Source organism: Panicum hallii, chromosome 8 (genome assembly GCF_002211085.1).
Source record: "Panicum hallii strain FIL2 chromosome 8, PHallii_v3.1, whole genome shotgun sequence".
Taxonomy (NCBI): domain Eukaryota; kingdom Viridiplantae; phylum Streptophyta; class Magnoliopsida; order Poales; family Poaceae; genus Panicum; species Panicum hallii.
The window spans coordinates 2657568-2922373 of NC_038049.1; the positions used below are offsets into that span (position 1 = coordinate 2657568).

The 264806-nt window shown below is 48.0% G+C and overlaps 24 protein-coding genes, 2 long non-coding RNA genes, 1 other non-coding gene and 1 pseudogene across 42 annotated transcripts; 15 read left to right on the forward strand and 13 right to left on the reverse strand.

Annotated features, from left to right (window-relative positions):
• The first annotated feature begins 9165 nt into the window (after positions 1-9165).
• LOC112903094 (probable F-box protein At2g36090) lies at positions 9166-10568 on the forward strand. Its single transcript, XM_025972309.1, has one exon. The coding sequence runs from the start codon at positions 9454-9456 to the stop codon at positions 10390-10392; it is 939 nt and encodes a 312-aa protein (XP_025828094.1). The 5' UTR covers positions 9166-9453; the 3' UTR covers positions 10393-10568.
• A 1087-nt stretch (positions 10569-11655) lies between these two features.
• On the reverse strand, positions 11656-14431 carry LOC112903047 (translation initiation factor IF-2-like). Its single transcript, XM_025972253.1, has 5 exons — positions 14126-14431; positions 13819-14037; positions 13577-13720; positions 13332-13397; positions 11656-12535 (listed from the first exon to the last, which is right to left on the reverse strand). The coding sequence occupies exons 1-5, from the start codon at positions 14288-14290 to the stop codon at positions 11927-11929; spliced, it is 1203 nt and encodes a 400-aa protein (XP_025828038.1). The 5' UTR covers positions 14291-14431; the 3' UTR covers positions 11656-11926.
• A 4217-nt stretch (positions 14432-18648) lies between these two features.
• On the reverse strand, positions 18649-20041 carry LOC112903039 (NAC domain-containing protein 90-like). Of its 3 annotated transcripts, none has more exons than XM_025972245.1 (3): positions 19684-20041; positions 19258-19559; positions 18649-19134 (listed from the first exon to the last, which is right to left on the reverse strand). In XM_025972245.1, the coding sequence occupies exons 1-3, from the start codon at positions 19886-19888 to the stop codon at positions 18751-18753; spliced, it is 891 nt and encodes a 296-aa protein (XP_025828030.1). In that variant the 5' UTR covers positions 19889-20041; the 3' UTR covers positions 18649-18750. The 3 variants fall into 3 exon arrangements, with proteins under 3 accessions (XP_025828030.1, XP_025828029.1, XP_025828028.1); XM_025972244.1 differs by having other exon boundaries at positions 18649-19143; XM_025972243.1 differs by having other exon boundaries at positions 19237-19559.
• Positions 20042-29763: 9722 nt separating this feature from the next.
• On the reverse strand, positions 29764-30100 carry LOC112902276. Its single transcript, XR_003230548.1, has 3 exons — positions 30054-30100; positions 29889-29957; positions 29764-29805 (listed from the first exon to the last, which is right to left on the reverse strand). It is a non-coding gene; the product is annotated as an uncharacterized LOC112902276 (long non-coding RNA).
• A 6275-nt stretch (positions 30101-36375) lies between these two features.
• LOC112902590 lies at positions 36376-37044 on the forward strand. The gene has a single exon (XM_025971714.1). The coding sequence runs from the start codon at positions 36376-36378 to the stop codon at positions 37042-37044; it is 669 nt and encodes a 222-aa protein (XP_025827499.1).
• Positions 37045-38415: 1371 nt separating this feature from the next.
• LOC112902591 lies at positions 38416-39558 on the forward strand. The gene has a single exon (XM_025971715.1). The coding sequence runs from the start codon at positions 38416-38418 to the stop codon at positions 39556-39558; it is 1143 nt and encodes a 380-aa protein (XP_025827500.1).
• Positions 39559-40418: 860 nt separating this feature from the next.
• LOC112902593 (probable L-type lectin-domain containing receptor kinase S.5) lies at positions 40419-43878 on the reverse strand. The gene is made up of 2 exons (XM_025971717.1): positions 42603-43878; positions 40419-41664 (listed from the first exon to the last, which is right to left on the reverse strand). The coding sequence occupies exons 1-2, from the start codon at positions 43876-43878 to the stop codon at positions 40703-40705; spliced, it is 2238 nt and encodes a 745-aa protein (XP_025827502.1). The 3' UTR covers positions 40419-40702.
• Positions 43879-55741: 11863 nt separating this feature from the next.
• TRNAE-UUC lies at positions 55742-55815 on the reverse strand. The gene has a single exon. It is a non-coding gene; the product is annotated as a tRNA-Glu (tRNA).
• A 182-nt stretch (positions 55816-55997) lies between these two features.
• On the forward strand, positions 55998-59673 carry LOC112902865. The gene is made up of 5 exons (XM_025972049.1): positions 55998-56362; positions 57092-57324; positions 57587-57727; positions 57836-59234; positions 59317-59673. Exons 2-5 carry the CDS (start codon positions 57107-57109, stop codon positions 59554-59556), a joined length of 1998 nt encoding a protein of 665 aa, XP_025827834.1. The 5' UTR covers positions 55998-56362; positions 57092-57106; the 3' UTR covers positions 59557-59673.
• Positions 59674-91794: 32121 nt separating this feature from the next.
• On the forward strand, positions 91795-96486 carry LOC112903084 (rho GTPase-activating protein 5-like). Its single transcript, XM_025972299.1, has 5 exons — positions 91795-92917; positions 94555-94675; positions 94768-94887; positions 95294-95524; positions 95629-96486. Exons 1-5 carry the CDS (start codon positions 92457-92459, stop codon positions 96205-96207), a joined length of 1512 nt encoding a protein of 503 aa, XP_025828084.1. The 5' UTR covers positions 91795-92456; the 3' UTR covers positions 96208-96486.
• A 1724-nt stretch (positions 96487-98210) lies between these two features.
• LOC112903086 (protein FAF-like, chloroplastic) lies at positions 98211-99674 on the forward strand. Its single transcript, XM_025972300.1, has 2 exons — positions 98211-98431; positions 98641-99674. The coding sequence occupies exon 2, from the start codon at positions 98644-98646 to the stop codon at positions 99505-99507; it is 864 nt and encodes a 287-aa protein (XP_025828085.1). The 5' UTR covers positions 98211-98431; positions 98641-98643; the 3' UTR covers positions 99508-99674.
• A 6856-nt stretch (positions 99675-106530) lies between these two features.
• Positions 106531-130880, forward strand: LOC112901915 (replication protein A 70 kDa DNA-binding subunit B-like). 2 transcript variants are annotated; one of them, XM_025970781.1, is made up of 13 exons: positions 106531-106614; positions 108382-108444; positions 113758-113901; positions 114157-114430; positions 114551-114650; positions 114732-114950; positions 115025-115145; positions 115236-115393; positions 115549-115930; positions 116064-116110; positions 117347-117410; positions 117491-117685; positions 130822-130880. In XM_025970781.1, the coding sequence occupies exons 3-12, from the start codon at positions 113758-113760 to the stop codon at positions 117569-117571; spliced, it is 1590 nt and encodes a 529-aa protein (XP_025826566.1). In that variant the 5' UTR covers positions 106531-106614; positions 108382-108444; the 3' UTR covers positions 117572-117685; positions 130822-130880. The 2 variants fall into 2 exon arrangements, with proteins under 2 accessions (XP_025826566.1, XP_025826565.1); XM_025970780.1 differs by lacking the exon at positions 130822-130880 and having other exon boundaries at positions 115215-115393; positions 117491-117850.
• A 616-nt stretch (positions 130881-131496) lies between these two features.
• Positions 131497-135941, forward strand: LOC112903340. 4 transcript variants are annotated; one of them, XR_003230785.1, is made up of 7 exons: positions 133498-133622; positions 133709-133794; positions 133922-134029; positions 134563-134632; positions 134915-134986; positions 135165-135222; positions 135697-135941. XR_003230785.1 is itself a non-coding variant. In XM_025972584.1 (5 exons), exons 1-5 carry the CDS (start codon positions 131730-131732, stop codon positions 135706-135708), a joined length of 300 nt encoding a protein of 99 aa, XP_025828369.1. In that variant the 5' UTR covers positions 131497-131729; the 3' UTR covers positions 135709-135941. The 4 variants fall into 4 exon arrangements, 2 of the variants coding, with proteins under 2 accessions (XP_025828369.1, XP_025828368.1); XM_025972584.1 differs by lacking the exons at positions 133498-133622; positions 133709-133794; positions 135165-135222 and adding an exon at positions 131497-131767; XM_025972583.1 differs by lacking the exons at positions 133498-133622; positions 133709-133794; positions 135165-135222; positions 135697-135941 and adding an exon at positions 131497-131767 and having other exon boundaries at positions 134915-135159.
• A 14009-nt stretch (positions 135942-149950) lies between these two features.
• Positions 149951-153616, reverse strand: LOC112902595 (annotated as a pseudogene).
• A 30417-nt stretch (positions 153617-184033) lies between these two features.
• On the forward strand, positions 184034-185286 carry LOC112901969. The gene has a single exon (XM_025970848.1). It carries the CDS (start codon positions 184281-184283, stop codon positions 185010-185012), a length of 732 nt encoding a protein of 243 aa, XP_025826633.1. The 5' UTR covers positions 184034-184280; the 3' UTR covers positions 185013-185286.
• Positions 185287-186479: 1193 nt separating this feature from the next.
• Positions 186480-187592, reverse strand: LOC112901968 (alpha carbonic anhydrase 7-like). The gene is made up of 2 exons (XM_025970847.1): positions 187526-187592; positions 186480-187444 (listed from the first exon to the last, which is right to left on the reverse strand). The coding sequence occupies exons 1-2, from the start codon at positions 187590-187592 to the stop codon at positions 186669-186671; spliced, it is 843 nt and encodes a 280-aa protein (XP_025826632.1). The 3' UTR covers positions 186480-186668.
• A 3899-nt stretch (positions 187593-191491) lies between these two features.
• Positions 191492-192392, forward strand: LOC112901970. The gene has a single exon (XM_025970849.1). It carries the CDS (start codon positions 191637-191639, stop codon positions 191994-191996), a length of 360 nt encoding a protein of 119 aa, XP_025826634.1. The 5' UTR covers positions 191492-191636; the 3' UTR covers positions 191997-192392.
• Positions 192393-197895: 5503 nt separating this feature from the next.
• LOC112903212 (transcription factor TGAL4-like) lies at positions 197896-203516 on the forward strand. Of its 2 annotated transcripts, none has more exons than XM_025972444.1 (13): positions 197896-198087; positions 198178-198352; positions 198617-198735; positions 199249-199346; positions 199452-199604; positions 200706-200756; positions 200856-200915; positions 201009-201086; positions 201172-201214; positions 201350-201621; positions 201847-202083; positions 202403-202545; positions 202986-203516. In XM_025972444.1, the coding sequence occupies exons 2-13, from the start codon at positions 198255-198257 to the stop codon at positions 203065-203067; spliced, it is 1434 nt and encodes a 477-aa protein (XP_025828229.1). In that variant the 5' UTR covers positions 197896-198087; positions 198178-198254; the 3' UTR covers positions 203068-203516. The 2 variants fall into 2 exon arrangements, with proteins under 2 accessions (XP_025828229.1, XP_025828230.1); XM_025972445.1 differs by having other exon boundaries at positions 199455-199604.
• A 355-nt stretch (positions 203517-203871) lies between these two features.
• LOC112903213 lies at positions 203872-205731 on the reverse strand. The gene is made up of 3 exons (XM_025972446.1): positions 205539-205731; positions 204339-204923; positions 203872-204182 (listed from the first exon to the last, which is right to left on the reverse strand). The coding sequence occupies exons 2-3, from the start codon at positions 204874-204876 to the stop codon at positions 204004-204006; spliced, it is 717 nt and encodes a 238-aa protein (XP_025828231.1). The 5' UTR covers positions 204877-204923; positions 205539-205731; the 3' UTR covers positions 203872-204003.
• Positions 205732-206721: 990 nt separating this feature from the next.
• On the forward strand, positions 206722-211258 carry LOC112902311 (ACT domain-containing protein ACR12-like). The gene is made up of 10 exons (XM_025971327.1): positions 206722-207008; positions 207600-207651; positions 207968-208081; positions 208208-208302; positions 208802-208880; positions 208997-209056; positions 209266-209318; positions 210404-210509; positions 210582-210650; positions 210771-211258. The coding sequence occupies exons 1-10, from the start codon at positions 206875-206877 to the stop codon at positions 210831-210833; spliced, it is 825 nt and encodes a 274-aa protein (XP_025827112.1). The 5' UTR covers positions 206722-206874; the 3' UTR covers positions 210834-211258.
• A 12258-nt stretch (positions 211259-223516) lies between these two features.
• LOC112902310 (pentatricopeptide repeat-containing protein At1g22960, mitochondrial-like) lies at positions 223517-229556 on the forward strand. 6 transcript variants are annotated; one of them, XM_025971326.1, is made up of 4 exons: positions 223517-226089; positions 228564-228629; positions 228907-229077; positions 229165-229556. In XM_025971326.1, exon 1 carries the CDS (start codon positions 223889-223891, stop codon positions 226034-226036), a length of 2148 nt encoding a protein of 715 aa, XP_025827111.1. In that variant the 5' UTR covers positions 223517-223888; the 3' UTR covers positions 226037-226089; positions 228564-228629; positions 228907-229077; positions 229165-229556. The 6 variants fall into 6 exon arrangements, with proteins under 6 accessions (XP_025827111.1, XP_025827109.1, XP_025827108.1 ...); XM_025971324.1 differs by having other exon boundaries at positions 228913-229077; XM_025971323.1 differs by having other exon boundaries at positions 228916-229077.
• A 575-nt stretch (positions 229557-230131) lies between these two features.
• Positions 230132-232904, forward strand: LOC112902237 (2-methoxy-6-polyprenyl-1,4-benzoquinol methylase, mitochondrial). 2 transcript variants are annotated; one of them, XM_025971201.1, is made up of 8 exons: positions 230132-230432; positions 230505-230631; positions 230740-230801; positions 231148-231207; positions 231379-231523; positions 231837-231908; positions 232345-232453; positions 232539-232904. In XM_025971201.1, the coding sequence occupies exons 1-8, from the start codon at positions 230276-230278 to the stop codon at positions 232638-232640; spliced, it is 834 nt and encodes a 277-aa protein (XP_025826986.1). In that variant the 5' UTR covers positions 230132-230275; the 3' UTR covers positions 232641-232904. The 2 variants fall into 2 exon arrangements, with proteins under 2 accessions (XP_025826986.1, XP_025826985.1); XM_025971200.1 differs by having other exon boundaries at positions 230137-230432; positions 231148-231303.
• A 190-nt stretch (positions 232905-233094) lies between these two features.
• LOC112902239 lies at positions 233095-239169 on the reverse strand. 2 transcript variants are annotated; one of them, XR_003230521.1, is made up of 4 exons: positions 238998-239169; positions 234640-235523; positions 233718-234442; positions 233095-233635 (listed from the first exon to the last, which is right to left on the reverse strand). It is a non-coding gene; the product is annotated as an uncharacterized LOC112902239 (long non-coding RNA). The 2 variants fall into 2 exon arrangements; XR_003230522.1 differs by lacking the exon at positions 233095-233635 and having other exon boundaries at positions 233993-234442; positions 238954-239169.
• On the forward strand, positions 236778-237804 carry LOC112902238 (CEN-like protein 2). Its single transcript, XM_025971202.1, has 4 exons — positions 236778-236983; positions 237070-237131; positions 237260-237300; positions 237380-237804. The coding sequence occupies exons 1-4, from the start codon at positions 236783-236785 to the stop codon at positions 237595-237597; spliced, it is 522 nt and encodes a 173-aa protein (XP_025826987.1). The 5' UTR covers positions 236778-236782; the 3' UTR covers positions 237598-237804.
• Positions 239170-240483: 1314 nt separating the features above from the next.
• On the reverse strand, positions 240484-241309 carry LOC112903411. Its single transcript, XM_025972671.1, has one exon. It carries the CDS (start codon positions 241284-241286, stop codon positions 240870-240872), a length of 417 nt encoding a protein of 138 aa, XP_025828456.1. The 5' UTR covers positions 241287-241309; the 3' UTR covers positions 240484-240869.
• Positions 241310-248242: 6933 nt separating this feature from the next.
• On the reverse strand, positions 248243-249960 carry LOC112902705 (sialyltransferase-like protein 2). The gene has a single exon (XM_025971874.1). It carries the CDS (start codon positions 249821-249823, stop codon positions 248639-248641), a length of 1185 nt encoding a protein of 394 aa, XP_025827659.1. The 5' UTR covers positions 249824-249960; the 3' UTR covers positions 248243-248638.
• A 187-nt stretch (positions 249961-250147) lies between these two features.
• LOC112902704 (probable purple acid phosphatase 20) lies at positions 250148-253738 on the reverse strand. The gene is made up of 3 exons (XM_025971873.1): positions 253122-253738; positions 251182-251473; positions 250148-251101 (listed from the first exon to the last, which is right to left on the reverse strand). Exons 1-3 carry the CDS (start codon positions 253296-253298, stop codon positions 250239-250241), a joined length of 1332 nt encoding a protein of 443 aa, XP_025827658.1. The 5' UTR covers positions 253299-253738; the 3' UTR covers positions 250148-250238.
• Positions 253739-253838: 100 nt separating this feature from the next.
• Positions 253839-257252, reverse strand: LOC112902703 (disease resistance protein RPP13-like). Of its 2 annotated transcripts, none has more exons than XM_025971871.1 (3): positions 256316-257252; positions 254153-256184; positions 253839-254052 (listed from the first exon to the last, which is right to left on the reverse strand). In XM_025971871.1, the coding sequence occupies exons 1-2, from the start codon at positions 257248-257250 to the stop codon at positions 254159-254161; spliced, it is 2961 nt and encodes a 986-aa protein (XP_025827656.1). In that variant the 5' UTR covers positions 257251-257252; the 3' UTR covers positions 253839-254052; positions 254153-254158. The 2 variants fall into 2 exon arrangements, with proteins under 2 accessions (XP_025827656.1, XP_025827657.1); XM_025971872.1 differs by lacking the exon at positions 253839-254052 and having other exon boundaries at positions 254264-254449; positions 254493-256184.
• Between the last annotated feature and the right edge of the window lie 7554 nt (positions 257253-264806).

The window sequence follows — 264806 nt, forward strand, 5'->3', positions numbered from 1 at the left end:
TAATTTGATGCGGCTAGAGTAGAAAGAGAACACCGAAAGAGCACCGTATGTTGAAATCTACAGCTAGCTTTATTAGTTACTAGCTGTATTAGTTACTGGTAGGTCAACCTGGACCCAAGATAGCAACGGGTACAAAATATTCGCGTGCCCGCGGATAGCAAACCCGATGGGTGTGGATACGGGTTTGCATTTATACTCGCGGGCGCAGGCGCGGGTACAACCTTACACCCGACGGATATCTGCTAACGGGTTTGAAAAAATAATATCCGCATCCGCAAACCCGCCAAACCTGATTTAGCAGCTGACATGTGGGTCCTAAACCGACTTCATTTAGGGTTTATGTTAATGTGTGATGTATCATGTATTCATGCATGAGACTAGTTCATTTATATGCTCATATTTATTTATTTTCTTAAATAAATGGTGTTTATTTGTTGTTGAAATGTAATGTGTGCTTGATTTCCTAAAGCTTGCGGGTACACGGGTGTGCCCGCGGGTATGCGGATATCCGCGGATAGCGGTTACGGGTGTAATTTCATGCCCGTGGCGGGTTGCGGGCGCGGGTGCGGGCACGAATTTTAGTACGCAGGTATGGGTTTACAAAGTCAGCATCCGCGCGGATTTTACTCGTTGCCATCTATACGCTGGACAGCCACGCTTGGACCGAATTAATCTTCATTATTTTAGTTAAGTTTGGACCAGCCATCAGAAGGCTACACACTGCTCTTCAAAAAAGTGTCACTGCAAAATATGGGCACCTCTAAAGCTTTCGCTGCAAGCTTGAGCAGCATCTTCTTGCGAGTTCATCAAAAAGCCCCAGTCATGTAGCTACAACGCATGCATACATGGCTAGTCGGAGGCTGCATATATAGCTTATTAGAAAAGCTGAACAAAGCTAGAGGATGAAGGCATGCATCACCCGGATTAGGTACGGACCAGTCGCCGCGACCAAATAACTTTCTAAGATATGCACGATCAATTACAGCTACGTTATTAGCGCGGAGATTAAGGTAGCACCCTGTGCCAAATGGACGCACTATATATAATCATGGTGCTGCGATCCTCGCTAGCTAGATGCCCATCCATGCACCGCCGCCGGACAAGGGGCCCAATGGAATTAACGCAGGGGCACGGTACAAATCAGCGGCAGCTAGTGATGCCGATCTTGCCCGAGTGATTTTGCATATGCATGCCATGCCCTACGAGCACACTTCAGGGGGCATTTGATTTGTTTCGACTAGATTTTAGTTCCGTCACATCGGACGTTTGATACTAATTAGGAGTATTACTTATAGACTAATTATAAAACCAATTGCATAAATAGAGGCTAATTCGAGAGATAAATTCATTAAGCGTAATTAGTCCATAATTTGATCATGTTGTGCTACAATAAATATATGCTAATAATAAATTAATTAGACTTAATAGATTCATCTCGTGAATTAGCACCGACTTATAAAATTAGTTTTATAGTTAGCTCATGTTTAATCGTTCAATTTAGTATCAAACATCCGATATGATCCAGACTGGAAATTACTCTCTGGATCCACGGTACCATACTCTTGATGCTTTTTTTTTTTCTCTTTGGTACAAGCGTACAATATGGACTTCTTTTAGAAAAGACAGAGAGCTAGACAGACCAAATGAAGGCGCAAATAATGCACTCCGTCCCAGCTTTATCTTTAACCAATAATTGTGCCCATGCAATGCACATTTTGTAATAATTATACCTGTGTCAATGGAAACAGGCCCTGATACAAGTCTCACTGCGCATAGTATGCACCTCCTGGACAGGAGCATTACTGCAATTCAGCCTGGACAGGGATAGTAATGTTGCTTTCACTGATTCCATGACATACGTGCTGGGCATGTACTGGATTATTCCACTCGCACGCGCCTAAGGTAGGCTGTGAATGATCGATCCAGGGCAGAGAGGCCAGAGATCGTCCGTTCACCGGTCGACAGCAAGGTTAACTGAAGATCAAGAAGATCAAGAAATAGTGGGCGCAGCACCGTGGTTTGTTTGGTTCGAGAAGTAATTTTTGGTTCGGATTATATTGAATATTTGGATACCAATTAGAGAGATTAAACATAAGCTAACTATAAATTGTATATATAAAACTAATTGTATAAATGGAGACTAATTCACAAGATGAATCAATTAAGATTAATTAATCTATCATTAGCACATGTTTACTATAGCACAACATTATCAAATCATAGACTAATTATACTTAATAGATTTATCTCATAAATTAGTCTCCATTTATGCAATTGGTTTTATAATTAGTCTATATTTAATATACTTCTAATTGGTGTTCAAACATCCGATGCAACGGAGATTGAAGTTCAGTTAGGGATCAAAAAGACAGCCCGTGGAGAAGCCATGGCTGAAGGGACACGCATGGGAGGCGCCACCAACGATCTTTGTAGCCACAGGGCACGACGCGATGGAGATGGAGTCATGTCGCAGCCCATGCATGCACAACTGCACAAGTATCGGCGTATCTGCAACTGGAAAGTGAGAAAATGGTCAAATGGAAAGCTTGGATGGCATACAGGACTTGATTGGAACCTGACCGGCAGGCTGTATCTGTCCGTCTGCTTGCAGTTTCAGTCTTTCAGAATCTGTTCCTCCTGGCTCCGCCCATACTGCCTCGCTCGTCGTCGGATCACAATAATACAACTTTTTTATATTTTTTGGAAAAAAATTATTCAGCCTTCCACGTATGTAAGTATTTATTTTTTGAAATAAACGTATGTGAGTATGTGGACCAGGCATCAGTGCCGGCAGCGATTAGACCGTACCATACGGCATCTATCGCAAATTAGCCTTCATTCTGGCAGAATATGATCATGGCGTCCTTTATTACATTTCCATTTCGTTTCTTGCCTAATAGATATTCCAGATTTAGTAGATACGGAGGCGTCAGTAGTAGTGCGATCATATCCAACCAGCAGAAACTAACAGACTGAGGATCGGAGAGCACTGTTAATAAACATTAGTAGGATAGATAGAAGCATCTAGGTGCGGATCCAGCGGTGGGTCTAGGGGGCTTGAGCCCCTCCTACGCTAGAAATGAAACTACACTAGAAATTTCATGAAGCTCCCCTAAATTTCTCCTACAAACTTGAGGAGGAAGAAGGAGGGAAGGGGAGGCGGGAGGAGGAAAAAGAACATGAGAGCCCTCTGAGCTCAATCCTAAGCATCGTCGTCATATGGGCAGGGGATTGATTGATGAACCGATCATCGATCCTTCATCCTTGCCGCGGGAACAACGTACGTCCAGCTGCGGCGTGCAGAGGTGACACGGATGCATGCATGCATGTGCGCACAACGTATGGAGATCATATTACACTACGCTGTGGATGAACCCATTGACGAGGAGATCGGCCGAGGAGCTACCCAAATTATACTATTAGTTGTTGGCCCCATCATAGCACCTACACTACTGCACATGATAGCTAGCTCGTCCATTCCAGGACGGCCGACGACAGTGTGGTTTTGCTGTTGTGCTCGTCGTGCCCCTCCGTTCTAAATTGTACTAAATTGTAGACCGTTTTAATTTTACTGAATTGTAATTTTGTTACACATCTAAATATAGTCCCCGAGCTAGCTAGTAGTTTATCTATAGAATTGGAACGAAGAGAGAGCATGCAGCTGCAGCCCAGTTTTGTTTATGTACCCATGCAGCTTTGATCTCAAAACACAACACCTTTATTTATTCAATCATGGCTGCATTACAAATACTATAACAGTACCAGAAAATCGAATCAAAAGCACACAGTATATACGAGGTCGCATATCCGAGAGAATTAACCAAGTAAAAGATACTCCATCGTTAGATCAGAAAAAATAACGCACGCATATAAAATGCGACAGCCAAAGTTATTTGGCACACACATACACACCAATATAATCATGTGTCATGTGTGAAAAGCACATCACATATAACGACACATGCATGCAATGCAAAATACCATGATCTACGGAATGTCATCCTCTACAATTTCCAAGGTTATCTACTGAGGCAAAACTCCATCATCCTATGCAATGCGGTGGCGATGCCGGCGGAGTGCTACTCACCGCAACCGTTCCTGTGGTAGTTGTGGTACTCGACATCACTGTTCAGATCATCGTTGCAGTAGGGCCGCGTGCCAGCTTGCCACCACGAACCCGCCTCCAAGCACAATGGCAGACATCGAGCTAGTTGCCAAGATCTTATATCCTACCGTGTCGCGCGGGGGGTGTGAGCCCCCGTATAGATAAACCACCTTCATACTAAGAACATAATTCCAAATGGCATCCGTACTGGGAAACCTAAGAATCAATTGGTCATCACAAAGGCTATACTATGTTGGAAAGAGAGTTTTATACTTAAAGTGTGTGATCTTGACTAACAACTAAGATCTTAACTTGGCAAACAGTCCATCTGTTAAGAGATAAGATGTCAAAATTTGTGTTCTCATACTGTGATTGGCATGTACACCTAAAGTTTCCATCTAGGAGTCGGCTCCGACCTACAGTATTGTATATATGAGTTGGAAGGGTACCCTGTGTAACCCTAATTCCAATCTAATCTCATAATTAATCCAACACTAATCAATTAAGGCATTAGAGGGGTTCGAAGTCCGGCTCCTACATCTAGGGTATGTTCATATACGTCTAATCCGGCTCCTAATTCCAATCTAATTTATGATTAATCTAACGCTAATCAATCTAGGTTAATTATCATCTTAATGAGTTAATCTGGCACTGCATTGCATTAGTACATGTAGTGGGTATTAATCCATACCGAGCGTGTTTTTCTCTTTGATGTGTCATTTATTATTTTCTTCTTCAAAAACTGGAGCAAACTTTGTCGGTAGTGTTGCCTCTCTGTGATGGTTGCGTGGATGAAGCTCCGGACCAATAGATCCTAGGTTTCCATTGACGGAACGTGGTATACTGCAGAAACGACCAAGCTGATGCCTTAACGATGGACAGTTCTGGAGCTAGTGCCGTAATGTATCAAAATCCAAGCAGTCTGTCCTGGCAGCCTTTCTCCACAGATTTCCATTTGCAAATTTCAGGTCTTCTGGATCTATCCAACATTTCTCTGAGGTCTGTTTGCCGTTGGGATCCTCCATTCTAATAAACATAATTTAAATATAAATTAATTAAACTAACATAGTTGTACGTAAAATATATTTATATATTCTTGATGGCTATTTGAGAGAGATACTCATATCTTGCACTTCTGCTATAGAGAAAAGAGTCAAAGAGTGTGCTATAAATTGTACATTAGAAACATAACATGAAAATCTATAGAATCAATTTTCATCTCCCACCTCTGAATTTAATATAAGCTTATATATATTTTGAAAAATTGTGGAATACCATATTTCAAAATAAATAGTCTATTGAATTAAGTAGATTCCAATTCTTAAAAAATGAAGGATCCAAACAGGATCTGATATTTATGCAGAAAAAAAAACTTTCAATGACGAAACTCCAAGGACTCTCTCAAGGCCACAGGAGGAGGAGTACTTGCCTACTGCTTGGGCCGCGGCTGATGGGCCGCACCGAGCAGCCTATGGGCAAGATGTGAGCAGTAGGTGGGCTGGATCTCCAGAAAAAAAAGTATGTGGGCTGGATTGCTTGATTTTAATTTATTTGAAACGAAATTACCTGGCATTTTTGCTGGCCGGTTTCTTTATTTTCTCATCAAAAGCAATCGACATGCTCTTCGTGATACGATGTCGCCGTCCCATTCATCCAATACGTACAAAAAAACAAAAAAAACAAAGGTTTCGTCGTCGTCTCTTTATCAGGGCGTAAAGCAAAAACTTAAAAAAAAACATCGGAAGCGGACGTTTTCCGGAGCTAGCTAGCAGTAGCAGCCTAGCATGAGCAGCGGCGGCACGAATACGATCCACCCATACATCACAGCTACAGCTCGGAAGAAATGGCGATCAGTACGCCTCGCCTGTCGCGGCACTGAACGGCAACCTGCCAAGCGCATCAAAAAGGCCTCCCCCCATGGTTGGCATCATATGTTTGGGATCGGAGCTGCGAATCCAAGCAACTTCCCCGGTCGCCGTCACCCATTTTCCGGACAAAGTTTATTGCTGTTGGTTAGAGGGTGATCGAACAGGGAGGCTGACTCGTCTGAAAGCCGCACAAACACTTGTTAACTCATGAGGCCTTTCTCTTTGTTTTTTTTTCCCCTCTCTCCCTCCTCTTTGTCAAACAGCCGTCGTCGCTTGCGCACGTTAATATCTAGGCACGATCAGAAGTAAACACAGGTTTAAATCATCGGAGATGTGTAGAACAAAGTGTGCTCCCATTGGCTGAACTCCAGCGATGAGACCGCTTAGCTGCTAGGGCCGTTCGAGCTCAGCTCCCTGGTTGTCAATGCAAGTTCGTGCTTTTCTAGCAATGAATGGATATATAGGGCCGGGGGAACTATCAAAAATTGACGGTACACGGACCATACTGTGCTTGACAACTTGTGCTCGCACGACAGGTTTGGGCATAAAGTGATAAACAACGACATAGCCACACGCATGCATGTTTCCATACGCCTTTTCATCAATTAATCCCTTTTTAAAGTTTAGGGTTTGGCATCCACAGTGAGTGTAGGTAATTCGTATGGTAATTTGGTTATTACAAGTGATCCTTTGGGTTCGTATATATTTTTTTTAAAAAAAGTCCAGTTTACACTCTCGAACTATCACAAAAGACCAGTTTCCAATCTGCAACTACAAAATTGGATAATAAGGACCATCCGAGTGTCAAAATCGGACAAATTTGATCTTTTAGGTGGTTTCAAAGTAGGTGGTTTTGTATTTTTTTTAAAAAATAAAAAATTCTGGTTAGATTAAAAAATCAAAACTAATTTATTTTAAATCAGAAAAATAATAAACTAGTGCCAAAAACTTTCTAAAAATGTAACCTATATAATATTTCTCTATTTGAATTTTATTTATTCAAAAATAATAGGCATAACTCCAAGCAAAGAAATATTAGGGATATGGAAAAAAATGGATCCTAATAGCTGATGAATAGTGATGAGTAGAATGCCAATAGATAGGTTACATTTTTAGAAAAATGATGGCACTCGTTTCGTATTTGTTTGATTTAAAAAGAGTTAGTTATGAACTTTTAGTTTAAACTTGAATATTTTAAATTTTTACAAAATGAAAAAACATCTTTGAAACCATTAAAAGGTCAAATTTGTTCGGTTTCGAAAGTTTGATGGCCTCCGTTATCCATTTTGTAGTTGAAGATTGAAAATCAAATTTTTGTGATAGTTCGAGTATGGAAACTGGACTTTTCTTTTTTTTCATTAGACTATTTGGTTGAGTCAAAATGATATTATCTTTTTTTATATATATTTAGAGCCACGCATGCGAACCCGAGAGTGTACTGGATGGCAGCTTGTTTACAAGCTGAAGGGACGAGAGTCCTAATACTTGATGATTGAATGCGTGTGGCTCATACAGAGGCATGTTCTTCTTCTTTCCAAAAATAAAAATCAAACAGGGGACTCGATTTAACATGTTAACCGCCGCATCAGTCCCACAAAATAAAGCAGCTCGATTCGTGGTTGGAACCCTTTTAGAAAAGCAGCTTAAAATAAACGTTGGAGGCAAGCAAGTGAGCCGTGCTGCTTCTGGGCTGCCTACCTGCACCTGCACGTACGCGCCACGTCGTGGGCTGACGAGGACCGCCGCCGGCGGCGGCGGCGGCGGCGGCTCGTCCGGACTCCCCGGGCGGGCGTGCCCAGGACGCCGTACGTGCGTCGGTGCGTGGCCCGCGCGCGCAGCTGAAAGGCCGCCGGAGCTAGCTGGAGAGCGACGCGCGAACGCCCGACGGTGCAATGCAACGCCGCGCGCCACCGTCGCCGTCTCCGTCGACGGTTGCTTTTGGGTGGTGGTAGGCAGGTTCCTGGCACGATCAGAGGCACAGTGCGCGCTGCGTATCCGTATCCCATCTCGTTCGGTTGCACATCGCTCGGAAGCGTTCGCGAGGAAGGGGATGCACGCATGCTTTGTTCCCACAAGGACAAGGACTTCGTTCCCGAGGTCGTACACGGGATCTGAAGTTGCGGCAGCTGCGTGAGGATCCATCGGACGCAGGGCGGCGAGGCGAGCGGCGCCGTGGCAGTGCCCGACGCGATGCAGCTTGCTTGGGCCACTTGGGGCAAGAGGGAAAGGAAAAGTGGGGGAGGTTTCAAACTCTGGCCGTGCAGATGGTTGACGATTTTGAATCTAGAATCGGAAGAGAGGACCACTGTTTCGATCAGCGGATGATGATGAGGCGCGAAACGGCATGACAAGTGGTTACGTACGTGCTCGTGCCTAAGCCTAGCAAGATGATCCTTGAGAAGTAAGAGACGAGCAGTTTCACTCTGGAAAAATGACAGCGCGCGGTCAATCCTAGTGCCGTCGAAGCACGTCGGTCGTGCCCCCGTGCCAAACACCGTACCACCCAAGTCAGCAAAACCATGTTGGCCCTAAACAAAAAAAAGTCAGAATCTATCCATGTGTGGTTTCGGTTTGGCACATGCATGAACTACTAGTCGGCCAAACTGTTTTGTTGATCAAGGCCGTGGATTAGCGCGAGTGATCAATGCCAGAACGGGACCATCATCTTGCACTGATGGTGCCACATGCCAAGTGCGATCGCACACGCCTGATCCAATTGCGAGCCAGCCAACCGAGTCTCCCCAATCCACTAACAAGAAACACGTTCGCCGGCTCGCCGCCTGCCGCCACGGCCACGCCGGCCGGGACGTCGACGGCCGCCGCTGTAGACGACGGCGCGACGCCGGGCCCGGGCCGCCCGCCGTGGCTGCACTTGCCAGCTTTCTTTAAACGTGGATACGCAACTAGCCAATTATTACGCACCGATCCCCGGTCCAATCTTACACGTCCCTCACCTGAGTGCCTGACACGGCGGCCCGGGCCCGGTCAACGGCGCCGCGAGTTGAGATTGACCGCCCCGCCTTGCCGGGCCCGCGCTTCGGCGAGCGACGTACGGGTTGCGTTGGTGCCGTCACAGAAGCTTCCTCCGATAGAAAATTTTCGCCACGGACCACTTCTCCGAGCTTGCTTTCCGGCGACGCAAAGAGAGCGAGAGCGAGCTACTACTAGATGGCTGGCTCGCTCCACCGTGGCCTCTCATCCTTCCTTCCTGCCAAGACCGAGACCGGCCGGTCGGGGCGCAGGAACACCTCGCTTTCCGGCCGTGATCCGACCACTCACCCTCCCCACTAACCCATTTATAAACCAAGCAAGCCACTAGCTTCGAACCGCATCAACGACACGCACAGGCCGCCCGGGAACAAAGCTCCACGGATTCGCGGTCGCTGCAGCTCGCGGCGGAGGAAGAAAAATTTTCGTCAACGGAGCTGTAAGTTTTGCTCCGTACAGGGTTCGATCCCTGCGATTATATCGTTCTCGTCCATGGCCGCCGGGGCGATGGACGCCGCCGCCGGCGCCGCGGCGGGGACGGCGACGGCAATCGAGGACCTACCCGCGGACGTCCTGGCGCTCGTGCTCCGCCGCCTCGACGGCGCGTCGCTGGCCACCGTCGGGTGCGCGTGCTCCGGCCTCCGCGACCTCGCTGCCGACCCGGGCACCTGGCGCGGGCTCTGCCTCGCCGTGTGGCCCTCCGTCCGCGACGTCCCGTTGTGCGCCGGCGGGGGGCACCGCGCGCTCTTCGCCGACGCCTTCCCGTTCCCGGCCGCGCCCGTCCCGGCCGCGGCGCCGCGGCCCCTGCCGGCGCGCCTCATCTCGGCCGTCGACCTGCACCACGGCGGCGTCTGCATCCTGTCCCGCGTCGTGGAGACGGACGCCGCCTCCGACTGGTTCCTCGGCTCCCCGTTCCGCGTCGACGCGCTCGTGCAGGAGGGCTTCTCGGCGCCGTCCGCATTCGCGCCCGCGGACCTGGCGCTGAGCTGGATCCTCGTCGACCCGGCCACCGGCCGCGCCCTGAACGCGTCCAGCCGGCGCCCCGTGTCCGTGGACCGCAAGTGGCTCACGGGCGACACCGTGGCGCGGTTCGCCGTCGCGCTCGGCGGCGGCGTGGCCCTGGAGGCCGCCGTCGTCTGCGACGAGCGCTACGGCCACGTCCGGGAGGTGAGCCTGTGCGCGGAGGACGGCGACGGCGGCGGGGTCAGCGGCCGGGACGCGCTGGCCGCGGTCGCCGCGGCCATGGCGGGCGCGAGGCGGGGCAGCCGCGGCGCGGAGGGCGAGGCCAGGCTGCGGTACGAGGAGTTCGTCAGGGGGAAGCGGGCGCGCAAGGAGTGGAAGGCAAGGCGGGAGGGCATGCTCGACCTCTGCTGCTCCGGCGTCGGGGCGGCGGCGTTCCTCGGCTTCCTGGTCATGCTCACGCTCCGGTGACACGTCCGCCGCGTTGACCTGTACAGGGGATGTAAATATGATTGTGCTGTAGGTTATACGGTCGGCTGTCAACAATGAAACGCACAGCTGAAAGTTGCCATCAGATAGCGGTATCCTTTTGCCGCTACTGATTTTGCAGAAAGCAAAGTTTAAGAAAAAGATTTAAAGTTTTCTTGCTCGGAAGCACCAGATTTCATTTTTTTTTACCGGACATGTAGCAAACTCTCGTCGCTCAGGTGAAACTGATGGCTGAATTTGAACGTTCTTACACAGACCTAATTTTACTTCCATTTGCAGTTGCAGAAATATGCTATGGGAATTGCCAAAACAATGAAAGTTCACAGCTTCTTTGGAATAAAGGAATGAAAAAACACAAAAAATGAATATAGTATATAGGTGCGAACGGAAAATGGAGCCATTTAGGAACAAAGGAACGAAAAACATAGAAAATAAATGCAGATGTGAAGGGAAAATGGAGGAATGAAAACACAGTAGCGGTACTCTGCAGCTGCAGCAGCTTAGCAATCCAGAGTGGAGTGGATAGAGGAGGTTTCCGGAACAAATCTCACTTCACACCTGGGGACGTGAAAGGGGGATGGGGCGGTGGGCCGCCACGCCCTGTAGGACTATTTGGGCCCGAATAGGTCGGTTTCGAAAGGCCCAGTTAGAGTAGTGGGCCGTCATCAAGCATTGTCCCCGTAGGTTCTTGCTTAATTGTGCTACCCAACCCTCAAAATTTCGGTTTTACCTCTATAGCTGCTCGAATATCTTATAAACCGAAAGTTTAGCCATGCCGAATATCTTATAAACAAATTATATTAATTTCTAATATATTAAATAGATGTACTAACTAGACATAGTTTATGGTAGTTTTGACGAAACCGATTTTGTTTTTTGGCAAGGAAACGAAACCTGTAACTACAGCAACACAGGGTGCTATAGATGTTGGCATATTTTCATGCAAATTTAGTAAAAAAATTAGAGAAATTTAATTAGAAGAAACTAAAAACGACACAAGTTGGGTAATGAGAAGCGACAATGAAACCCGAGGCCCATGTATTACACTTGAAGCTGACATTACATTGTCTTAATTTTGCTTGCTGGTGGTGCAAAAATCCTACATAAAGAATTGTTACATTATACATGCATGACCTCCGATGCTACATCATCGATCGAGAAATACTGCTAGCTAGTCCTTGTTTCTTCTTCTTCTTCTTCTTCGACAAGTTTCAAAAAAAATAAATTTGTATTCAGTTACATATTACAGCAAAGAATACTACGAAAAACAGAAAACATCTCTCCTCCAATGCCTTGAGGCTTCAGGACACGACCAAATGCGTACGCACGCATGCAAACCTTCCTTCTTCCTGCCTAACCTAAACCAAAAGAAACACGAAAGCAATGGATCCAAAGAAGAGATCAGATCATCACGAGGTTTATTAGTTCGCCGCCGAGAAAACCAATGGAGTCACCGCCACCAATGCCGCCGTAGTGCACGCCCTGTCATTCACGCTGTATGTCAATCGCCTGCCGCCTACCACTGCTCGCCCCCGGGGCGGCCGGCGGCGTGCATGTGCTTGAGCTTGTTCAGCTCCTTCCTCCGCTTCCTGGCCTCCGCCGCCGTGGCCTCCTTGTCCCTGTCGCTCGGCCCCGCGCCGCCGCGGGCGTCGATGCTGATCGGCGCGCTCCGCTTGTCGGCGACGTCGAGGCCGAGCGTCAGCGAGCAGGGGTCGTCCTCGGTGTCCTCCTCGGCCGTCGCGCCGCCGCCGGCCGGGCTCCCGCCGCCCCCGCTGCCCGCGGGCTCCGGCTGGAACGCCGCCGCCGCCTGCGCCTGCTGATGCTGCGGGTACGCGGACGGCGACCCGCGCGGGTCCGCCACGACGGGGTAGTACCACGCGCAGGGCGGCAGGCAGATCGGCGGCGGGCTGCCGTGGTGGTGCTCGTACCCGGGCCCGGGGGGCCACGAGCCCCACACGTAGGGCACCGGCGGCGCCGCCGTATACAGGAACCCCGGCCGCGGCGGCGTCGCCGGCGGGGACGTCGTCGTAGCCGCCGCCATGGCCTCCGCCGCCGCTTGCTGCACGGGCACCGCCGCGGTCACCGCCGCTGTCGTCGCCGGGACCACCTTGGTCGTCCTCGCCACCTGCAGAGAATCGATGAACAGTTAAACACCCATCCGTCGGTCAAATCGGCACCCCTCGTCCGCTCCGAACTACAACTAATTCGAGCGCGACACCGAGGCCGGGAACTCCGGCGACAAAAAGACGAGCTCTGCCGACGTGGTCACGCTCAGGTAAAGTGGTAACCGAGCAAGGCGACACGAGGACGCAGCTGCCCCAGCTGCTGAACCGACTAGAAGAGGAACACCTGAGCAGACGGACTGCCCTACGCGGACGCACCCCACGCGGCCAGCGTCGGCATTGCACCGAGCTTGGCGCGCTGTTGTGCCGACAAAAAGCCCCCAGATTTATATATACACATATATATATAAATAGTAAGTTCTCCATGGAAAGGGACGGAAAAGAAGGGGAGACTGTTTGTTTGTTCTATCATTATCCAACAAAGACGTCTCCGTCGGCGTGACATGCGTACATCAAGCAGAAGCATTTTGACACCACGAAACCGAGCACCACCACTAGCATACTCCTCCGTAGCAGCTAGGTGTACGGCGGCGGCCTGGTGGCCGGAAAAGCCCCGGTCAGGTGGCACTCCTTCGAGGGGCACAACTGGAAGGAGGATTGGAACGTCCTAGATTCCTGTCTGCCTAACAATGGCAACATCATGCTGGATAGTAAGGTTTTATAATAATCAATCATGCGGCGGACGTAATCTATTGTCTAATCAGGAAGTACACAGCAGGGTGGTTAAAGCGGGAGAGGCGAAAACGAAAGCGAAAGCGAGAGCGACGGGTGGTGGTGGTGGCGATGGTGGTGCCGTGCCTGTTCCTTGAGCTGCTTGTTGGCCTCCTTGAGCGAGAGGTACTCCTGCATCACCATGTCCTTCTCCTGCACCAACAAAAAAAACAACAGGTGACCACCGTCAGTCAGGCCATTATCAGCAGTGAAGGACAGGAACGCTCGTCGCGGCGTCACGGACACCACTGTGTGGTCGGCCGCCACAGAAACTTGAGCAGAATTCTGAGCTCTGACGATCGGTCGGCTGGTCGAAATGACGGATCTTTTACCTTCTTCATGTTCTCGTTCTGCGAGGAGAGGTCGGCGACCTTCCTGGCGAGCTCGTCGCGGATGGCCTGGCGCCGGAGGATGGTCTGCCGGGCGGACTCCCTGTTGGCCAGCACGCGCCGCAGCCGCTTCGCCTCCTTCTCGGCCTGCGGCAGCACGCGGGGCGGATCAATCAAACGGCCGGCGCTGGTGGAATTAAAAGAAAGATCATGATACACGGGATGTCGCGCGAGTGTCCTGTTACCTCGGTGAGCATGTGGCGGGGCCGGGGGCCGTACCCCGTCGCCGCGGCGGCCGGCGCGGGCACGGCGTGCGGTTGGTGATGTTGGTGGTGGTGCGCGGGGTGCGGGTGGCCGGCGCTGGAGCTGCTGGAGCAGCAGGGGGACGCGGACTGGATGCCGACCTTGCCCAGCTCGAGGCTCAGCCGCGTGCTCGCCAGCTCCTCCTCGTCCTCGGCCGCCGCCTGCAAAGCGGTAGCAAACCCAGAATTGACGCAGGGGAAGAGAGGGGATGAGATCGGAATGGACTCGTGGAGACTGCCTTCAATTCACCTGGTGAGGAGCGGCGGCGGCAGCAGGTCGGTGGTGCGGCGTCGCCCCCGGCCGCGGCTGAGTCTCGGCGCCGGCCATGTCGGCCAGCGCCATGGCGGCGTCGAGCTCGACGTCGCCGGTGACGCCCCGGCGGCATTGCCGCTGCCCGTCGCTGTCGTCAGACATGGCTCGCGCGCGGGGGTGCTCCGAGCCAGCTACTCGCGGTGCCCTTGCATCGATGGATCGGAGAGGGATGGTTCCTAAGAATAAGAAGCAAGAAGAGAGGTTGCACTTGCACCCGTTCGCTTGCTCAACCGCTTCGGTTCGACGGTGCCAAGCGGGTACGGCCGCCGGGGCTGGGGCCCCGATTAAATATCTCCCCACCCCCTGAGGCGGCGCGGCGGGGGACAGGTGGTCCTGTGCCGCGCGGCGAGGCGCACCCCCACGCCCAGCCGACCCGCCCGGAGGCGTCCGATGGGGCGGGCGGGAGCCCATCTCGCCCGTCCGCGCGCGCCACGTGGCGAGACCGCAGCTGCCCGCCGGGCTCTCCTCCACGCAGCAGGCGCGGGGGGGACACGCGGAGGGGCCGCGGGCCGCGACCAGCATGCAGAGAGGGGGGGCTCGTGGCCCGAGGCCCGTGCGTCGGTGGGGCCCGCGGGTCAGCGGGTGGTCTCTCACAACGGGCGCCCTGTCCCGGTGACGTGGCCTTCGCGACTGCACACGTGGGCTGGCCTCGGACAGCAGGAGGAGGAGGAAAGCGAGACGGGCGACTAGTCAGTCACACGATGGGCGGGTCGCTTTGGGATGGAGGAGCCGGAGCCCCCGGCCCGCATGCCAGCCGCGGCGGGGCGACGTGCCGCGCTCTGGAGCGCGCCGGGTGGCCGGCCGGGGTTGGGAACGCCCACGCCTCGCCGCCCGGGCGGGGAAGGGCCTGGAAGACCACGCACCGATTCGGCGTTGCGGTGCCGCGAAGCAGGACCAGGTCCGTCCGATCATCCCTCGCCGGCGCTGCTGCGCAGCAGGCAGGCACACAGCAAACGGGCAGGCACACAGATCTGACGGCGGTAGGAGAATCGTGTGTTGACCGCTGATCACCGGCCTTGTCCGTGCCGCGCGCCGGGGGGCCCAGCAGGGCGCTCATCAACCGCTAACCATCCGCGCGGATCCCGAGGCGGCCCAACGAACTGCTGCTAATCTTCTGTCAGCCAGGAGCAAAACCACTGGTGCTGCTAGCTGCTAGTAGTAGGAGGAAGGTGCCAAGGAAGCCTTCAAGGCGAACTGCCAAAGGTTGCGCGCGCGCCATGCCGTGCCGTGAATGGGGAGCGGTGGCGTGTGGGGGAGCATGGCGCGGCGGACGGGGCGCCGGCGGAGCTTGATCTCGCGCGCGCGCTGGCGGGGGCGGGCAATCACGTGTCGCGCCGGGCGGCTGGCTCCCGAGGTCGGTGGCGGGCTGGTGGCGTCGCTGAGTTAGCGGCCGGCCTCCATGGACATGGACACGGACCAGAGGGGATCTCGACGCGAGGCCCGGCGCGGGCGCCGGGGGAGCACGCGCGTACGGGCCTGTCGCGAACGAATTGACGTCACCGGTGATCGATGGACGCATCCCTTCGGTCCGAAGGAAACCCCGGCCCAGAGGGGCAGACATGGGCGACGCGACGGCCGGCGAGCATTGCGTGCTCTCCGCCGGCGGCAGAAGTCGCGCGTCCACGTGACGTGCGCAGAGCGTAAGCTCGCGCGCACGGACCGGCTAGAGATACGCTGTGCTGCGGTACCCACAGTTAGAAAGGAAAAAACAACCTTATCTTCAGTTCTTCACCGCCTTGCACCGGCAGTCATAGTGCCCGCAGTCCTGGACCACGGCAAGTCCTCTCCCTAGTCCTCTGGCCACGGCAAGTTGCGATCTCTGATGGCGTGCGCAGCGCAGGTACACGGCAAGGCCGACGCCTCTGCATGGCTCGATCGACACTGCAGTACAGTGTACCTGGCCAATGGATCGGCGCCCCCCCCCCCCCCCCCACCCCATCCATCCTCTGATCCTGCATGCTCCCAGGCCCCGGCGCGCCTTTCCACGCGCGCGCTTCCTCGGGACTCGCCGCCGGTTGCCCCCGTAGCGGGGCGGCAGGGCAGTGGCGGGCGCCCAGGTCAGCGCGTCACGGCTCGACATAGGCGTGCGTGCTGCTGCGCGCCAACAGACAGCGGAGCGGAGTGGGCGACGCGCGCGCGCGCGCTCCTCGGCGGGTCCTGCACGGAATGCGGCGGCCGCGGATCGCGCTGCCAGGCGATCGACACCGCCGAACGGCGGTCGCCGCCGCCTTAGCTTCACGCGCGCGCTATCATGGCTCGTGGGCTCCATGTAAAGATATCAACGGATAAACTATCCGCGAATATTGTCTCTGAATATCTATACCCGCGACCTAAAAACTGTACCCGAACCCATACCCATTAGCCATAACAGATAGCAAAACGTATCCATATCCGTTACTCGCAGCGCAGGTACGGATATCCGCGGATATATCCGCGCGGGGGTCGGCGCTGGCGCTGGGCCTGGGGCTGGATCCCGGGGGGGGGGGGGGGGCGGACGGAGCTGGGGTCTGGGGGCCGGATCCGCCGCGGGGGGGCTCCCGCGCGGGGGACGGCGCTGGGGCCTGGATCCCGGCGCGGGGGGTGGGGTGCGCGCGACGGAGATGGGGCCTGGGGGCTGGATCCGCCGCCGGCGAGGGACGGAGGGGCCGGCGGCCGGATCCCGGGGGTACGGGGCCGGGAGAGGGGTGGCGGCGGCTGGAGTGGGAGTAACGGGTATATATATGATTTCTATCTGGATCCGCATGTCAGATGCGGATTTCGGGTTTCGGGTATGGATAGCAATTTTTGTTACCCGTTTTAAAAATATCTGTGGATATTTTTTATTATCCGTACCCGTACCCATGGATACAAAATAATATCCAAATCCATACCCAACAGTTTTTTTACCCGCGGTTTCGCGGATAATTGGTGTCGGTTGCCATCTTTAGCTCCAAGGCATCCGCGCGCAGGCGGGGGGCGGCAGGCAGCAGCAGGGTCACGGACATGGCAGGCCTCGACCCGGGCGCAAGCTACCTGGGCCAAGACGAGCCCAGTGCTACCTGGGCCAAGACGAGCATCTTTAAATGGTATATGCCTAAAACGGATTCTTTTAATGGTATATATCTAAACGTTGGTTCTTTTAATGGCATGAATCCAATTTTACCTTTGAACAATAATATTAGAAACAAATCTGCTAGGATCTCTTTCTAGAACCAGCTGGCAATTGCTACGAGTAAATTACAATGTAATCTCTTCGAATATATAATGGTAGTGGAGTCTATTTTTTCCTTCCATGGCGCACACTCAAATACCCAAACTGGTTACTCTAGCCACTCCTTAACACTAAAGTTTAATTGGCTACTCTGACCATTTAAACTAACCATTTTAATATTTGCAACGAACTTTACAGTGCAAAATGACAGTTGGATTGTATCCCTTTCACAGGATATATATGGCACTGCGCTAACAAAAGAGTGGTGAACCAAAACTTTTGAATTACCCCACACCAGATGCAACAGTTTGAAAGAAAATCGTTACTCTTTTCAACGTTGGACAGGTCTCATATCTCCCCTTTTTCTTATTCTTTCTCTCTCATCCTTCTCTCTCTGTCTCTTGTTTGCCCTCCATGTTTTCTTATATCCATCATCGTCCATTGCCAAAACTAAAAAGAAAAAAAATTAGAGCGGATCCAACTGCACTCCGCCTTGTCCAGGCCGATCATAAAAATCTATAATCAGTCAGTCATACATGATCCAATAAGTATAGAATTTTTACTACAGCTCAAGCATATAATAATTAGACCACCATAAAAGTTTTACCTAATTGGACCACGGAAACTGCAACTATAAATTAATTATAGAAAGTTATATATCTAAAACTACACCAAAAAAAACTACTAAATTATGCCATAACATATGTTCACTGCATAGATCTACTCATGTGGATCCCAACAAAATTGGATTTTTTATTTTATGATTTTTTAATTTACTATGATTTTTTAAAAATTCACCCGAAATAAACATAAAAGAAAATAGAAAATCCACCTAGGAAAACAGCGAGGAGATCATATCTCCGGTATCGTGAGCAAAAGAAGTCCAGACGGACGGTTTTATCGTGTCCAAAGTTTAGGAAGTAAACATGACTTTTTTTTCCTTTTCTTTTCCAACGCATACACACACAGTATGTGGCCCAAGTCGTGGAGCTCGGCCCACAAAAATAGTTGCACGAATGACAAATGTTTTACCAGAAAAGGCCCAACGATGTTGAGCAACACTCACGAGCATGCACGCAGTCCCTGAAAAACTCTCATGTTTCGAAATTCCGATGACTTCTGATTTGAGACACGATTGCTTCTGGATTTTAAATTTTATTCGTTCCTGAGTGGATTTCAACATATAGTAGGACCAAAAATAATGGCTAATTTCAACATACACTTCAACTATTTTTTTTTCGAAAGAAGGCTAGCTTCTACCTCAACTTCCCTTTTGGTTTAGCACGTTCCTACCTTGCTAACCACGCTACTAATCGAACCATTAATCTCTTAATCACCTGATTATTTGACCTACAATCGCACGAGGTACGCGTCAATTCGGGGGCCAGACGACATGGCTCAAGTCATCGACGCTGAAGCGGAGAAAATCAACAGGAGGAATCAGCGCGTCCCAGTCGATGGCCGCGGCGGCGTCTTCTGCTCCATCCACGACGACCCCTAGCGACCCCGACGACGACGGGCTGCCGTGGGAGTGCTCTGACGACTGCCCGTTGCTGGCTGCGACCGCGTCGACTGCGGCCATCTGGCTCGCCGGCGGCGGCGGCGGCGGTACCAGTAGAGCTTCTTGTTGTTGGCAGCGGTGGGCAGCGGCTTGATCGAGGCCGCCGCCGGCAGGCGGGTTGAGGGGCCGGCGGTCGAAGGACCTCAGCGTGCCGTTGCTGGTGTACACGCGGCACACGCTGAACTCGTTCCGCAGCTGCAAGATCTCCGTATACAGTGATCATAGTTATTGTTAATTTGCGGATAATTACTGTCATCATAAATGCACAACCAACAAATTAACCAACAAATCGCATACATGCAGCACGTACGTACGTACCCTGACGGCGGGTGCCCCCGCCGGCGGCGGCGCATCGTCGGCGGCGACGGCCTTGTACTCGTTCATCTTCCAGCGGGTCTTGGTGCCCGTGGGCGCGCGGCCCTCGTAGAAGACCATGGTCCGCTTCTCCCCGATGACGCGGCTGGCCGGCGCGGAGTAGACGTAGGACGGCGACCCCGTGGCCTTCCAGTACCCCGTCGGCGTGGTGCGCGCGGGCCGGCCGCCGCTCAGCTCCCGCTCCGCGCGCGGGCAGAAGAAGAACCACTGCTCCTTGTCGCCCACGTTCGCGGCCCCGGCCATGGCTGCACGCACGCACCAACATGTTTTTGCTCGGAATTTACGTGTGGTCAACTGATCATCGGGCCTGGCTAGCTGAGATCGAGAGTGAAAGAGGTCGATGCATGAACGAGGACGACGAGTACTGACCCTGGAGCTGGGCGGGATGGTAGCTGTAGATGTCGACGACGGGGATGAAGTGCTCGACCTGGGCCCTGGTGCCGGCGAGGCGGTGGCGGAGGTAGAAGCCCAGCAGCTCCTCCTCCGTCGGGTAGAACCGGTACCCCGGCGGGAGCACCGGATCATGATCACTGCCACTGCTACGGCCACTTCCCATCCTTGTCTGCAACAGCATGATCCCGATCGCGACCTTACCTCCTACAAATTGATGATCCGTATGGTGCGATACTATATCTCCTTGGCCTGGTGTAATAGCTTGCAAATTAGCTAGAACACGAGCAGTATTTATAGAGCCGGCCGGTGACGGAGTTCGGTAGTAGCTACCTCTCTCACACACTGTACTACTGGGGGAAGGAGATTGGAGAAGATTGGCGAAGCTTTGAAGAAGCTGCAGGTGCATGGCCACGGCCATGGCCGCGTTCCCGCGCGTTGACCTTGACCAGGAACGGGACGAGACGACGACTCTCTTTTGCTACGCCATGCTTGCTTGGGGCTCTCCTAGCTAGTCCTGTTTATTCCTTCTGTCACTGTACGTGCGTGGAAGGATTATATTGGCCGTCTCGTGTACACTCACTCGGCGTACGCCATGCGGTACGTAGGTCACTGTTCTCTGTTTATTCAGAGTTCATCCATCATGTTCACTGTATAAGCAATTGCCCTGTACATCAATGCCCCCATTAATTTAGAGACGATCCGATCGAGATCATTTCTCCTGTACCTCTCCCCCATAAAGAAGATCATTTGTCCTGTTCATTAGCATTATTTTTGAATGTGGAAAATGGTTTGCTAGCTAGCACACTTGATTCTATGATTGTGACCCATAGATTATAAGATATACATAGAATATCTTGTTTAAGATGTCATGACTACTGCAGTCTACACAAGGAAACTAGCTAGCTAGCAAGCACTCATTTTGGCTAATACTCCCTCCATCCCATAAAGAGTGCAACCTACATTCAAAAAAAAATCCCATAAAAGAGTGCAATTCTAGAAATTGGACAACAACAATTGTCTAATTTAGTGGTCAAATTTAATTTGGATGCCGAAATTAGTTTATGTCCATAATTCTAGGAAGTCTGGTTAGTTGCATGCGGTCAATAAACGAGGGTACGAAGGTCGTTTCACACTACCACTAATATGTTTGAAAAATTCTAGGATTGTAGTACATCCGTCCTCCTAAATCAAGAAGAAAGTTAGGCACAATTGTTATATTCCGATCCATATAAATTCAGAGGGGATATTCACAAGAAGTACACATGATTATTGCAATTGAACGAGACCGCCATTCGTAGATGTTTTAGGGTTTCTCGAGAATTAATATGGCCGTGCCCCAACATCATCTTTTTTGTGTGTGCATGCTTTGGGATTAGCTACAACTTTGCTGTGGCTTTTTTCATCCGCCAAGGATGGACTTATGGTTGCATACTTGTAGCAAGTTGAGCTCGATCACATAGAACGGTATCATTGTTTCGTTGAACTACACGAGTTTGTCATCGTCGTATTTATCAAGCCTAACAAGCTAATTCAGCACGTGTTGGCTCGTTACGTGATTAAACCAAGCTACAAAAGAAGTCTCGCGTGCATGGTTCGGTTTGATGAGAAAGTCGACCCAAGCTAGTTGATTTGCCGCCACCCCTTAGTTAGTTGTAGGCCCCACCAAACAAAGGAAAATAATTGAAAAAAAAATCAGATTTTCTACTTTGGGGAAGGACATCGTCAAGTGATAATCCCCTTGGGTTTGCGTTTGCTCCATTCATGCTCGAGACCAAGCTTATGTTATTAGGCAGTAGAAAAAACGGAGACGATAGGGTTGGACGTGTGGGCCGGCCGGCCGGGTTGACTCGCTAGGAGTCAAGCTAAGGCAGGCCAGGAGCCGGGCGCTGCTGCACTTGTTGCATTGCGAGGCGGTCGAGATCATATGCATGTGTGACACGACGGGCGCGATCGAGTTTATTGGACACGTACGTACGGGTGCGCGCATCAAATGCACGTACGAATTCTACGAGTCCCGATATATGGACCGATCGAGTCGATCGGTACACCAATCATGAAAACGTTTGGTGCACAGTAATGGCAAGCCAAGTACTCCTAGCCAGTACTCTACTCCGTTCATCGTAAGGTCTAAAAAATAAGTCATTCCAGAATTCAAAATTTATCAAAAAAATCATCTTACCTTATTTAGAAGGTGTATGTACGTGCAAGAATTAATTAGCGCAAAATATGGATAATAAATAGGGGTAAATATGGTTATTTTACCTTTTTGTTAATTTATTCTAGAATTTTTAGGATGATTAATATTTTTTGGACGGAGGGAATACATCGTAGTCATACCGTCCAGGACAGACGTGCATTAAAGATTCTGTACTAAAACTAGATATTGGTCACGTTGTCTACCCAGGTCAAATCACGGTCTCGCACTCGTGTCTTCATGCGCTCTGGATTTACAAGTGATGATCTGAAAGCAGTTTTTCATGACGGAGCTGAAGCATTAAGGGGCCTGTTTGGGACTGCTTCACTTCACCAAATTCGACTTCGCTTCGTGAAAATGTAGCCAAACACCCACAGCTTCACTAGCTCAGCTTCACTAAAAAACGTGAAGTTGGGGCAACTTCACGAAATCCATGAAACAGCCAAAATGGTACTTCACGAATAGTCGTTTTAAACTCCCTCATGAAGTTGGGGGAAATTACCCACCAATGCCACTGATTACACACCTGGAATGAAACGTTTTTCTTCTGTTCTCTCCCGTACCCGCGACCCCCCCTCTTCCTCCCTCTGTCCGCTCCCTCAAAACCCTAGCTGCCGGCCATGTCCACGGGCGGCGCGGGCGTCTCGGGCCCCGGCGCGGGCCACGGCGCGGCTGGCGCGGGGGGCGCGGGCCACGCAGCCCAGGGCGCGGCCGGCGCGGGAGGAAGCAGGGGAGGCGCGGGCAGGGGCGACGCGGGAGGCAGCAGGGGTCATGCCCGCATCTCTAGTCTTCCGAATTCGGTATAATTTCTTCGCTCGATTTCTTCTATGGCTGCTGGTCATTTCCATTGCTGCTGAGTGTATGTATGCTAGTCAATTAGATAATTTGTCTTGTCATGTATGCTTCAAAATATTGCTCCACATAATTGTTGATTAGGGTGATTCTATGGAATGGACGGATGATTATAATCGCATTGTATGTGAGTTATTCGCTGAACAAGTAAGGAGAGGGAATAGACCAAATACACATTTGAACACTTTAGGTTACACTAAAGTGTCGGAAAGATTTTACCAAATGACCAGAATCGAGTTATCAAAGACACAAATCAAGAACAAGTGGGATAGGTTGAAGAATGATTGGTCAATTTGGTAAAAGTTACTGCGGAATCAAACCAGAACCGGTTGGGACAATACAAGAGGAGTAATTAACATGGACAATGAATGGTGGAAAAAAATGAAAGTGGTAAGTATTATTTTGTTCACAAATTTTAGCTGTTCATCTATATTCACAATACCTTCTTGGGGTTCTGATTACCTTCCTTGTTCAGGATGTGCCGGATTCTGAAAAATTCAAGAAGAAAGCGCTGCAAAATGAAGACTTAGAGAAATGTTTGGTGATATTTCTAATGATGAAACTGATCATTGGAACCGATGAGTGACAATCCTATTATACCCGAAAGCCAAAAAGACACTGAAAATATAGATGGAGCAGGAGAGGAGGAAGAGGAGGACAATTTGTTGCATGATTGGTCATATAGAGAGGAAGAGGATGAGGAGGTTCAGGAGGTATCTCCTGCTAATGGAAATAAAAAAAGAAGAGCTCGTGTTGTTCTAGAGGTTCCTAAAAAGTAAAAGTCAAGTACAGCTCTTTTAAATCAAGAACAAATTACAAAGATTGCTGATTCGGCCGAGTCGTTTACATCAAAAAAGCAAGCTGAAGTCGTTTCTATCAAAGAAGTGATGGATGTTGTCTTGGATTGTGGGGCACAATATGGTAGCAATAAGCATGATATTGCTACCCAATTGTTTGTGAAAAAGGAACAAAGAGAAATATTCTTGACCCTTTCTACTAGAGAAATTCGTTTGAATTGGTTTACAAGGAGGTACAACGACAAGTATGGGAATTGAAGGCTTTGAGAAATATTTTTGAGTGCTTTTTTTCAGTAGTGCTATTTTTTATTTTATTTCAGTTTTCAGATTGCTGCTAGGGAGTACCTTTTTGTTGACTACCTGTAATCATGACATTGTTACTACTACTACTTGTATCCATGATATCGTTACTAATACTACTTGTATCCATGACATCGTTACTATTGCTACTTGTTATTATTTTCAGATGTATGAAAGTGAGAGTGATGGTTCGGAGGAGTCAGATGATGATAGTGCTGAATTTTGGAACTTGATTTTGTGTGGTGCTAAAGTGGCAGAGAAATATGTTGATCTCTACCTTAACAAAAATTCACCAAGGATAGCGGAATAAAGTGGCATGAGCTGGTTACAATATATCTTGAGAACTCCAGGTGAATGTCATTCTCAGTTGCGCATAAGCACGGAAATATTCATGGATTTGCATAATTTATTGGTGTCAAGGTATGGACTGCAACCATCTATGCACATGAACACCTATGAGTAGAGATGGCAATGGGTACCCGATACCCGAAACCCGGCGGGTTTTTACTCTATTAGGGTACGGGTACGGGCTAATATCTATACCCGTGGGTTTCTTAATGGGTGATAATCTGTAACCAGTGGGTACGCGGGCACGGGTATGGGATCATAGCACCCGAACCCGCAAATCCATGGATTTTTTAAACCCGACATAATATAAAGAATGCAGATTATATACTAATTTTATTATGGCCCAATAACTTTATTTTAGAACTTTGATGTCTAACGTAGTGAACTAGTGGTGCCATGCTAGGGATGGTAGACAGTAACTGCATATTAATCTAGCTGTGAACTTGTGATGTCTGATATGATCAATGGTGTTATGATTTGTGAAACACTCTATCAGTCTTATGGTTGATGTTTATCATGTATTATTGCCTCAGTTTCATGTATGTGTCTATTGGCTGATACATCTGAGTGGTTGAGTACTTAACATATTGTCGGGCACGGGCAGGCCGCGGGTACCCGCCACCGATGCGGGTACGGGTTTGGGACATAATCGGTACCCGGCAATGGATATGAGTTTCTTAGCAGGTGTATTTTATCCTGACGGGTACGGGTATGGGCAAGCAATACCCAGCGGGCGCGTGCCCATTGCCATCTCTACCTATGAGGCTCTTGCAATTTTCTTGGTCATATGTTCTGAAAATGAGTCCAATAGGAAATGTCAAAATCGTTTCAATCACTCTGGTGAAACTATTAGTAGGAAATTTACTGAGGTTCTAGAATCTTTGATGGAAATGGCAAAATATTTTCTTGTTCCAAAAGATGCAAACTTTCGTACCGTCCACAAAAAGATAGTAGATGATAGAAGGGCATTTCCACACTTCAAAGATTGTATTGGTGCTCTAGATGGGACACACATTAGGGTATCTCTACCCCAGTGAACAAGTAAGGTATATTGGAAAAACAGGGATACCGACTTAAAATATCTTAGCAATTTGCGACTTTAACATGAGATTCACTTATGTTTCTATGGGGCAGTCGGGTTCTGTGCATGACACCATTGTGTTGTATAATGCAATGAAGTTGGATCGAAAGTTCTTCCCACACCCTCCCAAGCGCAGGTAATTTATGGCTGGTTTCTATATTTTCAATTTTGCAACTCTAGTTCTTTATTATCTAAACATATCATATACTTTTTATTTGTAGGTAAGTATTATGTTGTTGAAGCCGGATATCCTAATAGACCGGGATACCTAGCACCGTACAAGGGTGAGAGGTATCACTTAACCGAATGGCATAGAGGTGTAGAACCAAGGTCTCCTAAGAAAAAGTTTAATCGTATTCATGCACGAGTTCGTAGTGTTATTGAGAAGTCATTTGGAGTCTTGAAAATGAAGTGGCAAGTATCCATTATGAAAGTAAAAGATGATACCGATAGGACTCATGGTGATCCATAATTTCAACCGTGAGCATAACAGTGGTGATTTAGACTTTGAATGTGTGGAGCGTGATGAAAATTATGAGCCTACAGTACCGGAAAGGTATAACAAGTATGTAGTGCCCTCGGATGGATCATCTTCAGTACCCAATACGCCTACTATGAATGTTTTTCATGATGCATTAGCAACGGCTATTTCTCAAAGTTGGATGTAGTATGAGTAGTAGATCATTGAGACTTGATATGTAATGGAATTATTTTAGAATATTTGTACTTTATTATCTATTTATAATGTAATGTTATTTTTTAATTAAACGTTTAGATGAAAAATCATAAATGAAATCCTCTCATGCATCGTTCAAGGGCATAAGGGACTTTTCCAATCCGAATCTCTTTTTTCTGAAGCTGAAGTTGATCCGCTAGCCAAACATTTTCAAAAACTCTGCAACTTCAAAACTGAGATGCTCTGCTGTGAAGTTTATAAAGCTGAGCTGCGATTTGTGAAGTAGAGCAGTCTCAAACAGACTAAAAAACAAGTGGCGACTTGCACTCCGATATGGCAGCTTAACGAATCGATGCAACGTAGCAGAGAGGAGAGAGAGGGAGAGATGGACCGGCTTGTCTTTGGGAGTCAACTTTCTCAAGAAAAATGCTCTTGCTCAAATAAAGAAACAAGTGGCCCCGTCGGGCACTGTTCTTGTGAGGAGAGGCGCCGGGCAAAAGAGGAAGGCAATCAGCGGTTGGTCCCATTGGTGATTATTTAGGAGTGGCTAAACAACCGGAGAGAGAAAAAGTATGGATTGCGCGTGGACTGCATAAGTCCATTGGCATTATGGATGCTGTTAGCAAATACTCCGTCTGCTCCAAATTATTAGTCTTTTGGACTTTTCTAGGTGTATAGATTTTATTGTGCATCTAGGTTCATAAAAAAATATACGTACGTACAAAAACTAAAACAACTAAAAACGACTAATAATATGGATGTGGATATAATTTTAAGGGCACTTCATGCCCTGTTTCCTTTAGAAAAAAGGAACTTTACGCTTGGGAGGGAGGAGATGAGAAAACAGTGGAACCATCTCTTCGGCTCATGCCGTGTAAACCATTTTGAGGCTTCTTGGCGAATCCGTTTTCTATTTATCCATTTGTAAGTAGTTCATTAAAAACCAGTCAAGAAGTCATGCACAAGCTCTTGCATGTGTACTTAGGGGTCACTACCTCCATCCCAAAAAAAAAAATCATTCTGAGATTTATTTTTTCTTGAAAACATATTCTCATTTAGTAAGTGTATGACTGTGTGTGCATGGGCCAGTGATTAGCACCAAATATGTCTACCAATTGAAGAGAGGGCAGGTAAGGTCATTCTAATTCTTACTAATTTTTTACAGAATTCCTAAAATGACTTCGTTTTTGGACGGAGGAGTACTCGGTAGTGGCATGCATATTGGACCATCTTCTTCCTGGTCTGGAATGACTTGATTAAGATCACGTAGATGATCTGGTTCTTCACTGCACGAATGTTGGGATCCATGCCAACATTGTGCATGGCAGGATGCTGAGCGAAATGGCAACAAACTTGCATGGCGCCAAAAATTAACATTGGCGGCAACTAACCTATATGCAGCCACGCAAATCCTTTACTTACCTGATTATTACCCTCGTCGGATCTGCTCCAGCCGGCGGGGGCGGCTGCACTAATTTGTCCAGACTTTTAAGAATCACCTAGTTTTTTAGAACGGACGGAGATGTTATCGATATTCCTGCCGACATAAAGTTACATGAAGTTACCCCTCCTACCATGTGGAGTTGATCGTAACGGCGAGTCGTCCGTGTAAACATGACATCTGAACTCCGCGGTAACTTTATTACTTCCAGTCCCGCTGCTACCTGTAGGCCGGGTCCCGGACAGACGACAGGAAGAGAGGGTGCCACGAGAACAAGTGGTCGCCGGAAAGGCCAAACACACTGGCTGGCACAAATGATCGGCCCCTCCAACAACGTCGTCGCACCTTAGCTAGCTACCTAGCTAGCATCAGATGCGTTTCGCAGGCTATTTCTCCCACAGCCATGTCTGGAAATTTCAGCTGACCGGGAAACAAAGCACATCCTGATCTGATGAAGATCCGCTGGCCACGACTCACGACAACCCATATTCTCTGCATCTACTGCGCAGCAACGAGCCACCGGCTACAAGCACAACAAGACACACAAAGATCGCCAGATCGACGCTAGTGGCTGCTGGCACGCATGACGGCCTGCAATGATTGGACAATCAATGGCAGAGTCCGAGCGGATTAATTTTTGGCTCGAGTCCAATCGAATATTTGGATGTCAAATAGAAGGATTAATAATGAGTTAATTATAAAACTAATTGCATAAACCGGAGTTAATTCACGAGATAAAATCTATTAAGTTTAATTAATTCATCATTAATCTATATTTAGCATAATATGATCAAATCATGAGCTTAATAAATTCGTACATTTAATATTTCTAATTACTATCAAACATCCGATACGATAGAACCGAACACCCTTACCTTTTTGCTCGGCGGCTGCGCGCAGATGCAGCGGCAAATGTGGCGAAGTTTTCGGATACCGCCAGCGAGGATCGACCACGGCCGCTGATGCGAAGCTACCGCGGATAGACTGCTAGCCAGCGAGTGGCCTGAAACCGTTTCTCACTTTCTTCTCAGATGCGGGGTCGGTGCCGAGAGCTTCTTCAGTCTTCATGGCCTGTCGTGTCGGCAGAAGAAAGGAGGCCCCAGTAGGAGTGGGACTGGACTGACGACGGTCGCACGACCAGGTCAAGTCCACCCGACGCGCTGCGGTGCTCAGTGGTCGTCGTCTTCTTCTACCTCGCCGTCGCTGTCAGCTCGTTAATTAACCCCGGTCTGGAACGAGCCATCCATTAAATTTAACTAAGCTTGGAGGTTCCCCGGCGGCAACCTGTCGCGCTTGGCCAGCTGCTGCAGTGCCTGCCAACGCCTGACACTACAAGAAAAGAAAAGAAAATAGCTTAATTTTATCGGCCAGAAACCGTTGAAGATAGCCAGAAATCCGTCAAAAATATATATATTCGATGGTCGGCTGACGAAAATAGACCGACGGAATAAAATCGACGAAAATAAACGCATTTTCGTCGGCAACCGATGAAAATACATCTATTTTCGTCGGCCAAGGCAGCCGACGAAAATACAGACCACATTTTCATCGGCCAGCCCAGCCGACGAAAATGATACAGTTTGTTTCGTCGGTTTTTGAGACGGACGAAAATACTAGTTGGTTTCGTCGGCTTTCGTAGCCGCTCCAGTATTTTATCCGGTATTTTCGTCGGTCCACTGGCGAACAAAAATACTGGGCGCCTGCTAAAAAAATAGCTGCTACATAATAGTGTCAAAGTGTCATCCGAGATGCTATCTTCTGAGCCTGACAGTGTCAAAGTATTGGTAATTAGAATCAAATTCAGAAATTTTCAAAACATACACTTGAATCTGGATTCGATATATGCACATGACATGAACATCCGTACCAAGACGTTCAATACAGTCTACATTTAGTGTTTTTTCTTTAAATAAAAAATAAGTACACATAAGTTACCTAATCAAGTAACTTGAAGGATTCACATCATTTTTTAATTAAGAAAACATGTATATATAAGAGATGTAATCAAGCAATCAGGTAATTATGTACCATCAGATACTGGGACTAGAAGCTTGCTAGGCTAAACAAACATTCTCAGCTTCTTGTAAATGAGAAAATAATACATTTTATAATTTCTAGCTCTTCGCATCAATTTTCTCTTCGGAATCGATCAAACTACAAGGTAACAAACATCTCAGCAAAGGGACCTGCCTTCCTTGGATCAACGCCCAATAATATCCCAAGCTCATCAAAGCTGCAGAAATAAGGTGGGTTGATTAGCAATTTGGCAAAAATAGATCCTAATTAATCTCAGTACACATAGGAGAACCAATTAACCTGATTATTTGTGTAAAGTTTACTGGCACTAAGAAAATTATGCTCAATCATTGCCCGGTTAAGCACAGGGGACTTATCTGGCAATAAAGCTTTCTGTAGTTTTATAGAAAATAAATTGTCAAGGGCATCATAGATAAGAACTCCTATCCAAAAAGAGGGTATAGAGGTTCGCTAACTTGATGCGGCCTCAGCTCCTCTGCAAACACATCGATTTCTGGTTTCCTCAAAATCCTTTCAAGATAAACCTGAAGTTTGGACAATAGAAAGCACATAGATTATCAGTAAAGTGAAATTACAATCCAAGTTATAATGCCTAGGGAGATAACACTAATATCACAAACCTTCTGCAGTATTGGGTATATCTTCAGCTTTGAGCATCTTTCATCCTGAAAGGGGCACAATAAAGCTATGATGCATCCCAAAGTCACAATTTAAACAAGATTTGCATAAGACGAATAATATGCAAAACAAAACACATTGAGAAAAAAGATAAAAAAAATGATAGATACAAGTGTATCCCAGCCTCAAAGTTGTGACTAAAAATATCTACGCATTAAATATACCACAAACCAGATGATAGAATTTTTGTTAGACCAACACATAGTTACCAGAACAAACCTAAAAACTAGATTAATTGGTATCTTTACCACCCTTTAACAGAGGACAGGACAGAGGTCAATATTACAATTACACCAGAGTAAGCTAAATCTGCAACACATGTTGGCTACTAACTGACATTTGCGCTGCTTTTGACCACTGCTGTTCAGACTCATATAGTTCTGCAAGCTTCTCTCTAATCACTACAACCTGTGGATGAATAATCAGCCAAATTAGATATAAAATTTTTTATAGCAAATACCTGCAACTCACCAAACAAAGGTATTTCATACACTGAGCCACAAGTTATCTCAAAGACACCAAACATATAGAAACAAATATTACGAGTGCTTGTAGAAATGGATAACATATTAGTAAAGTAGCACAAAATGACTGGAGAATTTCATTCTATGAATGCTACTAGAATTCTGGACCAAATTATTGATGTTTTTCCACTGCAGATTTTAACATCAAAGAGATCTAATGTTTACAAGTTCAAAGCCTAACTTCTTTACATACAGACAAATTCCATTGACTTTTATCATTGACATTGTGATAGCATAGATCAGGACGTGCCAAGTAAACACCACTTCACAAAAAGATTTCAGTGCAACTTATAGATTTCATTGAGGATGATGAACAAAACCGGCGGCTCGGGGGCCGCTCGTGGGTGCCGCGGCGCGGGGGCAGTGCGGGGGCGGCGCGCCGCGCCGGCGGCTCGGGGGCGGGGCGCGGGGGCCGCTCGGGGGCGGCGCGCCGACCGCTCGGGGGCGGCGCGGGGGCGGCGCGGGGGTTGGGGCGGCGCTGGGGATAAAGAAAATGTGCGTGCAACGTGATAGCTACTTAGGGCAATTATATTTTCATCGGTCCAAATTAGACCGACAAAATTACGATTATTTTTATCGGTATAGATTAAGCAGATGAAAATATTTCTTTTGTTTCGTCGGCTTGGGCAGGCCGACGAAATAATTTAGTTATTTTTATCGGTTTGCCTTAGATCGATAAAAATAAATACAACCGATGAAATTGAGCTTGTTTCGATGTAGCCTGAGCAAATAGGTCCGGGGGACGCGTCTGGCCGGGCGACGACGATGCCTGTCGTAGTTGTCGCGGCCGGCCCGAGCCCGGGCCCGGAGCTAGCTGCGTACGTACGTGGTCGATCGAATCGATCGCCGGGACAGACGGCGACAGGAGTGACCGCCTGCCTAACACGGACAGGTCTCCGCCGCTAGCTCCTGGACAACGCGTTTTTTTTCTTTGTTTTTTTGGGCGACGAGCGCACGCATGCACGCCCCCTTCCGTTTCCTTCCGTTTCCAGGAGTCGCACGGCTGCTAGGCGCCACTCGTTTCACCGTCTTGAATTCAAGCTAGTTCATCCCGAATCATGTGTTTTCTTTCTAATTTTAATGTTCCGAGAATCCTACGTTCCGAAACAGCCTAGAAAACCTGCAGGAAATTCAGAGGCTTAATCAGGGGACGAGTGTTGAATTCCATTCTGATGAAGGGATCGGATCGGATTCGACCGTCTTCTGTTTCAGCTGCCAGCAGGAGGCCGGCTGAGGGTTCATCTATAATCATCAGTCAAGAGTACCGGTTATCTGACCGGACTCGACTCTAGACCTGCACTGCCCAAGATGCGCCATAGTAGACACGGACTGTACGGACAGGCGTCGTCGTCTTCGATCGATCGATCCACGAGTCAACCAGTCAAACGATCAGCTCTCTGCTTACCAGTTCCAGGCTCCCAGCCGTGGAGAATTATACCTGAAATGCACACGGTTTGGTGAGTGACCTCTCTCGCTGGCTAGCTCTAGCTCTGCCCTGCGCCACTCTCACGTCGTCTGAAACTCTAAACGGATCTCCCATGGCTGGCAGATTAGGCAGTCTGAACTGTAACCATCGTTAGACTGCTGGGCTCGGATGACCGTGCGTTCTTCAATTCTCCGGTCCTCCACGCACGCATCGTACGATGATACAGAAAGTGCGTCTGTGCATGTGGTCTCGCCTCTCGCGATCATACCAGATTATTCATCAGTAGACAGTAGTAGGAATTGAGTTCCAAGGGTCAGGTCAGGCTTCACACGAGCCGCATGCAAATCTTTCTTTCTGGATTGTTAACGAACGAACTCAACGCTGGCAGGCTTCAAAGTTTCGAGGGAGTCTACTGGACGATGTCAAGACGTTCGATCAGGACTGCTGCTGCAGTTGGATGCAAACATGGTTTCTCCAGAATCTTAGCTTCCTTGTGGAGTCAGGCACTAGCGAATTAGGCGGCCATGCATGCATGCCCCGTTCTGACCTGCGTTGCCTAGCTTTTCTCCAGGAAGCAGCTAGCCGACCAGGCCAAGAAACCCTGCGAGTAGGGCTCAGAAACTGTCGCTTCCAGAACCACAAAGACCTGGAAACTGGCATGAGATTGCCGTGCAATTTACTTCCTCTGTCCGAAATTATTAGTTATTTTAATTTTTTATTCATATTGTTTTTCTATACATCTACATATATATTTATATCTAGATGCATAGTAAATTCTATGAATTTAGAAAAATCAAAACGACTAATAATTTGGGACTGAGGGAGTAACCCTATAATCATCTAGGAAGGGCATGTATGATTCAAGGACAAGAAGCATATTGTTGAAATCATATAATTTAGGGATCCAAATAATCCAGCTATTAAAACCTATATAATCCAGATTTTTATGATCTCTAGCTATTATTGAAAATTTTATAATCTGTATCCTATCCAAACATATACCCCTTCCTAAATAAAAAGAACATCGAAACTCGTGGGCTGCCAGCCCGACCGTTGCAGTCACCTTTTAGGCCCATTACATTTTCTTGACGCGGATCCACCCGAAATTGTTGGATCGCATGGAATTGGACCCTCGGCCCAGCAGCATGCATGCACGGGCCATGCACGCTGGTTTCTTTACAGATAACCTATCATTCATTTGCCTAGAATACATTATTATTAGATTAGAATAATTGGTTAGTTTTTTCAATACTAATCCTCCGGATTCTGTGGTCTAGCTCTCCCTGTCGAGAGCGTTGCTCGGCGACGTACAGTTCACACGAAACACTTCCATTCGCCATCGACGGCACGTTCAAGAGCCAGCCTCACCGCCGACGACCCGCCCCGCCGCGGCCGGTTCACGGCACCGCCTGCCGGTGGCTCGCCGCGCGGCACGGCGGCGCCGGCGACCGCCCGCCATTGCTGCTGCGACGACCGGCTCCGTCTGTACCGCAACACTCGCGAGGCCACCTGCTTCTTGTTCGAAAATGTAGTCGAGCGTGCACATGCTCAGCTGAGCTTATCTCAGCCGCACGTTTCACCGTCTCGCGATACGTGCCAGCACTCTCCCTCCGCGTATTCCTCACGTATTCCTTTTTTTTTTGCGCTGGATCTTATTTTTCTCATGGCGGTCCACTTCTTGGCTTATTCCCGCGCGCTGGGTCGCCTTGTACCTGGCGATTCGATCGGGGTTATCTGCTCAGTATCTCTGCTCAACGAACTTTATATTGGGTCCGCAAGATTTAAATGAAAGGCCAGTCAAGATTGCTTGAATTTGCATTTTGGTATGTGAATAAAAGCATGATGAACAAGAATAAATATCTTGTTTCAACGACCTGGCCAGTACATAGCCAACCCTCCCTTCACCTGCGTCGCCCTCCCAGACGACCCGTGGGTGATTCGTGCGCTGCCGTCCACCCCTCCTTCGTTCGCCACCTCTTGTGGCCGCCGCCACCGGCGGCCGGCCCGGCCGGGCGGCGGCGGCGGCCCGCGGCTGGGCCGAAGCTGGTCAGCTCGCTTCCTCTTCCCTTCTCTCTTTTTTCCACTGAGCTCTAAACCCGAGTCTCACACCACCTCCTCTCTCGCCGCCGCCGGTCGTCGAGGGCTAGATCCGGCGTTGGGATTGCCTAATCCGGACAACCCATGAGCGGATCTGCTGTCTCTAGGCTTCGCCGCCTCGATGCCGGTGGCCTGCCCTGTCGGCGCTCCCCCTGCCTTGGCGTTCGCGTCCCGACCCTGCGCCATCGTGCCTGCCCCCCCCCCCCCCGGCGGTTGCTGGCACCGCTCGAGCCTTGCCTCCGGTGGCAGGGGCTGCGCCCCCCTGTTGCCGGCTCTACCTGGGGGCGCTCGGTGGGTGGGGCGCCATCACCGCTCGCCCCGGGGCTCATCCTGGTTCCTCGACGCCTCCAACCTCCGGTCAGCCCTCGCGTGGCCGAGTGGCTACCGCCGCTGCTCGGCCCGGGGCGGGGGCTGCCCCACCGGCGGCTCGGGTGGCCGGTGGCTGTGTCGCCGCCACCGCTCGCCCTCGGGTGGCCGGTTTGCTGCGCCTTCCGCGGCCCTGGTGTCCGGGGCTTTGCCGCACTGTCGCCGCTTGCCCCGGGGCGGGTTGTCGTCCGGGGGCCGTACGCGGCGGGGTGCCGGCCGGCGGGCCCTTCTGCCCTCCCGGCATCTTTAAGCCTTCGGATCTGGGGAGGGAACAGGGTGGAGGCGAAAGCCGAGGTCTGCTTGCATACCAATGACGACGACACCCTCGGGCGCCATTTACGTTCTTGAGGGCGTCATTCTTTGCCCCTTTTCCTTCCTCTTCGGTGAGCTTTCCGAGTGAAAGCCTTGACCTTTTTGGTCGAACGACGATGGCGCCTGCGGCGTCGCTTCCTCCCTGGAGGCGTCGTTTTGGAAGCTCTGCTGATGGTGGTGGTGGTCGTCTGCTCTCCTTGGAGAGCTTTCGCTTCTACGCCTACCTTCGTTCATTTCGTTTGCATCGTCCGGGTTGCAATGGTCATTGTGTGGCAGACGCTTTGCCACCCTTCTGTTCGTTGGCTGATACTTTGCCGCCATTCTGCTCTGGCGGATGCTTTGCCGCCGTTGTCGTGTTGATGATCACTTCAGATGGATGCTTTGCCGCCGTGGTGGGTCGGGTAGATGCTTTGCCACCTTTATCGTGTTGTCGATCTTTTGCTCCCTTGGCATTGCAGTATCTCTTTGCAGGTTCAGTTGTACCTAGGTTTGTGGGCTCGTACCTAGGTTTGTGTGCTCGTCTATGTCTCCTCCATTTTTCTTGCTGTTGTTGTTTGTCATACGGTCTCCTACCACTTGCTTGGTGGTGCTCGGTTTCCGTCTTAATACCTTCTGCCTATTAAGATTCGTAATGATCGTATTACTTTTATCTTAATGAAACACGTGCTGAGGCATGTTCGCGAAAGTACATAATAGCCCAAATAACCAACTCTTCAGCTGCACTGAATTGACTTCGTTTATAGAAAAAAAAACTAAGCACAAATAAACTCTAGATCCAAGAAATTCAAAGGTTGGTATGCTGACTTAGAATGAAGCCAACTATGCTAAGTAAATTGCTTAGGAACAATAACCAAGCCAGGCGCCAAACACTGGTTGTTCCCAGAGTTGAAAGAGCAAACAAGTGCCTCTGAAGCTTAAGTTCAGACACATGGCTGCTATTTAAGAAAGAAATTAAAACTGCAGGTACATATTAACGGAATAGTACTGGGAGTGGGAACCTCTCCACCCAACTCTCACAAAAAAAGGATTTCTGCACATGCACTTCCAAGTGACAACTCCATCAAAACACCAGAGTACCTGTCTACATGACTGACAAGTTCTTGCCGGTTCTTCAGTATGCGTTGCCTGTGCGTGGCATGCCTGCCAACATGTTTGGGCAGCTGAACAACAATCCATCCATCCCCATCGTGTCCTTCTGCGCGTCTAGTTAAGCTGAAATGACAACTGCAAGCTCCTGAGTGCCGGCAAGCAGCAGGTGACGTCCATGGCGCCCGTGCACGGCGAGCTTTCCTGCAGGGGAGTTGTCTGAACGAAGGGAATGTAGTAATCACTAAACATTTTGCTGGGGAATTCCTTAATTAATGGAAACTAAACTTATAGAGAATTATATAAACTAAAAGGGTTCTCGTAATTACTGATATAGTACTATTACATCGTTTTTTTCAAAAAATCTATTTTTTGGGTCAACATGCATAAATATGTTGCCCCGGATTATTTGCAGCCATCTCGTGTCGCCTCTTTCCGGCTGCGGATCCCATCATGGACCTCCTGCCGGATCTCGCCGGCCTCATCCTGCGCCTACTGCCGTGCTACCTCGACCGCCTCCGCTTCCGGTGCGTCTGCCGCCGGTGGCGCCTGGCCGAGCGGCAGCAGCGGCCCCGCCTGCCGCCGGCGGTGCCCTTCGTCTTCCTGAACTACCGCGCCTTCCTAAGCCTCCCCGGCGGCGAGGCGCGCCGCGCCGGTGGAGATGTCAGCTGCCGCGGCTGCTTCGACGGCTGGCTCCTGTACGGGCCGCTCGAGCACGACCGCTACAGCGGCGATGTCGGCAGGTGCTTCCTGACGAACCCTCTCACCGGGGCCACCGTGGAGATGCCGCTCCTTCTCAGCGACCGCGCGAGAACCAACGTGCTCTGCATGCGCAAGGTCATCGTGTGCTCGCCTGACCTCATCGCGGTGTTCCTAGACGCCAGATCGGTTGCGTTCTACCGTCCCGGTGCCGCGTCGTGGTCGCTCTGCCCATCTGACGACGACGACGGTGGCCCCGACCGGGGATCCTACGTGGACGTCGCCTTCTACCGTGGAAAGATCTACGCCCTCAACACCGCGGACGAGCTCTTCGTCCACGACGTCGGCGCCGCCGCCGCCGGCGAAGGGGCGCCAAGGGCGGCGGCGGCGTCTCGTGTCGTCGAGCGCGCGATCAAGGCATAAGTAGTGCCCCAGACGGTGGATCCAGAGGAGCGTTTCATCAGGAGGTGCCACTACCTCGTCGCGTCGCGCACGGGCAAGCTGCTCATGGTGAAGTGGACGGTCCCTCCTTTCTTCCGGCGGTCGTCTCCCGCGGCTTTCGACGGGATCCGGGTGGAGGTGTTCGAGGCGAACTTGGTGGAGGGCCGGTGGCTGGAGGTGAGCAGCTTGGACGATGGCGAAGCTCTCTTCGTCGGCAGCGGTTGCTCCAAGGCTGTTAGGTTCACCGGCAACGACGAGAGGTTTCAAGGGAACCGTGTCTACGTTCTGGGCTATAGTAATTTCTTCGGATATTGCTGTGATGCCATGCCAAGCTACGGTTTCTATGATCTAAGCACCGGCACAATTGGTCAAGTTCTCCATGACAGAATGCGGGTTGCTGCATGGCCGGTCAGTAGGATGCAATGGTTCTTCCCACTCGAGTAGGGTTAAAATGTGGAGAGGCGATATCCTATTCAGAGTTTCAGACATATTCGTACTAAGCATGCAGCAGTTTTTAGTTTGGCAAGGATGACAAATCAGCCATTTCATTTTTGAAGACATTAATGTAATCGTTACATATTTTTTGAAAAAAGTTCCTCCTCTCAAGTACAGAATTCGTTTAGCCATTTAGGATGCTCATTATTTAATTTGCAGTTCGGTTATATACACCATTTTCTTGTGGCGGAATATATCCATATCCGAGTTCAAGTCACAAGATGTTCAATGAAAAAAATATACAGAACATAAATCATAAATGTGTAGGTACTTCCGTGGTACAAATTAATAGGCACTACGTGAGGTTAGACGTCCAATCTTATTCGCTCCACAACCTAGGAGCAGCAGCTGCCATGGGGACTTGACTAGAATAGCAAGCTGGATTGTAATGCTGCGGACTCCAATGAATTTATGGAATCGGTAAATGCACACTAGTGAGAAAACAGATCTCCTTTTCTCATGTACGCTCGTAAGAAAACAAATTGGATTCATGAACTAGAGTATTAAGACTACTCTCTTGTGTAAAACATAGACTTCAAGTAAACGATGCTTATTTGTATTCCAGGTATTAAATAATAAATTTTATAGAATTAAATTTAGCACAGGACTCTCAATATGTAGGTGAGGGCCCTGCTCTCACATCTTGAATTAGAAGAAAATAAGTGTTCTGTATTAGGACTTTAGGAGACGAGATATCTGGCATATTTATTTGAATTGACGGCATATTTTCCATCCAATATGTTTAATAAACAAATATATTAGTCCCGGATTATTTGCACCTATAACAGATCGATCGTTTTGCAAAAGAAAGATTTGACACCCTTCGGTGTCGCCTCTTTTCCGGCTGCGGATCGCATCATGGATTGGCTGGGGAAACCACGCTCGTCGCCATGGTCGGAGCTCCCGGCGGATCTTGGCGGTCTCATCCTGCGCCTGCTGCCGTGCCACATCGACCGCCTCCGCTTCAGGAGCGTCTGTCGCCAATGGCGCCTGGTCGAGCGGCAGCAGCGGCCCCACTTGCCGCCGGCGCTGCCCCTCATCTGGTTGGGCGGCCACGCCTTCCTAAGCCCTGCCGGCGGCGAGCTGCGCCGCTTCCGTACGGACGACGTGGACGTGCTGCGCCGCATGTTCCCCAGCTGCCACGGCTCCTTCGACGGCTGGCTCCTGTACCAGCGGTACGGCGAGGACTCCAAGTGCTTCTTGGTCAACCCTCTCTCCGGAGCCACCATTGAGATGCCACTCTCGCTTGACAACGGCGCGAAGATCATCGTGTGCTCACCCGACCTCGTAACCGCCATCCTCTGGAGCAGCTCCGTCGCGTTCTACCGGCCCGGCGCCCTTTCATGGTCGGCTTGTCCGTCGGACCGCCGTGCAAGAGGGTTGTACGTGGACATCGCCCTGCACCGCGGGAAGCTCTACGCCCTCAACAACGAGGATGGACTCTTCGTTCATGATGTCAGCGCCGCCGCCGCCGCCGCCGTACCGAAGGCGTCCCGCGTCGTCGAGCATGCGATCACGCCACAGCCTCCCGCGGTGGCGAATCGAAGAGGGCTTCTCCTGATGCGGCGCTACCTCGTCGTGTCTTGTGCAGGCAAGCTACTCTTGGTGAAGTGGATGGTTCCTTCTCGTCGTGATCCTGACAACAGCAGGAGCGCCGCCTCGTCTTCCAATGCTACTGACCGGGTCGTGCTGAAGGTATTTGAGGCGGATCTGGAGAAGGGTCGGTGGACGGAGGTGAACAGCTTGGACAATGGCGAAGCCCTCTTCGTCGGCGGGGGTTGTTCCAAGGCTGTCAGATTGACAGGCAAAGATCGGAGGTTTCGGGAGAATTGTGTTTACGTTTTGGGCCATGATTTCTTCGGATATTGCTATAAGGCCATGCCAAGCTATGGTTCCTATGACCTAAGGAGCGGCACAATCAGTGAAGTTGCCCTAGGCAGAATGCAGGTTGTATGGCCTATCTGGAGTATGGAATGGTTCTTTCCACAGGAGCAAGCTTAAAATAGGGAACGGCATGCATACATGATCCTTATTGAGCAGCAGTTTTTAGTTTGGCAGCAATGGCAAATCAGACATTTCATTTGTAATGACATTAATATTTAACGTGAAAATAATAATCATTACATTTCTTGAAAAAGTTCTGTTTTTTCTCTGGTAGTATATTTGTTTAAGATGCTCAATTATTTCCAAAGTATACACGTTGGATCTCCCGTTGGAAACTTTGGTCGTGTCACGCCAGATCAGGCCATGCCACATCAAGCTGCTAACGGTTAGTGGAAAATGGTCTGAGCAGTGTGCTGGTGTGGTTTGGTTCAGTTCAGCAACTAAAACGATTTGGATCGGTGTGGTACGGTTTAATTTGGTTTCAGCAACTAAATATGGAGAACTAAATACTAAATGAACCTGATGGTCAGAGTTCCTGCAGGCATAGAGAAGACAAGCACCGTACCGTTCTCCCTGTCTTACTTGGGATGGAAGCCCCATGAAAAGATCAGAGACTTTGTTCATGAAACAATCACCTCTCGGCAACCAAAGTTTATAGGCGGTATGCCCATACTGGCACATGGTACAACTTCTTATGATTGTGATCTCTCTTTTCACAAATCAGAAGAGGAACAGAACTTTCAGAATTGGACCGGGCATTTTGGCCGGTTCATCTTCAGTGTATCACTCTACAATAATTCCTGATCAAATTTATCTTGAATTCTTGAGCTACCACCACTGAAGACCTCTAAGAGGAATAAACCTGCAGATGCTTAACCTCTCAATGCTCCAGAGGAACAATCTCCATCTCGCCATTATTGACGGCTAGTCTGACGAGGAGTTCCAAAGCTCCCAGAAACCAAGTTGAACCTGACCTGCTGACATCAGTCCCCGGAGCGCTCTGCCATTCAGGCGAATTCCAGAAAAAAAAAGTGAAGGCTAGGTTTTTTATGTTTTAACTTTTCAGTTGAGTCTTCTGCTGTAGCATATGAAATTCAAACCACGAAAACATTGCCAGTCCCCACCCTAATTGGTAGCATTATACTGAGCTCACACTGAAATTGAATTCCGAGGTTTTGGAGTCCGAGTTAGATTAAAGCTCCGTCTATTTCTGGACAAATTGGACTCCAAGACCAATCTTGATACATATCATATCCCAAGACTACAAAATTAAGCTAGCTGCTGTGTGCTTGGTGTCTGCTCCAAACGAATCTTGTGCCACAGTCCCATCGCAGCTCCCACTCGTCTCTGTGCTATGAACGAAGGTGTATCCTCCAAAGCCGCTGGCTGACAGAGGCTGTTCCTGGCTGATCTGCCCCAGCTCGACCGTGCTAGCAGAGCTCCCGTCCCAGTTACTCCCTGCCGTGCTATAGACAGAGTCCCGTGAACGCCAGTCTTCGGGCGGCCACACGAATGTTGGCCTATAAAGCGGCACGACCGGCGCTGGCGCCAACTTGGTGAGGACCTGCACCACCTCCACCATGCTTGGGCGATCGGATGGGTTGGGGTTGGTGCACGCCAATCCAAGTAGCAGCAGACGTCTAGCTTCGTCGACGACGTCGTCCAGCTGACGGTCCGCTGCGGTGAGCACGCCGTGAGCAGCCTCAAGCAGCATCCCTTCCCGGTGAAGACGCCAGACCCAATCCGTGATGTGGTCGTCATCAGGTCCGACATCCCCGTTCTTCTTGCCAGTGACCACCTCGAGGATGAGCACCCCAAACGCGTAGATGTCAGTCTGGCGTGTGGCCTTGTGCCTCATGGCGTAGTCCGGCCCAATGTAGCCGAACGTGCCGGCGACGCCGGTGACGGAGCTCCTGTTGACAGCGACCGTGCAGGCGATGCCGAAGTCACCGAGGCGAGCACGGAAGGTTGAGTCGAGCATGATGTTGCTGGCCTTGATGTCACGGTGCAGCACCATCGGCTCGTGCTCATGATGGACATAATGCAGGCCCGTAGCTATGTCCCTGGCGATGCCGTAGCGGGTGTGCCATTGCCGAAGGCATGTGGTTTCTTCTTGCTGCTGCTGCCGGGTGGTGCTGCCTCTCCGGAAGAGATGCTGATCCAAGCTACCGTTGGTCATGTACTCGTAGATAAGTAGTGGCTCACCTTTGTTGTAGGACCAGCCTGAAAACTTGCGCACAACATGATTGAGAACGCATTGGTTTGTCATTCAAAATACTAGTCACGTTCAACGATTAGTCAAACTACAAGTATATGGTAGGGTCCTCAGGATTAGACTTGACCATTGGCTTCCCACAAGATATATCATCTAGAACTACTATAAGACTAATTTAGAGCCTGTTTGGATGGGCTAAAGTTGAGTGCTAAACTTAGCACCTATTAGTACTTATATTCTTACTAAAATTTTTAAATCTTTGCTAAAGTTTAGCACACCCTATTAGCATTTCTGTTTGGATGGGCTAGTGCAAAAATTTAGCACTTTACATTAGCACTTGGATTCAAACACCCCCTCAGTACCAATCAATTTGAAATGTGAATCTAGCCGAATAGTTTTTGGACACTAAGCATGTTTCTACTTTGACTAATTGTTGGTAAAAGTATATTAAGTTTGGTTTCTTCCAAAACAAGATCCACCTAATTTTTTTGGATGCCTTGTATTATTTTTTAAATGAAGGGGTTATATAGCTAGGGAGATGATTTTCTTTATAAAACGATGGCAAGTATCCATCTTGCTTTATTTTTTTATTAACAACGCACACTTTATTGAGGAGATTTGTACAAAATTGTCGCGCATCTGTCTTTAACTTATGTGCTGTGGCACGGAATTATATTTATTGAGGAATATCTAACTTTCGATATATTAATCCAATTTTGTTTAACGCGTACGTTAAGAACAACTAAATATAGGATTGCAGCTCTGTTTTTTTCTACTCTCCAAAGCTAGCCCTTGATGATAAATAATGAGAACTAAGGGTCATTTAGAAATATAAATAAATACCATCATTCACAAAAAGAAAGAAATATAAATACTATAGTACTGTACATATAAAAGGAAGAAGGAATCAAGGGTGCAGGCAGTATGGCTAGCTATTGGTACTCACCGACGAGCGGGACTATGTTCTTGTGGCGTAGACGGTTGATGATGCTGACCTCCGCCAGGAAGTCGTCATAGCGTTGGTCCTCAACATCCCGCATGAACTTCTTGACGGCCACCTCCATCGCTCGCCCCCTTCTCAGCGAAGCAGCGGGAAGCGTGCACCGGTACACGGCCCCAAACCCGCCCTTCCCCAGCTTCATGGTCTCATGGAAGCTCTTGGTGGCCCTCTTGATGTCGGCGTAGTCGACCTGGGTGGGCACCCCGGGGAGGCGCTGCATGGTCTTGGCAAGCTTGTCCTGCTCCTTCTTCCACCTCCTGTATTTCGAGTTGAAGTAGAGGTACGCAACGGCAGCGGTGGCGGCGACAGCAGCTGCCGATCCGAGGACCGAGAACAGTATGGTGTTCCCGTTCCCCTTCGGCTTCCCTACTAAATGTGGTAGCGGGTAGGAATAGGGTAACCTTTCGGCCGTCAAGCTCCATGAGTCGAGTTGTAGGAGCTGCTCCATCGAGGAATAGAAGCCAAAGGATGCTGTTGATGGCATGATGTCGCTCATCTTGACGATCGCGTTGGCGGTGGCGGTGCTCGGCGTCCCATGTACAGCATCGACGGAGACTGACATGCGGTGCTCAACGTGGTCGTAATCGATCCACACACTGTAGTTGCTCCTCAAGGAGGAATTGCCCGGCGACTCCATGGCCATCTGCACCAAGCTAATGTTACGCGGATCAGATGCTGTCCCGTAAACGGTGCTGATCTGTGCAGAGACATGGCCGCCGGACACGGTGGTGGACGTGGGCTCGGAGTCGGAGTCGGAGGCCCCATTGGGATTGGGTGGAAAAGACACGGGATACCCTAAATAATCATCGAGGGAAGGGTGGATGGCGAAGGCAAGGCTGCTACCTGCTGCTTTCGTCTGGTTGATGCTCATGGTGAACCTGAAGTTGAACGACGCCTCATTGAGGCCCGTCCCATTGTCCCTGTATTTCCATAAAAAGATTGGCTGAAGGATGAAGAACCAACCATTGGAGGACAGGTTGAATGCTGGATGGTCAGTTTCCATGTAAGATCCCAGGGTAACCCTGCTGCCACCTGACACCGTACTACTTGAGTTGGCGAGGAACAGGAAGCCATCCGTTTCCTTGAATGTAGAGCCCAGAGTGTAGGCTTCGAAATAATCCTGCTGGTTGGATCTGCCGGAGCAGCAGAGAGGAGAGCATAGGAGGAGCAGGATGGTGCAGAAACATGGGAACGGAGGCTTATTATGACTATGGGAGACCATCGTCTAAGTAATCTGTCCAGGCTTGTGCTGCTCAATGCATGCTTGCTTTATAATAAGCGCTGGCATGGCACCCCTTGACAATTGATGACCCACTACTACATCTATGACCAAGTCCCAAATGATGATGACCCTTTTCCTTCAAAACTGAAAAAAGAAGAAGAAGATGATGACCCGTTCAATAGAAAAAGGTTAGTTTCAGACGACGACGATACACATGTGCCGATAAAGTTAAGTCCGCGGACATCAGCTTACATGTCTCACACGCCACAAGTCAACCCCGTTGTCTTGACTAAAATGAGAATTCCGTACGTGTCCTCCCAGTTGCCGTGTCACTGCAGATAACCTGAAACGGATGATGTTACTGCTGTGAGGAAGAACATTCATAGTCACTAGAAACGCTACGCGGCAACGCCACGTGTACTTTGAATCTGGGCTACTGCAAAATTTAATGTTTGGCTATTTGATGGAAGGATGTAAAAGTTGATGTTTGCCTATTTGATGGAAGGATTGCAATAGACCTGGAATTTCTTCATGGAACAATGATAATGCATCTCTCTCATTGCTATGAACACGTTAGTTTTTTTTTGTTTAATGAAATGCTTCGTATATTTTAGTTGGCCGTATTGTAAGAATATGAAACTAATTGGAAATAATGAAAGGACAACTTTGTATGTCTATTCAGTGAAAGATGTGTCATAACTCATAACAGACCACCAATAGTCTGCAACAGATTGACATCAGATCATTTTTGCCAGGATTTTAATGTGTTTTGATCTAGTTTGATGTTACAGGCCTCAAAGCTTTTCTGGTTTTGGTTGTTTGTAGTTGTAGCTGCAACTGAAGAGGTTGAAAATACTTGCACCCACGGAAGATAAATTCTTACCTTGTGATGCAAGATGAAGGAACTCGCCATGGTATATGCCTCAAGAAGTTTTTAAATATTGTGTAAACCGAACATTTTCAATAAGTTCAACCAATCAATCACTAATAATAGAATAGATCGATCAAGTAAAAGTCTATGGTGGACCGATATATGTGTCAGTACTTCTTGCACTTGTGGAATTTGTAGAAAGCTTAAATCATATAAACTGGAAAATTGGCTCCTTTCTAACCTGCAGCATGATGACTCATACTTTGATCCAGCATATACACATTCCTATCTGAAACAAGATTTCAGGATGTGTCTCTGATCAAATGTGAGTTTATGGCCAATTAGAACGATGGACAGGATGAAAAAGTGTTTATCCTTCTATTCTTTTCTAGCTACCTATCTGATAAAAAGAAAATGATGTGGGCATATCAAAATTCAGAACATATGGGTAAAAATTGCAGACCTTGACATGGTTAGGATGAAAACCTTGGGAACTCTCAACATGAAGAACTCTGATTACAAATCATAAACATCAGAAGTGTGGCATAACCTACCAAACATAAGTGTCAAAAGCTTGTTTTTTGCTCGTTTAATGTATAAAGGCAAGAACTATGATGAGCAAATTTTTACCAATCGTTTTATTTTGGTACACATGTAGACGTTTTTAGTCAGCAGGACTACCTGCAGTAGAACACTATGAGGACAAAATAAACTACAGAGGAGATGGCTGCTGATTAGAATGGACTGAGGAGTACGCTGAAGCTAATAAGAAGATAAAAGGGGGGAAATGCATTTAGAACTTTCAGAACTTACGACTTCAAATATTTTTTACTTTTAAAGGTGAGAGCAACATCATTCCTTTCAAATAAATAGGTCAGTTCCACCTTTTCCTCTTCATCCCAGTCGTATGTCTGCACCATCAGCGGAGAGTGCGAGGCAACGACGACGTGGTAGGCGGAGGTCTGCAGCAGGAGGAGGACCAGAGCGTAGTACACGGCGCGGGGAGAAGTGTGAGCTCTAGCCCTGGCGTTCCGAACAGGCATTTCATCGAACACCCAGAGAGCGTCTCTCAAGTAGCTGCAGGAAGCGAGATTTGCTGCTGCAGCGGCAGAAGGGGCCGGGCGGATGCGGCCAGGGCAGGAAGAATAGTGAGGTCTGGGCTCTAGCTGGGGCGGCACGAGGCAGCCGGACGCGCCCGGCGGTCACAGCAGGAGCAAGCGGACGGCGACGCGCGCAAGTGCTCTGGAAGCGTCCAAAAGCTGACGTGAAGAGAGGGGGCACATGTAACAGGAAGTTTCACCGAATTTCCAAATACCCTACTATACAGCCACACGACTAGCGTCGCTATCGAATGTAAACAAACTTTGGCACATTGAGGCATAGTCGCTATACGGTTGGCAGAATGGCGGTAGTCGGTGGCTATTGCTTTTTAGATAGACCCACACTGTGCTTGGCAGGTGCGTTCAACAGGTGTAATATAACTCTAGGAAGCAATGAAATCTGATAGGGGCTCAGTGGAAACATACAGGTGCAAAGACAAGAACAAAAGGAAAAAAGCATAAGCACGCCTGCACGGTAAAGACAAATAGAAAGGCAGAAGGGTTTACGGCGAAGTCAAAATGAAAGCTACGCTAGGCAGCATGCACACCAGAAGAAAAACATACAGCGAACGTTACAGAGAAGATGAAGTATCAGGCGCAAAAGAGTATTGGGTTTTTTCTTCTTTTTCTTTTTTTGAGATTGTGCAAATTAAAAGAGTATTGGTGCATGTGCATTGTGCGCACAAACTCAGTCTCACGTCTTAGGTCTAATCTGGCCCAAGTGAGAGGTGAGGATCCTGTCATCCCTTATGGCCTAACTGAATTTGGCCCAAGTGATGGTGGTTCCTGGCTTTCAACGACTTAGCCCAATAGAAGGTGCAGTAATAACAACAGTGACACAAAAAAAACTTGAGCAGGGATTGCGTCTCACCTGCTGTACTTTTTACAAATCAAGCATCAAACAAACATGATAGTAATGATGGGTGTGCCTAGATAATTATCAGACAAACTCCTTGCTATCAAATCTGACAGTCCACCTTTGCTAAGTAGACACATCAGTCCCTGTTTGGCACAGCCTACTCCTCAATCTTCCCACAGATTAAGCATAAGCTTTGGCAGACGGACAGTATTCTGCTGAAGCTACCAGTAGGCAGACTCTGCACAATAAGCTGAATAAGCAGAGTCTGCTTTTCACCAGCTTTTTGCAAATCCAAAGCGACACAAAGGCAGCATGTATACATCAATAAGGCAACATACATCCCTGCTCAACTGATCCGTCCGCTTATTAGGATAATGCATGCGGAGCTAGCGTTAAGATCGGAGTCCTCCCAACGAATTGAAGCACGCGAGATGCGCAACTAGTAACCGCCGTTTCGTTGCCCCTCCTAGTCCTAGTAGCCCGCTTACCTAGACTTCGTGCGCCGCCGTTTCTTTATCAGTTCGACCACAACTTCGCAAGGATTGGTAGATCCACATATGCATCTAGCCATGGCTGCTGTTTCTACGAAGCAGATCGATCCGCGATAGCTAGGCTTGTCTCGCTCGCCTCCTTCACCTCGCACGTCTCCTTTCCGATCCGGCGTCACCATGGGCGCCTGCTTGAGCACATCAGGCGGACGCCGCCGCCGCCCGAGCCCGCGCTGGTCGGACCTCCCGCCGGAGATCGGGGGCCTCGTCCTGTGCCGCCTGCTGTCCCACGTCGACCGCCTCAGCTTCGGCGCCGTCTGCCGCCGGTGGCGCCTCGCCGCGCGGCGGCACCGCCACCGCCTGCCGCCGGCGCTGCCGTGGCTCAGCTGGAGCACGCCCCCGTCCCGGGCGGACTGCCCGTCCCCGGCGCGCGGCAAGCTGCTTCCGCGGGGCCTCATGGAGCCAGGGGCGCTCCCGGCCCCCGTCCTCACGGCCTGCTTCTGCTCCCTGGACGGCTGGCTCATGTGCGAGTACTATGGCGCATACACCACCGCGCGGGCCCTCGTCAAGGCTTCCTCCGGCGCCGCCACGAAGCTGCCACCACCGAGTCACCGCCGTCTCGACGGCGGCGCTGACCCGCACGGCGGCACCACGGCGGCCGTCGTCTCCACCACGTCCCTGAAGCGTAAGATGACGATGGCGCCCCCGTCGTCACCCGAGGGATGGGGATACAGCCGCGGCCACGGCCCGTGGTACGAGGATGTGGCCTTCCACCGCGGGAAGCTCTACGCGCTCACCGCCGGCGAGGAGCTCTTCGCGCTCGAGGTCGCCGGCGGGGAGATCGCCGGGGAGTCGCGGGACGAGCGTGTCATCAGCACAGGGCCGCCGTCCCCGCCGACGCCGGCCGCCGACCCGCGGGAGCGCCCCACCAACATGCGCTACCTCGTCGCGTCGTCGTGCGGCGGGAAGCTGCTGATGGTGAAATGGAGCGTGCCCCGCCGCGTGAGCGAATCAACGGCCGCCAAGATCACCAGGAGGAGGATCAAGATGAGGGTGTTCGAGGCGGACCTGGCCGCGGGCCGGTGGCTGGAGGTCCGCAGCCTGGGCGCCGACGAGGCGCTCTTCGTCAGCAGGGGGTGCTCCCGGGCGCTCCGCCTGACGGGCGGCGACAGGAGGTTCCAGGGGAACCGCGTCTACTTCCTGGGCATCGACCTGGCCGCGTGCTGCAAGGAAGCACTGTGGCCCGGCTGCGGCCGGCGTGGCCTGCTCGAGCTCCCGAGCTACGGCTTCTACGACCTGGGCAGCCGCAGGAGCAGCCCGGTGTTCCTGGACGGGTTCAATAGCGTCGTGCAGCTGTCATCGGCGATGCTGAGCTCGGAATGGTGCTTCCCGTGTCCGCAGGAGTAAAAGATGAATAAATCAGATTGTTTCCGTTTCTTTTTAGAAGGATTGCGTGCATCTTGATTTATCATATGTAGCAAAAGTTTAGTTTTATGATCGATGACCATGATCTTAATTTGTTGCCATTGCCAACGAAGTTTGGTTCTAAATAAAGATTCACTCCCACATGATACTATTTCTGTTCCTCGGAATGGTTAGGTTATGTACGCATATCCTGTGAGTAAATTATCTTAAAATCATATGCATTATTGAGTATTTATTTATTTGGATTCGGAATTGCATGGACTATCTTTTTCATGTTTTCATGGTTCAGTTAGTTCCTCTCTTGTGAATACAATTAATAGAACGAGGATCTTGACAGCAGTAGGAAATTCTGACGGACAGTGAAGTTGTATTGATCTTTTATTCATCCTTCAGACCTCATACTTCACCTCTACTATGCCCGTCTGGCTGTACGTTGCTGGGTGGCAATGGATGCGACTGACTAGATTGATGATCGGTCTTAATTCCCATGAGCGAAAACATGAGCATCTTCTTTCCTAGAAGCCCCACAAATTAGATCACCTCCTATATACTGGACAAAACAACACAAAACAAAACAAAACAGAGACCAACAGTCCAACACTAGCACATATCTATCACGGATACCTCTAGGAGGAAGCAGTGACATCATTGATGTGCCAATGGCCTGATGTGGCGTGCCTAAAGTTTTAAATAGCCGGTTATAGCTGCCGCTAAACCTAAGCTATAGCTGCTAGAAATAGTAGCCGTTATAGCATTTAGCCCGCTAAAGCCGGCTGTAACCCGCTAAATGCTATAATGGCAGTCCTGCCACTAAAAGTCTTAGCCGGCGATTTAAAATCATGAGCGTGCCACAACCAAACTTTTCAAAGGGAGATCATATCAAATTAACGTGTATACTTTGAAAATACTTTAGCATATATCCTAAACAAATTAACGTGCCATTGTCCAAGCTGCAGTTCACCTCCGTCCACCGACCCCTCTCGAGATCCGGCTCAAATACCTTCAGCACGACCCGGTCAGCAGCATTGGAAGACGAGGCGCTCCTGCTGCAAGGATGGCGAGCAGGAATAACCATCCACTTCACCATGAGTAGCTTGCCTGCACAAGACACGACCAGGTAGCGCCGCGTCAGGATCCGAAGACCTCCTGGATTCGCCATCTCGGGAGGCTGTGGTGTGATCGCATGCTCGACGATGTGCGACGCCTTCGGTACGCCGGCGGCGGCGGCGCTGGCCTCATGAACGAAGAGCTCATCCTCGTTGCTGAGGGCGTAGAGCTTACCGCGGTGCAGGGCGATGTCCACGTACAACCCTCTTCCACGACCATAATTTGATGGACAAGCCGACCATGAAGGGGCGCCGGGCCGGTAGAACGCGACGGAGCTGCTCCAGAGGATGGCGGTTACGAGGTCGGGTAAGCACACGATGATCTTCGCGCCGTTGTCAAGCGAGAATGGCATCTCAATGGTGGCTCCGGAGAGAGGGTTGACCAAGAAGCACTTGGAGTCCTCGCCGTACGGCTGGTACAGGAGCCAGCCGTCGAAGGAGCCGTGGCAGCTGGGGAACATGCGGCGCAGCACGTCCACGTCGTCCGTACGGAAGCGGCGCAGCTCGCCGCCGGCAGGGCTTAGGAAGGCGTGGCCGCCCAACCAGATGAGGGGCAGCGCCGGCGGCAAGTGGGGCCGCTGCTGCCGCTCGACCAGGCACCATTGGCGACAGACGCTCCTGAAGCGGAGGCGGTCGATGTGGCACGGCAGCAGGCGCAGGATGAGGCTGCCGAGATCCGCCGGGAGCTCCGACCATGGCGACGAGCGTGGTTTCCCCAGCCAATCCGTGATGCGATCCGCAGCCGGAAAAGAGGCGACACCGATGGGTGTCAAATCTTTCTTTTGCAAAACGATCGATCTGTTATAGGTGCAAATAATTCGGGGCTAATATATTTGTTTATTAAGCATATTGGATGGAAAATGCCGTCAATTCAAATAAATATGCCAGATATCTCGTCTCCTAAAGTCCTAATAAAGAACACTTATTTCCTTCTAATTCAAGATGTGAGAGCAGGGCCCTCACCTACATATTGAGAGTCCTGTGCTAAATTTAATTCTATAAAATTTATTATTTAATACCTGGAATACAAATAAGCATCGTTTACTTGAAGTCTATGTTTTACACAAGAGAGTAGTCTTAATACTCTAGTTCATGAATCCAATTTGTTTTCTTACGAGCGTACATGAGAAAAGGAGATCTGTTTTCTCACTAGTGTGCATTTACCGATTCCATAAATTCATTGGAGTCCGCAGCATTACAATCCAGCTTGCTATTCTAGTGTGGCACTCTCAAGTCCCCATGGCAGCTGCTGCTCTTAGGTTGTGGTAGTGGCGGCAGCTAATTAAGGGGATGGAGCGAATAAGATTGGACGTCTAACCTCACGTAGTATTAATTTGTACTCCATCTGTTTTCAAATTATGGGTCGTTTTGAGATTTATAGATTCGTAGATTTTACTATACACCTAAATATATATTATATTTAGATACATAGAAAAAATTATATATCTTGATCTGTCAAAATGACCTATAATTTGGAACGGAGGAAGTACCACAGAAGGTACCTACACATTTATGATTTATATGTACTAATGTACTATATATTTGTTCATTGAACACCTTGTGACTCGAACTCGGATATGGATATATTCCACCACAAGAATTCTAATTAGCTGAGCCGTAATCAGCCATGATGGCTAACTTAATTTTCTTTGATGAAGAAAATGGTGTATATAACCGAACTGCAAATTAAATATTGAGCATCCTAATTGGCTAAACAAATTCTGTACCTGAGAGGAGGAACTTTTTCAATAAAAAAATAATGACTACATTAATGTCTTCAAAAATGAAATGGCTGATTTGTCATCCTTGCCAAACTAAAAACTGCTGCATGCTTAGTACGAATATGTCTGAAACTCTGAATCCCCTTCAATATCTCTCAAACCCCTCCAATCCCTCCTAATCCTCTTGTGAAGGGGATTAACCGAACAGACCCTAATGAGGTTTAATTAGAAATGCAAGATCCCATCTCTAACGCATCGCAGGGATATAATGCATCTAGGCCGATTGGCCCTTTCCCATTTTTGCACAATCTCACCATGATCCAAGAGGAATACATCCATCGACACTCCAAGGCATGTGTTCAGTCATTCATCACGCCTGCTTGGTAAACTGGCGCAGGGTAAATAGAGCTAAGAATTTGGGTGGTCTGGGAATCAAAGATTTGGCTCACTTTAATCAAAGATTTGGCTCACTTTAATCGTGCACTACGATTACATTGGCCATGGTTTAAATGGACAGAGCCTACTAAACCTTGGACAAGCATGCAACTGAAACTGTCGGTGGAGGAGCAGGAGTTATTTAGATTGTGACTGCAATTACTGTGAGGAACAAATTCAAACTGATTCCATTTAATTGAGTCATCATCCATTGATCAACTCAATTAAAGAGAACTAATCCTGTAGTCCTTGAAATGTGTCATGAGCAATGTCCATAATTTATACACACTCCACAAGCACAATAAATTGAATATCACCACACACAAGTACATCCATACATAGAGTTCACATTACATAAAGAGGTTCAAAGTAAATAACACAAATCTTAGAGTTTTGCAGCAGAATTGTCTATCATCACGCTCATAGTGCTCTTCTCATAGCCACCGGCCATCTACTCCTCACCGGCACCTCCATCTGCGGGGTAGAAGTACCTAAAGATGTCCTCCGGCTGCGGATCACCTGCATCAAGTTAACGACAGCACCACAAGTACAAAAAGTACTCACAGGACTTATTCAATATGGGCATATACTTGCCCGACCTCAAGAAGAATGCATTTGGTTAGGTAGCAAGGAAAAGTCATCGTAATTAATTTTGCATAAAAAGCATTCTACATTTAATAAATTTATGATAAGCAAACGACATAGCATCTATAATATCATACATCAAAACAATGGCATAAGTATAGTGATCATAAATCATAAGCTCAATCTTCGATGAACCCTTCTTACAGTAACGTACGTTAAAGTCCAAGTACAAGAGCATGTTCAATGATCGAGAGTGCGGCTATTGCAATAGATAAAAATTCTGTAGGGGTGTACAACGTTTCCCATACGAGAACAAGACCAACAACCATACCCACGGTCAAGGATAAGTGTTGATTCATGCCTCAACCCTTCGTATACCCATACCCGGCTATGAGCGAACGGTCGGGAGGGACAAGTACACCGGAACCGCCGATCACACTCCATCACGGCCTGCACCGAATCTGTTCAAGGCACGATGCGACTTATGCTACTGAGCTTACCGTCCCATTATTAAGTATGTGGTTTGTACGGAAAAATGCATAAGTATCACAGCTATAACGACCGGTCCTTAACCAATCCAAGCAAGCCTATACCATTTGGATTCCACTCTCAACATGGTCCTACCATGCTTGCCCAAGTTCGTTCATCATTCTTAATTGCTCATCTTTTATTCATCATGGACTAAGCATGTATAATTAATCAAACACCTCACCCTAGAGCTCGCGAGTGGTGGTGACTTTGCCACCTCTCGACTTCTACCGAAGCTAAGCATGACTAAGCAATTAATTCGTGACATCTAAACAAGCATACTCAACTAGGGAAGTAAGGTTCTAAGCAAGGTTGGTAATACATCGATTAGGTTCTAAGAAATCATTGAGACATACAGTAACTCATGCACAAAAAAGACACATATACTTCATTGATTTAAAAATATAGGTGAAAAGATGCATATGTGCCTGCCTTGATTCTCAAGGGGGTGTCGTCTCCCACGGTATCCGGCTCACCCTCCTCTTGTTCCGGCGTCACGGCCTCTACCTGAGTGCAATGATACTTGATAAATAAATATGCTATGAACGATTGCAATGATATGCAAATGACATAAGAAAGTATGCTTAAATATTGCAAGACCATAATAAAAGAAGCTAGACATATAGTACATATGTGGATTGTTTATGGTTAAGTGCAAGGGTATTAAACGAGTAAACACGGACCGTCCGACTTGGGAGAAGCGGACCGCCCGGCTCTAAACAGCGGACCACCATTTCGCAGACCGTCCGCCGGTTAACCGCGGACCTTTCCGTTGGTCAACCGCGGACTGTTTTAGCTAAGAAACAAGGTTTCTGTGTGTTTCTGTGTAGTGCTGAAAATTGATCTGCGGACCGTCCACCCCTAGAGGGGAGATCGTCCACCATACAAAAATTTGGGAGGCCGAAAAAATGTCCAGAAGCTTTAAGTAAGTGGCGGACCGTCCGCCCATGATGGGGAGACTGTCCGCACCACGGCTGAGGCTAACCGGCAAGTTTGCCGGCGGCAATTCCGGCCACGATTTGGGGTGGGTTTGTTTCTAAATATTTCTGGGAGTGTGTTGAGTCTATTTTGTAAGCTAAAACTCACATGCATTAGAACTACAAAGATCTAGGTCATCAATGGTGATTGTGCTCTAAAGGAGTTTCATGGCTTCCAAACCTAGATCAATGGGGATGGGTTGGGGAGGGGATGGGCTCACCAGCGATAAGTGGAACACCAGCAAGGGCTGCAAGATGGTGGAAGAGGCTTAGTGAAGCTTGAGCTCGTTCTTCTTGCTTGAAGCTTGAGGAAGAGGAAGAAGATGGAGGGAGAAGCTTGGGGAAGCTCCTAGCTCCAAGGAAGAAGATGATGTTGAGGGGTGCAGCTCGTCAGCGTCGATCTCCGGCGTCCTCCGGTGAAGCTCCGGCAAGGTGGATGGCTTCAATGGTGGGGGAGAAGATGAAGCTCCTCCATAGCTTCAGGTTAGAGAGAAAGAGAGAGTGGAGTTTGAGTGAGTGGGGAGGGAGAGATTGAGAGCAGGAGGTGCTCTGGACAAAGAGGAGCTTGGTTGACATGTGGGGCCCGTGGGGGGTACGTGGTGTCAAAGTTCTGCGCACTTGATACACATCGGGGAGGCACTAGCGGACCGTTCGCAAGTGGGGCGCGGACTGTCTGGGGTGTTGACGTGGCAAAGACTTACTCGGTCGCGTTGACCTCTGTCAGTCGTGCTGAAGAATTAAGGACAGTCCGCCATACAGGATCGGACCGTCCGCCTATATATAATTTTGAAAGGGTTTAATCCTATAGTTTTATCACCCCTAAATGCAATCTAATCATGATTAATGCTTGATGATGCATATGATGATATGATTATCCTTTTAATTAGCCTAGGGTTGTTACGATTACCGTCGGCAACAGTGCCAAAACTCAGTTCTGGAACGACCGATGGCTGCACGGTCGAGCTCATGGACATCGCCCCAGATTGCTTCCGACTGGCCTGGCGCAAAAACATCTCGGTTCAGCAGGCTCTGAATGGCAGGAAATGGATGCGTGGTCTTCGCCGCATCCTATTCGGCAGCATCGGTCTATGATGTTCGATTTGTTGGGTCAACTGCAGATAACCGCTGGACGCAGGTGTGGCAAACGAAAGCGGAAAACAAATGCCGTCTCTTCATGTGACTTCTACTTCAGTGCAGGTTACCCACAGCCGATAGGATTATTCAGCGTGGCGGCACTGCCGATGCCGTTCGCAAATTGTGCCATATTAGGCAAGAAACAACAGTGCACCTGGTGGCTCAATGCTCCTGGCGTCTCTTGGCGCAGAGGACATCAGTCGCCCTGCCTCAGAGTTCGTCGCACCTGTCCAGGGTCCGAGAATGGTGGGAGCAGATCAGCAAGGCTACTGGTATTGATTCAGTTCACCTTTTACAAATCCTCACCCATGCTGCTTTGAACATCTGGAAGCAGCGCTGCCGGCGGGTGTTTGACAACAAAGCTCTACCTGTTGATCAGTTGGTCATGCTCATTCAGCATGGCGTCGCTGCCTACCGCTAGAAGTATAATTTGATTAAAACATTTGAAATCTCCCAAATCTCAGCTCTGAGCTTTGTCGTGTGACGGAGAGAACATCAGAGGGGGCACAAGGCCCGAAATCGCAACTCTGAGCTCTGCCCTGTGACGAAGAAGAACATCAAAGAGCGAACGGAAAAAAGAATGTTCTGCCCTCTGTTCTGAGTGCAAAAAAAAAGGAAAAAATAGCTAAAATGATTCCATTGCCGGGATTTGAACCCGGGTCGCCTGGGTGAAAGCCAGGTATCCTAACCGGACTAGACGACAATGGATTTGATGTTCAAGATAACATAACAGGTAATAACATGCATAGTATATGACATATTCAGTCCTTGCGTGTACCTGTGCATGCGTTAGGAAGTACTCCCTCCGTTCGGAAAATCCTGACGTTTCCGACCAGAATCAAAAAATTAAGGAAACAGTGAAATGACAGTTATGCCCTTCATCCATTGAAGGTTCCCACCTCGCAGTCGAGATCCCGCCGGCGCCGTCCTCGCCGAGCCGAGATCCAGGGTGACGGCGCCACCCCTGTGCGGGCCGAGATCCCACCGGCGTCGTCCTCGCCGGGACGAGATCTCCCGCCACCCCTGTGCCGTCTCCGTCGAGATCCGGAGCACCGCCGCCGACCTCACCGCCGACAACTTTGGGGACGTGCAGAGCCCGCCGTTCCCGTGCTTCAAGCGCTTCATACTCAAGAGCACCACCATCACCGTGTACAAGGGATTCGCTGACGAGGGCGTCAAGAAGGGGTTCAAGCCGCAGGACAACGCCGTCAAGCTCTGGGACCCCGAGGGTGCGCAGGGGCACAAGGAGTGGCTGGTGCGTACCCCTCACTCTTACTATCCTCGCATTGAGCTGTCCTGTGTTGATTACTCTTCGTTCGCATAGTACTATCCTCGCATCAGCTCTGGGACCAACTACTGACGAAGAAGCTGGCTGACGAATTGCAGCGCCAGCGGCGGCTCTGACTTGTTGAGAGAATCGATTTGGTGTCATCTTTCTTATCCACAGACGACGGAACCAATAATAAAAGTCACCATGTGTATAGCAGCTAGCCATTACTGGGCTTTACAACTTGCACTCATGCTGTTAATCTAATTGCTGTTAATCTAATTGTGATGCTGATGATATCTTTAATCTAATTGCTGTTGAGAGAATCGATTAATGTTCCCCAAGGTGATGCTGATGACATCTTTAATCTAATTGCTGTTGAGTATATGATGCACTCATGCTGCACAAACGCTAATGCCTCACAGGCAGCACGTGCATTTCTTTTCAGCCCACCATGCCAACAAATCGCTCTGTAAATCTGTATAGTACTGATCCCCTGCTGCTGCATTTTGCCATTGCAGTTGCTCTGCTTTAGATTTTATTTACAGTACAATTTTGATCAAATTACAGGAAGGACTACTGGTCCTCAACAAGTTAATTGTACATGCACGTGCTCCTAGCTGCTGCTTTAGCCCTCACACTGATTCTTTATCCGTGAGCTGCAACGATGCCTAACATCTTTTGCAACGATGCCTAACACCTTTTCTTTTGTTTCAGGAAATATATTCTCTAATGGGACGTCGGAAGCACTTTATTCCACCTTTGTTGTCCAATCATCAATCTGACAGCAATGTCGCGAGCCTCTCAGCCATAGCTGCGTGCCGATGTGAGGAGCTGTTGAGAGTAGTCCAAGAAGAGAAGATTGGAGACAATGGTCCAGCGACCTCATCGAGTTCAAGAACTCCACGGTTCCCAAAGACTTGTGTTTCAGACACTATTGTGCATACAAGGTGAGAACCACATTTTTACCATTTGTTTTAGTTGGTAGTTTCAGTTTGTCAGCTGAATATTGCCGATGGAAAATGTTATAGTATATTCAGTTTTGTCAGCGGCACTTATTGCCTCTATTTTTCAATGTATGTCCATGGTCAGCGCCATTTTTTTCAAACGAGCGGCATTTTGTAGCTGGGTACCAGAATGTTGGTTGCAGCTCTTTAAGTCTGCTTTTTTGTTTTTCCTTTGTTTAATTTCATTTCATCGTTACTCTTGCAGAGTGGTGAGCCAAGTGGAGTTGGTGCCAGAGGTGGTGCCCGAGGACATACAAGAGGCTGGCAGCAACGCACCACTCCCATCTACCATTTCAAGTTCATGCAGGAATGCTGGCACAGATTGTTCATCTACTGGATCACAAAGGTATACTATTTTCACTACTATCGTTGCTTCATGTAGAGGTGCAGGTTATATGTGGACATTCTTGACCAATTTAAGAGGATTATTTTCTTATCATTATTATTCCTGCAGGGTTTTGCAAGAAAGGCACATGAGCACAAAAAGAAAATCACCAGAGATAATGCGTTCACCTAGGCTTTCACCAAGAACATCGCCAAGGATTTTCAGATCTCCATTAAGCCGGATGATACTTACACCAAGGATTTCACCAAGGATTTCCAAATCTCCATTGAGTTCGGCTGCAGTCAACGAGCATCACAGGGGGTCAAGAGATTTTGATTTGAATAGTATGCCTATTTGCAGCGCAGAGGACCAAGTTAATCTGACCATAGGTTTGGATTATGGTCAGCAGACAGATGGCAATATACCTGATCTACAGCTTCAAAACAGAGCACGTAGGATACAAAAGGAATATCCCAAGCACACAAAAAAAGCTGTATTTCAGTTCTTGCTTGCAAAATCTGTGAATGGACAATTGAAAGGCCATGAAACAAGAGAAGCTTCAGTTGCATTCTCTGTGAGTATGAGAACAGTACAACGTATTTGGGATGAAGGAAAGCACTGCCTGGATCAAGGGACTGAACCAACTTTTGAGGGCAAGAGGTCAAATCGAGGTCGCAAGAAGAAGGAATTTGACACATCAAAGATTCGCGAGTTGCCAATTTCCAAGCGTGGTACCTTGCGGGATGTATCCACACACATGAATGTCAGTGTATCAACAGCTCATAACAGATTGAAGGATGGAACCATCAAGCGCGTCTCCAATAGTTTGAAGCCACTGTTGACAAATGAGAATAAGAAAGAGCGTCTTAAGTGGTGCCTATCCATGTTGGATCCTAGGACTGTACCCCATAATCCTGTTTTCAAAGGGCTGTTTGATGTTGTCGTCATCGATGAGAAGTGGTTTTACATTACTAAAAGGACAGCAAGGTATTATACGACTCCGGACGAACAACAACCGACAAGATCATCCAAGAACAAAAATTTTATTCCGAAAATAATGTTTTTGTGTGCTCTTGCTCGTCCGAGGTTTGATTCCGAGGGAAACTGCACTTTTGATGGTAAAATCGGGTATTTTCCTTTCGTGACTTATGAGCCAGCTAAGAGATCAAGTAAGAATCGTCCAGCTGGGACAATAGAGCTGAAACCTATGGATACAGTAAGAATGGGTGTTAGTCGAGAATATTTGGTTAAGAAGATCATACCAGCAATTCGGGAGAAGTGGCCTCCAGAGGATGTGCACAGTCCCATCTATATCCAGCAAGATAATGCTCCGTCCCACGTTAATCCTGATGATATAATATTTTGTGAAGCTGCTAAAAAAGACGGATTCGATATCCGACTCATGTTGCAGCCCGCCAATTCACCCGACTTGAATATCTGTGATTTAGGCTTTTTTAACTCTATACAGTCTATCCAGTACAAGACTAGCTCAAAAAGCACTGAGGAACTTGTATCTGCAGTTCTTGAGGCAAGTTTATGGTTTATTTTACTATTCAGTTTTCTCTTTCTTTTTCAATAATGTTAGCTAACACATTTATACTATGAATCAGGCTTTTGCAGATTATCCACCATCAAAGTTAAATCGCATTTTCTTATCCTTTCATGCTTGCATGAATGAAGTGATAAAGATTGGAGGTGGAAATGAATACAAGGTTCCTCATATAAGAAAAGGGGTACTAGAACGACAAGACTGTCTCCCAGTGCAACTTGGCTGTGATGCTGAAGTGGTGGCGGCTGCTATATCTCAAATATCAGATGCTGGATTGATAGATGCCGCCCCCACATCTTAGTCGCCCTTTGAGTGAACTTGTAGTGACCCTTAATTGCATTTGAGAGATATTTCATTGCCATTTGCTTGAGTTTTCCCTTGCTGTGTCAAGAATTGTGAAGCAATGTCAAAAATCGTGTGTGTGTCTCACCATGTAATTCTCTTTATGCTCTTGCTGCAATGTCAGGATGCTGTGAACCATTCTATACCATAAGAGTGCAATCAGCAGACTTATATAGCTGCAACCATTATATATTGCTATTATGTGTGTCATTCTCTTGTCAGCTATTATGAGTGTCATTCTCTTGTCAGCTATTATGAGTGTCATTATACATTTATACTATTATTTTCTTCACTGATAAGAACTTTTTTAAAAAAAATGAGGAGAACTTATTTTTTGAAATGGGGAGTATATGTGATCATGATGTGTACAGACTTATGTCATGAACTTTTATTCACAAGTCCAAATTCTGAATGTCAGGTTTTATATTTACATGATCATCAGATATGCTATACTGTTCTTAACTCGTCACATACTCTCATTACAGAAATAGCAAACTATTAGTAGCAGAAATAGCAGAAATCTGCAAAGATGAATGTCAGAACGATTTCGGAGAGAAGCACCATCGAAGGCCAGAGACCATACATACAAACAGAGCAGTAAACTCTCATTACCTCGATGGATACAGCCGTGAGTGTCCAAGAACTACAAATCCAAGCCACAAACCTGTACTTGGATGGACATGCAAAGAAAAAACAGTAGGTACAGATCAGTGTCTTATTCAGTTCAATTTTACTCCATAGATTGGATAACAATTCACTACTTTAGATGAACTAGAGGCATCCATAGATTGATCCATGCCCATCCCTACTAAAAGCTCACGGCTAGGATGAAACAAAAGTGCTCTCCTCCAAGATCGATCTGAGTATTCGGTGAAGGGAAGGAAAGAAACGAAAAAGGAAAAGAGAGCAGAGCTGATTCGGTGGGAGGCGGGGGACGGGTGTTGCGGACGCCCATGCATCTCCTGGTGGAGGAGGAAGTGAGCGGCGCCATGGCCGGCTGCTCCTGGTGCTGAATGATGGAGGCGCTGCGTGGTCTCACGGCAAGCGGCAAGACAGGGGCAGACGGCGTCGCAGCAGCAGTACGGGTGGACGGCAGCGGGCCACACGGGGCAGCGCTGCGGTGGTGGCGGACAAAGCTCCAGGTGTGACCTCGGCGGAGAAGAGCGACGCAGGGGCGGAGAGAGCTCGGCACCGGAGGGCGCGAGGGGCGGTGGGGCGCCGAGGCCGAGAAGGAAGATGGGGGCAGGGCAGGGGCAAAATTGGAAAGTAGACTGCGATCTGTATTAGGGGCGACAGGAAAAAATGGAAAATCGATCTCTACTGTTGACGACACGATTTTCCGAACGGAGGGAGTAGCTATTTGAAAGTACCAAGTCCAGTACCTCTATTGGATAGGAGGCGAATGCCATCTGCCAGAGGAGCTAATCAGATGTATGTTGATCATGATGGAAAATATGATGAGTCTGAGATGGGCTTTGTTGCAAAGATGGTCCTCATGAGAGTTGCACACTTCTCTTGGCAGTGGTATGTATAGAGGTGGTAACGGGCACGCGCCCGCTGGGTATTGCTTGCCCATATCCGTACATGTCAAGATAAAATACATCCGCTAAGAAACCCATACCCGATGCCGGGTACGGATTATGTCCCAAACCTATACCCGCATGGGTGGCGGGTACCCGCGGGCTGCCCGTGCCCGACAATCTGTTAAGTACTCAATCACTCAGATATATCAGCCAATAGACACATACATAAAACTGAAGTAATAATACATGATAAACATCAATCATAAGAATGATAGAGTGTTTCATAAATCATAACACCATTAATCACATCAGACATCACAAGTTCACAGACAGATTAATATCCAGTTACTGTCCACCATCCGTAGCATGGCACAGCTAGTTCACTGCATTAGACATCAAAGTTCCAAAACAAAGTTATTGGATCATAATAAAATAAGTATATGATCTACATTCTTTATATTATATCGGGTTTAAAAAACCTATGGGTTTGCGGGTTCGGTGCTACGATCCCATACCCTTACCCGCGTACCCGCTGGGTACAGATTATCACCCATTAAGAAACCCACAGGTATAGATATTAGTCCGTACCCATACCCTAATAGAGTAAAAACCCGCCGGGTTTCGGGTGTCGGGTACCCATTGCCATCTCTAGGTATGTACGAGCTAATTATGATCATCAATAATAAAGAATACCTATTCTGTTAAGAGTTAACAACCTTTCTAAAATTATGCTGAACATCATGTCAGCAATTTAATCTTCTGTGGTACTGTCAGATCGGAGGAACCGACTCCCGAGGAAAGCACTATTCAAGCTTCTCTGTTGTGTAGGATGGAAAATCTGGGTGAATGCACTGGGCTGGGCTGGAAGAGCTTGGACACAGCAGTTCGATGCAGATGGGCTGGACAGAGGAGGACAGGGAAAAGGCTCGGCCCACCACATTCTCAGCCCAAATGAGTCCTTGAACGCGGCAGACGAAGGCGAACCCGAGTCCGAGTCGGTGTCAGACGAACGGCGAGGCGGCGCGTGACCCGCTCTGCACTCGATCGGAATCGGCTACCCGAGTCGGACCTTCGTTGGAATCTGACGCTCCACGCCCAGCACTTCCCCATAAGATTGTGAGTTGCGATCGCCCCGCTCCGTCTCCTCCGCGCTCACCTGCGCGGCGCTCCCCTCCTCTGGTGTGCGTTGTCTCCGACTCTCCGTCGTCGATCGTCCATGGCGATCCCGGTGGCGCGCGTGCACCTCGCCATGGCGCACGCGGCTCTCCCAGGCCTGCTCCCGACCTCGCCCAGGTACACGCTGCTGCCGCTGCTCCCGGCGCCGCCATGCGCCATCATCCTCCCTAACGGTTCGCCTGCCAGGCCCAGCCGCGCCGACGCCGCGGAGAGGTGGGACGCGTACAAGATCAAGCAGAGCGGCGGCGTCGTCGCCGCCGCCGTCAGTTGGCCAGTGTTCCTTGGACAGCAGGAGCAGCAGCCCCGGGGGCGCGTCCTCATCCGAGAAGTGGGTCAGCAAGAACAAGAAGAGTGCGGCCTCGTCAAGCAGCAGCAGCAGCAGCAGCAACGGCCACGCCGACTCCGAGGAGAGGTGGGACGCGCACAAGAAACCCGCGGCAAGCCCAGCGTCCTCGTCGTCGACCTCGGCAAGCAGGAGCAAGAGGCGCGATAGCAGCAAGAGATCCAATCACAGCCGCGCGTCGTCGTCGTCCGCCGAGCGCTGGGACGCTCACAAGAACCCTCGTGCGCTGCAGGCCAACGAGCTCGACGACGGCGAGAGCAGTACTGGAAGCAACGACATGGAGTTCGACAATGCGGCTCAGCCGCCGCCGCCGCTGCAACGGGCATTCTACGCCGGGCCGGGCTTCGTCAAGTCGCCGGAGCCGAGCATGCTTCCCATGCCGTCGTTCTCGATACGCGTTGCGTAGCTGCACGAATGCTCGAGGATCGTTGCTAGCAGCGTTAGCACCACAAATTGGAAAGTTTTTTTTATTAGATAGACAGTGTGGTTATTGTTGTTGTTGTGAAGTACAGTATCATGCAGTATGTTCATTCTGGTGTCACCTACACCTATGAACCGTATGGCATGATCTATGCAAGTACTCTGTTGTTTGATTTTGTTTCAATCCTACAGTATAATATTCTGCAGAATCTTATTTGCGATCCCGAGTTACAAACTTGGACTACCTCAACATACTCACAAATCATTACTCCAATTTTGAGCAAGTCTTCCTATTCCAATTCGTCGCTTGCATACATGAAGTTTCATAATTGTTTTTTTTGAAACGAAAAGTTTCATAAGTGTTCAGAGCTAAACATGATTTTCTTTGATACCATATAAGCTAAACATGATGGTATCGTGAGTTATCATCCATCAGTATTGCGGACGAGTAGTGTCGGCCTGTCGCCTATTTTCCTAATAGCAGAGCAGCAAACCTTGGTACAACATCGAAAGCAAACTCAGTCTGAGATTCAGCTCCAGACTTATCTGCACTTTTCTCTTTTCTCTGTTGTATGCGGAACTTCTGTGAGCGATATTTTTAAACGTTAATATTTTCGTTAGGGGGTAAACCTGAGGTCCAAGAAAAGGCAATGCAAAATGATCCAATAAAAATCATGCAAGGAAAGTGATCAGGCTTGGCTCTGCTAGTACTGCATGTGTAACATTCCATGTTAATATTAATAGGGTTTGACTAACAAAAATTGTGGATTTCAAAAATTTTTGTTGATACTTTAGGTTTGAAGGGTTGTTGCATCTGATTTGATTTGGACCTTTGAAATTGATTTGATTCGTTTGTGTGAGATTTGAATTTGAAGGGGGCATTCAAATTCAAATCTATTTGCTAACCCCTAACACCCTAGTGGGCCGCCTGTCCACCGGCCCGCGCAACCAAGCCCAGCCGCTCCTCCCTCCTTTCCTCTCTTCTTTCCCACGCGAGCCGGCCCAACGCCACCGGCCCAGCCCAGGACCGGGAACCCTCGCGACGCCCCCCCTTCCGTTCACCCGGGGCAGCTGACGGGCGGACCCCACCCGTCAGCTTTCCCCTTCCTCTCGCCCGCGCCTCCCCCGGCTCACCTCGCCCCTGTCGCCGTTTGCCGCCGCTCCGCGACAGGCCTCTAACCGCCCGCTCCCCCTTTTTCTCTTTTCTCCCCCGGCCGCGGCCCCGCTCCATGCGTCACCTGCCATGCGCGCGCCCCCTGTCCCCGCTCCGCGAGAGCCGCCGCAACCGCCCGCGCGCGCCCCCTTTTTCCCCCGCGCCCCGGCCGCCCGCGCAGCTGCCGCCCAAACCCTAGCCGCGACGCGGAGCCGCCACGCGTCCCAGCACGGACGCCCAAAAGCTCCCGCCGCCGCCGATCCCGAGCCCTAGGGCCACCCCATAAGAAGCCCCTCGGCCACCACCTCGAAACCCTAGCCGCCTACACCATTCCCCCGTTCTGCCGTCGCACCCGAGAGAGGAGAGCCCGAGGAGGAGCAGGAGCTGAGCGAGGAGGAGGAGGAGGAGGAGGAGGAGCGCCCGAGGAGGACATCGCCGCCGCGCCGGAGCGTCTCCACCAGGCCGGCGCCCCGAACGTCTACGTCGACGTTGCAGCTCACCCCGCACGGCACCGACCCACCTGCGTCGCCTCACCGCCACACCGACCGCTCTCCCCGTCAGCCCCACCGGTGAGCACAGTCGCCGCCGTGTCCCCTTCCCCTTTCCCCTCTGCTGCCGGCGTGAGCCTAGCGCCGCCGATGAGCCATCCGTAGCCGGCCGTAGGACTCCCCACACCCCTCCGGCCGCTGTGCCGTCCTTTCTTGCAGGAGCCCGTCGCGCCGCTTCTTCCCCCGCTGCCGCCGTCGCCCCTCGCCGCCGCGTCGTGCCGCGGACCCGGACCGCCGGTGCTCCGCGCACGGCACGGCCACGCCGCGGCTCTGGAAAACCAGAACCCGCGCGCGTGCGCGCACACCCGAGCTGTGCCCACTGCCTTGGCCCCAGCTTCGCCACGCCCGCGCCACGGCTCCGCCGTGCGCGTCCACCCCCGCGATGCGACCGCGACGTCGCGTTCGCGTCGCGACCCGGCCGTTGAGGCCTTTTTCCGAGCACCTTTCGGGCGCCACACACACGCACTCACACACTCGCGTCTGCTGCACCGGATCCAGGCCGCCACACCGGATCCCGCCGTGGCTGACGCCTGGGCCCGTCCTGTCAGAGAGGAGAAGGGAGCAACGCGCCCGCGAGGAGGAGAAGGCGAAGAGCCAGCCCAGTCAGAGGGGAAGGAGAAGGAGAGAGAGGGCCCAGCCCAGGAAGGAGATGGAACCGGCCTGCGGAAGGATCAAGCCGAGCCGAGTCAGCCGCACGCCCAGCCAGCCCACCTGCCGAGCCGGCCTGCTGAGCTGCAGGCCGAGCTGAGTCACGAGCCAAGCCGAGCCTGCTGGGCCAACCAAGCCGGCCCATTACCCCTTTCGGCCCAAAACCGAACCGTGGCTTTTCTTTTGTTTGCGACCTGACCCGAGGGACCCACCTGTCAGCCTCGTGCTGAGGCTGACCAGTGGGGCCCGACGACCGCTGACCGACCCTTGACCGTTGACCGTTGACCGGTCAACGTTGACCGGTCAACGCTGACGTCAGCAGGGCCCACTGCTGACGTCATCATCCCGGACCCCCCCCTCTGATGACGTCATGCTGACGTCATGTTGACGTCAGCATGCCACGTGGCATGTCCTGGTGCTGCCACGTGTCTCTGTTTTGTGTTTTCCTTTTCTGAAATCCTTTTATTAATTTCAGAAATAGGTTTTTTCCTTAGAAAATTCATAATAAATTATCCGGACCTCCGAAAATTATGAAACCAGTTTCATAATTCTTCTAAAATCATGAGCCACCTGTTAGAATAGGTATTGTGGTGATTTGAATCTTATTTGCAACCTTTTTGTGCACTTTTGCACTTTGGTCCCTACTCTTACTCGTATTTACGAATAGGACCCGTCCGCGAGGAGCTGACCGACGACCAGGACTACTCGGAGGCTCAGGAAGACTTCGAGGAGACGCCAGGTTCACGCCCATCTACGAATTGAACTCCTATTAGGCATTTGCTTGTAGAAATGCTATTGCTGTATGTGTGTATATATATATATCGAGACAAACCTGCATGGCCTCTTTACGATCCATACTCCTTGTCAACCCATCTTGAATTGTTTATTATATGATATGCCTTATAAATCCTTGAAAGTGTATGTGTGGGATATGGTTGGATAGTCTTGGCGTGCGTGAAGTGGTTCTCTTCAGGAGTTGGTGATTAGGGTTAGCCGGGAGTGGGCAACCTAACTCGATCGTGTATCGAGGGCTTGGGGTGTGTATCTTGGCACACCCTACGGTGTACCTGTGGCGGGTACAGTTTTGGCTATGTGTTTGAGGTGTTGGGGGCACCCGTTAAGGGTGCAGTTGCGGACCACCGTGGTGGATACGCCTTTGACGAAGATGCCCGCTCCGGCAGATAAGGACCGGGTGAGAGTAACCATGACTTGTGGGACTTTGTAAGCGTGCACACCACTTACCCATTATGAGGGTGGGCCCGGTCCGGACTTAGCAAGCGCGGTACCAAGCCGGTAGGAGGATCGAGTATCGGTGCAGGGGAAGGAGGTACTGACCTCACATTCCCCGAGACGCATGGGAGGCTTCACAGTCCCGGGGCGACCTCTCGCGGGAGGATGCGCCCAAGACCCGGGAAAGCCGGATGGTGCCGTGGCTCCTATTTCCGTTTCGTAGACCGGTGTTTCGTATACTAGTCGGCTGATCTCCGGCTAGTGTCGAATCGAGTGGGACCAGGTGTACAACCCCTGCAGGGTGAAAACTATACGTATAGCCGCGTCCTCGGTTATGGAATCCCTACTCCTCTGTTGCTCTTATTAGTTAGTGTTACTCATGATTTCTACCTCCCTCTAGAATTTTGTCCTGCCAGGGGGCAGTTGAGATGCGAGGAGAGGGAGTCCTCGCATCGACTTGGTGGTTTTGGAAGGTGTGTGTGACCGGGAGTCCGGAATGCCGGAAGAGCCCGAGTCGGAGCTGAAAGGAGATGTGTATTCTTATATATATTATATTGCATGCATAGGGAAACCCCCAGCTTTAACCTTGAACTCTGATATAATCGTAGTATAGACCACATAAAGCTTGCATACGGATGGTGACGTGAACCTATCCCATTCCTTGGGGATAGCCTGGTACGATGCAGGATCTGACCCGGAATTCGACCCCAACGACGACGGATGGTACGACTGAGGCCCGAGCTACGCTCAAGTCGCCTGTGGAGGTGGAACCCGAAGACGGAGGACGGCCGAAGACCTAGCTACCGCTATGCGCTTTCTGCTTGTTCGATTTAGCCGAAAGGCTTGTAATAAATTTCGTATTACAGATCCGCTGGATTTATGTAATAATTAAACCCGTGATTGACCTCTTAATGAGTATGACTGTGATATTATGCCTGAAATGAGTTCTGTATGTGATAGCGCTTGATCCAGGGACTATCACGACGATACAGGGAGTCGGATTCCACGATACGGGAATCCGGTTCATTTCAGTTGGTATCAGAGCCATGCTTGACCATAGCACGAGTCTTAGACATGGTCGGCAGACCTAGGGAAATCTATACGATTCCATCCACTTATTATAATACCTTGGACTATTTTCCGTCGACACCTTGACTCAGTTTTTCCTCCACTCTTGAGTTACTCTCTTACCTACGCTGACTCAATTCTCGCGTTCCTACGCAGGGTAGCAACCGCGATGGCAACCACGATGGAGAGCGTGACCCACGACCTCGCGCTGTACGAGGAGTACCACCAGAGAGGCGTCTTCAGGTGGTTCGAGCGCGTGGTGGAGCACATCGGCATCGACCTGGCCTACATCAAGCTCGCCCTGAAGTCGACCACCGCTCCCCCATACTACTCCAAGATGGCCACGCTCGTCGTCTTGCCCGACCCCGCAGTGCCCGCCTTCGGGGGCAAGATGATCCACAGCTTCGGCGTACTCACCGAGACCGCTGTCCAGTCCGCCGCTCGGAAGATGACGATGGAGCTGCTCGCCCAGTTCTGGCAGACCAAGTTCGCCGACTCCTCTTTCCGCCTGCTACCTCGGTCCGTCCTACCCAACGAGGATCCCGGGGCCGTCTACCTGGAGATGTACTCTGCCCCGGTTCAGGAGACCGGAGGGGACCAGCCCATGATCCACACCACCGGCTCTTACCTCTACGACCTGGACCACCTAGCTGTGAACCTCTCCTCAGAGAGCGATCAGCTACACCTGGGTTTCTACGACAGTGTGAGGCACATCCACGTCCTGCAGCACGAGATTCAGGGGTGGAACCAGCTCTACACCACGGCTCAGAGAGAGGCCCGTCGCAACCAAAGGAACTACATGGAGGCGCATTTGATGTGTCAGGCAGAGACCCAGCGGAGGACGGCCGCCGAGGCCAAGCTACTCCAGACCGAGACCGAGCTCCAGAAGCTCCGGGAGGAGAAGGCCGAATGGAAGCTCAAGGAGAAGGACTACCTCGACACCATCAGCAAGCTCAAGGACCGAGCCACCGACAGTGAGGCCGAGTGCCGCCAGTTGCAGACTCAGGTGGACGACCAGCAGGACTTCATGACCCTGCACGGTTACTTCGAGTCCAAGACCGAGGACCGGGTAAAGGAGCTGGAGACCCGGCTGGAGAGGAACAAGAAGAACATCGCCTTGCTGACCCGCACCGCCGTGTACCTCCGCGACAAGGCCGCACGCGCCTTGCAGACGTGGGAGATTTCCGACTCCATCCGCGTCGATGAGATCCACGAGCTGAGGAATCAGCTACCCGAGGAGAGACAGCCCCTGGTGAGGAAGGAGGATTTCAAGCTCATCCCCACAGAGCTTCGCCTACACCTGTGCCCCCACGAGGAGATGCCGCCCGCGATCGAGACCGAGGAGGTGGTGGAGGCCGTCGCCGCCATCGACGCCATCTTCCCGGAGGGCTACCCAGAAGCGTACAAGCGTGTGCTGTCCTACAAGAAGCCACGCGTCACCTTCTACTAGGGCGTGAGTCAGTGTCTTAGTTAGTAGTAGTTGTAGGGTAGGTAGCCGCCGATGGTGCATTCCGGCGAGAGTTCCTCATGAGTCGTGTTTTGAGCCGATGACACGTTTCCGGCTAGCGTCCTGTGATGTCACGAATCTAGGTAGACACGCTAGGAGTCGCCACTCTTTTGTAATCATTCACGATGTATCCCTAGAGTGTGAGTTGGGGGTGTTATCTTGAAGGCTTTTGTGTTGACCTCGAGATAACACCGGTGATTCCTTGTACTGCCTGTTTGATGTCTGAATGGATGGATGTTATGACTCTTCATTCTCACATTATTTTATTCGATCGTTATTTTCATTTTAAAACATTATCGCCTTTATTCTTGCATTTTTCTCGGATAATTGGCATGTTTGCCCATGTGTGTATTCTTTTATTTTGGGTGGTGAGTGCCGGCGTTTACGCAAGAGAACTTCCCCCTTCACCCTATACAGGAAATGTCGATCCGGAGATCTGATCGCTTGATGGCTCGTTTCGAGCAAGCCGCCCAGGAGGAAGCCGCAGCCGAAGCACGCGGACGAGGTCGCCCGTTTGGCCGTGGGCGCGGACGTGCTGCCCCAGCACGTGCCCCGGCCGCAGGGCGTGGAAGAGGCAGAGGACCTGCCGCGGGTGCCGCACCCCGCGCCTTTGGGGAGGCACGCCGTGGGGACGAAGCCGATGAGGAGGAGGTCGGTGAAGAGATCGACGCTGAGCCAGCTCAGCAGCCACCGCCACCACCGCCGACACTCGCAGAGATCATGGACAGGCAGACGCAACTTCTTCAGCGTCTGGCCGAGTCAGTCGACCAGAGGAACCACGGAGCCAACCGTCACGGCCCGCCTGAAGAGGACCTCCAGCGCAAGATCGAGAGGTTCATCCGCCTGAAGGCCCCGACTTTCAGCTACGCCGAGGACCCCTTGGAAGCCGATGACTGGCTGAGGGTGATCGAGACCAAGTTGGACCTCACCAACTGCACCGACGAGGAGTGCGTCGCACTCGCCGTCCACCAGCTTGAGGGTACCGCCAAGTCGTGGTGGGACAGTTACTGTGACTCCCACCATGACCCAGCGCACATCTCGTGGGAGGAGTTTGCCAGGGCATTCCGTGAGCAGCACGTGCCCCGGCAAGTGATGATCCAGAAGGCTCAGGAGTTCCGTACCATGACCCAGGGTACGATGAGGGTGGAGGAGTACGAGCGTCACTTCACCAAGATGATGAGGTACGCTGCAGATGACACCAACACCGAGGAAAAGAAGCAGTTCTGGTTTCTTCGAGGACTACACCACGGCATCCGTCAGATCGTGATGGGATGCGAGTACCCATCCCTCCGCAGCTTGGTCAACCGTGCCATTGCTGTGGAGAGGGAGAGACTAGGATGGGAAGACCGTCAGCGCAACAAGAAGCGCCAGACTGACCACCAGGTACGAGACCGGCCCTTCCAGAAGACAAGGAACGCGCCACCTCTGCCACCGAGGAGCGGTTTCCGATCCGGCTCCAGCCAACCGAGCAGGAACTTCGGTGGAGGAGGCAACCACTACTCCGGCAACAGGACCCACGGAGGACAGAACCAGGGAGGAGGCAACTACCACCGCCAGCAGCCAGCACAGAGGACCAACAGTGGCTCGACGCCGTTTGTTTGCTTCACCTGCAACAAACCGGGCCACAAGTCCTATGAGTGCCCCGAGAAGAAGGCCTCGACTCCAGCTCGCGCGCCTGGCTCCACCGCCAGGCCCGCTCAAGCTCCGCGCTCCGCAGACCGTGGCCGCCTCACCCACCTGACAGAGGCGGAAGCCCGGGATGCCCCCGACGTCGTGACATGTGAGTATCTTATCAACGGCTCTAAAGCCTTGGTGTTGTTTGACTCTGGAGCCACTTGCTCCTACATCTCTTCTAAGTGTGTTGCACAAAAGTCCCTTCCGATGACCCCGAGAAGCCATCCTATCATCACTAGCTCCCCGTTGGGGGATCATAGGTGCACATTAGCATGTAAAGGAGTGAAGATCATGATTCAGGGACTGCTATTCACAGCTGACCTGACAGTACTGCCGTCAGAAGGGATAGATGTTATTTTGGGAATGGATTGGTTGACAGCACATAAGGGTGTCATCTCTTGCTCACCCAGGTTAGTGACCCTGGAACACCCTAGTGGGAAGAAGGTCGAAGTGGAACCGTTGAAGTCCCGAGATGTACCTCAGGTGTACAATTTGAACAGCTTGGAGAAGCGGACACTCGAAGATGTACCGGTAATTTGCGAGTATCCTGATGTGTTTCCCGAGGAGCTGCCAGGCCTACCACCGGACAGGGATGTCGAGTTCGTGATTGACCTCGTGCCAGGAACGGCACCGATCGCAAAGCGACCCTACCGCATGTCCGCGGAAGAACTCACCGAGTTGAAGAATCAGTTGAAGGATCTGCTGGATAAACAATACATCAGGCCTAGTGCATCACCATGGGGATCACCCGTGTTGTTCGTGAGGAAGAAGGACGGAACCATGAGGCTATGCATCGACTACCGATCGTTGAATGCCGTGACAATCAAGAACAAGTATCCGTTGCCCAGGATCGATGACCTGCTTGACCAGTTGCGGAAGGCCAAATTCTTCAGCAAGATCGATCTGAGATCCGGATACCATCAGATGAAGATCCGGGAAAGCGACATTCCGAAGACAGCGTTCGTGACCAGATATGGCCAGTACGAGTTCACCGTAGTATCTTTCGGACTGACCAACGCACCCGCCTACTTTATGAACATGATGAACAAGGTGTTCATGGAAGAACTGGACAAGTTCGTCGTAGTCTTCATCGACGACATCTTGGTCTACTCCGAGACAGCCGAAGAACACGCCGAGCACCTGAGGGTAGTACTCGAGAGGTTAAGACAGAACCAGCTGTATGCTAAGTTCAGCAAATGTGAGTTTTGGCTAGAGAAGGTTGCCTTCCTAGGCCACGTGTTGACTGCTGAAGGGGTTGCCGTAGATCCCGAGAAGATCGAAGCAGTGTCCGAGTGGCAACAGCCGAAGAGCGTTACCGACATCCGAAGCTTCCTGGGTTTGGCAGGTTACTACCGGCGATTCATCGAGAACTTTTCCAAGATTGCCAAGCCTATGACCGAGCTACTCAAGAACAACGTGCCGTTTGTATGGTCATCCGAGTGCGAAGCCAGCTTTCAAGAGCTCAAGTCCCGACTTACTACTACTCCAGTCCTCACTCTTCCGGACATCCGGAAGGACTTCGTAGTCTATTGTGACGCTTCTCGTCAAGGCCTGGGTTGTGTGCTAATGCAAGATGGCAAAGTTGTTGCGTATGCCTCCCGGCAGTTGCGGAAACACGAAGAGAACTACCCTACCCACGGCCTTGAACTCGCAGCTGTAGTGCACGCCTTGAAGATTTGGAGGCACTACCTCATTGGCAACAGGTGTGATATCTATACCGACCATAAGAGCCTAAAGTATTTCTTTACTCAGGCAGAGCTGAATATGAGGCAGAGGAGATGGTTAGAGCTGATCAAGGACTACGACCTGAATATTCAGTATCACCCCGGCAAGGCTAACGTCGTAGCAGACGCCTTGAGTAGGAAACACTATTGCAGCAATCTGCTAGTTCGAGAAGAACAGCCTACTCTGTGCGATGAACTCGAGAGACTGAAGCTGGAAATAGTAGAACAAGGGCACCTGAACGCAATGACAGTCAAGTACGATCTGGAGGATCGAGTCAGGCAAGCACAACGACGATGCCCGGAACTTCAGAAGCTCAAGCGAGCAATGCGAGACGGGAAATCGACCGACTACCGGGTCGACGACCAAGGAACCATATGGCTGAAAGATCGCATATGCGTACCCCAGGATCAAGGGATCCGTGCCGAGATTCTGGATGAAGCGCATAACTCCAAGTACGCCATACACCCAGGATGTACGAAGATGTACCAAGACCTGAAGGACCGTTTCTGGTGGAACGACATGAGAACGGACATAGCCGAGTTCGTGGCTAAGTGTGACATTTGTAGAAGAATCAAGGCAGAACACCAGCGCCCTGCCGGTTTGCTGAAGCCACTTGACATTCCCGTATGGAAGTGGGACGATATCTGCATGGACTTCATAACAGGGTTACCCCGGACTCTGAAGGGCAATGACTCCATTTGGGTAATCGTTGATCGCCTAACCAAAGTGGCACATTTTATCCCCGTCAAGACCACGTACCCCGTGAGCCGACTATCCGAACTGTACATAGAGAACATTCTGAAACTCCACGGGGCACCACGAAGCATAGTATCAGATTGAGGCCCTCAGTTCACCGCAAAGTTCTGGCAGAGTTTGCACAAATCCCTAGGGACTCAGCTAGATTACAGCACCGCCTTTCACCCCCAAACCGATGGGCAGACCGAGAGAGTGAACCAGATACTCGAGGACTTGCTTAGAGCATGTATGCTAGCCTACGGGAGTGATTGGGAGAAGAGTTTGTCCTATGCTGAGTTCACGTACAACAACAGCCATCAGGCCAGTTTACGAATGTCACCTTTCGAGGCACTTTATGGCAGAAAATGCAGAACACCGCTGATGTGGTCAGAAACCGGAGAGAGATCGTATTTTGGTCCAGACTCTATACTAGAGGCTGAGGAGAATGTCGCCAAGATCAGGGAGAACCTGAAGATAGCGCAGAGCAGACAGAAGAGCTACGCCGACAAGAGGAGGAGAGACCTCTCGTTCGAGGTCGGAGACCACGTATACCTGAAGGTGTCACCACTCCGAGGCACCAAGAGGTTTCATGTCAACGGGAAGCTAGCCCCGAGGTTCGTTGGACCATATCCGATCATCCAAAGGATCGGAGGATTGGCGTACAAACTAAAGCTACCAGAAGAACTTGCTGGGGTACATCCGGTTTTCCACGTGTCCCAGTTACGCAAATGCTTACGAGTACCGGATGAGACAATACCCCCAGAGGCAGTGGACTTGCAGGAAACGCTTGAGTATGTTGAGTACCCCGTGAAGATTCTAGCCCGGGCAGATAAGGAGACTAGAAGGACCTCCATTCCTTACTGCAAGGTTCTTTGGAGCAATCACACTGAACGGGAAGCCACTTGGGAGAAGGAGTCCGATCTGAAAGAGAGATACCCACACCTTTTCGAGGACCAGGTAAACCTTTAATCTCGGGGACGAGATTCTGGTGAGGGGGGAAGTCTGTAACATTCCATGTTAATATTAATAGGGTTTGACTAACAAAAATTGTGGATTTCAAAAATTTTTGTTGATACTTTAGGTTTGAAGGGTTGTTGCATCTGATTTGATTTGGACCTTTGAAATTGATTTGATTCGTTTGTGTGAGATTTGAATTTGAAGGGGGCATTCAAATTCAAATCTATTTGCTAACCCCTAACACCCTAGTGGGCCGCCTGTCCACCGGCCCGCGCAACCAAGCCCAGCCGCTCCTCCCTCCTTTCCTCTCTTCTTTCCCACGCGAGCCGGCCCAACGCCACCGGCCCAGCCCAGGACCGGGAACCCTCGCGACGCCCCCCCTTCCGTTCACCCGGGGCAGCTGACGGGCGGACCCCACCCGTCAGCTTTCCCCTTCCTCTCGCCCGCGCCTCCCCCGGCTCACCTCGCCCCTGTCGCCGTTTGCCGCCGCTCCGCGACAGGCCTCTAACCGCCCGCTCCCCCTTTTTCTCTTTTCTCCCCCGGCCGCGGCCCCGCTCCATGCGTCACCTGCCATGCGCGCGCCCCCTGTCCCCGCTCCGCGAGAGCCGCCGCAACCGCCCGCGCGCGCCCCCTTTTTCCCCCGCGCCCCGGCCGCCCGCGCAGCTGCCGCCCAAACCCTAGCCGCGACGCGGAGCCGCCACGCGTCCCAGCACGGACGCCCAAAAGCTCCCGCCGCCGCCGATCCCGAGCCCTAGGGCCACCCCATAAGAAGCCCCTCGGCCACCACCTCGAAACCCTAGCCGCCTACACCATTCCCCCGTTCTGCCGTCGCACCCGAGAGAGGAGAGCCCGAGGAGGAGCAGGAGCTGAGCGAGGAGGAGGAGGAGGAGGAGGAGCGCCCGAGGAGGACATCGCCGCCGCGCCGGAGCGTCTCCACCAGGCCGGCGCCCCGAACGTCTACGTCGACGTTGCAGCTCACCCCGCACGGCACCGACCCACCTGCGTCGCCTCACCGCCGCACCGACCGCTCTCCCCGTCAGCCCCACCGGTGAGCACAGTCGCCGCCGTATCCCCTTCCCCTTTCCCCTCTGCTGCCGGCGTGAGCCTAGCGCCGCCGATGAGCCATCCGTAGCCGGCCGTAGGACTCCCCACACCCCTCCGGCCGCTGTGCCGTCCTTTCTTGCAGGAGCCCATCGCGCCGCTTCTTCCCCCGCTGCCGCCGTCACCCCTCGCCGCCGCGTCGTGCCGCGGACCCGGACCGCCGGTGCTCCGCGCACGGCACGGCCACGCCGCGGCTCTGGAAAACCAGAACCCGCGCGCGTGCGCGCACACCCGAGCTGTGCCCACTGCCTTGGCCCCAGCTTCGCCACGCCCGCGCCACGGCTCCGCCGTGCGCGTCCACCCCCGCGACGCGACCGCGACGTCGCGTTCGCGTCGCGACCCGGCCGTTGAGGCCTTTTTCCGAGCACCTTTCGGGCGCCACACACACGCACTCACACACTCGCGTCTGCTGCACCGGATCCAGGCCGCCACACCGGATCCCGCCGTGGCTGACGCCTGGGCCCGTCCTGTCAGAGAGGAGAAGGGAGCAACGCCGCCGGCCCGCGAGGAGGAGAAGGCGAAGAGCCAGCCCAGTCAGAGGGGAAGGAGAAGGAGAGAGAGGGCCCAGCCCAGGAAGGAGATGGAACCGGCCTGCGGAAGGATCAAGCCGAGCCGAGTCAGCCGCACGCCCAGCCAGCCCACCTGCCGAGCCGGCCTGCTGAGCTGCAGGCCGAGCTGAGTCACGAGCCAAGCCGAGCCTGCTGGGCCAACCAAGCCGGCCCATTACCCCTTTCGGCCCAAAACCGAACCGTGGCTTTTCTTTTGTTTGCGACCTGACCCGAGGGACCCACCTGTCAGCCTCGTGCTGAGGCTGACCAGTGGGGCCCGACGACCGCTGACCGACCCTTGACCGTTGACCGTTGACCGGTCAACGTTGACCGGTCAACGCTGACGTCAGCAGGGCCCACTGCTGACGTCATCATCCCGGACCCCCCCTCTGATGACGTCATGCTGACGTCAGCATGCCACGTGGCATGTCCTGGTGCTGCCACGTGTCTCTGTTTTGTGTTTTCCTTTTCTGAAATCCTTTTATTAATTTCAGAAATAGGTTTTTTCCTTAGAAAATTCATAATAAATTATCCGGACCTCCGAAAATTATGAAACCAGTTTCATAATTCTTCTAAAATCATGAGCCACCTGTTAGAATAGGTATTGTGGTGATTTGAATCTTATTTGCAACCTTTTTGTGCACTTTTGCACTTTGGTCCCTACTCTTACTCGTATTTACGAATAGGACCCGTCCGCGAGGAGCTAACCGACGACCAGGACTACCCGGAGGCTCAGGAAGACTTCGAGGAGACGCCAGGTTCACGCCCATCTACGAATTGAACTCCTATTAGGCATTTGCTTGTAGAAATGCTATTGCTGTATGTGTATATATATATATATCGAGATAAACCTGCATGGCCTCTTTACGATCCATACTCCTTGTCAACCCATCTTGAATTGTTTATTATATGATATGCCTTATAAATCCTTGAAAGTGTATGTGTGGGATATGGTTGGATAGTCTTGGCGTGCGTGAAGTGGTTCTCTTCAGGAGTTGGTGATTAGGGTTAGCCGGGAGTGGGCAACCTAACTCGATCGTGTATCGAGGGCTTGGGGTGTGTATCTTGGCACACCCTACGGTGTACCTGTGGCGGGTACAGTTTTGGCTATGTGTTTGAGGTGTTGGGGGCACCCGTTAAGGGTGCAGTTGCGGACCACCGTGGTGGATACGCCTTTGACGAAGATGCCCGCTCCGGCAGATAAGGACCGGGTGAGAGTAACCATGACTTGTGGGACTTTGTAAGCGTGCACACCACTTACCCATTATGAGGGTGGGCCCGGTCCGGACTTAGCAAGCGCGGTACCAAGCCGGTAGGAGGATCGAGTATCGGTGCAGGGGAAGGAGGTACTGACCTCACATTCCCCGAGACGCATGGGAGGCTTCACAGTCCCGGGGCGACCTCTCGCGGGAGGATGCGCCCAAGACCCGGGAAAGCCGGATGGTGCCGTGGCTCCTATTTCCGTTTCGTAGACCGGTGTTTCGTATACTAGTCGGCTGATCTCCGGCTAGTGTCGAATTGAGTGGGACCAGGTGTACAACCCCTGCAGGGTGAAAACTATACGTATAGCCGCGTCCTCGGTTATGGACATCCCTACTCCTCTGTTGCTCTTATTAGTTAGTGTTACTCATGATTTCTACCTCCCTCTAGAATTTTGTCCTGCCAGGGGGCAGTTGAGATGCGAGGAGAGGGAGTCCTCGCATCGACTTGGTGGTTTTGGAAGGTGTGTGTGACCGGGAGTCCGGAATGCCGGAAGAGCCCGAGTCGGAGCTGAAAGGAGATGTGTATTCTTATATATATTATATTGCATGCATAGGGAAACCCCCAGCTTTAACCTTGAACTCTGATATAATCGTAGTATAGACCACATAAAGCTTGCATACGGATGGTGACGTGAACCTATCCCATTTCTTGGGGATAGCCTGGTACGATGCAGGATCTGACCCGGAATTCGACCCCAACGACGACGGATGGTACGACTGAGGCCCGAGCTACGCTCAAGTCGCCTGTGGAGGTGGAACCCGAAGACGGAGGACGGCCGAAGACCTAGCTACCGCTATGCGCTTTCTGCTTGTTCGATTTAGCCGAAAGGCTTGTAATAAATTTCGTATTACAGATCCGCTGGATTTATGTAATAATTAAACCCGTGATTGACCTCTTAATGAGTATGACTGTGATATTATGCCTGAAATGAGTTCTGTATATGATAGCGCTTGATCCAGGGACTATCACGACGATACAGGGAGTCGGATTCCACGATACGGGAATCCGGTTCATTTCAGCATGAGCTCATCAACTTTTCCCAAGCACACTGAAGAAGGGTCTCTAGTCCATTGACCTCTACATTTCCCTTGGTTTAGTGCTTGATAAGACATTCTAAATAAAACAATTGAGGGAGTATAAGAACACTATTAAAGTTCCCTCTAACTTAGGTCATTCTTTCGTAGTTATTAAGATGCACACATCACCTAAAGGTGTTTGAGTTGATAAATGAAATAAGAAATCCAATGCAAGGTTCCGTTTTTACGGTTCCATATGCTAGTTGTATCATTTAACTTTTCATTGTATTATGAAACGACTTCGACCATAGTGGAGTTTCATTTCCGTTTCGGAGGCATATGGTGAAACGACGTGGTTACAATGGGGTTTCATTTTGTTTCCAAGGCACTTGTAAGCGTGTATATCAAGTTTCATCTATATGAAACTCATTTTATCTCTCTTCTCATAAATTTTTTCATGTCATCAGCTTAGTTTATGTGGCCTTAAGGTGGGCAACCTATGTTTCTATATATTCATTACATGTGATGTAAAAGATCATTTAAATTGCAATTTGGTATTTAATCAGCACTTGCTGTTTGTGAATGCACTTTTAGTTAGTAGTATTTTTCTTCACGATGGTATACCTAAAACTTTTGTATAGTGAGATTATGATGCACGCACAATCTCAAATCCATCATGTCAGGTCTCAAGCTTTCCAAAATTGTTCACAACATGTCAACAATTTCGTCTTCCCTTGTATTGAGCAGATCGGAGCAAGTATAAAGTATTCAACTTCTTGTTTTGTAGGATTATATTGGCCAGATGTTTCAAAAAAAAAAGAGAGAATATGGCCGAATACATTAGACTGGGCTGGCAATGCAAATGGGCTCAATAGAGAATGTAAAAGGTCTTGGCCCACACACTCTCAGCCCGAATGGACCCGTGAACGCTTGGGGACAATCGGACAGAGAAGGAGAGCCGATGTCAGAGTCAGACAGACAAGCGGCAAGGCGGCGCATCACCGTTCACCCGCGCAGCATTCGCATTCGGAGGTCGCCAAGTCGGAATCGGGAATCCGAGTCAGACTCAGCGATGGCGTTTTCGCTCTGGCACGCGCGTATATATCTGAACCTCCGCACCAAATACTTCCTCATCAGATTGCGATCTCCCCCGCTTCGTCTCCTCGGCATCGCCTCACTAGGGTTGATCTCTGCATCGCCTCTCCAGGGTTGATCTCAATTTGTCGTATGTCTATGTAATAATCTTAAGAGATGCCATGTCTTAAATATGTTATAATCTTAAGAGATGATACATCAATTGGATCTAACTATAGTTTTGTTTCTTCTCCATCTTCAATGCAATGTAACGATGCATATATAGGCGTTGTTCATTCTCAGCTGGAGTAGTATTTTTATTATTCAACTTCTATGATTCATATAATTCTAAACATCATCTCAATTAACCACACAAACTTCATTCCACACTTTTTTTCTAGATATTAGCCATCTGTGATCCTCCTAAAAAATTATGCTATTCACCATCATGGGTCACAAACTTTGCAAGAACCTCACGACCATTGTTCTTGCTTACTTTTGTAGTACTTATGCTATAGACTGCTACTTAGTTTGGATCACAGTAAGTTTTGAGTAACAGAATGTTTAGGAACAAAAGCCTGCTTCCCTTTTCATTAGAAATTATCTCACTCACCATTCATATTACTCTTGTATTTATACACCAGTGGTGTTCTCTCTTCTTTCTATTTAGTGGTGTTTATCTTGTTCCTTCACAGTGGAGATTTGCTTGCTGTGTTTTTGCTAAAAAGGAATTAAAGAACTATGTACATATGTAAGATAGATATGTGACTTAATTTCTCAATATTTTGACAATGCAAGATAGATATTTTGAATGTAAAATAGATATTTTGACAATGAAATTGCACTCGTCACTGTGATAGTTCTCTAGCAAGTATATCTACCTTACATTTAAAATATATATATATATATATATTATATTCAAAATATCTATTTTAGCAGACCACAAGTTTGAAACTTTGCTATGATATTCCGAAATAGCTGTGGACCGTTGATCTAATATCATCTTACCTCCTAGGAGGTAATAGTTTTAATATTTCTTTTATATATTTTAAATCAAAAATAGAGAATGTCTTCCTATTAGCACTAACTTCCATGCATGGATGGATGAGATCTAATATTTCCGATTTTTTTTTCTTATTACATGGCCGGTCATTCCCACGACAAGATTGAGATATATAACAATTTTGAGAAAATTCCTTCGCTATGCCATTCAAATTTATACTCATCCCTTATGTGCCATCTAAAATTATAGCATCCTTCATTGCCATCCGATTTAAATTTTTTTCCTTAAATGCCATTACCGTTATTTTTGTGCTTACGGCGTTAGAACCTCAACCGTGAACGATTTCTCTCAACTGTTTCCCACAGCGGCGCGACAGCGGCACTGCGGGCGGCCGGCGGAAAAGCGACCCGACGCCCACTACCGGATGCAGCAGATTTGCCGAGTGCCAGAAGCACTCGGTAAATCTACAAAGCCTCTCGGCAAAGAGTTTGCCGAGAGGGGCTCTCGGCAAAGACCTCTCGGCAAATTTTCTGTCGGCAAAGGAGGCTTTGCCGAGAGCCCTTTCTCGGGCGCTCGGCAAACTATTTGCCGAGAGCAAACGGGGCCCTCGGCAAAGAAAAGGATACTACCTGTAGGCTGTGTGGCCGTTACGGCACCTTTGCCGAGAACCTGACCCGGCACTCGGCAAACAGGCGCACCTTTGCCGAGAGCCTGCTCTCGGCAAAGCATGGGCCTCTTTGCCGAGTGCCTGCTCTCGGCAAAGAATGGGCCTCTTTGCCGAGAGCTAGGCCATGCTCTCGGTAAAGTTTAGGACCCTTTGCCGAGAGCCTGCTCTCGGCAAAACCTGGGGCACTTGGCAAAGGGTCCAGAACCTATTTTTATTCAGTAGACAATATACCACAATATAGACCACAACACAATAAAGAGATTCATCCACAATAGACCACAATACAGTCATCCACAATAGGCCAAGTTCAAACACAATAGACAATAGGCCAAGTTCAAACACAATAGACCAAGTTCTAGAGTTGCAACACAATACAATCATCCACGATAGAGCAAGTTCATAGTTCCAAGTTCAAATATCATACACAAGTCCTAAAGTTGCAACATATCGATAAGTCAAAGTGTGAATAGCTCAACTTGGTGGTGGCGGCCAAGTTCCCTGTGGTGGTGGCCAAGTTCCCGGATTCTGAGATGCTCCAACACCCGGAGACGCTCCAACACCCGGAGACGCTCCAACACCCGGAGACGCTCCAAGCCCCGGATTAGGATACGCTCCCGAATTTGGCGATGCATATGGATCATTTGAGCCCGCCGACTGATTCTGCAAAGAAAAGAAGTTTGAGACACAACACAACAATACATTCAAAGAGCGTACTGAACTCACCGGAGTGCCGAATGTTGGCGGAAAGAGTGAAGTTGGCGGAGGTACACCCGTTGCGGCGCCCAGACTCTGCATGTATTGAAACATTTCCGCCATCCTCGCTTGGTCGGCACTCATCCTCGCCTCCAACTGTTGACTCCTCGCCTCCAACTCCATACGTCTGTTCCTCTCTTCTTCGAGTTGTTGCTGCACAATTTAAATCCTAATGTTACGGTAATGCAAAGAAAGAATGAATCAACGTATAGTGTGAAGTAGGATAAAGAAACAATCACCTGGAGGGCCTGGTACCCGGAGGCCCGGGGTCGTATGGCGGGGCTCGAGCTCGTGCTCCTTGCTCGAATCTGAGATAGAGTGGGAGCAGAGGACGGGTCTATTGCGCTGTCGGCAATCCAGTAGCGGCCGTGCTTCTTTCCTCCTCCGACCCTCATGACAACCTCCACGTCAAGATCCTCAGTCGTCGGATCGAAGTCTGGTCCATGGACCTCCCTTGCCATAGAGGTGTACTCAGTGAGGCGGGTGTGGACACTCGGGTTGCTGTATGCCTCAGGCCCATCCTCCGGGTTGTAGTCGATGTCAGCCCTCGCCTTGCCCTTGTGGGCTAGAGCATATCCCTTGAACTCATTGCACAGCTGCCCACCATGTGACGACGACTGCGATGAAACCAGCAAGATGATTAGAAGATCATACATAATTGAGTGTTAGAATTAATAACTGAATTGTCATACCCAGGCTTCTCTGTATGCGTTGAGGCTACGGCTGCCTTGATGGTGTGTCACACCTGGCATCATCAAACGGTGCTCTCGGCGAGTGTTGTGCGTCTGCTCCCACTCCTCCGTGCACCACTGGTCCACGATTCGTTGCCAGCAGTCGGGATGCGCCGAGCACCAATAAGGAATCATCTACAGAAATGAAGTATAAGTGACGTAGCAGCAGCGGAAATTAATCGTTAATGTCGACAACAACTAATGTACTTACCTCCAGGTATTGCTCCCGAGTCAACCTCATGGTTCTTGCTTGCTCTTTGTTCACCCTCTCACCAAGGACAGTGGCGTGGTAATTAATGATGGCCTGGACGCGTGCCTCGTAGTGCAGGTTGGTGACAAGTGTATGACAACACTTATCAGCCACCGCATCCGCCTTGGCCTCCATTCCTGGGCGACATCTGAAGAAATCCTGCATACAAACGCGATGAATCAATTCATTATTTCAATAATGTGCAATGAATACGATGTATCGAGCACTTACCCACAGCTCCTGCTTTACCCGCTCTGCCTTGTTCCTGAATCTTCTACCGTCTCGATCTTCAGCGTCTGGGGCGGCGGCGTAGTGGTCGAAGGTAGTGGCCGGCTCCACCACTCCACCGAACTCAACAAGCCCGGGGTAGTGCTCTCTACAAAGAAGCCTGAGAATGCCATTGACCTGGCGTGTGTGACACCCTCCACTCTCCACTATCAGCCAGCTCCTGCTCAAGTGATTGAGAAAAATAATTAGTTTTTATTTGGAATTTAAAACAGGAAGAAGCAATGATAAAATCTAAAGTTACTTACGCTTTTCCATCGGGTGCAATAATCGGGCGCCTCGTCAGAGGTATCGGTCGGCGAGGTAGAGTAGCTGGACCTCGCAAGTACACACGCGACACGCCGGAAGCAGACGTGCCGGAACCTGAGGCGGTACCGGAACCAGACGCGGTACCGCCGCCCTGTGGATCTCCCCCAAGATCCTCGTCCTCCTGCTGTGCCGCCACCGCCTCCTCCTCCTCCTCCTCCTCCTCCCCCTGCTCCTCCTGCTGCTGCGTCTCCACCCGCGCCTCCTCCTCCTCCTCCTCCTCCGGCTCCTGTCTAGTCCTCCTCCTCCTCCTCCCCCTCCTCCTCCTGACAGGTGCCTCCCGATCAGGAGCAGACGCCGCCTGAGCTGAAGCAGACGCCGCCCGAGCTGAAGGAGCAGACCGCCCAGAAAACCTGGACCTAGCCTGCTGGTAAAGCCCAGACACGCTCCTCATCCCGCCAACCATCTTTGCTCAATCACCTACAATTAAGAAGAGTAAAAACAATAAGTACAGATAAACAAAATGTACCTAAAAGAAATGCAAAGTAAATAAAACATAATAATAGTATTACATTGATTAGAAATAATCTTCATGATCGGGATTAGCTGGATCATAACTCTCATAGACGTATCCCTTTGAGCACTCATAGACGTATCCCTTTGAGCCTACAAGTTTGAGCACACGGTAGATCGAATGTAAGAAGAACTTCAAATGAAAGGAAATGAAATGAACCGAGACACGATAGATCGGACGATACCTTATGTTTGATCCAAGAAATGAAATTGGGCCCTCCATTTCCCGCACCATGACTAAGAAGGAAATCAAGTTGCTGCGGGGCAGGACTACCTCCTTGTCGCCAGAATTCGCAAATAAATTGCTCTATGTACGGCGCCATCTCCTCAAGGTTGGTCAACACATACATCATTATCTGACGCCACTCTTGATGACTCAATGTCTTGGTGACTGAACCACTTGCGGTTCCAAGTTGACCTCGAAAAATGCTGAGGGTTGACTCATTTTCGTTAGCATTGTATCGAGGCCGAGAGCCAAACAGTAGCTCTCGGCAAAGGGACCACTTTGCCGAGAGCCAGGCAGAAGCACTCGGCGAAGGACTACTTTGCCGAGCACCTAGTTTCTGCTCTCGGCAAAGTAATTATGTTTTTTAGTTTTATTAGATGCAAATGATGTCAAAAAATCATGAAACTTCTCAAGATGTCAAGATACCACACAGAGAGTCTATGATAAAATTTTCACAGTATTTCGCAAAAGTTTGACCAATGCAATATTTAAAACCTATTCGTGCTTCACATATGATATGAAACCTAATCGAGTAACTTCCAATCTACAACCGTCATATGTGAAAACTTTCGCGAATCCTTTTCAAATTTTTATCACAACCTACGCATATGGCATCATGACACCACAACAAGTTTCACAATTTTCTAACCAAATTTGCATTTTATAAAATTAAAAAACAACTTGAACGGAAGTTTGAGGTCTTCTTTCGTGTAAAAGACGTTTGAAAATTTTTATATTTTCGTAGGGAAGGTGTCATAGTACGCTAAAAACATTAATAATAATTTTTGCACACAGTTTGCAACATCATTTCAATGACATGTAGTTCAAATTGAATTATCCCAAGAAATTTGATGAAATGACATTAATTTGCTAAATATAGCAATAAGTTTCAATAACTGACCAAACTTCCATATCTTGTTTAGGATAATGCAGGAACAACAAAGAAAAAGTTTGAGGTCAAAGTGGGAAAAAATTTAAAATGCTTTGCCGAGAGTCACTGCAAGGCTCTCGGCAAAAGTATCCTTTGCCGAGCGCCCAGTGCCGCTCTCGGCAAAATTCTCCTTTGCCGAGAGCCTACGGGCTGCTCTCGGCAAAATTGTATCTTCGCCGAGCGTCGCGCGTAGGGCTCTCGGCAAAGATAACGGCCTGTACAACGTAGCTGTGTTTTGCCGAGTGCCTTGGTATGCCGAGTGCCCAACTCTCGGCAAAGTTGTCGTTACCGAGAGCTTTTCTATGCCGAGTGCCGAGTTTTTTGTTTCACCGAGTGGTGCTCTAGGCAAAGACAAGCTTTGCCAAGTGCCCGTTTTTTGACCCTCGGCAAAGGTTCCGGCGCTCGGCAAAGCTTCTGTTTCCGGTAGTGGCCCACGGCTGGTAGGCCTGGCGCGCCGGTGATCTCGCGGCCACGGTTCGAGCAGGAGGCGAGGCCGCAGTTCGCCCGCGGCGGCGCGCAAGCGGGATAGCGACCAGCCGCCCAGGCCGCGGAGTGACGGCCGGCTGTCCACGTCGTAGAAGAGGGAGGGTGTGTCGCGCGCCACCGGATGAGAGCTTAGAGCTGGGTCGTGGCTGGGTCCGAATGGATGGAGGAGAGGGCCTGCGCGCCTGCACGGGCGGGGCAGCAGCTCACGAGCGGCTGCCGAGCAGCGAGCGGCTCTTGGGTTGATAGGCAGTAAAAGCTCTCTCTTCCTCATCTCCTCTTTCTCCTCCACGACACCAACCAGCTTGTGTTCTTCCTCTTCCACATGCCGGCAAGTAGCAGTTTCGATCCCTGCTCCTCCACAAGCAAGCGAGCATGTGCTCGTCTTCTCTCCCATGGCAGGACGATGCTCTGGCGAGCGCTGACGGCAAACGGCGGCGTGCAGGCAAGCACCAAGAAACGAACAAGAAGGGGTAAAAGATTACTTACATGTGGACCCAACGAATACTTTGAGAATTGTGTAAAAATTGGACTGATCTTTTGCATTGACGTGGAGGCCGCACAGAAGGGCAGGGAGGTGGCGCGCTCGTTCGGCTGTGGACTTGTGATGACGATCGGGAAAGAAAATGAGGGTAAAATCGTCAAATCACCACCACTTAACAGCAAACTGTTAGCTATGTAACGGCAATGGCACGTAGAGGATGAGAAATTATAATTGATGGCAATGAAGGGATAGTATAAATTTGAATGACATATAGAGGATGCGTACAGATTTGAATGATATTGATGAAATTTTCTCACGTATTTTCATCTCCCTCCAATCACATCACACATTGCCAATCGTGTCTCACGCTCATGCATGTAACTTTTTTTTTGCTCTCATCACATGAACATTGCCAATGGTATCTCATGACATGGATTTGTTAGAAAAAAAATGACATTACACATGATCTAATGTGATCTTATAATAGATGTGAGATGGGTGGAGTTTGTAACATTTTTTTTCCTAACATAAGTTGAAAGGACATATATGATTCATTTCGTTTTAAAATATGTATGGAGTATTTGGATATCAATCACACGATGATAGTTTTTTGGAAGACATAGATTTGTAAACATAGTGTGGCCGCGCATACAATCAACAGAATTGGTAAAAAAACTAAGCAAAATACTAATTAGCAGTTTGTTGCCGCATAACCATCCTTGATTAATTACCGGATTCCGCTGCATGGCTGCATGCGTGTAGCCGAAATAAGTGGAGCGCCCACGACTTGCATGGCCGCATGCAGGTAATCTTTTTTACCTTTAATTAATTCATTTTATCTTTCTAAATTCAAGGGTTCAGATTTATTTGGCCACTTACCTCCTAGGAGATACTAAGTGTACCGTAGCAAGGCCCGTGCTTGTCATGGTGCAGATGAGTGAGACAGAAAGCAGGTGGAGTCGTTCAGGAACACGTCTTCAGTTAGCAGAGCAAAGAATCATCACGTGTTGATGCGGCTAGTGGTGCTAGAACTGGAGTTCTATAACTTGTAGGCGGTTGTTTTCACTTGAATTTGATGTCTCTTGCAAGCTGAACTGTAAGCGTGCGTTTGGTTAGGGAGCCAACCTGAATGGAATGATTCCACTCCAATTTCTGAGAATGGAACCGCTCCGTTCTACGTTTGGTAAGCGGAACGAAGCCACTCCATTTTTTGTTTGGTTGGAGAGCGCGGTAGAGAAGAACTATTCTGTTTCGTGTTTGGTTGGAGAACCATCCCATTCAAACATAGCCGGCGAGCGGTGGCTTGGATCCTCCGGCGCGGGGGGGGGGGGGGGGGGGGGGCGGCGCCTGGGTCCTCAGGCAGGCGGCCGAGGGGTGGAGGCGGGCGGCATCGGGGGTGAGGGGGGCGGGAGGTAGGAAACGAGAGCGCTCGCGTCCGGTTGTTTTGGGCGAGCGCTCTCGTTCCGAATCTCAGAGTAATATTCCGCAATGGAGCTATTCCGCTCTTGCTTACTTACAACCAAACACGCAGAAAATAGGAGCGGAGCGGCTCCGCTCCGACTCGCTCACCAACCAAACACACGGTAAACGGATGGATCGCTCCATAGGTAGAAGAAAACTAACGGAACAAAATGAGGATGGATGTTGTACCATTTACGGCGCTCAATGCGACCAAGTTTGTTGCATTTGGTACTTTGGTTGGAGCACTGCAACCGTTAAGGTACCTTTTGTTGTGTGAATGTTGGGTTACCTGATTTTGTTTCTACGTGTACTACAAGATTCAGATGATTAGTTGAGTATTTGTCTGCTCGAATTGAAACATCCACACAAGTGTAGAAATGATGTCATGTTTGTATGATGACAATTGATTACTGTCATAAAAAAACGGTTTATCTAGCTTGATTTATTTTTTCCGACATGTTTTTTTTTATACCTATCCTTACTTTGAAAGCATTTGTCATCTATGAAATTTCAAATCTGGGCCTATTGTGGCCTGTCTCTACCGGTCTAAACATCTCATGTGTACACATCTATCTCTTAAAATGGACAGGAACTGATCTATTCAAGCAACACCGACTTCATGGATATCGGTAGATATTCATGCATAACAGCTCACATTCGAACTTGATCCGTTCAGCCGCAGAAAAAGAAATCTGAAATTTGCATCAGTTTTGGAGAAACACGTACAAGTTCCGGAGAAAGATCTTTATCTAAAGAAAAACAGCTAATTGATCAGGTGTACTATTCCTTTTTAAGTCACCAAATTTGTTCTCTGCTTGTAAAACTTCTTACATCTACTGTTTCCTTCCTGCCAGTCACAGCAGTTAGCAAATACTACATTGTTGAGGCATTGCTACGCTGATAATCCATGTCGGTTTTCAGAATAAAAAAATGCAGAGGAAAAATGGGGAAAAGCATCGTCACAATTGCAGTACCTGATTATAAATTTCACCTCAAATTAAATTTTGACCCTACAAATTCGGAGGGTCAGCACCTTGATCTAGTGGGGCGAATCCGTGAACGCTACGGGGAAGAGAACGGAGAGCCGACTCCGAGTCGGTGACCGAGACAAACGCCGAGAAGCCGCGTCATCCACTGACCATATCGGATTCCGTGGCAGCGTGTTCGGACTGGCGCGCACCTATATATATCTCGACTCGATCCCTCGATTTCTCATCAGCTCCTGAATCCCGATCTCTCAACTTCGTCTCCTCTGCTTCCACTTCGCGGGCGCTTCAGGCCGGGTGCGTCTCCCCGCCGTCGATCCATGGCGATACCTGTTGCGCGTGTGCACCTCGCCATGGAGCACGCGGCTCTTCCCGGGCTGCTCCCGACCCCGCCCAAGTGCACGATGCTGCCGCTGCTCCCGGCGCCGCCGTGTGCCGCCATCCTCCCCAACAACTCGCCGCCACGCAGCAGGCCCAGCCGCGCCGACGCCGCGGGGAGGTGGGACGCGAACAAGACCAAACGAGCCGGCAGCCCGGCCTCGTCGTCGTCGCCATCCTGCTCGGATGGCCAGCTCTCTTTGGACGGCAAGAGCAGCGGTCCTGGTGAAGCGTCCTTGTGCGAGAGATTGGAAAGCAACAAGAAGAGCGTGAAGCGGGCCTCCTCGGCGAGCAGCAGGAGGAACAGCCGCGCGGACTCTGAGAAGAGGTGGGACGCGCATAAGAAGACGGCGAGCCCAGCGGCGTCGTCGTCCTTGGCGAGCAGCAACGAGACGAAGACGTGCCGCATCAGCAGGCGCCCCAACGGCCAAAGGTCGTCGTCGTCGTCCGCCGAGCGCTGGGACGCGAAGAAGAAGCCTCGGGCGCCGCAGTCGGCCGACGAGCTCGACGACGGCCAGAGCAGCACCGGGAGCAACGACGTGGAGTCGTTTATGCCACGGCATCCGCCGCCGCCGCTGTCCCTCTACGCTGGACCGGGCTTCATCACCTCGCCGGAGCCGAGCATGCTTCCCAAACCATCGTTCATGGTCCGTGTTGCCTAGCAAGCGTTAGCAGCATGTAGTGATGAAGCGTTGAACGAAGCTGATGGTGCTAGAATCAGAAAGTTCTATTGCAGCTTGCACTCGCCTGTAAAGCCCGATCGATGCTTGTATGTTTGTTTCGGTAATGGAATGAATGTTGAATGGTAAACCATGATCACCGAAAATTGTAGTCTTCTTCTGTAAACAATGAACCTGCAGCGTTCTTGCCGGCTCTGATCATGCATGGGCTCATGGCGGTTGCTTTGGACCACGTCTTCAGTTAGCAAAAAAAAAAAGAATCACCACGTGTTGATGGGGTAAAAAATCCTTTTAAAAACGAAAATGGTAGAAGAGCTCCGATGATTTGTACTTGCCTGCTGGAATGGAAACATTCACACAGGAGTGTAGCTGGAATCTCAAAAAAAAAAATAGTGTAGCTGGGAAGGAACCCATTTGAAGGTCACGAATACGAAGTCCTGTTTTTTTTTTTCGTGGACCGGGCCGCACACTGGTAGCAACTACACATGCCACATCTTGTGCGCAATTCCGACCAGAATTTTGGATGGGCACGGCGGCTCCATTTGAGCAACTTTTTTTTTCCTTTTTAGAACAACACTTGAGCAACTTTGGAGCTACTAGGCGGCATGACGAAGAGGGACATTCCAACGGAAGGTTTTGCATTGCCTGATGAACACGCACACAAACATAGACAGTCAACGATTGACACTGAGGTCAACTTCCCTAGTTAGCGTCAAAGTTCGGCCATTTCTCTCTGGTAAAAATTCACATTCGAAGGTGGCATCGACTTTCTACTAATAAAAGAGGAACCTCTTGGAGAAAACTACCAAGGTGGCCAAATTAACAAAAGTAAAAACTTGGGTGAAAGCTGCTTATTCCCAAGAGGGAAAAGAAACCTCTCTAGTAAACGGCCTGCAAACTTGGAGGCTCCACCAACCAAGCTCAAAATAAACAAGAAGCTGCACGGACTTGTAGGCTTGTAGCTAGCTGGCCAAATTATCAAATCATTAACTGGTATCGTGCCATCACATAGTCCAGGTCAAGCAGTCCTGGTGTTGTTCTGATCCAACAGAAGAAGCTCAGGGAGAATATACTACTTGATTTGCATTGCCTGAACAGCAGAGGAGGATTATTTTCTGGCAAGTTGGGCATCTTCCTTCTTCTGCAAAGAAACTGTAGCTGTTCCTCTGTCCTCTTCTACTTGACAGAGCTCCTCAGAGTATAATCTCTTTTAGTGCAACGTTGACATCCTCGAGAATTTATAAGTTAGTATTAGTAGTAGTATTACAAAAAAATGGAGTTTAAAACAACTACAAAAGTATAATGCAAGAATTGGTATGCCAAACTTCTGAAAACAATGCCAGCATTAAACCTTGAACATGGCAGGAAGAGTTCTACCGAAGTTATCTTACAATTATAAACAAACATTCTCAGTAGTACAGGCCAGTATTGTTCACACACTTTTTGGTTTTTGACTCCTCACCAACCGGCCTAGTAGGAGCTAGTACTACGGTACCATACGGCAGAATGTTGGTTCGACTTGATTTTCACGCAACGTGCATTGTTTTCTCATGGATTAAATGCATGATGCTTGAACCAAATAGTGGGGGCAAAATAAATTAGCTAAATAATTCATGAGTAGCTATTGTCGGATTTTGGGTCTGTTCTTCAGATGGATTAATGGATATGCCACTTTTCATTTCTAGGGCCTGAATATGAAACCTGAAGCTTACTTCTGAAACTTGTAATTCAAACCAAAGAAACTCCTCTTGTGTTGGGTCCAATCCTGAGGAGAGCACATGCACATCACGTGGTCAGCAGAAGAATCCTATTGCTCCTGTTTAATAGTGTAGCAGATCCTGTCCCTGCACCCTGAAGAGGAGAGCTCCATATTTACTGTGCCATCAGATGATGAATGGCGTGCCATGGCACCTTTCTTCCTGAACATCCACATTCCACAAACAGTGGATAGCCTCAAGATGGAAATTTTAGCAAAATGCTTCTCCAGTTTATGAAGCCAGAAACTTGTACTGGTGCATAGTACCAGCAAGTAGGGTAGGTTGATGGACTGTAAAATTTATAAGAAAAAAAATGGTTTCTTCCAGTTCAGTACTGCGTTTCTTTTGATGGGCTGCTTTGAGTACATGTGAGTGAAACGCGTCCGCAGCGATTTCTGGTACGAAACGTGATGGAGCAGGTATTTTGATTAGTCTTATCAGCCAGTTTTAGCTGCGCCTTTAACCTTTTGCCCCCTTGCAGCCAAATTGGACCTTTTTCCTTCAGCTGAACCGAATTAGACTTTTGGTGTCATGCACATTGACATACCAACATGTTTGCAGTCAATCCATCCATGAAACTATCGGCGACGTAGCCAATTCGAAGGAGTTACAGAAAAGGTTAAGGCTTTCTCTGATGGTAGCTTGAATAGAGAAGAAACGCACGCGTGAACGAGAAGCGAGAGGCATGCGCATCCATGTGTGCGTCGCATCGCATAAAGGGGGAGGAGAGGAGCAGGAGCAGGAGCAGGAGACGAATGATGGCGCCATCACCTCCAGCTCAATCCCTCCCTTGAATCCAACTCCACCTCCACAAAAATCCTATCCAATCTCCACCAAACAGCCCACGAGATTTCATCATCTCCTGCTAAGAATTGCGTCCTTTCTGGCTAAAGACCCCTTATGCTGAGTTAAAAATCCCCCCTTTGCTGTCCATTCCGGCGCTCCAATTAAATTTTTGTTGTGTTTTGCATCGTGGATTTGGACGACGCGCACCACCACAACCAATCCCCTCCTCCAATCCCATCCTACCCCAGCAATCCCATTCTCCGGTCGAAAGCAAGCATCGAAGAAATCCTAAATAGGACGCACCAAGAACTCCAATAGGAGAGTCCCCAATTATTTCTTGGTGCATTTGGCCCCCTCCACCATCAGAGAAATCCCAAGAAACATCTCACAATTCGTCCCCCCCAAAGCGGCCCTACGCCGCACCAGATCACAGCTCACAATTCCAGTGAGAATTCGAAAAGTTGGAAGCAATGACGGAGGTGGTGCTCCTCCGGGGGCCGACCAACCTCGCTTCCCCCGCAAGCCGCGCCTCTGCCTCCTCCTCGCTGCGCTATTTAGCCAATGCCGACAGCGACGTGCTCCCAGGAAGCGGTAGTCCGGAGCAGCCTGCAGGATCTACAGGAAGCCGAGGACTCCAAGAACGCCGGGGGCAACAGGCAGGAGGGTCAGAGGAGGAGGAGGAGGAAGAGGAGCGGTGGCCGTTCTTGGCGCTGCTGTTTGAGCTGCTGCGGAAGTCGCTGCTCGGGTGCAGGACGGAGGGCGGCGGCGGCGGCGGCGGCGGCGGCGGCGAACGCGGCGGCTGTGGGATGGAGATTGGGTTGCCCACGGACGTGCAGCACGTGGCGCACGTCACGTTCGATAGGTTCCATGGATTCCTGGGTCTCCCTGTTGAGTTCGAGCCCGAGGTGCCCCGCCGCGCTCCCAGTGCCAGGTCGGTTCCATCTCATTCTCCCCTGTTCATCAATCGGTTTCAAGTTCATGCTGAAAGATACAGGTTTTATTATGAATTCAGCGGTCTCATAGGATTCAACTTTTGGGTCCTCTTCAAATTTTATTTTGGCGAATGTTGACATTTCTTTGCTCCCCTTTAGAAATTTTGTGGTGTTTCGGTACAAAGTGTCTGAAAGTCCTAAATGTAAACATGGTGGATTGGTGGTTGCTAAAACGGGGTTAGTTAAAAGTTCACTGCTTTTTAGCATTTATACGGCATAGTTGTTTGCATAACGTCCTTTTGATTCTTTTTTCTTTTTGAAATAAATGTCCTTTTCATTCTAATTGGGGTGTAACCGTGTAAAGATTGGGTGAGGACTGAGGAAGACCAATTCGGTGAAATTTACCTTTTCATTTGAACTTAGTGTGTATAGAGTTGGAAATTGCTATTTGTATTTGTAACTTCGGCTTGATTTGAACTGTGATAGGCTGATTGCCCATACCTCGATAGTGGATCACTGGATATGCTTTGAACTACCATTTTGTGTAGAAATATTTTCTGTTATGTTTCATCCGTGCTCCATTAAATAATTGATGAGTCATGTTTATTGATTCACGAATATTTATTAGTATCTCATGATTTTTCTGTACCTGCTTACCTCATCCTGGAATTCTGTTGATTGAACTAGTGATATAAAGTAGATGTTATATCATCTATCGTTGGGAAAATAGAAAAGCTATTGGCAATTCAATGATTCATTGATGGCATAAATAATCTTGATTAGATGATTTACACGTTTTCTATTTCACTAGAGTTTCAAGTTATTTCTTTTCTTATCATTTGTCATCTGTCTATATGTTGGACTATGTATTGAAATATTGTTTCTCTGCTTTGCCAATTGCCATATTTCTGATTTATGATTGGAACAGAACACATAGTATAAAAAAGTACATAGGTATCTTGAACTTTGTTTCTTATTGTGAGTTCCAAGATTCAGGTTTTCAGTACTATGCAATCTGAAAAGAATAAACACAAGCCTTCTACATCTAGCTCCTACTTTATAGAAGGATGGTAGCCTAGTTCCACCAAAAGAAGATAAAGTCGCACAAACACCTACGCGCAATCTTTAAATTCGAGGATTGCTGGTATATGATTAATGAAGCTGATAATTTGATATTGTCTTAATCTTAAACGAGTGCAGTTCCTCAAAAGGAGGAATGGTAATTTCCATGTATAGCATGTGCACTTTAACTGAGCAGTCACCAAGACATCAAACCAGTACATTCAGCTTCTAAATAACATTTTTAATTTTTTTCCCACACCTTTGTTTTGATGCTGAGTTTTTTTGCGTATGAAGATTGTTTGGCCCCTTGCATGACTTCTAAGGATTCAGGGGATTGTTTTGTATAGCAATTTTTTATCTTTAGAAAGATGGTGATTCCTTGACAGCATCGGCATAGTGGTCTCTTTTTCATGTGACCGTATCCTAACTCTTGCAAGGCGCATTCTTTTGAATGTTATAATGTGCACTTCTGAACATCATAAACTATTCATTTTTTAGCAAGAAAACTGCTACTTCCACTGCATGTTTACTGTGGCTCTTGCTATCTGTCAGCTGATTGAAACTTGAAATGCAGTGCAAGTGTCTTCGGAGTTTCAACAGAATCAATGCAGTGTTCCTATGATTCGAGAGGAAACAGTGTCCCAACGATCCTCTTGATGATGCAAAGACGCCTTTATGAACAGGGTGGTCTTCAGGTATGCTTTTTAAGATCTCCGATGACTCTTAATCTATTCATTAGGGCTTGGTAGCTTTGTTCTGATCCAGGCGTCTTGCTTTGTACTTCCAGGCAGAAGGTATCTTCCGTATTAACGCAGAGAATAGCCAGGAGGAGTTTGTGAGAGACCAGTTAAATAGTGGAATTGTTCCGGATGGCATTGATGTCCACTGTTTGGCAGGTCTAATCAAAGTAAGCTTCTTTTCTAATCATTCTGTTGGCTACATCAGTTTCTTAATCAATGTTAAGCAATTGGATAGCTATTGATTATTGTGCTTATCTTGACCGCTAGAATTTCATGTCAACACCAGTCAGAGAATCCACACTTCACTTTCTACTAAAACTCAATCTTCTCCTTTTCTTGCACAAAGATGTTGCCTCAACCTTTTTCCCTATGCGTACAAAGTTGTGATTGTGGATTTGTGGTCGTGCTGTTTAGCAATCTTCTGCTGCCGAATATAATCTTGCTTTCGGGAACAGTCAAGGATTGTGGTCAACTGATTTGATACTAATATTTTTATGCTCTCGAGTCAATTACCTTTACTTGGCAAGGCAAAAGTATGCTCTCATCCAATCTATTTTTTTCATCTCTTTCCAGGCCTGGTTTAGGGAGATGCCGAGTGGGGTGCTGGATTCTATCTCGCCTGAACAGGTGATGCAATGTCAATCTGAAGAGGACTGTGCTCGGGTTGCAAAATGCCTTCCATCAGCTGAAGCAGCTTTGCTTGACTGGGCTGTTAATCTGATGGCCGATGTAGTCCAAGAAGAACAGATAAACAAAATGAACACTCGGAATATTGCTATGGTTTTTGCACCAAATATGACTCAGGTAATGCATTTTGCCAATACCATAGCAAACTACTAATAGAGCTCACTCAACATGGAAATACTGAAATGGTCAGTCATGCTAACTATAGGATACATATCATGCAGATGGCGGATCCTTTGACTGCACTGATGTATGCAGTGCAAGTGATGAATTTTCTCAAAATGTTAATACAAAAGACTCTCAAGGATAGAGAAGAATCCAATCTGGAGGATGTTTCGCTGCCCCAGAAGGATCCATCTGATGAGAATGGGCATCAGAAACCCAGCGTGACACTTGATTCTCTCCTTGAGGAAGGATCCAGGCGTCCCTCTTTCGTCAATGAGGAGCCCCTTCTGAACAGTCCTGTACACAGCTCAGAGGACAAGCCTAATGAAACTAATGCTGCTGAAGGAGTCACTGCTGCTTTCACTTCCCAGACAAGTGAAGTCCTGGCAAGTAGGGAGGGCTCCACTAGTTGCTCACAACCTGCACTTGCTACTCCGGCTGCTAGTGCTGATGCTTCTGGCACAACAGCTACAAATTCTCTTCAAGGCAAGGGGAGCCGAAGTCTGAATCGTAGGAGGACCAGAAAAGTTAAGGGTCAGTCTGGAACACGTGCCACACCTGCAGCTGAGAAATCAAGAGGTGTGAGCATTGTGAGCCGGATAAACTCCAAGGTTGAACGGATTGAAGCATGGAGATGACATCAAATGACATTGCTGCTATTGCTGTGTACTAGATGACTGACCAAAATGCTTCCTGAACATAGGACCCTGGACTGCTTTGCTTGCACATTTTGTATTATCTATTTACCATTTCTTGGTGTATCATGGTCTGGTATTTTCAGATTCAATCCTCTTGCCTCCACTAACTTTTGTATCTTTCTTATGATTACTTGCTTGAGTGAATGAAAGATGCTGATGCTTTCGTTTGTACATAATCTCTTCGATGCCTAAATTATGAAGTGCCTGAAAGTTCATGTATGATATGTACTGTGCTTGTTCTCATTGCATTGTACCTTGTTCTCATGTCTGCGTGTTTCCCTTTCAATTTGGATCGATTAGAAAACATTGATCACTCTTGTGTTTTACTTCTGAAAATTTTTAAGCTATATGTTTTTGCCTTTTTGTCTCACTGCTCTCTGAGTTGCTTATCCTTCTCCACAGTATAATTTTCGTGTGCTGAATTGTCTGCAACTGAGCTCTCATGAATCGTAGGCATGCATCTTCAATTGCATCAGATATCTTTATTCTACCTCCTCTCCTTCATTCTTTTTTTATTACAGGCTTACAGAATCTGCACAAAGGTTTTCCAGCTTTCGTGAAGAATACAATGTGACCAGACCAGGCAACACAGATTACCATTTCATTCAGATACTCAGGCAATCAAAGGATGATTTGGGTTTACCTTGATTTCTGCCTGTACAGCTAGGAATGGAATGAATTGCTCTTCGATGTGGTGACTGTCACATCCTTTATTCCCTGTCGGTGTTTGGAAGCTCCGTATTCCAATTTCAAGATTCTGTGTGACAAGTACAGTACCGGTCCACGTAAATGCCCCGTGCCATCATTGATTGGTTCTAGCTCCACTTGAGATCAGAATTTTATTCGGGCAGACAGATTGGTGTGTTGACCTTATCGGAATTTCAATCTCGGGTTGTATAATTTGTGCAGGGCAGACAAATGGCACTACAAGATCACAGCTATGAGGACAGGTCAACTTCTGTCCAAGAATACTGAAGCAATGACTCATTGGTGCCCAGTACAAAGACACCACTTTGAGATGCATTATTGTACAAATTTGCAATCTTAACATATAGGTCATTCAACTGTGCTAGTGCTGATATTCTGATTTCTGAAACGCCAATTAGTTTTTGCTTGCTGGAGTGACAGTAAAAAAAAAAAGAAAAGGAATGATTTTTTGCACTGCAGTGAACTGTCTGAACTGAGCTCTCAAGCACCGTATCCATGCCCCTTTAGATTGCATCAGGTAGCTTTATTCTATCATCTACCCATTTCTTTTCGTTTAAATGATTACTGAATCTGCAGTATGATTCTTTCAGCTTTCAGAAAGAAGAGTACAAAAATTAAACATGCAAAACGACGCCAATCGGCGTTTCATTCAGACAATGAAACGGCATGAGAAAAAGGAGAGCTTTTGCCCTACTTTATTTCTGATCATTGAGCTACAAATCTGACGAATTGATCTTTTTCATGGGTGACTTTCACATCCTTTGTTCCTTGTCGGTCTTGGAAGCTCGTTATTCCCTCTTATAGATAACATTGGTGTTACTCTCAGCGACAAGTAAACCACTGGTCAGAGAAATTTGTCGGGCCGACATCACTCTGTTCCAGACTTTTTTAGCACCACTTGAAATCAGAATCTGGTTTGGGCAGACAGATTGGTATTCTGACCTTATCGGAACTTCTGTCCTGGGCTATATAATTTGCTCCGGCCAGGCAAATGCCACTGCAAGATCATCATCATGACTGGTCAACCTTCGCTATGGAATCTGAACATTGAGGCAACTGGCCAGGTGCAAAGTGCATTCAGATTTCATGGACTCAAACGATACATTGTTGCACTGCAAAGTTTCATTCCTGAAGGTGGGGTTATAGAAAAATTGACACTTTTTGGCATTGCAGTGACGGTTATATAAAAGCGGAGTCCTTTTTGCACTTTGGCGACGGTTATATTCTCAAGTTGAAAGACTACCATCCACTTGTTAAACAATGCATATTCCAATTCCACAGCCACAAAAAACCCTGCATATTTATTTCTGGACCTCTCCTTTTTCTCCTAGTATATATACATATATACATCTTTCTCTCTACCTCCCAAGTCAGAACAACACAAAAATTTGAGTCAAGCTGACAGTCTACACACCTCAAACTGTTCTGCATATCTTCAGCTCCTTTGCAGTTGCAGGTAAATAAAGTGGCACATCTCCATATGCACTTATGCATATAGTTCTATGTTCTTCTTGCATCATCTATCCCTATTGTTTCCTTTTTATTCGGACAGAATTGCTGGTGAAACTCTCTTAACAGGCATGGTCTCCGAATTGTGAACAGCAGTACAGCACACGCAGAAGAACTGGAATTTATGTTCACTTCTGTTGCTTTGCTTCTTTGCAGTGCATGTTCTCGAGGGAGAAGCAGTTGATCGCTGCGCCGATGGCGTCGGACAGCGGGTTGAGGCGGCTGTTCGAGAAGCCGCTGCCGGAGAACCCGACGCTGCTGGAGGCGCTGTCGGCGTGGAACCGCAACACCCACCCCAACAAGCCCATCGATCCGTCCTCTTTCACCGAGATCTTCGGCGAGCTCCACTTCCAAGAGAAGCAGCCCGAGCGAGCCGTCCTGCCGCAGGCACCGGCGCCGGCGTCGTGGCTTGACATCGCCACCGCCGCCGAGGCCGAGAAGAGCAAGGACGACTCGTCGCTGGACGCGCTCCTGAGGCCCAAGCCCGCGGCGAGCGCCGTGGCCACCGTGAAGCGGAGCGCGAGCTTCTGCCTGAAGAAGAGCTCGGCCTCGCTGCTGCTCTGCACCGAGGGGCTCGGCTCCGAGAGCACCGTGGACGCCGACGACATGTTCAAGGACGGCGACGCCGAGGCCGAGGCCGAGGCCGAGGCCGCCGCGCTCAAGGGCGCGGAGACGGACGGCAGGGACGGTGACGCCGCCGGCGACGCGGAGGCGATGAAGGGGGAGGAGGAGAAGGAGAGGCAGCCGAAGACGTTCCCTCCGCCGATACGGTCGATCGGGCGCGGCGGGAAGCCGTACGTGTGCTTCCGGTCGTTCCGGGAGGGCGGCCGGTTCGTGCTGCTGGAGGTGGTGATCCCCGGGAAGGAGCTCCTGCAGGCGACGCGCGACGGCGGCCGGCTCAGGCTGCGGTTCGCCAACGCCGCCGCGGCGGCGGGTGCGGGCGCCGATGAGGTGGTGCCGCACGGGGAAGACGACCACCACCAAGCAGCCAAGAGTGCATGCATAGACGACGACGAGAGCTAGCTAAGTGGTGCCGTTGATGTCCTTGGTATGCTTGCACACGGTATACGATTAGACATGTGATGCCATGGCGGTGTAATGCTTATGAGAAGCATCAGCGACCTAAGGCTTGTTCATGTGTTTTAAGAAAGTGATGGATTCAGTCAGAAATATAATTCAGATTACAGTCACTCAGCATGCACGACATATATCATCAACACATCATCTTGATTTCGTTAGTAGTTTGTATGACTCACAAGTGATCGATCACTTGTGAGCCATACATCATCGATCATCTTGAAGTGCTCAAACAAGAAGTAGTCGAGCATCTTCACGCACACATAAGATAAGAGTGCGATTCCTGCACCAACGAATTCAGAATTTTGCTGTGTTGGTAGCAGCTAGGCCGGTACCATCCTCCGAAAAGCAGGGCTACGACGCGAGCAAGGAATCCTTAGGTGTCAAACTATCGAGGCAGCAGAACCGCCCTTCTGGTGGGGCATCAGTAGAGTGTAGCCTTTTCTATGGGAGCATGACCCGCTCACTAAAGTTCAAAATCCCCGTGTTAAATTGGCAGCTAAAAATGGCACAAATATTGAAATTTTGGTAGATATCCACAGGGGAGAGGGGCAAGTGTTATATAGGAGCATATGTAATTTTGTTTCAAAAACATATTTATAACAGGGGAGACACTAAAAACATCCATCGTCCCTTTTTATCTGTCGCTTGGGAGGGGTGCGCGTGCGCTTCTCAAGCGATAGATAAAAAGAACTGAGGGATTAAAATTTTAAAGAGTGTGACCCTTGTTAACAGTAGGTATGGATAGGCTATAAAAAAAATTCTCTTAACAATCGGAGTATGACCCTTGTCAATAATGTTGGACTATAGGTGAATATCCATCTTTCATGTATATTTTAAGGAGTGTTGGGTTATAAGTGAATTGCACATCCCTCCATCGTTAAGCTGGTTGGCTCCATAATATATGGAGCTAATCTGATCATCCTGCACGTCGTCCCACCCATAAGAATTCAGAATCCCGCAAGGTTGGTGATGGCTATTCTTGGGCGCCATACTTCAGAAAACAAGGAATCATTTGCTCTCGAAATACCCATCTTGAAACATGCATGGAGCTCCCAACTTTCTCATCGTATGATCGTTATTCCTTTATTCCAATAATTTTGGTCCACTCTACATCGCGCTGCGACACTTGGGCTAGTACGTAGATGTGAGGTTCACAAGATTTGGCTCGATCTTCAAGGGAACGACATGGCCAACGAATTGCATGGGAAAAAAGGAGCTCAAAGCCTCTGTAGACGGATGTATGCTTAAGCTGTAGTGTTTCCTCTCTTTTTTTTTGTGCCTGTTGTATTCTCCCCAAAAAGTTTGTAGGTGACTGAAATCTTTTTTTTTTGTGAACCGCTATGCCAAGTGTTCAACACCCAGCGAGCTGAGGTTAGGGATTAAGAGAGGAGATGATTTTTTTGGGAATGGCTAGGACGGTGTGGGCGGTGGTGGCAGAGAATCCGGCGATGGAGGCCGGGCCGGAGACGAAGGTGGAACGTTGGCAAGCGAACGCCCACTAACATCTATCCCAAAAAAAAATTGAGCTAGGGGTTATTTTTATTAGTTTGGACACCTTTCGCCTTTCAGAGCGGTTGTGATACGCGCTTGCACCATGGGCAGGAATGTGACTGTAGTCGGCGCATGCTTTTTGTCTCTAGCATATGCCCAAGGGTCGGCAGTTCGATACCACCACTCTCTCCAATAGGTGCCGCAGCAGTGCTCCTTTTCTAACGGCTTTTGGTCAGCAACAGCTGCGATACAAACTGTATATACCCCGGCACTCCTAATAGAATGACTAGGATTATTTAGTTTTATCGTATTAATTAGGACGTCATGTAAGCTAAACGATGATGTGGTAGTAGAGCTAAGAGGAGGGAGGAAAAAAGTTGTTTCTAGAAAACCAAGAAAGTGAGGAGAGAGGAGAAAAGATAAGGGCAGCTCCAGTGTGCTCAATAGCCTGCTCCGATCAAACCGTCAACATAGTAGCAGTCGAATTTTTATTGTCAGAACTACAATCGAAGTTTGCAGACGCGCCAAACTTAGCTGCATCCACCCACACCCAGCTAAATAAGATAGTATGTCCTGCACATGACCCGTGTAGTTTCCACCCGCGTGAGGATAAAAAGTAGAAGGAGAGAGAGCGTTTTTTATTTGCTGCTGTGACACATGATTCCATGTTGACGATGGAGACAGCGAACCAAGCCTTTGTTCGATTTAGGTGGCTTTCACAGTTCGAACCAGCACTGGAGCTGCCGTAAGGCTGTCTCCGATAAGAGAAGCTATTCGGAGTAGGTAAATACATATTTTATCTATCGGTTAGAAAATATCTGCGGTAGGTATTTTTCCTAGCCTCCAACAGCATAGGCAAAAAGCATACTGCATTTCACTGGTAGTTGGCTCCCGCCGGCGGCAAGAAATCTCTCCCGCGCCGCTTGCAACCTTCTCCAGATCCGTCGAATGGGTTGAATCATTTCGGCACATCTTTGCACGCGAGGCATGGATCGTCTTGTGGAGGCTTTGGAGTAGGCGGAGGTCATCGGAAGGTCAAGGATTGCAGGTGAGTTTGATGGTTTCTTTGGATGCGACGGCAGCACTGGAGGTTGTTCGTGTCCGGCAATGGGGACTTGGGGACGAATGTAGTGGGCATTGATCCTTTTGCCGTGTTGCAAGTGAGGACGAACAGAGTTCACCATGGCATGGAGGTACATCAAGATGGGGATTTGCGGTACGTCTGTCGCAAATCGTCGTCAAGAGGAAGAACTGCAAGCCACGGCCGTTGCAGTCTCAATGGTCGTAGGGAAGAAACGTTGGGGAGGATCTGTCATTGGGCATAAAGTAAAGAATTGTGAAAGGGAAGAGGTCAATGCTCAAATAATGCGAGATTACTTCAATGATCCTCCACTGTATGGTGAAGAGTATTTCAGGCGAATGTAACATTTTATCGCAGATGCTTATATTTTGCTTTGTTCCAATGTTCAGAACCTGTAGCTTATAGTTAAATTATGGCACTGATAAAGCATTGCACAATAACACTTCATAGGTTCAGAATGCGTAAATCTTTGTTCCTACGCATCGTTCAAGATGTCACTGCTAGAAACAAATATTTCAAGCAAAAAAGGAATGCAGCAAAGAAGTTAGGTTTCAGTCCGATTCACAAGTGTTTAATTGCATTGAGAATGTTAGCTTACGGTGGAGTTGCAGATGCATTAGACAACACGTACAAAATGGCAGAGACCACCGTTCTTAAGACCCTCATGCAATTCGTGCACACTGTCATTGATGTATATGAGAAAGAGTACTTGAGACCACCATGTGCCCACGAGCTTGAAGTCATTCTAAAGCAAAATGAGGCTAGAGGTTTTCCAGGCATGGTTGGTAGCATAAATTGTATGCACTGGGAATGAGAGAATTGTCCCACGGCATTGGCCGGCATGTACAAGGGTCATAAATCCAAACCAACTATTATACTTGAGGCAGTGGCTACTCAGGATCTACGGATTTGGCATGCATTTTTTGGGCTACCGGGTTCTCACAATGACATGAATGTTTTGCATCGATCTCCTGTGTTTGATGATTTAGCCAATGGTAGGACACCTGAGGTTGAGTATTGGATCAATGGTAACCCATATAACATGGGGTATTACTTGGCCGATGGAATTTACCCAGATTGGGCAACTTTAGTGAAGACAATCAGTGCCCCGGTTAGCATGAAACATAAAATTTTTGCAGCCGCTCAAGAGTCATGTAGGAAGGATGTGGAGAGAACCTTTGGAGTACTACAAACTAAGTTCAAGATCATCCATAATCCCGCTAGGCTGTGGAAGCCAAGACAGCTCAATGCCATCATGTGTGCATGTGTAATTCTTGACAACATGGTTATAGAAGATGAACGCAACATATACACAAATCCTTGTGATACACATGGCTTTGAAGGGCCCGAAGATCCAGCAATTCTGGAGAACAGAGATGTTCCAAAGATCAGTGAGCTAATTGATGCTTACAACTGCATCAAAAGCAAGGAAACAAATGGCCAACTACAGCATGACCTTGTCGAGCACCTTTGGAGTCATTTTGGAGCTTCCACCGGTCCATTTGCATGACTGTATGACTGCAGATTTTAATTTGTAGAATCTATCCAATTGTATGACTTGATGCTTTCCATTCGTACAACCTATGGATTCAAGTATGACTATGTCGTCTTTGTTTAATTGTTGGATCCAATTGTATGACTTGATGCTTTCCACTCGTACAATCTATCCAATTGTATGAATTTAATTTTGTCGCGTGGATTCACCAACATCCAATAGTTTATTATTACACACAACATTGAGTGCCATCGACATTGCCCATGCAGACATAGCAAATAGATGTACACACAACATGACGTTTGTTTATTATTACACACAACATTATGTTTCATCGACAACAAGCAACACAACAAATAGTTCTACAAACAACATGATGTTTCGGTCCAGAACAGGGAAGAAAGCAAATAATTTGTTACACACAAACAGTTTAAGGCATGCTCGGTCCAGAACTGCTACTTGGAGAGCTTATAATCCCTCGACACTCCATTATCTCTCGCTGGATGGATACGTAGTACTCTTTGAGGTGTGGGGCTAACTTGTCTAGATCCTGACCCATGAAATGAGCTTCAGCCTTCATCATCTCAACCTTTTTCTGTTCTTTACGCAGCTGTACTTCCTCCCTAGTCAAGTTCAGCTTCTCCTTCTCAAGTTCTCATCTTTTTTGCATCTCCTCTCTCTGCAGAGCAATCATATTTTGTTGAAGCTCTATCTTAGCATCCTTCCGTTGGAGTATTTGCGCCATCTGACTGTCTTCTTTGTCATCCTTGATCTGGCCCCTTGCATTCATGCTTTGAAGAACTTCAATTGCAGCGCTAGATGCATCATTGTTTGCAGTCCCACAACTCCTACACTTCTCAGCACTGTCCCTTCCTTCTGGTCGGCTGTCCATTATCATTATGCTCAGATTGTCCCTGTTCCCCTTGATTGTTGCCTGCAACCTGCTGATTAACTTTTGTACTTGTGCCTCTAGAATTGATCTCCACCATCTTATCGCTCCATTTAGCTTCATGGCAAAGGATGTTCCAGCAATGCATTAACGTCCATGGCTCTGACTCCTCATACAGTTTAACAGCATCATCGATCTATGAACAAAAAAGGTATATTAGTTACAAATTGTAGGGTGGGAAGACAATATAATTAATGCACATTGACTTACTCGGTCCTGCTCAGTCTTTCCACTTTTGTCTAACCTTTCAACAAACGAAAAATGACCACAGAATTTGTTCACCGCCTTTTGGATGGTGAGCCACCTGTTAGAAATGGCAACTTGACTTCTTGTAGAAGGGCCTTCCTTCAATGTTCTCGACAAAATATTTATGTATCCTTTGATAATAACCGCCACTGGATTGATTTGTTCCTAAATATTTACAGGTCATAGATTGAAGTAGCAGTATAATTATATAACTCAAGATTATTCATCTACAAGTGAAAGGGACATACCAGTGATAGGGTCTTTGCTCACATTCAGGAAGGCAGAGCATATAATTTTGTCTTCATCGTTGCTAAAGGATTTACCTCTTTGTGACACCCTCTTGCCATTGAAATTACCAGCGCCTTTGGCTTTGCCCTTGCCTTTCCCTCCTCTTTTAGACCGAGGAACAGGAATCTCTAATTCGGGAGTTTGTCCAATTACCTCAGTGTGCTCTTGGATGGTTTCCACATTAACAGCTGCAGGGTGTGGTCTCGGAGGATGAAATGGAATTGGCCGCTGTAGACCTATGGCTTGCTGCATCTAAACCATTTGCAGCAAGGGCAAAATACAATAGCAGCATTTAGTTAGCCAATGCAATAGCAGCAAAATATAATAGCAGCGTGGCAAACCTGAGGAATTGTAAGATTATCGAAATCTTCCAATGAATCAGAAAGAGGGAACTCCCATTCCTAACCTTCAAGATAGGCCTCAGAGTTACCATCATTGTTTCCATAGGGATTCAAGTTGTTTGCCATCCTGCAGCAGGTTGAATTCGTAAGCATCTAAACAAAGCGATCTAATTTTGATTGGAATGGTTAGCAAGGGACACGAAGTCAACAAGCATTCACCACGGATTTGTGACCCAAAACGAAAAATAAATGCAAATCAATCGATGCAACCAAAATCACTGCACTAGAACAACAGCCGCAAACGCCGCACGCTACAACCGGCCATTGACTCCACGGATCTGGAGAGAACCCACCGTTCCTCAAACCCGATACAGATATCAACCCCCACGACGTACGAACTAGCAGATCGAGCGATTCCAAGTCGGGAATGGAAGGGGATGAACGGAAGGGGACCAACCTTGACTTGGGACTCGCCGGAGCTGACCTTGATGGGGAGGAGCTAGCCGGGTGCCGCCGCTGCAAAACCCCGAACCGGCGAGTTCTCTCTTGCCGCACAACCTTCTCTCTCCTCCCGCCCAACTGACCATTGGTCGAGTCGCGGATGGCTTGGCCTGGCAGAGCACGCATTTTAGTTTCCCTCTCCCCTGCTAGCCAAAATGCCTTGCCTTTATGCCTACTCTATTGGAGACGGATGCCTGGTGCTACAGTGCTCCCACAGTAGGCATTTTGCCTTTGCCTAGCCGAATGGCTCCCACAGAGAGAAATAGATGAGAACTAATTTTTAAAAAAACGGTCCACTATATCAGTATCTCTATCTCTACCCCTATAAATCCACCAGTTTTTTCTTTTCTACATCCACCAAATCGATTGACCCCCACACAGATACTCTTTGCTCCATCCAGTAATCTATCTATCTATCTATCTATTAATATGAAACTTGAACCTATTCCTCAGCAGTGGATAGAGCCACGTAAGCTAAAAAATTCTCAAGCGTTGGATTACATTTGTACGGTGTAAAACACTAGTCGTCTCATTAATATTTCTCCAGCTTCTCCGGTAAAGACGTGCGCGACCCATCCTCTTCCATCGTCTTCCATTGTCTTCCTCAGCGACCCATCGTCTTCCGTCCTTCCGGAGAACGTCGACACCGGCGAGTGTGGTAAGATTCCTACCGCCTCTTCCCTTCTCTCGTTCCTCATCGTTGCCCCTGCGCCGCGCGCCTCCCGCCAGCTCTCTCATGCCACGCCCGCCGCCTGCTCGACGGGATGCGCGCGCCGCGCCCGAGCACATCGCCTCCCGCGCCCGCGCCGGCCGCTCGGCGGATGCCCTCTAGCTCCTCGCGCGCGCGACCCCACCGACCCGCCCCAATCCGCGAGCCGAATTGCTGCGCCTCCTGCTTCCCCCAGGCCAGGCGCACGAGGGGGCGCGGGGAGCCCTGCCCGCACGCCGCGACGCCCGAGCGCCACCAAAACCAAAGCAGACCTTCCCTCCCAGCACGCCAGACCTCCCAGCAGACCCTCCTGCTCCTCCTGCTGCGCCGCGCAAAAGAGGCTTGATTTAACTGTTGGAACTGAAAGAGAGGATGGTGGAGCGGGGGTTGAAAAATCGGCCGCGAGGGAGAGCTTTGGCGACGGCGGTGGTCAGTGCAGGGAGCGGCAGCACGGGATTGGGGGCGAGATCTGGCCGAGGGAGCGGCAGCACGGGATTGGGGGCGGGATCTGGGCGAGAGAGAGGGGCCAACAGCGCAGAGCGGACGGGATTTGGGCGAGAGAGAGGGAGGGGCGGCACAGAGAAGGACCTCGGGTGCAGTGTCGCAGGTGCCAGACGAGGTCGGCGAGTGCGGGTCTCCGACGTTCACAGCGCGTTGTGTTGGGTATATCGCGCGCGGCGAGCGCCAACAAGCGCACGGAGCAGGAAAGGGCCGCAAGGGTCGGACTGTCAGAGCCACGTTGCTTCGTGCTCTCCGGCCTGCCGGGCACTAGCTCGAGCGCACGACCAACTCTGCATTCTCCAAGCAAGGGAACCCAAAGCTCTGCCTTCGGACGCCTCCTTCTTGAGCAGGAGCACATAGCACACCTAGCGTTTCCAGAGCCTTCCCGAGTCCCGTCTCGCTTGACTGGTTGCTGCTTCCCCGCCTCACAGTAGCAGCCCCATCTCCACCGTGCACTCCGAGAACGAGAGGCGCGCGACCCGCAGCGAAGCCGAAGGCACGCGACCATGGCACGAGGCACCTCGCGCCCGCTCGGCCCGGAGGCCCGAGAGAGCGCGGATATGACCAAAGGAAGTGCGCTCACCCTCGTCGTCGCTGACCTCTGCACCTCCTTCCCCTGTTGCCTGCATCTGTTATCCGTCGGCCGCAGCTTGCGATGGAGCAGCAGTGTCCACGGCTCCACGCCGGGCGCCATCTGAATGCACACATGATGAAGCAAGCAAGCAGCGCCAACCCTTCGCAGCTCCCCGCGCGCCCCTGAGCGCCCTCCCACTCAGCCAAGAGCGCCAGCAAGCGCCCTGCCAGGTGGAACGGTCATTGGACGATGCCCGATAGTTGCTCGACGAAATGCCTCCAAGGCAAGCTACTCACTGAACCAACGCTGGACCAGGCGTCCTTTGCCTAGGAATAATATGGCAAGTTGGCAATAAAGTCCTCGGCCACGTTTTACTCGCGTTCAATGAACAAGGTAGTATGTCATTGCTAAAATTAGCGTTTTGTTGTCTAAGATATGGTATGCAGATGCATACAAGCTGTTGATACGTGCAGATGCATTGTGGGCACGCGTGATAGAGGACGTATTTATTTCTGCATACTTTGACATATATATTTCTTACTTTGACATGCTAAGATAAACACGCATCGCTATTTTCAAGTGTGATCATATTCTCAAATACAATTATTGAGTTATGGATATTAATATATCTTTCACCGCAGGACATAGCTGGAGAACAAGGTAGCCTTTTGAAATTTGCAGCGGTACAATTCTGTTCCATACCAGTAAGTAATATACTACTTTTTCTCTCAAGCTTTTTTTCCCCTCAAGGCAACAATAAATAGCTTTGCAAGTATAACATGCGCACTTTTAATTTTGCATACGTACACTCAGCTTACAAGTACGCCTAAACAAAAATTACTATTTTTAAAATAGCATCGAATACGACCCAACCATTTAATTACAATTTTTTCTCCAATATTTTTCTCTTGCCATATATACAGCTATTAGGATCCATTAGTGCACTTCTAAATTTCTTTCCCCATCTAACTAACAAAACTTTTTTCTTAAACTAATATATTTTATTGCAGGAAATAAAGAAAGAGTCTTAAGGAAAATAAATAAAAAAAATACACATATGGGACGTGGCAAAAGAAAACTTACACTTCCAGACATCAATATTGAGTCTGATCAAAAAACAAAGATGCAAAAAAGGTCGGAGATAACGCAAAGGAGAAAAAGGAAACGAGAAATACAAAATGATAATGAAAATAAGGGCCAAATAAAAAGACACCATGTGGAGCATATGGACATACATCCATACATATATTCTTCTCATGGCATGATCTCATTCCCATCTGAATATATACAACATTTGAAAGATTCCTATAGTGGAAGATCATATCTTGGGAAACCAGAATATATATGCAAATATTGTAATGCCATATTTTGGTTTAACGAAAGAAATAAAGAAGATTCAAGAAAAAATAAAGAAATATTGTATTCAAAATGTTGTAAATATGGACAAATTAAAATACCCCCATATAAAGAACCACCACCATTTCTCTCTATGTTAATTAATAATAAAGAAAGTACTATATCAAAACACTTTTTACAGAAAATACGACAATATAATAGTTTGTTTGCTTTTACATCAATGGGTGGCAACATCGATAAAAACATAAACAGAGGTCAAGGGCCCTATGTTTTCCGTATAAATGGACAAATACACCATCGTATTGGTTCCTTACTACCTAAACAAGATGATGATCCCAAATTTGCAGAATTATATATTTTTGATACAAAAAATGAAATTGAAAATAGAATTCGAGCATTAAATAAAGAAGATAATGAAACAAATGATATAAATCCTTCTATAGTCGAAGAACTTAGAAAAATGCTAGACCAATATAATCCACTAGTAAAAGTATTTAGACATGCACGCGATCTACTTGAACAACACAAAGGAATAGATGTTAGTATACGCATTATTGGAGCAAATAAGGACGATCCTTCGTAATATGAAATGCCACACTCAGAAGAACTCGCTATGCTCATAGTTGGTGATCTAAGTCTTGAAAAATATAAACGAGATATTATCGTAAGTACAAAAATGAGGGGACTACAACGTATAAGTATATATCACCCTGCATATATGGCACTACAGTATCCTTTACTATTTCCATATGGGGAAAGAGGATTTCAATTAGGCATAAATTACCACGAAACAAATACCAAGCGTGTGACAAAATGAAAGAGATCTACAGTAACACCACATGAATATTACAAATATCATATGCATTTTAGACCAAATCAACCGAATCCATTTTTGTGCTATGGCAGATTATCAAAGCAAGCAATAGTAGACGCTCGCGCAATCGAAGATGAAGATCGACTCATGTATATAGCAAAAAACCAAAACAAGTTAAGAGCAGAGTATCTTCAAGGCATATTTGATGCAATCGAAAAGGGACTTAATAAAGGAAATCAAATTGGAAAAAGAGTTTTCCTTCCATCAAGTCATGTAGGATCAAGAAGATATGTTATACAAAATTACCATGATGGTATAGCAATCTGCAGAGAATATGGGCCTCCTGATCTATTTATAACATTCACTTGTAATACTAAATGGTCTGAAATAACATTAGCTATTCTAAAGGGTGAGCAAGCTAATGATAGAGATGATATAATAGTACGTGTATTCCACATGAAACTAGAAGAGCTATTAGAAGATATACGATCAAAAAAAATATTTGGAGAAGTAATTGCTATTCCATATTCTGTTGAATTTCAAAAAAGAGGACTACCACATGTACACATCTTAGTCTGGTTAGATAAAAAAGACAATCAAATCACACCAGAAATAATAGATACATGGATATCAGCTGAGATACCTAATCCAAATCAGGATCCATTAGGATATGTCCTTGTAGCTGAACATATGATTCACAGACCATGTGGAAACAAAAATGAGAAGAGCCCATGTATGAAAAAAGGAAAATGCTCAAAATATTACCCAAAAGAATTCCAAGACGAAACTAATTTTACTGATAATGGATTCACTCAATATCGTAGAAGAGATACAAATATTTATGTACGAAGAGACAATCATAACTTAGATAATAGATGGGTTGTTCCACATAATTTATTTCTCCTAAAGAAATTTCAAGCACACATAAATGTAGAATTTGTGAATAAGAGTAAATTGCTTAAATATTTATGTAAATATGTTAACAAAGGGCCAGATAAAGCAACTATAGTTTTTCAGAAAATTAACAAGGACAATGATTCATTTGTAAATCAAGAAGATAAAGATATAAATGAAATTAAAGAATATTTAGAGTCTAGATATATTTGTCAACAAGACTCCCTATGGAGACTACTTGGCTTTGATATACATTATCATTGGCCACCAGTTGAGAGACTACCGGTGCATTTACCTCTACAAAACACAATAAAATTGCATGAAAATATCGATTTAAAATATATAATACAAGATCCTAAGTACAAAAGTACAAAATTAACAGAATGGTTTGAGACAAATAAACTAAATGAAAATGCTAAAAAGCTAACATACTGTGAGTTCCCAAAGCTTTGGAGATGGGATGAGACAAATAATAAGTGGATTCAAAGGGAACGTGGCTTCAAAATTGGACGATTATACTATGTTAATCCGATAGAAGGGGAACGCTTCTATCTTCGAATGCTCTTAATGATCGTAAAAGGAGCAACAAGTTATGAGGATCTAAGAACATACAATGAAACTATATATCAAACATTTAAAGAGGCTTGTGCAGCACGTGGTCTATTACAACATGACGAAGAATGGTACAGAACATTTGATGAAGCAACAACTTGGGCTACATCTCTTCAATTGAGATATCTATTTACAACTATGTTATTATTTTGCAATTTACAAGATGAAAGAAGATTCTACGAAAAAATTGGCGAAAAATGGTTGATGATATCAAATATTATTTAATTGCCAAATACAAACCCATTGTTTACCAGCCCACAGAGTTAGAATTGCAAGAGAAATTATTACACGAACTACAAGAAATATTATCAAGAAATGGAGGTAATATATGCACATACAACCTGCCACAAATATCAATAGAGTGTACAAATAATAATAATCAACTTATAGAAGAAGAACTAAAATATGATGTACACTCTTTAGAAATAGAAGCAAATAAATTATATTCTCAATTGAACAAAGACCAGAAAAATGCATTTCATAAAATAATTGACAATGTTCTAAGCAAAAAAACAGATTTCTTCTTTGTATGTGGCCACGGTGGAACTGGCAAAACATTTCTTTGGAATACTATCGTATCATTTCTAAGATCACAAAGAAAAATAGTTTTGACAGTTGCATCATCAGGAGTGCCTTCATTGTTACTTCCAAATGGGCGCACCGCACATTCAAGATTCAAAATTCCAATAGATACTGATGAGCTATCAGTTTGTGAAATAAAACGAGGCACAAAATTAGCACAACTATTAGCACAAACAGATCTTATTATATGGGATGAAGCATTAATGACTAATAGGCAATGCTTTGAAGCCTTTGATAGGTCACTAAGAGATATATTATCAGAAAAAGAATCAAAATTACAAGATATTCCCTTTGGAGGAAAGGTTGTCGTTCTTGGCAGGGACCCAAAGCAAATACTACCTGTTATTGAAAATGCATCTAAATCACAAATCATAAATGCATCAATATTCAAGTCATATCTTTGGAATCATATCAAAATATTATATTTACATGAGAATATGCGCTTAAAAAATTGCAAACAAATACTTTTGAATATAATGAAACTCTTGATTTCAATGACTGGATACTAAGTATTGGAAACGGAACGAACGGAGTCACAAATGATATAGACGAAGATAGTGATTGCAAAATAGTGGAAATACCATCAGATCTATTGATAACCACAACTGACAATAAAATGAAAGTATTAGTTGAATCGACATATCCACATTTGCAAACAAAATTTAATGATCCGGAATATATTAAAGATAGAGCAATTCTTGCAACAACAAATGACATAGTTGATGAAATAAATGAATATATCATGAGCTTTATACTAGGTTCAGAGAAAGAATATTTTAGCGCTGACAGTATATCAAACTGTACAGATACATGTAATGATGCTGATATACTTTATCCAATAGAATATTTAAATTCCTTAAATGCAAACAATTTCCCAACTCATAGATTGAAACTCAAAATTGGTGTGCCTATAATGCTTTTGAGGAATCTAAACCAAAGTCTAGGCTTGTGTAATGGTACTCGACTAATAGTCACAAATCTAGGACAAAATGTTATTGAGGCTGTTATAATTACTGGTACACATACTGGTGACAAAATACTTATACCTAGAATAAATCTAACAACGCGAGGATCACAATGGCCTTTCACATTATCTAGACGACAGTTCCCAATTAAGGTTTGTTATTCAATGACTATAAATAAAAGTCAAGGACAAAGTTTGTCAAATGTTGGAGTCTATTTGAAACAACCAGTATTTACACATGGACAATTATATGTTGCTATATCAAGAGAGAAAAATAGAAAAGGATTAAAAATATTGATACAAAACCCAGATGGATCATGTGGAACCAAAACTAAAAACATAGTATATAGAGAAATACTTAAAATTATCTAACTAGATATCCTTAAATTATACACATGCAAAATATAAACTCAATTATTTTACCAAACCTGAAGCATAAAAAATATATACTCAAAATATATAGTATATTTGCAAGTATATTTTGCTAAAGGCACGGCAACGCCGCGGTATTTTCATAATAATTGTCAAATTAGTACTTGACTTATACTTATTTCATAATAATTGAAATTTTTATCTCGCTATATGGGTATCAACTTCTACTACTCCTCTGTTATACTTCCTTTACAATGCATATGTTTACCTAGCTATAATGTTCACATAATAGATCATGCCGTCTATCAAGACCTGTTTTAATTGTTAATGACAATTTAGAACTATCAGCACTCGAACGATGAAATATAAGCTTAATCTCTTTTCTATATTTTAGTGACATCTTTCATTATATTATTATTGCAGATGGAAATTACTCCAGTATCACAAGTGCGTCCAGGAAGGCTAAATTATAGTTTACATGTGCGAATATCAAGAATGTGGGAGTTCAGAAGCACGAATGAACAAAACGACATCAAACATCTTGATCTTGTTCTCATAGATCAAAAGGTTCCTTGTCACTAATATTTTACATTTACATATTCTGGTTGATATAACGCAACGATTTATCATTAATATATTTTACAAATCTCTCAAAATTTTCAAACTACATCCATGTTCTACTAACTATTTTAGACTTCCCACCTTCGTAGTTAATTTTTATATTAAATTAGGTGATTATTTACTGTTTTATTTTTAATATTTATCTTCATATCTGTTATTTATTTATGAATCATCTAATAATCTTTTTATATTCATACATAGGGAAGTTCAATCTATGCAGAGATTCCACCGGAGGTTATTGCTGATTTAAAACCACACCTACAAGAAAGAAAAATTGTTTACATGTCTAAAATAACAATTGAACCACCTAAGTTAGCTTATAGGGTTGTTGACAATCCCTACATGGTCAAGCTCAACAAAAGGACGGTTGTGGTTGAAGATAAAGATGAAGTTCCAGGTTTCCCTAAATATACTTTCTCACTAATTCCATTGGATAAGCTGGAGCAATACAAGAACAAGACCGATCGTTTTATAGGTATATACTTTTTACCCTTTTAAATCATTATTTTTATCATCATTACTAAAATTACACTAATTTTATATTTGGTATAATTTTTATTATTATTATATATATATATATATATATATCCTACAGATGTTATTGCCAAGATCAGAACAGTCACAAATGCAACAAAGGTTACTACAGCTTCAGGAGATCAGCAAATGAGAAGAGTTATACTCTTAGAAGATCTTAAGTACTCTCTCTGTACTGTATATTTACAATAGTATACAAAAACATTTTGCCCATTATAACATACATTTCCATATTTTGCAAGGGCCAATACAATTGAGTCGTCACTGTCAGGGAAAAGAGCTTTGGAATTTGACGGAGACCAAGTTATACATGTGGGTCAACATCATCATGTTATTGCAATATTTGTAGGAACCTTAGTGAAGCTCTACAAAGGTCACTATCCATTTCTGAGTGGAACTTCAGCATGTCGTTGGTACATCAACGAAAATGACATTGCCGAAATCAAGGTTTTTCAGAAAAGGTAAGATACAAAAAATATATGTTCATTTTTATTTAGCCATAAATAGTACCTGAAATTCTGTAAAATGTTGATAGTTTGCCAAGTGATCCTATACGTGTCCAAAAGACGTATCTCCAAATTGATGCCGATGCAGCACAAAAATTTGAAGACAGAACCCTACAAGAGCTCAAGCATGTAGACCCTTTCCTTGACATGGTAATGTTTTAATTGACAAAAAATTTTATTTAGACAAAGTTAAATATTGCATAAATAAAAATACTTCAGTTCTCTTACACTTTGATACAGGGACAAAGATATCAGTGCACAGCTACTATTATCGGAATCATAGAAAACCAAACATGGTGTTATAGAGCTTGCAAGATCTGCAACTCAAGGATGATTCAGAAAGAAAATAATTATGAATGCGCAAAGGAAGGATGTCCATCTACACAATTTGAATGGAAGTAAGTTTATGATACAGCGAATAATTATCCTTGCACTGCTATCCATAGGTTATATATTACATAATTTATTTCAAATGGACCTTCATTACCAGATTATTCTTACTAACTTTTTGTTTGTAATCAGATCTAATAAAATATTATATTTTTTAATTCAGGTACAAAATACCATTTATTGCAAGTGATCACACATACAAGCTAGAATTTATGTTCTTTGAGAAAAAAGGAATGGAGCTTATAGGAAAAAGTGCATCGACTCTTATTAAGCAATATAAACCAAAGGAGATACCACCAGAGATATCAGCTTGGATAGGCTACAAATTTACTTTCATTGTAAGAGTGCTATCAAAAAAAAGTGTTAACGCTGCTGATCCATCCTTTGAAGTGCTTATGATAAAAGAAAGATTCGGAAAGGAGCCTATTATATCATTTACCAGCTCAAATGAAGGTGTCCTACCAGAATCCTCCTCCTCTTTTATCACAGAATTCAAGGATTTACCATTGCTGATTCCAATTACTTCTAAAGACACAAAAGAACGAGTACGTAATATTCTTACACATTCAGTTATAGTGTAACAAGATAGGCATATGACATTCATTCTCCACAAAATTTAAACTTTTCCTGAACTAAATCATTATTTTTTTTCTAACATAGCTCACGGACTATTCACAGGTACAAGACGCTGGAGAAACTCAAGATATGGAGATTGAACCATTTGGGTATGATTTATATATATTCCTTTTATTCAATACATCCTGCATCTTGCTTGCAGTTCTGTCAATCACTATTATATTTGACTGATAAAACTCAGTGGTGGTGCTTGGCTTAGCCTCAGCACTTATAGTTTAGATCACAATATGAGCACAACAACTTTAGAATATAATTAGGGAAAATATGAAGTGAACACTGTTGCATGTATTCCTACTAAATCAATTTGCCTTGTCACATATTTTGTTGATTAGTTATCACCTCATTGTTTAGTGTTGCTGTATCCCCAACTCCTTTGACTGATAAAACTCAGTAGTGGTGCTTGGCTTAGCCTCAGCACTTATAATTCCGAAGCAGTTTGAGAGTTGAGACATCATGATCTCAGAGTGTCCTCCCCATCTCAGTGTCACAAACTTTTGCTTGCTTGGATGTAGGTCAGCCAGTTCAGGTTATCAGAATTGTTTCGTGATACTTTGGCAAATAGCCTGCTTTGACTCAAAATTCTCTGTTGCTCCATTTGAAAAATAATAGTTTGAGAGTTGAAAAATAGTAGTGTGCTCCCCATCTCGGAGTCACAAACTTTTGCTCACTTGGATGTAGGTCAACCTGTTCGGACATTCGGGATCATTTTGTTGTTGTTCCATTCGAATAGTTTGGTGCTTCAGTAGGAGAATTTCAAATTGTTTCTTGAATTGCTTACATGGTGGTTTACTTCCAGCTTATAACCCCTCGATTACAAGATTTCTTAATTATCTGGTTTTTCACCTGCTGAGTAGTGAACCAAGAAGTTCGTTTAGTAATGCGTTGTTGTCACCTGCTGTCATGGCCGACTGTAATCTGGCATGAACATATGCCGTACTGGATGCTGTGACCATCTGCTAACTGCCACACTGAATACTGGTTACTGACAACTGGTGCACTCCTGCATGTCAAATTCAATTCCCTTTCCAGGCACTCCATCTAATCATAATGTAAAATAACGTCGGTAATCTGCCACTCTGTGCCATTTATAGGCCATAATTTAAACTGCAACATAGAATTTTATTTGCCTACTCATATTACAAGATTCAAGGATTTTCCTTAATAGTATATGGATTAGTAATTATTTTTCTATTGTGCAAAATTTAATAATTGAATTATATACATCTGTACATATGCACACCTATAACGTTACTGCATTATGTGCTCCATTTTTCTGAATAATTCTTAACTCCATACATTTCACTATTTATTTGTCTGCACTTCAGCATTTGTGAAGAAGCTCAGAGCTCAAACAAAAGAAGCTTTGGAGAGCTAGACAATCATAACCAGGTAATACGTACACTATTATTGTTGTATCAATAACCAATACCTTATAATTACTATATAACTTACAGAACTCTGTTCATCAGGAAATCAACAATAATAATGAAGATCCTTCAGAAGATAACACAACCAAAAGGATGCGCTCACAAGAAAAAAGCAAAAATTGAAGTCTGATATAATTCAAGGAAGTAGCTATAGGAGGCCTTTTGACTAGTAGTTTAACCATATGGCATGTCTTTTGTTGTTGCGCGCCAACAATACCACTCTTTTGATGTCTATATGTGAAGCGTCCCCCCATTAGGGAAGACTAAAAGTGATGCTTCATCAGTCCCAGGAAGCTGATAACACTTTTATTACATCAGATGGTACATCACCGTACAACTCTACGCGGTAATGGGCAGTGAAGCGCCACTATCGCGAGGATTACAACTAAAACCCACACTACTACACTAGCTACGAGCAGCGGATCATCAGAGTCTTGCGCCATGCGGAGTTCTAGCGGTGGCCTCGCCCACAGGCAAGACTGGGTGCAGGACGGAACCCTACTCGATGTCTTCGGGGACGTAATCGGGATCTTCCACTGTAAAAGTAAGAATGGGGTGAGTACAAACGTACTCAGCAAGTCCAACCACACCCACGGAGGGGGTATAACAGAATTAAATGCACAGGATAATCCAAGGGTAAAGCTATGGTTCATTTGCGGAAAACTCGGTTACATGCAAAGGTCTGTGTAAAACATTTCTCAAAACAGTTTTTCAGTAATAAAGAGCACATGATGCTGATCCACACAGGATCCCAAGTTTTAACAGCTACCGGACTCCCCGTCCGCCGTAGCACACGGCACAACTGCCGGATACCTTCCAAACAACTCACACCAACCCAACCGTTCCCAGAGAGAAACACTAGTTATGTGACCACACCGTAACCTGCCCAATACCGTGGGCACGGCTATTCGAATAGATTTTAACTCTGCAGAGGTGTGCAACTTTACCCACAGGTGGGGTACCACAGCACGAACACCTTAGTGCCGGTGCAGATCCCATCAAAGCCCTTACCCACCTTAGCTAGGCCTGACTAGCCACCACGGGATCTTTCAAGGGGTCATTCGACCTATCTCCGAGGTTTAACCGGGGCATAAGTCACACAGAGCTTATCCCGTCTCCTTGATCACCCGTTGCTCTCAGCTCTCCTGATGGCTATCAGACTAACTAGTGGGGTTAGGCTATGCCGTTGCCCACACAACGGTCAAGTGGTTTGCACGTCAGGAAGCTAGGTGAGATGACACATCAACTCGGTCCTTAGGGGTGACAAGATGGATATCTCCCTTCCTCGCTCAACCACACAGGTACGAGCACACCAACGGCAATTCACACAGAAATGCCATCCATCCCGTCTAACTCGTCTTTCAAAACCACATTTTATCCTTTCCCACACACACACATTTTCTTTATAAAATCAGGTAGTCAAGGTATGGTTATCACAAACAAGGGTGGCTATCCTACCATGTTTTCAGCAAGCAGAACCATGCAAATTTATAAAACAGGCCACTGGGTTGTGTTTATAAAAACTGGGACAGAAACATGCATCAAAGGGCGGGATTGAACTTGCCATCGTCAAGTCCTTGCGGGAAGTCTTGGTCGAAGCACTGTCCCTCGGGTTCGGGGTCGCAGAACTGGTCCTCGGTGGTTTGGCCGCAGTCGGGAACTTCTTCGTTCACTCCGTGTCCTACGACGCAAACAAACAGGCATACAATCAAGCGCAAGAATTAAAAGCTTTTATCGTTAAGCTCAAATCGGAAATAATTTAGTTACGGGGATAGGGGTAATATCTTTGAGTGGTTTCTTAATGGCATGGCTAGAACTATACTAGAAAGGGCGTGGTAAAGTTTCGGGTCGATCGGAGGTCGTTTCGCACATAAAATGACGAGTTAAAGATGGTTTCAGGGGTCCAGGGGCTCATTTGTAGACTTCCTGGAAAGGACAGGGTTTATTTGCAAATTCTAGAAGTATTAGGGTGCAGCAAAAATAAGTGTGGGGCCTATTTGGAAATAAGTTTATATAGTGGAGGGACTTGGTTTGAAAGAAAATGCAAAAAGGGACTTTTCTGCAAAAGAGCACGAGGGTGGAAGGGCTCTTAACCAAATAGGAAAGAAGGGGGAGGGTTAAGGGCGAAATCACCCCCCTCTTCTTCCTCCTGCCGCAGGAAACAGAGGAGGGGGGGAAGGGGGCTCGGCGCCGGCCCAATCCCGGCGGCCGAGGCCCGGGGCGGCTCGGGCGCGTGGGGGAAAAGGGAGAGGGGGAAGAGGGGGTTCGATTCCCGCCCTCACCTCGGGCCGGGGTGGCGCGTGAAGGCCGGTCGACGGGAGGCGGTGGCGGCGGGTGGTGCGACACGGGCGGGCGGCGATGGGGCGCGGGGAGAGGCAGGAGGCGGCGGTGGAAGCTGTGGGGGAACGAGGGGCTGCGTGAGGGCCTATTTATAGGCGGCCGGGTGGGCGGGCGAGTGGTGGCCGGCGGAGCGGCTCCGGGCGGCCATTAATGGCGCCCGGGTCGCGACGCGGCGTGCAACGGGGCGCGGGCGTCAAGGCGGCGTCAAGCACGTGGGGAGGGGCCGGGTGCTGTGCGCACAGGGGGCGGCGCGGGCGGCGAGGCGGGGTGCGGCAGCGGCGGGCGGCGCGTCGCCACGGCTCGGCCGTGCGCGCGAAGCGACGGGCGGCACGGCGGGCGGCGCGGCACGCGGTGCACGCGCGTGCGCGCGCTTGGGCACGGGCAGCCGGGCACAGGGGCGGCGCTGTGCGGCACAGGACGACGGCGCGCGCGTGGCGGGGCGGGGCAGCGACGGGCAGCGCGGCACGCGCGGGAACAGAGCGCGCTCGTGCGCGCGGGGCGTGGCGTGGAGCGGGCCCGAGGCTGAGCGCGAGCGGCGGCTGGCGCGGCGCGGCGCGCGGCCACGCGCGGCGCCTGCGCAGGAGGGGAGGGGCCGCGGCTCGGGGCCAAGACGGAGGGGCCGGCGTGGCAGAGCGGTGCACGGAAGCAGGGGAGAGGAGGAGGGAGGAGAGGGGGAAAGGAAAAAGGAGAAAGGAAGGAAGAAAGGAAAGAAAGAAAGAAAGAAAAAGGAAAGAGAAAAGAAATAGAAGGGAGAGAGAAAAGAGATAAGAGAAGAGGGAGAAAAGGGAGGGGCGCGTCGGCGCCGGTCGCGGCGGCGACCGCGGCCGGTCGGCCACGCGCGCGCAGGATTCGCGCGCCGCGCGAGAAAGGACTTGCGCCGGCGCTAATTGCGGAAAGCGGTCGCGCGGTCGTCGTGACGCGGTGGCGAGGGTCGAGGCGGTGCGCGTGGGGGAGGCCGGGCATTGTGTGGCACAGGGCGGGGAACGTAACGCGCACGTGTGGCAGAGAGGGTCAGGGTTTTACGGTGAATCAGTTTTTAGTCGAAACACCCTATCGCGTAGTTTTAGGCTTGAAATTTTTTTTCGGGGCGTTACAAACCTACCCCACTTAAGTGAATCTCGTCCTCGAGATTCGGCTGGCTTCTAAACAGATGGGGAAATTCTTTCTTTAGGGCCTCCTCGCGCTCCCAGGTTGCTTCCTCTACTCCATGTCTGCTCCATTGAACTCTGCATATCCGTACTTCGGAGTTTCTGGTCCTCCTAGTGACAGTGTCTAGAATCTTGACCGGCACTTCCTGATATCGCAAATCCGGCTGTAGGTCTATGGTTTCCACCGGCACATGTTCTCCCTCGGGTACTCTCAAACACCTTCTCAATTGCGAAACATGAAACACTGGGTGTATATCTGACATTTCTTCTGGTAACTCTAGTCGGTATGCCACTGCTCCGACTCTCTTCAGAACTCGATACGGTCCAATGTATCGGGGGGCTAATTTTCCTTGTACCTGAAATCTTCGTGTCCCTCGAATGGGTGAGACTTTGAGATAAACAAATTCTCCCGGATTGAAACTTATTTCCCGCCTCTTCTTGTCTGCGTAGCTCTTTTGTCGTGACTGGGCTGCTTTCAATTTCTCGCGGATTTCTGCTACTTTTTCTTCCGCTTCTTTTATGAGCGCGGGTCCTACTAGTGCACGTTCCCCAACTTCAGACCACATCAGGGGAGTTTTGCACTTTCTTCCATAGAGGGCTTCGAATGGCGACATACCCAAGCTGGCTTGGTAGCTATTGTTGTACGAAAATTCTGCATAAGGCAGACTCTGCTCCCAATCATTTCCATAGGTTAGGACGCATGCTCTCAGCATATCCTCCATGACCTGATTTACCCTTTCGGTCTGACCATCCGTCTGTGGGTGGTATGCGGAGCTAAAATCCAACTTAGTGCCCATGGCTTTATGCAGGCTTTTCCAAAATCTAGAGGTGAATTGGGTTCCTCTGTCTGAGACAATTCTGCTAGGCACTCCATGTAACTTTACTATGCTTTCCACATAAAGCTTTGCCAACTTTTCTCCACCATAAGTGGTTCGTACGGGTATGAAATGAGCCGATTTAGTGAGTCGATCCACTATTACCCATATGGAATCGTGTCCCTTCTGTGTTCGGGGTAGACCCACTACGAAGTCCATTCCTATCTCATCCCATTTCCATACCGGGATAGGCAAGGGTTGCAATAATCCGGCTGGTTTCTGATGTTCGGCCTTAATCCTTTGACAAGTATCACAATGTGCCACAAATCGTGCAATATCTGCTTTCATTCCATTCCACCAATATTTTTGTCTTATGTCCATATACATTTTGGTGGATCCGGGGTGGATGGAGTAGGCTGAGTTATGGGCTTCGTCCATGATTGTCTGCCGGAAGTCTCCATTCTGGGGTACACAAATCCTATCCTCGTACCATAATGTCCCCTTATCGTCTACTCTGAAGCCCGGTGCTTTGTTTTCTCCAGTTTGTTTGCGGATCCTCATTAACTCCCGGTCCGAGTTTTGGGCTTCTCTAATCCTATCCTCTAGTGTCGATCGGACGTTTAGCACTTGGCTGGAACCTCGAGGAACAATGTGCACATTTAGTCGTACCATTTCCTCGCACAGATTATCATCCTTGGGTCTATAGGATTTCCGGCTTAAGGCGTCGGCTACCACATTTGCCTTTCCGGGGTGGTAATGGATTTCTAAATTGTAGTCCTTAACCAACTCCAACCATCTCCTCTGTCTTAGGTTCAAATCCGGTTGGGTGAAAATATATTTCAAACTCTTATGGTCGGTGTAAATCTCACACTTATTTCCAATCAAATAATGTCTCCAAATCTTAAGGGCATGCACTACGGCTGCAAGTTCCAAATCATGGGTCGGATAGTTCTGCTCATGGGTCCGGAGTTGGCGGGAAGCATATGCAACGACTTTCCCGTCTTGCATCAGCACACACCCTAATCCTTGTCGGGATGCGTCGCAGTAAATGACAAAATCCCGATGAATGTCCGGTAGGGTTAGCACTGGGGCGGTTGTCAGCCTTTGCTTCAACTCTTGAAAACTTCTTTCACAACTTTCTGTCCAGGCGAACTTCTTTTCCTTCTTAAGAAGTTCCGTCATGGGTCGGGCTATCTTGGAGAATCCTTCAATAAATCTCCGATAGTACCCGGCTAATCCAAGGAAGCTCCTGATTTCGCTAACGTTAGTCGGTCGCTGCCAGTTGGAAACGGCTTCGACCTTCTCCGGGTCCACTGCTACTCCTTCCGCGGTTAGGATGTGTCCAAGGAAGGCTACTCTTTCCAGCCAGAATTCACACTTGCTAAACTTGGCATATAGCCTATGTGCTCTCAGCTTTTCCAATACTACCCGCAGGTGTTGCTCATGTTCCTGAATACTCTTGGAGTAGATAAGTATGTCGTCGATAAAGACTACGACAAACTTATCCAGCTCGTCCATAAATACTTTGTTCATGAGGTTCATAAAATAGGCAGGGGCATTGGTTAGTCCAAAGGACATTACGGTGAACTCAAACTGCCCGTAGCGGGTGACAAAAGCTGTCTTAGGGATGTCACTTTCCCTAATCTTGAGCTGAAAATATCCTGACCTTAGATCGATCTTGGAAAAGTACTTGGCTCCTTTTAGCTGATCGAACAGGTCATCAATCCTGGGGAGGGGGTACTTGTTCTTAATGGTGACCTCGTTCAGTGCCCGGTAATCTACACACAACCTCATACTCCCATCTTTCTTCTTAACAAATAGGACTGGGGCTCCCCATGGTGACGAGCTTGGTCTGATGAAACCAATTCGTTGCAGCTCTTCTAGTTGTTTCTTTAATTCTGTCAACTCGGATGCCGCCATCCTATAGGGTCTTTTGGCTATAGGGGAGGTTCCAGGGATAAGGTCAATGACGAACTCTATATCCCTATCTGGTGGCATACCCGGAAGTTCTTCGGGGAAGACATCTGGGTATTCGTTTACTACCGAGACTCCTTCTAAAGGCTTGGCCTCCATGCTAAACACCATTGGGTCAAACTTACTATCCCGGGTATGACAGATCACTTGTACTCCTTCGGGGTTCGTTAGGTGTACCACTTTATCAGTGCAGCCTATGAGCCCATTGTGTCGGCTTAACCAGTCCATTCCAAGGATCACGTCTATTCCCCCAGACTTAAGTACTACCAAATCCGCTAGAAAGTCTACCCCACTTAGATTGATCCTTACCCGTGGACAGCCTAATTGACAATTGATGTCGCCTCCAGGCGTCCGGGTTAATAGGGGTATTTTTAGTAGTACTGTAGGTATTTTATGTTTCTCCACAAAGCCTGAGGATATAAACGAGTGCGATGCTCCAGAATCAAATAGTACCGTTGCCAGAGCTGAGTTGACTAGGTACTCACCGAGCACTACTCCCTGAGCTTCTTGAGCTTCCTGCGCGTCGATGTGATTGACGCGGGCTCGTCCAAACGATTGCTGAGGCTGCTTCGTCTGCTGACCGTTGTCACTGTTGCGGACGGGCACATGGTTGGCACCGGTCAGGGCTGGTCTGGGTCCATTCACCGTGTTGGAGAAGGCTGATGTGGCCGGCTTATTCTTGGCATAAGGGCAATTAGCAATGTAATGCCCTATCTCGCGACAGTTGAAGCAGGCTCTAACGTTGTTGTTGTCTGGGGCGACCTGGCTTGCATTACTCTGTGGGGCCCTCATGGTATTCTGGTTCCTAGACTGCGTGTCAGGGGCCCGTGGTCCTGTTACTTGAGACTGGGTCCTATACTGCATTGGGGCCTGAGATCTTGGTGCAGTATAGCTGGAGTTCCTCTGCTTTTGGAAACGGTCCTGTTGGCGGGCCTTACTCTCCAGGAACTTCCTCTTGTTGTCCTTCCGTTCTTCGGTTTTGGCCCTTTCTGTGAGGATGGCTTTGTTCATTAGGGTGTTGAAGTCAGGATAGATCTGAGGGGTAAGCAAGGTCCGGAGTTCTGGATTTAACCCCTTCTTGAACATGTCTTGCTTCTTGTCGTCGTCGCTCACTTCCTCTGGTGCATATCTGGCCAATTCTATGAACCGGTGGGTGTACTCCTCCACCGTCATGCTTCCTTGTTGTAGTGCGCGGAATTCATCCGCCTTGCGCTTCATGGTGGCCGAAGGGATGTGGTAGCGGCGGAACTCCCTTACGAATTCTCCCCAGGTGATGGTAGAGGCATCTTCGGCTGCGGCACAATAGTTTTCCCACCAGGATAATGCTGTTCCGGTGAGCTGGTGGGCTGCTAGAAGGACTTTGTCCCGGTCCTGGCATTCGAAGGGTTCGAGCTTCCTCTGAATCACTCGCAACCAATCGTCCGCATCCAGAGGGTTGCAGGATCCGGCAAAGGTGGGCGGCTTGGTCCTCAGGAAGGCTGTCAGCTTGTCATTCATACTCTGTCCGCGTGGTTGCCTGTTAACAATGGCGTTGGCCAGTGTTTCCAGTATGAGGGTCTGGTTATGGATTATCTGTGCCAGATCTTCGAGGGGTGGGGGTGGTGGTAATTGCTCTCCTCCTTGATGTTCTCCTCGGTTCTGGCTTACTTCTTGCTCTCCCTGAGGGAGATTTTGCCCAACGGGCTGCGCTCCGGCACCAGTGGCTGCGGGGTTCCGGCTACGGGAGGCCCTCGTGACGCTTCGGGGAGCCATCTGTGGATTGGGTAAAGTGGGGTTATGATTATGTGATGTTTAAGTTGTTTATTTCGTATATAAGGCAGAATCTACCTTCTGCCGGTAGTTATATAAACAAGCAGCATACAACAAAACAGCACACAACATCACAAGCAAGAGCACGAACAATCTTTATTACTGCAAGGGGGTACAGCTTAGGGTGAGACTAGGTCTCATACTACTCGTCCAGGGTCGTGTCTAAGGGCACGATTTAAGCCAAAAGGGGCTGGGGCGTACATCACTAGGGTGGCGTTGGTTATTTTACTCGCGGGGCTGGCCTTCTTCTGGGGTGGAGAGGGTGAGCAATCCTCCGCCGTTCTCTGGGTTTCCATCCGCCGAGGGTTGTGCAGCCCCATCTCTTTCCGTGGCGGCAGCAGAACCTTCCGGGTTCTCGGATGGGGCTTGTGGGTTTCCAAAGAGTGTTCCCCATCCTATGACGGGTGTCCCGAGTAAAACATGGTCTTCCCCAATTGCCGGGACAGGTGTTCCACTTCGGGTCCAGTCTTGCATACGCTGGTCTCGGGCTTGCCTGAGGTTCTCTTGGGCTACGGCTTCGCTACTGATCGCGGCTGCGGCTCTTGCCTCGGCGTGGGCGGCTCGGATCTGCTGTAATCTCACTGCGAGCTCCGCTTGCTCGGCTCGATGGGTCTGCTCCCTTAGAAGGTTGGCTTGTTCATCGAAGAGTTGGTCCAGGGCAGCTAGGTAAGTAGCCACTTGGTACAGGGGGCCTTCTTCGTGGCGACGTCGTTCCAGGTTTCTCATGCGTGCTTCCCAGACTGGGGTTCTGATGGCCGGCGGGAAGAACTTGGCTGGCGCGGGGGCGAGGTGTTCTTCAAAAATCCGGCACAAGTAACGGAGTGCTTTTCTGATGGCCAAGGGGTAGGTATCTTGGTGTCTAAACCCCGTGGCGGTCGCTCGCCAAGGCTGGATGTCGGGGTAGCGGTTGCTCCTGGCGATGACCAGGATCACCCTGCAGCGGAGGGTACCATGGTGCTCGTACTCTCGGCTGTAGTACCTTGGGCGCTCCGTAACACCAAGGCCTTCCAGGGTGTTGATCAAAAGGCTGGGGAATCCAGGTGCGGCTTGGCAATCGCCCTGGGTCCATCCTTCCTCAGCCATCTGAAACAGAAACAAGGTAAACAATCTGGTATAGGTGCAAAAGGGAGTAGATGATATTTATTATTACAACAGGGGTGGTACAGTTTTCATGGATACGTGGTCATTAAGGTAGGGTTCTAGCTCGGGGTGCTAATCCTATCATGGGGATTCTTCCTCGATCCTAATATGGCGTTTCTTTATTGGAAGGGACCGATCCATCTCATCTTCGGTCTGAGTACCCTTATCCCAATGGGTTTCCATGGGTTCTTTTTCTTCTTCCTCTATCCATCCACCTATGCCATTACGGTTCTCGTATTCTTGCATCTGGGCTTGGAGGGTGGCTAAGGAATACTCGGCGCTTGCGGCTCTTGTCCGTTGTTCCTCCAGCTCCTGGGTTATCTTTTCAATTCCACGGATTAGCTGCTTCAGTTGTGCCGATTGTTCGTGGCAGAGTGCATCCAAGCCAGTAAGGTAGATGGATAGGTGGGAGACCGTATCTTCTAGGTCTTCTTCTTCTCGTCCAAGTCCCCTCATCCGGGCAATCCAAGTGCGTCCTCTTCTTTCAGCGGGTGGGAAAAATCCCATAGGAGTCCGTCGAAGGTGGTGCCTGTATAGCACACGCAGTCGTCGTAGGGCTTTACGGGCGGCCTTTCGGTAGGTGTCGGGGAAGCGGAAACCAGTTGTGGAGATGAACCAAGGGTCCACATCAGGGTAGCGGGTGCTTTTCTCCACAAAAACCACCATGTCGCACCGAAGGGTGCCTCCAGCGATGTACTCACGGTAGGCATACTCCGGTGGTTCCATGACCCCAACGCGTTCCAGGCTGAGCAATAATAATTTAGGAAGGCTGGGCTCTGCGTGGCAGATTCCGTTGACCCATCCATTGTCAGCCATCTGGAACAGGGCAAAAACCAGGGGTGAGTGTTTGTGCAGAAAGTATCTATTAAAACAAGTCCTAGGGTATAAAAGGGGGTTTCGCTCCTAGGGTCACGTCCTACGGCCAGCCTACGGCTCTGATACCACCTGAAGCGTCCCCCCATTAGGGAAGACTAAAAGTGATGCTTTATCAGTCCCAGGAGGCTGATAACACTTTTATTACATCAGATGGTACATCACCGTACAACTCTACGCGGTAATGGGCAGTGAAGCGCCACTTTCGCGAGGATTACAACTAAAACCCACACTACTACACTAGCTACGAGCAGCGGATCATCAGAGTCTTGCGCCATGCGGAGTTCTAGCGGTGGCCTCGCCCACAGGCAAGACTGGGTGCAGGACGGAACCCTACTCGATGTCTTCGGGGACGTAGTCGGGATCTTCCACTGTAAAAGTAAGAATGGGGTGAGTACAAACGTACTCAGCAAGTCCAACCACACCCACGGAGGGGGTATAATAGAATTAAATGCACAGGATAATCCAAGGGTAAAGCTATGGTTCATTTGCGGAAAACTCGGTTACATGCAAAGGTCTGTGTAAAACATTTCTCAAAACAGTTTTTCAGTAATAAAGAGCACATGATGCTGATCCACACAGGATCCCAAGTTTTAACAGCTACCGGACTCCCCGTCCGCCGTAGCACACGGCACAACTGCCGGATACCTTCCAAACAACTCACACCAACCCAACCGTTCCCAGAGAGAAACACTAGTTATGTGACCACACCGTAACCTGCCCAATACCGTGGGCACGGCTATTCGAATAGATTTTAACTCTGCAGAGGTGTGCAACTTTACCCACAGGTGGGGTACCACAGCACGAACACCTTAGTGCCGGTGCAGATCCCATCAAAGCCCTTACCCACCTTAGCTAGGCCTGACTAGCCACCACGGGATCTTTCAAGGGGTCATTCGACCTATCTCCGAGGTTTAACCGGGGCATAAGTCACACAGAGCTTATCCCGTCTCCTTGATCACCCGTTGCTCTCAGCTCTCCTGATGGCTATCAGACTAACTAGTGGGGTTAGGCTATGCCGTTGCCCACACAACGGTCAAGTGGTTTGCACGTCAGGAAGCTAGGTGAGATGACACATCAACTCGGTCCTTAGGGGTGACAAGATGGATATCTCCCTTCCTCGCTCAACCACACAGGTACGAGCACACCAACGGCAATTCACACAGAAATGCCATCCATCCCGTCTAACTCGTCTTTCAAAACCACATTTTATCCTTTCCCACACACACACATTTTCTTTATAAAATCAGGTAGTCAAGGTATGGTTATCACAAACAAGGGTGGCTATCCTACCATGTTTTCAGCAAGCAGAACCATGCAAATTTATAAAACAGGCCACTGGGTTGTGTTTATAAAAACTGGGACAGAAACATGCATCAAAGGGCGGGATTGAACTTGCCATCGTCAAGTCCTTGCGGGAAGTCTTGGTCGAAGCACTGTCCCTCGGGCTCGGGGTCGCAGAACTGGTCCTCGGTGGTTTGGCCGCAGTCGGGAACTTCTTCGTTCACTCCGTGTCCTACGACGCAAACAAACAGGCATACAATCAAGCGCAAGAATTAAAAGCTTTTATCGTTAAGCTCGAATCGGAAATAATTTAGTTACGGGGATAGGGGTAATATCTTTGAGTGGTTTCTTAATGGCATGGCTAGAACTATACTAGAAAGGGCGTGGTAAAGTTTCGGGTCGATCGGAGGTCGTTTCGCACATAAAATGACGAGTTAAAGATGGTTTCAGGGGTCCAGGGGCTCATTTGTAGACTTCCTGGAAAGGACAGGGTTTATTTGCAAATTCTAGAAGTATTAGGGTGCAGCAAAAATAAGTGTGGGGCCTATTTGGAAATAAGTTTATATAGTGGAGGGACTTGGTTTGAAAGAAAATGCAAAAAGGGACTTTTCTGCAAAAGAGCACGAGGGTGGAAGGGCTCTTAACCAAATAGGAAAGAAGGGGGAGGGTTAAGGGCGAAATCACCCCCCTCTTCTTCCTCCTGCCGCAGGAAACAGAGGAGGGGGGGAAGGGGGCTCGGCGCCGGCCCAATCCCGGCGGCCGAGGCCCGGGGCGGCTCGGGCGCGTGGGGGAAAAGGGAGAGGGGGAAGAGGGGGTTCGATTCCCGCCCTCACCTCGGGCCGGGGTGGCGCGTGAAGGCCGGTCGACGGGAGGCGGTGGCGGCGGGTGGTGCGACACGGGCGGGCGGCGATGGGGCGCGGGGAGAGGCAGGAGGCGGCGGTGGAAGCTGTGGGGGAACGAGGGGCTGCGTGAGGGCCTATTTATAGGCGGCCGGGTGGGCGGGCGAGTGGTGGCCGGCGGAGCGGCTCCGGGCGGCCATTAATGGCGCCCGGGTCGCGACGCGGCGTGCAACGGGGCGCGGGCGTCAAGGCGGCGTCAAGCACGTGGGGAGGGGCCGGGTGCTGTGCGCACAGGGGGCGGCGCGGGCGGCGAGGCGGGGTGCGGCAGCGGCGGGCGGCGCGTCGCCACGGCTCGGCCGTGCGCGCGAAGCGACGGGCGGCACGGCGGGCGGCGCGGCACGCGGTGCACGCGCGTGCGTGCGCTTGGGCACGGGCAGCCGGGCACAGGGGCGGCGCTGTGCGGCACAGGACGACGGCGCGCGCGTGGCGGGGCGGGGCAGCGACGGGCGGCGCGGCACGCGCGGGAACAGAGCGCGCTCGTGCGCGCGGGGCGTGGCGTGGCGCGGGCCCGAGGCTGAGCGCGAGCGGCGGCTGGCGCGGCGCGGCGCGCGGCCACGCGCGGCGCGTGCGCAGGAGGGGAGGGGCCGTGGCTCGGGGCCAAGCCGGAGGGGCCGGCGTGGTAGAGCGGTGCACGGAAGCAGGGGAGAGGAGGAGGGAGGAGAGGGGGAAAGGAAAAAGGAGAAAGGAAGGAAGAAAGGAAAGAAAGAAAGAAAGAAAAAGGAAAGAGAAAAGAAATAGAAGGGAGAGAGAAAAGAGATAAGAGAAGAGGGAGAAAAGGGAGGGGCGCGTCGGCGCCGGTCGCGGCGGCGACCGCGGCCGGTCGGCCACGCGCGCGCAGGATTCGCACGCCGCGCGAGAAAGGACTTGCGCCGGCGCTAATTGCGGAAAGCGGTCGCGCGGTCGTCGTGACGCGGTGGCGAGGGTCGAGGCGGTGCGCGTGGGGGAGGCCGGGCATTGTGTGGCACAGGGCGGGGAACGTAACGCGCACGTGTGGCAGAGAGGGTCAGGGTTTTACGGTGAATCAGTTTTTAGTCGAAACACCCTATCGCGTAGTTTTAGGCTTGAAATTTTTTTTCGGGGCGTTACAATATGCATGTGCATAGCTACATGATAAGACATGAGAAGCACTGATGTGCAACAACTGCTTTTGTTAATTATCTAATACTGTTATGATCTTTGGACATGTGACTGATGATATTATGATGTTTCTCCGACAATCTATATATATATATGCAGGTATATTTTGAAAAAAATATATACAACATTTGAAATATATACTCAAAATATATAGTATATTTCCAGGTATATTTTGCTAAAGGCGCGGCAACGCCGCGCTGTTTTCTAGTTCACCTCTATATCCACCAATCTATGCACCCAGTAATTCACCTCTATTAGATTGAACCGTTCAGATCTTCTCTCATCTCCTCTCTCCTTCCTCACTCAAATCCAATGGTTGCTGTTATTTGGATCATCCTCGTACCCCTTCGGAGCCCCGCACACTGCCCTCCCTCGCGACGCTTCGAGTCCTCGACTCCTCATCACGCAAACTGCCTCTTCATCTCCCAATGGCCGCCCGTGCAGCGTGGCCTTCGCCCCGTCCTGTCCCGTTCCCGATGGCCACGCCCGCGCCGAGGCCGGCCAACACCCAGCTCGCTCTTGCCGTCGCCGTCGTGTGGCTCGGCGCCTGGGGGCCGCGGTGTGCGGCGCTGGCTGAGGGAGCACGAGACGAGCGCGCTGAGGGAGCTCGACGCCATGGGCGTCGCGTACTGGTACCTGGTCGACGGAAAGGGCGACACCGCGTCCGTCGGCACCGGGGACCGCCGTTCATCGCACTGCGCGCCGATATGGACGCGCTCCCGCTGCAGGTACGCTAGCTCCCATTGCCTCGAATTTCTTCAGACTGTTTTCTTGTGTGTTCGTTTTGGACGCTAGCTCCCTGCTCGCTCTCGTCGTCGCCGTCGCGTTGGACGCTTCCCCAAGGAGCAGAGGCGGCGTATGCATGGCACGACGGTTAGCGGCCGCTACGACGTTCGCTCGGTACGGTTCTGTGGCTCCTGCTCCACTGTTCCTTCTTCGATTCAATCTGTTTTCAGCTTCCGATCTCCTTTATGTGGAGAATCCCAGTGTTTATTGGAATCTCCTCATGACACAACTCCCGGATCAAGCCGTGGAGGCGCAACAATAGCAGTCTGGAAGGGCGGGAACAGCACCTCTGGGGGATCCACATCGTTGGCCGCCAACAACAGGTCAGGCAAGGCTGTCAGCTCGACGTGCTCCAGCTTCACCTACAATGAGCTGCAGGAACGAGGCTACGAGCAATCGAAAGGCATGACATGGCCACGTTTCCTCCACTGCTTGCAAGATGTTCGATAAAATCTCCATACGCTTACACACGGAAGCCCCCACAACGTTGTTATGCGCAATCTTCTTTTCCTTTTTTTTACCGCTGAAAGGACAAAAGTTCCCATCTTTTCCTGCTTGCTTGGTTGTTGCTGGTGAGATGTATGTGACTCTCGCTTGATAGAAAAAAATAAGAGTTTCGGTTTTAAATTAACCCGAAGATAAATTATGACCATAATGAAAATTGCGTACAGAAAACGAACATATCTAAACATACTCATCAAAAATTGCGTACAGAAAACGAACATATCTAAACATACTCATCAAGTGATTTAAGATATAACATTGCAGCATCAAGATCAACCCTAACCAGATCATACTAGGTATGAAAGACATAGTTAGGGACAGAAAACCGTATGTATCTTGCCTGATCGGAATAACCAGGTAAAGAAGACGACGGCGACGATCAGCACCTCCGCGTGCTTGACGGCGCCGAGTCGCGCCCCATTGGCGAGGAGGAAGACGAGCCGTGGCGACGAGGACGTAGAGGACAGCGATGTGGAAGCGTTCGAGCAGTTGCGCAGAGCGCTTCCCAAAAACCTTATTCGCCCTCTCCCGGTGCAGGATCGCTGAGGACGAGATTTCGGAGACCTGCTCTCCCGATTGCCGGTGCACGCCGACGAACGCGACGAAGCAGCGTACGCGGCGGCGCAGCAGGCAGGTTGAGGAGTGGTTTGCGTCTTCTGTATATATTTTTCCTTCGGCACCCGCGCGTAATTATAGGAAGGAACCACTAGGATTTTTGGCATCCAAAAATCAAGTCGGTTACGAGTTCCAAAATTCCGCGCGTGAAATCCGTAACAGATTCGAAGTGGCAAAACAAATCTGCAAAAGGAAGCCGCGTGCCCGCAAGGATTGGACCGGATTTTTGCGAACCATTCACGCGCACGCCGCGCCCACGCCCTTCGCCCGAGCCCGGCGAGGCGAGCGAGCGCACGCACGTGTTCTTCCTTCTTCCTCTCACCCATACTTGCAAGAACATGGAGAGCATCCAACTATTTAAGTTGGCTTTTCTCCACCTCCATTAGCAAGGTGAGACTAACTTGTTGCCATGCACCTTTGCACTAATACACCTTTGAGATTTTATTGGAATTATTTGGATTTACATAGTGGATCTTTGCACTAATGGGCCTAAATATTCCAACAGTTATCAAATTAATTACTGCTTTAGATATTACAGCTGTGGACGTCTACAATTTTTACTGCAGAAATCAAACTGCTATGTTGGTACGGTAGGACCCTCTCGACCTTGGTCTGAAAATATTGTTTTTTCTCTTGAAACAAAAAGAGGGTAAATTAGACTTGTTCCCTTATCAGAAAGTCCAGCTGGTATAGATGTGTTGTAGTCTTACTCTTATAGATCGAATGATTCACTTGATAATAAGCATTTATTATGTAGGTTTGAGAAGTCTCTGGTTCTACCTGACACTACTATCAATCAAAATACAGGTCATTTGACATCCCTACTTAGGTGGCCAACTGCTCCAACTGGGTACATTGCTACTCCATATGCCGTGCTTTTTATATCCATGGTGTCTTTGGAAATCACATATAAATAATGTGCATTTGCCACTTTAGGATGGAAATGACTGCAGTCGAGCACGGGTTGTGGCTTTTGAAGTTAAAAAATGATTTAACTGTTCAATTGTGTACACAGTTTAGAGGTGAGGAGCTTGAGGGATTGTGTGTAGAGGAACTGTACCAAATAGTAAGGGAAGTTGAAGCAGGACTTCATAGAGTGCCTACTACAAAGGTAGGGTGACTGATTGCTCATGGTGTTCTTATTAACAGAACGCGGAAGTCCCTGAGGATTCACAACGTCGAACTCGTCTCTGACCTCACACTCCTCCCCAACACAATGCGGAAGCCTCAGCTATTCCCGAACTCGACAGGATCCAGGTGATTTTTCCTCCCTCCCGCTGTACTCCTTGTGCTGGACACAGCAACGCTGGGCACAACCATCTCTAATGGCAGATGTGCTGCTGATCTGATTTTTTGGGAAATCGATGTTGCGGCCATGTAGAAGAAAGAGGTGAACGAAATTGTGTGATTCTCATTCACCTGTTTTTGCTTATATGTATGGCTATTTCCTTAGAAGGTCTCCAAATTGAACAATCAAATAAAGTCCTCTTGTTCCAGTTTTGACCGTGTCAAAAAAAGTGACTTGAATGCACTGATCAGAATTTGATTTCTCCTTATTACCTTCATATTTAGTAATAACATCAGTGTTGGGATGTTGGATTACTTTATTTGGAGGCACTATATCATCTGACCGAGTAGTGAATATGAATGCTTGGCTATGTTGTTTGTTGGTTGAAGAGAAATGTTTGTATAACATCTGCAACAAATCCTGAATATCTGACTTACAACAGAGAAATTGAGGGGGTATGTTCTAACTTATATTATCATTTATTTTGATGAATGAAATGTAGATTAGTGGTAAATGGCCCAAAGGAGTCATCTGGGAATAAGAACACGAAGTACCATCCATTACTATTGCAGGTATCTTACCTTGGACAGTTATTCGGAGTGCAGGTTCCATTGCTTCTCTGTCCACCATCTATTGTTGTATTATGTTGTAGATCTCCTATTGATTGTGTTCAGCTCTGACTTATGGAATTATTTTTGTTTGCTTAATTTCAATGTCCCTTAACTCTGTATTAACCCATCGATATGTTTCTTTCACTCACAAACCTGTAATGTTCCTTAATTGCAATACAATTTTTGGAGCATGTAAATAGCATATAAATGTAAATAGTAACTGACCCTTCTTATGACTTTCAGCCCTTTCCAAAACGCAGTGGAAATGCTAAAGATGATTGGAGCCTTGATGGAAATGAGAACCTTATAATTGAGGTATCCGTGTCTGTTGCTTTCCTGCAAGCTGCATGCACAACACCTACACACATTTTAGGACTGAAACTTTGTCAAGATTTCCTTTGTATTTAGTTTACCACTGGGTGCACCAATCGTTGTTGTTTCACTTTCTGCATTATGATTATGAGGTGTTGAGAATTTGATGGTTGACATTCAGGCCACATTCTATTGTTGAGTGACAATGTGATGCCATGCAAGAGAGAAGACGTTTGTAGGTAATACAGAAATTTGGTCACAATATCGTAAGTATCATTAGTGTTATTCAATTTAAGAACTGAATGTTACTATTTTAATGTGATGGTGAACATGCTGATTTTGTCTTTCAGCTAAGCAATCCATTCAATTACAGTGGCATTGTTTAGAGAATTAGAGTTCAGAAAAAAAATAGTAAAGTATATTGTGTCATGGGCTGCCTGCAAACTGTTTGGTGAAATGCTAAAGTTAGTTACAAATGCTCGATGAAAGTGTTTGGTGTCCTGGTCTTATTTTTCAATCCACATGCCCAAGTGTACAACAACCACGTTAATTACTTTGCAATATTCATTTAAGAGAATAGCATGTACATGGTATCATTTTTTTAAATGCCCAAATATCAGTTCATTATAAAAAATGTCCAAGCATATATGAGTCTGATATTCTACCTTATGGTCAATAAGTTTTTTGTTTGTTTTGGACATGTGTGCCTGCAGCTGCAAAATTAATCTGGAACGGTCCATGGCAGCAGTTGATCTGAGGGGCAGCTCAAGTGACAGGTAGGAGGGCTGGACGTCTGGTGAATTGGTGATCAGGAATGGGAAGCAGGGAGAGAAGCCAATACAGAGGGGAGAGGATGTTGTTGGTTCGGATTGAGGCTCTTGTTGAGCAGATCCAATGTAGGTTAGTGGGTGTAACCAGGTTGGGAGTAAGAGCAACAATTTCCAATATTTATATATCAAGTGCTAACGTTCATATTTGCTGATGAAATAGCATCAAATTGTACATTTAAAATGTAATAATAGGTATGGATACATTCAGAAACCCGTAACGTTAGCACGGTCAATATACTAGTCTGATTAGGACGACAGTTCCCTCCGGATCGGACATGGCCCAAAATGAACTCAAACTCGATGGCCCAAACCGTTATCTTGGGCTGTCAGTAAGGGGACGTCTAAACATCGCTGAAGGTAATTTCTAATTGTTGCCTGAAGCTGGCCACATGCGAGATTTTAAGACTTCTACTGCTAGTGCGTCGTATCATCGGTACTCTCTCCGTCCCGTTTTGATTTTCTAAGATACATAGACTTTATTATACACTTCTTTTTCCAACAGGGGCAGAGCCCTGATTTCGTTACTTGAAGCAACGAAATTAACAGAGTTTTGGTAGCAGCCTACTCGGCCCAGCGGCCCTACTTTGTTCGGAAAAGGAAACCCAAAGGCAACAGACCATTCTTAATACAGCAGCAGAGGGCTGCAACCACAGTGCTAGAACACAGCAAACTAGAAGAACATCGCAGAACACAGAACGAAACACTGCAAAGTTCTCCTCTTTGGAAGGTCATGAGCATGGCAGCTCCCGATGAAGTTGTAGATCGCGATGAGCAGGGCTTCCCATCAATGGAGCAGCACCATCCCTGTGTCCGCCGCCGGCGCCTCAGAAGGGTGGAACAGCAACGCCCTGGACCTGAGGACTTCGGCTCCGGCTTCCAGAATCGCCCGATTATCAGCACCTTGGAGCTCTGCCCAAAACAGAATAAAAGATAAGGCCGAGCAAATGATCTCGGTGGGAGATCGAATAAATTTTTTTTCAAAGCAGATATTGTTGCGCGCTCTCCAAATGGCCCAGACAACCGCTGCCAAACCCACCATGTGAAAAATGGACCCATTCGCCATGTATTTTTGAGCCCAAAGCCAGAACTGGGCAAAGGAGGTGGGTCTGCAGTCAGCCCCCACCACCATAGCAATTAGGCTCCAGCTAAACTTGGCCATGGGACACTCAAAGAACAGATGGTTAATCGATTCAGGGTCAGAGCAAAAACGGCATTTTGGATCTCCCTGCCATTTCCTTTTCAGAAGATTTTCTTTTGTAAGAATAGCATTCTGATGAATGAGCCACATGAAAATTTTTATTTTCAGAGGGATTTTAGCCCTCCAGATTTTTTTGTTAGGTGAGTCAGCCTCATTGTTAAACATATGTGTGTACATGGATTTGACTGAAAAACACCCATTTTTATTCCAAGACCATTTTGGCTTATCCTCATTCTCAGTTATGGCAAAGGCACTCAACAAATCTTTGAGTTCCCTCAAGACTGTTTTGGTTAGCCTCATCCAACCATCTCCTAAAGTTTAATCTCCAGTCCCTGCAGGCCATATAGTTGACTGTGCAGTTTTTCTCCCTACAAATTGCAAACAGATTAGGGAACTTTTCCGTTAGGGGGATCGAGGTACACCATATATCAGACCAGAAGTCAGTTTTTTTCCATTCTCTACCACCATCACTCTCCCCTTCAAATACCAATCTCTGACTTTAAGTCGTTCCATACAGGAGAATTCCCGGGCTTGGCTTTCAGCTGGGGTATGGTGCTTTGTTTCACATATTTCTGCCTCACAATCTCTTGCCACATTCCTTCACCATTTTCTAACTTCCACCACCACTTGCTAAGCAAACTCTGATTCATCAGCCTCAAGTCATGTATCCCCAACCACCTTTCTTTTTTGGTCTGCTTATCTTGGACCACTTAACTAGAAAGTATTTCTTTTTTGTGCCCCCCGGCCAGAAAAATCTCTTTCTGGTTCTATCCATTCTTTTCACAATTGTTTTTGGGAGGAGGTACATGGACATACAATATGTTGGTATGCTGCTCAAACATGCTTTGATTAACATGGTTCTCCCCCCAATGGATAACACTGCTCCTTTCCACCCATCAAGCCTTTTAACCAATTTTTCATCTTAGGGGACCCAGTCCATCACATGAAGTCTTGAGCCAGACACTGGTACTCCCAGGTATTTAATGGGCCAGATCCCAGTTGCACAATTGAACATTTCTGAGTAGATATTTGATTTGTCTGTGTCTTCACAAACCATGATTACTTCACTTTTGTTGAAGTTTATTTTCAGTCCTGACATATCTTCAAAGAGATAAAGGAGGTCTTTCATATTTCTAGCCTTGTCCACATCATCTTCCAAGCACAATATTGTATCATCAGCATACTGCAGAATGGCCGCTCCATTCTCCACATACTCTGGTACCAGACCAGTGATGATTTTGTTTGACTGAGCTAAGTTTACCATTTTGGATAAAGTGTCCACTGCTATGTTAAAGAGAAGGGGAGACAGAGGGTCCCCTTGCCTAACCCCTTTACCACATTTGAAATAGCTCCCCATAGTCTTATTTACTTTCACACTCAGGATACGACTTGTCTTTACTTCCCATATCCAGAGACACCATTTATCATTAAATCCTCTTTGCTTCAAACATTCCATCAAGAAGTTCTAGTTTATTTTGTCATAGGCCTTTTCAAAATCGAGTTTTAGAATAAGACCCTCTTTCTTTTTCACACTTGTATCATGTAGGATCTCATGTAGGCACATTACACCTCCTTCCTTTGATAAAAGCATTCTGGGCTTTGTTGATTATTTTACTCATGCACCCCTCCAGTCTCAACATGAGGGCTTTGGTAATAATTTTATAGATCACATTGAGCAGGCAGATTGGCCTGTATTGCTGGATCAGATTTGCATCTTTTATCTTGGGAATCAAGATGATAGTTCCATAGTTTAATCTCCCAATATCCAGCTCATGGCCATGAAATTCTTGAAATAGCAGCCAAATATCTGTCTGCAGAAACTCCCAACAGGTTTGATAGAATTCAATGGGCATATGGTTAGGCCCAGGTGCTGTATTCTTTTCCATAGAAAAAACAGCAGCTTTGATTTCGTCCATTTCAAAAGGCCTGGTTAACAAACTGTTTTCTTCCTCAGTAATTCTCTCCTCTTCTTTCCAACAATTGGGATCCAGTTTCATATTGGAGTTTACAGATGGCCCAAAAAGTTCCTTGTAGTATCCGGTGGCATGATCTAACAGCTCGGGCATCACCTTCAATAGTAGTGTTATCATGTGTTAAACTGAAGATCATATTCTTCCTTTTTTCCCATTGGCCATTCTATGAAAGAACTCTGTATTATTGTCTCCCTTCAACAACGATCTTGAGCTGGACCTCTTATGCCAGTATTGTTCTTCCTCAGCAAGCATCTTTTAGTAGCTCAGTCCGTATTAGTCTTTCTCCCTAACACGTCAGCTGTCAAAGTGTCGTCTTCTTCCAAGGATTCAATAATCAGAAGTTCATAACATATATCTAGATCACGAGATGCATAATAAAAATTATGCAAATGACTAATAATTTAGAACGGAGGGAGTATATTACAACTTGAAGTATGGTACGTATTATCTGGCCATCTATCTTGACGTTTGTCGTGCTGCACATACAATTTTTTGCACACTCGACCCTGAATATTCAGCTAGTTTTGAATCTGAATATTCACCAAGAGTGACATTCATGGACCATAGAGTATGAGTTGACTTCCTATCAGCAAGACGGCATGAAGTAGCTTTGCACACTTAGAGCGACCACCATTCAGCACCACCACTGCCAATATATTCATCGGTTTAAGTGATGGGTAATTGAGAAGGGCAGTGATTAGCTTAATGGCTTGCCTCGCTCAGTCATGCCTCGCCGGCCGACGGCTTCACTGTCGCGAGCTCGACTGGTCGTCATCCGATCCTTCATGCCCTGCCGACGGGCGCCGGAGCAACCAACCAGCTGAGGCAACGCTGCACTCCACGCCAGGCTACGGGCCTCAACGAGGTGATGGGCTCAGGGAACTGGGCCTTCACCTGGCGCGGCCCAAACCGACGCTCCCGCTCTAGCCCGCGAGGATCGATCCCAGCCGCACAGGTGCCATCCTACGGTTCAAAATCACTCGAGCCCGGACGGTGAATGAACTACCGTCCACCCCTGGTCGGCCGGGGACGCCGGCGCACGCGGCCGGCACGGCATGGGCGCGGCGCTGTGTCGCCGTGGCGAGGCGAGAAGCCGTGCGACCGAAGAGGATAGCGCCGCCGCGCGACCAAAGAGGATAGCGCCGCCGCCGATCCCGCGCGTCCAGGCCGGCCTCGTATGCAGCCTCTCTGCTCTGCAGAACGGCCAATTCCGTGGTGGCTGGCATGCCGGAGCTTGACGGCGAGCACATGCGCGAGCGCGCGTGTTCTGCGACTGGCGGGACCCGCGGTGAGGCATGAAAGCTACGAGCGGAAGAGAGGAGGCGTCCTCACCGGCCGCCGCATTGCTGGCCGGGGACGCCAACTGCCCAGCGCAGCCGGCCAGCGCGGCGGCGGCGCCCGCGACGTCTGGCTTGCTCCTTTGCTCGGCCTCGGGGGCCGGGGCTCGTCGTGGCTGGGCCCCGCACACCGGCGCCACGCCCTTCGCCTATTGCTTCTCGACGGGCCAATGCGCCCCCGATGGAGAGGGGTTACGCCCTTCATTCCTGGTGCAGACGCGGCCGTTGGTCGGCGAAGCAGCAGAAGTTGAGAGGATCATCGGACTGAACTGAAACAACATGAATAATACATGAACGATGAGCCGCAAGCGGAAGGTGGAGACGTCTGAGCTAGTCGCCTCGTCCTCATCGCCGGCCGTCTCCCTCCTTGCCGCGAGCTCATCCCCGCCATGACGGCGCCGGCGGCGAGCGCCGGCCGGAGCAACCAGGGCGGTCGCTGAGGCAATGGCAACGCTGCACGGCAGGTGGCTTCGGGCCTCAGAGAGGTAAATGGGCTGAGGAAACTGGGCCGTCACTTGCGCAGCCCAAACCAACGCACCGGGCTCCAGCACGCCAGGTCGATCTCCAGCCGCAGAGATCCCATCGTACGGCTAAGAATCACTCTAGCCGGGACGGGAAATGAAATACCGTCCCCCCTGGACGGCGAATCGAATACCGTCCACCCCCTGCCCGGTCGGGGACGCCGGCCCCGGCACGGCGACGGCTCCCGCGCAGGCGCGGCGTCCTCCTCCTTGCGTGGCTGGACGATACCCTTGATCTCTTCGTATTTGCATTGCTGAAGGCGCTCCGTCACGGCAGGGGCTAGCCAGGGGCGACGGTGGGCGGCAGGCGCTGGCTTGCGGGCTTCCGGCCGGCGTGCGTCGCCGTGACGAGGCCGAGGCGGGATAAGCCGCGCGGCCGACGAGGAGAGCGGCGCCGCAGATCGCGTCGCGCGAGTCCAGGCCGGCTCCGGCCTCCACTCCACCTGCTACCCAGCCTTCTGCTGAGCGCGAACGGCCAGTTCCGTGATGCTTCCTGGCATGCCGGAGGAAGATAGCGACGCCGCCCGCGCGCGCGGCTCGTTCGATCCTTGCGTCAGAGGCGCGCGTGTTCTGCAACTGCCGGAACGCGGCGGCGGCGGCGGGCGAGGCGAGCCGGCCACGGACGAAGCAGAGGAGCTGTGAGCAGTGGCTCGCATGTAGATGTAGTACCGATGCTGAACAGAACCTACTGGAACGATGCCGATGTGAATCTAATCTGCACCTCTTTATTTGTTCCTATTGTTATATGTGATAGAAACTTCGGATCGGCTAATGCGCGATTAGATTAGGAAAACAGAGATGCTAATACAAGCCGAGCAACGGAGATAGATAGAGAGAGAGAGACAGGGGAGGGGCACGGGTATACCTTCGTGCCCTTGGGCGGCGGCAGACGCAGACGTGCCCGCCATGGTGGTGTAGTGCGGGAGCTCGGGGCGGTCCGGCCGTAGGCGTTCGTGCTCGCGGTGGCCGAAGGTGCGGTCGCGTCCGCCAGCTCGGGGTCGAGGCAGAGGGCGTCGAGGATGGCCGGAGTGGAGCTTCCCGCCGCTGACCGCGCTCAAGCTAGATCGGATAGGTTTGACTTGTCGGTGGGGTGGCGGCGGCCGGTGAACCTCGTGATCCGAGCCGCTGGCCCCCACCTGTCTTTTATAGCGCGGCGCGACGGGGGTCCACCAGCTAGGAAAGAGCTGGGGCGCCCCCGATCAGGGCGCAGAGGTGAGGCGGCCCGATCGGGCCCGTTAGGGTCCGATGGTCCAGGAAGATCAAAACTAACAGTCTCCCCCTTGATCTCACCCTATACTTTTCTTTTACTTTTGCTTTTTCACGTTTCGTCACAGATTTGTGTATAGAGCATGCCTCATCGTCACGATCATCTGTCGATAGATTTAGCAGCTACAATTCACGCTTCCATTCAGAGACGTATTCTTTAACCTTTTGAGCCCTTATAGTCCGAAGATCACAGGCTATCCCTTAGCCCTATGCCGGCTACGTGTTCCTTGAACACGCTGGGTGGTAAGCCTTTCGTTAGCGGATCCACAAGCATTTTCACTGTGCTTATATGCTCGAGATTTATAATCTGATTTCGGACTTTATCTTTCACAACATAATACTTTATATCTATGTGTTTGGCAGCACCACTTGTCTTGTTGTTGTGAGCATACATTACTGCGGGTTCGTTATCGCAGTACAACTGTAATGGTTTAGATATATCATCAACCATTCTCAAACCGGGTACGAACTTCTTTAGCCAGTTCACCTGCCCTGTAGCCTCATAACATGCAACAAACTCGGCATACATTGTGGACGATGTAGTGACGGTTTGTTTGCAACTTTTCCACGATATCGCTCCCCCGGCTAGGGTGAATACATATCCTGACGTGGATTTTCTGTCATCTCCTGCATAATCGGAGTCTGAGTATCCTACGATACGCAGAGATTCTATTTTCCTGTATGTTAACATGAGGCCTTTGGTTCCTTGCAAATAGCGCAGAACCTTCTTTACTAACTTCCAGTGTTCTGGTCCTGAATTACTCTGAAATCTGCCAAGCAACCCGGTAACGTAAGCTATATCAGGGCATGTGCACACTTGTGCATACTGCAAGCTTCCCACAGCAGAAGCATATGGTACCATTTTCATTTGATCGATTTCATACTGAGTCTTTGGGACATTGAGATTCTCCATATCTGTCGCCCTTAACTATAGGTGCAGGTGAGGCACTGCATTTATGCATGTTAAATTTCTTTAGAACCTTTTCTATATATGTCTTTTGTGACAATTCTAATACCCCTTTCAATCTGTCTCGATAAATCTCGATTCCTAGAACGAATCTTGCTTCACCAAGATCTTTCATCTCGAAATGCGAGGATAAAAACTTTTTCGTTTCTAGTAGCAGACTGACATCACTACTTGCCAGTAGAATATCGTTCACATACAAGATTAGGAAGACGTACTTCCCATTCTTGAACTTTGCGTAAACGCAATTGTCCTCAACATTTTCTTTAAACCCGAATTCTTTTATTGTTTTGTCGAACTTCAAGTACCACTGTCTTGAAGTTTGCTTTAGCCCATAAATCGATTTCCTCAAACGGCATCCCAATTTTTCTTTACCTTCCACGACAAAACCTTCCGGCTGTGCCATGTAGACGGTTTCATCTAGATCCCCGTTCAGGAATGCTGTCTTCACATCCATCTGATGTAATTCTAAATCATAATGAGCTACAAGAGCCATTATGATTCTGAAAGAATCTTTACAAGAGACTGGGGAAAAGGTCTCGTTGTAATCAATTCCTTCTCTTTGTGTGTATCATTTTGCCACGAGTCGTGCTTTAAATTTGTCTATATTCCCTTAGGAGTCATATTTGGTTTTGTAGACCCATTTACAGCCTACTGTTTTGGCTCCTTTAGGAATTTCCTCTAAGTCCCACACTTTGTTGGTACTCATCGATTTTAATTCATCTTCCATGGCATCAAGCCACTTCGACGAATGTTCACTTCTCATGGCTTCTTCAAATAAAGTGGGATCATCCTCTATTTGAATTTCTTCGCTATTATAGACTTCATAGTCGTCGGAAATAGCGCGCTTCCTTGTTCTTTGAGGTCTCACATGAGCCTGAGCCTGCGGTGCCTCATCTATTTGGGGCTGCTGGTGCTCCTCTTCTTGTGCGGCAACGGGCTCATTAGGAGCCTGATGAATGGGTTCCACTTCCTCATTCATCGTCACCACAGAAGGAGCCATTACAGGTGTTGGCATCGCAGTGACTTGCACTGGCGGTGCAGACGCAGCGGGCAGCGGAAAAGAAGATTCCTGAATCACGGGATTGGGTGTATACACCCGCTTCTCCTCAAGATCAATTTTCCTTGCTGTGCCGCTCCCCCGGATCATTTGATCTTCAAGGAAGACTGCGTATCTCGTTTCTACAAATTTTGTAGATCTGTCTGGGCAGTAGAAACGAAAACCCTTTGACCTTTCTGGATAGCCAATAAAATGGCAAGATACCGTTTTGGAATCTAGTTTTGCAATGGTCGGGTTAAACACTTTTGCCTCAGCAGGACTCCCCCACACCCGCAGGTGATTCAGTGAGGATATTCTACCTGTCCACATCTCATACGGCGTTTTCGGCACCGATTTACTTGGAACTCTGTTGAGAATATGAATGGCGGTTTTCATAGCCTCCATCCATAAACTCACTGTCAATATAGAGTAACTGATCATGCTTCGCACCATATCCATCAGGGTACGATTGCGTCTTTCAGGCACTCCGTTCTGCTGAGGCTTGCCCGGCATCGAGTACTGGGCTACTATGCCTTGTTCCATCAGGAACTTCGCAAAAGGTCGTGTAACTTGACCATATTGGGTATGTCGACCGTAGTATTCCCCTCCACGATCGGATCTTACGATTTTAATCTTTAAATCGTGTTGATTTTCTACTTCGGCCTTGAATATTTTAAATTTATCCAAAGCCTCCGATCTTTCTTTAATTGGATATATGTACCCATAACGGGAATAATCGTCTGTGAATGTTATGAACGAGTCATATCCATCCACACTCTTTACATTAAACGGATCACAGATATCTGTGTGAATTATTTCTAATACACCTGTGCTCCTCTTAGCATTTTTCTTTATTTTCTTAACGAATTTGCCTTTTATGCATTCAATGCATTGCTCTAAGTCAGAGAACTCTAATGGAGGAAGAATTTCGTTTTTAATTAATCTCTCTATTCTCCCCCTCGAAATATGGCCTAAACGACAGTGCCATAATTTCGACGACGCATCTTGAGTTCTCTTTCGTTTTCTATTCGCGAGTGTGGACGAGAATACATTCGCACTGTTATCACATACGGAATTCACACTTTCGCGTAACGATATCAAATAAAGATCATTCTTTCTGAATGCAATGGAAATAACTGTATCATTACATTTGATCAAACACTTGCCATCACCAAATAGACAGGAATAACCATCTTTGTCCAGGCGAGACACACTAATTAAGTTTCTGTGTAAAGAAGGAACAAATAAAACATCTCTAAGAACAATAATGAAGCCAGTGTCGAGTTCCAAATGAACGTCTCCTACTGCTTCTACATCTGCCTGAGCTCCATTTGCCACTCTAACTTGCCTTTCGCTTCTTTGAGTGATTCTCGTCGAATGGAATCCCTGCAACGAATTGGCAACATGAACAGTTGCTCCTGAATCAATCCACCAAGTGGTTTTTGAATATTCTATATACAAGGATTCATTTACAAATGAAATAACGTTCTCACCTCTCTTCTCCATGATCATCTTTAAATATCGGTGACAATTCTTCTTGTAGTGACCCCTCTCTTTGCAGTAGAGACACTGATCCTTCTCTACTAGAGTCTGTCCTTCCTGAGGTCTGTGTTGATGAGAGCCTTTTCCTTTAGAAGAGGATGAAGAAGAAGATGAAAAATTGCCTTTATAATTGGCATTCTTCTTCTTGTTCACGTAGTTTAAAGATCCACCAGTGGTGGATTTTATCCTTTCCTCCTCCTGAACACACATCGCAATGGTCTTTTCTATGTCCCAAGTATGTGGTTGGGTGTTGTAATTTACAACAAAAGTGTCAAACTCTTTTGGTAACGAAGCAAAAACCAAATGGACAATGTGATCCTCCTTGAAGGCAAGGTCCAATGACTTTAGCTTGTTATTCTGGTTGACCATGCGATGGATGTGTTCTCTTATGCCACCACCATTATATCTTTCTGAAACCAGTTGTTTGATCAACTGGGTTGCATAAGTCTTTGAAGAATCAGTGTACTGGTTCCTTAATTTTTCAAGATATTCTATGACGGTGGCACAATCTGGGATTGAGCCCATAATTGCAGGCTCAATCGTGTTTCTTTACCACTGCCAAACACTTCTTGTTGGCAGAAAACCATTTTGCATAAAGCCTCTTATAATCTGCTCTTGCTTTCTTATAAGCAAGCTCTGTTTGCTTCCAAGAAGCATCTGTGTCTGTGTCCTCTCTTTCAGGAGGCACAGGCTCTTTGGGAGTCGGTGTAACTAGAACACAATCCAATTCACCCATGATGAAATAAAGGTCCAGCTTTCTGTACCATTCATTGTTATTGTCTCCTTTTAATATAGGAATATCGTTGATGGAAATCATCATTGATAATCCTCCTGAAAAAATATTCATGAGTGGTGAAAACATTAAAATAAAGTCAAATAAATTATTGCATATGTATAAATACGACGTTGGTCATAAGTTAAAATATGCAATAACCTTGTGTATTAAATCTAAAACACCGTTGGGCAGAATTAGAGATAATACATGAAATAAATCTAAAACACCGTTGGGCAGAATTAGAGATAATACATGAAAATTATCTATCAAAAATTGAGGCATAATCTCTTTTTGTATTAAATCTAGAATACCGTTGGGCATAAACAGAAATAATACATGAAAAATATCTATTAAAATAATACTATTGCAATATTGTTATTGTTAACTTGGTCAAAAATTAACAATATTACAAGACAAAATTATCCATGTGCCTTTAAATTTAAATTATCCCGTTGGTTCAAATTTAAATAACAAGGCAAATATACAGTAAAAAATGGATCTATTTAATCTTTGCAGCGGAAAACATTAATTCTATCAAAAAAGTGTCTAAAATTATCTTTTATAAGCAGTGCATCAAATTTCTATCAAGTTTGAATTTGAAATGCATCAAATTCAAGCAAATTCTATTGAAAAATGACTTCTGAAAAATTAAAAAACATTGCACTGCGCTGTCTGTTGCAAGCGGCCCAGCCGGCCCACTCCCTCCGCGAGGCCCAGCACGAAGCCGGGCTCATTCACGCGCGCGCGGCCTGCTAAGGGCCGGCCCGCGTCCCCTCGCGCACCCCCCGCGCGGGCGCTCGCGCTCGGGGCCGAGGCAACCTGGGCCCGGGCCGCGCTTTCCCTTCCCCGCCTGGGCCAAAAGAGGCCCGGTCACGCGCGGGACGACCGCAGCCGCCCGATCAAGATCAACGGCTACGCGTCGATTTCGGCCGAACAAAAACCCGTCGAGCCGTTCTCCCCCGAAACCCTAGCTCATTTCTTCTTCCGTTCCCCCCGTCGCCTCCTTCTGTCCACCCACGCGAGCGTGCGGCGACCGGCGGCGATGGAGCGGGCGGCGCCACGGCGAGCCCCCTCGCCGGCGCGCGCGTCCACCGCAGGGTGGGCGCGCCGCCGTCGAGCGGCATCTCCGTGGCGCCCAGATCTACGGCGCGGCGAGCGGCCCCACGGCGGCCCGCACGGCCCCTGTCCACGCGAGGTCCAAGACCTCGCTGGATCTGGTCGACGCATCGGCGTCCCGATCACGCCGACGGTGGGCGGCGCAAGGAGAACCAGGTAAGTTCTTCTGTGACCGTCGCCCCTCTTCTGTGTGTTTGCTAGGGTTAGGGTTAGGGTTAGGGTTTCGCGGGTTTTGCACTGGGTTTTCTCTGGGATCTTTTCTAGGGTTCTTTTCCACTTAATTTTCCAATGCTAATCAACGCAAATAGCTAAGGCTCTGATACCATTGATAGAAACTTCGGATCGGCTAATGCGCGATTAGACTAGGAAAACAGAGATGCTAATACAAGCCGAGCAACGGAGATAGATAGAGAGAGAGAGAGAGACAGGGGAGGGGCACGGGTATACCTTCGTGCCCTTGGGCGGCGGCAGACGCAGACGTGCCCGCTATGGCGGTGTAGTGCGGGAGCTCGGGGCGGTCCGGCCGTAGGCATTCGTGCTCGCGGTGGCCGAAGGTGCGGTCGCGTCCGCCGGCTCGGGGTCGAGGCAGAGGGCGTCGAGGATGGCCGGAGTGGAGCTTCCCGCCGCTGACCGCGCTCAAGCTAGATCGGATAGGTTTGACTTGTCGGTGGGGTGGCGGCGGCCGGTGAACCTCGTGATCCGAGCCGCTGGCCCCCACCTGTCTTTTATAGCGCGGCGCGACGGGGGCCCACCAGCTAGGAAAGAGCTGGGGCGCCCCCGATCAGGGCGCAGAGGTGAGGCGGCCCGATCGGGCCCGTTAGGGTCCGATGGTCCAGGGAGATCAAAACTAACAATATGCACTGAGACATACCACGGATCTGAGTGCAGAGAATGGTCTTCCCTGTTCAGGCCTTAGCTCAGGATTCAGAAACTAGCTAGAGACGAAGAGGGAAGATGCCAGCCACCGCAGCAATTCCACTTTCCACCTAGTGGAGCACGAATGGCGACCTGAACCGGGCACTGCTGCTCTTTTTCTCGACGCCGGCAGAAGCTGTGCACTGGCCGCGCTGGCGTTGGCCACGCTCGGTCGCTGACCGTGAGCCGCCGTTGCTGCTCATCCCCGGCGACGACCTACGAGCGCCGGAGGCCGGAGCGACCATGGCGGCCGCTGAGGCAACGCTTCACGCCAGGAGGCTACGGGCCTCAGCGAGGTAATGGGCTCCGCGAACCGGGCCTTCACTTGGCGCAGCCCAAACTAAAAGCTCCCGCTCCAGCCCGCATAGGTGCAAAATCACTCCAGCCCGGACGGTAAACGGAATACCGTCCAGCCCGGACGGGGAATGAAAATACCGTCCACTGTTCACCCCTGGTCGGGCCGGCAACGCCGGCCGGCACGGCACGACGACGGCGCCCTGCTCCTCCGCGAACGGTTCGTACCCGCATTGCCGCACGCACCCTCGTCGCGACAGGGGCTGGACGCTGGGCGCTGCCCGGCCGGTTTCTTGCTTGCCACCGCGCGCCCCGTCGCCGTGGCGAGGCGAGCAGCCGCGCGACCGACGAGGAGAGCGCCGCCACCGACCCCGCGCGTCCCGGCCGGCTCCGTCATCTTCCTACCCAGAGTCTCTCCGCTGAATACGGGCCGGCATATACCCAAAGTCTCCTATAACTTTGTTAACGTTAAAAATCCTTGTGCAACTGTGTCGACTCTCGTTCTGCTGCCTGCACTGGACGGTGCAGGAGGAAGTACGGCAACCTGAGGCGGCGGGACCTGGATGCGACGTATGGTTTCGTCGACGGTGAGGTCTTGGTTCGCGGCTGTCAAGGCCTCGGCATGGCTTGCTGTCTGCCTAGCCACTTGGTTGCCTTGCTACTTCAGCTGCTGTTCTGTGTCTGAAGATCATTGTGTTTCTTTCCTTCCATAGCTGCCGCCAATTTTCCTGCCGTAATCAGTTGGTGTGGACCAATTCTCTTGGCTCGTCAACTGTGTCTGCGTGTTCAGATTTGTTGTTGGCAGCATTTTACCTCTTGTTTTGCCACATAATATCTGGATCGTCATCGGCCACACACACACCACATGATCCCAAGGGGAGGAGCCGATTACAAAGCTGAAACTTGATGAAGCATCCACTGATTCAGAATAACTCTGATCCTAATTTGTCATGTAGCAAATTACATCATAAGTTTCTGTTTGTTGTCATTATTATTTTTCTATTTTTTTCTTCGAGATGCAACGCTAATGATGCCAAATTGGTACATGTTTACATACATTACTAACATACCGCAAAAATAGTGAAACGGTTTAACATACCAACAAGAATTTGAAGACAGACTGCAATGTCAAGAATCAAGGATCCCCCATGAAGCACAAGGCACCAGGTTTTTGTGGAACTATTCACTTTTATTCTGTCAACATGTACTGGCTTGAAAGCCAAAGATCATCTCTTGGATATCATAGACAACTCTAAATGACCTAATTGCTCTATTTCCCAAAACTTGAGCCCCTTTTACACCGGCATCATCGGGCTGAAATGTCAAGCATATATCATCATCTGAGTTCACATAAAACACGTTCCCCATCCGTAGCACCAGCGTAGACATTCCAAATTTCATCTCAACTGTAGGTAGGTCATTCCAATCTATCGGCTCACCAGTGGTAATGAAGCAAATCTTGTCCTTCAAACTTCCCCTTAAGTATCCCTTAGCTAGCATTGCAGTTGTCACCGCCTTGTCGAGAGCATGAAACACAGGAGGCAAAATGTGTGTATCGGCAGTGCCAGTATCAACAATTGTCACTGCAGTAATGTAGATACGGGAATCAACTTCAAGACTAATCCCATTGACCATCATGTCAAGTGCTGAATGGCATAGAATGGGAGATGGCCATAACTGATCAACCTAGTCAACATAAGGTTTTCATCTCGAACATATGGTCCGATTGACAGAAACCCTTCGTTCTCATGATCACTAGGAAAGCAGTATGAAAACGCTCTGTAGTTTGTCTGCCGGGCTACCTGGTTGAAAAATGAGTAACTTTCGTTTCCGAAACCAATGATCCCTGTGCTGGATCCACTGCGTAGATTACCCCCACCGCAACCGAAGACGAAATCATCAATGCTGTAGTTGTTAGGAAGAGTGAGCTTAACTTTGACTAAGTACCCGACTGAGTATCCCGTTGCATATAACAGCCAGAAAAAATACCAGAGGTCTTGTTCATGGCATGGCAGGCCTCATCAGTTGAGCACTGAACACTCCGGTAAGTTGATGACTTCAAAGGGTTGAATGTTGGTCCTGCCCTTCCTCTTTGTCAATAGCAACGTGTGTCGCAGTGTTGACACTGAACCCAGGAGAGAGAGGAACCAGTGTCAAAGAACAGCCGGTGTCCCAAGGCTGACGGCCACAGAGAACACATTTTCCCTCAGGCTGTCGCTCTCCCTTGTGGCAGTGCTGTCTTGTATGTTTGCAGACTGGACCCCTCAAGGTGACAAGGGATGATTTATGTGGAACACAGGGAATTGATAGGCTCCATCACTATTCAAACTAGTACCTAATATAGGAAAAGGGAAGTTTATTATATATGTAAACATCATTAAAATTATTAGATTAATAGTAAAAAAAGAAGCATCTAAAGTGGAGCAAAATAGAACCAAATGAATGCTACAAACGATGACATTACTCCATAGACCAGTCACAGCTATATATGTTAGGATGGTATAAATTGGAGCATCATCACATTAAACAGACTAGTATGATTCACTAGTCCCCAATCAGTGATCCAGCAAAAACAGATTAGCGGAGTCCCGAGACTGATCACAACAGAGCCTAGGCTAAAACATGAGTTGGCCTAATTAATCGACGCCTAGATCAAAGAGCATTTACCAAGGCTCAGGAATCGACTGAACGGTGGAGACAGCACGCGTCCACAGAGCCGGCCAGCTTTGGGGGGAAGACGAACTGCGTGGGTGCCGCCGCCGGGCTTTGGCCTGGCCCCGCCCACTGGCCGCAATGAAAGGGTAGGCGCTGGACGGCCATCTCACAGACGATGGACAGCGCGCTGGACGGCGAGGAGGGGACGCCGGTTGGCCGCCGCCGGCCAGGTGTTCAGTACCGTATTTTTTACATTTTAGCCTTTTTTTTGTAAGTTTTTTATATTTAGACCCTGGCGGAAAGATTTCTAGAACCCTCAGCATGGCTCAGCACGGCGCTAAAGGTCATGGTACCATTGTATAACAGCACGGAGCCGTATCCTTTTTGGAGCTGTGATCTTTGGCGCCGTGCAATTCCACGTGGATCGCCAACGTGATGCGGGCGGCCAAAACGGTGAAAAAGATCATGACGCCGTGGTATTAAAGAATGGTGCCGCAGCCTTTAGCGCCATGCTGTTGGGGCACGGCGCTAACTGGCATGGCGCCGTGCTGTGGGACATAAGTCCCGCACCCGCTGGCCCTTCTCTCCGCCTCTCTATTCTCCTCCTCCAAACAGAGGGACTCTCCCCCACCGCACCCCCTCCTCCCAATCCGGCCAAATCTGGCCAAATTGAAACGGGGAAGCTTTATATCCACATTCAGCAAGGTGGACTCCCTCCCCTCCCTTGTTTTTATCCTGCAAAATTGATTATACCGTCCACATTTTGTGCAATCCTACACTGGGGCTAAATGCTAGGGATTTGAAATTAGTTACGATTTGATTGGAATTGGTTGTGTGCATGCTATTGATAGTGACTTTCCATTTCTTGTTGATCCATTTGTTAGGGAAATGATTCACTAACTTTGTAAGATTCTGGAGTGTATGGAGTTCATGCAAAGAGTAGACAGGTTTAGGGAGTATCTCGTGGCAGTTCTTAATAGAAATACCTAGATATTGAATGCAGATAAGGCAAAGTGAAAGGCCATAGAGCAGGCCAAATATCTAAATATGAACCTCTACAGAATCATAGAAAACAATTGCTTTGATTCAAAAACGTGTGTTAGTTGTGCTTGCACCTAACTGTATGAACAGGCACATCTTCATTCATTCTTTCTAGTTTAGGTAATGATTTTAGAAATACAACATATAGGTTGCAGTTGCTATGCTCATTATGTGCACTTGTATATCAGCAAAATTGTGTTACTGTACTCTCAATGAAAATAAGTCTACGCGAAGATGATATTTATTTCTCTACTATACTATGCCCTAGAGATATAGCTTGAAGAATCAAGTCATTATTGATATGCTTGTTTTTGAAATGCAGGATGGCGGAATACCGGTTGTTGAATAAGTTCTACGAGAAGTACCATAGGGCCAGTCTGATCGAGCAGGATCAGATATATTCCTTTGTTCAGGGACTACATGCAACTTTTAACATTTAACGTAATATTGCTTCGTATATGTAACATTAAACTTTATTTTTTCTACAGATCCTTCCTATCCTTCGACCTCGGACCAATGATGGGCCGCAGGTCATGGTGTACGACGACCGGTACACCCCACTCCTTCAGCGTGCCGGTCTGCACGTCGTTGTAAACCGTCTTCGTCGTGGACTTCGTATGTTCAACCCCGCCGCACTGGCTGCTCTCATCGATAGGTGAATGACAAACTCGATTACCCTTTCATGCCATATTGGGATGCATATCTATTTTGCAAATAATTCTAACATTGTTCGCACCTTTCTAGTCAGGCTGCACCTTCCTCCTTCAGTTGTGGATGTGGACCCGACTACCAGTTGGCAAACCAAGGGTGTTGCAGCCTCGATAGCAGAGCCCTCTTGGTGTGGAGGAGTTAGCTCCGACACTGGCGTACCTCTGGGTCCACGTCATGTCTCCGTACGCAACCATGCAGCGTGCGTACGTGGACTGCAGCAACGAGCTGGACATCCTCTCAGCCCTTCTAACATGAGTTTGGATTAATTGTTCCAAGTAATATATATATATATATATATTACTTTTTATTACTAACTTATTTGTTAAAATTTCTTTTGAGAGGTCGTGTGGGAGCCGTATATGGATGAGGAGATACTTGAGATGCCTCTGAACCCAATGTGCCGCCGAGATAAGCACATGTAGACTGTGAGGTGCCCTCTGATTTGCTCACCACCATTGTGACATGGTAGATTGGTGGCTGCACTTGGACGATAGTCCGGAACTTGGTGAACCCCAATACACTAGAGCTAACTTCCGCCAGTACTTGGGATGGTACCACAGCGCCACACAATACATGCTGCTCCAGAAGTGGACCGGAGATGACTACACATACATTACTTCCTCCGAGGATGAGGACACCAGTTACGACTTGCGAGCTAGAGAGGGCACTGTAGTGGATATCGCACCCATCCTCGATAGAGTGGTAAGCACTAACTTCAATTCCGTACTTTGGCTTAACATATCCCCTTGTTACATGAGCTCACTCTTTTGTACTATGCAGGGTTCTTCAGTTATGCAGTTCGTGCATGATATTGACAACACTCTACGCTACCCAATTGGCAGTCCGGGCAACGAGCGGCGCATGAGGGAGATGTTGGAGGTTTGAAAACGTAATTTCATTTATGGTTCTTTTTATTGTAATTACAAACACTAGCTAAATTTCATATTTGTTGTGGCCTTTCTTGCAGAAGTTGCAGAGGTGCCTCCGTAGAGCTGCTGCTCGTTGCGGATGCTGTCGTGTAGTGCCCACCAACGTGGTAGTGCCTTTCTTGTCTCACCGGTCCAAGGCATCCGTAGCCTCAACTGTAGCAGCATCGTCATCCCACAGAAGCGCACATCAGTCAGTCGTGGCCAGCTCCTCACGTACAGCCATTTTTAGCGACCACCAAGACGACGAGGAGGAGGACGACAAGGATGATGATGCCAACCAGCCGCAGGACTATGACGAGATTGGAACTTCGCAGCTACAAGATGCTCCTTGCGCTACTCAGCCTACGCCTCGTCGTCGTTGCCCCCTGCTTGTCACACGCCAGGCACTGACGCACTTAGCGGGGGTAGGAGAGGGTAAGAGAAGCTGATCATCCACTTATGTGTGCTTGTGATTGCTTATTCCTGAACCTTAGTTCTTAATGTGAACTTAGTACTTGGTCATGATCATGTTCTGAATATGGTGATGTGTTGTTTCTATTCATGACTTCTGAATTTTCTATGGTTAGCAGCACGGTGCCAAAATGTTCTATGGTTAGCAGCACGGTGCCAAATGATAAGGTGTCATACTAGCACAGCATGACGCCAGGGCTTTTGGCGCCGAGCTACAGAAGAGGGAGGAGGAAATATCTGGGCAGGAGGAGTTAAGTCCAGTGCATGGTGCAATGGCACTTGGCGCCCTATGTCAACAACATGGCGCCGTGGCCTTTGGCGCCGTGCTATTCGCCCTCATCACGGATCGCCACCATTGCGAGGGCCAATAGCACGTGCTATTATACAACGGCACCATGACCTTTGACGTCATGCTGAGGGTCCATTTCTGCAATTCTTTCCACCGGGGGTCCAAATGTTAAAATTTATGAAAAAAGGCTAAAATACAAAAATGGGTGTGAGGTACTCGTGTGCGTCAAGGAGAGAAATGTGAGTGGAAACCTGGGCTCAACCACATGGGGCATGTTAGTGGGCCGATATGGTGGTAAGGGTAAGATCGATGGGCCCTTCGGCCCACAGCTGCTCATCAAATTTTTATGTCACTCTCTAAAGGACCAAATTTCATGTCACTTCAAATCCTCAATTAGTGATGAAAAAATGTGGATTAAGTTGCTATTTGTAGCTCATCGATCAACTTAAAAATGAAGAAGAACAACTCAATCCACTGTCTTGGATTCAAATTGTGTGAACACTCACACACTCACACACATAAAAAAACAATAACAAGCAAAAGCCACAGTTGGCAGAGGTGTTTGTCAGAATAATTGAGCACAGATTAAACTGATAATTATTGGCCTGATTCTTTATTCTATTTCGAATCACAAAAAGACTTCAGATTCATTGTTCTAGACGACCTAAAAGAAGATTCAGTGATAAACTGATAATCCAAGGCACAGGAGGGATCAATATCTAGTAATTTGGATTCATCCATTTTTTTCTAAAAAATAAACAAAATAAAATGTACCCTTTTGTAGATCAAAGAATGATAAACAGTAATATTCAAATAAGATACATCTGGAGGATATTTATATAGAGAATTTCCACAGTAGATTCGTGCAAATAAAATAAATACCATGAAATCCATTGGTTTCAGATTGGGAAAAGATCATGAGAGCATAGAACATTACCGTAGGTTGAGCCTGAGCTAGTGCTACTGGCCGATGGAACTGTGTAGCTTAGAACAATAACCATCATGATGAAGACCTCCATTTGTACAAGATACTAACAGTGTTAGATGTCTGGAGTTCATGAAAGATTATCCTGTTTATATATGGTCATATAGTCTATTGGACATGCGAAACAAGATGACCACCTACCCATACACATGCAAGCATCATGTTTGTCTCATTCACATTCATGATTTATTTACACATCGTCGTCCTCCCAATACGTGAATGTCGAGTTGCTTCATTACTTTAATGAAAATCGATCGGTACCTTCCTTATAAATTAAGATAGCTTAGTTTTGTTCTTGCATTGCCATAACTACTAGTCCCTAGGCATCCTTATTCCCACTTCATCAAATAGCCCCTAGATAGCCATCCTTATTCTTTCAGGTCAAACTACCAGTCCCTAGGCTGACTTGGAGCTCCACGTAGGCATGACTAATTTTTTTTTTTGAAAAGAGGCATGACTAGTTTGCAACAAAGAGTATTTCTTAGCCTGCCGGTGTTTTACCGCCACGCCCACCGAGGAATACCCTCGAGGTGGTGAGTTTGTAGGCAGGGTGTCGCCGAGATCAGGAACTTGAATATGCAAGAAACATAAGGTTTAGACAGGTTCGAACCGCCGAGAGCGTAATACCCTACGTCCTGCGTGGTTTGTATTGCCTTTGATGATGATTACGATCGTCCCTTATGGGATCCCTGTCCGCCCTTATATAGTCTGCCCTTATATAGTCTGGGGGATACGTTTATAGGAAATCCTAGTCGGGTACAAGCCTAGGAGTCCTACCCGAGTACTTCTCGTGTACTTTTCTACCATGTCCGACTAGTTTCACTACTATACGAATAGTCCTACTGCACTACATGTACGAGTAGTCCTACTGCACTACGAGTAGTTACAACAGATGTAAAGTGTGGACCATCTCTCATCCTGTATAATAGGAGAAGTACACCACGTACACAGTCCCGTGTACCCGGATCTGACATATCCATCGTCATGTCATGTAGGAATTGCTAGTTTTGCCCGCACCCTAATTCTTAGAAGTTACGATTAGCCAGCATCCTCGAGTCTCTTACAAACCTTGAGATGACAATGACATGAGGTTTTGGACTATGGTCGTGTCCAAACACTGTTTTCCCTCTGTACTATTGCACTATTTTGGAAACCAGTCTCATTTGGCCACCTCATGTCATTGTCAAATTTTCAGAGAGAAAAAGATCTTTTTTTTCTCGAGCATGTGTCCACGTTTTTGTAACCGGAGCACAGGGACATCGTGGCAAACCACGGTTTCTCTGTCCTTTTCCTCATGACCATGACCTTTCACTTTTTCCATCAGCTACCTTTTTCACTAGTGGTTGCTAGAAGCACTAGAAACGTGGATGCATATATCCTTGAGGGGCTTCTACGTAATTTCTTTGAATACAATATGTGTATGTCACTTGGATTTTGAGGTTCTTCATGTTAATTTCAAATGTCTAACCCCCACACGGATCTACTGTTAAAAAAAAACTACCCCGCTGCAGATGTGCTCAATCCAGTTTGAAGCCATGAATGTAACATTTATTGAAGTTTGATACTTCTGGAACTGTGGTCTCAAAAAAATTTAGATTCCACTGAAGAATGGCCGACGAGAGCTTAAGTATTGACGTACAAGGCTTCACTATTTATTACAAATATGCTTTCAGTGCAGCATAATGAATAAGGTTAATTCAAACACTGGAACAAGCTTCACTAATTGGTTGTAATCAGCTGCGTATATGTGCAGTGTGGTGGTTTAATTTTTGCAATAGAGGATGGTCATTGTGGCAGAACCAACCTGAATTATACCGGCTCAAGTACGCGAGTCCATTCCTGAGGGCTCCAACGTGCTTCAAACGATATAATCCCTTGGCCTGTCAGGTAACGTCCCGATAAACCACCGAATATAGGATCAAATAAGGTTACCTCACACGAAAGTGAGTCCATAGATACAGTCACCATCATATTTTACATAACAGGAAATTACATTACAAGAATTTCCAACAGTAGTACGAAGTTTCAAACTTAGAGAAAACATTATAAACTGTTAAAGTTAAGATTTTTGGCAGCGGAAAACATACGCGATGATTTACAATACGTCGTCAAAACGGATGTCATGCTAAGCCCAGGCACGACATCACTCGGTATCATCAGTGTTGGCCGGGGACGGGTCCCATTCCACGGACCAACCTTCTGGAAGAGCACAGTGCCAAGGCAAGGGAAGAGTAGGACCTTCAAAGACTTTACCTGAAAAACATATAACTAGCAAGACTGAGTATACTAATACTCAGCAAGGCTTACCCGTTTCATGGTATACTTAGCCATGTAACTAGACTTATGATGGCTTTACTGGTTATAGGTAAAGTTTTCAGCTGAAAAGCAACAAAGAGTAGATCCTTAATTTCAACTTTTAGCTTTCAAATTCTATGTGATTATCCATTCTAGATAAGCACCTATAGCTATTCAAACATGGTAAAATCTTTGGTCAAACGTCATCTTTGATAACCATATAATTGCTCTTGTTACTCCATGTGGTAAAAGGGATAAGCAGTCTCAATCTTCGTGAGAGGCGGACGATTCTGAATCGAATTTAACCTTGCAAGGTAGACCTAACACACACGCTTGGAACATCCAAAGATCGTTCCGAAGCAACCGTTTCCCTCATATTCCGGGTTATGGATCAGGGCCACCACAAGCGACTGCAGGACCGTACGCACACCAATTGTGCAGTACATACGTCTGTAGCGCGACTACAAAACCCGTATTCCTGTCTGCCATGCAGAACGTACTCCCACATGTCGGTGCGTGTAAACATAAAATAAAAGTCGAGTGGTGGAAACATGTCCATTTGCCGGACCATTCAGGTACTAGGCTTACCGCTTACCATATTTCGCGGCATGTGGCTAGTACTTTCAAACGCTTAGCCACCACTACCACAATTTGCGACCTTATCAACTTTTATCGAAACAGACAGAGTAAACTTTCAGGTCATGATACCGCACATGACCCTATCCATCATCCTTATAGTAATTGCAGAATGATAAACAATCAACTCCTATATCGCGCGAGTGACAGGAAATCACCCGACTTCTACCGGTCCTATTAGCAGAGCATCTATGCGATATGGACTCGGGCACAATACATTGGTTCCTAGGATTTATGCATTTAGGGTTCCATCTCAACTCCTAGACTTAATGCAAGATATAATAAGTAAGTATAAGATTGCATAATGTAGTAATTTGAAATACTGGGTTATGCACCGGGGCTTGCCTTTACTGGTGGGGCTGAAGTCAGTAAAGTTAAGATCTTCCGAACTTGGTTCGGGGCTTGCGATATCCCTTGGTGATGTTTCCTTGGTCTTCAGAAATATCCTCCGCAGACTCCTGGGAGATCTTGTAGGTACCATTTGCGGAAGTAGCCGTATCTATATGCAAAGCAACATTACATTCAAGTGTGCATATAAAACTATCTTAATTCACAATAAACTTGCAATCTAACACTCATTTAACATACTACTCACATAACAATCAAAAAGATCAGAAACTAACTTGGGTGGAGCTTTAGTTGGACAACTAATTAAGATGGACTATTTGTTGAAGACTACAGCAGAGTCGATTGGAAACAACAGGGGTTCAGTCGATAGATTTGGTAAAGAAGAGAGCTATCTATACAGTATTAGGAAATCTGCTGATTTCTGTTTAGAAGAGCAATCGGTATGAGTAGTTTCTGTATATGAGCAGAAGAGATTAACCGGTTTGGTTTCACCAAAGGTTAAAACGACTGATAGAGATAGAAATATTAAAGGTACAGTGTTTCAAGGATAGATCAAGGGAGGATCTTGCCGATTGGATTATCAGCATGTTTCTGGTCTATCTAATTGGTTGGTGCATTGGTCTTGGCCTTAATTGATGAGGATGCATCAGGTTTAGCCGATTGATGTGTTTTGGTCGTGCCTAACAGAGGCGTGTCTATTGTGTTAGCTTACTGATCTAGGGTTGTGTACTTTGGCCTGTGTAGCCGATTGAGAGGTGCATCGGTTTCCTGATTGATCGATGAAAACATCGATCATTTTAGCAGAGGGATGATTCCTTAAGCAGTTGTGTCTTAACTGAGATGTGCTTAAGTGTTATTCTAGGTAACTAGGTGTGGTTGTATCGGCTTGATTACGTCAGCACAACAATTGAGTGACGTACAGCCGATTGGAGTGTGGTTGAGGGTATGTGACCGATAGATATATAGCCGATCTCTCAGTCGATAAATCGGCTGATAGAAGTGTGTGGATGAAGATGGGAAAACTAAGGATTGATCGGCCATAACCAATATGGAAAACAACTAGAATCGGCTTGGATTGGCCGATAGCAAGAACCCTAAGATTGTGTAAGCATTTTCGATACATCGACTATGCGCAGCCGATGTAGGACAGAACAAAAGAATTGTATCGGCAGTAGCCGATATTAGAAAGATAACAACCGGATTGGCTAATCAGCCGATGGTAGAAGCATATCAAAAGAAATGCATCGGCTGACAGCTGTTACACAAAAACATCGTAAACTCGATTGAAACAGATGCTTAGCAGCTGAGCTGATAGCCGACGCTGAAGCATAGCTGCAAAGATATATTGGCTAAGCAATAGATACACACGGACTAATAAGGATCCTTATACGAAAAGGACCTTAAGGAAACAGCAATCAAAACAAGGATAAGGTCTTGATGGTAGGGATATGAGCACTCGTGTGAAAAGATTAACTAGATATCACACATCTCTACTTAAGACATATATCCTATGATTTACCTTTCAGCTACAGCACATGCATATCTCATACGGTACAAATAAAGCACATATTTCCTAATATTTAACCTAGACCACACTTCAAAGACCTTCAGCTCAAGATCACAACATAAAACTTGTAAACTTTGGCCTAAGGATTCAAACAAAACTGATTTTGTATTTTTATGAACTTCTTACGAATTTCTATGGAATGTAGAAATTCACTGAGTTGAAATAAAGAAGGCTCTGGAAATTTTACAGAGAACATCCTAGAACTTTCTAAATCGAAGCAATTAAGTCCCTGGTCGGGGAAAACAGAGAACAGGAAGATAACGACGATATTCCGGCAAAGGGGTCGCCGGTATTAGGAAGATTCAGTGGGTCAGAGCAAACCTTGGGGTAGCCTTGGTTGTGAAGGAGAATGGGCGAAAAGTGAATTCCCGCGATGAACAGAATTGGTGACGAGAAGTGCTCGACAGTGACGAGGTTCCGTGGGTGACGAAGAAGCTTGCCGGGAAGGGTTGTAGTGGGTGAAGAATGGCCGGAGGGATATTCCTCACGGTGATCCGTGGTGATGGCGGTTGGCTTTGCCATGGCAATGATATTTCAGCGAAGGGATCCGAAGAGGCTCGATAAGAGGGTTCACGAGCTTTCTTGAGGTGTTGTGGTCTTGCTCGGATGATTGACGAGAGATAGGAGCTGCTGGATGTCATGGGCTTATGGGACAAAACGATGGAACCGGATTGGTTCGCTAAACCGACTCCTCCGCGAACCTCAGGGTTTTCCTGCTCACGGGTTGAACTTCCTCTGCTCACGCGCGTGTGCTGTTGAAACACGGCTGGCACACCCGCGTAGCCTCCAGCAGGACCGCCGCGCTTGGTTGCATCTCCGGCACACTGTTCCTGTACTGCTCTCACACCACTGGCCTTCAACTTGCTCGCGCGTGGTCTATTACCCTGCATGCGCACACGCCTGCGGAATCGAGCCGAGCCGGCCACCGGTAGAACACTCTCGCTCGCATCCACGGACGCGCTAGTCCAAATCCGCGGACGTGTCCACTGCCGAATATCTTCGGACTTACGTAGTTAATTTCGGTGGCATTATACATACGTCTCTCACTATTAACTAGTCGATAAGCCCTGTCCGTCCTAGTTTCGTAATCGTGGTTAGTGTCCCTGCAGAAAACCACAATACATATATCCAATGAACCTTTCATGACAGCATGTTATGAAAGCGTCCCCATTCATTACTGCTCACTATAGAAACAGCATCTGTACAATTACGGCCGTACAGACAACGTTAACATACGTTATCGAAATAACGTATTCACGGGGGTACTGCAAAATGCTTGGGTATGAACAGCGATCGCCATACCCTGCGCCGAACCATCTACTCCCAATGTAGTCAACCAAGGTTGGTACATTGGCAGCATCTCAAGTAAACCACTGCTTGAGAAACAGCGTTCGGTTCGCATCACCGACAGGAAGGCCAAGCTCCCTCAGTTGGCTGAGGATCCTTACCTTCTTACCTCACGATCGAAGGTGTCGTTACAGAAAGTAAAGTTGAGTTGTGCATAAATTTAAGTTTTAACAGAAAAATAATGCTGAGAGTTAGAGTTATATATATATATATATATATATATTACAGTCACCTCTAATTCCCTTCTTAACATCACTCTAGGGCTTTACGTACTATACATAATCCTTAACAAACCCAACGTAGTTCGCAAATACTTGATTGATCAAATTTTATACTATAAATTACTTTTAGGGCTAAAATATATCTCCAGGGTACTCTTGTTAGCTCTGATACCAGCTGTGGTAGAACCAACCTGAATTACACCGGCTCAAGTACGCGAGTCCTCTCTTGAGGGCTACCTCGTGCTTCAAACGGTATAATCCCTTATCCTGTCGGGTAACGTCCCGATAAACCACCGAAAGCAGGATCCAACAAGGTACCTCGCACGAAGGCGAGTCCAGAGATATAAAATGCCATTACACTTTACATCACAGGCAGGTATATTACATAAGGATATAAAAGTAACATTAGTGTCCAACAAGGGATATTATTACAAAACGGTTTAAGTTTTAAGTCACAGCAGCGGAATTTGAAAACACGGACACTATACACGACGTGGTTACGGATATCATGCTAGCCCTGGCATGATATCACTCGGCGGAATCCGTGTTGGCTGGGGATGGATCCCATTCCACGGACCAACCATCAGGCAGGGGGTAGGGCCACGGTGTAATGAAAGCTGGCTCATCAGGGAGATTACCTGAAGTAAATATTTACAAAGCAAGATTGAGTATGCTAATACTCAGCAAGTCTTACCCACTCATGGTATACTTAGCCATGTACCTAGACTTATGTAGGCTTTTTAGGTTTTGGGTAGAGTTATCAGCTGAAAAGCAACAAAAAGTAAATCCTTAATTTCAACTTTTAGCTTTCAGATTCTAGTTGATTAACCATTCTAGGTAAGCACCTATAACTACTCAAACATGGTAGAATTTTTAATCAAACATCATCTTTGATAATCACATAATTACTCTTGTTACTCTATGTGGCAAAGGGATTAAGCAGTCTCAATCTCCGCGAGAAACGGACGATTCCTGAATCGAATTTCAAACCTTGCAAGGGTAAACCTAACTCACACGTTTGGAACACCAAAGGGTCGTTCCGAAGCAACCGTTTGCCTTTCATTCCGACTCGTGGATTAGAGCCACCACAAATGACTGCAGGACCATACGCACTTCCAAAGTGCAGGACGTACGTCTGTAGCGCGACTGCAAAACGCGTACTCCTAGTTGCCCAGCAACACGTATTCCTACACGTCGAACCAAGTAACCAAAAGAACCAAATACATGTGGTGGGGGGTATGTCCACTCCTCGGGCCGATTGGTTACTAGGCTTACCGCTTACCATATTTCACGGCATGTGGCTAGTACTTTCAAACGCTTAACCACCGCTACCACACACTGCGACCTTATCAAAGTTCAACAACACAGATGGGGTATCATCTCAACCATGATACCTCATGGAAACTCCCGTCCGTCATCCTTATATTGTTAACAGGAATGTAAACATAACAACTCCTATATCGCGCGAGTGACAGGGAATCACCCGACTTCTACCGGTCCTATTAGCATAGCAGCTAATCGGACTCAAGTGCTAGTATTCAATACATTGGTTCCTAGGGAAATGCAACTAGGGTTTCAAGCAATTCTTAAGAACTTAATGCATAGAAATGTATAAATAGATATAAATGGCAGTGTAATAAAATAGTGGGTTATGTCCGGGGCTTGCCTTCTTGCATAGGATTGGAGGCAGTAAGGTCAAAGTTGTCCGAACTTTGGTTCGGAGCTTCAGTTAGACCTTCAACGTTGTTCCCGGGGTCTTCGGCTGGTTCTACGCCTTGTTCCAGAACCACTTCGTAATCACCGTCGGCGAGAGTAGTCGAGTCTACATGATATGCAAAACTATAAGTTTAAGAATGCATATTCTTTTATGTTATTTCACAATAAAGTTGCAATCCAAAGAAAAATAGAAATTACTTTTTATATGTATCTTTTAGTTCTGCACTGGGCAGTCATTTATTGGGTATTAATTATTTTATCTAGATACATTAAATAGCAGGATTAACTACACTAAGCATCTAACTAGTGGCGTAAGGTAACAGGTTGGGGTGGGTTCTAACAACCATATTAAATAGCTTTATTCATCTGCTATACCAAATATTTACATGAACCCTATGTTAATATTAAATTATGAACCTATTATAATATGCCAATCTATTTTTGTTGTTTGACACTTAAAGCCTAGGTTGGGACTTTAAAGACAAGTCATACTACTTAAAAAAAACAGAACCCTAGAATATTTTCATCACCTTTGAGCATTTAAAACCATAAATATTAATTTATTAAGGTTAATTATGCCTTATTCATAAATAAACTTGTATATTAAGAAAATGCTACTTAAATAATAGAATAAATATTATACATGCCAAAAGAAAACTAACACAACTGGTTTCATATTTTTATCATTTTTCTTTCAATTACTATGCGTTTTCTAAGCCTATAACTAATTAAACTTAACATTTAAATTAGAGTACCAAACATTCAGAAACTGAAGTTCATCCTTTAAGTAAAGTGGTAGATCTTAAAAATAGGATTCCAACAAATTTTAGTTTGTATTTTTGTGATTTTTTCTTGAATTGATACAGAATTTCAAAGTTTATATCCAAAATAACACAAAGGGGTCCTTTCAGCACTATTCATCTGAGTCTAGGGCTTTGCAGATAGCCCCCTGGGCTTTCATTTCTTCTAAGTCCGGGGTCCTTGGCTCGAGACAGAAGGGGAACGGGAAAGGGATGGCCGTGTTCCGGCGAGGGGGATCACCGGCGGCGAGGTCTGAGGGGAGGAGGAGACTCAGGAACTCACGACGGTTCGGGAGCACCCTGTGTCGAGGGCTGTGATGGTCGGAAGAGTGGATCTCGACGAGAACCCGAGGTGGCGGCGGAGAGGTCACCGTCGACGGCGAGGCTCCGGCGGTCAATGTCGACAGGGGACCTGCGCACGAGCTTCAGTGAGTTGTGGGGAAGGTGTAGGTGCAACCAATCGGAAGTTTACGGGTCGGATGAGGGGCAACCGGCGAAGACAGTGGCGGCGGCGGCGGGGATGGATGCCGGCGAGCGTCGAGAGGGCGATGCAAGACACTAGAGATGCCACGAAGTGACTGTAGAGCTTCGGGGTGATGATGTGGTGCTGGCTAGGGAGTCGTGGGGGTGTGGAAATGCTCGGATCGTGCTGTCCACAGTGAGGCCGAAGGCGGCGACGGTGGCGCTCGTCGGAGACGAAGCTCCGGTTGCAATTGGAAGGCAACAGGGGGTCGACGAGCGCGAGCGAGCAACGGGGAAGCTTGCACGAGGGTTGATTGGGGCGGAGGATGCCTGGTGGTGGCTGCCCACGGGGATGCCGTGCGTTGCCGGAGCAGAAGAAGAACGGCGGCGGTGAAATGTGGATCAGGAGTTCGAGAAATGCCAGAGGCTCTGGAGGAATAGGACGTAGAGGTTGGTGTGGTGCTAATGCCTGCGAGAGATAGAGGTTTAAGGCTCTGCGGTGGGCTTTCCACGGCGACGATGAGGTGGCGGCCGGCGGACGCTCGGGGAAGCCGTGGCGCGCGCGCGGGAGGCCACTCGGGGAGAGGAACAGGACCGGGAGAGGAAGAGGACGACACGTGGATGTAGAGGAAGCAGGAGGTGGACGGCGACGGCCTGCACAGCGGCGGCCGGAGGGGAAGCACTGCCGGTGGCAGAGCAAAACTGAGCAGAGCAGGGGAGAGCACGTGCTCGGGGAAGAAGAAGAGAAGGAAAGGGTCCGGAGGACTTGTTTGAAAAGTTAAGAAAGTTCAAGGACCACTCGGTAAAATAAGATTTCTCACTGCTACAAAGGTCAAATGAGAAAACTCTCAAAATGAAAGTTGTAGAGTTTTTCAAACTCTACAACATTACTTTAGGGCTCAAATTCAGAAATTAAAATTTTACAACTTTTTAGGTTAAGTTTTTTAATAAAGGTAGAATTTGAATTACCTTTGTATTTATCCAAATAAATTCGATCAAATTTTGGGTATGTTTACAAATTTTCCTGGATTGTCATGATTAATTGTATTTTTACATATTAGTCCTTAAATAACCCTAAATTTTACTTTCACATTCCAGTCATTTCACATGTAAGCCCTTAGATTGTTGTTTTAATCGCACATAGGTCCCTAGTTTCACACAAAGGTCTATTTTTCTTAGATTTAACCCATCTTTTACACTTTCTTCTCTATGGTCATTTAAAGTTGACACTTAGTATTATATTTACCAAAGTACACTCAAGGATCTGTATGTTTCAAAATTACAATTATACCCCTGGTTATCTGTACTACTCACATACATCATAGCATGCATATATCTCACGACTACCTAGTGTCTACATCTCTAATTATCTGAATGTTACAGTGACCGATAGATATATAGCTGATCTCTCAGTCGATAAATCGGCTGATAGAAGTGTGTGGATGAAGATGGGAAAACTAAGGATTGATCGGCCATAACCGATATGGAAAACAACTAGAATCGGCTTGGATCGGCCGATAGCAAGAACCCTAAGATTGTGTAAGCATTTCCGATACATCGACTATGCGCAGCCGATGTAGGACAGAACAAAAGAATTGTATCGGCAGTAGCCGATATTAGAAAGATAACAACCGGATTGGCTAATCAGCCGATGGTAGAAGCATATCAAAAGAAATGCATCGGCTGATAGCTGTTACACAAAAACATCATAAACTCGATTGAAACAGATGCTTAGCGGCTGAGCTGATAGCCGACGCTGAAGCATAGCTGCAAAGATATATTGGCTAAGCAACAGATACACACGGACTAATAAGGATCCTTATACAAAAAGGACCTTAAGGAAACGGCAATCAAAACAAGGATAAGGTCTTGATGGTAGGGATATGAGCACTCGTGTGAAAAGATTAACTAGATATCACACATCTCTACTTAAGACATATATCCTATGATTTACCTTTCAGCTACAGCACATGCATATCTCATACGGTACAAATAAAGCACACATTTCCTAATATTTAACCTAGACTGTTGGTGTTTAACCGGCTGCCCACCGAGGGATACACCCAAGGTGGTAAGTTTTGGGTGAGGAGACGCCGAGATCAGGAACTTGAAGGTGCAAGGAACACAAGACTTTAGACAGGTTCGGGCCGCACGGAGCGTAACACCCTACGTCCTGTATAGTGGTTTGTATTCTCTTTGGTGTGGATTGACCTAATGATCTTCTGTTTTGAGGGGGGTCCCTGACCTCCCTTATATATCCGAGAGATCAGAGTTACAAAGATGCTAACCAACCCCCACCGAGAGATCACACCAGAACTGATCTCGAGTAGATCCTCTCCGTGTTGGTTAGCTCTATCTCTTATTTAAACGGGATAAACAAGAGATAAACAAAATGAATAAGAGATAAGACGAGCTTAATCTCTTAAACTTCGTAACATGCCCAGCCCGGTAGCCCCGGGTCTGACAAGCCCCCGAGCTCTTCGTAGCTGAGTACTGCAGGCTTATCGAGTACTTTCGGAGCAGTCTTCGACTTCTTCTGAAGCTTCGTCTTGAAATCCTCATCGAAGCTATGAGGTGCTCATACCCCGAATTTCATTTCTGCTATGGTGTGCGATTATAAAATCACACTCCATATGGAGTAACCCCCGAGCCTTAGGTTGAATCGGAGAATCAGGCTGAGGGTCCCATTCGTCTATAATTCTGCCTATCCTTCAAAAAATTTGAAAAATAAGTAGTCGATGCCACGTATCCCGCAGCCCCCGAGACTTGAATCCAAATCCCACAAAATTTGGAGATAAGGATCTAACAGTCGTGGCATGCAGGCAAAAAATGACATCTTACGAAGGACGCCAAAAATGATGGTACAGATGATGGGTATTAGGTTATGAACTTGAAAAACCCCTTTTTTCGGGCTAACTAACCCAGAAAAAATGATTAATCGAATATTCAATCCAAATAATCCACCAAACGACCCCTCAGATTCGGAATATTCTCGGAGGTGACTCCTGATCTTCGAAACAGTAACTTTTCCCCACCCCGCTGGTTATTTAACCCCGCGGTAACAGTGGAAAAACCACGCTTTCAATCTGCATCCCGCCAAAAGCCACCAAAATCCCCAATCTAAGCCAAGCGCCGCCGCCATCCCCCCAAGGAAATCTTCCCGCTCCAACTCCCCCGCCACTCTCCCCGCAGCCCCCGAGCATCTCGTGGCCGACGAATCGGAGATGGCGCCCAAGAGAGCGGAGGTCGAAGGGAAGAAGACGGAGGAAGCGCAGCCTTCAACCGCTGAGTGGTCACACAGTAAGTGTTCCCTGAACCACCTTAAGAACCTAGTTGCCGAGGGGTTGCTGCACGAGAGAACCCTTGTCAATTGGCGTCCTTCTTACCGTGAACCTTTTCCCATGGAAAATGTTGACGAAATCGTCACATTTCTTCATTTTGCCGAACGGGGATTGGCCCTCCCCACTTGTTCCTTCTTTCGTGGCCTTCTTTATTATTACGGGCTTGAGCTCCATCACCTCAACCCGAATTCTATTTGCCATATTTCAATTTTCATCTTCTACTGCGAGGCCTTCCTTGGAATCGAACCCCACTGGGACCTTTTCCGCTTCCTCTTCCGTATCAAACCACAGCCCACCACCAAGAACCTTTCCATTGTGGGGGGCGCCGGCATCCAACTGCATCAGCAGGCCGGCGACAAATACCTTACATACAAATTCCCCTCCAACCTCCCTGGATGGAAAAACCATTGGTTTTACATCAAAAACCATGCCCCCCATCTGCCAACGAAGTCAAACAGACCACCTGTGATCAGAGTAGAATGGAACCTTGAACCTTCCGGCAGTGAAATGGACCAAGTCAGAGAGCTGCTGGGCGTCATTGAGGCGCAGAAGAAGGAGGGAGTGACGGGCGCCTCCGTCATGTTCGCCTTTTGCAAACGCCGCGTCCAACCCATCCAGCAGCGTCATCGCCTGGGATTCGAGTACACAGGCCCCGCTGATCCATCTCGCATGTGCGCAGAGGACTTGCCAGATGAAGTCGCGCTGCAGCGAGTTCAGCGGGTGCTGCTAGATGTGGACGCCGTGCCGTATGTGCCCACCTTGTTCAGCGCACGGAATCCGCCCAAACCAGTGAGTATTCGACTTCTTTTTGCTGACAATGACTATTTCTGCTTCGTGGACTGAAGAATTCTCTGCAGGGACACACAGAGGTATACCGCAGCTACCCTCCGTGACCTGATGTCCCCCGACCCGACCACCTCCTCCCTTCTGCTGCCGCTGAAGCCAAGAGGGCTCGCCTTGCTGCGGCTCAAGGCAGCAGCGAATCCACCGAAGGCGTGAGCTCGCTGGCGGGAGAAGGAACCGAAGGGGAAACGCGCCGGGACAACTCCTCCGACCAGAGCGTGGAGTTGATCGGCGCTTTACCGCGGGTGCCGCAAGGCCATCGACTGGCGCGCAAGCGCAAGGCGCAGGAACTCGAGCCAGCCTGGTAAGAGCTCACTTGCTCGTTGTAATGTGTTGCCTTGATGCTGAGCTTATAACATCCACCTGTAGCCCTTCCGCGTCCTCCGCCCGGGCCGAGCCCGAAGGAGAAAGGACAAGCCCGGCGGCCGCCACCGCTGTTACCATCGCTGTGGCGGGGACCGTGCCGCAAGCCGGTGAAACCCCGCCACCGGCCACGGAGACGCCGCGTCAGGCCGTGCGGATGAAGAGAGCTATTAAGAAAAAATCCATACTGTAAGTTGTCTTCTTGGTGTACCACAAATGTCTTGATCTGTTGGCTTATGTGTTGACTAACTTCGTCTTCTTTAGTGCTGCCAGTGCCGCGGACCTCCGGCTGACGCCAACCTCGACTGCCCCAGCCCCCGAGTCTTCGACTCGGGAGGAATCGTCGAGTGCTGGGCCAGTCGCCGCTGCGCCAGCCCCCGAGGCATCGGCCCCCGAAGGGTTGGCGCCCGCGGAAGCAACCCTCGAGGCCGACGTCACGCTGCCCGACCTGCCGCCTCCCGGGCCCCAACAAGTCGAGGCCGGGGCCGGTGGCGAGAAACAGGTCGAGGCCCCTTGCGCCGCTCCAGCAGATGGCGCAGGTGAGTGTCTGACCGCCCCGGCTAGCTACTAGGATCCGTATGCTGTATGCTGAGGACACTTGTGACCGCAGGTGCCAAGCAGCTGACTACTGAGGAAGCCGTGGGAACCTCCGGGGGACCCGACGAGCTGCTGCTGGCCGGATCGGGTAGTCAGGAAACTGTCGCCACCGACCGGACGGACGACCTGCTACTGACAGATGACAATGTCGGTCTCCTTCGGAGGGCGCATGACTTTGCCATGGTAAGATCTGAGATCATTTTCTGACAGCGACTAAGTCGAGTTGCTAATCTGGCTTCTTCCTTTACACGCAGAGCGTGATCGCCCGCTCCCAGAAACAAGCAGAGGAATTGAAAGCCCGTGCCCACGACCGCAAGGAACTCGATGCCCTGAGGAGGCGCCTTGACAACGAGGAGATGGAGAATGCACATCTTACGAAAGTCAACGCCGAGCTCCAGCAGCAACTCGAGGCACAGAGGAAAGAGCTCGAGGCGCATAGGGAGCAGCTCAAGGAGCAAAGGAAGGCGCACCAAGGTAAGCCGTTGCTTCCCTCGGGTATTTTGCTCTGTATGACTCACCCTGGGTTCTGAAAAGCTTTCCACCACAGAGCTTAGGAGAAATTTACTCAGTAAAGAGGAGCTAATTACTGACGTGAAGAACTTGCTCTATCGCCGTACAGATGACATCGAGAGGCTGCAGAAGGTGATCGGCGACACTGAGCAACAGTTCGTCGACAGCCTTCGGCGGATCAAGACGCTGGGCGAAGAACTCGAGAGCGTCAGGGGGGCTGCCCGGGAGCTGGTGGACGTGGTGGACCCACCAGAAGAAGGCGAAGCGAACCCCCGGCCCTTGCTAGAGCGTCTCCGTGAGGCTCCGAAGAAAGTGATGAAGTTGCTTTCCGAGGCGCCTGTCACATGCGTCAACAATGCCCTCGCAATCGTGAAGTCCTTCCTGCCGAGCGCGAAGCTGGAGATATTTGCTCAAGGCATGGCAGCGGACTGCACCGAGGTGCAATTCGATAGATACCTCCTGGAGGCCCAGCCTGTATCAGAACATATAGTTCAAAGTGTAATGCAGGATTAGGGTACCAAAAACAAGCGTTTACTCCCATGTATATATGGTTATTTTGATGTCCCCTCTCGTATATGTGCCTGTGCTGAATTGATATCCAGGCTTACAAGGCGTAAGCAGTAAACACTACCCTGGGTGCAACGACCCCGAAGGTAGCCGCAGCTCCATGTAGGCACTTATCTAATAAGTTGTTGTCAACCCGAACTCGTGGGTCTAAACTTGTTAGGAACGAACGCGAGCGTCGTTGCGAGGTTGCCGTGCGTAGGGCAGAAAGCAGGACTACCTCGAGTGCGGCGACTCTAAGTGTAGTCGAAAGTCGCTCCTGCTGTGAGCGTGCCCCATAAGCTAAGTAAGACTCGGACGGACGGATCGAGCTTGTTAGGGGCAAGTGCCGGCGTTTGCCGCGGGGCTGCCGTTCTTTCGGCAGGAACAAGACTATTCTGAGTGCAGCCACTCAGGATGTAGTCGAGATAGCTCTTTATACGAGCCTTTCCAACGTACTCGGTGTAGGCCAGTCGAACGGATCGACCGTGTTGGAAAAAATGCGACTGCTGTCGCGTGCGACCATCGAAGGACGCGGCGGAACTCGATATGCCGAGGAGTTTAGCCAGAGCCGAGGGCCCCGTCCGAAACGGAAGTCGAGAGGAGATGACCGTGGCCGTGGCCCCCGCGTCATGCGCGACAAGAAGTCGATTTGTATGTATATATGTTTGCACGTGACGCCTGCCATCGTGGAAGTAGGAAAGCATGTACCACCCGAGTTGTGCAACTCGCGGCCTCCAAATTGATTCGGGGAAAGAAAATCTTCCGAGCCCCCGGGGAGTTAACGATCACCGGGCCTCGACTTAAGGGTAGAACTTGCGCAGGTTCTGAACGTTCCAGGAGTTCGGGACCTTGCGACCCTCGGGGAATTGTAGTCGATAAGACCCTGGCCTTGTGACCTGCTTGACGACGAACGGGCCTTCCCACCTTGAATTGAGCTTGTGTAGGCCAGACTCGTCCTGAATACGATGCAAGACCAAATCGCCGACGCTGAATGACCGCTCCCTGACGTTACGATCATGGTATCGCCGGATCCCCTGCAGGTACCGGGCTGACTGAACAAGGGCGGTACAGCGAGCTTCCTCCACGGAATCCAGCTCTAACTGCCGCGCCTCATCCGCCTCGCCTTCGTTGTACATTTCGACCCTTGGAGACCTCCACATGATATCGGCTGGTAGGATAGCTTCGGATCCATACACGAGGAAGAAAGGTGTTTGTCCTGTGGCTTTGGACGGCTGAGTCCGAAGCCCCCAGACGACATGTGGTAGCTCATGCACCCATTTACCTCCCTTCTTGCTGTTCGCATCATAAAGTCTCTTCTTGAGGCCGTCGATGATCAAGCCGTTCGCCCGTTCGACCTGTCCGTTAGCCCTGGGGTGTGCAACCGAGACATATTTGACTTCAATGCAAGCATTTTCGCAGAACTCCCAGAACTGGTTCGCCGTGAAGTTTGACCCCAAGTCCGTGATGATGGAGTTGGGGAAGCCGAAGCGATGCATAATATCTGAGATGAAATCGACGACCCGATCTGGTGTGAGCTTGGCTATCGGCTTGTACTCGATCCACTTAGTAAACTTGTCGATAGCCACCAGAACATGGGTGAAACCGCCTGGTGCCGTCGTGAAGGGCCCGATCATGTCAAGACTCCAACAGGCAAAAGGCCAGGACGGCGGTATGGTGATGAGGCTGTGAGCTGGGACATGCGTCTGTTTGCCGAAGAATTGACAATTCTGGCACCTGCGCACGAGATCCTCCGCGTCGGTCACTGCGGTGGGCCACCAGAAACCGGCTCTGTAGGCTTTTCCCACCAGTGTTCTTGAAGCCGCATGGTTGCCGCAGACGCCATCGTGGATCTCCCGCAGTATGTCGTAGCCATCTTCCTTCGTGACGCACTTCATGATAACCCCTGACCGAGCGCCTCGCCGATAGAGCTTGCCGTCGACCAGGACGAAACTCTTGCTTCTTCGCAAAATGCGAGCCGCATCAGCGCTCCTGGCGTCGATTCCCGCTGGTAACCGTTGATCGCGTATGAAGTCGATAAAAGCCCCTCGCCAGTCTTCCTCCAGCACCATAACCTCTCGATCGGGTTGTTGGGGACCCGCGTCGATGGCTACCTGCGGAGAAGACTTGATGGATGGCTGTTTGAGCTCCTGGACGAAGACTCCCGGTGGGACCTGGGCACGCGTGGACCCTAGTTTGGATAGGGTGTCCGCGCCAACGTTGTGCTCTCGCAATACATGATGAACCTCCAGGCCGGAGAACTTGCTTTCCAACTTGCGCACTTCCTGCACATAAGCATCCATTGTCTCCTTGTTGCAATCCCAGTCCTTGTTGACCTGTTGAACAACAAGAAGAGAGTCGCCATATACAAATAGTCGCTTGATCCCTAGTGATATCGCCAAACGAAGCCCGTGAAGCAAAGCTTCATACTCGGCTTCATTGTTGGATACCGCCCACAGGATCTGAAGGACGTATCTCAACTGCTCACCTCGTGGAGAAATAAGCAGAACCCCAGCACCGCCGCCGTCGAGCTTGAGGGACCCATCGAAATACATGGTCCAATGCTCTGGCTTGTCCACTGGAGTTGGGACTTGATTCTCCCTCCACTCAGCCATGAAGTCGACTAGAGCCTGTGACTTGATTGCAGTGCGTGGCTTGAAGTCTATTGACAAAGCCCCCAGTTCCACTGCCCACTTGGATATGCGCCCCGTGGCATCTTGATTATGAAGAATATCCGCCAGCGGGAAGTCCGTGATCACGGTGATCTTGTACTCGTCGAAGTAATGGCGCAGCTTTCTTGATGTGATTAAGATAGCATACAAAAGCTTTTGAACAGCGGGATACCGTACCTTGGATTCGGAGAGGACCTCGCTGACGAAGTAGACAGGCCTCTGCACTCCAAACGCATGGTCTGCTTCGCCTCGCTCGACTACAATAGCACTGCTGACGACATGAGTTGTTGCCGCGATGTAAAGTAGTAGATCCTCCCCTGGCAACGGTGCTGTGAGAATTGGAGGTGACTGCAGATGATGTTTCAGATCTTGCAAAGCCCGCTCAGCCTCCTCCGTCCATTGAAACTTATCCTGTCGTTTCAGGAGCTTGAAGAAGGGTAGTCCTCTCTCCCCGAGCCGGGAGATGAACCTGTTCAGAGCCGCCATACAACCTATTAACTTTTGCACGTCTTTGATTGTGGCCGGAGCCTCCATACCAGTGATGGCCGTGATCTTCACAGGGTTGGCTTCAATGCCCCGGTTGCTGACGATGAACCCGAGCAATTTCCCTGAAGGTACGCCAAAGACGCACTTGGTGGGATTGAGTTTCCACCGGAATCTGCGCAGACTGCTGAATGTTTCCTCCAAATCCGCGATCAAGTTATCGGAATCCCTGGTCTTGATGACCACGTCATCCACATAGGCCTCGACATTCCGATGCAGCTGATCTGCGAAACACATCTGGATCGCACGCTGATATGTCGCTCCTGCATTCTTCAACCCGAAGGACATTGTTTTGTAGGCGTAGGTCCCGTACGGGGTGATGAATGCAGTCTTGATTTGGTCCTCCTCCTTGAGCGCAATCTGATGATACCCTGAGTAACAATCAAGAAAACAAAGAAGGACACATCCGGCCGTCGAATCGACGACTTGGTCAATGCGCGGCAGCCCAAAATGATCTTTTGGGCAATGCTTGTTGAGATCGGTGTAGTCGACACACATTCTCCATTCATTGTTCTTTTTCTTTACAAGGACGGGATTCGCTACCCACTCTGGATGGATTACTTCTTTAATGAATCCAGCCGCGAGAAGTTTAGCGATCTCCCGTTTAATGGCCTCACGCTTGTCGTGGGCAAACCTCCGCAGGCGTTGCTTCTTAGGCGTAGCCTTCGGGTGTACATTCAAAGCATGCTCGATCAACTCCCTGGGCACCCCTGGCATATCCGCTGGTTTCCATGCGAATATGTCTCGGTTAGCCCGAAGAAAGCTGACGAGCGCGAGTTCCTATTTATCACCCAAGCCCGCACCGATGATGGCAGTCTTGGATGAATCTCCCTCCTGGAGCTGGATCGTCTTGAGGGCCACATCATCGGTCGACTGGATGCTCGACTTGTTGACCTTCTTGGAAGGAATCTCCAGCCCGGTCTGGGAGAGCTGCTGCGCGGCCGCGAGTACTTCTCCCGAAGCATCTGGCACGCGAGTAGTCGAAGCGTACTGGATCGCCTCCTGATTGCAGTCGTACGACTTCTTCAAGTCGCCGCGGAGGGTGAGCACTCCACCGAGTCCTGGCATCTTAAGAAGCAGATAGACATAATGTGGCACTGCCATGAACTTGGCAAGTGCCGGTCGACCCAGTATTGCATGGTAAGAAGAGTCAAAAGTAGCCACTTCGAACTTGATGAATTCAGTACGATAATTCTCCCGCGTGCCGAAGGTGACTGGGAGGACCACCGTACCGAGCGGATGCGCCGCATTACCTGGGACGATGCCGTAGAAGGGGGACTTGCTCGGAACCAGCATATCCTTGAAATCCAGACCCATCTTCTTCAAAGTGCTGACGAAGATGAGATTGAGCCCGCTCCCGCCATCGATCAAGACCTTGGTAAGCTTGACCTCCGCCACCACAGGGTCCAGGACCAAGGGAAATTTACCGGGCTCGGAAAAGCTCGTCCACTGGTCATCACGAGAGAACGAGATGGGGACCTCCGACCAACGGAGTGGCCGTGGTACCGCCGGCTCGATGGACAAAATCTCCCGGAGGAGCAGCTTCTGATCCCGCCTGGAACAGAAATCCTCGTCCCCCCCGAAGATGACGTTGACCACCTTCGACGCGTCCTGGAACTTCGGGTTGCGCCCGTGATCCTCCTGATCATCATCCTCGGGTTTTTTGTCAGCAGGCTTCTTGTTCTTCTTGCCGCCACCGGAGTTGCTGAACGTCCTGCGAAGGTGGTAGCAGTCGATGGCAGCGTGGTTGGTGCCCGGATGCCACGGGCACTTCTTCTGCAGGAGCTTCTCGAACTCCTCCTGAGTTGTCGACTTCTTGCCCCGCGAAGGACGATCGATAGCCGCGATGACAGCATCTGGCTTTCGTTTCCGGGGTGGCCCGGAAAGGTCCCGCTGGCCTTTGTCGCTGCGGTTGTCGTTTGGGCGCCGCAGATTGCTATCGTGGCGCCGCGGGAACCGCTCCCGCATCTTCTCCTCCTGCTCGGACCAATCGTGCATCATATCACGAAGGCCTGCAACAGTTTTCGGCCTGTTCCGCCCGAAATCCCTGTATATGCTCGGGTCGGTGATGCCGTTGTAGAAACAGTCGATGATGTCCTCCTCCGAGATGTTCGCGATGGTGGCGCGGACGTCGAAGAAACGACGTGTGTAGGACCGTAGAAGCTCGTTACGTTCTTGCTTGCACTGGGCAAGATCGTGTTGAGTACTTGCACGGGTAATCGCTCCCTGGAAATTATCGATGAAGACCTTCTTAAGTCGTTCCCAGGAATCGATGGAGTTGCTGCCGAGGCTCTCCAGCCAAGTGAGCGGCGCAGGGTCCAAAGCCATCGGGAAGTAGACGACTTTGGTGATATTCGAGCCCCCGGCGACCTCAATGGCCGTGGAGTAGCAGCGGAGCCACTGCTGGGGAGCCTGCTTGCCGTCGTACTTGGTGATGCCGATCGGCTTGAAGCCCTCCGGGTACTTGTAGCTGCTGAAACGTGCAGAGAAAGCAGGAAATCGATCGCTACAGTCAGTACCTTCAGCTTCGACTTCTTCGCGGGTCTTGCGCCTGGAGGAGATCACGGTGCACGCGTCGCGACCGTCATTGATGTGCTGGCGCAGGTCCTCCGGAGGAGGTCGTCAGCTCGCCTGTCGTAGGTGACCCCCTTGCGGCGGCTGTTGCCTCCCGCCAGGGGCCTGGCTCCCTCGTGCGTTGTCGTTGCTGATCTGGTGTTGAGGCCGCCCACCAGCCGTTCGACTGCAAGCCTGGCCTCGGCTCTCATCAACGCGCTCTTCCCGGATGATGGAGGCCGGATTATGTTGATCCAGCTGGATCCAAGCCCTCTGCGCATAGAGGAGTGCTTGTCGTACCTCCGAGTCGTGGCTGCGCTCGAGGATGGCCGTGACCCTGGCGATGTTGGCCACCGGAGTCCTGAAGCCCCGCTCGCTTACAGCGGCAAACTCGGGGTCGAGCTCGCGATGCATAGATCACCTTCGCTCATTAGCTCTCCTCCGCCGAATTGTGCGGGCCTTGTTCCTGGCCCTCCGCGCGTCACGATCAGCGTCGTTCTCGTTACCGGCGTTGGCCGTGATCTCATCTTCGGAGATCACGTCAAAGTTGTCGACGGGAAGATCCCCAACGTCCTCGCCTTCTTCGGCCATCAACACCTGGCGGGAGGAAAGCTCATGAGAACTTTCGTCGACTAGCTCTGTCGACCCTTCCGCCGCGATGGCCAATGGCCTGCCCTCTTGGAAGGGCAATGGCTCGAGGTGAGCCACAAGTCGGGTCTCTGCTTCGAGTAGATTGGAGAGCATCATGCCCCTCCAATGCACAATGTGTCCCCTCGGCGAGGAGGTGATCACCAAATCACCGGGACCAGAACGACCCGAAGCCTCCCGACACGCGGTGGCTTCAGGATTTCCGTCCCGGAGCAGCAGGTCCAGATCCTTCTCTAACATGGAGAGGGATCCGGATGCGTTGGCCTCCTGAAGATCAGTGGCCGGTTCGCATAAACCGGGTTGAGTCCGACCATGCGAATCCCTAGATTGGAACAAGTCCAGACCAGGGGAAGTTGTCATGACACCAGAAGAAGTCGAGCTTGGAACAGATTCCATCTCGACCTGTGCCGCGGAAGCATGGACCGGCAAGTTGTCGAGCTCGTCGACGAACTTGTCGATGCCGCTGCGAGGATCCGCAGCGACGGTTTTCGGCGTCATGTCGACGAGGAATTGCCGAAATTTGCCCGCACCATCTGCGATGCAAACCCACGAGCCAAAAACGAACATCATCCCCTGAGAGGGAACTGACCTGATGAAATTGAAGGATGCCATCGAGCTCGCCGGCGGATCTTCGACGCGCTCCCCTACCTGGCGCGCCAGCTGTCGGTGTTTAACCGGCTGCCCACCGAGGGATACACCCAAGGTGGTAAGTTTTGGGTGAGGAGACGCCGAGATCAGGAACTCGAAGGTGCAAGGAACACAAGACTTTAGACAGGTTCGGGCCGCACGGAGCGTAACACCCTACGTCCTGTATAGTGGTTTGTATTCTCTTTGGTGTGGATTGACCTAATGATCTTCTGTTTTGAGGGGGGCCCCTAACCTCCCTTATATATCCGAGAGATCAGAGTTACAAAGATGCTAACCAACCCCCACCGAGAGATCACACCAGAACTGATCTCGAGTAGATCCTCTCCGTGTTGGTTAGCTCTATCTCTTATTTAAACGGGATAAACAAGAGATAAACAAAATGAATAAGAGATAAGACGAGCTTAATCTCTTAAACTTCGTAACATGCCCAGCCCGGTAGCCCCGGGTCTGACATAGACCACACTTCAAAGACCTTCAGCTCAAGATCACAACATAAAACTTGTAAACTTTGGCCTAAGGATTCAAACAAAACTGATTTTGTATTTTTATGAACTTCTTACGAATTTCTATGGAATGTAGAAATTCACTGAGTTGAAATAAAGAAGGCTCTAGAAATTTTACAGAGAACATCCTAGAACTTTCTAAATCGAAGCAATTAAGTCCCTGGTCAGGGAAAACAGAGAACAGGAAGATAACGACGATATTCCGGCAAAGGGGTCGCCGGTATTAGGAAGATTCAGTGGGTCAGAGCAAACCTTGGGGTAGCCTTGGTTGTGAAGGAGAATGGGCGAAAAGTGAATTCCCGCGATGAACAGGATTGGTGACGAGAAGTGCTCGACAGTGACGAGGTTCCGTGGGTGACGAAGAAGCTTGCCAGGAAGGGTTGTAGTGGGTGAAGAATGGCCGAAGGGATATTCCTCACGGTGATCCGTGGCGATGGCGGTTGGCTTTGCCATGGCAATGATGTTTCAGCGAAGGGATCCGAAGAGGCTCGATAAGAGGGTTCACGAGCTTTCTTGAGGTGTTGTGGTCTTGCCCGGATGATTGACGAGAGATAGGAGCTGCTGGATGTCATGGGCTTATGGGACGAAACGATGGAACCGGATTGGTTCGTTAAGCCGACTCCTCCGCGAACCTCAGGGTTTTCCTGCTCACGGGTTGAACTTCCTCTGCTCACGCGCGTGTACTGTTGAAACACGGCCGGCGCACCCGCGTAGCCTCCAGCAGGACTGCCGCGCTTGGTTGCATCTCCGGCACACTGTTCCTGTACTGCTCTCACACCACTGGCCTTCAACTTGCTCGCGCGTGGTCTATTACCCTGCACGCGCACACGCCTGCGGAATCGAGCCGAGCCGGCCACCGGTAGAACACTCTCACTCGCATCCGCGGACGAGCTAGTCCAAATCCGTCCGGACCTTCGCCTTCGCTTCGCCGCGCCACACTCGCCCCCTCTGCCTCCGTGAGGGCCATGGTCTGCTCGCACCTGGTCACCTCCAAATCCTCCATGAGCAGTTCGCAGTGCCGCCTGATCTCGTACACTGCTTTCTCCTCAACGGCCTTCGACGTCCTCCACGCGCGGTCCCGCTGCTCCCGTGCGGATCCGCCTGCAGCCGTCGCACTGCAGCTCCTCGCGCACCGCGCGCGACCTTCCTGCACACCAACTCGGTCGCGGCCTGAGCTCGCCTAGCGGGGACATCGCCATGCGCTGCACGCCGTCGCCCTGCACGTCGTCGCTCTGCATGTCGTTGCCCTGCACAGCTCCTCCTCCTTCTCCTGTTGTCGGGCCCGCGCTTGCTCCGGCCTTGCCGCATTGCTCCCGCACACGCCCGAATCGCGTGTGTTCTTGGCCCGCGCCACACCTGCTGCGGCCGCCCTTCTTCTGCTCGCACGCCGCCACGCCACGGCCGTGGCTCCACCTGCGCCTGTGCCGCGTGCCTGCACCGCCAGCCGCTCGCGCGTCCATGCTCCTGCGCCGCCACCAGCCGCTCCTGCCCGCGTTGGTGCTCCACCTCTGCGCTCGCACGCCTGCGCCCGCGCGCCCCGCACCAGCGTCCGCCGCCAGCGCTCGCGCCAGTGCGAACCGCAGCTCCCGCGCCACCCGAGCCGCAGCCAGCGCCCGTGCCCGCTCCGCTGCTCACGCGCTGCTCGCTCGCGTCGCAGCCGCCCGCCGCCTGGAGCCGCGCGCTCTGCTCCGCCCGAGCCGCCGCGCCGGCTCGCCTGCGCTAGCACCGCTCCTTCCGCGCGCCTGCCGCGCGCCCGCGCCCGAGCCGCCGCGCGTGCGCTGCGCCGCCGCCACCACCCGGGGCAGGAGCGCCCCTGGGCGCCGCCCTGCTCTGCCTGGATTCGCGCCGACCTGAGTGGGCAGAGGGAGGGAGGAAGGAAAGAAGCACACGGATGGAGCCGCCCCTGCTCATGTCGAGCGCTGGAGATAAGGGTGGAGAAACAGAGGAGAAGGAGAATTGGAATTCTCCCAAGGACTTGTGCGTAAATCTAGAAAACTGCAGGGACCTTTCTGTAACGCATAAATTTCACATTAATCTAAAACTCTAATGAAGAAATGCCCAAAACGAAAGTTGGAGAGTTTCTCAAACTCTACAACATTGCTTTAGGGCCCAAGTTCAAAAACTCAAAGGTTATATCTTTACACGTTAAATTTTAAATAAAGGTTGGTTTTGAATTACTTTTGTCCTAGAGATGGTAACTTTATAACATTTAGAACCTAAATGCAAGCATTTATGACATATCATGATGACGGGATAGACTCGTCATAATGATTGGATAGACATGTCATGATGACTTGCACCTTTTACTCTTTAGTCCTGAGTAACTTTGAAAATTACTTTTGTAATTCAAATACTTGCATAAAAGGATTGGTACTTTTATAAAATTACATAAATACCCTTAATTTTACAATTTTACCCAAAATTTTTACATATTTCGACACACACATTTCAAATGAAACTTTTGGATAAATATATATTTTTTTTACAGGGAATAAAGTAAGAATAACATGTTTGCAAAACCACCCTTCACTTATTTTGAAGTTAACTTCTATCCAATTACATTTTGCAAAAACAACCCTAGTTTTTCTATAATTATAAAAATACGCTTTCTACTTGCACTTTAAATTTTCAAAAGCTTCACATAAACATACAAAAGTTTTACACTAACAAGCACATACTTCATACTAACAAATTATGTACCTAGCTTACAGGTACCTGAGCTGTCACAGTCATTAACAGCAAAATGGTTTATATAGGGAGAACTCGAACTCTAAATGGCACGTGTGATGATTTTATTAAGAAAGAGGCATTAGATGTGTGCGTATGCATAATGAGCGCTGTTTGAGGGGGGAAAAAGTTCCCAAAAGGCTTCTCATTAGGTCAGCCTTCTCGACTGTTCTAGAAGCTCGGAAACAGGCCAATTCAAAGATCACAAAGAGAAGTCAACCAGATTTTTCTGCCCTACCAGATTCTTTCTGTTTTTTTTTATGCAGCGGCTGCTATAGCTAAAGACCAAAAGACAATGTTGGTTGACCATGCCAAACCTCCTAGTACACTTGCTTTGTTTAAATCGACGCAAAAATTCAGTTTACATAAAACCACGCTTATTAGCCTCCCGCCTTGCTCGATGATGTCCTGTCTTACGCACGCTAACACCTTTTTTATCTCTTTTCTCGAACTATTAAAAGTCAGATTAACACAATCGCAACTTTGGTCTTTCACAAAGAAGATTTACATCATCCAATTAGTTTTATTAAATTCATCAAAAATATATCTTGATAATGCACTTATTTGGTATCGTGGGTGTTAATATATTTTTTTTCTAAAATTTTGATTAAAATTAGAATAGTTTGACTAGTGACACATATAAAGTGAACTTTAATTTGGAACAGAGAGCCGACAAACAGTGAACCGCTTTTTGCAGTCTGAATGCATGCACTCTGCGTCTCTTTCTTCAGTTCTTCCCCTGACGTTACTACAGTGCCTTTTTTTGCTAACCTTTCGATGTCATCAGGCACCGTCAAAATTGACTGCCATGAGTCAGTCGCAGGCTCGCAGCATGCTAGCGCAGACAAACGCGCAGTGCGGCGTGCTGCGTGCATGCTCTCGTGGGCTAAGTCCAAGATGCAATCCTCGCCCAATAATCTTGCTTTGACAAAACGTGGAACACTGCGCATTCTTTCCGGAAATTCCCTGGCGAATCTTCAGAAAGGGGCAAAGATCAGTGCTAGAAAAATGGGCGAAGCAAGTAAGTGTACTGTCACACGAAAATTCAGACGCATGCCACCCCATCATCACATCTAGTAGCAATTTGAGATGGAACATAGAAGACGTTGTAGCACTCGGGATACTGTACCTGCCTGTCGAATCTTCAGTTGTTCAGTGCAGGACTGCAAAACCTTGCAGCGGAAGCGAAGGCCGTACCAGCAAAGCCCAAGGTCAAAAGAAGGTCCGAAACCTTACCGATTCGGAATTTTCTTTTTGTAAACTAATAACCTGCCGTTAATCTCAAGGTTGTTCAGCGCTGGAACCAACCAACTGCCGTCTGAAACTCTGAATACGGTGCACTGTCCTATTATCTACGTGAGCGTGGTCCATGGACCGATAGATGGTTGCTTCCTGCGTTCTGGTTTCATTTTGGGGCGTGCAGTAACCAGCAATCTACAAGATCCCTAACAAGGTTTTACATCTCAAGTCACTCGTTACATACTTCTACGAAAGACTACTAGGCTTATTTCTGGCCAACTATCTTCAAGATAGTACTATGTTTAACCCTTTATTTTTCGTAGAGCCAATTGTAGTTGCCTTATTTCTCAATATCTAGGGTGAAAGAAAACCACCTTTAATTTGAAAGAATATACATTTAAGAGTCATCATAAGGTCGTCCAAATCCGCCAACCTTTGGTTCGGATTATTTTCCAAATGACTGTTAACATGAAATTGCATTGTATCTTTCAACACAAAATCACCAACTATAGACTCCAAAATTACTATTTAAATATTAAACACTACGTCACCGGTTCCCAAATATATTAGATATCAACCCTGCTTTACATCGTTCCAAGTTCATGTTCAACAATGATAGTTACTTTATTAGGGGTGTGTTTGGTTCCTATGGCTTATTTTAAACCCTATCACATCGAATGTTTCAATGCCAATTAGAAAGACTAAACAGAAGCTAATTATAAAACTAACTGCATAAGCTTTAGGTCTTATTCGCGAAACGAATCTATCAAGACTAATTAATTCATGATTAGCACAGGTTTACTGTAGCATCATATGTGCTACCCACAGACTAATTAGTTTTAATAAATTCATCTCACGAATAAGTCTAGGGATTATGAAATTTATTTTACCATTAGTCTATGTTTAATACTTCTAATTGTATCCAAACATCCGATACGATAGCGTTTAAAATAAACCCCAAGGGAACCAAACACCCCTTAGTTTCCATGATGCACCACACTATCAATAAAAACTCACATGCTCCTATTACAAGATTATATAATCACAATTTTTCAACATTCAAACACCTTCCTTTGTTTAGATGGACAACAATCTTAAACTTTTGGAAAATCCATGGACCCGCTCATAGACCAGGTTCACGAGCCGGAAAAAGAGGGAAAATTTGGCGCGTCGCTCGTGGCAGGCAGGGGCAGCAATCCCAAATTCCCAACGAGTCAGCGACGCAAAACCTCGTTAAAATCCACGCCACGCGCCGCGAAACCGGAGCGATTTCCATCCTTTCTTTCCCCCTTGGCCACGCCCCCAATCGCCGTCGCAGCGTGCGCGTCTCCTCCTCCTCCCCCCGATGGCCGCCGCCTCGCGCGCCGGCGACCCGCCGGAGTCCACGCGCCTCCGCCTCGGCGACGACATCGCCTGGTCCGAGATCAACGGCGTCTACGACCGCGACGACTCCCTCAAGGAGAACACCAACCCCAAGTGCCTCCTCAAGAGCCACCCGCACCACAACGGCTCCTCGCAGAGGTTCTCCGGCAACCTCAAGCCGACGGCCGCGCCCATCATCGGCCTCTCCGGGAAGCTCGGCGCCCAGGGCGGGGGCGCGCGGCGGCAGCAGCAGCACCACCCACCGGCCATCTTCCCCAAGAAGGCCAGGACGGGGGGCGGCGGGCGCGCGCCCAGGGCGGCCGTCCCGGAGCCCGAGTCGCCCAAGGTGTCCTGCATCGGGAAGGTCCTCTCCGACCGCGAGCGCGCGCGCTTCGGCCGGCCGCCGAGGCCGCGCGGGGGCTCCAGGCCGCCCGGGTGCTGCGGCGGGCTCGGGTTCTTGATGCGGCGCAGCCGGTCCAGGAACAGCGCCGTGGAGTGCGTCGGCCAGTCCCCGCCTGCTCCGTCGCTGCCGCCTCTGGCAGAGGCCGCGAGGAGGAGCGAGGCGAAGGTTGCCGAGGCCGAGGCGGAGGAGGAGACGGCGCCGGCGCCGGGGCTCGGAGGCATGCTGCGGTTCGCGTCGGGGAGGCGGGCGCCGGAGTGGGCGGCGGCGATGGAGGAGGACGACGGACGCGTGGCGAGATCTGGGCCGTTGTAGCGCGTGCAGGAGCGGCGGTAGTTGAGGGGTGGCTTTCGGTTTGGTTGTGGATGCGCTTTACGTGTAGTTGAGCTGTGTACATACCGCAATTTCAGTTTGGATTGACAAATTTTGGTTGCTCTGCCGTGGCTTGTTTTCATTTGCTGCAAGTTCGATTGTAGTCTTGGAGCTCACTATCTGTACAGAAATTGATAGAGTTTTCAGTTCTTGATCAATTTTATCAGATCACTACTTCAGACTACAGTTTTGATCATGTATGCATAACCTTTTCTGACAATTGATCTGCTATGTATGCTTTAGCTGTAGACCTGTAGTTGAGCTGCGTATAAATATACTGGAATTAGGATTGAGGTTTGGTTCGACAAATTTAATGTTTTTGGTTGATCTGTTCTTGTTTGTTCATATTTGCTGCAAATTGAAATCAATGATAATGACGATTTTATTGGTGGTGGACTGTTCAACAGAAGTTGTCACGATTTTCAGTTTTGGGTTGGAATCATTCATTCGTGGATCGCTTTGGAGTGTCAAATATTCAGATACTACAGCAAGCAACGACCTTTTCTGAATGTTTATCATAATTCACCATTAAATCTCCAGGTACTCAGGATTCAAGATCCAAACGGCTCGTGTACACAGCCAGCACCTGACAGTGAGCGGTTACCCACTGCCAGTGTAACGAATGTTACACTAAAAAGATACTCCATCCACTTCAAATTAATTATAGATTGTTTTAGTATTTCTAGTTGCATATATATATATATATATGATGAGTTTTATTTATACTCGCGCGTAGTTACTCTCATCATCAGTATACCACTGTGCGTATATCCGCATACTCATTTATCACTTTGAATATGTTCATATCCTAATTCTAAGATAGTTTAAAAGGATATATACAAAAAAATTTCAAAAGCACCTCTATTTTTTAAAATGTATTATAATTATATCTTAGTACTAGTATATAAAAATTAGTGTGTCCACATACTGTATGTATAGTTACATATTCAACATACATACAATCATAAATATTCTAGTATGATCATATACTTTACGTACATGCTCTTTGTTGGGTCAGATACGTCCTACGTTACAAGATACACATGTGGGAGTAGTTACAAGTGCTCGTAGAATAGATTTTCTCTCTATATATATATTTAGATGCGTAGTAGAAACTACGCACCTAGAAATATCAAAACGATCTATAATTTAGAATAGAGGGAGTAATCAGCGTCCAGCTGAGAGCATCCAACGAGTTCGTCTGAAAACTGAAAGTGATCAGTGGTACAGTATCGATTGGTTGATTCCCCAGTCCCCACTAGTTTTTTTTTAAGAGAAAATCACAAGAGCTTCATTATATTAATAATCATGGCAGGCATTTCAATCCTTTACGTACAGCTACCTCCTTTAACCAGTCGGGAGTATAGTTGATTCCCCACAAGTTAGTAGTATATTTTATTACATGAAGGAATTTTTGAACTGGAAAAGAAGTTTACATGATTGAATTACATTAATAAGGGCGAGCTAGGGCCATCGAGTTGGTTTGGCAGCAGCAATCATCAGTGGTACATTCATAATAAGTCCAGCCACTGGTTGATTCCCCTGCTACTACTCCAGAGTAGTATATATAGTAGTTAGGATCGGAGTGTAACCATTGGATTACACCGGGAAGGAGATGATGTCGGTGGCGTTGTTGAACTGTACGATCCTGCCGTTGAGCGGCTGCACGGGGCGCGCGTCGCCGCCGGGCTGCAGCGCCGCCGTGAGCTGGTCCAGCTGCTCCTTGCTGATCTGCCTGACCCTGGCGAGGACGCTCCAGACGACGTTCTCCGTGCACGGCGGCGCGGTGAGGGAGCCCGTGTACCGGAAGTAGCTGCCGGCGCGCCTCTGCAGCGCGCGCATGATGAACACCCCCTCGGCGCTCACGCGCGACTCCTGCTCGGCGAAGTTGCACTTGTCGGCGGCCATCTCCCCCAGCGCTTTCCTCATCAGGACGTAGAAGGACTCCGCGTGGCCCACCTTGTAGAGGACGGCGATGACGGCGAGGCCGCCGTCGGCGCTCCTGTGGACGAGGTGCAGCTCCAGGGGGAAGCGCTGGCCGTTGACGGTGTGGGCGGAGGGCGCGTGCCAGTGCAGCTTCTCGAAGTCGTAGACCTTGCCGCCGACGGTGATGTTGCCGACCGTGCCGGGCTTGAACTTGAGCGAGATGTCGTGGCCGTCGTTGACGAGCGTGGCGTTGGCTTGGGCGAAGGTGCGGTTGAGGGACTCGAGGCCGGGGGTGGGGACGACCTCCTTGGTGACGATGTCGATGGGCGACTGCTGCTTCCCCTCCCCGCACAGGCTGTACTCGGGGCTCAGCTTCCCCCAGTTCTCCGGCCCCGTCGGGCTCCCCGGCGCGTACCCGTACGCCACGCCCCGGGCGCCATCGATGCAGGCTTAATTACGCCATCGAACGCACGCACATTAATCAATAATTAATAATGACGAACTGCATGCGCATGGAGGACGGGACGTACTCGAGAGAGCGGCGGCGAGGGAGGACGCCGTGACAAGGAGGCCGATGGCCAAGCGGGGAGACACCATCGCTGATGTGTAGTACGTGTTCGTCTCTGTTCGATCCGGACCTAGATGCAGCAGGCTTCTTTCGGAGGGCGAGCCAGGAGGGGATGGATGATCTATCGTCGGAGACCTCGTCGGCCGTGAATATATATATATATGTGCGGATCGGAGGAGGCCGGTGGGGTGGACGGATTTGGAGCGGACAGGAGGAGGAGCTACAGGGTAGAGAGAGGGTCGATGATTTTGCGGTGGAAAACTGCTGGGAGGATTTAGCCATGCCAAAATTAGCGCACTGGTTGTCTGGTTCTGCCATCTCCATTCCCACCCATGGAAGCTTTTGCAGCATAGCTAGCTGCCCTTTGCTTGTTGGGAACGATCGAGAAAGGAAAGCGCATGGGCTGAGGGCAGCCAGGCAGGAACTCAAAGATTTGGCCCAGCGCACATGCCAAGAATTAACTAAGAGGCCCACCTGACTCTGCAGCCCAAGCGGAAAAGGCTAGCTGTGGGCCAGGCCCAGAGCCCAGAGGACTACAAGAGTGGCGCGCTCTTGTCAGCCGACTGAAACAGAAGTATCTTTTTTTTTTCTTTCGGCCCTCTTGCACTTTGCTGCCATCAGATTTTCCATATCATGTACTTCTCTTTCCATCCTCCCCGAACACTGACATGTGGGACCGGGTCGGGGGACGGACCTCAGAGGAACCGTTTCCAATCCCCCACCATGCCAATGCACTGCCCCTCCTCCCTGACTTCTTCGTCTTCGACCGGTAACGCACACACTGCCGGATGCACGCGGCCGTCTGCCATGGAACTAACCGAGTGCACTCCACTGGCATCGTCCGCCGCCACCAAGGGCAGCTACCAACGTCACCGCGATGTCAGTCCAGGCTCGCTCGCTATCGATCAGAGAAGATTCTCTGCTAGCTAGCTAGTTGAGCAGTCCCCATATCCGGAGGCGACAACCGACTAGTCAGTCAGTCATGCACGCACGCGTGCGTTCTAAGAACACGACGAGTCGACGATATATCGACGTTCATGAATGCGCTCGAGATTCCCTAGCGCTTGCTTGCTATAGCCCAATCCGTCCGTCCGTCCGTCCCTTTCTCGCGCGTGGAAGAAGAAGAAGAACAAGGTAAAGGTAAAGGAGAGCACCATTCGCAGCGAAACAAGAAGCAGCAATAATGCAAAAAGATAGATAGAACAAGATACATATGGCGGTACGGTGGCCACCCCTAGCCTGAGCCGGCACCGGCAGCCGGCGCCGTACGGGCACGCCGAGCGCGGACGTCCTCCGGCCGGCGGCGACCGGATCGGTCTCGACGGCGACGTCCACGTACGAGCTGCGCGTGGTCTTTGCGGCGGCGCCGCCCCACTATAGCGCGGCGGCTCGCCCACTCCTGAGCCGCCGCGTCGGCTACCTGACCACCTCGCCCCGGCCCCAGAAGGGGAGTAGCATGCGTGCGAAGAATCAAACCGGCCGCTGCCTGCCGCGCGCGACACGGTTATAATAAAGTATTCAACGGGCAGGCAAAAGGAAAAAAAAAAAAGCGTCACTCGACCAGCCACCAGCCACTGGTAAACCCACCACCCCAGTATTACTTTGCTTCACCAAGCCACGTCTGATTTGATCACTCCTAACCTCCTGCTTAATACTAGAACGTACTGGATTATTATCCATTCGATTTTGTAAGCTACCACCTTGCAAGTCTTGGTACTGCTTTTAATTTATTTAGTATTATAGATTTTAATATATTCTTTTACACATTAGCACTTGGATCCGAACATCTTATTATTAAAGATCACCTGTGTGACATAGAGCTAATAGCTGAATCCACTCGGTTTTAAAACGCTTGAATAATAAGTCTTCTAGTAGGTAATTTGACTGGCCAGCAGGTTCAGAGCATGCGTCTCACTTTACTGTCCCTCATGATAGCGAAGTCCAGCCGATCCGTGTGTTGCTGCACAATGCAAAGTGCTTTGCCATAGTGCGCACTAGCAGAGATCATCAGAGAGCGTACGAATTAAACGAAGAAAAGGGATGGAAAGAGGTGGCAAAAGGGCGAGCTAGGATCATGGTGGATTGGTGGGCCTTACAGAATGTCCGAAAGGCCACTTCCTTTGATGGATGTAGATCGATCGACCATGACGACGCGGCTGTTGTCTTCTCGTGCTTCAACGTCGGCTTACGCGCGTCATGCCAGCGGAAACATGCTCAGCTACGCCTTCTAAAAAAAAAGGGAAAACCTAAAACACTCATAAACTTTTGAGAATTTTAGATTTGGACTAAATTGTTGTAACATTTTGAGCAATCCATCCATCCATATCAGGGCATGCATGTTTGGTATAGTACATCTTCCCTTGCTTCTGATTCTCTATAATAAATGATTCTCTAAGATAGGTGGTTGGAAATAATTTTCTATATTAAGTTTTATGGAGGAAGTGATCAAGTGCAGTAAGTGAATCAGAAGGAGATAGTTTTTCCAGCTCTCGGCCTCTTAGCTCAATTCGTATAATTACTTACAAGTTCACATAATCAATCTAGAATCACTTATCTTCAAAATATCGTTATCATTTGGCAGAGCTACTCCTGGAATCAGCTAGGGAACTACTTTGGGAGCTCTGCTAAACAGAACCACATTTCATCCTACATATATAGTCGGAACTCGGAACTTTTTTTAGTTAGTGAATAAGTTTAAGATCAAGCTTTCATGTTGGAGCTAGCTAGGGAGACTGCAAAAAGGGTACGGTATACCACCAAAGAAAACGAGAGAACAACTCAAGAAAGTTCAATGAATTTGGTATGTGCATATACATGCTTACAAAGTGTTTCTTTTTTTTTTTGGATATGAGATCCCAGATGGTCCCAGCAAGAAGTTACAAAATACATCGTCAATTATGAGTACATTCATTCACTATTGACTATAGTCATGTTCAATTAACAATAGCTATATAGCACATGTACCATGGAGATTATATAGTAGTATCACTTACAAACATGCAATACAACATGCGTAACACGAGATCTATGGATGCCGGGTTTTGCAGGGAACCATAAAAGCAAAACAACTTGGTGCAATTCATGCTTTTATGGTGTGCTGCTGTTGTTGCTGACTAATGGAGTAAGGTCGTCTTCAGCAGAGGCATTGTTGGATTCATTCGTTTCGTTTTCAGCTGCAAAATCGACATCATGCGAATGATTTCTTACCTCCACCACTTTCCAAGAGCTAGCAAGCACACAACACGGATTAGTAGACCTTCTCCAAACTGTGGGCCCCCAAGCATCGTGTTGTTATATGGCGTCATCCTTGCATTAGCAAGTTCTTGATATTGCCGACTTTGCCCCCCACCCTTCCTAAAAAACTTTCCAAATTTCAAATAAACATAAGTTGAGTGTGGCCATTGGAAATTTCAAGTTTGTGAAGCGATAAATTCACATGGTTTCATTATAACATAGGGGAAAGGCAACTACATTATCGAAGTAGATAAATACATAGATAGACAAAGACCAATACCATCAACAGACTAATATTTCTGCAACCGTAGCAAAGTAACATTTTTTTAAAACAAAATAGCAGTTCTAAAGAGATAGCAAAGTAGCAACAATTACGATCTGTGTAATTCCTTTCAGTGTCCATAAAAGATAACTATGTGTGAATTGCACCCTAGTGCATTGCGCACAAAAGCCACAATCTTTTCTAGATCGACCTGACACAAAGCATGTCAAGGCAAGTCAAGAACAGAAAAGGAACCAAAGGGCAGGTTGGCTCCCTCGTTTCTACTTATGAGTGGGCTAGTCATCATAGCCAATAAGCTTTTGCGTACATGAAGCAACTTCCATTGGTCGGCCAGTGGCATTCGTGAAATACGCTCTTAATCGTGTGGCCAAATTCACAAAGCACTTCCTTTAAATACAACAATCCACTTGTGCCTTCAGCCCCCTCCTCACTTGCACAGACAGACACCACTACCACACGGCTGTGCTTCGTGATCATCTTCCCAACCGTGTGCCTCAGAGCTCACCACAATTCTAGCTCCTACTTTGCAGCTATCGTCTACTGATCAGTCATCGTCATGGGAAACTGCCTGGTGATTCAGGACAGGAAGGAGATCAAGATCATGAGCGTCGACGGCGGCGAGGTCCTCAAGATGCCGTCCCCCGGCAGCTTGAAGGTCCAGGACGAAGCCCTCACCGAGCCGGGCGTGCTCCCGGTGAAGGCGCCGGCGGCTGGCGTCGACCCTGCAGGCGCCGTCAGGGTGAAGCTGGTGATCAGCAAGCATGAGCTGAAGAAGATGCTCGACAAGGAGGGCATGTCGCTGGACGACATGGTGTCCCTCATGCGCAAAGAGGCGATCGACCGTGAGCAGCAGGAGGAGTGCTGCGGAGGGTGGCGGCCTGCGCTGGAGAGCATACCAGAGGGCAGGGATCTATAGTAGCCTGGGGATTGTTCAGACATCAAAAGTTGCAGAAAAGAAAAGTTGCAAGGTCATCGATCCTGCTTACAAGTTACAGGGTACTTTTTGGAATAAGCATAAGAAAAAACATATGGTAGATAGCATATATATATATATATATACATGTAAATATATAGAGATATTATAGATATGGTAGGAGTTTTGAGATAGGGATTCTCTTCATCTTTTCTTGCTGCTCACATGCGTGCAAGCATGCTTGTAAAGAAGAGGTAAAGATGATCCTGGAAATCAAGCAAGTTGTCACTGTGTCCTCGTAGTCATCACTCATCAGCTAGCAAAGCTATGTGTTGAGCTTTGTTGATTGTCAGCTTCCTATCCATAAGCCTGTTATAGATCTATTAATTACTTTTTACATGTGGCTATTTTTATTCTGCACTGCTGTCGTTGGCATGAAGCTGGAACTTAAGCAAGTTTGGAGATCAGCAAGTACTCACTGCATGCTCCGTACACCAAAAAGCTGGAAACAGGAAGCTCTGCTGCAAGCTCTGTTATTCCGTAAAGCAGAGACTCAACAGTGACGATGAGATCGAGACCAGAACCGGACGAAAAAGGGTCCGAACTATTGAACTGCGGAGCTATACACATATCCTCGACCTCTAGTTCTCCACGGAAATTCCTCGAGATCAATCGGCACAGTTCTTGCAGACTCGGCAAAACAGAGTTATTGAGAGCTAAGGAGATCATAGAATGGGTTCAACGAAACGAGGTCAAGCTATTGCCAATAATTCAGTTGTCCTTTGCTACTAGACAGATCCTCTCTCCTAGTTGCTTACTACTTGGACGGACGCACGTGAATCTACAGACACCAAGGTCTGTTCTCCAAAGAATAAATCAAGACTGTTCGTGACAAACTTGCAACATCAGACCAGGGCACTACGGATGCGCTGGCTATGGAACTATTGGAAGAGCGACACCAAGCCATGGGTAGGAACGGAAACCCCATGCGATGAGATTGATCGGCAGTTATTCAATGCTTCCACCACAATCACTATTGACTATTGGGGATGGGAGTAAGGCCCAGTTCTGGCAGTCACCATGGTTGGAAGGCCAAGCACGGAAAGATACGGGGACTAAGAGCAATTCCAGCAGACCATCTATCAAACCCGCTATTCTAATTTAGAGGGTGAAATCAGAAAAACTAATTCCAGCAAACCTTCTACTTGAGCCCTGGAGGCCTCCAATCTTCCCCTCCACCCCCAGATCCACAGGGTCTCCAAGGAGCCCTCCATCCGTGGGCCCCATCCAACTGCATCTTCTTGCCGCCTTCCCAGGAGCGTATGCTCTTCCTGCCGCGCAGCGCCTCCCATGCCGAGACCCTTGTCACGTTGCGCCGCTGCGCCGCCCCTCCCGCAGCGCCACGCGAGCCCGAGCCTCGGCCGGCCCCTTGTCGGCTCCGCGCGAGCCAAGCTTTGGCTGCCCTCCGTGCCAGGTTCGAGCTCCGCCCGCCACTCCCGCCGGTGCCGCACGAGCCAGTTCCGACCGGCCACCACTCCCGCCGGCACCGCGCAAGCCTAGCTCTGGCCACCCTCTGTGCATTGGTGCGCCAGGCCCGAGCTCCGGCCACCCCCTCCCCCCAACCCTTGTGCTCTCCAGCTCCAACTACCATGGGGAAGAAGAAAGGAGAGGGGGAGAAGAAAAAAAAGAAGAAGAAAGAAGACATGACAAATAGACCCCATATGCCAGGAGGAGGTAGGGGCTGAGATATAGAGGCTTTTGCTGGAGTTGGAGGAAAAACCCTCAAAAAATAGGAAGAGCCCCTCTTAACAAGTAGAGGGTCTAATTTGGAGGTATTGCTGTAGTTGCTCTAACTTGTATGCGTGCAGTAAAAGAAAGCGCTTATCGGTTAGAGCTGCGATTCAGGATAACTCATGGGTGTGGAAAATCAGGATCCCACTGCTCACCTCTACGCAACACTTTGTGGAGTTTATTAACCTCTGGACACGGCTACAATCTTTTGAGTTACGTCCGGAGGTGCCGGATCAAATTGAATGGAAGCTAAGTACAAACAGAGAGTACTCCACCAAATCAGCATATATGGTGCAGTTTTTGGGAGCGGTGGACACGGGTTTAGATCAGTTGATGTGGAAAGCGTGGGCGCCACCAGAATGTAAAATCTTCGCTTGGCTAGCATACTAGAACCGGCTGTGGACTGCAGATCGGCTTGATCGGAGTGGGTGTCCGCTTTGTAGGCATACGAATGAATCGGCTCTGCATTTATTTGTGCAGTGCCGTTACACCAAACGCCTATGGGCTTCCTGGGATACCTGCGAGAGCGCAGCTCCATGGTGGAAGGTGGCAGGTGCTTCGACTGGACTGTCACCGAAGACAATCCCAACGTTGCATGCAAAGATCAAGGAGGAAGCTCGTGCCTGGTGCTTGGCGGGAGCTAAGTGTTTGAGTGATTTATGGTCAGGAGATTAGGTTAGAGCTCGACTTTTTGCCCTTTTTTCAACCCAGACCTTGTTGTTTTATTCCCACTCTCCTATATTAATATAAGAACGGCAAAGCTCTCGCCGGTTTCTTAAAAAAAAAGCAACATCAGGTCAGGGTAACTTGTTTTTCGTAGTGACTTTCCTGGAGTAACAAGCGAGATATTTCGCCAAGTTTGTGATGACCTGTGCTTCACCAAAATCCGGGTATGATCATGAGGATCTAGCCCATGAAACCACGATGCCCTGTCGGATCAGTGAAAGCGACTCCACCAATTGTGCGCGTTTGCCCGAACAGCCTAGATTGGGTTGGGCCAGGCCCGTAATCGCCCTACGGTTTTGGTCCAAGCGCACACGACGGGCGGGCGGTGCATTGGTTTTTTTCAGGAAAAATGTGCTCACCTCTATTCTTTCAGTTGTCAAACACACAGTAATTACGAGCTATGTAGATCAACGAAAAAACGCAGCAAAATCAGAACAATGCCTGCAAGACAGTTCCCTTTTCAGTCATGTCGGCATTCGCATGCCACGATCAACAGGCGATGATCATCTCGAAGGCCGAGTCGACGGATTCATGATAAACTGGTCACATCAGAGTAAGCTAACAAGTTCCATGGAGAAGCCAGGAAGATATTTCCCCGAGCGAGTTCGTGATGACCTGTCCTTTACCAGAATCCGGGTGTGATCATAAGGATCGAGGCCGTAACAATGCCCACTCCGATCGGTGAAAGCGACCGCAACGCAATCATTTTTGCGTTTGGTGCGCCCTGCCTACTCCGTAAGCTGGACGAAATATCTGCCTGAAAATAAATTGGAAATTTCACAGGCTCCAGGAGGTTACCTCTATTTCGGCCGAGAAGGACGCACAACTGGACGGGCAATGGTCTTCTCGGCCCACCTCAACGACAGCTGAAAACGGCCCGTACCAATGGTCTCTCGAGCCTGTGGGCCGTAATCATGTCGTCGCCCATCCAATCCAAGGCTAGGCTAGGCCCACTTTATACCCAGTGCTCGTACCAGCCCATCTTCCCAACAAGTCCAACGATTTTTGCTGCCTTAAAAATTGTACAGCTCTGGTGAGCTTTCAGGATTCAGTGCCACTTGTTTAGTAAAATAGCCAAACATTGTATGGTGGGCGCTATAGGAAATGCAGCTCTGTGTTGTACAGATGAGCACTGAACAGTTCCTGTTACATCAGCCACTATCCACATCAAATGCACGTGGTTTTCTTTTTCTTGTGCGGATGGGAGTTGTATGCTTACGGTGCTCTTGGTCATGCCTTATTAGGAAGTTTCCAGTGGAATGAATGGCACAATCCTCATGTCATGCATGCATACAGCATACAGCATACAGCATACAGCAGCCTAGCTATAGTAAGCTACTTAATGCCCCACCTCCGGCCATTCTGCTTAAGTGAAGCTGTATGCAACAACAGTTCTAATCATAGAAACTACTTATTAATATAGTCGAATCCGAGCAAACAACACATAGCTCTTCAATTGATAGTGGTTAGACGAGCTACTCCAAATAATGCATGAGGTTTTCAACTACTATGTGTACCAAATGCTAGCATTCGTCCATACTTTTGTTTTCTTTTTTTTTTATGATATGAAATGTGGTAAGGCATAAAGATTTTCCATCTTTTTCTACTAGCAGCTCGACTCATGCATCACCTAACCCAATCATATGCAGTCTCCTCCTTTTGTGCCACTATATAAATTCTATTGTGCAGCAGATTTTCATGCCAATCATTGGTAGGAGAATAGCGGGTGGGGACAGAGGAAAACAAATAAAAAAGGCTTGATAGGAACAGCATAGATTAGTAAAGTACTTAATTTTTCAAGTGTAAAATGAAAGGGATACCTGTTCTGATTCCAGCTAACCCGCTTCCCTAATTGAAAAAGGTTCTACACTTCTACTATTTGTTGGTGAATCGGTGATAGCCGGCAAGGAATCAAGGTAGGATAACACTTACATGCCAAATTTATCTCCTCCTTTGTGAACATCTGATGTGGAATCACACGATAGTGCAGTTCGTTCTCTTTAGTTAGATTGGACATGCTATGCCTTGTATATTTTCCACAGCTGTAAATTACATCAGTTGAGTCATGTGACCACTAGAGTTCAGGTATGGTGTCAGTGTGTGACTTTAGGAAGCCACAGTGAAGTTCCTGGTTTACACTTTTGCAGAATCACACTAGGCATGAAAGCGTTGCTTTCAGCTGCTGTCTAATTTTTCTGCAAGAAGCTAAAATATACAAATTATTTAATCGTAGTCCAGCACATCAATGACAAGTGACATATTAGCTAGCAAAACAAACCCATCGATTGATTAGACTTAACACTGGACTCATGAATTCAATATGTTAGCTCGTGTTTTGGATATGGATATCATTGGATTGGGGTGGGAGTAGGTTTTGTTTGACAAGCCATGGATGTTGACTCTTTAACAGGGGGCAGTGGCGAGAAAATTAAATTAATACCAGGAATAAAACGGCTATATTGGTGTTGCCCTTCCAGTTGGTTTAGTCATTACTTTCTTATTGCATAATTGCGCATCGGCACGAATGTTGGAGAATACATTGAATTGTAGTTGCTAGCTAATTGATATGAGATTCCTCAAAGGTAGACTTGTTTTTTACAGGTTTATGTTCAGATTATGCTTTCAATCAGTTCAGTTATTTTTTTTAATCTTTGAATTGCTGATCTAGTTTAAATAAGAAACATAATGCATTTATATTTTTACGCAGAATGTTTGTTGAGATCTAGATAAGACCTAAGCATCTACCATCGGGCCAGAATATGTTTATAAATAAAGAAAGGATGGGAATGAAAAAAATGTTAAAATATGGTTAGCGGTGTTCATATCTCATGTAACATTATTTTGGCTTTTGTGGCCTGGCCACAGACCTCTCTGTTCTTATTCGTTGGCTTTCTCCCTCTCCAGCTTTTGGAATGGAAGAGATCCTGCTTTTATTTTTCAAGACAGACAAAAAATGGTTCACGGTGTACATTTATGACTGCAGTGTTTCTCTATACGATGGGTTTATAGCAACAGTTACTTTCAGTAGCCATAGAATTGTTGTCCTCAATGTGAAACTGTAACTTTTTCTGCGGCACCTAAAATTTGAAAAAATAGGTTCTACCCATAACCATACATGTACATGTGTTTCAAACTTTGGAACAAAAGAAGGGCAAGGAATAAAGAAAGATAAATTAGAGGGACTTGCTGGGGCCAACCAAAGTCAGTTCCAATGAGATAAGAGTGCAGCCTGGGATTCCTGTGGCTTCATGACAAGTTTTCAAGTGAAGACAAGGTCCTAGGCCTCCTCTCTCTCTCTCTCTCTCTCTCTCTCTGGATAGGGAAGAACAAAATCACAGTACAAAAGAAGGCTATAAGGACAAAATCTTCGTCTGAACTGTGGGATCGGCACACCTATAGAAGCTGAAACTATTACACAGTGTCATATTAAACAAGAAGCTGCGTGTGAGCAAGAGCAACTCAGAGCAGAAACGGTCAAGAGTGCCTGCCCTGCCCTCTCCAACTCCTCTCCAAGGCTTCCAAATTATTTCGGTGTCTCCTGGGATCTTGCTTGCTTGTTGTAGATCTCTCAATCCTGGTATGTTCTCCTGTGCATGCATGTGTTTTCTGAGCTAGCGGTATATAGCATCATCACCAGCCAATTTGATGTTTTTGTGTTCTGAACTAGGTTGCTAGCTAATCTACAAGAACCAGAAGGATTTGAGGCTGCGGGCACGGATATATCACACAGGAGTTCCTCACAGCATGGGAGAGACTAGTAGTTCTAGTCATTCAAGGCAGGATCCTTGTGCTCTTGGCTATGGCTTCCATGGTGCCATCGCCAACTCTACTCCAAATTTCTTGTAAGAATATCTCTCTTTCTCTCTCTCTCTCTCTCTCTCTCTCATCATCTCTATTTCCACTTTTTGGTAACTATGATTTATGCAAATGAAGAAAAAAGAAATGAATGAGCGACCTTGCAAGTTTTTTCAAAGTTTTTGCAAATTTGCACGAGTTCCCAAATTTCTCTCTGGTTATCCTGTCATATTAGTCGTCCTTCTCCCCCAACGATTCGTCATGCTTCCTGCCTCTAATGGTTACTACTTGCCGTTTCACATGCCTGGTAGTGACCAAGAAGGAGCTACCTATTTTGGAGAGCTGGAAGAGGCTTTCATGCACCAGGTTGCCTCACTCAGAAGAACTCAAGCTGCAACCACCTCCACAGCTCATCATGGAGACGCCACGCGTAAGCAGCTCTCTGCTTGCTCTCTCTCTTCCTCTCAGCCTCTATCTCTCTCTGGCTCTGACCAAGACCAAGAAAACACACAATCTTTTCTCTCTCTGGCTGGCCAAGGCTAAAAGCACACAACCTTGTGAGCCACTTTTGCAATGGGTTAGGGCATTGTAGTCAAAAGCAACCATGCAGGAGCAGCAGGAAGGGCAGTTGTGCAGCTGTGCTATGGTGTGTGACTCTGACAACCTTGTGATTCCTTTCTTTCTCTCTCTCTAGAGTGCAACAAGTTGAACTCCATGGTAGTACACCGGTACCACACTACCAACTCTCTGGCTCTCTACAGACTACAGGCACACAAGTTCAAAGAGAATAAGCTCCACTCACTTTCACTGCCACAGTGGCCCCCCACTTCCCTAGCTTTCCCTTGTGATCCCAATGCTTTCTCTCGGTTTCAGTTTCACCTCGGCTAGAGTACTTCAGATACATGTCTTGATCTCCTTCCTCCCCTGTGATATCTTCTTGCAGCCTTTTCCACTGCTATAGCTGCAACGGCTACAGCTAGGCCACCTCCTACATTGGACATCTTCCCAGCTTGGCCTATGAGGTCTCTTCACACACCCAAGGTATGGACTTGCTACAAAGTGTAGAGTTATTTGTGCGTCTAGCTGGTACAAGCAGAAACAAGAACACGAGTTTCCAACTGCCTCCCATTTGCTTTTGCACGTTAGAAGGGCTCAAATTTGACGGCAGACAGCACAGAAGACTCGGAGAGCAGCAGCAAGAACAACAGCAACCACTCCTCAGACCAGCACGGAGCAACAGAAAACATGGCAAGCCAGTTCGATCAAGGTTCACAGCAGCTGCAGGAGATTCAGCAAAAGGTAGGCATTGCTCTCTGATTTCCATAGCCGCATCTCTCAGTTTTTTTGACAGATTTGTGCCTCTTTGGATCTGTTCTTTGCTTCTGCATCCATCTCTCCTTTCTCATCCTTATCATGTCAATGTAATGTATTGTTCCCTATCCTGGCCTCATGTCGCTGCCTAGCCTACAAACACAAAGGCCACAACTTCCAAGATGCTCAGCTAGCTACATGCTCCTATTGTGGTAGAAGAACACATTATTCCAGGGCATTTATGATCTTGCTGCTCCCAAGATCGCCAATCCCAACATGTTAGGTGAATCTTTTGGTCCCTAGGCCCCTATAGAAATAAGAAAAGTTTCTAGTTGCTTCTTGCACTTGACTAGTGTTTTTGTGTACTGCTAGTGTTAGATGGAGAATATGATCGCCTATCTTTGAAATTTTCAATTTGATTTACCTTTCCTGTAGGATGGACTACATTCTCTACAACCAGTCATTCTAGTTATTCTTCTAAGAAGAACTAGTCATTCTAGTTATTCTAGATCAACAATCTTTTGCTGTAGGTGTGGATAAGTCCAGTAGAGGATATGTTAGGCTAGTGCATGATAGATCATGTACTGCCATTGGTGCTGCAATAGGAGACAAGCTAGCATTCTTACAATATTATGGTCTGTAGCTTCCAAGATTGTGCCCTAATAGAAATGCACCAATGGATGCTTAAATAATGGCAACGTCAGGTCAGTGGTGCTTTAGGTACTTTCTGGTCAATTGATCAACTGCCAAGATATATTGGCTGAATACATTGAATATTGACTGGATGATTCACACTTAACCAAAAGAAACTTTGCAAATTAGGGCGTGACAACAACATAAACAAAAAGCAAAACCAAGTTTTGTCTGTTGTAAGAGTGGGTGGCTTCCACCAAATGTACACTACTGTTTTTTTATTTCTGCTTGATGTAACTAGAATGTCGAGATCCTACTATATATTGTTCATGCCATGGACAGCTGGACACACAGATGAACAACAATATTCTTATTTCATTTCTCCTTTTGACTAATTGTGCTCTCAGGTTTACCAATTTACATGTTGTGACTTGTTCGTGTCTACTTGGTATGCAGAACATGGCTACAAGTTCCACTACAAAGTCTGGCAAGACTCTTGATCCAAAGGTCAGCGTGCATATGCTTAGAGTGCTTCAGTTTACGATGTGTATGAAATATTTGAAAATCCTAGACAATGAGTTTCATCTTCTCTCTTGGTGTCAGCAGACAATCAGAAGGTTGGCTCAGAATCGCGAAGCTGCACGCAAAAGCCGGCTGCGAAAGAAGGTGATGTTTTGAGCATCAGCTACTTGGGAACTGAAGTTTTTCAGCTGCGACTTTCCTAAGTTCTTGACAGTTGATTTTGTCAATGTTCCATAGGCTTATATTCAGCAGCTTGAAAGTAGCAAGCTGAAGCTTGCTCAGATGGAACAGGACATGCAGCGAGCCCGTTCCCAGGTACACTTTATACCCTTGTGCTTTGCCTTCTGACTACTAACTGAACATCTGAATCAATGAAATCTAAACTTGTGGGTTTCTGTAGGGCCTCTTTCTTGGTGGAACTCCAGGTGCAAACACCAGCTCAGGTGCCTAATCCTATCCTCATTTCTCAACTTTCTTGTCAGTGTTTGCATATATATAGTTCATATTTTATCTGCATGTACCATCGGCCATAGTTTATGATCCACTTGTCTGATTGGAGAGTGCTGGTCCATATCCAGGCGCCGCAATGTTCGACGTGGAGTATGCCCGGTGGCTGGACGACCACGGCCGGCGCATGGCCGAGCTTCACGGAGCTCTGCACGCTCACTTGCCGGATAGTGACCTTAGAGCCATCGTGGATGACGCCCTGACCCACCACGACGAGCTGTTCCAGATCAAGGCCGTGGCAGCCAAGTCCGACGTGTTCCACCTCATCACCGGGGTGTGGACGACCCCTGCCGAGCGATGCTTCCTCTGGATGGGTGGATTCAGGCCCTCCGATCTGCTCAAGGTATTAACTTGTATCTGACAACTGAATATGTCGAACTCACGCATGCATAGATTTGGTTACAAAATGCACCTGGCACAGATCGAGGACAAAGCTCACTTGACAGCTAGACATTGCAGTGAAAAAACAGTACATCAATCAATTCAGTAGAGTAAAAATGAACTCAAGCTACATATGAGTCCATATGATTTTCTCAATTTTGTTAAAAACTTTCTCATGTTGCTGCAGACACTGCTGCCCCAGCTAGATCCCCTGACAGAACAGCAACTGGTAGGCATCTGCAACCTTCAACAGTCATCACAGCAGGCAGAGGAAGCTCTCTCCCAGGGCCTGGAGCAGCTGCATCAGTCTCTGGCTGATACCATGGCCGGTGGATCTCTGATTGACGACGCCAACATGAGCATCATGGGTCAAATGGCCCTTGCCCTTGGCAAGCTGTCCAACCTTGAAGGTTTCGTGATACAGGTTAGGAATATTTCCATCTATACTTTAATCTCGATCATTAGGTCAGTGTTATAAATTGTCCACTCAACTTTCATTCAATACTTGATATGCCAAAAATAATCAACTGTCCCTTTTGGACAATGTCAGGTTTCAATAATTTGGACTTTGCAGCTAACTCATATCCAAATATATTCTGCCTGACCATGTATAAATGTGGAAATTTCAAGACTGGATGGTAGAGAAAAATGACTTGTCAACTTAACATGAGATGGTATCCTTTTGGAATGCATCTGTATATTGTTCCTGCGACATGTAATTTAACTACATGTGTAATTTCCAGGCTGATAACTTGAGGCAACAGACTCTTCATCAGATGCACAGGATTCTCACAGTTCGACAGGCAGCTCGATGGTTCTTGGCCATTGGAGAATACCACAACCGCCTTCGTGCCTTAAGCTCCCTCTGGGCTTCTCGGCCTCGAGAGTAAGCACCATGCAGTTCCTATGACAACCCCCCATCTTCAGATGATTTAAGAAAGAAGTACCCAACCTCTAGTAGTTGAAGGTAGCATTCAGGAATGATTGGACAAATTCAAGTACACATTAATAGAGTGAAACAGGGCTCTGTACACTGTACAGGCATGCGAAATTAATGTGACCTACTAAATCAACAGGGAGTGGACCTCCCTCCTACCAGAATCAAAAGTCAGAAAGCAACCATAACAAAAAATAAAATCCATGCTACCTTAAAAGAAGGACCATGCTATGGCATATTTCAGTTACTTTGTTGAGGTCTTTGGCCAACTAACTGAATTCCTATATAACTCTAAAATAATTAGCTGAATAGATATAGCATATCTTTCAAGATGCTCATGCTTCCCGGATCTATTTGTTATTGATGGTTGGTGCCTGTATTGCCTGTAGGATGCTAGTGACAGATGAAGGAAACTGTGGAGAGATAAGCATTGCAGCCCAACCATCCCAAAGTCAATTTTCAGCCTTCTGAATCACACATGTAGTGGAACTAACCTTCAACTTAGGAGCAAGAGAAAAATGACTTGGAAGAGAAGTTTGGGATGTGCAATATCTGAGAATCACAGAAGAGACCTGGGAAATGAAGGAAGCTTCCGGAAATAGAGTATTTCTGGAATTGTTTTTTGGGAAACAGTAACAGTGTTTCTAAGAAGGTGTGGAACTTGTACAAACAATTTCCAGGAGGTGAAATTGTTCAGTTCACTGTGGAGTGAGAAGGAGAGGAAAAAAGAACAACTAGAATCTGTTATCCAGTAATGTGCATTCTTTTGGTTCTGTCCAGTCTAAATTCTCAAACAGGCTCTTTGTAGTTAATGAAAAAAAAATATTCAGCAATTCTACTGATGATTACTGGTTTGAGCATTACTGCACAACCAGCACCAGACTATGTTGAATTGGATGGTTGAGCTAACTGGTAACGTATATGATTGTATATCTAGTAATACGTAAAGTGCAGTAATACACTACCTGAATTAAATTTGGTTATTATGCTTGTGATCTTTGTCTGTACCCACCTATTTTGTTGCATAAAGAAAAATCATTAAGGATAATGTCAACTCGCAGTCAATGAACAGGGCAAGAAAATTTGCTTTCCAGACATGGTATAAATTCATACATATTTTAAAGTAGAACATTGCTTCCAAAATAAATAAGCTTGTAGAGTACACTACAGTGGTTACCACTCCAACTGTGACCAGAAGGGGTTACCCACAGGAGCTCTATAACAAATACAACTAGGGAGCATTCATATAGTTAAAAGCTGAATAGTTCTCTCATGTGCAAATGATTGACAAGTGCATTGTATTATTTGACATCAAGAATGCTACAATCTTACAATGGCCCTAATATGGCCACTTTATGATGTTTTAAACAGTCGTTAAATCACTGAGGAAAATGTTATCACGTACACCTAATTTCCTTTTTTCTGAGCAGCTCGATGTTTGGACCACTCTTCCAAGGTTTTCCGATGAAGAGCATTCATTTTTATCTTTCTTCTTTCACGTATGATATTCTCAGCATCTTTCCAAGTTTCAGCGACACCCAGCGCTACTAGAATTGCACACACGACACAAGCGCTTCTTCCATGACCTAATGTGTCCATCACAAAGGAAAAAAAGATAAGAGTTAATACAGGGCTTAAATACAAGGAAGTACAACTTTGTAGATAAAAGGAACATCGAGACAGAATCATGAAATTAATTTTCTGCATAAGTTAAATATAGCAAGAGATAAATTACTACTGACCAAATGCACAATGGACATAAACAGGTTTCCCCTTGGATCTCTTTTCACAAGCCCAGCGTGCAGCAAGTTCAATTTGGGATGGTGTTGGAGCTCTTGTATCCCAAGTTGCAAGACAAAGATACTCATCTTTTGGGACAAAGGAACTTCTTGGCAGCTCACAAGTGCAATCTATGACAGAAGGGTTTCCAGGGGGCAGATGCTTCAGCAGAAACGGCCATCCTCCCAGATATAGGCCTTCCACGATCTTGTCATGCACAGACTCCTTTCTCATGAATCTCTTAACCATTGCATATGTCTGAGCAAGCATCAAGAAAGGACCGAACAGTATAATTGACCAAAAAGGGAATCTTCCCACTGAGTTCTTCCGCAAGATCCAAGGTAGGTTGACAGCATCATGAGATGCAAAAGTGACGATGCAAGCAACAATGCTGGTGAATAGGAAAGGAAGCATAACGATTCTCATGCCCAGCTCCCACAAACTAACAGATATGACAAGAAAAGCTGCTGCAGCGGTTCCAGTCACTTTGGATATTCCCATTGCTATGTTTTATGATTAAGACCACTTCTGCATTATCAAGGCCAAATCTGCATCAAAGCTTCTATTAGCGACAATTGACTTAGCAGTGAAATCTGACTTCCATGAGGAAAACACTTGTGCCTTGTGCCATAGAGATTATTAATTCCATAAAGCAACGTACGGTAAGCATACCAATAGCTTGTTGTCATGCAAAAAGAAAAACTTTTCTACAGTGCAATCATATTTGGAATCTAGCTGAATGCTGCAGTAACAATTCCCAACAATTCAAATATCACATATCATACTAACGTCCTAAGAGCAACGCTAAAGAAAATGTCGAATCCCACAAACTCATTAAATCGAGCAAATTCGCTGACCATTACCAATGGGCCAGGTAAGCATGCTGATGGGAGTGGGAAATCATTAAATCAAATTGGCATGCATCTAAAAAATGCGTATTTGGTTGTCTGAAATGCCACCTGTCTCTGTTTAATTCCACCGTTGTAACGCACGACAAACCAGGGATCCAAATCAGACAAACGAGCCAAGATCCACCAGATCCAAAATACTACAAACCTAACAGAAATACCGGTAACACCATATCGATCTGAACGGCGCAGAAAAGCACATCTTCGCGCGCGAGGGAATCAAAGTGGAGAGGAAGAGCAGTTTCCTGGGATTACCTTCGGCAGCGGCAGCGAGACGAGAAGGCGGTGAGGACTGGGTCTGGGGGCCGGATCGCAGAGGAATAGGAGGAAGCGGGAGGAAGATGGGATGGCCGTGGCCGTGGAGGGAAAGGGTACAGGGGATCCATCCGCGCTCCGTCGTTGTTGGCTCCCGGCATCGCCGGGGACGGAGAGAGATTGCTGCCGCCTGCCAAGGACGACTCTTTTTGATTTAGCCTTTCTGATCGGGTGGGCCTATACCTTGAGGCCCAATACACTGCGTACCGATTTAACTGGCCCACCTATCGCGCCTCTCAAACCCCGAAGGCCCAAACAAAAAGAAGCGGCACTCTGCCGACCTCTTATCTTACTACTTGGCTGTCGGCCCATCAATCAGCCCAGGTCCAATAACACAAGAGATGGATGATCCAAGTGGCACTAAAAAAGGGAAAATTACCTCAACGAACTTTGGCGTGAATCCTCATTTCCTCGTTACTCAATAAAATCATCTGTCTCGACTTCTTTAACTCGTGATATCGGATATATAACTTTTTAGCTGGTTTGTCTAAGTGATTTTTCTCCTTTTCTTTTATATTTATTTTGGCTGAATTTTTGAAAATCATAGTAAATAAAAAAGTTATAAAATAAAAAATTCAATTTTATTGGACTCCAGATAAGTACATCTATGCAGTGAACATATGATATGATATAATTTAGTAAAAATTTTTATTGTATTTTTTAGATTAGTAAAAAAATTTGTTGTACTTTTTAGATATATACTATTCTGTAATTAATTCAGAGGTACAGTTTCCGTATTCCAATTATGATGAACTTTTTATGGGCTAATCATTATATGTTGATCTTTAGTAAAAGTTTTATGCTCATTAAATCATATATGCTTGAGCAAGTAAATTCCATATTATATCAAAGACTCTTCAATTATATCAGCAAACAAAATTTACAATATTTTTTTACTAAAGTATATCATATCGTATGTTCACTGTATAGATCTACTTAATTGGAGTCCAATAAAATTGGACTTTTATTTTATTTTATAATTCTTTTATTTACTTAATTTTTAAAGATCCAGCTAAAATAAAGATAAAAAAAGAAAACTATCAGAGAAACTATGTACGGTATCCCGAGTCCGAAGAGTCACAGACGAACGATTTAATTTGAGGAGGAAACAAGGATTGTTCGAAATTCAGATAGGTATAAAGCATCACCCTCCAGGTAGGCCGTTAGGTGACGGCCCACCCTTTCGCCTTCCCCAATCGCCGGCGACGGGCGCAGTCGCGCAGAGTGTTGGCGCGATTCCACTCGACTCCGCCGCTCCAGGCCGCCGCGCCACCCCATGGCTCTCGCCACCTCCCACCACCTCGTCAGCGTCGCCCCCTCCGCCTCCGCCGCTGCGGCCTCCCGCCTCCCGCGGCGGGGGCTCCTCCGCTCCCGGGCCGCCTCCCCTGCTCCGCTCGCGGCCGCGCGGAGGTGAGCGATTCTAGTCCCCGGGCGAATCCGGTTCACTCCGTGCTTGTTTGTGGTGGTGCTGGACTCCTGCTTGGGCCGATTGGGTGGTCCCTGCGCGTTCGCGGATCGAATCGATGGGTTCGTCGCGCCCGCTTGCGCTGCTCCTGACGGGACGAGCTCGTCGCCGGTCGCAGCTACAGTTCCCTTTTGTTTGTTTGTTCGTTATATATAGAGGACCGAGCTGATATGGTTTAACGGGGCTGTTTCGATTTGGAACCATGGCGCGAGAGTTTTCATTGATTTGCTTTAGATGATTGTGCCTGCGCCTATTCCAAGCTGGGCTGTGCAATTGGTCATTGGGATCTCGACATTGATTTCCCATGAAAAATCTGCAGGTCCTCTTGTGTATTTTGATTTGTTCCCGTTTTGTGCATGTATCTGTCCAACACTGAACTCAGCCAAAATTTCAGATAAACCAATGTTCCATTCTTATGATACATGGTTCCTTAATTCTCTGAATACATCTTTCATGTGCAGTAGTATCTCGTCTGAACCTGTATTTATATGTGCTGACTGCTGACATATATCTTTTTTTCGCTTTCATCTCACCAGAATATGTTGCCGATCTGTCAACTCAGCTAATGTGTTGGGAGCTTCTTCGACGGTATGTTCACATAGCTTTTTCTTTGTACATGCACAATTTCTTGGAACTTAACTTTATATAGTGGAACCAAGCACGCCCTTGTAGTTTTTCATTATACATGCTTGCTTGTCTATCAATCTGCTGGCATCATGAGCTGTTTGCATACAAGCTGCCAATCTGCCACTACTCCTGCATAGTCAATCGATTAAATGTTGTCTTAGGAAGTACATCTTTCTTATCTCTTGCCTACTGGTATTGTGACACTGCTTTTGGACTTCCTCTATGCTCCGCTGATTGATGATGTTTATGTGTATTATTTGGAAACATTTAATCCCAGACATCTGATGAGGCAATCCCAGTCCCAGTTGTCATGATAGATCAAGATTCAGACCGTGATGCGACCATTGTACAGTTGAGTTTTGGAGACCGTTTGGGGCCACTACTTGACACGGTATAAATTTCTTATACTCCTCTTGCACTTTTTCTTTGCATTGGTGCTGCTCAAAAACATGTTTTTGCGATTTCTAAATTTTTTCGTATCTGTCAATTATTTTGCCCTGGTATTCACTGTTTGCAGATGAAGGCACTCAAGGACCTTGGCCTTGATGTCACGAAAGGAACTGTGGCAACTGACTCAGCTGTCACACAAACAAAGTTCCACATCATGCGATTGTGGGTGCTTGCCACTTTGTGTTTACTGTATTTTTCGTTTATGGCATCTAGTTGTCTGTGTCTCTGTAGAAAACTAAAGAGGGCATCCACTTTTTAAATGTTTCAATCTGTTAAGTGCACAATGTCAGCTCATTTATGCTTGTGCATGTATTTAGCTTTCGAGCGATCAGTTTCCTTGACTATACTCCGATCGTCTACACTCATTTGTTCGTTGAAATAATGTTCCACTATTTTTAGCTACAGTAATGCTTTTTGAAATCATATAATCCTGGAATAGATGCTACAGCTCATCACAGTAATCTTAGAGGGAGTATAGGCTATCCTTCTTGAAATACCTTGTTCAATCATAGATGGGGGGAAAAAGAGAAAACAGCACCCTCGGGACCTTTGGACCAAGATTCCATTTAAATTCTATACCGCATCTAATTAATCATAAGAGAAATTTTATTTGGATTATTTCTTACTGTAATATCTTTCCCTCCTTTTTGCATGTCTCTAGTGGGCGCAAAGTCGAGGACCCTGACATGTTAGAGAGGATACGGCTAACCATCATTAACAATCTTCTGCAATATCATCCTGTATGTTTCAGATTCTTCTGTTTGTGACTCTGTGTTGTACTGTTGTTACTACTTCACATATTTTTTATTATTTCATTGATGTAACTAATACAGTAATCATATCAATCGGTCCATAGGAAGCAAGCGAGAAGTTAGCAATGGGTGAATTTTTTGGGATAAAACCTCCTGAGAAGAAGGCAAGTATAGTGCTTGTTCTCATTCTGCAATTTCAGATGCTATATTGTACCTTGCTAAAATATCATTCCAACTAAAATATATGTTTTCTCTTAATTTTATGAAATTGCAAGAGTTTAAACAATTAGGCCTCAAATTTGTGTTGTTATGCTACGGTTTGTGCTTTGATGCCTTCATCCTGAACTTACTTCTTTAGTCTTTGAACTGGCAGGTTGATATTGATATTGCAACTCATGTGGTTGTTGAAGATGATGGACCAAAAAGGTTTGATTCTGCCAGCTCCTAGTGATGTTGTACTGTTTGTTTAGCATGATTCAAGAATGTATCATCACTTCTAGAATAATTGTTATATTTCGTGTTTGATGATATGTTGGCCTGTCATGTTGTTTGCATGCCCCATGTATGGTTTATCCTAGCATGCACTTGATATTTGAAAATTCATGAATAAGTCCTATACATTTGTAGATTCAAGATGGATTAGCTGTTGGTGTACGGCAAGGCATAGGCCAGAGCCTCTTAGGTTCAAGCCACGCTGATGCTCTGGAAGAGCTATCATCACTTCTCACACGAGGCATGTAATTAGTAAACTGGATCGGGTTAGAGAACAGAAAGTTTTGAAGTATATGACAGACAGGCCAAGAACGTGATAGGCATAGGCAACACAACTCTAGTCTAGGCCTTTTTTTTTTGTCTAGGCTTGTAATCTGTCTCACTCTGGAGTCAGATTTTCCCTATATTTTGGTTTTGGCATAAGAACCTACTCTGCCTACCTGTGTTTTTTCCCCTGTTTGAACTTTGACACAGACCGTTCAGAAATCATGGTGATCCGATTCGGTATCCAAGAGCTTAGTTTGAATTTCTCCTCTTTTGCACTAGTACATGTAAAACGATCGGCAAACCTGGTGACTCATCTTTATGCTAAGGATGCCACGCTGACTAGGAATTCAAATACTTGGGCTACCCATGCCCCTACTTTGTATTCCGAATGACTAAATAAGAGGACTTGCTTTTGGTCTACAAAAAACCTAAAAGTATAAATGCATATTTGCCTCTCTCTCTCTCTCTCTCTCTCTCTCTCTCTCTCTCTCTCTCTCTCTCTCTCTCTCTCTCCATCCCTCCCTCCCTCCCTCCCTCCCCCTCCCCCTCGCGCACTTGCTCCCCCGCCCCCGCCCCCGCCCGGCCTCCCCCTCTCCTCCTCCCTCTCCCTCTCTCTCTCTTGCTCGCTTTCTCTCTCTCTGTCCAAGAATCATTTGCTGTAGAAGTGGAATTTAAATTTGCTATGTATTTCTTTTTGTTTGTGTGATGCGCATCATTTTCTGTCCTTATTAATTTTTGTTGAATATGCACAGCATGCTTTACATAGAGACAGCTGATCGGCCTGGCCTACTTCTCGAAATAATCAAGATCATTGCTGACACAAACATTGATGTGGAATCTGCTGAGATCGACACTGAAGTATGCCATATTCCATCTTCTTGCCCTTCTAGTTGCTAAGGCCATCAGAGCTCATATCTCATACTTAAACAGGGTTTGGTTGCCAAGGACAAGTTCCATGTGAGCTACAGAGGCGCAAAACTAAACAGCTCCTTATCTCAGGTGTTGTCAAGTTTTAATTAGATACTTCATTTGCCATTTAAGCAACGTCATACTCGTATATCTAAACATGGTTATTTTTGCTTGTGTTCACTTGGCACTCTTTAACTTGCTTTTGTATAGGTGCTGATCAATTGTCTGCGCTATTACCTCCGAAGGCCTGAGACGGATGAAGACAGCTATTGATCATTATGTTGTCCAGCCTTCCAAGGACTTCAAATCAGAAAGCTATGAACTCTGCCTTGAGTTCCTTTTCTGTGAAGTGCCTTGCACATGAAATCTCCCTTATAGCAAGCAAAGCATGGTTGCGCTGTTCCCAAAATGCATCTATATAAATACTTAGAGAGTTAGAAGATGGCAATGGATTTGGGTATCAAATCAGTTGGATACTTTGTAGTCAAACAGCTGGGAGCTTCAGGCTTAGGTTTCAGTGGCTGTTATCCCATTTGATTCTGATTGTGATGGGTAACATTGGAGGGTCCTCCATTGTCCATTTGATTCTGATTGTGATGGGTAACACTGGAATGTTAAGTACTCGGCTACGATGTCTTCTGTGATTTGAAATAAAGGAGCATTGCCAAATTATCGGGACAAGCTTGGTTCCTGCTTCCTGTCTGATGTGTTTAGTGCAACCGATTTTGTGGTGCTATTGAAAGAATTGCATTTATGCTGACCATTGGAGAAACGGGAGTAAGCATGAATGTTCTGTTCTTCAGTTGTGCATCTCCCAAGCCAGGCTTCAGCGGCACTGTAAAACCAAACCTTGACTTGTGATCGGTCGAGATAAAACCTCGGTTCTTCCTTCTCATGTAATTTCCTCAATGCACAACAACAATGCCGGATAGACGATCTTCGATTTGGGTCAATTCTTTTTGCGTGTCATCCTTTCCGAACCCTAGATTCATCTGAGAGTTTGGCGTACGTCGGAGGAAATCTCCAGCCGGATGGTGGAATGTACCTGCCTAATCTTAGTTTAGAAAGAGTTTGGGGGAGACCTAAGAACACTTGATTAAAGGTGGACATACACGGGAAAGACACGAGGATTTAGAGTGGTTCAGGCCGCTGGAGCGTAAAACTCTACGTCCACTTGTGTCTTGTATTGCTCGTGGGAGCTTGAGAAAGCTTGGGGAACCCTGTATTCTAGCGCGTGTGCTCTCCCTTTTATAGACTCAAGGGGAGCGCGTACACTGAACGGGGCCCCGACAGGTGGACCCGGCAATATATCAAATAACGTACAGATTGGGGCCTGAAGTGCTACAGATTCGGGAACATTCCCCTCTGACCCCCGTGCGTATCCTTCGTCTGGATTTGGTCCTGTGCCGTCTCCCTTGCACAGAGTCTGCTGCCAGTTACATGCACAGTGGAAGATGTGCTGTCACTGTTGGGTCAATTCCTGCTGATAGGCGAAGGGGCGATCTTGACCTGCCGTGCTGTAGCTTCCGCACACACTGTGGCAGTCCACGCCATAGTCCTTCTGCAGCAGATCATAATGACTCGTTGCTCACGCGCGCAGCGCTGTGTTGTGACTACACTCCGCCCGCCTGCGTACGCGGTGTGGTGATGCGACGTGCCGCCTCGGTAACTGGCTGACTTACCGTGGTGTCAGCCATACCTGCCCGCCGTGTTAGAGGGCAGCCCATGCCCTGTCTTGGGCACGCTCACCCCAACCACCCGCATTTAATGCGGTAGTTGGGTTGCCTTCTCGCAGAAGACTGGAACCCTCCGGACACGTAGCGGCGCTGGTACGCAGGCGCTCCCGCAGGGACATGTGGCGGCACCGGACCTCCTCCCCGGAGGGATAGGAGGTCCGGGCCCCCTGGCAGGCCCAGCCGCTCAGGCCCCCTGGGGGTCCGGCTTCTTAACAGCCGTTCCTGAGCACATTGTCCTTGCGGGCACGCGGAGGCACCGGACTTGCAAGGGCGTGGAGGGAGGTCCAGGGACCGCGCCTCCAGCCATCAGGCCCGGGCCGTACGCCCTGTTGCCCGGAAGCTTAGCGCGTGGTTACGGATAACCTCGCGCTCTTCGAGCTGGACACACTAGTAGGAGGTACCCATGTCTGTATGTACCGACAGAGGCCCCTGGGCCCATCTCGGGTGAGGAACGAACCCGCAGGTGGGGCTATAATCCTGTGTTGCGCTGGGTGGACAGCTTGCTAGGATGGTGGTAGACCACGTCCTGTCCTGCTTCCGGAGCCACAACCCCGCCATCTCCTTAACTCCGGTCCCGGAGGGCCCCGCACCAGAAGCGGAGACCGCCGCCTGGGAGGGAGTACAAGAGGTAGTGGAGATCGTGGCCGCCCGCTTTGAACGCAACGTGGAGCCGAACCTGTAGAAGAAAAAACCCCTCCGGACCGCCGAAGGACCAGGAGTAGTAGCACATATTATAAATTACACAAAGTTTTGTATACGATATGTAATACAAAGATATGCAATACAAATTGTTTTTGTACACATGATAAGTAATGTAATATTCTGTGGATGGCAAGCAATAAAAACTTGGCTGTTTTGTAAAAATCTTAGCTGTTTTTCCATTTGCTTGTTCTCCTTCTGTCGCGTGCTTTCTGGACTACCGAGGTCCCTTGGCTCCCTGGGAGGTAGTCGCAAGGTTTAGTCCTGCACATGACTTAGAATCGACGCTTAGCAATCATTCCCACGGGGTCCCGGACCTTGCAGGCTAGAGTCCTTTGAGATGTAAGACTGGGCTTAGTGAATCAGAGCGCCAGGACTCAGGCTCTAGGATCGAAGGGGTCCGGACTTCCGGATCCACAGTTCTAGGTACTACGGTATTTATCCTAGGGAGGTAGAGTGTGCAGGCTTAGGGTGCGGAATCAGGCTAAGCGGCTACACAACTCTGGACCCCGCTTAGAATAAGTACACTTCCCCGAAGCCTGGTACTTATCCTAGGGAGGTAGAGTGTGCAGGCTTAGGGTACGGAACCAGACTAAGCGGCTACACAACTCTGGACCCCGCTTAGGACAAGTACGCTTCCCCGAAGCCTGGTACTTATCCTAGGGAGGTAGAGTGTGCAGGCTTAGGTTACGGAACCAGGCTAAGCGGTTACACAACTCTGGACCCCGCTTAGGATAAGTATGCTACCCCGAAGCCGGTCCCCAGAAAATCGAACCCTTCCTTCCTAAGAAGGAGAGGTCCTGAGCTGTGACACAACCCAGCAACTCAATTCGGTCCTCAAGCACGGCATAGGGATAAAGGACCATATGGGGGTTAGTGTAAGCGGAAGATAAAAAAGAACTGAATTGCATTAACCTTAAAGACAGACTGAGAATAAATTTTTCCCTTAATAAATTGGTTCACATAGAATGTGCGATGTACGCCAGGGGTCGGGTTTACAAGGGCGGACCTCCACTGCCCTGGTCGGCACGGAGGTGCTACCATATTATAAAGGAAAAAATTTATTCTCGACTAGGTCCCTAAGGATAATACTTACGGAGGTGGTCAATGTTCTATGGATTGGGTAATTGTACGCCTTCCTCCGTAGCTAGGTGAACAGAACCTGGTCGGCACACCTTTAACACCTTGAAGGGGCCCTCCCAGCTGGGGGAGAGCTTGTGGAGCCCTTCTCAGTTTATGATTCAGCGTAGGATTAGGTCCCCGACCCGGAGCTCTTCGGTTCGTGCACTCCTCACTGTTGGGGAGTGTGTCGGTGTTTTACCGGCTGCCCACCGAAGGGTATACCTAAGGTGGTAAGTTTAGGTGAGGAGACGCCAAGATCAGAAACTCGAAAGTGTAAGGAACACAAAACTTAGACATGTTCGGGCAGTGAGGTGCGTAATACCCTACGTCCTGTGTGATGGTTTGTATTGTCTTGGGTGTAAAATGATCTTAGAATGATCTGTTTTGAGAGGGTCCCTGTCCCCCCTTATATATCCGGGAGGTCAGGGTTACACGAATCCTAACCGATACTAGCCAAAGAATCGTATCAGAATATATCTCAAGTAAATTCCCTCTGTACCGACTAAATTTATCTCCTACTCATACGAGACAAATAAGAGATAAATAAAATAAATAAGAGATAAGACGAGCTTTATCTCTTAAGCCTATTTAAACTATGTTATGTACGCAATCCCGTAGCCCTGGGTCTGATAAGCTCCCGAACTCTTCGTAGCTGAGTACTGCAGGCTACTCGAGTACTTTTGAAGTAGTCTTCGGCTTCTTTTGAAGCTTCGTCTTGAAGTTTTTCTTCGAATACTTTCTTGGCTGCATCGAAGCTATGAGGTGCTCATGCCCCAAATTATATTTTTGATATGGTATGCGATTGAAAAAATCGCACTCCATATGGAGTAGCCCCCGAGCCTTAGGTTGAATCGGAGAATGAGGCTGAGGGTCGCGTTAAACTTGAATCTTCCTTACTTACTTTTTCAAATAAATTCGAAAAAATAAGTAGTCGATGCCACGTATCCCGCAGCTCTCGAGCCTTGAATCCAAATCTCTCAGGTTTGGAAATAAGGATCCAAAAGTCATGGCATGCGGTGTAAAAATGTCTCAAAATAAATAACTGGTGTGATGGTACAAATGATGGAAGTTAGATCTGGAATTCGAAAAACCCCTTTTTTCGGGACAATTAACTTGAAAAATGGTTAATCGAATATTTTATCTAAACAATCTATCAAATGACCCCTCAAATTCCGAATATTCCCTGAAACGACTCTTCAACTTCAAAACAGTAAAACTGTTTCCAGTCGCTGATTATTTAACCCTGCGGTAACGCCGAGTAAAAACTGTGCTTTCAATTTGCAATCCGCCAAGAACTTCCAAAATCCCCCAAATAGAGCCGCACCCCGCCTTCTCTCTCTTAAAGAACCCCAATCCACCCAAATCTCCCCGCCCCTCTCCTCACAGCCCCCGAGCAACTCGTGGCGAGCGGATCTGGAGATGGCGCCCAAAAGATCGGAGAAGGATGGGAAGAAGAAGGAGGCGCAGCAGCCATCCGGGGAGTGGACACACAGTAAGTGCTCCCTCAAAGATCTCAATAATCTTGTTTCCGAGGGATTGCTCCAAGACAAGAATCTTGTCAATTGGCGTCCCTCATTTCGTGAACCTTTCCCCATGGAAAATATAGACGAAATCATCACATTTTTACCATTTTGCTGAACGGGGTTTGGCCCTCCCCTCTTGCTCCTTTTTCCGTGGTCTTCTTTACTACTACAGGCTTGAGCTCCATCATCTCAACCCAAATTCTATTTGCCATATCGCAATTTTTATCCATTTCTGCGAAGCCTTCCTAGGAATCGAACCCCATTGGGATCTATTCCGCTTCTTCTTCCGAGTGAAACCACAACCCACCTGTTGTAAGGCCGGAGTGGAATATCGAACTTCCCAGGGGGGACATGGATCAAGTTGAAGAGTTGCTAGACACCATAGCAGCTCATAAGTTAATGGGAGTGACCGGCGCATCCGTTATGTTCTCCTTCTTCAAGCGCCGAGTCCAGCCAATCCAACAACGCCATAGACTTGGATTCGAGTACATGGGCGCTGAAGATCCATCTCGCATGTGCGCAGAGGAGCTGCCAGACGAAGCCGCACTCATCCGAGTAAAGCGAGTGCTGTTGGACGTGAACGCCGTCCCCTACATCCCGGGATTGTTTTCCGCGCGAAGTCCTCTGAAACCAGTTAGTATTCGACTACTTTTTGGTAGCAAACCCTGCTGTTCTGCCACTGCTAACCGAAAATCTTTGACAGGGACTCACAGAGGTGTACCGGAGCTACCCTCCACAACCAGACATCTCTCGACCGGACCACCTCCTCCCCAGCGCTGCCGCCAAAGCCAAGAGGACTCGAGTAGCCGAGGCTCTACCCGGCAGCGAGTCCACTGAAGGCGGAAGCCTCCTGGTGGAAAGGGAAGCCGAGGGGGAGGCGAGAAGAGGTAACTCCCCCGGACCATCCGTGGAGTTGACCGATACTCTGCCTTCGGTCCCGCAGGGTCGCTGGGTTGTGCGCAAACGAAAAGCGCAAGAAATCGAGTCCTCCAGGTATGAATATGCTGCCTTGTTGTCATACATCAATATTGTTGCATGCTGACATTTTCCGTTTGCAGTCCTCCCACTTCTCCACCCGGGCCCGGGCGCCATGAAACGGGAACGGATCCAGCAGCTTCGGCGACAGGATCGATTACCATCGCAGTGGCGGGCACCACGCCACCAGCTGGTGTCGCCCCGCCGCCAGCAACAAGTACCAAGGTTGAGACACCACGGGTCATGAGGGTGAAGAAGGCTGTCATGAATAGGTCTTCACTGTAAGTGTACATCTTGTTACGTAATGAACATTCTGCCCTTTTCGACTTGTAATGATATAACTGACTCTGCTTCATTAGGTCTGCGAGCGCCGTGAGGCACAAACCGAGACCGGCCATAGCTGCCCCAGCCCCCGAGCCATCAGCCCTGGAAGAGTCCACGCCCAAGGAGCCAGCCCCCGAGGTAGACACGACGCTGCCCGACCTGCAGCCACCCCCCGAGCCCCAACAAGCCAAAGCCAGGGCTGGTGGTGAGGAACAAGTCGAGGCCCCTGATGCCGCTCCTGCAGATGGCACAGGTAAGTGTCTGACCGCCCATGGCTAGCTGCCTAGCCCCAGGCAATATGTACTGAATGAATCTTGCCTTGGAGGTACCCAGCAACCACCTTCTGAAGAAGCCGCCGGGACCTCAAGGAGTCCTAGTGATCTGCTGATGGCCGGGCCCGGGTACCAAAACATCATCACCACCGATCTGGTGGATGATCCAATGCTGACGGACAGCAACATAAGGACCTTCAAGAAGGCCTACAAGGAGTTGTACGATTTTGCCATGGTAAGACATGATTGCTCTTCTGCTTGTATATGTTGTCGAGTTGCATGTCTTAATCTCCTCCTTTATGCAGAATGTGATCACGCACTCTCAGAAGAAGTCCGAAAAGTTGAAAACAGTTGTGAGTGGTCACCAGGAGCTTACTGCCATGGAAAAACGTATATCCGAAGAGAAGACGAAGAACTGCTATCTTCAGAGAGAGCTTGACATGCTGAAGCAGGAATGGACTCGAGAGACATGGCTCCTCAAGAACGATCTGCGCAATCTCGAGGAGCAGCTCAAGGAACAAAAGAAGACGCACCAAGGTAAGCCCTTGTTTCCCTCGAGTACTTCCACTTAACAGTTTATCTTGTATTCTGAAAATACCTTCACCGCAGAGCTTAGGAAAATCGTAACATATAAAGAAGAGCTACTTACTGACGTGAAGAACATGTTGTATCGCCGTACAGATAATGTAGAGAGGCTGCAGAAGATAGTCGCCGACACTGAAGAATAGTTCACCGACTGCCTTCAGCAGATCAAGATGCTGGGCGAGGAGAAGGAGCGGCGGCAAAAGGAGTTGGAGGACCTCAAGGGAGCCGCCAAGAAGCTGGTGGACATGGTGGATCCACCAGAAGAAGGTGAAGCAGGCGAGCGGCCTTTGCTGGAGTGACTTCTCGGAGCGCCGCAAAAGGTCGTCAAATTCCTCACAGAGGCCCCGGTCGCGTGTGCCAGCCACGCTCTCGCCTTTGTAAAATCCTTTTGGCTAGAAGCACAACTGGAGATGTTCGCGCAGGGAGTGGCTGCGGAGTGCACTGAAGATCAATTCAACGAGTACCTCCAAGAAGCCCAACTTGTAGCGGAATAAATAGTGAAAAATGTACTGCAGGATTAGAATGTAAAAAACAAGTACTCATTTTCCTTGTATATATTTTTATTTTATGTCTCTACTTGTATGTGCCTTAGCTGAATTGTCATCCAGATTTGAAGGCGAAGTAGTAGACACTACCCCGGATGCAACAACCTCATATGAGCGCGTCCAACAAGTTAGGTATGAACCAATCGAACGGATTGAACTTGTTGGGAATGAACGCGAGCATCGTCGCGAGACTGCCGTGCTTATGGCAAAAAACGAAACTACCCCGAGTGCAACGACTCTGGATGTAGTCGAAATAGCTTTTCATGCGAGCCCATTCAACAAGTTAGGTATAAACCAATCGAACGGATCGAATTTGTTGGGAAAGATGCGATCATCGTCGCAAGCGACCATCAAAGGTCACGGCGGAAGTCGATTCATATAAGGCGTGAACATAGTCGAAGCCTTCGTCAAAACTTAGAACACGAAGTCGATAAGACATGAACGTGGCCGTAGCCTCTGTCACAACTCATGGCAAGAAGTCGATTTATAAAACATGAACGTGGCCAGAGCCTCCGTCTGTTAACAGAAAAATTTACATTCCGAATTTTATGACACGTAGCCTCCAAATTGATTCGGAAGAAAAAAGGCTGCCAAGGCGCCCGTAGAACAGGTAGCCCCGCACGCCTCTTCATGGGTAGAACTTGCGCAGGTTTTGAATGTTCCAAAAATTTAGGATATCTTGGCCCTCGGGGTATTGTAGTCGATACGATCCCGATCTTATAACCTGCTTAACGACGAAGGGACTTTCCCACCTTGAGTTGAGCTTGTGTAAGCCGGACTCATCTTGGATGTGGCGTAGGACCAGATCTCCTATATTGAACGACCGCTCCCTCACGTTGCGATCATGATATCGCCGGATCCCCTGGAGATATCGGGCTGACTGAACAAGAGCAGTGCAGCGAGTCTCTTCGACAGAATCGAGCTCTAATTGCCTTGCCTCGTTCGCCTCGCCTTCATTATACATTTCAACCCTTGGGGATTTTTACATGATGTCGGCCGGCAAGATAGCTTCAGAACCATATACAAGGAAGAATGGTGTTTATCCTGTAGCTTTGGACGGCTGAGTCTGGAGTCTCCAGATGACATGTGGCAATTCATGTATCCACTTGCCTTCTTTCTCGCTATTTTCATCATAGAGTCTTTTCTTAAGGCCATCAATTATCATGCCATTCGCCCTCTCAACTTGACCATTGGCCCTTGGGTGTGCAACAGAGACGTATTTAATCTCGATGCACGCATTTTCACATAACTCCCAGAACTGGTTGGCTGTGAAGTTTGATCCCAAGTCCATAATGATGGTATTCGGGAAGCCGAAGCGATGCAAGATATCGGAGATGAAATCAACAACTCGATCTGGTGTGAGCTTGGCTATCGGCTTGTACTCGATCCACTTAGTAAACTTGTCGATAGCCAACAACACATGGGTGAAGTCGCCTGGCGCCGTTGTGAAGGGCCCAATCATGTTGAGGCTCCAGCAAGAAACCGGTCAGGAAGGCGGTATGGTGATGAGACTGTGGGCTGGGACATTAGACTGCTTGCCGAAGAATTGGCAGTTTTGACATCTCCGCACAAGATCCTCAGCATCGGACACTGCGGTAGGCTATCAGAAACCAGCCCTGTATGCTTTCCCCACCAGCGTTCTTGAAGCTGCGTGGTTGCCGCAAACACCCTCATGTATCTCCCGCAGTATGTCGTAGCCGTCTTCTTTCGTGACGCACTTCATGAGAACGCCTGATCGAGCGCCACGCCGGTAGAGCTTGCTGTTGACTAGGACGAACCCCTTACTTCTGCGCATGACACGAGCTGCCGCTGCGCTCCTTGCGTCCATCCCTGCCGGTAGCCTTTGATCCCGGATGAAATCGATATAAGCCTCTCTTCAGTCCTCACCAAGCATCATAACCTCCCGATCGGGTTGTTGAGGGCCCGCATCAGTGGTTACCTTCGATGAAGACCTGATGGATGGCTGCTTTAACTCCTGAACAAAGACTCCCGCTGGAACCTGTGCACGAGTAGACCCCAGCTTGGATAATATATCCGCGCCAACATTATGCTCCCGTAACACATGATGAACCTCCAGGCCGGAAAATTTGCCTTCCAGCTTGCGCACTTCCTGTACATAAGCGTCCATCGTCTTCTTGTTGCAGTCCCACTCTTTGTTTACTTGCTGAACGATTAGAAGTGAGTCATCATATACAAGAAGTCGCTTGATACCTAGTGATATCGCCAAACGTAGCCCGTGAAGGAGTGCTTCATACTCGGTTTCATTATTGGATACCTCCCAAAGGATCTGGAGGACATACTTCAATTGTTCATCTCTTCGAGAAATAAATAGAGCTACAGCACCGCCGCCATCGAGCTTAAGGGATCCATCGAAGTACATGGTCCAATGTTCTGGCTTGTCGACTGGAGTTGGGATTTGATTCTCTCTCCACTCAGCCATAAAATCGACTAGAGCTTGAGACTTGATTGCAGTGCGTGGCTTAAAGTCGATTGACAAAGCCCCCAGTTCCACTGCCCACTTTGATATACGTCCCTTGGCGTCTTGATTATGAAGAATATCTGCCAACGGGAAATCCGTAATCACAGTGATCTTGTACTCGTCGAAGTAGTGGCGTAATTTTCTGGACGCAATCAAAATTGCATATAAAAGTTTCTGCACTGCCGGGTACCGTACCTTAGATTCGGAGAGTACCTCGCTGACGAAGTACACGGGTCTCTGCACTCCAAACGCATGGCCTTCTTCACCTCGCTCGACTACAATAGCACTGCTGACAACATGAGTTGTTGTCGCAATGTAGAGTAGTAGATCTTCTCCCGGCAATGGTGCTGTAAGGACTGAAGGAGACTGAAGGTGATGCTTCAGGTCTTGTAAGGCTCGCTCGGCCTCCTTTGTCCATTGGAACTTGTCTTCGCGCTTCAGGAGCTTGAAGAAGGGTAGTCCTCTCTCGCCGAATCGGGAGATGAACCTGTTCAGAACTGCCATACAGCCTGTTAGCTTCTCCACATCTTTGATTGTGGCTGGAGCCCCCATATCCGTGATGGCCGAAATCTTCACAGGGTTGGCTTCGATTCCCCGGTTGATGACGATGAACCCGAGCAATTTCCCTGATGGTACTCCGAAAACGTATTTAGTTGGGTTAAGCTTCCACCGAAATCTGCGTAGGCTGCTGAACGTCTCTTCCAAGTCTGCAATCAGGCCGTCAGGATTCCTAGTCTTGATGACCACGTCATCCACGTAGGCTTCAACGTTCCGATGCAGCTGATCCGCAAAGCACATCGGGATCGCACGCTGATAGGTTGCTCCTACATTTTTTTAACCCGAAGGACATAGTTTTGTAAGCATATGTCCCATATGGGGTGATGAACGCAGTCTTGATTTGATCCTCCTTCTCGAGCGCAATCTGGTGATATCCTGAATAACAATCAAGGAAGCAAAGAAAGACACAACCCGCCGTCGAGTCAACGACTTGATCAATGCGCGGTAGCCCGAAGTGATCTTTTGGGCAATATTTGTTGAGATCAGTGTAGTCAACACACATTCTCCATTCATTATTTTTTTTCCTTACAAGAACGGGATTAGCTACCCACTCTAGATAGATTACTTCTTTAATGAATTCAGCCACGAGGAGTTTAGTTATTTCCCGTTTAATTGCCTCACGCTTGTCATGAGCGAATCTTCGCAGACGCTGCTTTTTGGGCATGGCCTGTGGGTGTACATTCAGACTATGCTTGATCAGTTCCCTGGGCACCCCTGGCATGTCTGCTGGATTCCACGCGAATATGTCTCGGTAAGCCCGAAGGAAACTGACGAGCGCGAGTTCCTATTTCTCACCTAAGCCCGCGCCGATGACGGCGGTCTTGGATGAGTCACCCTCCTGGAGCTGGATCGACTTGAGGGCCACGTCATCAGTCGACTGGATGCTCGACTTACTGGCCTTTCTTGAAGGAATCTCCAGCCCGGCTTGGGAGAGCTGCTGCGCAGCCGCGAGTACTTCCCCCGAAGCATCTGGCACACGCGTAGTCAAGGTGTACTGGATCGCCTCCTGGTTGCAATCATACGACTTCTTCAAGTCGCCTCGGAGAGTGAGCACTCCACTTTGTCCTCGCATCTTGAGAAGCAAATAAACGTAATGCGGCACTGCCATAAATTTGGCAAGTGCCGGACGGTCCAGTATGACATGATAACAAGATTCGAAGTTAGCAACTTCGAATTTAATGAACTCGGTGCGGTAGTTCTCCCTTGTGCCGAAGGTGACTGGAAGAAGTACCGTACCAAGTGGGTGCGCCGCATTACCTGGGATAATACCGTAGAAAGGAGACTTTCTTGAAACCAGCATGTCCGTGAAGTCCAGACCCATTTTCCTCAAAGTGCTGGCGAAGATGAGGTTGAGGCCACTCCCACCGTCAATGAGCACCTTGGTGAGCCTGACTTCTGCCACCACCGGGTCCAGAACTAGGGGGAACTTACCGGGCTCCAAAAAGTTTGTCCACTGATCGTCACGGGAGAACGAGATGAGCACCTCCGACCAGCGGAGTGGTCGTGGTGCCGCCGGCTCGACGGACATGATCTCTCGAAGAAGCAGTTTTTGTTCCAATGGACATGATCTCCCGGAGGACAGCCCATACCCTATCTCTCGGGCACGCTCACCCCAACCACCCGTATTTAATGCGGTAGTTGGGTTGGCTTCTCGCAGAAGACTGGAACCCTCTGGACACGTAGCGGCGCTGGTACGCAGGCGCTCCCGCAGGGACACGTGGCGGCACCGGACCTCCTCCCCGGAGGGATAGGAGGTCCGGGCCCCTTGGCAGGTCCAGACGCTCAGGCCCTTAAGGTTCCGGCTTCTTGACAGCCGTTCCTGAGCACATTGTGCTTACGGGCACGCGGAGGCACCGGACTTGCAAGGATGCGGAGGGAGGTCCGGGGACCGCGCCTCCGGCCATCAGGCCCGGACCGTATGCCCTGTTGCCTACAAGCTTAGCGCGTGGTTACGGATAGCCTGTATGTACCGACGACAGCCTACAAGAAGCATGCGTCAATTTCACGTTGTGGAATTTGGACAGGGTTTCAGAATCGAGATGTTCAGTGGCGCTCGCTTACCACTAGTGGTGAAGCTTGGCAAGATTCTCACACGAATCTGGATGCAGAATCGACGGTGCAGATCGCTGCGAGCACCTGGCAGCGCCGCGCCAGAGGTGGCCTCTCGAGTCGTGAACGTGGCCTTCGGTTCCTCCGATCCCTCCCTCCCTCTCCAACCCCCGCGGCGCCTTCTCTCTTACCAGCCGCCGCCGCCGCCGCCGCCCCTGCCCCAGGAGGCTCAACTGCCGGCTACGCCGTCGCTTCCTGGGCATCTCGGTAGCCCTCTCCGCCCGCCCTCGCCTCCAGGTCGGGGGCCGCCGCCTGGGGCGCGCGCGCGCCCTCGACCCCATACGGCCGCCGGCATCTGGTGGATGCGCCGCCGCCATTGCCGCGGGTTCCTTCTCGCTGCCGCCGCCGCCGCGCCGTCATTCATGGCGAGGCGTCGCCGGGAAAGACTAGAGCTTTAATCCATGCTATTCAACATCCCGCACTGCAAATCACAAGCTCCAGTAGCCGCCGCCGCCGCCGCCGCTATCCCCAGCCGCTTCTTGTCCTCCTCCCTGCCGGCGCTGGTCCCGCCGCCTCCGCCTCTGCCCGAGGAGAACCCGTTCGCCGCGCTCCTCGCCTCTGACCCCCCACCCCCGGAGCCTCTCCGTCTGGTGCTCGCCGCGGGCGACGTTCGCTCCGCGCTCCGCGGCCTCCCGGGCCTCGCGCGCCAGCTCTTCCGGTGGGCGGAGGCCACCCCGCGGGGCTTCCCGCGCACCGCCTCCGCGTTCGCCGACGTCCTCGTCCCGCTCGCCCAAGCCAACCACCTCCGGGCCGCCTACCCCGTCTCCCTCCGCGCCCTGCACCTCGGCCTCCTCCTCCCCCTCGTGTCCCTTCTCCTGTCCGCTCCACACTCTCCCTCCAGCCGGTCCCTGCTCAACCTCCTCTTACGCTTGTCCACCAAGTTCCCAGCCCAATGCGGAGCTCAGGACCCCGCGCCCACCACCTGTTCGACGCTGTGCCTTGCCGCCTTCCGCGAGATGGCGTGCCACGGTGTAGCCCCTGATGTCAAGGACTGCAACCGCGTGCTGCGCGTGCTTCGTGATGCAGCCAGGTGGGACGACGTTTGTGCTGTGTATGCAGAGATGCTCCACCTTGGGATTGAGCCAAGCATTGTGACCTACAATACTTTGCTGGATTCTTTCTTGAAGGAGGGAAGGAAGGACAAGGCTGCCATGCTGCTGAAGGAGATGGAGAGGCAGGGGGGTGATAGCTTTCTGAATGATGTCACATATAATGTGATGGTTAGTTGGCTGACCAGGGAAGGTGAACTGGAGAAGGCGGCAAGGCTGGTTGACAGCATGCGGTTGTCCAAGAAAGCTTCATCGTTTACTTACAGCCCACTTATCACAGCATTGCTTGAAAGGGGTTTTGTGCAAAAGGTTGAAGCTTTGCAGGTGGAGATGGAGAATGAGGGCATTATGCCTACAGTGGTCACATACAATGCTATTATTCATGGGCTGCTTAAAACTGGGCAGGTAAAGGCTGCGCAGCTGAAATTTGTGGAAATGAGGGCGATGGGCTTAATGCCAGACTTGATCACATACAATTTGTTGATAAAGGGTTATTGTAAGGCAGGCTATTTGAAGGAGGCATTTTGGTTGCTTGGTGATTTGAGACGTGCAGGGCTGGAACCAACAGTTTTGAAATATAACATTCTTATGGATGGTTATTGTAGATTAGGTGATTTAGAAGAAGCTAGGAGATTGAAAGAGGAAATGGTAGAGCAGGGCTGTTTGCCAGATGTTTGTACATATACAATTCTCATGAATGGTTCATGCAAGGTGAGGAGCCTTGCTATGGCAAGAGAGTTCTTTGATGAGATGCTGAGCAAAGGTTTGCAGCCAGACTGCTTTGCCTATAATACAAGGATTTGTGCAGAGCTAACCCTAGGGGCTATTTCCAAGGCTTTCCAGTTGAAGGAGGTGATGGTGTTGGAAGGAGTATATCCTGATACAGTCACATACAATATTCTTATTGATGGAATGTGCAAGACTGGTAACCTGAAAGATGCCATAGATCTGATGATAAAGATGGTCAATGATGGTTTACAGCCTGATTGTATCACATATACCTGCTTGATTCATGCGCATTGTGAAAGAGGACTCCTAAGAGAAGCAACAGAACTTCTTGATAACATGATCTCAGATCGTTTTAAACCCTCAGCTGTGACCTACACCGTTTTAATTCACGCATACTGTAGAAGAGGAAACCTTTATTCAGCATATGGTTGGTTTCGACAGATGCTGGAGGAAGGAGTTGAGCCTAATGAAATAACATATAATGTGCTCATACATGGACTATGCAGGACAGGCAGAACTCAACTGGCTTATCGTCATTTCCATGAGATGCTGGAAAGGGGATTAATGCCAAACAAATATACATATACTTTGTTGATAGATGGGAACTGTAGAGAAGGCAAATGGGAAGATGCAATGAGATTGTATTTTGAGATGCATCAGAATGGTATTAGTCCAGATCATTGCACACATAATGCCTTGTTTAAAGGATTTGATGAAGGCCGCATGCACCGCACAATTGAGTACTTGGAGAATATTGTTTTGAGTGAGTAGATTGGTCTCCCTGAAAGATTGACCTATTGTCCTTGCTTTGCGGATATGTCCTTGTAAGCACTTCCTCCTGTATGCATTATTCTCTTCATCGGTGGTTCCTTATCTAGCTTTGCTCATTTCTTCAAGCTTTATTTGCTTTTTGTTCACTTCAGACATGATAGATGGGGTTTGTGGGCAATTCCTTTCAGAAGGGAAAGGAAAAGAGAGTTTGAGACAATCTTCTCTGAGTCGCTGGGTGCTTTCCAAATGACTAGTTAGGCACAAGGAGGTCTTCCACTTGCTGCTCAAGATATTGCTGATGGAGTCGGGGGCAGTTCTGTTAGAAAGAAGAAAAGCAAATAGTTGAGCAGAAACAAGTCTTCCTCTTGCTCTTAAACCTTGTCAGCATTCATTCCTTGGCATTATATACTTTTGCTATTGGAAACTGCGTGGTAGGAATATGCTCCAGTTTCTAAAGACCTCTCATAGTCTCATTATACGATTCTGTCCCATTTGTTATTTTCTTTTGAAGTTTTGATAAGGTGTAATGGAAACCTGTTCATGAATTCCAGATGCCAACTATCTCAAATAGTAAATGGCTGTGGGCCTTTTTGTGACTTAGCTTTCTTCAGTTATACATAGGATTTGTCTTGGTAAGAACATACCAAGAATTTTTGTAATGAATAATTCTTGTATCACCATCAATTTTGCCATAGGCATAAGTCATATGAAATTGACCCATCAGATATAGAACTGTGTTCTCATTCTTTGCATCAATTAATGAGAAGGTTATCTCTTAATTTTAGCTCTGTGCACTGTTACTGAATTTTGGCAAAAATTTGCATGAAAAGACTCTTTAATTTTTCAGCTCACATAAGCATTTTTTGTTTCACTTATTTGTATTCTAATTTCTGAACTCCATTTGCACCGTGTGGCACACTTGCAATATTTTCTGAATTTATGTACTTTATGGTACTTGGTTTGTACTTAACCAAATAGAGGTGAAAGAATATGGCCTGTATGTAAATGAGTTGTGATAACATGGACGAGTTAATACTTCATATAGGTTTTACTAGTGCCTAGCATAATTAGGTATGCTACTGTCGAATGCACTTTCAGTTATTTTATTTGTAACAATCAGTTGTAAACTTTTTTTTTTCTGTGGTCATTATAGATTAACAATACAAATGAGGTATGGACTTGTCAATTATAGATTAATATTTTCATCTTATCACCTTCTCAAACTGTATCTTCTAAGAAAAAGGTAAGAAACCTCAATACTCATGGACTTGAAGTTTTCATCACCTACTAATCTACTATTGTTGATTATTAGAATTAGTTTCCCTTTTGATTGCTTATTGGCATCATATGCATAGCATAAGGTGACATTTTTTTTACTATGTTCACTTTATTTAAGACTCGTGAACATCCAAGGTACACTACTACCTCTGGTCCAATTCACCTGTCATTCAGGTCACTGATACAGTCTCCAACGCACAGCACTGACCATTACTTTTCTTAAGCATATGCTCTAAAACTAATTAATTTTAATGACATTGGTGTAATTTTGATCATTTGATGATGACTCGGTTGATGTTCTCATGCGAAAAGAAAACTGAATACTTTTATATATGTAGTAGCCATCAAAGGTTTGATTGTTTGATTGCATGCTCTCTAGAATGACATCAATTTTGGACCAAGGGACAAGTACCGAGGCCCCACATGCTGTTGTAATTATTTGATATGCTGGAGAACAATAGCATAAAGTGAGATTATAGTCTATCATGTTTTGCTTTAGACCAGTCTTGCTGTTGTAGGAATACGACTTCTGGAAAAAATGGTAAACTAAATAGCAGCTTGCAGCTGCAGTTCTCAGCATTTTGAAAATGGATCTACTGTCACATAGTTGAGGGCTCTTCTCCTATCCAGGAGTGTTTAGAATTCAGTTGGTCCACCAATCTGCCAGCATGAACATATGTCCACCTTCTGGAAGAACATTATACTAGATCCATGGAAGCTTCATGGAAATGCCTATGCAGCTCAACAAGCTCTAGCCTATCTTCGTATCCTTGCCAGATGTATACAGTATACAGAACCCCCATTTTGAGGAAACGAATCGGTACTATTCATTGGATCAAACTCCCAACTTATAATCACGATGGATTGATTCATAGATCTGTTGCTGCCTTGATTTATTCTGAAACATGAAGTAGCCAATCTATGTTGTGCCAACATATCTTAGAAAAGGTTGATTATTTTTTACAACATTGCTTTAGGTCAACCTTAAATACACATGTTTCTTTTGGTATTTTTTTCTTCCTGTAATTTTCATGTAAACGTACTAATATATTAGTGCCTCTATGGCCTGAATACACAGGAAGCTAGTCCTTGTATTACATCTTTAATTAACCTGCTCTGTGAAGTAGTATTTCATGCAATGCAATCTTTCTTCTGCATTTATATCTGAGGCTGTGATTTACCTCCATAGTTCTTGGCATTCTTATCATCTACTGAAGGACCTCCATATCATGCTTGCTAAATATTTCAGGGTGGTGCATGGCTGCTGCAGAAGAAGGGAGCCACCTCTGGATCATCCACAGGTAAAGCAAGGATGGTATGTTGCGTGCAATCTAGAGGGTGTTGTGCTCTTGCACAATCTGTTTCTTGAGCCTGGATACTTGGGCTGGGAAGGAATACCATCAGTAGTTGATAATCGGCACAGTGTGTATTCATTGTATTTCTGGTTTAACTTTCAGCAATAGGGTGATATCCATGTCAATAGTTCATTATTTGTGATTCTGTGTAGTGTCAACTGTCAATTTTCTTTTGCTTATGAAATAGAGCAGTTTTCTTCTAACAAGAAATTAAATGGCGGGTAATTTATTTTTCAGTGGCAGCAGGGAATGAGGACCTACAACTACATCTACATCTTGCAACGAGAGAAGCAGGAGCAGCATTTGACCTATTGGAAGACTGATTCTGATGAGAGCATCAAGTTTGACCTACCAGAGAAGACATCTTTCCTGTCAAGCTTCATTTGAAGAAAAGATGAAGTGAACGAAGTATACATTAAGTGCAGCATTAGTACTACTTTACTGGCACCAATCTGCGTTATTTTTAATAACAAAACTTTTTTGAAAACATGATAGAGTGCTCTGAAGCGGTCGATCAGGATCAAGAGCGACCACAACGACGTGTCAGGAAGGCAGGCTGGCATCCAGATCAATCCATGGGCGTTGATCAAGGTGAGCAAGGAGAAGGCGACCGTAACCGCCGAGCGCACACGTGAGCGGATCAGACAGATGCTGCCAACATCACCGCTTGCTGTGTTGTCGACGCGGCTGTTGCCAGCCTCCACCTGGCGATGCCCCTTGCCCCTGGTGCCTCTGCATCTTGAAAGGATGTTTCGGATTTGAATGTACCTCTATTTCCAACGTCTGATTATAGTAGGCACGATTCTAAGGTTGCTTTCTTGCTTCTGAATGCTGGCTGTCCGTTACAACATCTCCGTGATCAGATTGGTGAAGAGGAGATGATACAAGGCACTACTGAAATTCGTTACCAATTTTGATGTGGTAGTTTCTTTTCTGTCTTGGACCTGAGAACTCTTGAACTTCTGTAATTTTGTTGCCTTTTGGTAATGAAATTCGGGGAACACCCAACAGTGGAAAACAAGGCACTAATGCCTAAGTGATGGCTGGCTGGTGTAGTCCCGGATGGCTCGAGCAGGCTGGTAGGCGATAGGAAAGGTGCAGCAATTGGTAATTGCATGTCTCCTTTCAAATGTTCTCGAAATAGACTTGAACCGTGCTCCTACATAGATGCAGCATATGAATGATCTTCAAAGTGAAACGGCAGTTGTTCACGAATTCGAAGATGGTCTGAATAAATGAATGATCTTCTGAATTTCTGGTGCAGTTCAATGAATATACGAATGCCATAGTTCCTGGTTTTGGAATCTTCAGGTGACGGTGGAAGGTTGTAAACACCGATCACCAAAAAAAAAAAAAAAGACAGAAAGAGGCTTCTGTTGTCGATCTGCTTAAATCCGAAGGCCGAAGCCCACAGAACTATGGCCCAATTATCCATCCATCGGCCTAGCCCACACAGGTCACAAAATTCCTCATCGTCGTGTCTCGTTCTATTCCGTTCATCTCGGAACTCGCCGTCGACAGAGGAGACCACTCGCCGCCGCCGCCAGGCGCTAGGCCGCTAGCCCTTGCCGCTGCTGTCCCGCCCTCTCTAAACAAAGGGATCAGAATGGCTCTGCGGGCCGCAAGGAGGCTAGCGTTTTGTAGCCGCCAAGGACGCCGCCTCCTGCCCTCTCCGGCTCCGGCTCCGGCTCCGGCTCCGGCACCATGCAATCGCAAGGCGGTCCCGGCGGCGGCATTCCTCCACTCCCACGCCACCAGCTTCGGTACGCATCGCTGTTATCCGTCACTCCCGCTTCTTTCGAAGTAGAGATCCTGAAATTCTCGTCTTCCATCAGGGTACAAGCAGGTGCGCGAAGAGGAAAAGAGCAAATTGGTTGGGAACGTCTTCAGCAGCGTGGCCTCCAGCTACGACCTCATGAACGATCTCATGAGCGTCGGCCTGCATAGGCTGTGGAAGGACAGGTTGCTGCTGCTTACCCTTGCCGTTTCTTTTGTTTTCCACTGTTCCACACTCCAACCAACTTCGTTTCTTTTTTCTTATAAAAAAAAACTTCGTTTCTTTTCTTTCAGGCTTGTTTCCAAGTTGAATCCCTTTCCGGGGATGAAGCATCTCGACGTGGCTGGTGGAACAGGTAATACTCATTCCCTGGTTGCTTTCAGCTGTGTGCCATGGAAATAACAAATACAATTTTTACCACTAATATGAACAGTAGATGTTCTATCTTAATTTCCAATTCAATGTACCTGTATAATCAGTATATTGGTAGTTACTCCTTCCGAGGTTCTTGCATGGTCGATGCTATCACGTGCCTTTTAGTTGCGATCATGCGTCATGTTTATGTTTCTTGTTTTCTGATCTCTGTTGAAGGGTTCTATTTCCAGGAGTTCTTGTATAATTTTCAAATTCACTTTGTGCAGCGTGAAATTTGACGTAGGACAAAACTCTGATGCTTGTTCATGTCATTCCTATGATTTCAGGAGATGTTGCTTTTCGTGTACTGGAAAGAATTAAGAGCGTGGGCCACAGAGCTATGCAGGGTACTCTTACTGATACCGAAGAAGACACCCACATTTATGTCTGTGACATTAATCCAAATATGCTAAACGTTGGGAAGAAGCGTGCTGCAGAAAGAGGTCTCTACATTAACTTTTTAATATATTTTGCACCTCCATCTCAGGTGTGAATTCTGTTGTTCATTTTTTATTCAGGTTATAGCGGAGAACATTGTCTTAGCTGGATACAAGGAGATGCAGAAGCTCTGAGTTTTGAGGATGGATCTATGGATGGCTATACTATCGCATTTGGGATCAGAAATGTGACACACATTGAGAAAGCCCTAGCTGAAGCTTACAGGTTGGCTAATTTAGAAATACCAAACCAAAAAACTAGTAGTGCCTATGTTTCAAGTATGTTGCAAGCTGTCCCCACTGTTCTGAACTTCCATATCTGTGTCCATTTTTCATGTGCTGTATCCTTGGATTAAGTTTTTCTTCTTCAAGTGCAGTATTATGAATTAAGTTTTTCATGTTCTACTACGTTTGCTTAGTTGATGTTTGATGGTTCTAAAATCTCATTACTGTAATATGGATTGGCATGTTTTAGAGTCCATTTGCTTAGTTCACGGTTCTAAAACCTCTTTACTGTTACATTGATTGGCATGTTTCAGAGTTCTAAAGCGAGGTGGGAGGTTCCTATGCTTGGAGTTGAGTCATGTGGATGTCCCGGTATTTAAAGAGATGTAAGTTTCCTCAATCATTTATTTGTCTTTGTAGGATTAACTTGTATAAGAGATGATGCTCTGAATATTCTTTTTCATGTACGATAGCAAAAATAAACAAGCAAATACCAGGGCTACAATGTTTTGAACTATCTCGCAGTTCAAGTCCAAAAATCACAATTGGTGCTAATCATGCTAACAAATTGCCACCTTAGCAGTGTGTTAAACACTGTCAAGGGTGTCCAAATGTGATCATTTTTTTCTGTCTGTTGTAAAAAAGTTGCACTGTGTTGTTTATCCCTTAAAAAAATGCTAATATTGTCCTTGCTAGGGTTTTGTGAAAACAGAGTAAGCTTTCCTTCTCTGTTTGTTGGCAGTGAAAAAAGTAGTGCAAGCCTTATGTCGTACAGTATCCTTTTTTCCTGTCCTCTTTCAAATTTGCTGCCCTTTTTTTCAGCTACGATGTTTATTCTTTTTCTCTGGTTCCAACTATGGGAGAGCTGGTTGCTGGTGATCGACAGTCGTACCAATACTTGGTTGAGAGTATACGTCGGTTCCCAAATCAGGTAATGGGATAGATGTTAAGCTATAAGATAGGGGTGAGAGTGGCTATCAAAAATCAACAAGCTGACCAGACTTGTACCTCCGCAGGAAAAGTTTGCTCAGATGATCCAGGAAGCCGGATTCCAGAGGGTGGAATATGAAAACCTCGTGGGTGGTGTAGTTGCCATTCACTCTGGACTGAAACTGTAGAATAGCAATCTGAACCAGGCAGCGAGACTTGGGCTGTAGGGTTTTTTTTTCCATGTTGTTGGCCTCCGAACAAGGATGGATGTTTTCACCTCCTAAAAATCAAAAGATGAAGCGGCGTCATCCCATAGGAAGTGATTTTGCAAAGGGTGGCTCTCCAAAATGTAATGAACGACAGGCAGATTGTGTACCACCTACTTTCTTTTTTAGTCGACATAAACCCTGGTATACGTATTGCTAATTTATGCCAAGTAAGTACATTTCACATCCCACATGATGCACACAAATGAAGCAAACATTCCGGTTCTTCCTACTTTGATGATATGACAATTGTACATTGCATTTCACTACATGAATTTGAGTTATTTGAGTGTGACCTGATTCAGGATTTACTTCCTTTTGCCCCCCGCATCATGGCTACTGTCTGTCAGGTTTTTGCTCCTGTGTTGCTGCTTATGTGCTCTTTGCAGTGTTGCAACTGCGAGGGGTACCAGTAGTCAGTAGATCACTGCTGTGAATAAGAGATAAGATCTGTGAATGCTGTTGCAGTACATCGGCCTAGTCATCTGAGTCGTTGGTGCCGATCGAGCAAACTGGCAGCGGATCAGACATCACATGGTGCTTAGCTCAGTGGATTATTCAGAGGCGTGCTCTTGGTATCTGGTGACCATCAGAGCCTCAATCTACACTTCAGACTGCACTCGTGATCTCCGCTTGATGCCCGTGTCGTACTGTCGTTCAGAGTTTTCGCTTGAAATGCAAGTGGGTGCAGGAAAGAATCTGTGATGTTGCCAAGAATGTTGTACCAAGAAGTGAACCTCCAAAGAAAAGAGTCACACATCCTAGATGCCAAAGGTAGATGACTCAAGAGGCTCCAGAAACCGGTGGCCATTTCGGTGCGCACATCGAAAGCGAAACCACAATGCAAGTTGGTACTGCTTGGTGGGCAACTGAACTCGTTGGCATCACGCGAATGGATCCCGGATCAGAGCCCATTCCTGTGGATTTCAGTACAGGATGATTGTGTCCGTAGAGACAAGAACTCAATTACAATTCACAAAACAACGTAGACAAATTTACCCGTTGGCCTTCCTCTTCACTGCTCTTCTTCTGAAGCACATGCACGGTGATACCAGGACAGGACTACAACCAGACTTGTGCGTCCACAGAAAGGCTACACATTTGATGACTTTCATGTGCACAGTACCCGGACAAAAGTGCACGCCAAGATAAGCGAATTTAACTTCGGCTGTTTTCGGGTTATATTTATAAACTATTTCCACATTTTTCAGGTCAATTCAAATAACGCAGCAGTAGCAAAAAAAAAAAAGTCAAGGCACGAAATGCTCCAGTCCTTGCAGGGTGGATATGAGCTTAAGAGCTTTCATGCAACTGTTGTGATTGGGGGATAAAAAATGAATCTCTCCAAATCTCGTGCCGTTGACCGCCCAATCCATGAACCGAATCCGCACGGAACTTGGACACTGTCAACAACCACAATCACAACTTTTGAGTTTTACCTTGTGTGCTTGGATAATGACTAGTACTCAATCAAGGGGCGACATGATCCATGGAGATCTGTTGCAGCATGGCCTCTTGCTTCAAAAGTCTTCATGTCATGATCTGAGTATCTACTTGCCTCCCGGCATTGGCCCACAATGATCCTCCCGTCATTCAGGTTGGTTACTTACCACTCTACATATTCTAGGACAAAGGCTCAGTGGACGGCTCCTTTTTGCCGAGGGGCTTCAAACATCAGAGGTGTCCAATAACAGCTTATGACAATAACCAAGAAACATCACCATCTGCATGGAGGTGAAAGATGGTTATTATTGTGCTGTGCTGCAGAGATGTACAAATAGAAACTTGCTAATGAAGCTGAACATTGGTAAAGCAACCTTGGACTTTTATTATTGTTTTAGTATAGGTTAGAGAGTAACTAGTGAAGATTTTGATGTAACTGGAACTAGTCAAGATGCCATAGACACTAGTCACCACTCACCATTCAGTATACCGACCAAAAGATGCGCAGGGTACAAAAGCGGCTGTATACCAATTATTGGTAGCCGTCCGTTATTGCTCCCATCGAACTCTGGCAACTGACCAATTTTTATCCACAGAATACAGAACTAGTAAACTTCACTGGAAAGAAACTTAAAAATCACTGAAATCAGTGGAGAGAAAAAAAGAGAGAGAGAGAAACCAATGCAAATCATTTGATGTATGGATGAGAAAGCCCTAAACTGATATCGCTAAACTGGTCCAGTTTCCCAAAAATAGAGATTTTCCTACCCATGGAGCAGCTAACCATGGCCTTACCATTGGCTGGAACAGCTACGAGGTTCCACTACCTTAGCTAGGTGTCAAGCAAATATCATGGCCTTTTCTGGGAGCAGAAAGTTGTCACCAAGCTGTACTTGACTCCACCTCCACTTGCGCATGTTGCCAAGCAGGCATGATGACATTTGACCATAACAGAAGAATGCACAAACCTGTACTTGGCTCCACCACTTATGGAAATCTATAAAGATTTTTTAATACCTCAATCAAGAAGAACCTAAGAACTTTTTATAACTGAATTGACATCTATGCACAAGACAGCACCCCCACATGATGAAGTGGTGGCGGCACTGCGTTCTGTTCCTTTATTCTCTTCAGTGATGACTTGTCATAGCATTCCAAATAAAAGAATAAACAGATAATAATGGTAAATCAGCTGGTATCACAGTTCGATGAAAGATTCTAGCAGCAATTGAACTCAAAGCTTCTTTTTTCCTTAACAAAAAAAGAGGCAGCTAAATGAGGGTTGCCTAAACGAATAAGCCAGCAAAGATGAACATTTGAGGGTTGAGAGGCTTCCACGCGGACAGGGCAACATTGTATCCCCTAGATAATTAAAAAGAGATATTAGAAAACAGGAGGATAAGAATATCAGCAATTTCAGTAAACATCAAATCAGTTATGCCAAATGGAATTGATAGTTTCACCAAAAACCAAATTCCAAAGAATCATATTCCTTACTTTCCCCATTTAGTTCCAGAAAGGCCAGACTTCATAACTTGCCATAAATAATTTCAACTAGATGCCTTTTCTTGTTTCACATAAGGTATTTTAATGTGATCACCAGAAATCAGATGCTACTAAAAATTTTCCAGAATAGCTCATTTTTTCCTTTAAAAAGTGCAGAGTGGATACAAATTTGGTAAGGTGATTAAGCATCATATTCTGCAGACCTCAAAGGCTTCCACATCAACAGTGCAGCAAATTTTGTCTTCCAAGCCTGTGAAAAAATACCCCCCCCCCCCCCCCCCCCCCCCCCATTTTCCTTTTATCCCCACAAAAGCCATACTTCCTAACTTGACACAAACAGTTATGTAGAGATGCCATCTTGGTAAGAAATAAGATTAAGTTACTCGAAACAAGCTATCCAGAAATCAGATGGCAGTGGTTTTATGGCACACAACAATTTGATAACATGGTTAAGCATCAAATTCTGCTATGTGATTATCATGCGGACCCAACTTGTAGGCGGCAAACTCTCTTTACAACAAATACCAGATAGTTTAGCTTTGTAATCTTACTGACCCCCTTCGCTGAATGTGTTTATGTTCTATAAAGATATAACATATACATATTGATCTGTCATGTATTTTCTTGAGGACTCCATAGCGATAGCGTACTGAAGGACTTTGTTTCAGTCTTGAAAGAATATCTACAATGTGTTTATATCAGTAACAAAATAACACCACATTTGTAGTCATCATTATTCATATCAGATGGTTTTGAGGGGAATAATGCTTTATCCCAAGAACTTCAATGAAGATACACGAAGCAATGCTTGCATAGATTCTGTCTATAATTGATAGAGAAGACATAACACCCTTTATTGGCTTTCTTGGAAAAAGCGGTACAAGCTTCCTGTTGCCTTTTCAGCTGCATCCACAGCATACCCAACTAAAGAAACACACATGCTTCACATCCTCTTTGATCCTACAGTTGGCAGCAGGCTCCAAACCACTATAAATAGAGGCTTGTACTCTACCAGTGCCCAATAAGCAGTTCACAGCACATCTTTGAGTGCAATAGCTCGCTGCATTCAGTCAGATCACTTGTTGTGCAAAATACAAATACCTGTCCCTCCAACCATGTCTAGGTCTGTGGAGCCTCTCGTAGTTGGTCGGGTGATTGGAGAAGTTCTTGACTCCTTTAACCCATGTGTAAAGATGATAGTGACCTACAACTCAAACAAGCTTGTATGCAATGGCCATGAGATCTACCCATCAGCAGTTGTATCTAAACCAAGAGTGGAGGTTCAAGGGGGTGATTTACGGTCTTTCTTTACATTGGTTAGCAGTCAAATTCTTCATAGTTGAATCCAACCATTCTATATGTACCATTCCTTCCTTAATGGCCAAAGTTCTTTGAATTTCAGGTTATGACAGATCCAGATGTCCCAGGGCCAAGTGATCCATATCTAAGGGAGCACCTTCACTGGTAATATTCAGCATTTCTTTACCTCAGGGATTGCAAGATATCACACCTTGCATACATAAAAAACAACATGTTTCCCGAGCACTTAAAGCAAGAGCGGTGTGGCTAAATTTCATCCTTTACATTTGCAGGATCGTGACTGATATACCTGGTACAACAGATGCCTCCTTTGGTAGGTTATTCAGCTGGTTCGTGCTTAGTTGATTCCATGTTCCATTTGTTCTTTGAATTAACAACCATGAGTCTTTCAGGGCGAGAGGTCATAAGCTACGAGAGCCCAAGACCTAACATCGGTATCCATAGGTTCATTTTTGTACTCTTCAAGCAGAAGCGCAGGCAAACTGTAACTGTGCCATCCATCAGGGATCATTTCAACACCCGGCAGTTTGCTGAGGAAAATGACCTTGGTCTCCCTGTAGCTGCTGTCTACTTCAATGCACAGAGAGAAACTGCTGCCAGGAGACGCTGAAACACTGTCCACCTGATGATAAACAAGGGCCTTCTGATCTTCTTTCTACGAGGACGATGATCTTATTCTACATCACCCTATAAATAAGCGAGATCCATTTTGCAGAGTGTATCAGTGTTAGATTGTTTTCTTAGTGTCAAGATTGGGAATCATGAATGATCAATGCTTGTGGTCAAATTTTATATATAAGACAATTTTTCACTGAAAGTCAGAAACCAGGGCTGGACATCCCCCACAGGCAAAAAAGTACATGAATATACGATATCTTCTAATCTAGACATAATGATATGATCTATTCTGATTTAGAGTTCTAACTTATCTTAACAATCCACAAATGTAAAATTCAAACCTATCAAACAATTGGTTTTCATATCCTCCGATGAATGTGAGAATTTCTAGGTTCAATATTAAACATGGTTGTTAAAAATCTCATATATACCCAAGTTGTTTCATTTTGATATATAATAGCAAAAGAAAACTAAACAGAGTTTCAATTGACTGGATGATTGGACCTTTTCCTTAGTAATCATTGAGTGGCAAAAGATGCAATGAAAGATGACAAAGGAAGCACTAAATAAGTAGGACGGAATCTTATCATAGGTGGCAACTTCAACACCGAGTACTTAGTTGCATATAAGAGTTACGCTACAAATCATCACACATTTATATTTTACAATTCAAAAATCATTTTATATTTTTATTTATGAAATGAAACCCATTTATTTTGACGATGACATGTTCTGAAAATTGGCCATAGTTAGAAAATGCTTCCCCAAATTGGCCATATCCTAGAGGTTTGTTTCTTTTTTTCTCTCTTGCTCTTTCCTTCCCTGTGCTTAGCACACGGAGATCACACTGATGGCGTCCCAGCTATGCAACTGTTCATTTAACTATAGTAGCTTTTGTCCTTTCTGAACTTTAGGTTCACTAGAGATTCGACAATAGTAGGCAACTTTATTCTTTCTGGTCTCTAGGTTCCTATGACATGCAACCTAATTTCGCTCAGCGAAACGTGGAACACACAGCTAATCTGCAGCAGCCCAGTTTTATCACGGCTATATAAAATCAAACACAACATTTTTTTGCGACGAAAATCAACTCAGCTCGAGTATAGTATCTAACGTTCACGAGAATGTTATCAAATGAAGTCACATAAATATCAGATATCTGCTGGTCTGGATTAGGAGACAATCAAAGTAAAAGTAGCACAGTTGTGGCCAAGGCAGACAACTAACACACCTAGCAGGCCATGATAGTTTTCGCTAATTGAAACGTATAAGTGGAACTACTAAACCAGCAGCACCTAAACAAAGCATCGAATGTTTCAACTTTCAACAAAAAAAGAAATATGGAAACCTCAACCCGGTCAGAGGGAGGGCGGGGACCGAGCAAATCCTCACCGCTCGCCGCCGCCCCCATCTCGGTGGAAGCAATCGCTGAGCGGCGAAGCGGCGCCTACATCCCCCAGAAGCCGGGGCCTGGGGGATTGGAGGCGTCATCGCCGCCGAGGCGGCTCCCCCAGAGTCCTGTGCTCAGTGCCCCCATGGCTTGGGCGCCGGAACACTGGCGGACTACGCCAGCGGCTTTGGAAGACGAATTTCTGTGCGCCCATTCACATGAAACTGGGTCGCCCGCTAGTGGGCCCCTGGCAAGCCCTCCGCTACCAGGCCCATAAATGGTTGTGGACCTGAATCATTTTGGACCATTGTTGTAAAGGGTCCTTTGGGCTTACTCGGCCCATGCTATCACACCAGCACGACGTTTGATCGGAAAAAAAAAAAACCATAGTTGATCCCGCCAGAATTCAAATCCTAGACTCGATGCTTGTATTCATTAATTTTAGGAGCACAGGCGGGCAACAATGGAGTTGCGTGTTGAGATTGTGAACTGGTATACAAAATTAAATGATTTATGAGTTTGATAGTTGCGTGATAAAAGATATATATCAAGATCATTTTATCTTCATCTTTATTGAAGTGCTAGGATACCATAATTCGGTCCCGCGGTCATTTATTTTGCTTCACGACTCACGTTTTGGATGCGGTATTCGCATTTGTTCAAAGATTTCTAAACATCTATTTCCTCTCGCGACTCGGAGATTCGGTATTCACGGTTGTTCAAAAGATTTCTAAACATTTATGACCTCGGCGTCACTCAAATTTTAATGCAGTAGTATCAACTTGCAGATTGCTGCATCCGTACATCATAGTTAGCCTCATATCCCAACATGCTATATAAATACACTGGTGCAAGACATGTAAGATATGTAGAAGACGCTGGCTACCATAGAAGCAACACACCCACACCATACTTGCACAAAATGGCTACAAAAGTAACCCTTGGACTTCTGGCATCTGCTCTAGTTTTCACCATGTTTGCAGCACATCAAGCTTGGGGCGAGCCAGACTGCTACGCCGAGAAAGAGTTGGTCCTGCGGAAATGCAGGTTCACCATCAAGATCCCAGGAGACTACGTCCGTCCAAATCCTTCGTGTCGTGTCGCTGTGGACCATGCTGACATGGCTTGCATCTGCCACATCCTCACCATTGAAGAGGAGAGCACAGTAAGCATAAGTAAGATTCTTCGTCTTGCCGCGACTGTGACCAGCCAGTGCCAGCAGGAAGCCGATGCAGAAGTAAGTCGTTAATACTATTTATATTTTTTACTAGCATGTATTTATTAAGTACAAATTGAAAATTTTTATTTGCAAACTTTCATTTATTTAGTATAGATACTAAATATATATGATGTGTATTTTGTTTCTCAGGTTTTACTGTTCCAGCGCCGCTATCGTCATCGCCACCAGAAAGAATTAATATCGGCGTAGCTAGCTTGAATATCTTATCTTTAGCCATGGCTAGTTAATGAATAACAATGGAATCAATGTTTTAAAACATTTGGTTGGATTTATTTATAATGCATATCTCTATGAGAATTAGTCTCAAAAGAGGTGGAAGGGACCTATCATTTGCATATCAATACAATAATTGACACATGACGGAGCTATGCATATATTTGATCACAAATCTATGGTTCAAAACTTCAAATCCTGATGTGCAAGCTTCCTTTTAGAATCTTATACCTGAAATAAAAAGGAGTTTGATAAAGCTCGACGAGTCGAAGTTATACTTTCTTTTGTCTAGGATCATTTACACGAAGTTATTTATTCTCACCACGCTACGACCGGGCCACAAATGAGTACAGAGATGGATCATATTGGGCCGAAAATGCAGACTCTGGGCTTAAGCCACTGGACCTATAGCAACTCTTGCTCAGTATCTCTGAAAGTAGTAGTTGCCCAAGGTCTCGAATCCTCTGCTCGAGAAGCACAACCTCGCCGAACTCCCAGCCGACCGTCCAAGAAACCTCCTGCCGACGCCGCCGGTGAAGATGAGCCTCCTCGAGCTGTGGTAGCCGGAGTAGGGGTACGACGTGCTGGCCGCGACCGGCACCGCGTTGCTCACCGAGCGCACCGGCAGCAGGCAGTTGGCCAGCAGGGCGTGCCCACCAGCATCGTCGTCGGCAGCAGCAGCAGCAGCAGCAGCAGCAGCAGAACGGCCGTCGAGGAGGGCGATGTCCAGCTCGAACAGCTCGTCCTCGTCGACGTCGGTGACCGCCGCCGCCGTCGCCGGCCGGTCGGCGTCGTGGTTGGTCGTCGTGATGACCTTCGCCTCCAATCGCAGCGCCATGTTGTGATTACCGCTCTCTGCTGCTCGTGACATGGTCTCATCAGTGCACTGGGGGTTTATATGATGATCGAAGCTTTGCTTGCACGTGCCTGTCACGCGTGTGGCATCGGCCCATGATCAGGGTGGGTGAGTTTGTTCTACGATCTTGGTAAAGATGGTTGGGAAAATGTCGCAGAGGATGATACTGACAAATACTGTGACTCGGTAGAGTAGGCTGCCTAATTCCCATCCTTTTCGTACTTTTTAGTTATGTTATAAAACCGTCAGATTTGAGCCAGAATATTATTAACTACTACTTGTGTAATCCCAAGGGTTCTTCGTTCTATGATAAAAAAAAGTCAATTCATGAGGCAGACGTACGTGTACAATCCAAATGGCAATGACATGAACGCTGTTTGGACTTGGTTCTATCATAGTTCTTTTATACATTTTCAGATATTCTACTTGGACAACTAAGATAGAACAAAGCGCCCAAACAAACAATGCATGCGTATGTAGAGTAGAGACACTACGCTGATCACTGCTGAGAATTAGCACAAAATGCAACCACTGCAGGTTCATCATCAGTTCCTAGTAACCAACTTGCCTCACCTATATGTACTACTACTAGTACCAATACAAGTTAACTAACCATGTACTCTGCATATGCTCCAGTTCATTAGCCTACCCAATAGGATCAGGCAACTAGCAACTAACCTAGCAGTGCTAAGAACAAACAAAAGACAAGTGCGGCCTCCACGTCATCTGGATCCGTGCATGCGTGCGCGAGCAGTCGCCGCTTCACTTGGGCTGCTGCTTGCCGGCCCCATTCAAGCTTTCGCCGGCAGCAGTGTGGCCGCTGCCGGAACCGGAAGGGGCGACCTGGGAAACCGCCGACGCCGAGGCATGCTGCTGCTGCTTGCGCTTGAGCTCGGCGAGGAGGGCCTTGTTCTCCAGGTCCAGCTGCTGCGCCTTCCGCCGCAGCCGCTCGTTCTCGTGCATCATGCGCAGGTTCTCCAGGCACAGGCTCGAGTTCACCCGATCCATCTATCCTGTTCCTGTGCCTTGTTGCTGACCTGCACATATGCATCCGAAACCACAAAAATAAGGTTCAGAAAACACATATATGTCAGATGCTTGCAGTATTATTAGTACGAGCGTATGAACATGTCAAAATGTGCATGATCCAAATTCAAACAAAAACTTCAACTTGAAACAAGAAACGGAGGAGGATTTCAAGAGAAGGCTCTGCAGAATTTCAAGCACCTCTCTCTGAAGCCTGAAGCGCCGTTAGCCTTCAAATGCAGATGATGTGTAGGGGGAAAGCTCGATGTGTTCCGCTGAAGTATGCGTGGGTGCCTATTTATAGCCGGCCATCGAGCTCCACAATGGAGAACCACCGGCCAGTGTTAAGCTCATCATGTAGTGACGAGTCAATGCTGTGCGTCATCTATCATCCTCCTGCAGCTGCAGACTCGAGGCTGGGTGAGTGTGGTAGCTAGCTGTCAACAAAGTGAGATGATGGAGATGAATTGATGACGCAGTCCAGGGAAGAAGGTCCAAAGATACGCCATCATCATGTTCTCCTTCCTCCTCGGTCTTGTCAGTCTCTTGTTCTTGCCTTTGACGCTTCTTCCGCCTCTCTCCCCCCCTCCCCTCCGAGAGAGTAGACAAGCTAAAGCTCGGTGTCAAAAGGTCAATGGGCATTTTAACCTCTGCACTCGATTACATCTAGTAGAGTACTGCAAAGTGCAGTGTGCGTAGAGTACTCAGGCTGTCAACTCAAATGTTCTTGCTGATCCTGCAACAGATCCCTCTTGCTGTCCCGATGCATCAGCGAATGATGGCCAACTTTAAGTGCAGGCCATCCCATCTCCGCTGCCTTCAGTCAACTGCATGCCCCCTTATTACTGCTGAGCAAGGGAAGCCATATCTACCTCCTTCAATCCTCCATGATAGATGGTGCCACATCACTTCACTGCCAAGAATTGTGAACAATATCTTATCTTACTCCCATTCTGAGCAGCGAGAGAACACCACCAGATAAAACCTTGACTCTTTTCAAAGATTGTGAAAAGATAAAACCTCCATCAACATGTCCTACACCAACCTTCCCTCTAACACCCCAAACCATGAAAGCTTGAAGCGTCAAACACTCAAACCGGCCCACAAACCCTTAATCTTAACTGTTTGTTGGAGAACGAGGTACTTATTGTGAATCTCAGCATATAACTATTAGGCAAAAGAGTAAAAAACACCCAATAATGTATATCAATTATTTTTTGCCAAAAACAATACCTTAAGATAGATTCTATTCTAAAATTAGTGATGATGTAGGCCAAAAGAAATAGTGATGCATTATGTTCTAAATAAAAAACAAAAACACTATAGGACGAAAACCCTGCTGGATGCTACCAGCAGCAATGGGTGCAGGATTTGGATTGTTTGTCTGCCCTTGTCTGACTTGACTTGTTGACCCCAAAAACTGAGCTGAGCAGACCAACCATGATGACAGGATGAACTGCAGTTGCTGTCAGACAGGCAGGCAGGCAGCCCATCCTTTCTAGTGTATTTTTTTTCTTTCTCCGAAGGGTTGCTGCTTGCACAAATGCACACGGTGAAAATGGATGATATATTTGATAATCCCACTGCCCCCTTTTTTTAAAGTATAGAGAAGGATAGAATGAAAAGTAACGGATGTTGGAGCGAATACCAGAGGATGTCAGTTTTGGCCAGTACTAGATGACACTGGAAGCCGGGAATGTGAGCTCAGCACTGCCTCAGGGGCTGTCACATACTCACATACCCTGGGCCAGCATTGCTAATTTGCTGTGCTCTCTTTCTTGTATTGGTTCAAGCCTTCAAGGTGTGTACTCTGCAGGGTGATGAGTACTGCGAATTTGCTGGAAATCGATTGGAGTTCATGTCTGGAGTAAAAGCCCTGGGATGTGCAACAGATTTCTTACTGTCCCAAGGCAAGAACTCATGATGATCAGCATGCAAGGGCATGTCTTCTCTTCTCCAAAACTCCAACAGCCCCATACTTCAAATGCTCCATGCCTCCATCATGACATTGGCATGTCACTTCGAGGTTTGGTTTTGAACGACGGCTCACACTACACTTCGAGAAATTTTACTTTGTGCTCCTTGTTATATCCAGGTTCAGTTATGTCCTATTGTTCAACATTTCAGTCCAAATTCTAAGTCTTCTGTATTACTGCCAGACCACCATTTTTTCCTTTTTTTCTATGTGATTATTGTTTATTATTCCATATGATATTAGAGAGTGGAAGCCCTACCGGGGGGCAGCTACCTGCAGTATAAAGTTTGAGTCCAAGATTGGGTTCTTGGGTCTGATTAGACACATTGACCTCAAAACCTGAAGCACGGCACGGTACTGCTCTAGCTCCAGTGAACAACAGACATATCTTCCTTGAGCAATCATCATGACAACAGTCAGAACGAAGCGAAGCTCCTTTCCTGCTGTCCGGTCACGGACTCAGGCCTCTCCTCCTCTGCAGGAATGCAGGAGCAGGCTCAGATGCATCTTGGAAAAGAAACACCGAACACGATCGCAGTTGGATACGAACGTCCTATTCTATGATGGGAGTACAGGAATAGCAAGCATTCCTGTACTACTCGAGTAGGAGAAGGAGGTTAGGAGCTGCATATAAAGATAACAAGAGGTGGGGGCAAAAATCCAGAGTCGCCGTGCATTTCTTTTTTGCGAATATATCCGAGCATATATTTCATTAAGAGAAAAACAATACGGCCAATAAAAACTTTAATAGATATAGACATAGGCTATTAAGGTGATTACAAGCACCACCAAGCAAGTGGCAAGCGATCCTAACACAAAACACGAGCAGCAAGAGCAACGGAGGAGGAAACTCACACGAACCCATGAAACTAGACCCGACCAAACAATTGAACCTGCTAAAAAGATACACCATCGTCAAGAATGCAAAAGGTCTCCGAGCTCGGAGGTGGCGAAGCATCCACCCAACCGACAAACCAAGACGGCAAAGCATCCGCCCCAAGCGATCAGCTACTAGCGCCACAACGACGGCAAAGTAACTGCCAGGGAAGAGGGCCAGCAAAGCATCCGCCAGAGAAGAGGGGTGGCAAAGCATCCGCCAAACGACGACCTACGCGACCCAGACGAGGTGGACAAAATAAGGCAAAGGCAAGCGCAGAAGCAGGAACTCCCTGAGGAGAGCGACGACTACCACCAGGACCAGGCGCAAGGGGCCGGTGTTCGGCAACGATTCCATCAGCATCCAACAGAGCTTCCAAGACGACACCTTAAAGGAGGGAGCGACGCCACAGAAGCACTGTCGTACTCCGACCAACATGATCAAGGCTTTCACCTGGAAAGCACACCGGACAAGAGGGAAATGGAAAAAAAATGACACCTTCAAAAAGGTAAACGGCGTTCGAGGGCGTCGCCGTCGATGGCCCGCAAGCAGGCCCTGGGCTTTCGCCTTCATCCCACTCCCTACCTAAAGCCAAAGAAACCACCAGCGCGCCTGGGCAGAGCACTCAGACCAAACCCCCCGACAAGGGCAGACCGCCGAGGCACACCCAAACCACGCCACCATCCCACCAAGAGGCGGAAGCGGCGGAAACCGGCCACCAGGGAGGCGGCGGTGCACCACACCCTCAACCCACCAGGCGGCACAGAAGGCATGAGCCGCCGCGGAATGCCCTAGCGCGAGGGCCAGGCCCAACCACTGACGGGCATCGAAGTGAGCCTCCGCGATGCCCTCGCATCGTCCAGCGAGGGAGCGGTGAGGGAAGGCCGGCCACCAGCAGCCGCGCCCGGCGAGGGAGCACCGGTCACCGGTGGCCGCAAGCCCCGGTGAGGAAGGGCTGCGCCCGGCGAGGGAGGGCCGGCCACCAGTGGAGCCCTAGCGAGTGGAGGGCCGACCCCCCGCCAAACCCGCCGAGGGAGCCCAGATTCCAGCGGGGGGAGTCCAGATCCGGCAAAGGGGACGCCGGATCCAGCCCCCGACGACCGGCGGTGGCGCAAGAGGACCAAGGTTGGCAAGGTGGGGGGGAGGGAGGGGGGCCGGCGGTGGCCTAGGGGAGGGGGTGGGTGGGGGCGCAGTGTCGCCCCCGAGTCGCCAGGGAGGACGGGGGGGGGAGGGCTGTGTCTTCGCTATGCATTTCTCATTTCTCTGAAAAGGAAGTGTGCGATGCGAGTGAGGAGTTATGGTTTTGTGGATGCCAAGTTTGGCACTGGAACCAGGGAATGTGAGCTCAGCGCTCACCCCTCACTGACCCGTCAACATCCTGTCATCCTTCGATGGAGTTAAGGGCCCTTTTGGCACGGCTTCGCCGGAACTGGCTTCGGCTTCATGCTACAGTAAAAATAGTACTGTAGTGTGACTATTCTGCACTGTAGCAAGAAGCCAGAACTAAAATCGAGGTTCAAAATGAATTGAGAAAGAGGTGAAGCCTGGAAACATGGCTTCACCAGCTTCAGCTTCGTCTCGCCACATTACTGCTACAGTAGCCGAAGCCGAATCCACCGAAGCTGCGCCAAAAGGGGGCCTTTGCAGGGCTTATGGGGCATGCATCTCTTCTGAAATTTGACTAGAATCGGTGAGGTCCATCCATCACGTGTTTGAGATATGACTTTCATGCTCCATCCATCACGTGTTTGACCTCTGCTTGGTCTGCTTGGTTCCGGGGACTCATTTTTAGCCGGGATCGTATCTAATATTTAGATGTTAATTTGGAGGATTAAATATGAGCTAACTATAAAAATAATTGCATAAATGTAGACTAATTCACGAGACGAATCTATTAAAACTAATCAGTACATGTTTACTGTAGCACAACGTTGCCAAATCATGGACCGTTAGGTTTAATGGATTTGCCTCACGAATTAGTCTTTAATGTGCAATTGGTTTAGCAATCAGCTTATTTAATATTTCTAATTAGTATATAAATATTCGATGGACGAGAAAAGTTATTTCGCGATCCAAATGGCCCCGACTCGTCCAGTCAAAACTCGGAGTGCATCACAGATAGGTCAGCTCACTGCATGCGGCAGCAAGCCAGCAAAGGCTTGTCAAAACAGAACGTTCCAGGCCCCGTTTTGGGAGGGCTTAGTAGGAGTTTGAAGGTAAGATAAAGCGAAAACCGTATTGTTTGATGAAACTCTGACCAAACCTGGGGACTTTGCAAGGACCACAAGCATAATGCAAAGCATGATACAGTGCCAGATAAATTCGGCAGAGATTATGGGGTACAGGCTAGCTGACGGAACAGCACTTCAGTACTGTTATGGTGTCAGTCTTGAGTTATATGTCAGCTGAATCGCTATCAGCTCGCTGTTAGCACCCTGCTTATAGTGACAAGGGACCAGCAGTGGGCAGCCAACTAACACCATTGTAGCATTCGACCATTCGTTGTTCATTCTAGTGAATTTTATTGGTTGGTCATCAGCTGTAACAGATTTAATAGCAGATAGGCTACCAACCTGAATAGATTTACTTATACAGTTAATCCTTTTTCCCTAGCAGGGGTGAAACAAAGATACGTACCTACATGTCAGCTAGCTCGGTAAGTTTTTGTTATAACCAAGAAAATAAACAAATGCAAACAGTCACCATCAACCACATGTTTCTTGTGAGAACTGACAATGTTATTGTCCAGTGCCATTCCCTTCCAGTTGCCCATAATTTCCTTTGTGTGTGCGCCTGTCTAAAATCTCCAGATTTGTCTGAATGTTTTGATCATGTGCAACATGTTACAACAAAAATGTAATGTCAACATTTACAAACAATTTGAATCATCTGGAGTCTGGACAATAGTTGAGTACCATTTCTCCTCCCCTTTCAACTGAAAAACTTGAACTATACTTTCCAATCAGAAACCTCTGTCAGATTCTCATTCCCTTTGAATTGCCCATAGTTTACACTTGTTTCTCAGCTTTAACATCTCTATCAGTCAAGTGTAAGAATTGCACAACAAACACAATAATGCATTAACAGAAACAACCTGTTACAGCTTCACTATCAGCTGACGAATTCTAAATCTGGTACATCAACCAGTCTCATTACATTTTCATTGCCAAAAATGTCGTGTTCTATTTCTGAAGTATTTACTCATGCAGTCATGAATAAATCAAGTGTACAATTGTACAACACGAAATACATGAACAGTTACAACCATTTTGGCCCATCTGATCAACACAAAATTGAGCTGCATTTTCCCTCTACAAGCTCCCCAACCTCTCATTCCCTTTCAAGTTTCAATTGTCATAATGTACACCATTCTCTATGTATAATCACCTGTCAAGTCGTAAAAAAAAATTGTACAACAAGTAGGAATTGCACGTTGCTCTCTTCACCGGTCACCACTCACCAGTACAGCTTCACCGGCGGCACCTTGAAGCCCGGCGCCTCGTCGAGGAACGGCACCGTCTCCGGCCGCGCCTGGAGGTCGCGGTAGAACTGGTACTCGGCCTCGTAGTCGTGCAGGTCGAGCTCCTTCTTCTGGTTGGTGTGGTAATGGTGCTTCGCCCCAGCCGCCTTCCCGAACCCGAACAGGCTCACCTCGTCGCAGACCCCCAACGCCATCACCACCGCCTGCAGCCCCGACGAGTAGTGGAAGAACCTCTCGTCGTGCCTCCGGGCCCAGTTGCTCGCCGGCTCGCCGGTCGTAGCCACGAACCGCCGCAGCGAGTAGTACTTGGCGATGCGCGCGGTGAGAGCGTCGAGGCGCACGTCGGTGACGAGGAGCGGGAACGGGGAGGCCGGCGTGGCGGTGGCGTTGCAGATGAGCGCGTCGAGGAGGTGCGCCGGTTGGCAGACGTACATGGCCATGGGGACCGCGCGGCCGTAGGGGTGGCAGGCGCAGCCGCCGGTGGCGACGGCGGAGCGGACGGCGCAGTAGTGGAGGATGTTGGAGTTGACGAAGGAGAGCGAGGTCTTGGCGCCGACGTCGGCGGCGTACCCCGCGACGCGGGCGTTGTTGAGGCGGACGACGAGGTCGTGCGCGTCGATCTGCGCGCCCCGGCCGGAGCCGAGGAGGATGCCGCTGTTGCCGACGACGGCGCAGGTGGGGAAGTGCTCCCGCCGCGGGCGGCCGAGGAGGCCGGCGAGGTCGCCCATGACGGCGGCGACATTGCTGCCCCGGCGGAGACGGTGCGCGAGGACGAACGAGCGGAGGGAGGCGCGGAAGGCGGCGAGGAAGGGGCCGTCGTCGGGGACCGTCACGAAGGGGACGCGGAGGCGGGAGACGGCCCGCTCCCGCGGGGCCGAGGTGTCGTTGCCGCGGTACGGGAGGCGGAGGTATAGGAGGCGGTAGCGGTTGCCGATGCTGGGGAAGGAGGTCACCGAGGCGTTGGCCAGCAGCGCGGCCGCCTCGGACAGGACCTGTTTCCCGCCGGCGTCGGAGGCGGCGAGCCGGCGGAGGAGCGCGTCATCGCCACTGGCGTAGTACCGGGACGGGCCGCGGGGGAGGAACAGGTGGCGGCGGTAGGGGAGGGCGAGGAGCGAGAGCAGCAGGAGGATGAGGACCGGAGGGAGGTGGCGGCGCTTCATCTCCGGCGGCGCGGTCGCCGCGGGCGGCGAGATCCGGCGGCCATTAGTAGGCGGAGGCTGAGCTGGAGCCGCCGGCGCGGTGAGTGGGATGGGACATTGGGTCGGGTGAGAAATGGTGGGAGCCTGTGAGGCGGGACGCAGCGACTCGGGTTGGCCAGCGAAATACTCACTGACATGTGGCCCTCAGAGCTCTGTGGGTCCAACTTGTCAGTTGCTGGGTGAGTAGTTCGCCGGTAAACTGAGGCTGGTGGTAGCTGTAGCGATGGTTGGTTTGGTTGCGATGCACTCTCGATTAGCGTTAGTAATTTCTTTTTGAGATGCGTAATTTTTCTTTAGTGTTTCATTAAAAAATAATATTTTTTTCTTGGTCCGATCGTTCACTTGCAGCCGAGACTACCGTATCACACAGCTCGAGCTAGTTGTTGTTCCGACGGCAGGCCGGGTTGGCGGCGAGGCTGGTGATCCAGACCTGGTCGGCGAGCACCGGCTCGTCGTCGTCGTTGCGGTGCCAGGCCCACAGCGCGTGCGTCGCGTTCACCACCTCCAGCCGCCCGTGCCCGAAGCTCGCCTCCCGGAACGCCGAGGCCGCCGGCTGCGGGTCCGCGTACCTCCCCGCCAGCCCCTCCCGGTTCCCGCCGTCGCCGACCGTCAAGTACACCGGCGCGCAGGGGTCCTCCTCCCCGCCGTACACGCGCGCGAACCTCTCGTACGCGTGCACGTGCCCCGCGAACACGGCGTCCACGCGCGCGCCGCGCAGCAGCGCCTCCATGGCGCCGCGCATGGCGTCGCCCTCCCCGCGGTGCGCCTCGTTGCTGCTGTACCACGGCGCGTGCACCAGCGCCACCACGAACGCCGTTTCGCCGCGGTCCACCGCCGCCAGGTCGCGCCGGAGCCACTCGTGCTGCGCGCTGCCCGCGGCGTGGTCGGCGTAGGAGCCCAGCATGAGGACGTGCACGGCGCCGCCGGCCGCGTCGAAGGAGTAGTAGAGGTTGTCGCCCGACGGCGTGGCCCCCGCGTCGTGCGGCATGCGCCACCGCGCGTTGTAGGCCTTGAAGGGCGCCGGCTCGACGACGGGGAGCTTCTCCACCTCGTGGTTGCCCTCGGTCACCATCCACGGCCGCGCGCTCGCCAGCGGCTCCACGAGGCGGCCGTACGAGTCCCACCGTGGCTGGACGAGGTCGGCGTACGACAGGTCGCCGGGGAGGAGGAGCACGTCGTAGTCGGCGGCGGCGATGTGCTTCAGCGTGGACTCCGTCCATTCCGTCTGGCCAAGGTCACCTGCACACATCGACGACGATGTCCATCAAAACACGCCATGGGCGCAGCTGGACCCGAACACGAGAATCCATGTAACTTACCGACGATGACGAACTTGAAGGGGAGGGTGGCCGGCGGCGTCCGGAAGGAGAACTCGCGCGACGGGTTGGAGCTGCACCGGTAGTAGTAGGTCGTGCTAGGCTGCAGTGGGCCGATGACGGCGTCGTGGATGTTGCCGGATTTGTAGAGGACGTAGGAGTAGGTCGTCGTGTTCCCGGTTGCCGCCAGCGGGTACTGGCCTGACGTCGTGCCGTACTCGACGATCGCCGGCGCGGCGTCGTCGGTGATCCATGTCACCCTCATCTTGTCAGCTCCTACCATTGATATATGCACCTGAAATTTGCTACAAAAATTTATCAGCAGCGATCATTGCTTGATCAAATTTCTGCTGTACGTGTCTGCTGATGTTTAAGGAGCTGTAGGAAGAGAGACACAAATTTGCTTGAAACTTTTGTAATAACTCAAAACGTGGCAGTGGCAGCACCCTGTCTCCTAACTCTGTTGATGTGCCTTTCCATTTTTTTCTCAAGTACTAGGCAGGTCACAGTGATAATGACGAAACATGGCAAGAATACAACGTCACAGTCATAGTAAGATTGCTTTGCTAGCCATATCTAAAAATTTTTACTGCTGACTCCAAAGTCTGAAACAGATACATATACACCTGCATTTCCCTGCCTTTGCTTTTCAGTTCTTGCAGTGCTGTTTTCTTGTTCTGATAAATACTTATTGTTTACATCCAGAAATCTCATACACTGCGTGGCGTGTCATTGCTCTCTCGATTTGACCAGAAATATTAGTCCATCTACGTTTCTCCTAGTTTAAATTTTTAATCTTTTCGACTAGTGATATCTCAAATTTACATATACATATTTACAACACAAGATTGCTATTTACTAGAATTTTTTGTTGAAAATATTTTTGTAATATGAAACTCTTTCCATAAAAAATATTTATATATATATATATATTGCTAATCAAAGTGTCATAGTGGAGACAGTGTTGATGTTCCATAGATGAAGCAGTAGTCTTCCAGTGCAAGTGTGAACGTCTCAAGCTAGTGCGGCTTTCACACTGTGCCCTGACATGACCACTGTCCAAGAAAATAGTACTGGCTCCTAGGTATACTTGCAATGATGGTATTCACACGCCCTCAAAGAAAAACTGATGGTATTCACACAAGCAATATCGAATTATACCAGGTATATGCAGATAATAATGCATGAAACATTGCTCCATGACGTTGTCTAGCTAGTTACTTGCAATAAAAAAAAGAAAGACAAAAGGAAAAGATGAAGAGCACCGACCCGGATCAATCATGACCGCAGCATTATTAGCTCCGGCTTTCGATTAAGTGCCCCATCAGCAACACTAATAACCTAAAGTCACTTTTTTTTTCCAGGGCCCGTGATTAGAGGAACACCAAGCAGGGAACACGAAAGCACCCACCAAGGTCAGGGCGTGCCGACATCGTCAGAAGCGATAATTAAGCAAAAGGTTGGGACTTGAGGTGAGTAGTGGGAAACCAGGAAACCCCAGATCGTCAGATCGTGATGCTGAACAAATGGAACGCATCGTCAGGTCAAGCACCAAGTGTGAACCCAGACACATGCAATGCAACTCTATATATTCATCCATGTCCTCCTAGGTAATCCAACAAGTACTCTAGTATTTATCCTGAATGGGGCAGAGGATTTCTGGTTGGACTCCTGCACCCGCTTCAGAGTTCAGACAACTTCTCGTGCTAGTTCAAGTTGGGTGGCCAGCAGAACCACCCAACGCATTCACCCCGTGCAGCGTGTAATCGCAAGGAACAAGCGGCGACTACTGATTGACGCAGAATCGCCGTGCGATCGATGCAGATTGCTAGGAACGCAGATCGACGTGGAGACTACTAGGAATTCAGAGCCTGGTCAGGTTTCGCTCGGCGAAATGCAGAGGCCGCCGCCATGACCGAATTGAAGCAGAGGCGCGGGCGTACCTGCTGCGGCGTCTGGCCGTCGGCGTCGTCGTCGGCGCCCTTGTGCAGGGGCAGCGTCGCCCTCGGCGCCGGCCGCACGTACGGCGACGTCACGGCGAGGCACGCCGCCGGGAGCGCGGACAGCGCGGCGAGGAGCGCCAGCGCCGCCGTGCCTCCTCTCCTCCTTCCCGTGGACATCGTCGGTCGCAACTCGCAAGATGCTTCTTGTTGCTTGGCGGGTGCGACCGTGCGAGGCTGGAATGGAAAGTGGAGTCGAGTGGATCGATTGGCCGGCCGGGGTCACGGGTGTATATAAAGCACTCGAGCTAGGCTGTGCTGAGGGAGGCGGCCAGGCCAGCTCGACGGCGCGTGCCACAAGTATACTGAGCTCAGCTGCGCCTGCGATGGATGAGTGGACGGATCCGCTCTGGATTATCCCGAGTAGGAATCTGACTTTTCGATACTAATGCGGCTTTAATTTGGTCAAGTCTGGGTGACCTGTTTGTTTCACTAACGTTTGGGGCATGTGAACAAGCGAGAGCGAGAGGCCGAGAAGCTTTGTCGACTGTTGTTGAGTGCAGGCACGACCGATGGAGGGTTGTGGTGGTCTGTGCGCGGTCAATCTTTTTCTTGTTTAAAAAAATGCCGGTCGGTTTTTAAATTTAACTCAGATGTCATTTAGATCCTTAAACTTTTAAAATGCACAATCATATCTTTAAGCTTGCGAATCATATCACATGAGGTTCAAATTATAGGTGCTTAAACTAAATCGAAAGTTATACAATATGTTCAAATAAGAAATTATATATAAAATGTATACGCATACAAAATTTCATAAGACATTTACTTAGGAGACTAATAGCTGAAATTCAACATGGATGCAAGCTACTCACATGCCTCCCATAGTCGTGAATTCCTACCTCAAACAGCACCCATGATCAGCGGAACGTGCCTGGCAACACCAAACAGACCAATCAAAACGAAGCGATCTGAAGAAACCGAGTGGACAAAAAGCAAAAGAATTGGTTGTGTATGCAGGTACAGTACAGTACCCTCGGTTACTGGCCGTCGTCAGAATCGTAGAGGAAAGCAGGGGGCGTCAACACTAGACAGAAAAGGGTAACATTGATCTCGATGCTCTGATGCCCTGGGTGCGTGCTGAGGGCCTTCCTGTACGCAGCCTCAGCATCGGCAGCCGTAACACCTGGCCTCGCGGTGCCGTTGCTGAATCCATTGGCGATCACAACATGGACCTGCTTGAGCCTCAGCAGGTGCGCCATGCCTTCGAGCATGGAGGGGCCGTAGCGCTCTAGCCCGCGCCCATGCTGGTTGAGCCCGAGCGCCCGGAGGTTGGGCATCGACCCTGCCTCGAAGCGGAGCCACGGCCCGAAGCAAGAGAGCTGCAGGTACCTGAGAACTGGGAATGCCGTAGAGCCGCCGCGGACCAGGATTCTCTCTTTCAGGGGTTTCCGGATGTTCATCTCCAGGTGGTAGAGGTTAGGCAGCTGAGCGAGCAAATCGACGCCATCCTGCTTCAGCATGTCAGCTGAAAGTGCCAGCTTGGAGAGCTTATGGTGCTGGCCAATCCAGCTTGGAACCTGGGGAAACATGGTCGAGGAAAGCTCGAGTATCTCAAGATGGCCCTCAGCTTGAGAAATGGTCGAACCATCTGATTCAGTGGCCGGAGGAGGCAGGTCGACAGGACCATAGGGAGGAAAAGTTAGAGCCCTCAGTTTGCAGTTGATAAGCTTGCCTATAGAAGACCACAAGGTGTCCCTGATTCCCTGCTGAGGGACTCTGCCAGTGCATGTGATCCTGAGATCCCTAAGGTTGGTAAGCTCGCCAAGGCCCTTAAAATTATCCACCGAGTTCATGGCCAAATCAAAGTGCCGTAGAGTATGCATGGACTTCATTGCGCAGATTCCATCAGGCAGGCTTTTACCGTAAGGAACAAGCAGATGCAACAAGCAACGCAAATGAACGATATCTGACGGCACATCACCGTCAAGCTTATCCATGTCCAGCGTCTCCAAACGTTCCAGGGTCCTAATTTGGGCTGGCAGCCGTGCTTCCCTTCTAACATTCAGATACCTTAGCTGATACAGTTTGGCGATTGGCGTCAGATCAATGGTATCCTCCCCATCACTGCTCCAGTCTTTCAGATTCAGGACCCTGATGAACTTGAATTCAGAGAGAGGAGGCATGAAGTAGGTGTTGCCAAACAGAGTAAATGATCGTATATGTGACACACTTAAGCTTGCTGCAGCTTTTGTCTCTTGATCTGCTCTAAAATCCAAGTGAAGGGAAAGCCGACGAGCCCTGGCCTGCAGTGATGTGCTTATGTCATGTACATTGTCTACCACCCTCAAGAAGCTCTCTTCCTCTGACTTCATTCTGATCAGATCAAGCATCATGTCATGCACTTTGCATCTCCACACCTCACCGTTGTAATCGATGTATGTAGGTTCAATCATGCTCCTGTTGACGAGTTCGTTGAAATAACTTCCAGCGACTTCCTCTGCACCTTGATCATGCAATTTTCTGACAAAACCTTCAGCAACCCATAGCCTCACCAGATCTTCCTTTTCAATGGAGTGATCCTCTGGGTACACACCAATATATAATAAGCATGTCTTAAGATGGGGAGGAAGATTGTCGTAGCTGAGTTTCAGTACCTGTCTCATCCCCTCTAAAGTTGGATTTGTCCTCAAATTTGAGCTCAGGGAACTGCACACAAACTTCCATTGCTCCCTTGACCTGGCTGGCTGGCTAGCCAATAGGCTGGCAATGCTTATAATGGCGAGTGGGAGACCACCGCATTTCTGTAAAGTTTCATTTGCAATCTCTGTAAGCGGCTGGGCACAAACATATCCGACTCTACTATAGAATAATTTTGCTGAGTTCTGATCATCAAGAGGTTTCATCCGGTAAATGAACTCACGTCGATAGGTGCAACATGCCTTGGCCACTGTCTCAATTCGTGTAGTTGCGATTACTTTGCTCCCTTTTTCATTATCTGGAAATGCACAGCGAAGAATTTCCCATACCGATGCATCCCATATGTCATCAATCACGAAAAGGTATCTGCAATATTTTCGTAAATTTAAAAGAAGTGAAAAAAAATGCAACTGAAAGAATAACTTAGCCGTCGGCCACTAGCGCATCTGATGTATCAGCAAAAGAAACGGTTTGGTACAGAGGAAAAAGCACACCACCTTTTGTCTTTTAGAAACTCCCTGACGTTCTCAATGAGATCTTCCACTTCGTTGGTATGATTCAGCTGTGGCATCCCAACCTTATAGACGATCCTACTAAGAAGCTTCATCAGATCGGGCCTTTGGGACACTGACACGAAAGCCTTGAAGTTGTACTGCCCACCAAGCTTACGGTACACCTCATTGGCAACTGTTGTTTTGCCAAGGCCTCCGAACCCAACAATGGCCACCACTCTCAGACACCGTCGTCCTGGTTCATCGCCACCATTGTTCAGCAACCTGATGATTTCACCCATCGGACCATCGATGCCCACAAGGTTGGCTGCCTCCGCATACAGCGCGGTCATCCGGGGGTCAATCGCTACGCAGCTGGAGGTAGAGGAGCCTCCATCGTCAACCCTGTACCTTTTCCGGCGCTCGCTCACCTCGATCACCCGGCTCTTGAGCTCCTGGATTTGCTTGGTGAAACGGTGGCGCACCCTGAGCTCGTTGACGTACTGGCGGATCTTAGCAACGAAGCCAGCATCGCCGGCGCTGACACTGCCACCGACCTGGTGCGTGAAGTCGTCGATGGAGTCCTCGATGTCGAACGCCGTACCCATCACTTGGTTCCTCCACTCCATCGTCTGCGGGTCGAGCTCCTCCATGTCGGCGAGCTTCTTGAGGACGGCGTTCATGCTGCCGAGCTCGTCCCTGAGGAACGCCACGTCCCTCCGGACGGCCTTGTGCTGCTCGTACTGCTCCCCCATTAGAGCAGCCAGCTTCTCCATCACCGAGTTTATCACACCGGTTGACGCGCTCTCCAGCAGCACCGCAGCCATGGATCTGGCTTCCCCTCTTCTCCTTCTTTGGCTCTTGGAGATGTGTTTCTGGTTGTGGCTGTGGATCACTTCTGTGATGTAGGGATTAGGGAAGTCATCGGAGGTAGGTAGCATCTTCCATTTACTTTCGAGTACGTCGTTTGGTGGATGACCATGATTGCGATGTCACTGGTATCGATTTGGGGACAGATAATTAAGTAAAAAACACTGAGGCTATATCAGTGATAGAACAAACATGTGCTTGCAGACTGCGTCCAAGAAAATATCAGAGCATCACACGCGGACACGCCTGCGCCCCCACGTGACCTATGCCTACTGTCGTCCTACGTGACCAACCGCTGACTTTTGATCCTGTGCCCATCTATATATAGTATTAACTAAAATAGGCAACTTTAGTGTATACTTGTGCATTTAAAATTGTCTGTGTGATAGACACACTCTGTAGTAAATATATTTACGGTGTGTTTGGTTGGGTTGTGATTTTTGAAAAAGCTGCTGCACGCTATGGTCTGTAGAAAAGCTGCTGTGAAAAAACTGTTGTGGGAAAATCAGAAGACCTTTTGGTCAGAGCAGCTGTGTGCTGTGGGTGAAATACCTGTAATACCTCTGAAGATTTGTGGGACTGTCTACATACAAAATACTCGTACAAATCTAATATGTTCACTGTGTGATAGACACACATTCTGTAGTAAATATATTTACGGTGTGTTTGGTTGGGTTGTGATTTTTGAAAAAACTGCTGCACGCTATGGTCTGTAGAAAAGCTGCTGTGAAAAAACTGTAAATATAAATCTAATATGTTCACTATTTCGCATGTAAATATATTTTTTCGAAAGAAAAATATTAAATTTTCTAAGTTTTTCATCCATATGGTCCACATAAATAGAACTGTAGCAATTACACAAACTAAAGAGCTTATAAAATTATGATATATCTCAACATAACTATCCTTCTCTCGCACTAACCAAATTATCAGCGATCTTATTACGAATGGTATTCATGGTATCCTTATTCTCTACATCTTCACTCTCATCCCCTTATGTTTGTACCGTGCCACTTGTAAATGGTACCAAGTACTGCTCATCAGCATCACATCTCTCAAACTTCTTATCACGCAAATTGCTATCACGGATAAAATTATGCAAAGCAAAACAAGCCATATACTTCTGAGTACGAGGTGAGAAACTTGGCATGCTCTTCCAAATACGCCACTTCTGCTTCAAGACTCCAAAAGACCTTTTAATTATATTTCAAAGGGACAAATGCAAAAAATTGAACACCTCATACTTTACTTGAGGAGGGCCTATAAGATGCTGAAAATAAAATTCGGATATATGATATGTGCTTCCATTATAAGGTGCAAGATACTCTATTCGGTTTGGATAACCCGAATCCACAAGATAATTTATTCCTATAAAAGTAAGCAAGTGAGGCAAAATAAACAATACAAGTACAACTAACGTAAAATAAAGAAAATGATGTACCATGCATATCTTTATGAGGCACGGGAAATGAAGGAAAAATTGCCCATGCATGATCGAGGATACGCATGTCATATGCAGCACCTGACTAACCAGCAACAATAAAGGTAAGCCTCATGTCAAAGTTACAAATTGCTAGTACATTCTGAGATGTATATCTGTGATGACATGTGTGGTTAACCACTTTCACATGTGAACCATCTATTGCTCCAATTGCACCTTTGAAGTATGGCAAAAAACGGTTCTCTCCCATCCTTGCATGATCCATAGAAAAAGTAGGATCTCTCGGAATAATATTTTCTTTACCTAACTTGTGCATACACTTCAACACTTCATGAAACTTCATGTGAACCGTCCAAAGTGATCGAGTGAAACGATTTTCAGCTTGTGAAAATGATTGTGGTCCTCCGACAATCCATAAGAACATCGCCAATGACTCAATGGATGAAACATTGTTGGTAGAGATCAATCTGTTGGTAGAGACTAACAAGTCATGAAGTGCCATAAAAAGTTCGACGATCATCCGAAACATCTTATAAAAATACCTTGGACAACCCATGAACCTCATCACCTATTGAATTCCAGTTTCTGTCGTTTCCCTGTATTTACCTTTGTGTAAGTACCGCTCATTGTACAACTCTCCCATTTCTCCCATGATAGCAGAATGTTGGGCTAGTTCAGCTAGTATCAAGAATCCCTTTTGCCCTTTTTTAACGACATCTGCCAATTTTTCATCCCTGTACGGAAGAACAATAATATTTTTGGTTCAACACAACATAATAATAATAATAGAAACTAGTATTTTACATGCCAAATTGGTTCAGATCTTTGAATGGTATATGACCTTGAGATAATAAAATGGTTCAGAATATGGAAACATTAGAACATGAAAACATGAAATCAAGAAATCACTGGCGTCCATCATGCTCCCTCTTAATCAAATCGAGCCTTCCCTCAATTGTTCCTAAAGAGTTAAAACATAAAATCTAGCTTCACAATAAGTGAGGTGGCTGTGTATATTAGAGCAGTTCCTTCTTCCACCCCATATTCTTTCACCATCTTCATAGTCATTGAACATGATTGGTTAGAGAAGCAGATGATGCTTCAATACTTGTGGAGATCTTCTCTATAGCAATTTCTATCTTCTAACAAGTGTTCTTATACAAACGAAAGAAAGGGCTCTTCTCATCCTTCTCCTCAGCATCAGTGGATGCCCCCTTGCGTTTCTTTTTTCTGTGTTTCTTGTATTCTCAACATTCTCACAGGTTTTGGTATCATATCCTCATCCTCATCACTTGCATCATCATAAGATATATTTTCAGGACATGATGCGGAAGACCCACTAACATGTGCCTTGCCAAACACATAATGCATATCATCAAGAAATTTTGGACCTTGTTTCTGGAACTTCGAATGAGGGCATCTTATTATTTTCTCTTTATTGTTGCACCTCTGAGATTAAATAAAAATAAAATTAGCAAGGCACTGTATATAACAAATATTAGTGAAAAAAATACCAAAATCAGATTATTCCACTTATAGCAAGATGTTCATCCCACCATTCATCCGAGCAGTTCACAGTTTGTTTAATCTCATCCCATCCAAGCTCAGTGGCAAGATTCTTGAACTCCATAGAAAATGTATAATCATTTTTCAATTATTTTTTTGGTACGTTTATGAAGCGCTCCGACCCAGAGGATCGGTGTTTATAATGTATTAATATACCAGATAACAGTCTCTAATACAATACATTACATAGGTGGAACCAAAGTCATACAAACTTTATTTTTACACAGATCATCATGAAGATCACAAACACTAGGAACACGATTACGAACAACATATAGGCACCAAGCTGCTCTTCGCACGTTATCGACACTACTACTAGACTATGGCTCCACGAACACAAACTTGGGTGCGGGCACGGACTACTCGACGTCTTCTGGAACGTAATCAGGATCCTCTGGAAAACATAGCAACAACAGGGGTGAGTACAAAAGTACTCAGCAAGTCCCACCTCACCCTATGAAAGGGGGTTAAAGCAGATACTCATGCAATGATTAAGTAGATAAATAATGCAATAACGAATGCAATAAAAAGGTGACAAACATCAAGCTTTCTAGGTTCATCTCACCAGTAACCAACTCAAACAGGGCTAGGATCCTCGTTGTTATGTCCACACCGTAACCTGTCCTATACCGAGGACACGGCCATTCGAATGGGTTTATACACTCTGCAGAGGTAGCACGCTGTACCCACACGCACGATGCTACCAGAGACAGTATCGACATAGCCGACACCCAGCCATGGCATAACCTCGCCTAGCCGCCCACATACCCTCGGGTCCTGACCACTCTCGGTCTCCACCCATGCATAAACACATCCACCTCGGCGCGACTACCAGGCTAGCCAGTGGGATTAGGCTAAGTCCGTCCCATTCCGGAACGCGTGGTCGCACTGAACATAGGTTAGGTGAGATGGCAAAACAACTTGGTCCTTGGGTTTCACCAGGGCAGTAACCATCCTCAACATCTCAACATCGAGCCTACCACCTTGGTAGCACTCGAACGTAAGTCTACCACCACGGTAGCGCTTACACATCCACTATCCCAACACTGCCCCGGTCGACATCTCAACGCACATCAGGTTCAACTTAGCATATCCAAGGACAATAGGCAATCATCATGCAAGACATCACAACAATATGCTAACAAGGTAGTAACTAGGTTCATCTCAATCACTCGGCAAATTTCAGCATCGCATGCAATAACCTATACTAAAAGTTGTACGGGTAGATCTTCACAATAGGCGCAATATGATCAAGCAGGGATCGATGAGACTTGCCTTCGCTGGCGTAGTTGTCCTCCGCGTCGAACTCCGGATTGTTCGGTCCTTCCGGGTCTCCTTCGTTTACGGGTTCTGCTTCCGATTCGCAACACGCAAGCACACAGCATACACACATAGCAAACATCAGCACATCACACAAACATTGGTTTCTTTTGATAGCTATTGCTTTTATATGAATTTAGGAAAAAGAATTGGGTCAAACGGAGTTCAGATGAGTGAGCTATGGTCTGATCAGTGTAGTGAGTTTGGGTAAATACGAAAATAAAAGGAATGGATTAGTTGTGGGCCTACTCCACGTGATTAGACTTAAGTGGGCTTGGTTTAGTTCTGGTTGGCCTGTGCGCAAGGCACAATGGCCTAAGGCCTGTTTAGTGGCTTCTAGCTTATTAGGTAGATGGATTAGATAGGGGAAACGGAGGCAGCGCTCTTTGCTCCGCTCTTCAGCCGCCATGGCCACGAGCAGAGCTCGGACTGGCAAGGGAAACCGACGGGCAGGGTGCTCCAACAGAGGGGAAAGGTAGATAAGGATCTGCTGGTGCTCACCTTGCTTCCGGTCGGCTCAGGAATCTCTCTCTGCTGCAGATCGACGAAGGCGACGAGTTGGGGATTGGAAAGAACAAAGAAGCTCGAGCTCGATTAATTGCAGCTGGTCGGGAGGTGGTGGTCAAATGGAGTAGGGGTGCTCGAGAGGCCACAGGCTCTTCTTAAATAGAGGAAGAAAAGCGGTGCTTCACCGGGAAAAATCTCGCCGGCTCCTGTGCGCGTAGACGCACGCACAGTACGAGCGCGGACTGCTCGCTCGCTATTCAGGGTGAGTTCGCTCAACGGGTCAGCAGAGTGATACGTTTTCACGGTGTGCAGAGGTAGGAGAAGGCTGGTAGTGGGCTGGCTTCGCACTGGTGATCGTTTACCGTAGTAAAGCCTGCGTACGGCTGCTTCCGGAGACTTCGGCGCGTGCGAAATCGGTGGAGTACACGACTGCCGAGGCTGTCCGTCTTGCCGTCGCGGCGTGCGTAAAGGCAGAGGGAGGGCAGGCAAATTTGCCGGAATATCACGCAAAGCTAGCAAGCGTGCTGCGACACTTCGTAGGTTTCGGGGTAAAAGGTAAACGGTGGTTGGGATGAAGTGTGCTGTACGGTGGGTTCGGGAGAATTCTGCGAGAAGGAATGGCAAGCTTTGGTGACGCTTCTGTAGTGAGGAGGAAGAAGGGTAATAGGAAATTCACAGGGTTACGTTGGAAAGAAATTTTGTTAGGCTTCCAATTTACTCCGAAAGGTATCGACACGGATCGGTTGTGGATCGACACGGAAGAACATGACGGACATGTTATTTATTTATTTATTTATTTTGGGATGAGAACAGAGTGAGAGAAAATTTTAAGTAACTTATATGATTACTGTCTTTGGAGTACTTTTGATTGATTAAATTGATTATTTAATATTAAGCAGCAGTTTAAGCAAGAACAAAAATTGGGATGTTACAGTTTATCACCAGATTTTTCTGCAAACTTGAATACAAGATTCTTCCAACCGGTAGTAGTGAAAATTCCCAATGGCCTATTCCCGAGCTTCTATCTCTTCTTTGCATGCATCGTACAAATGCCTCAAAAAAAAATATCACCCCAATCTGCCTTGTCACCCATTCTTGAGCCAACAAAAAATTTTCCAATTAATTTGCATGCAACAAGTACTAATCATACATCCTCCAATTCACCAAACAATTATACATTCTTGAATTAAACTTTCTCTCCTATTCTCCAATGGATAGAGCAACAAGCTTGGATACAAGGGAAAAATACAGAGGAGGAAAGACTACCTGCAGGGGCGGCCGCCGCCTCCAGGGCGACAGCCGGGGCGGCCGCCGCCTCCAGGGCGACAGCCGGGGCGGCCGCCGGGGTGGCGCAGGGGTGGCGGCCTGCCGGCGGACCAGCGATGTGGGGGCGGAGGCGGCCCAACCTCTAGCTGCGGGTGGGAGGCGTTGGGGAGACGGGAGGAGTCGAACGGGTGGAAGTCGGGGGATCAGACGGAGAATAGAAGAGCGAACCGTTTTTTTATAATCAGTAACAGGTGGGTAATTTTTTGCCCGAAAAGGCACTAAAAGCAGGAGAAGTGTTTTTGCATTTGTACTGCGGTGAAAGCTGCTTTTGGCAAAAACATCTAGGGTTTTTTTGAGTTATTTGGTTGGCTTTTGGCTTTTACAGAAGCAAAAGCAGGTTGAAAAGTCCAACCAAACACACCCTTATTATTACCACTAAATTGGGATTGTGGTAGCCATTACTGCAGTAATACAATTTAAGATTGTTCCAAATCTACAATTATAGAGATTTATAACATAGATAAATACAATTTACTATGAACTGCAAATTTTGCTAATACATAATGATATGCCGTGTTAGAGCATGGGATTTCTTCTTCCGAATTAATTTTAACAGTCTTACTAGTATTAAATGGAGCCATGTTAATTCTCACAAGACGTGTTAGAAAAAAGGTAAAATATAGAAAATCTCATAAAAATAAGAAACACTTGGCCATAATTCAGTATACTATAATCATCATTATTAGCAACATCCATTTTGTAAAAATTATCATTATAGCAGCCTGAATCTGGAACATTTGGAAAGGTAAAATCTTTAGCAACGTCGTGTCAATTATCATCATTATGTTAGGAGGAAAGGTAAAATTTCGAAAGTCATGTGGAAGGAGAAAGCGGTAGCGACTGTGCTAGGAACAAGCGTTGAAGACAAGAGGTCAGAGGGAGGAAGGGAGACGTATGAAGAGAGATAGAGGCTAGGGCGACGCATGCGCTGCGAGTTGGGGGGTGGCAGTATTTTTTTTATAAAAATCACGGCATGAGGTTTTCTGCAAAATTAACTCAAAATCGGAATTTTTCTTCTTCAGGTTCAAATATTTTGGAACTCAGGGTCCATCCATAAAAACAATTAGTGTGTTTACCGTTCATGAGCGGCTATCTTGACACTGAATTAATTTTTGAAAATCTAGACGATTTGTTCCGCAAAATTGACTCAAAATCGAATTTTTTAGGAACAATCTCGCGCACCTTACCACATAGGTGCGCCTGCATTTTTTTCAAAAGAAACAAAATCGAATTTCTTTTCTTCTTTGGGTTGAAATATTTTGGAACCTAGGTCCATTCATAACATTAATTACTGTTCATGAGGGACTGTTTCAGATGCTAGTTACCTTTCGAAAACCTAGAGAATTTTTCTGCAAAATTTAACCCATTCGTGGCAGATGCTGGACGACTAGATGAGATGCGATCAGAACACCGCCATTTCACGACGGCTTAGCACGCTTCAGGGGCACGTATTCGACGCTTCAGGGC

Coding starts and splice junctions, on each gene's coding strand:
- LOC112903094 (XM_025972309.1), top strand. CDS start 9,454: ATGGCCGCCGGGGCGATGGACGCCGCCGCCGGCGCCGCGGCGGGGACG.
- LOC112903047 (XM_025972253.1), bottom strand. CDS start 14,290: ATGTCTGACGACAGCGACGGGCAGCGGCAATGCCGCCGGGGCGTCACC. Junction 13,721..13,818: donor CCCGCCACATGCTCACCGAG/GTAACAGGACAC, acceptor GTGCTGCCGCAG/GCCGAGAAGGAGGCGAAGCG. Junction 12,536..13,331: donor ACAAGCAGCTCAAGGAACAG/GCACGGCACCAC, acceptor GATTCTCTGCAG/GTGGCGAGGACGACCAAGGT.
- LOC112903039 (XM_025972243.1), bottom strand. CDS start 19,888: ATGCTGTTGCAGACAAGGATGGGAAGTGGCCGTAGCAGTGGCAGTGAT. Junction 19,560..19,683: donor CCATCCCGCCCAGCTCCAGG/GTCAGTACTCGT, acceptor GCGTGCGTGCAG/CCATGGCCGGGGCCGCGAAC. Junction 19,135..19,236: donor TACGTACGTACGTGCTGCAT/GTATGCGATTTG, acceptor GAGATCTTGCAG/CTGCGGAACGAGTTCAGCGT.
- LOC112902590 (XM_025971714.1), top strand. CDS start 36,376: ATGGACCTCCTGCCGGATCTCGCCGGCCTCATCCTGCGCCTACTGCCG.
- LOC112902591 (XM_025971715.1), top strand. CDS start 38,416: ATGGATTGGCTGGGGAAACCACGCTCGTCGCCATGGTCGGAGCTCCCG.
- LOC112902593 (XM_025971717.1), bottom strand. CDS start 43,878: ATGGTCTCCCATAGTCATAATAAGCCTCCGTTCCCATGTTTCTGCACC. Junction 41,665..42,602: donor GAACATAGTCCCGCTCGTCG/GTGAGTACCAAT, acceptor GCAAGTTTTCAG/GCTGGTCCTACAACAAAGGT.
- LOC112902865 (XM_025972049.1), top strand. CDS start 57,107: ATGGGACGTCGGAAGCACTTTATTCCACCTTTGTTGTCCAATCATCAA. Junction 57,325..57,586: donor GACACTATTGTGCATACAAG/GTGAGAACCACA, acceptor TTACTCTTGCAG/AGTGGTGAGCCAAGTGGAGT. Junction 57,728..57,835: donor TCATCTACTGGATCACAAAG/GTATACTATTTT, acceptor TTATTCCTGCAG/GGTTTTGCAAGAAAGGCACA.
- LOC112903084 (XM_025972299.1), top strand. CDS start 92,457: ATGACGGAGGTGGTGCTCCTCCGGGGGCCGACCAACCTCGCTTCCCCC. Junction 92,918..94,554: donor CGCCGCGCTCCCAGTGCCAG/GTCGGTTCCATC, acceptor CTTGAAATGCAG/TGCAAGTGTCTTCGGAGTTT. Junction 94,888..95,293: donor GTTTGGCAGGTCTAATCAAA/GTAAGCTTCTTT, acceptor ATCTCTTTCCAG/GCCTGGTTTAGGGAGATGCC.
- LOC112903086 (XM_025972300.1), top strand. CDS start 98,644: ATGTTCTCGAGGGAGAAGCAGTTGATCGCTGCGCCGATGGCGTCGGAC.
- LOC112901915 (XM_025970780.1), top strand. CDS start 113,758: ATGGAAATTACTCCAGTATCACAAGTGCGTCCAGGAAGGCTAAATTAT. Junction 115,931..116,063: donor CTAAAGACACAAAAGAACGA/GTACGTAATATT, acceptor GACTATTCACAG/GTACAAGACGCTGGAGAAAC. Junction 117,411..117,490: donor AGCTAGACAATCATAACCAG/GTAATACGTACA, acceptor TCTGTTCATCAG/GAAATCAACAATAATAATGA.
- LOC112903340 (XM_025972583.1), top strand. CDS start 131,730: ATGGCACGACGGTTAGCGGCCGCTACGACGTTCGCTCG. Junction 131,768..133,921: donor GCCGCTACGACGTTCGCTCG/GTACGGTTCTGT, acceptor TCTTATTAACAG/AACGCGGAAGTCCCTGAGGA. Junction 134,030..134,562: donor CCGAACTCGACAGGATCCAG/GTGATTTTTCCT, acceptor AATGAAATGTAG/ATTAGTGGTAAATGGCCCAA.
- LOC112901969 (XM_025970848.1), top strand. CDS start 184,281: ATGGCCGCCGCCTCGCGCGCCGGCGACCCGCCGGAGTCCACGCGCCTC.
- LOC112901968 (XM_025970847.1), bottom strand. CDS start 187,592: ATGGTGTCTCCCCGCTTGGCCATCGGCCTCCTTGTCACGGCGTCCTCC. Junction 187,445..187,525: donor CCTCGCCGCCGCTCTCTCGA/GTACGTCCCGTC, acceptor GGCGTAATTAAG/CCTGCATCGATGGCGCCCGG.
- LOC112901970 (XM_025970849.1), top strand. CDS start 191,637: ATGGGAAACTGCCTGGTGATTCAGGACAGGAAGGAGATCAAGATCATG.
- LOC112903212 (XM_025972444.1), top strand. CDS start 198,255: ATGGGAGAGACTAGTAGTTCTAGTCATTCAAGGCAGGATCCTTGTGCT. Junction 199,605..200,705: donor TGCAGGAGATTCAGCAAAAG/GTAGGCATTGCT, acceptor CTTGGTATGCAG/AACATGGCTACAAGTTCCAC. Junction 202,084..202,402: donor TTGAAGGTTTCGTGATACAG/GTTAGGAATATT, acceptor TGTAATTTCCAG/GCTGATAACTTGAGGCAACA.
- LOC112903213 (XM_025972446.1), bottom strand. CDS start 204,876: ATGGGAATATCCAAAGTGACTGGAACCGCTGCAGCAGCTTTTCTTGTC. Junction 204,183..204,338: donor TTATGTCCATTGTGCATTTG/GTCAGTAGTAAT, acceptor TGGACACATTAG/GTCATGGAAGAAGCGCTTGT.
- LOC112902311 (XM_025971327.1), top strand. CDS start 206,875: ATGGCTCTCGCCACCTCCCACCACCTCGTCAGCGTCGCCCCCTCCGCC. Junction 209,057..209,265: donor TAAAACCTCCTGAGAAGAAG/GCAAGTATAGTG, acceptor TTGAACTGGCAG/GTTGATATTGATATTGCAAC. Junction 210,510..210,581: donor CTGCTGAGATCGACACTGAA/GTATGCCATATT, acceptor ATACTTAAACAG/GGTTTGGTTGCCAAGGACAA.
- LOC112902310 (XM_025971326.1), top strand. CDS start 223,889: ATGCTATTCAACATCCCGCACTGCAAATCACAAGCTCCAGTAGCCGCC.
- LOC112902237 (XM_025971200.1), top strand. CDS start 230,276: ATGGCTCTGCGGGCCGCAAGGAGGCTAGCGTTTTGTAGCCGCCAAGGA. Junction 230,433..230,504: donor CTCCCACGCCACCAGCTTCG/GTACGCATCGCT, acceptor GTCTTCCATCAG/GGTACAAGCAGGTGCGCGAA. Junction 231,524..231,836: donor GCCCTAGCTGAAGCTTACAG/GTTGGCTAATTT, acceptor GGCATGTTTCAG/AGTTCTAAAGCGAGGTGGGA.
- LOC112902238 (XM_025971202.1), top strand. CDS start 236,783: ATGTCTAGGTCTGTGGAGCCTCTCGTAGTTGGTCGGGTGATTGGAGAA. Junction 236,984..237,069: donor TACGGTCTTTCTTTACATTG/GTTAGCAGTCAA, acceptor TTTGAATTTCAG/GTTATGACAGATCCAGATGT. Junction 237,301..237,379: donor TACAACAGATGCCTCCTTTG/GTAGGTTATTCA, acceptor TGAGTCTTTCAG/GGCGAGAGGTCATAAGCTAC.
- LOC112903411 (XM_025972671.1), bottom strand. CDS start 241,286: ATGGCGCTGCGATTGGAGGCGAAGGTCATCACGACGACCAACCACGAC.
- LOC112902705 (XM_025971874.1), bottom strand. CDS start 249,823: ATGAAGCGCCGCCACCTCCCTCCGGTCCTCATCCTCCTGCTGCTCTCG.
- LOC112902704 (XM_025971873.1), bottom strand. CDS start 253,298: ATGTCCACGGGAAGGAGGAGAGGAGGCACGGCGGCGCTGGCGCTCCTC. Junction 251,474..253,121: donor ACGGCCAGACGCCGCAGCAG/GTACGCCCGCGC, acceptor AGCAAATTTCAG/GTGCATATATCAATGGTAGG. Junction 251,102..251,181: donor CTTCAAGTTCGTCATCGTCG/GTAAGTTACATG, acceptor CGATGTGTGCAG/GTGACCTTGGCCAGACGGAA.
- LOC112902703 (XM_025971871.1), bottom strand. CDS start 257,250: ATGCTACCTACCTCCGATGACTTCCCTAATCCCTACATCACAGAAGTG. Junction 256,185..256,315: donor GAGTTTCTAAAAGACAAAAG/GTGGTGTGCTTT, acceptor AAAATATTGCAG/ATACCTTTTCGTGATTGATG.